Source organism: Panthera tigris, chromosome C2, assembly GCF_018350195.1.
Source record: "Panthera tigris isolate Pti1 chromosome C2, P.tigris_Pti1_mat1.1, whole genome shotgun sequence".
NCBI classification, from domain to species: domain Eukaryota; kingdom Metazoa; phylum Chordata; class Mammalia; order Carnivora; family Felidae; genus Panthera; species Panthera tigris.
The window spans coordinates 79756721-80006562 of record NC_056668.1 but is presented as its reverse complement, the minus strand read 5'-3'; the positions used below and the strand labels follow the sequence as shown (position 1 = coordinate 80006562).

At 45.0% G+C, this 249842-nt stretch overlaps 2 protein-coding genes, 2 long non-coding RNA genes and 1 pseudogene across 15 annotated transcripts; 2 read left to right on the top strand and 3 right to left on the bottom strand.

The window, feature by feature from the left end:
• The first annotated feature begins 6589 nt into the window (after window positions 1–6589).
• On the top strand, window positions 6590–17208 carry ADIPOQ (adiponectin, C1Q and collagen domain containing). The gene is made up of 3 exons (XM_007083590.3): window positions 6590–6602; window positions 15299–15520; window positions 16393–17208. Exons 2-3 carry the CDS (start codon window positions 15307–15309, stop codon window positions 16911–16913), a joined length of 735 nt encoding a protein of 244 aa, XP_007083652.2. The 5' UTR covers window positions 6590–6602; window positions 15299–15306; the 3' UTR covers window positions 16914–17208.
• Window positions 17209–66807: 49599 nt separating this feature from the next.
• Window positions 66808–71888, bottom strand: LOC122242018. Its single transcript, XR_006222155.1, has 3 exons — window positions 71806–71888; window positions 71075–71169; window positions 66808–68528 (listed from the first exon to the last, which is right to left on the bottom strand). It is a non-coding gene; the product is annotated as an uncharacterized LOC122242018 (long non-coding RNA).
• A 113-nt stretch (window positions 71889–72001) lies between these two features.
• ST6GAL1 (ST6 beta-galactoside alpha-2,6-sialyltransferase 1) lies at window positions 72002–190467 on the top strand. 9 transcript variants are annotated; one of them, XM_042998947.1, is made up of 11 exons: window positions 72002–72512; window positions 100257–100387; window positions 102805–103009; window positions 103554–103794; window positions 140776–140933; window positions 157386–157521; window positions 162929–163564; window positions 171296–171393; window positions 185150–185248; window positions 186527–186701; window positions 188965–190467. In XM_042998947.1, exons 7-11 carry the CDS (start codon window positions 162979–162981, stop codon window positions 189204–189206), a joined length of 1200 nt encoding a protein of 399 aa, XP_042854881.1. In that variant the 5' UTR covers window positions 72002–72512; window positions 100257–100387; window positions 102805–103009; window positions 103554–103794; window positions 140776–140933; window positions 157386–157521; window positions 162929–162978; the 3' UTR covers window positions 189207–190467. The 9 variants fall into 9 exon arrangements, with proteins under 9 accessions (XP_042854881.1, XP_042854882.1, XP_042854880.1 ...); XM_042998948.1 differs by lacking the exons at window positions 102805–103009; window positions 103554–103794 and adding an exon at window positions 134216–134400; XM_042998946.1 differs by lacking the exons at window positions 102805–103009; window positions 103554–103794.
• LOC107179753 lies at window positions 127913–128910 on the bottom strand (annotated as a pseudogene).
• A 1148-nt stretch (window positions 190468–191615) lies between the features above and the next one.
• LOC102956477 lies at window positions 191616–243446 on the bottom strand. Of its 4 annotated transcripts, XR_006222154.1 has the most exons (5): window positions 242684–243446; window positions 242165–242248; window positions 235678–235733; window positions 192874–193403; window positions 191616–192356 (listed from the first exon to the last, which is right to left on the bottom strand). It is a non-coding gene; the product is annotated as an uncharacterized LOC102956477 (long non-coding RNA). The 4 variants fall into 4 exon arrangements; XR_006222153.1 differs by lacking the exons at window positions 191616–192356; window positions 192874–193403 and adding an exon at window positions 225766–227019 and having other exon boundaries at window positions 242684–243435; XR_006222152.1 differs by lacking the exons at window positions 191616–192356; window positions 192874–193403 and having other exon boundaries at window positions 235491–235733; window positions 242684–243077; window positions 243249–243435.
• Window positions 243447–249842: the final 6396 nt, after the last annotated feature.

Below are 249842 nucleotides of genomic sequence, written 5' to 3'. Positions count from 1 at the left end.
AGTCCAGGACAGGTAGGAAGCCTGTTCTGCTCCACAGTCCCTTAGGGTTCCCAGGCTTCTTCCGTGTGAGTTTCCCATCATCCCCTACAACATCATTTTTGTCTGTATGGTCAAAACTGGGTCACAGGCCTACAGTTAACAATAGGTGTTGTATACTTGGAAGTTGCTGAGACTAGATCTTAAGCATTCTCATCAACCCCCATGCCCCCAAGAAGGAAGGAAAGAAAGAAAGAAGGAAAGAAAGACAGAAAGAAAGAAAGAAAGAAAGAAAGAAAGAAAGAAAGAAAAAGAAAGAAGTTACCTGTGTCAGGTAATGGAGGTATTAATTAATTTGATTTATTTATGTATTTATTATTTATTTATTTATTTACTTACTTTATTTATTTATTTATTTAATGTTTATTTATTTTTTAGAGAGAGATTGGGAGGAGCAGAGAAAGAGGGAGGCAGAGAATCCCAGTCAGGCTCCGCACTGTCAACGCAGAGCCCGATGAGGGGCTTGAATTCACCAACCGTGAGATCATGACCTGAGCCGAAATTAAACGTCGGACGCTCAACTGGCTGAGCCACCCGGGTGCCCAACACGCTTTGAATATATACAATTACATTTGTCAGTCACTTCTCAGTAAGCTCGGGATAGAAAGGAAACGTGTAGTTCTGTGACAAAAAACCAATCCTCAAACCCTCCCCTCAAAAAACCGGGTCACAGGCATTGCAGTGCATAAGTAGAGAAGAAATTGAAGCATCACATATGCAACATTTTAAGACTCAGCCTGGAAGTAGGCACACATCACTTTCTCTCCTATTCTCTAGGTGAATATGAGAATATGGTAACTTATGTCATGTGGTAACTCCTAGCTTCAAGGAGGGGTAGGAATTAGAGTTCCTGATGATGAAGACCCTTTCTATGGCTACCAGTCCTTTAATATCTATCATGGTCCCCCAACCAGCCTGCAGGAAAACATGCTCTATGATGTAGGTTTTCTATTCTTGGTCCACACTTCTCATTGCCAGATCAGCATTTCTGTATGCCAGGCTTCATGTTAGAGTACAGCGGTGGGGAGTTTTATAAAATGGTCTCCTAGGGGCACCTGCGTGGTTCAGTCGGTTAGGCATCCGACTCTTGATATCAGCTCAGGTCATGATCTTGCAGCTGTGAGATTGAGCCTCACCTTGGGCTCTGCACTGGGTGTGGAGCCTGCTTGGGATTCTCTCTCCCCCTTTCTCTCTACCCCTCTCCTTCTTGTGCTGTCTTTCTCTCTCTCTCTCTCTCTCTCAAAAAAAAGAAACAAAACAAAACCTAAAGAATGAAGCTAAACAGGAAGCAAAAAATTTTTGTGTAACCTATTTTGTAAAGGCAAAAGATAAATATATTTAAAAATATATATAACAAAGGACTCATTTCCTTGGTATACAAACAACGTTTAAAAATTAATAAAAATAACTCAATAGGAAAAATGGACAAAGGAAATAAACACACGAATAGAACACAACACACAGGAAAAGAAATACAAATAACCCATAAATATATAAAAATATATCCTCACACAGAATCAAAGAGATACAAATTAAAACGAGATACTTTAAAAAAACCTATTAGAATGTCAAATATTTACGTGTTTGACAGTATCTGATATCGGTGAGGGTATAAGGAAACAGGTACTCTTATACCATGTTGGGAGTAGAAATCGCTATGGAATTCTTGTAAGTCAATTTACAACAACTTTTAGAAGTTAAGATGTGCATACATCTTGATCCTGAAATTCCACTTATCCTAAGTATTTAGTCACACAAATGAGCAAAGATATACAGGCACAGGGATACTCAAGATTTTATGGACAGGTATTTTGGGGGGATGAATGCATAGGAATGTGACGGCTATTTAATATTTTAAGAAACTGCTAAGCTATTTTCCAGAGTGGCTATCCCATTTTCCATTTCTACTGGCAGATTATGAGTGATCTATTTTCATCATTTCCTTTTCCAAATTTAGTATTCTCACCATTTTACGATCTTTAAAAAAATGTGATCTTTATTTTTCACACCTTAAAATTTTGTTTTTAATTTTTTTAATGTTTATTTATTTTTGACAGACAGAGACAGAGCATGAGTGGGGAGGGGAAGAGAGAGAGGGAGACACAGAATCCGAATCCAGGCTCTGAGCTGTCTGCACAGAGCACCATGTAGGGCTTGAACTCACAAACTGCAAAATCATGACCTGAGCCGAAGTTGAACACTTGACCCAGGTGCTCCTATTTTCCCCACCTTTAAACAAATTATCCACAGTCCATAGTTTATATTAGAGTTCACTCTTTGTGCCATACATTCTATGGGTTTTGACAAATGCATAATATCTACCCTCCATTATAGTATTTCTTACCATTTTAAATTTTAGCCATCCTAGTTGGTGCATAGTGATATCTCATTGGTGGTTTTAATTTGCTTTTCCCTAGTGGCTAATAATGTTGAACATCTTTACATGTGCTTATTTGCCATCCATATATCTTACTTTATGAAATGCTTTTCATGTCTGTTGACCATTTTCTAATTGGATTTTTTTTCTCTTTAATTTTAAGAGTTCTTTATGCAATCTAGATACAAATCTAGATCTTTGTCAGATCTATGGTTTGCAAATATTTTCTCCCAGTCTGTGGCTTGCTTTTTTATCCTCTGAACAGGGTCTTTCACAGAGCAAAATTTTTATTTTACTTATTTTTATTTTTTACTTTCACGTTTTTACATTTTTTACTTTTTAAAGTTTATTTATTTATTTTGAGAGACAGAAGAGAGAGAGAAAGCAAGTGGGGGAGGGGCTGAGAGAAGGAGAGAGAAAGAGAATCCCAAGCAGACCCTGCACTGTCTGCACAGAGTCAGATGTAGGGCTTATACCCACAAAACACAAGATCATGATCTGAGCGAAAATCAAGAATCGGATGCTTAACCAACTGAGTCACCCAGGCTCCCTGCAAAAGTTTTAATTTTGCTGGAATCTCAGTTATCATTGTTTCCTTGATGGATCATGCCTTTGGTATTATACATAAAAACTTTCCCTAGCTCTACTTCCCTGTATTAGTTTCCTAGGGTCGCCAAAACAAATCACCACAAACTTGGTGATTTAAAGAAGAGTAAACTATTTTCACCTCCTACTATGGCCGAATATTCACTAATTATTTTTTCTGTATGCCATTTCCTGTCACCTCTCTAAATATAACAATTATTCTTAAGTCCCCTCCCCCACCCTTTTTTGGCTATTAGCTTTGTTTCCTTGGGTGTAAATTCTTCTATTTGTTGAAGTTGTGGCCTATGTCAGATTATGTCTGTTGGTACTCAGCCCTATATCTATTTTTCTATATTCCCTTTCACTCCTGAAGCTGGTCTGAAAGGACATATCCTAGACTCCCTTGCCAGATGAGCTCCTGTTAGGTTCTGCGAAGGAGAGACAGCTGTGTAAGATTGAAAGGAGCAAAACAGAGAAGATTTGTGTTTCTGGTGGTGCCCCGGTGGTGTCAGTGGCCCTAGCTGCTCTTCACTGCAGTGGGGGAGCCTCTAGGAGTACAGTGAGTGTAGGCTTACAGGCTATGGCCCAGGGGCAGGGGCCGCTTCCTGATCTCTGGGCAACACCCTCTCCTTTCCTTTGCTTCTCCAGCAGTTCCAAAATGATTGTGGAAAATTCTTGGACTCAAACAGTACTTTGGTATCAGGAGGGGCCCCAGGACACAGGTTCTCAAAGCTATGAATCTAGGGTTGCTTATCTGGCCTTCTTGCCAATGGAAGTGCATTACTGTTAGTCCAAAGCATGAGTGGGAAAATAGGTGCTTAAATTAGTATCTGAAGTTGCACTTGGATGAAGTGCAGTTAGAGCCAGACTTTTTCCTTTTATAGCCAAGAATTTTTTCCTTTCTTGCCATTTATAGGTATTTGGGGAAGGAGCAGAAGGCTGCAGGGTATGCTGTCTGCTGCCTTGCTCCAGTGTTCTGGATTATTTTTCAAAACATAGTAATTATGCTTAATTATTTCGATTAAGATTATTTTTTGAAATCACAATTAAGCGAAAAATATATGGCGATATTTAGCCATACTTACAGGAAACTTAGTCATGCAGCCTGCTGTTTTAATATTGCAATTCACAAGCTGACAGGGGATTGAACTGTAGCCATCATCACTACCTAGAGTGAAATGATCACACTAATGTGATCATTTCCTCTAGGGTGTGACAGTTCCGTCCTGGGAAAGAAGACTAGCCTCAGGGCACTCCTGGCTGAATGCTCTTCAGTTACAGTCTCTGAGCCCCTATGCCACAGAATTGCCTCTTTCCACATGGTGACCTTTGTAGTGGATGGCAGATTTCTCTGAGGTCTCAAAATGACAGGCTTTCACAATGTCACTGGCTGACAGCCAGACCCAGTGCAGTCCTGTTGTGCTTTTGGGGCTAAAGTCATTCCACCTTGTGCAACAGTTAAAGCCTGCTGTAAACAGCTGCATTCCCAGAAAGCCAGGAGAAAATGTTTTTTTTTTGGGGGGGGGGGCGGGGGCAACCCGAAAGCTACACTAAAGTACAAGAGTAAATCTTAGGGTTTCATAGTCCATCAGGAAAAATGAGGGACATGAGGTATTAGAAAGCATACGAGTCTTGTAGTCAGACTGATCTGGCTCAAATCTTAGATCTGTGCCTTGGCCAAGTCACTTTATCTCAAAGAACTCCAGATGCTTTATTTGTAAAATATGAGACAGCCGGGAAGATTAAATATGATCACTTCCCTATTCATTTATTCAACATTTTTTATTGCCTACCTTGTACCAGATCATATTCTAGGGGCCAGGGGAGACAACACTGAAAAGGCAAAGCTCCTGTTCTCATGAGGTTCCTACTGTAGTGAGGAGAGACAGATAGTAACACAAACCAAAAGTGACGTAATTGAGAGTAGCTACCATTTCTGTTTTCTCTTTGGTCCAACCTACCTGGCAAACTATATTAAACCTTGTTTTCCCTGGCCCCTTATCTAAGCCAGTGGGCCCTTGGAAAGGGACTCATGACTCCAATCTCAATGGCCTAATGTGACTTTTTTTTAAAATGTTTATTTATCTTGAGAGAGACAGATAGAGAGCACATGTGCTTGCATGCATGAGCTGGGGAGGGGGAGAGAGAGAGAGAGAGAGAGAGAGAGAGAGAATCTCAAGCAGGCTCTGTGCTGACAACAAGGAGCCCGACGTGGGGCTTGACCCCATGACTGTGAGATCATGACCTGAGTCAGAATGGAGTCAGATGCTTAACCACCCAGGTGCCTCATCATGAGACTTCTCTAGAAAATTTGCATATTAGCAGGAGGCCTTAGGTCAGACTTTTACTTCACTTTGCTGTGAACTTTTAGGCTCTGTGTGGCCAGCAGAGGTGGTGTTTGGGGACAGGCAGACACTTGCCTACCTCTGCCTGAGAACATTCTGTTTCTGAATGTCTTGTAGAAGTTGCTGCTGGGATCCTGAGTCCTAGCTGGGGTCGTGATTTAATGCCTGAGAATTCATGGCTTGCAGGGGCCAGCTCTGATCCTGCATTTAAAAACAAAACATGGGTTTGCCAAGAAAGAGTCTAACGTGATGAATGTTGCCATTTCAAACCTAAGCCTTCTAGCAACACCTATGTAGGTGGCAACCTCTGGTCTTCCAGGCCAATCCCATCCCAGAGCGGGGTTCACCAATAGGTAGATTAAGCAATATGCCTAAGGCACTGGCAAAATGAGGACTCACATACCCATAAAAAGTTAGTTTTCAAAACGTTATCTGGAATTTTGGAACCAGAAAATCTTGAAAGATATTCTAATATTATATCTTATGTAAGTTCTCTGTTGTGTTGAATTTGAATAGGTTTGGGGGCTCCATAATCTTTTGGAATGCAGGGTCTCTAAAGATCTTAATCTGGCCCTGCCACCCACCGCTTCAGAAACTTCCCTCTACCTCAGTTCTCAGAATGAACACACAAAGTCTTCCCCACATCTGAGGTCCAGGCCAGAGAGTGGAGGATATGTTCTATGTCTTACTTTATTGCAGCATTCTCCCTTCTGAAGTGGTGTGTCTGAACCACAAAATGTCACACTTCATCATGCATAGTGATGCAGGAGTGTGGTGGTGGTAATCGGGGTCCCTGACTTATTAGGGCAAAGCTATGGGGAGAGGGAGGTCCCCTGGACCACTGGGCAATTCATTTTACAGGAGGAAGTTTCTCCCACAGATGGAGAGATAGCTTGTAGCTTGCTTTCCTTTCTCCGGTCTTGACCCTTGTCCCATCTTCTACTGCTATTGTAGGAAGCCAAAAAAAAAAAAAAAAAAAGGAGCCAAGACCTGAGAATGTGAATGTTGTGACTGTGGATCCACTTGGCTTCCCAAGCCCAAGGGGGGTTGCAACAGGTTCCCCAGAGTGGAGACCTGAGGCAGCTGCCAGGGGCAAGGTGCCCTCCCACTGGCCTCTGGCCCTTACAGGGTTAGCCAATGGGAAGAGACAACTGTGGGGTGGGGACCGCCTGCCCCCATGAGTACCAGGCTGCTGAGGCTGGACCATCTCCTCACTTCCATCCTGACTGCAGTCTGTGGGTCTGATTCTACACCTGAGGGTAAGATCAAGTTGATCACAGTTCCAGGCCGGGGGTGGGGATGGCTGCCTTGCAATGGAGCCTCTGGCTGGGGTATGCCCAGGCTCTCTTGTACAGGCAAAACTCTGGTGAGGGCAGCACTGGTGGAGGCAGACAGGCCTTGGGCTTCTTTCTTGATTCTCCCACAGCTCCAAGAGTAAAGGAGCTGTTCCTCTGGTGAAAATCTTGAATTTTGCCCAATTCACTCTGTGGCAAGATGCCTACCCAGAGAAAAGGTTGGGATCCATGAGGAAAGAGGGATGGTCCAGTGATAGAGTTCAATTAAATAAGAAGAGAAGGAAATAAAGCACTCCTCAGCTTGACCGGGTAGGCAAGGAAAGTAGGCAGCTCGGGGATAGCCTGAGCTCTGACCTCAGGTTGAGTCTGGAACCCAGCTCTGCTACTTGACTCTTCTCAGCAAATATCGATTGAGAAAGTTCTATAGGCCAGACATTGGGTAGACTTGCAAAGATGAGTGAGACATAATCATGGTCTGGATTTGAGGGAATCTGTAAATATGGGGATGTGGGGATATCTCACAGGACGATTGAGACATTCAAATGAAGTCATGCAAGCTTGGCATATACTGAAAACTTAGGAAAATCTTATTTTTAGAAGACATTTTCTGGCCGAAACCAATGGGTCTGCTTGGCCTTTGCCACACCCGATCCTGCTGGCCCCAGCAAGTGCTGTGCCTGAGGCATCTGGTTGTTTTCAGTGTAGGAGGCAGACGTCAGAGCAGGAAGGATTTTAGAGATCAGGCCATCCCTCTTGTGTCAGTGGATGTGGATCCCTGGTCTGGAGAGGTTCTGGTTTTCAGACCAGTCCTCACAGGGAATGCAGCCACCTCACTCCTGGTGACTCCCTCCACTAGGGGTAAGGCCAGCTCCTCCAGACAAGGTAGTGGAGCAGGGGAGCCCTTTATGCTGGTAGAACATGCCCAAAGGAGCATGAAGGTGTCAGCTTTGCTCTTGAAGCAGAGAGATAGAAATGGAGCCCTGCAGCTCGATTGGCAGTCCTCGTTGCCTTCCTTCCTTAACTCTTGAGGAGTTTTAGAGAGAGACACAGGACTTGCTTCTTGTCCTTTCTAAGGTGGCTGCAGGGACAGACTTTCCACCCACTCCTTGTCAACCCAAGAGGTTAGTGGCCCGACTTGGCTGAAGTCAGAAGGTAGAAGCTTTGGAGAGCAGAAATTTTCAGTCAGGATTTTTTTCATGTGGAGAGCGACTGATTCTAAAAATGCATTGGAGGGATTTTCGGCTTTACTAGTTCTTGAGAATGTGTGTGTGTGTGTGTGTGTGTGTGTGTGTGTGTGTGTGTGTGTTGGGCATAGGAATGCTGACAGCTCTCCTAGGGTTGAGTGAAAGCTTTCAGGTAAGGGGTGCCTTGGTGGCTCAGTCAGCTAAGCATCTGACTTTGGCTCAGGTCATGGTCTCATCGTTTGTGAATTCAGGCTCCTCATTGAGCTGTCTCCTGTCAGCACAGAACTCGCTTCAGATTCTCTGTCCCCCTCTCTGACCCTCCCCTTCTATCTCTTAGAAATAAATAAAAATTTTTAAAAGGATAAGATTCTCTCTCTCTCCTGCTCATACTCTCTCTCAAATAAAAGAAAAAAAAAAAAAGAAAGAAAGCTTTCAGGTAATCCTCCTGGGAGCTAGACCAAACTGAGTTGATTCCTGATTCTGTCATTCATCATTAGGTTGTACCATGTGAAATGGTACTCCCAATATTCTACCACTTTAACCTTTAAAAATGGCGAATGCATATAACCCACAAGAGTTGTATGATTTTTTTTCCTCCCCAGCCGCCCCGCCCTGGATACTAAGAATTGTGTGATCTTAAGCCAACATCTTGGTCTCTTCAAGTCTCAGATTCTTCTCTATAGTAGAATCAAGAGCAGGGCCGTGGGGAAGGTTGCAAGAAATCAAGTTTGTAAGTGCCTTATGTAATTTCTACTCCAAAGTATCCTTGACCAATTTCAAAGTGTTCTCACGTCCCTCCACTTACCTGATCGCATTCAGTAGATTCTGAAGCTGAGTCTGAGAGGCTTTTTAGAGGCAGTGTAATGTGATGGGAAGCTTACCGGTTTGGAAGTCAGAACAGGAATCTCTCAGGGGTCATGTCCTTAATGTCTCAGTTTCCCCATCTCTAAAGTTGGGATTATTTTCCTTACTTCATGGAGTTTTTGTAAAAATTAAAATAAGTAATAAATAAAATAATGTGTGAAAGCTGCTAGTGTGGGAGCTGGCCTCTACAAGGATCTAATAAGTGCTTTCTCCTTAACCTCCTGTTTGTAGAAGCAGGGCAGGGGTGAGATGATTTCTGGGGTTCATTTGGCTCTCAGGGACTGAGTGATCTGTGCTTTAATGCCCTTTCCTGCTGCAAGGGTTGGCACAGATTTGCTGACCTTTCCCCCCCGCCATACTGCTCTGTTTCCTGCCAGCCCTAAAGGAGACTCTGTCCTGCATTTCGTAGGATTCTGCTGTTGTTACTGAAATTCCAGCAGGTGAAAGTGGAACTTCCTATGTATTAAACAATTTTTTTTAACATGTATTCACCTTTAAGAGTGAGAGAGACAGAGTGTGAGCGGGGGAGAGGCAGAGAGAGAGAGGGAGACACAGAATCCGAAGCAGGCTCCAGGCTCTGAGCTGTCAGCACAGAGCCTGATGCAAGGCTTGAACTCACAGATCGTGAGATCATGACCTGAGTTGAAATCAGACGCTTAACTGACTGAGTCACCCAGGTGTCCTGGAATTTCTTATAAATTTTAGCATTGAAAATGAGAGATCATAATATGGCCCTTTAGGATCCAGAGAACACCATGGCCATCCCTCATATAATTCTTTTTTTTTAATTTAATTTTATTATTATTATTTTTTTGATATTAAATTTATTGTCAAATTGGTTTCCATACAACACCCAGTGCTCATCCCAACAGGTCCCCTCCTCAATGTCCATCACCCACCTTCCCCTCCCTCCCACCCCCCATCAACCCTCAGTTTATTCTCAGTTTTTTTTTATTAAATTTTTTTTAACGTTTATTTATTTTTGAGACAGAGAGAGACAGAGCATGAACGGGGGAGGGGCAGAGAGAGAGGGAGACACAGAATCGGAAGCAGGCTCCAGGCTCTGAGCCATCAGCCCAGAGCCGGATGCGGGGCTCGAACCCACGGACCGCGAGATCGTGACCTGAGCTGAAGTCGGACGCTTAACCGACTGAGCCACCCAGGAGCCCCTATTCTCAGTTTTTAAGAGTCTCTTATGGTTTCATATAATTCTAAGAATGAATGGATCCATGCCTATACACGGTGTACCATGAGAGCCAGTGCAGTAGAAAGAACTCGGCCTTTGGATTTTAAAGTGCATCTCCACACTCTTCCTTGTTATGCATGGGCAGAAGTTATTAATCCTCTCTGGTCCTAGGATTTGTCGTGTGGAAACTGAGTCCTACTTCCTGGAGTAGTAGGGCTGAAATAAGATTAAAGGGCAGGTGGATGTACAGTGGTCCATAGCAGGTGGTCCATAAATATTTGTTAGTTTCCCTTCTCTTGACTTATATGTGTGGAAGTTTATAAAATGCTTCAGACTTTTAATCAACTGGTTCTCACAATAAGATTGTGAAATAGGTTGCGTAAGGATTAATATCATTAATAAGCATTAATAATATCATTAATAATTTGGAGGCAAAGAACATGAGATTTGGGGGTGGGGTGGAGATAAGTAAGTCACCCAGTGAGTTAACGGTGGAGCCTAGACGAGAAGCCAGAGCACTTGCATCATAACCTGGAGGGCTTTTCATTCTATTTTTTCTTATGTCCCCCATCCCATGGAGTGGAATATGAAAAGGCAGATGTGTAATCCTGATGCATTTTTTTTCCTCTTCTGAACTATGCCTAAGACTCTATTTTTGGGCTTTGGAAGACCAGAATTTGATTCCCAGCTCCTCCTCGTTTAAGAGCTCTAGGCTCTTGGGTGAGTCACTTAACTTTCCTGAATCCGCTTCCCTCATCTCTAAAATGGGTACAGTCATAGCTAACATTTATTAAGCACTGACATGTGCCATGCCCTGTTCTAAGTATGTTATATGGATTACGCCTCTTAATCCTCCAACAAATACATGACTGAAGCACATTATAGGTAAGAACAAATTATTCTCACCCAAGCACCAGATCATAGAGCATGTGATGTCCTTCTCTTTCACACCATCTCTCAAAATGGTTGTGAAGATTACATGAGACATTTTAGGCAAGAAGTTTACAAATGGAGTTCTACAGAAACAGAATTACAAGTGTAGCTTGGGAATTAGCTTCATGATCCATATAAGAGTTTTCTCTGCAGACACCATTGAGTCTTAGATTACAGTTTCGTTTAATAGTGTTCTCCGCTGTAGAAATAGAAATCTCTCAAAATCAAAGCGTAACAATTGCCATATCTAAGCAAAGAACACAGATAATTTTGGAATACATTTTTTTAAGAGACACTTCTGCACTGGCCTTCAATTGTTATCAATTGCCGCTTTTTCCACTCAGAACTAGGTTAGAAGACAACTTTCTTCTGCAACCAGAATCTGTTCTTAGAACAAGAAAATTCCTAGAATCGTGCACCCATCTTCACCCCAACCCCCCTTTTTAATTTTTTTTAATGTTTATTTATTATTGAGAGACAGAGCATGAGCATGGGAGGGGCAGAGAGAGGAGGAGATGCAGTATCCAAAGCAGGCTCCAGGCTCTGAGCTGTCAGCACAGAGCCCGACGCGGGGCTTGAACTCACAAGCCGCGAGATCGTGACCTGAGTTGAAGTCGGAGGCCCAACCAACTGAGCCACCCAGGTGCCCCACCCCACCCCTTTTTTCAGTACCTCCTCCACCCCATGCCACTGTCATGGAACCCAGACTGGTTGTCACTGTTAGTGGAAAAATCTGTCCATAACGCCAAAGTGTTGAGGGCTGAAAGCCTTCCGTAAGGCTGGGAGAATAGAATCTTGATTTTTCAAAGAGGAGGAGGAACCAGAGAACCCAGAGCCTTCTTACATCACACTCCCCCCAACAGTTTGGAGACAGCCCCCAATCTCCTTTTATCTTTGGGTCTTTCCATAGCTGCCCCCACCAATTTTCGCATTCTGGATTCTCTCTTCCCATCTCCCTGTGGAAAAGGACACAGCCTCATAGATTCTGCCCTCCTCATTTCTGGAGAAAGCAAGCACAGAACCTCTCAGAGGTCTTCTTGGGACTTGTAATGCTAAGCCCAGAAGGAGAAAGAATGAAGGTGACAAATAGTGAGAAATTTCCAATGCATATGAAGTCTTCAAAGCCTCAGAACAAGCATTCTTCCTAAACACAAAAGGGGCTTGGCTGGCCTCTCCTCCTTGGCTTCTAATCTCACTCACCTCTTTCTTCTTATTGTGGGGCAAGCCAAGCCCATGCTGTGTCTCATTTTATTTTCAGGAGCTATGGACTACGCCCTCCTGAGCCCTTGAAATCAGTAGAGGGCGACAACGGTACATGTAGATGGAAAGAGTGAGCCTTGGCTAGAGATTCACCACCACTGCGGAGGGGACAGAGTCTGTCCAGTCCTTTCTGCCTCAGCTGCCATGTTTCCTCAGTTTCTACCCCTCCTTCTATCAGTCTACCTCATTCTCAATTCTCACGTTATTTATAAGATCATATTTGTTCTTTGCTAAATGATCTATCAGCTCAATAGAGAGGGAGAAGATGAACTGAAAGTGTCTTTAAACAGCCAGTCTTCAAATAGGGAGAAATCATTTGAGTATTTTAGATCACAGCTTACACCAAAACAAAATATTGAAGATGAATTAAAGAGTGAAATTTAAAATATATCAAACATCAGAGGGTAAAAAAATAGAATATTTACCAAAACATAGAATAGCTGAGAACTGTTTAAAACTTAGAGGCAAAGAAAAATATCAGCAGAGTTGACTCTAAAAACTAAGACTTCTGCCACTTCAAAATCAGGATAAACAGAAGAATAATCTACAGAATAATCACTTAAGAAAATAGTCATGGCATATACGATAAAGTGTTGGCGTAAAGAGCTCACACAAATTGATTCAAAAGCACATGGGGCGCCTGGGTGGCTCATTCGGTTGTGTGTCTGACTTTGACTCAGGTCATGATCTCGCAGTTTGTGAGTTCGAGCCCCGCGTCGGGCTCTGTGCTGACAACTCGGAGCCCGGAGCCTGCTTTGGATTCTGTGTCTCCCTCTCTGTCTGCCCCTCCCCTGCTCACTCTCTGTCTCTCTGTCTCTCTCTCTCTCAAAAATAAATAAACATTAAAAATTTTTTTTTAAAAAGCACATTGTGTCCCTAATAAATTAAGTGACAAAAACCACTAACAGATTGTATAATGAATAAAGAAATTAAATTAGGGTAGGAAATTAAGTTAGAAAACAGGACTTTGATAAAATGTGCAACTCACTAATGATCGAAGTAGCCAGGTACCATTTCTTTTGTTCCCTAAACTAACAACAACAAAAATAGGCTTTTAAAAATTTTGCTGGTGAGAGTAGTTAATAGGCTCTCTTATACACACACTAACACACGACCTAGTAACAGTATAACAAACTGCAATTTGGAAATATGCATCAAGAGCCTTAAAAATGTTCATACCTTTTGGTCCGCTAATATTACTTCTGAGAATATGTCATGACAGAATATGAGTTGTGGATAAGCTCCATGACCAAGGATATTAGTTATGGATTTTAAAATAATACTTTAAAATGGAAGTAAGCTAAAAGTTGAACACAATGGAAATGGTTCCGTATAGTTGGCTATATCCACTTGAGGAAGGAGCACATACACCGTTAAAATGATGATTATGTGAACTAGAAAATAACAAGGCAAAAATTGGGAATGAATTTCTGCGCAAAGTACATTTTTCATTATGTTTAAAAATAAACAGAGAAAGTCTTGGGACTGGGGATCCTTTTGTTTTCTGTGGTTTCCAAGATGTTTATGTTATTAGTTTTAGTGAATACATGTGTGTGTCCATATCTACACCTACATCCATATCTCTCTCTCTATCTATGAAAAATGAATATATATGAATGAATGATGGGTTGGTTGTATCACATTGAGAGGGCACTATAGACCCCAGGTGATGGGACATAGAAATGGGATTCTAGACGCCATGCACCTCTTTGGGGGTAAAATTGCCAATCAGGGTCTTTCCTGCATCCCTCATGGAGGAACTCTTTCCTGAAACCAAACCCAATTCTGGAGACGTTGCATAACCCTTGAGAGATAAGCATATTGATGAAAAATAGTGAGTGCTCGGAGTAGAAAAATACACACAGGCTGTGTTTAACTTAGAAGCATGTTCTTGGGATTAGGCACCTTTCACACTCCACAGAGGGTTTTAGTAATGACTGTGATCCAGGATCCTTTTTCCTTTCTGTGGTGCTTTCTCTTGACTCCTTGGTGAGAGAAGGTTGAGAAGACCAAGAAGCTGGCTATCAGAGGCAGGGGACTAAGATCACTCTGATATCAGAGGCAGAAACTGGGAAGGGACGAGTATCATCTTCTAGGAGGGGGATATGAAGGAACGGTTCTGGGAAGGTGTCCCCGGCCACCTGTACCACTTGAACTTTTTGCTAGGGCTCCCAGAATACACATTTAAAATCCACTCCGCTCTCCATCCTTCTTTCCCTCTTCCTACCTCCTTCCCTCCTCTCTCTGGCTCTCTTGCCCTTTCTTTTCTTCCTCAGAAAGTATTTATTTAGTCCCTACTCTGTGCTGGTAGTATGTCAGTCTTCATCCCTGGTACCTGTGGTTTAATGGGAGAAATGAATGAGCAAATCAGCAATTACAGTGTAGTGCAGGAAATGCAATGTTAGAGGTAAGTGAGGGCACTGGGGGTGTGCAAAGGAGGAGCAAACAACCCAGATTGGGGAGGGAGGATTTCCTGAAAAAGAAGACATCCCCACTGTGTCTGCATAGGGATCAGGGAGGTAAGGAAGTGCTGCTAAGTGTGACCCAGGCAGAGTCAGTGCATATCCTCATGGGACAGTGTGTCTCTGGTTGTCTGACTCAGGGAAAGGCTGTGTGTGTGTGCCTTGTGTGAGTGTGTGTATACGTGTGTGCACTCATGTGTATGTATGTGTGTGTGTGTGTGTGTGTGTGTGTGTGCAATACCCAAATGGTCTATCATGTGATCTAGGAAATGGGGAGAGGAAGAAAGAATGAAAGAGAAAGAAGGAAGAACAGACATAGAAATGAAGGAGAGGGAAGTAGAGAAGATAAAAGGAGGCAGAGAGAGAGAGATATTGGTTAGAGTTGAAGGAGAGGATCTGAGCAATCATCCTTGGAAAATTCAAGGGATAGATTCTTGACAAATGGACTCTTGGAATTCGATCTAAGGAGGCTGGTCCTGTGCTCAGACATGAGGTAATTGGAAAAGTGTTGTCCTGCCCTCACTGAACTCACGATCTGTTGAGGAAAGGAGATCATACACAAAGAATAATGCTAAGTATTACAAATTTCAGGGCAGAAAGAGATCAAGGTGGGTGGAAATTGTTAGAACAGTCTTCCGGAAGAGGTGAGTGTTCAGAGAGCAGGTCTCAGAAGTGGGTGCTGCTGAGATGGCCCTGGTCTTGCATAGGTCCTGACGGGGTGTGCTGTGTGGGGTCTGCTCGCAGGGCTGACGGTGCGGATCTGGGTTCCAGGGCTCAGGATGCTGTTGCTACGAGCTGTTCTATTGCTACTGGTCCTGCCCATTCGCGGCCAGGAGTCCGAGACAGAAGGGCCTGGCGTCGTGGTTCCCCTGCCAAAAGGGGCCTGCACAGGTTGGATGGCAGGCATCCCGGGGCATCCCGGCCACAATGGGACCCCAGGCCGGGATGGTAGAGATGGCACCTCGGGTGAAAAGGGTGAGAAAGGAGATCCAGGTAAGAACAAGGTTTTCGGCTTCCATTGTCATAGACTTCTGTGGAGTGGAAGAGGCATTAGCTATTGACTAAGGCCTAGACACAGGGAGGAAGCGAATTTGTTTTCTGTGACCCACAAGCAACCCGAAATGGATTTGGGTTCGCCTCTGAGAATAGGTGGTACCTGTAAAACTAGTACGCTCAACTCTGCTCTAGCCACATCACGTTCTCTGTACCTTTTCCCATCCCCACCTCATCCATCACTATGCCCAATCTGTTCACATTCATGTTACCCTTCATTTCCGCTAACTTCCCATTCCACCCAGGGGCATTCACACATAATGCACACTCTTACAGCTCACGGTCCTGCTCTTGGGGAACTCTTGGTCTGATTAAGGACGTAAGTCTAATGCACAAAGCTGTTAAGGATTACTAAGAGAAAGCCTATTCCAAATATGCCAAGTTGAATGTGGACTAATGCCTGAAGTACGGAACCGAGACAAAATGCTCTCAATGCAGATCCGGATTATTAACAATGAAGGCTTTAAGAAGGAGGTGGGACTGGAGCCAGGCCTTAAAGGATGGGTAGACAGACTAGAGAGAGGGCATTCCAGACAGAGGGGATAGAAGTATGGTTGGTTGAGCCAACATGTGAAGGGCTGGCAGGGTGGAGGGTCTATGATGGAGACTTATAGGGAATGAGGTTGGAGATGAATTAACGGGAGCCTGCTGTGGGATGTAGAAGGAGAAGGTATAACTCACCTCTTTGGGAGCCCCCATCTCTGCTCGTCGGGCAAGTTGTGGGTAAGGGAGATAAGGACGGTGTTTTAGGTTAGAACTAACCTAGGCAGGAGTTCTGTTTCTGTGGTCACTGAAGTCTTCTCGTTCTCTAGGTCTTGTTGGTCCTAAGGGTGACACTGGTGAAACTGGAGTAACTGGGATTGAAGGTCCCCGAGGTTTTCCAGGAATCCCAGGCAGGAAAGGAGAACCTGGAGAAAGTGCCTACGTATACCGCTCAGCGTTCAGTGTGGGATTGGAGAGCCGGGTCACAGTCCCCAATGTTCCCATTCGCTTTACCAAAATCTTCTACAATCAGCAAAACCACTATGATGTTACCACTGGAAAATTCCACTGCAACATTCCCGGGCTATACTACTTCTCCTACCACATCACAGTCTACTTGAAGGACGTCAAGGTCAGTCTCTACAAGAGAGACAAGGCGATGCTCTTCACCTACGACCAGTACCAGGAGAAGAATGTGGACCAGGCCTCTGGCTCTGTGCTCCTCCATCTGGAGATGGGCGATGAAGTCTGGCTCCAGGTGTATGGGGATGGGGACTCTAATGGGCTCTATGCAGATAACGTCAATGACTCCACCTTTACAGGCTTCCTTCTCTACTATGACACCGTTTGATCACAACTAACTTAGAACCTCCACTGGGCCAGACAACCAAAAGTGAAAGAACAGTCTACAGGTTCTCAGTGTAGTTAGGAGATTAATTTTACTACCTAGTTGGAGGGCTCTGAACATTATTCATTCATTTACTCATTCATTCATCAAGTCCTTTAAAAAAAATTATATACTATGTTCCTGAAGAAGACATGGTCCCTGGCCTCAAGGATCTGCTATGTAGTAGCAATGAAAGGTTAAAAACATTTCCTGGGGTGCTTTGCACACATGGCAAGATACCTGACTACCATAAAGTATTTCACAGTGTTATTCTGTGTCTATTGTTTTTCCTCACATTCATGCCAATCCTGCGAGGTACACAGGAAACATATTATTCTCCTCTTTTCGCACTTGGGTTCTGAGCCTGAGAGTGACTGCCTAAGGTGACACAGGTATTAGGTGGCAGAGTTCGAAATCAAACCCAGGTCTAGAGACCTTCTCCCCTAGACCCTGCCCTTGCTTAGGAGTACACGGCCTCTTGGGAGTGTTGGTAAGGAGTCAATCACCCAGCTCATCTGAGGGCCTCCGAGTTGGCTTTCATGGTGAGTTATGCCTTTCCCCGGTAGAGCTGCGTCAGAGAAGTTGATTCTATGGCTATGTCCCATCCCAACTGGACTACTAATGGCCCCTGACTGACTGTACTTTGGCTTCTCTGTGTCTTTCCTCATGCTCTTCTCTCTAGCTCAGAAAGTGACTTCGATCTCCACAGGCTGAAATCCTCCCTGTTCCTCAGAGCCACCTAGCCAGGAAGCTTCTCTGATGGGCTCGCTCTTTCCTGCAAACCTTCCGCACACACTGTGCCCCTATGCCCCGCTATATGTTATGCTAGATGAGAGTCCTGAATGTGAAAGACATCCTTCCTCCAGGCCAGGGATGACTGATGGGAAAGAACTGAGCTTCCCTCACCACCGAGTCCCTTTGCAGGTCCTTGATAAATGCCTCATGAAGACCAACCTTTGGAATCTCATCCCTATGCAGAATTATCTCCAGTTCAGTCTCTCCATATAACTAAACCTGATCTATGAAAACATTTTCATTTTAGGAACTCCCTGAATTTAAGCACCTAATCCTTGTTCCACTGGATAGTTAGACTCTTTTCTACTGAGGTTTGGGATGACTGTTTTCCAGAATACTTAAAGAATTTTCCCTCAAGGAAGTAGCTTCCGTCCACAATGCAAAACACACAAAGGAATTTGGAAACCATTCTTTCCTTCAGCACCAACAGGGTCTGGCAAGACCTGGACCTTCTGAATCTATTCTTGTTCTTTAAGTGTTAAACAAAGAAGAAAAGAAGGGAAAAAAAAGAAAAAAAAAAGAACTATCTGAGGTGATGGGCATGGTAATTAACTTGATTGTGGTGATCATTTCACCATTTTTATCTATAGCAAATCATCACATTATACATCTAAATATACACAATTTTAATTGTCAAAATATTCCAAAAAAAGAAAACAAGTGATTGATCGTGGTACATATCTTCCCAGGAGACAATAGCTTGAATAAAGCTTTTCAGAGTTTTTAGCAAAAGTAGAGTCAATAACAGCGTTCTTTATAAACAGAAAGGGGAAATGGTTTTGTTGCTTACAGTTTTAAATTCTGAATGATTCCCTTTTGCATGTGTATTGCTAATCATGAAGCCATTATTATTTCTACATGCAAAGCCCTGTCTTTTAAAATGTTTGCATACTATCATTGTCTACAAGTAAAGGTACTCTTCAGCATTAAAAGTAGAAGCACTTGAGTCCCACGAAAGACATGGGGTTTAGAGAGGAAGGAGTAAACTGTGTGTGAGGACTCCATGTTATGAACGACAGAAAACCCAACTGTAACTTGAGAGGAAAAAAAAAAAAAAAAGATTCCCTTGCACGATGGAAAATACCAGAGCAGCTGCTCTGTCATGAGGCAAGGCTTAAACCAGAGGCTCAAGTGATATCAAAGACCTTTTTCTATCTGTTCTTCTACTCTGCCTTCAGCAGTGTAGGCTTAACACCCAGGCTCTACACCATATACTTCTAGACTTTTCCTCAGGATATCAAAAGACTGACTGGTAGGGTTGCCTGGGTGGCTCAGTAGGATGAGCGTCTGACTCTTGATTTTGGCTCAGGTCATGATCCCAGGGTCATGGGGTTGAGCCCCGCTTTGGTCTCTGTGCTGAGTGTAGAGCCTGCTTGGGATTCTCTCTCTCCCTCTCCCTCTGCCCTTTCTCTGCGTGCACACGCTCTGTCTCTCACTCTCAAAAGAGAGAGAGAGAGACTTAAAAAAAAACAAAAGACTGACTGGTAGCGTGCCAGCTCTGGCACCCTCCCATCCCACCATCTGGCTAAAGGGATATCCTCTTTTCTGGTGGTTCCCAAGGAGGAGAGTGGAAGTTCTCTTTTCCAGAAGCCCCAGCAACTATGTCTTTGCACGCCATTGGCTCTGGCTACATTGTATGCCCATCTATGACCAATTATTTCGCTCAGGAGGATGGACTATATTTATTGACATAAGTTGATTATGGCTCAAGCTGAAGAAAGGGTATTTTCTCTAAAGCAAAACAGGAGACAGTTACCAGAAGTGGGAGAGTGGATGATGAATTGCAAAAACACCTGCCCACAATAAACTCTCAGTGGCATGTTTGAATTTTCTTAGGTTTCTCAGGGAGATATTGCTGGAAAATTACTATCGGTTTTCCCTAAAATTTCAACAAGTAGCTAATGTCTGGCCATGCTCACAGTCCCACATCTGGGTAAGGTGGCTTCTTCACAGCACTGGACATAGTGCCACACTCACCGTAAGCTCCCTGGAGCAGGGTTAGTTCTTTGTGGAAACAGAGCCAATCTGCCCAATACCTCCTGAGAGAAGTTGTGGCCAATATTTTAGGATTAGTAGTCCTGTGTTATCTTCATGGCCCCATCATATCTTCAAATAATACTTATGGGTTTGTTTATTTCTCTTCAGTTCTGCCGGCTTTTGCTTTATGTATTTTGGAGTTCTCCTATTAAGTACATACTCATTTAATATTATGTCTTCTCGGCGAGTTTACTTTTTATCATTATATAACGCCTTTATTTATCTCCGGTGATTTTCCCTATTCTGAGGTCTATTTTGTCTGGAATTTATATAGGCACTCTAGCTTTCTTTTGATTGCTGTTTGCGTGGCATATCTTCTTCCATCATGTTGCTTTAAATCTATGCGGTTGACTCTTGAACAGTGCGGGGTTTAGGGGTACCAACCCTCCACATAGTAAAAAAAATCTGTGTGTAAACCTGACTCTCCAAAAACTTGTCTACTATTGACCAGAAGCCTTAATGACAACACAAATAGTCGACTAACATGTGTCCTGTATATTATAGGTATGATATGCTGTATTCTTACAATAAAGTGAGCTAGAAAAAAGAACATGTTATTAAGAAAATTATAAGGAAGAGAAAATACATTTACATTATTGTATGTGTATTTATTGAAAAGGAATCTGTGTGTTAGTGGACCCATGCAACTAAAACCCATGTTGTTCTGGGGTGCCTGGGTGGCTCAGTTGGTTAAGCGTCCAACTCTTGTTTTTGGCTCACGTCATGATCTCATGGTTCACAGGTTCAGGTCCTGCGTTGGGCTCTGCCCTGGCAGTGCAGAGCCTGCTTGGGATTCTCTCTCTCTCCTTCTCTCTCTGCCCTTCCCTCCCCCACAACCCCCCCCCCCCCACACACTCTCTCTCAAAATAAATACATGAACTTTAAAAAAGTAAAAATAAAACCCATGTTGTTCAAGGGTCAATTGTATTATTGTACTTAAGATGTATTTTCTTATAGACTGCTTGTGATTGGGTCTTGTTTTTTTATCCCATCTGAAAACCTTCTCTTTTAATTGGTGTTTTAGACAATTCATATTGAATACAAGAGTTGTTATGGTTGGATTTAAGGCTACCATTTTGTTTTCTGTTTGCCTCCCATTTTATTCTCTTTCCTGACTTCTTGTGGATTGGTTGAATATTTCATAGTATTTCATCTTAATTTATTTATTGGATTTTTGTCTATGTGTTGGTGGTATTTTTTAGTAGTTGTTCTAGGAATACAATGTATATGCCTAACTTTTCACAGTATAGTTAGAATTAATATTTTAGCACTTCAAATAAAATATAGATGCTTATGGGGCACCTGGGTGGCGCAGTCGGTTAAGCGTCCGACTTCAGCCAGGTCACGATCTCGCGGTCTGTGAGTTCGAGCCCCGCGTCAGGCTCTGGGCTGATGGCTCGGAGCCTGGAGCCTGTTTCCGATTCTGTGTCTCCCTCTCTCTCTGCCCCTCCCCCGTTCATGCTCTGTCTCTCTCTGTCCCAAAAATAAATAAAAAACGTTGAAAAAAAATTTAAATAAAATATAGATGCTTATAATCAAATAGCGTTCTTTGTCCGGATCTCTTTACATTGTGGTCTCTATGTATATTACATCTATATACATTGAAACATTACAATGTTAAAACTTTTGCTATTAAAAGTCCTCCTCCACTAAGGGAGGCTGGAGCCAAGTAAGGTCTTGACTTATCCCAGCCTCTGAATTTTACTGTGCCCGGACTGGTTGTTGAGAATATATTACACCCTGTGCAGAGACTAAAAAAGTCAGCGTGACCCCACCCACAGGGACCAAACTGGAAATAGTAACCTCCAAATTCAGAAATTTTGTTCATCTAGTGTTTTACTCAGGAATTTCTAGAAATATCCAGGTTTTGAAGAATGTTTTGAAAGAATTAGATTTTTTTTCCTTTAACCTTTTAGTTCTCACTCGGGTATTTTATAGTAAGTAAACATGAGTTTGAACAAAATTCACATGTCTGGGGCACCTGGGTGGCTCCGTCAGTTAAGTGTCTGACTCTGGATTTCAGCTCAGGTCAGGATCTCATGGCTCATGAGTTCAAGCCCCATGTCAGGCTCTGTGCTGACAGCACAGAGCCTGCTTAGGATTCTCCCTTTCCCTCTCTCTCTGCCCCTCCCCTGCTCTCTTTCTCTTTCTGTCTCTCTCTAATAAAGAAAAAAAAGAGAGAAAAAAATTCACATGCCCTTTGAACAAAAACCACATTTTCCCAAAAGGAAGTGAAGTGAGATCTCTTCAGTTTATCAGTTATGTGTGTTTTACAAGGTCAGTGTAAGTGGAGTCCCTGGGCCAAGATGAAGTCTTAGTGGGCAGTTCAGTCCGTGGTTAGAGTCAGGGCTGTGAACAGGCTCAGGGTCAGTGTGTGGTAAGGGCTACGTGTGGTGGACATCTACTGGATGTCCTGCCATTTCTCCCTGGTGCCCCCTCCCCACCACACCCCTCCCCCCCCCACCCCCCCACCCCCCCACCCTCCCTACCCCTGGTACTTCAGTTCAAGCAGTGAAGGTGGTCCATTCTGTGTTCCATTCTGATCTCTTTGTCCTAGAGGCTGTTGAATGAACCAGGGCAGGTGCTTGATCTAAGCCAGGCCAACCCAATTTCCCTCAGGAATATGAATGAGGATATATGCCAAACACGAAGATTCAAGGCTCATGGGTGGCTACCTTCTGCCAGACGGTCTAGAGAGAGAAGAGGTTCATCTTGGTGAAAGAACCAGTCTTAGGAACAGAACTGAAGGGATGCCTGGGTGACACAGTCAGTTAAGCGTCTGACCCTTGCTTTCAGATCAGGTCATGACCTCACGGTTTGTGAGTTTGAGCTCCGCATCAGGCTGTGCGCGGATGACGCGGAGCCTGCTTGAGATTCTCTCTCTCCTTCTCTTTACTCCTCCCCCCCTTATACTCACTTTCTCTCAAAGTAAATAAACCAACTTAAAAAAAAAAAAAGAAAGAAAGAAATAGAACTGAAAGTTGGAGGGAGAGTGAGAGCATTCTAGTTCCCAGAAGCTTTCCCCTTTTTGTTTCCATTCCTTCTTGACACAGCTGTATCGCTGCCCGTGGGTCCCCCGAGAACCAGTTCCTAGATTTTTGTACAATTTCTCCTTTTAACTTAAGCCAGCTTGAGTTGATTTCTGTTACAGTAAAACCTTGGATTGCGAGTAACTTGTTCTATGAGTGTTCTGCAAGACGAGCAAACACTGCTAATAAATTTTAACTTGATAAATGAGCGATGTCTTGCAAGAAGAATAGTACATGACGCCGAATGTCGCATGATCACAACTGAGCCAATGGTTCCTCTCTCTCTGTCTCTGTCTCTCTCTCTCTGTGGGATTGTGGGTGATTGTCTCCCATGCTCAGATGCTTAGTCTCAGGCCATGGTGTTTGGCAGAAATCAGTGATTTTTCAGAAGGTTGGAAGGTGCCTACAACTGGCCCTAGTGTATTTTTTGTCATTTCAAAGCGCCTATGGACAGACCTTTGCTTTTCCATACAAAAGTAAGCTTAGGAATGCTTTGCTTCATTCTAGGTCATTAGGTAGGTTTCTTGTTAAAGTTGAACAAAAGAAAAAGATTCCACTGAGCCAATAGATAGCAGTGATTCCGTTAGCGACAGTGAAAGTCGTCCTACACAATAACCCTCCTTTCTCTCATCTTCCTCACACAGGCCACGAAGATTTTCAAAGGTAAGGGCTGGTTAATTTATTTTTCTTTATGTTTTGTATTTTCTTTGTGATTTTGTTTTACAGTATTGTAATCATTTTTATATGAATTTTTTTGGGGTTGTGGAACAAATCATCTGAATTTCCATTTTTTCTTATGGGGAAATTCGCTTTGATATACAGTGCTTTGGATTGCAAGCATGTTTCTGGAAATAATTATGCTTGCAAACTAAGGTTCTACTGTATTTGCATCCAAAGAATACAAGGGGTCAGAAATTAGTTTGTGACTCAGGAACCAGGCTGAGATCTAGTTAGGAAGAATATTTAGTAAAAAGGTAACATGGGGCGCCTGGGTGGCTCAGTCGGTTAGGCGGCTGACTTCGGCTCAGGTCATGATCTCGCAGTCCGTGAGTTCGAGCCCCGCGTCGGGCTCTGTGCTGACAGCTCAGAGCCTGGAGCCTGTTTCAGATTCTGTGTCTCCCTTTCTCTCTGACCTTCCCCCATTCATGCTCTGTCTCTCTCTGTCTCAAAAATGAATAAAGATTAAAAAAAAAAAAAGGTAACAGAATTCCGTCATTAGACTGGAATTTAAAATAATTTTTTTTTCAGAAAAAAAAAGAATTAAGTTGCTAAGCCCCATGAAATCAAACCTAGAACTCCAGTTTCATCTAGATTTATTTTATTTGCAATTAATTTCCTAGCTGGTAAATCTCTTGTGGGCTTAGACTTTCTGTTTCATCTCTGAATTTTTTATAGAGATCATTTATTCATTCAGTAAATATTTATTGAGTTTCTGTGATGTGCCAGGCACATAATAATTTTTTTTTTAAATAATAGCATTGAAAATGATATAAAGGGGCACCTGGGTGGCTCAGTCGGTTAAGTGTCCGACTTCGGCTCAGGTCATGATCTCGCAGTTCGTGAGTTCAAGCCCCGCGTCGGGCTCTGTGCTGACAGCTCAGAGCCTGGAGCCTGCTTCCGATTCTGTGTCTCCCTCTCTCTCTCTGACCCTCCCCCGTTCATGCTCTGTCTCTCTCATCTCAAAAATAAATAAACGTTAAAAAAAAATTGAAAATGATATAAAGAACCGTTTTGAGGTACCTGTTTAAAATGCATTATTGTATTTAATTCTTACAACCCCTTGTAAATTATATATCCATAGACCCACCTGTGACGTGAGAACATGGGTGCTCGAAGAAACTAAGTTGTGGTTCAAAATCACGATGGGTAAATTGTAGAGCAAGGATTTGTACTCAGAGCTACCTGGCTCCAAAGCTCATGTGTGTAGAAAAAATAAATCCCAGTCCCTCTAGCCTGTCCTTCTTTCTAGTTTCAAGACATTTGGGGGGACAGGGCATTAATACAACCTGTAGCTCCAATGTCAGCAATCTTGTAAATACTGGTCGTGGAAAAACTTGCCTTTGTAAAATGAGTCATTAAGTTTGCTGTCTGACAGAAAGTCTGGTTGCTAAATGGAAATACGATGAAATGTCTCGCTCCTCATTCAGGTGGACAAGTTCTGAGGACTGGACTGAAGGTCTTTGTGAGTGTGGTGCGAGGGGAAACAGGACCTTGCAAAATAACTTGTCTGTGCCAGCTGAAATAGGTTGAGTCAGTGTTCAACCATTTGTTGCTAACACATTATGGATTGGAGATAGAATGCTGAATCCTTCCCATGATAAAGCGTACCAAATTCTAATTTTTCTTAATGTTTATTTATTATTCAGAGTCAGAGAGAGACACAGCGTGAGCAGGGGAGAGGCAGAGAGAGGAGGAGACACAGAATCCGAAGCAGGCTCCAGGCTCTGAGCTGTCGGCACAGAGCCCGATGTGGGGTTCGAGCTCACCTACTGTGAGATCATGACCTGAGCTGAAGTCGGACGCTTAACTGACCGAGCCACCCAGGCGCCCCAAAGCATAACAAATTCTAAATAGTGACTAGCATTATAATAAATAATGGACACCAAATATGTCCTTATCAAAACTGGGGACAAGACAAGACAACTACTGTTTCCATTCCTACTTAACAATATTCTGGAAGTTCTGTTGCTTTACCCTCTTGTTGTTGGGCTCCCTCTGAACACATTATTTTACTCATGCTTTCATCACAGTCTTCCACAGAACACACACTCTTAGGCGTTTTGGGTTTTTTTTTTTTAATTTTTTTGCTTGGCTTATATATTTTTTCTGCCCACCTGGTTCTTGGTTCCTCTCTGGCACACTGTGCTTGTTTCTCTCCTTGTTCTTCTGTAGTAGATCTGATTAATTCTGGCTTGCTGGTGGTGCCTGTGGGCAGCTGTTTCCAGACCCTCACCTCTCCCCGAGACAGTGAGGGTGAGTTCTCTGGGACTTGCATCCCTGACGCTTGCAAGTCTCGCCTCCAGGCTACAGGGTGGAGCTAAAATCTTGCGTTCTGTCCCCTCGTCTGAGACTGAGGGCAGAAAGATTAGGAACAGACCTCTGCTGGGGGCTGTATGCAGCCTTTGTTGAGTACCCTGGGTTTTAGTCTGTCTTCTGAACTGATGTTAAATATCTGGTCCCAAGAATTAAGCTGTCGTGTTGGCCATGCTTCCTGTCCTCATGGTAGAATACCTCTGAGTTCCTGATGGTTTCCTGGGGCTTTTCCTGTGTCCACCAAGATCTGAAGTTGGGGCCTATACTCTGATGAGTGTTTCCTGGGCTGCTTACTTCCTCTGTCTGTGTTCCCCTCGGTGGTATCAGTGAGAACTCAGGAATTTGTCCAGTGTTCTTCCCTCCTCAGTGCCAACATGGTGGGGCTGTAGCGGGATTAGAAGCCAGGTCTTGTTCTGACAGAATCTTTTCTTTCTTTCCTCAATAGCCACATTTTGAAGACGATAACTTGTAGCCACGCTCCTTTTCTTATTTTGCTCCTGCTGGTGAATTTTCAGAGGTGTTCGTTTTCTCCTTTTGTGGTCATCACCTGAGAGCAAACAAGTGAGACAATATAACAACAAAATTAAAAAAATAATAATGTACAAGTGGGCATGGCAGCTAGCCTTACCTAGATTTTGAAGCACATTACAAAATCATGGCAATTAAAGCAGAATATTCCTGGTGTAAGAAGAGACAGAATAATGGGAGATCAGATTGCCCAGAATTAGACCTTAAAATATGCAAAAGTTGAATATGTGATCAAAGAAATTTTATGCATTCCATTTGTTTAGAACAAAGGAAAACAAGCTCATATGAGCTTGAAATGGATTGCAGGTTCAGGGCGCCTGGGTGGCTCAATCGATTAAGCATCTGACTTTGGCTCAGGTCATGGTCTCACAGTTTGTGGCTTCGAGCCCTGCGTCGGGCTCTGTGTTGACAGCTCGGAGTCTGGATCTTGCTTCGGGTTCTGTGTCTCCTCCTCTCTCTGCCCCTCCCATGCTCATGCTCTATCTCTCAAAAACAAATACACATTAAAAAAAGTTAAGAAAAAAAGTCAAATTGATAAAAACACAATGTCCCCAGTAAACACATGGGTAGGGACATGAAGAGACAAGCCACAAAAAGGAAGAAAGGAAATGACTTATAAGTTTATGCAAATACGTTTCTAATAAATACAAATTAAAACAAAGTTATGCCATGTTATTTTCAAGTATATAACTAATGAAATATCGTTTTAAGTAGTAATATTTAATGTAGTCATGAATTTGGTATCTTTAGGCACTTTTGTTGAGGTTATTAACAATACAACAACTCTTTGGGTATAAATTACTAACATTTTACCATGGACATTTAAAATGTTCATATGTTTTGCCCAATAATTAAATTCCTGAGATTATATATGAAGGAAATAACCCTAAAGGCAGGAAAAAAATCTCTGGGTACAAAGATATTTATTGTAGTAGAATTCATAATGAAGAAAAATTGGAAACAAGTTAAATACCCGATAATGGAGGGGTGGTTATAATCATGGCATGGTTGCATGATGAGATACCCATGAGCAATGATATTTGCAAATAATTCTGAATTACCCAAGAAATGCTTATATAATTATGCTAAGTTCAAAAATTTTTTTTATGTTTATTTATTTTTGACAGAGAGAGAGAGAGAGAGAGAGACAGAGCATGAGCGGGGAAGGGGCAGAGAGAGAAAGGGAGACACAGAATCTGAAGCAGGCGCCAGGCTCCGAGCTGTCAGCACAGAGCCCCACTCGGGGCTCGAACTCACAGACTGCGAGATCATGACCTGAACCGAAGTCGGATGCTCAACCGACTGAGCCACCCAGGCGCCCCTATACTTATGTTAAGTTTACAAAAAAAAAAAAAAAGGATACAGAATTGTGGGTATAGTTAGTAGCACGCATAGAAAATAATTGGAATAAAAACTCACAAAAATACTACAAAAATCCAGGTATCTTTGATGGTGGAATTAATAGTACTTGTTTTTCCCTTTCATACTTTTCTGTTTTATCGTCGACTCTGGGCTACAAGTAGCAGAAACACAACTCCGACCAGTATAAGCAAAAATCAAAACGTATCAGTCAAGTAACCAAAAATCACAGGGATAGAGCATACTTCAGTCTAGATCCAGGGGCTCTAGTGACATGGTGATGAGTCTAACTGTCCTCTCACTTCATCTGGTCTCTGCCTCTGTTAGTGGATCAATAACATTTTTCCTTGATACAGATGGCTTCTTTTGTGAGACCAGAGAAGACGGCGGGAAAAGATGTCTATTTCTGTCATTCTTCTAGCTCCGCATCCCCGAACTGAAGAACTTTTCGCTCTTCTGATGTCTGTACGTCAAACCCTCCTGAGGACAAACTGGAGGTTGCCAGAGAGAAGGGGGCTGGGGGGGGGGCTGGGCAAAATGAGAAGAAGGGAGTGGGAGGCACAGGCTTCTAGTTATGGAATGAATAAGTCATGGGGATGAAAGGCACAGCGGAGGGAATATAGTCATGATACTGTTGTAGGGTGACAGATGGTGAGCTCAGCATAGCATACAGAGCTGGGGAATCACTAGGCACACACCTGAAACTAACGTCACATTGTGTACAAGCTATATTTCACTTAAAACCCAAAAACCCTGCAGTCTGTGATTAACCGTGTTAGGTCACATGGCTGCCTTGATCTAACGGGCACACACCCACTTCTATTACTAGTAATGGAGGAGAGCAGTGGCGGTGGGGGCGGGGAATATGTACAGGGAGTTAGTCCCACCTGAATCACTTTTGATGCGAGATCTGCAGGAAGGAGTGCTTCCAGAATGTGGGGAAAGAGGGGAATACGGCAATCTTCCATACCAAACAAGCATCACATATAAACTGAAAAAAGAAACCTCACCTTTAGAGCAAACTATGACCACTCACCCACCTCTCCCCAACCCTTCACCAAGAAAGGAAAAAACCCAGCATTATTCAGATTTGACTGGTAAGAGCATGTCATTTCTCGCACCTAAGCTCAAGAAACTAAACCAATGAATTAAATAACCAAAAAGAAATAATTCTTACAATTGAAGGTGATACACAGTTATAAAATAGTGGGAGCATCGAGCTTAGCAGTAAAGCGAAAAGCTATTTTGAGGTAAAGCTCATACTACTGGCAAAATATATTAAGTCCTGAGTTATGATATACAAAAGCAAACTTTTTTTTTTTAATTTTTTTTCAACGTTTTTTATTTATTTTTGGGACAGAGAGAGACAGAGCATGAACGGGGGAGGGGCAGAGAGAGAGGGAGACACAGAATCGGAAACAGGCTCCAGGCTCCGAGCCATCAGCCCAGAGCCTGACGCGGGGCTCGAACTAACGGACCGCGAGATCGTGACCTGGCTGAAGTCGGACGCTTAACTGACTGCACCACCCAGGCGCCCCTACAAAAGCAAACATTGAGTTAAAAGCCTGATCCATCCCGGGGCGCCTGGGGGCTCAGTGAGTTAGGCGTCAGACTTTGGCTCAGGTCATGATCTCCCGGTTTGTGGGTTCGCGCCCCACATCTGTGCTGACAGCTAGGAGCCTGGAGCCTGCTTCAGATTCTGTGTCTCCCTGTCTCTCTGCCTCTCCCCAACTCACGTTCTCTCTCTGTCTCTCAAAACTAAATAAACGTTAAAAAAAAAAAAAAAAAAAAGGCTGATCCACCGATCAAAAGACCCAAAAAAACAAAACCGAAAAACAAACTCAAGTAAGGACATGAGAAGGGGCTTTCTCTATATCGGCAAAGTGTTAGGGGTTCCAATGAGAATTTGGTGACCATCCCACTCGTAAGGCTTTCCCCAGAACATTTTCTTGCAAAGGGAACTGTTCTGATGGGGATAAGAGCTGAAGGCTTTTAGGTAAATAAGCAGTGCTGAGATTAAGACTCAGGACAGTCTTACCCAATCCAATCATTCACGTTTCCCGATTCAATGGCAGTTTGTTCGTTTTCATTGCTCGGTAATATTCCATCGTATGAATGGAACACAATCAGTTTAGCCATTGATGGGCATTTGGGGCCTTTCTAGTATTTGGCCATTACAAATAAATCTGCTGTGAGCATTTTGGGCAGCTCTTTTTGTGGGCATATGTTGCTACTTTTCTTCAGTAAATACCTAGAAGTAGAATTTATGGGCCAAATGGTAGGGGAAAAATTAACTTTAAAAAAAAGCTGTCAAACTCTTTTCCAAAGTAACTGTACCATTTTATATTTCCACTGGCAGCATATGAGACTTCCAGATGCTTCACATCCTTGCCAACACTTATTATTTTCAGTCTTTCTTCCTTTTAGCTATTTTAGTGCCTGTGAAGTGAGATTTCATCTTAGTTTTGGTTTATATTTCCCTCATGACAAATGAGGTTAAATTTTTTTAAATGTGCATAATGAGTATTTCTATATATTCCTTTGTGAAGTTCCTGCTCAAATCTTCTGCTCATGAAAAAAAAAATTGAGAGGCCATGGCACTTAAACCGCCTCCCTCATTATCAACATCCCCCACCAGAATGGTACATTTGTTACAAATGATGTTCCTACATTGGCATCATTATTATGTAGAGTTTACGGTTTACATTAGGGCTCACCTTTGGTGTTTCACATTCAGTGGGTTTGGACAAAAGTATAATAATACTCGTATTATTTGGACACTTGGATGGCTCTGTCAGTTAAGCGTCCAACTTCGGCTTGGGTCATGATCTCACTGTTCGTGAGTTCAAGCCCAGCATCAGGCTCTGTGCTGACAGCTCAGAGCCCGGAGCCTGCTTCGGATTCTGTGTCTCCCTCTCTCTCTGTCCCTCCCCCCCACTCTCTCTCTCTCAAAAATAAATAAACATTAAAAAAACTAAAAAATAATACTTGTATTATTGTATAATAATATTATCCTTTTAAAAAACATAATATTTGTCATATATTCTTTATTATATGATCCTACGGAGTATTTTCGCTGCCCCCAAATTCTCTGTGTTCCACCTGTTTAAGCTCTGACTCCAAATCCTGACAATCATGGATTTTTCTACCGCCTCCAGTTTTACCTTTTCCATTAGTTGGAATTATTCCATATAGTTGGAATCATACAGTAGGTAGCCTTCTCACATTGGCTCCTCTCACTGGACAATACACAAACCAGTTTTTTTTTTATCTTTTACTATAAAATTGTCTTATGACCAATTAGTTATGTGGTGAAAAATGCTTGCAGCAAAAATGCCTATGGCAAAGATAGTTATGGCAAAAGTACCTACAACCAAATTTTCATTTCAGATATAGTACTTTCCAGTATCTAAATGTTCATTTGTTTTTTTTAATTTTTTAAAATATTTATTTATTTTTGAGAGACAGAGTAAGACAAAGTGAGAGGTGGGGAGGGGCAGAGAGAGAGGGAGACACAGGATCGGAAGCAGGCTCCAGGCTCCTAGCTGTCAGCACAGAGCCCGACACGGGGCTCAAACCCACAGACTGTGAGATCATGACCTGAGCCGAAGTCGGACGCTCGACTGACTGAGCCACCCAGGCACCCCTTCATTTGTTTTTTGTATTTGCATTTCTTATCTCATTATGTTGTTTTCCTTTATATCATTGAGAATATGAAGCATATTTATAATAGCTGTCTTCATGTCCTTTCATTTTGTTCCATCATCCCTGGCCTTTCTGCATCTGCTTATATTGACTAGTTTTCCTTATGGTTATGAGTCACATTTTCCTTCTTCATAGATCTAGTAAGGCTTGGTTGAGCTCTGGACATTGTAAATTTTAGATCACTGAACTTTGGCTTTTGTTGTATGTCTTTAAAGAATGTTAGTTTTTTGTTTGTTTGTTTTGCTATGCAGTTAAATTATTTGTGGATTCATCTTCTAGGAAGAATCTAGAATAGCGTGTATTGTAAAGCTAATTTATCCCCACTGTTTTAGCCTGCATCTCCTGGAGTCTCTACTAAAGGCCTGGTGTATTCCATATGGCCTCTCTGCTCTAATTAGTGGGGATTTGAACAATTCCGGGTGCTCTATAAGCTCTGTGAACTTTTTGGCTGTCTTTCTCTGGAAGTAATTCTTTAAACAAATCGTTCTTTGATGTCATGGGATTTCACTCTATCATGTACGGACTGGTTTTTAGTCAAATATGAAAAGACAATTTTTGTTTAAATTATACTTTAGTTTGTACACTTTATACAAATCCCTATTTCTGGAATTTTTTCTTTGTATTGTTCTCCTTTTTAGGAATTATGCCCTATAAATTTAGTCTCTGCAGCCTTCCTGAGCTCCAATCTTTATTTCCTCAGCTCAGTTTGAGTCCCCCTCTAGTTGTGCCACAATTTGGATATTGCCTCCAGGCGGAAAGGTTGGGCGAGTGTAGGGCGTACCTCATTTGTTTCCCTTCTCCCAGGGATCATAAGCCTGCACTACCTGTTGTCCAATATCTGAACTCTGTGTTTCCTCTGTTTCCTCCAGTTTTCTAGTTGCTTGTGGTGGGAGGGATATTTCCAGACTCCATTGCTCTACCGTGGCTGGAAATGCAACCCCAGAGTTTCTTGATACTGGAGAATTATCAGTTGCTTAGCCTATACATTTCTGGCTCTTTTGGCTTTCAGTTCAATGAATAAGCAGACTTTAAAGGGTATTTGGTATTTCTTTGTTATTGAAGTATAAAGGCACTTGGTTTTATGTAAGCTGCTGGTCATTTATCAGTGGCCAAAATATTTAATAATATATATTTTTCTTTTTTTTAAAGTTTATTTATTTATTTTGAGAGAGAGAGAGAGAGAGAGAGAGAGCGCACATGCATGAGCAGGGAGAAGGGCAGGGAGAGAGGGAGAGAGAGAATCCCTCAGTCTCACAAACAGTGAGATCATGACCTGAGCCAAAAGCAAGAGTCAGATGCTAAACTGACTGAGCCACCCAGGTGCCCCTAATATATATATTTTTCTGATTACAAAGATAATGAATTTTCATCGCAAAACAATTGGAAAGTGCGAAACAGTTTACAGAAAAACATTCCTAATTCTAGTTCCCAGAGACTGTTAGAATAAACATTTGACTCTATCAGTTCTTTGGTGTATATGTATAAGTTGATAGTGATCTCTTAAGTTCCGGTATTGGAGGACGTGGTAGGGTGTCACAGATAACCCCCAAAGTAGAATTTAAACAAAAATTGTCAGAATATTTTAGAATATAGTTTGGAGGTAAAATAAGTTGGTTTAGAGTATATTTAACATTTAAACAACCCATGCCATCTATCTATCTATCCATGTATCTCTCTATATCAAATCATGTTGTACACCTGAAACTAATATAATGTCACACGTCAGTTACATTTCAACTAAAATAAAACACCACACTAGACGCATGGATGTTCGTTTTACTCTGGCACAAGGGTTGCTAATCTTTCCTAAGGACCAGTTGAGTTTTCCTAGGGGTCACTCACTCAAAAACTGAAGGAACTGTGGGCTTTCTTTGTTCTTAAGAAATTTAACCAAGTGTGTTGAAAGGTAGCTGATTCCTTTTATCATAATCTTCATCCCTATGAATAGAAGGGCAGCATCTCTAATAATAAAAGGAATTCACCTTAAAATGGAAAAAAAAATCCACCCTAGGTTTGGGTTCTCAACATTTTTGAATTTATTGCATGCATTGAATTCTAGGAATTTTGGCAACACCCATGAAGGGCTTGCTAAACAAGTCAGTAATCACCACTATGGTAATAGTGCCTCACGGTGTGATGCAAGTGCCCTTACCTATTGCACTAGTTACTTGGTTACCTTCCACACTGTTTCACAATTTGAGAACTCTGAGTCCCATGACTGTGCTATCATATATAGTTTCCAGTAAATGGATCTGAAGGTGGAATGAATCTCCGCTTAACGTATTTTCTAAACTGCATAATTTTTACAGCAGAGAAAGAGGTGCTTGAAGGAAGGAAGAGCTTTAGGACCGGGGAGTCAGGTCAAGAATGGAGTTATTTTGCAAGGGCTCCCTGTGCTGGGATTAACTTTGGGGACTTTCTTTTGGACTTTGGCAAAAGCCATATTCTGAACATTTCCTTGGGATTGCTTTTCCTACAGTGTTGTAGTCTCCTCAAGTTTCCTGAGCCTTTTATTAAAGTCTTTTGTGGTGGGGTTGGGGACAAGAAAGGAGCAGGACAATCAAATGAGGTGAGGCTTGGCCCACATTAACCTCTAGTGTTCGTGGAGAGGAAACAACGAATTGTGGGGCTAGCTTTCAGGAGAGTGTGGCAGGAAACAGGTGGTCTGTGGCAAAGCTGGGAGAAAGTGCAGAGCGACTCCACCTGGAGTGACCTAAGACAGAACGTTTGCTTTTCCAGTATTTTTCCTGGAAGAAATAGACCTGTTCAAAGAGATAGGAGGAATAGGAAAGTTGGAGTATGCAGCACGTTTGTTAAAAAATTGGGATTGTAGTGAATAGCCAGTGTTCGCCCTTTCTCAGGTAAGTCGAATGTCATAAAATATAGTTTGTAAATGTGATTTTTATATGGATGTATAGTGTTCCATTATATAGATGTTCCTCAGTCAGTCTGGGCTGCTATAAATAGAATACCTTAGGCTGCATGACTAAAACAATAGAAATTTATTTCCTAGTTCTGGAGGTGGGCAAGTTTGAGATCAGGATGCTCTCATGGTTGGCTTCTGGGAGGACCCTTATCCTGGTTTGCAGATGGCCGTCTTCTGGCTGGGTCTTCACTCAGTGGACAGAGAGCGATCATCTCTCTCATGTCTCTTCTTACAAGGGCACTGATCCCATTCACGAGGGCTCTACCTAATCACCTTCCAATGGCCTCCAGATACCAACACATTAGCGTTTAGGCTTCAATAGTAAATACATTTGGGGAGGGGACACAAATATTTAGTCTACAGCAGGGTGTCACAGTGATTGATTAGGATAATGTTTATACCTAGAAATGAAACATGTTGGCAGATGTGTAGGCAGACGGGGCAAAATGCCTGACTATTGACTATTTTGGGGAATGGTGTCAGAGCCCAGAAAAACTTGGAAATCTTCACTCTGGGCTGGTTGGCGGAGTATTAATTACAACTGGAAAGTGGAGATGAGGGGGAATACCTCATAGACTCACAGATGAATTTGAACGATGGTGTTAATGGAGTAAACTATAAAACCCGGGCTTATGAAAGTGTAACTGTTTTCTATAATTTGAGTTTGTAGAAAACTTCCTTAATATTCCAGTCCTGTGCATGTATAGGTGTTGACTAGCTGAAGTCTAGCAAAGGGTGAGTCAGGGCTCAGATAGGAGGTGAAGTGGCAAACAAAACAAAACAAAACAAAACAAAACAAAAAAAAACGGTTGAAGTAGCAAGTCTTTCTCCAACTCACACATTCCTTTTGACTTATTGGCAGCAAGATATTATCTAGTTTACAGTCTTGTTTACTTGGCAGGCACATTTATTTTAGTAAATATGAGTGCATTACACTGAATCCCAAAGACAAAGATCTTACTGTCTTCCTTACTCATAACAAAATCACAGCCACAAAAAAGGAAGTACGAATTCTGGTATTCAAATGAAAAGTTCTATTGAGTTGCTTTCCCACCCTGGAAAACTTTCTCTCACAGAATAATTTCAGGACGGATAATTCTATGAAGAATGATACAATGTTGTAAATGTCTGCATGCCAAACTGCTTTCAACGAGTGAGTGTTTTCTCTGGAAACTGGAAATTGTTTCCAGCCCAGCCCAGGCAATAGCATACTCCCTGTCTTCAATAATAAAGAGAAGGAGCCCTGAGTGTAACTCAGGTGTAACAGAGATGTAGGATATTTATAAGTAGTAATCTGATCAAAGAGAAGATAAAGATATGCCATGACTTCCCATATTTAACAAAAGAAGCTATTGTGACACCCCATCTTTCCCTACTATAGAGCAGTCTCATACAAAAATCTTCATTTATTGAGAGAGAGAGATATTCAAAATGTGTAGGGAATTAGTCTTTGCAGTGAACGTGAGAACTGAGATGTGAGCGTGTGTTTCCTTTGCTGTTCTTGACTTATCTTTCTTGCACATGAGCTAATACCGAGGTTGAGTGTTATCCATTCTATAAAGATAGATATTTTTCATTCAATATAACTTACTGATGGCAACTACTTTGTGTATTCCCAAAATTCTTAAAAAGGATTGTTAAGGGCAATTCTAATAGATTTGACTATTGCCTTAAGCATCGTGACAGATCCTTCTGGAACTCCCTGTTATCTGCATGCTCCTCTGTATTTCCCAGGCTCCCTTGTTGGTCCCATAACTAGGTCCGGCCAATGGAGCGGAGATGGGTATCACTTCCAGGTTGAAGTAATGAAGAGTCTGATGTGCCTCCCCACACACTGTCATCTCCTTCCACAGTGAGAGTGGAGGTCATATGTTAATGATGGATAATGGGCATCATGGAGTGAAAGGACCCTGTATCCCTGAGGCACCTTTGGAGGAGAGCCTCCTTAGAGAGCTCCTCAACGTACATCAGACAATGGCACATACAAGAAATAAACCTTTATTCTGTTAAGATGGATTGTGTTATGAAATGTCTGGGGTCATTTATTATTGCTTCTAGCATTTCTTATCCTTTAGAAACCAACTTCCCACCTTCACTGTCAGCTGTCAAATAAACTCAGTTCTCCATCCATGTTTTCTCAGGACAGAGCACAGCAAGCTTCTGGATGTAGTTCTGGAAATAAACATTTAATTGTTAAAGAATACATCTGAGGGGCTCCTGGTGGCTCAGTTGGTTAAGCATCTGAGTTTGGTTCAGGTCATCATCTCACGGTTCGTGAGTTCAAGCCCCACATCTCACGGTTCGTGAGGCTCTGTGCTGACAGTGCGGACCCTGCTTGGAATTCTCTCTCTCACTCTCTCTGTGCCCCTCCCCTGCTCACTCTCTCTCTTAAAATAACTAAACATTAACAAACAAAGAAACTTTGTTTAAAGTTTTTCATAAATTGGATGAGAGGATTTATCCTGCTGAAAAGTGATCTTTAAAATACCTCATGTATGATTTTGGGGATATAATATGATAACATTTTCTGACTCTTGAGTTTTATAATTGAATTAAATATATCAATTTCATTGTGTTCTGAAATGAGTACTATGACCTCCAGGCCTCCTAGATACATTTGGGAAACCTTATATTCTTCTCAGGGCTAGAAAGCATGTATAATAACGGGAGGATCTTGAAATGTAAAATATTGATATTGTTTCCATCCATCCATTTAGCCATTCAACAAAAAGGTATTGATCATCTAATATTAGGCAGGATCTGTGCTGGGCACAGAGTAGAACTGTGTTGTCCAATTTTGCAACCACTAAAACATGTGGCTTTTTAAATTTAAATTCAAATTAATGTAAATAAAATAAAATAATTCAGTTCTTCAGTCACACTAACCACACGTCGAGTACCCGATAGTTATATACAGTTAGTAACTACTTTATTGGACAAGCACAGAAGACCATTGCCATCATCCAGAAAGTTCCACTGGACAGCACTTATCTAGAGGGAAGAGAGACATATAAACTCATAATTTCCCTTTGTCTTAATAATTGTTTCCATATGAATTAATAAAATGTGGTTAGAAGTTAAGATAGGATCAGAAAGTGCACTGGGAAAACAATTTGAGCTAGGTCTTAAAAAAAGGAGAAGAAATTTACTAAACTGAGGAGCAAAGGAAGACATTCCAAAAAGAGTGAAGAGTCAAAGTCAAAAAAGCGTAAATGGGCTGATAAGGAAGGTGAGAAATTCAATGTGACTGGAAAGAAACATAGTAAGAGAAAAGACCAGAGATGACCTTCCATGTGGCAAGCTCAGGGAAAGAGACTGGTGGGGTAAAGTGTTTGGACTTCATCTTTGGTGATGGGAAGCCAACAAAAATCTAAGCAGGAGCATAATATGATCAGACTGGTATCGTATGAAGGTCACTTGCTGACATTATTACTGTTGAAAGACCAGATTAGAAGCTATTTGTTAGGAATCCCAGCAAGAGAAGACAAACGCAGTAGTGATTGAGTTGGGAGGAAAGACTCAATTCTAGAGATATTTCTACATTAGAATGATAAATTTAGGATATAACCATAGCCTACTTTTTGCTGTTCTATTCAGTTGGAGTGTTTGTATGAGTCAGGTAAAAGAAGTATGAGTGTGAGTTACCCGGATGTCTCAGCCTCTACTCACAGAATAAATATAAACAGATATAGGGTTTACACACGACTCTATCCTACCACACGAAGGTTGTGTTCTTGAGAAAGTGGTGGGTGTATCAGTCCAAAAGGGAAAATCGTTTGTGACCTTCTTACCATTTGGACACCCGAAGCTATCAGAAGCCCACTTTCTCCTATGATATCTGTTTCATGCAAGGCACTCTTGGGATGTTATTTCTGTATTGAGAATTATTGCCTTTTAATGAATTTGTTTTGTCATCTTACATTTCCATAATGTACTCTGAGGTATTTTAACACCGGGCTACTTATATATTGAGGGATGATGTTATGGATAGCAGGGGTGAGGTATTCGGAGTTTATGGACGTATGAGCCTTATGAAAATGTATTCTAAGGCGGGTGGGTGTCTGTTTGTGATAGAGCTTCTAGGAGCTGATCACAGTTGATAGGAGCCTGCTTCTTCAATTATGGTGACTTTCCGATTACCTTTTTGACCCATCCAAGTACATTTTCAGGCCACTTACAGTTTTGCAGAAAGTAGCAGGAAGTGTTTATGGTAGTCAGTTGTCCAGATTAAACCAGAGGCACCACTTCCTTTCGTCAGTTTGTCACTGAGCCTGGTTTCCTTCTCTTTTGGGTAAACATCCTTTTTAGATCCCTGTTTTCCCTCGAAGTCAGCACTTGCTTAATGATTTCCTGTTTCTGAGCAAGATCTTCCTGAGATCAAACATGAAATCAAGAGGGAGCAATGGGTAAGGCTGCCATGGCCAGAGAATCTGAAGTCCTAGAACTTGTCTGGGTTATGGCAAGTTCAGGAATTAGAAGGTGGAGAGTCCGGGGTCCTCAGCCTGCTATCCATTCCCTTCCCGCAGGACTTCATAGAAGGCACTGAGGTACCCAAAGCTTCCTGGAAGTTTCTTTATACAGCTCTGTGGAAAAACAGCATTTAAGCCCCTCTTCTTAAATGGAAAAAAGGATTAAGTGAGAAATAAATGTTTTTCATCGAAGAATGGCGGGCAGCTTCTAATTAGTGTAATGCTTATCTCTAAGATTGAAGGCTACAAATGCTTGGAAGGGAACACATTTTTTGCCTCCTTTATGCTGTGGTAATTTTCCTGTGCCACTAACAATTTTATAAGGTAAGAACCTTCTCCGAAGTGATCATACACTTGATAGCTTATTTTTCTGATATGCAAAATAAATCTTTTTTGTTTTGAATGCTTCTGTTACATTGCTTATATTATTGTCACCAATCAGTGTCTAGTAGGAAAACTGATGATGAAATCACACTATATTCATGGGAGTAAAATGCTACCTAATAAGATTACTAATTCTTTTTTTTTAATGTGTATTTATTTTTGGGAAACAGAGAGAGACAGAGAGCAAGTGGGGGATGGGCAGAGAGAGAGAGAGAGAGAGAGGGAGACACAGAATCCGAAGCAGGCTCCAGGCTCTGAGCTGTCAGCACAGAGCCCGACGCAGGACTTGAACCCACGAGCTGTGAGATCATGATCTGAGCCGAAGTCGGACGCTCAACCAACTGAGCCATCTAGGCGCCCCACTTTACTAACTCTTTCTTAAACTTGCCTTGTATTAAAACTTATAAAAATTCAACTTGCCATGGGGTTCAAGCCAAGTAACTATACTTAGTTACCTTCGTCTAACAGTAGAAATAAAAGTGATTCCAGTAGTTCTCCGGAATATTAAACACAAGGAAAACCTTTGCTTTGTTTACATTGGTTTTGACAGCCCCCAAATCATCCTTTCCTCAATTCATCCTGAACACACCGTGACTGAACTGGTTATGCTTGCCAAGCCAGGTTGTGCTACACAGGTAATGCACAGAGGCTGGCTGGGGGTAGGCAAGATAAGTGCTGTGTTGCAAGAAACTTCTGTGGGCATCATCTGGAAGCCCTTACCCTTTCTCCATGCTCTCTATCTGTTCTCCAAGCTAGTATACACTTTTTCAGGACTCCTGGACGTATTTCACTGCAAATAAGACTACCCGCTAACAATGTAGTGGTGAAGACGTCCCAGAGATTTTAGGTAGATTTACCCCCACTCTTCAATAATCAATCCATTCAGGGGTGCCTGGGTGACTCAGTTGGTTAAGCGTCCAACTTCAGCTCAGGTCATGATCTCACAGGTGGTAAGTTTGAGCCCCTCTGTGCTGAGAGCACTGAGCCTGCTTTGTATCCTCTGTCTCCCTCACTCTGCCTCTGCCTCTGCCTCTGCCTCTCCCTCTCCCTCTCCCTGTCTTTCTCTCTCAAAAATAAATAAACATTAAAAAAAATAATCAATACATTCAACAAAATATGTTGAGTTTCTCCTCTGGGCCTGACATTGGGTAGCTTGATGGAAATCAAAAGATGAGATTGAAAATAAGACATGGTTCATGCATGGAAAGACAGTATTATAAAAAAGATAATAATTTAAGAATTTATAAGAAAATCTCAAATTGATCTATAGAGTCAATGCTATTCCAGTCAAATTCCAATAAGGTTTTCATGGAACTTGACAGGCTGATTCTAACATTTCTATTGAAGAGCAAAGAGCTGAGAAGAGACAAGATTCCCTGAAAAAGGAACATGGTTGGAGATTTTTGTCCTACCGCATAATGGGACTTATTATGAAGCTATAGCAATGAAGACAGTGTGGCTTAATTCAGGAACAGACAAAGAAATAGAATCAGATATGAACCCATGCATATATGAAAATTGTATTCATAATGAAGGCTGTTTCTCAGATCAGTGGGAAAATAATGGATAATTCAATAAATGATGCTGGGATAAGTGGTTATATAGATTTTAAAAACCATGAAATTGAATCTCTTCCTTGGATCATGCACATAAGTTTATTGTAACTAAGTTAAAGACTTAAATATGAAAGAGAAAACTTTAAATTTTTAGAAAAAATATAAAGATAAGAAAGAATTTTATAAATAAGACTCAAAGGGCATAAATAATAAAGCAAAAGATTTTTAAATCTTATTATGGTACTATTAAAGTCTACTATTAATTGGAAAATACCCCCAAAGAAAGTGAAAGGGACAAACCACAAAATGGAAGAAAATATTTGCACCACATATCCCTGGTGGCAAACAATTAGCATTCAGAAGATATAAAGAACGAAAAAATAGTCCTATAAAAATTGAACAAAAGTATGGAAGAATATAAAATTTGTTACTATATGGAAAAAAATTATTCTTATTAGTAATCTAGGAAATTAAAACTAAAACCACAGTGAGATGCCATTTTAAAAATACAATTTGTAATAACATCAAACTATTTAAAGCCTCTATGTTTAAAATTACAGAACATGTTGACAAAGTTAAAAAATAAGTAAGTAAATGGAGAGATATAATATGCTCATGGATTGGGAGTTGCAATATACTTAAGGTAGCAATCCTCCCCAAACTGATCTATAGATTCAATTCAACCCCCACCAAAATATCACTGGGCCTTTTTGTAGAATTTGACAAGCATTGGAGATTTATACTACCTGATTTCAAGATGTATTATTTGGCTATAGAAATCAAGACAGGGTGGTATTGGTGGAAGGATAGTCATATAGATCAATAGATCAGAATAGACTATCCAGAATCAGACGTAGATATTAGAACCCTAACAATTCAATAATAAGACAAACACTCCAATTTGTTTAATAGGGTAAAAATATAAACAGATACTTCACAAAGACATATGAATGTTCACTAAGCTCATGAAAATATACTCATTAACATCAGGGGAATATAAACTAAAATCATGAAGAATGGCATTTCATAAGGACCAGAATGGCTAAAATTAAACAGTCTGACAATGCCAACTGTTCTGAGAATATACAGCAGTGGGAACACTCCTACTTTGTTGCTGGGAATGTAAAATGATATGACCACTGCAGAAAAGCAGTTCAGGAGTCTCTTATAAAGTAAACATACACTTACCATACCACCCAGAGAAGAGAAAACATCTGCTACCAAAAGAGCTGTATATGAATATTGTCATGTAAGTCTCTGACATTAAGCTTTTTAATTTTAGTTTATGTGCCTGACATTAAGCTTTTGATTGCTATGGCATCCATTTCAAAATCATCCATCTTGAATAAACATCACCAGCTGTATGTCACAAGTGCTAGCAAAACAACCAGATAAGAAATTGGGCTGCCCTCACCCACGAAGTTCTTTCTTTCAGAAAGCCCTGGGTAACCTAAATAATGGCCCATTTGTGTGAACCCTCTTCTCCCTTTCTATACCCCAGTCCCCATCCTTGGCTTCAAATTAGCCACTAAAGAGTGAGTCTTTGGAATTCTAGATATCCCAACTCTGGGACCCTAATAAAGGCAGAGCCCCAGGTCTCTCTCTCTCTCTCTCTCTCTCTCTCTCTCTCAATCTCTCCCCACCCACCAACTCATGCCCTTGCTGTGTGGGTGGACCTTGGGTGTTCCGTGTACTCTCCAAGACCTGTGGGGAATAAGTTTTGTTGCTCAAAGTCCCCTGGTGGTTTCTGCTAAAGTGCGTCCTGCATTTATAATAAGAACCACAGGGGCTGATCCAGCCACAACATTGACTCTAGCTGGGGAAGTATCTGTGGGGGCCTGCTACAGGTAATATGGGCCCAGGAGAGGACTTCAGGTATCCTAGCTAAGAGCATCACTAGCCATAGGCTGAGGCCAACACAACAAATGTTCGTCTCTGGTTTATCCGTAATTCATAATAGCCAAGCTGAAAATAACCCAAATCTTCAGCTACAGATAAATGGATAAACACATTGTTGTATAGGCTGAGCGGACTACCACTCGGCAATTAAAAGGAACAAACTTCTGATACTTCCAACAGCATAGCTTGATCTAAGAAATGTTATGCTGAGTGAGCATTATGTTGACCCAGAATTGTCAATACTGTATGATTCCAGTTACATGGAGGTGTAGATCAGAGAGAACCACTACATAATGATAGACATCACATCAGCGATTGCTGCAGGGAAATCAAGCCATGGCAGAAGCTACCTTTGGTTCCTTGTAGTTGAGAACCGGCTCTTAGGAGATTTGCTGAAACGATTGACACTTTGAGAAGGGTGGCCATATATGAAAGCTGGAGGATCAGAATTTTTGAGAATCTGATGGTGTGAGAATCAAAATTCCATACCCTTTGGCAATTTATCATTTCTTCCTAAGCTCTCTTTCCTGAAATCTTTGTAGGGCTGTCAATGGCTATAGTATGAGGTATGGTAACATCAATATAAACATCCACTGTCACGCTGACTCCCCACAGGACGGTGGCCACTTCCAGTCAGGCATTGACATTGCTGGATTCCTTTCTGGAACTGCTAAGACTTCTCTTTGCTCATTCACTGTATACGGATGTGAATTGTAGCCCAATCCAGGTGGGGAGGTCCACTGAGTTGGGGGAAGGGTGAAAAGAGACAGACATTTCAGATATGCACAGGGTGATCTGAGGACAGGCTACTGAAGAGAAGAGTCTGGGGAACCTGAAACCTTGCAGATGTAACTGGAGACAGGATTCAGGGTAAAATTTCTTCCTTGTAAATAGGCTGAGGCTTCCCTTCCCTTGCCACCTCTGACCTCTTCAATATTTATCTCCTTAAAGCTCCTTTCTACTGTGCCTATTGTCATAACTACTCAAGATGTCCTCGGAACACTCCTGTCACTGTGGTCCTGCGCTGTTGTTGAGGTAATAAAATCATAAGAAGATTGCCGTCGAGTAATATGTTCATTCATTCCTTTGGCTTAGTCCGTTCATCACTCTAGCCTTAAGAGCAGTAAGAACTCCAGAGGTCCTCTTGCACAGCCTTCTTAGTTTACAAATGAGGAAGTTGAGGCTCAAATTGGTGGAGTGATTTATAGTGACTTACAGTAGGATCTACAGGGGCAGTTCTTGGTACTGAGCAAAACGTAATTACTAATGACATTGAGTAGACTCAGTATCCTTCACGACTAGATGAAACATTCAGTGCGATTTTTTCCAAAGACCAGAATCTACAGAGCAGCAGAATAATGTCATATACACAGCACAGTCTGTTATGTGGAGTAGCAGGTGAAAGGGGCTATTTAATAATGTACACCAAACCTAGAGAGAAGCCTTAAGGCTTTGGGGGGCTCAAGACGAAATGTCTACATTTCAAAGAAAGAGCACAGGGGGGACCTTTCAGATACTAACTTCACAAAAACTCAGAGAGGGAAGAAAATGTTACCAATGATCATCTCAGCAATACCTCTATTTTTACCTACTGAGAGGGAGGTGCTGTCCAGCCCGCACAAGACAGACCTGGGAGGTTTGGGGAGGAGAATGATAGGAGGAATACATTTCTTAAATTGAAAATTGTGCCAGGAAGGAGGGAGGCAAACGAGTTTAAGGCAATGACTAGAAATTGTCCTTTTTCGGGAAGACCTGGTTAGCTTGAGGTCAGTTCAACAGCCAACTGATCAAAAAAACATCATTACACCAAAAATACAATAATCTTGATGTGCATAAATATACAAGCCTGTTCAATATAGCAATGTTTGTATAAGAGCCTAAATGTCCACAAAAGAGAATTAGTCAATGAATTCTGGTAGCTCTAATAGAATAAAATATTATGTAGGGAGTAATTAGGATAATGCAGTGCTCTATTCACTGGCATGGAAAATTTCTATAATCATTTAGTGAAAAATATTATATAATTTACACGAAATATATATTTAACATCGTGTGTGTGTGTGTGTGTGTGTGTGTGTGTGTGTGTTTAGGGAGACCTCTACAAAGATTTCCAGCAAAACTTCTGGGATTTAGTATTTTTGTTCTTTAAATTTTTTTCATAGTGTTCTATATACCTTCAGTTGCCTGCATGAGGTTTTCTACTCTAATCGGAAAAAAATGATACAGGTATTTAAAAAATTTTTTTTTGGTTTCTAACTCTTTTTGAGAGCTGGTTGGTTGGAGCGAGGAAACCCAGGAGAGGAATTGGAATAGGATGGAGTAGAATTAGAGGCACCTGTGGATGCCAGAAAGCCACCTCAGCTATAAACCACAGCGAGTGTGAGTGTCCCCATTTACAAACCTGTACAAGGAAGGGGAGGCCGTCCAACCACAGTCTTTCCTGCATTGTGTTAGATGTCCTACCAGACTACTTGATGTTCCAAGCATGCAGTGTTTTAAATTTTAGGCCTTTTTATCTGTCTAGAATGGCTTCTGACTTGGCCGAATCCTGTAAGTACCTCGAGTATCACCTCCACTTTGAAATCGTACTGGATTCCTCCAGGTAGGTTCGGAATTGTAAATATTTGTTTATACGTCATCTGACTGAGCTAAACTGTGGGTGTCTAGAGACAATTATGGTGATGGTGCTCATCCTTTGTGATGCCCCCTGTGGCATAAACAATGGCATATACTATAGGAAAACAGGATTTGAAATACCACAGGGTGACAAACTCCTGGGGCCAGATTAGTGGTTATGGTGCCCAGACTTCCATGCAGGATGGGAGGAGAAAAGGGCTGAAAATTTCAATTCTTAAGTTAAATAAAATACTGAAAATTGTAAAAAGTCACTTAACTTTATCTATGATAAGTACAACATACTATTTTTCACCAGTATATTGGCAACAATCAAACAGTTTTATGATACCACATATTGGTGATGTTATGGGGAAACAGAAAGTTTTGCTGATTGGAGGGTACGTTGGTAATTTTGGAAGGTAATTTGGCAATATCTGCCAAAAATTTAAATCCATTTATTTTCAGGGGTACCTGGGTGTCTCAGTCGGTTCAGCATCCAACTTCAGCTCAGGTCACGATCTCACCATCCGTGGGTTCGAGCCCCACATCAGGCTCTGTGCCGACAGCTCAGAGCCTGGAGCCTGCTTCAGATTCTGTGTCTCCCTCTCTCTCTGCCCCTCTCCTGCTCTTGCTCTGTCTCTCTCTTTCTCAAAAATAAAATAAAAACATAAAAAAATTTGAAAAAATTTATTTTCAGAGAAGTGGTTCTACTTCTAAGAATCTCGCCTACTTACATCAAACACATGTATGAAATGACCGTGTATACAAAGTTATTCCTTGTGACATGTTTTGGGTAATAGCAAAAGTTTTGGAACAATTGAAAACTCATTAATAAAGGGTTAAATAATTTAATTACTAAATATCCATGCTGGGGCACCTGGCTGGTTCAGTTGGTAGAGCATGCAACTCTTGCTCTCAGGGTTGTGAGTTCGAACCCCACGTTGGGCATAGAGCCTACTGAAATTCATGTTGTGGAAAACTCTGCAGTCTTTAAAAAGAATAAAGCAACTCCATGTATACTGGCCTGGAGTGATCTCTAAGGTGCAGTTTTAAATGAAAAAAGCAAAGTGCATAATAGTATATATAATCTGTTGAAATTGTGGAAAAAAACGCACAGTTTAATCAATTCGGGCTGCTATAACAAAGCACCATAGATGGGGTGGCTTGTAAGAAACAGAAATGTATTCCTCACAGTTCTGGAGGCTGGCAGTCAGATCAGGGAGTCAGCATGGTCAGAATCTGCCAAGAACCCTGTTCCAGGCTGCAGACTGCTGACCTCTCATTGTGTCTGAAGAGTGAGCTAGCTCTCTCGTCTCTTATAAGGACACTAATCCCATTCATGAGGGCTCCAACCTCATTTTTGACCTAATCACCTCCCAAAGGCCCTACCTCCTAATACCATCATCTTGGGGGTTAGATTTCCACATATGGATTTTGGGGAGAAACAAGATTCAGTTCACTATATATATATATATATATACACACACACACACATATACAGTGTGTGTATATATATTTATACACATATACAGTGTGTATATATATATACACACATATACAGTGTATATATATATATATATATACAGTGTGTGTATATATATATATATATATATATATATATATATACAACAGAGAGTTATTTTCTTCATTTTTCACAGTTCTGGGGGCTGGAGGTTTGAGATCAGGATGCCACAGGGTCGGTTTCTCCTGAGGCCTCTCTCCTTGGTTTGCTGATGGCCATCTTCCCCCTGTGTCTTTTCCTGGTCTCTCCTCATGTCTGTGTCCTGATCTTGTGTTCTTATAAGGACACCAGTTATATTGGATTAGGGCCCATGCCAATGACCTCATTTAACCTTAATTACCTCTTAAAGATCCTATCTCCAAATACAATCATGTTCTGAATACTGGGGGTTGGGACTTTGACATATGAACTTGGGGGACGGGATGACACAATTCAGTCCCTAACAATAAGGTACACATTTACTTTTGTATGTGGCCCTCGGAGGCTACACAGCCAATGGTGACCAGGTTTGCTTCCATGGAAGGGAAGCGTTGCATAGGCAACAGATAAAGGAAAAGACACCCTTCCACCCTTTGTAACTTTGAAGTATCCTATGCAGGTAATACCTATTTAAAATCCTAATTGGGTAAAAATAAAGGACAAAGTTTGTCTCTCAATCTTTCTTTTTTTGGTCTGCGTGTTAAACATGTCTTCTTTTCTTTGCTGAAGATGGGTGGTTTATGCATTAAAATAAGCCTGAAAAGTCTGGATCTGCATCCTTTTGCATTTCTCTCACCTAAGAAAGCATTTGCTTTGTGCAATCCCAGCCACTACCTGCTGGGACTTGTCCCATATAAGCTAAGTGATCTATCTGGGAACCGATTCCTTTGAATCAACCATTATAGAACAGTGGTAGAAGTTCCTCTTATGGGTCTCCCGTCACAGCCAGTATAACCCCTTTAAAGTCAGATACTGTCACTCCTCTGTTCTGAATCCTGCAAAGGTTCCTGTTTCACTCAGAGCAAAAGCAAAGTCAGAGCGGCTACAAAGCCCGTGCCATCTGTCTGTCATCCTTCAAAGTGGCTCCTCTGTGCTCTCTGCCCCTTGCTCAGTGGCCCTGCCACCCTGGCTCCCTTGCTGTCCCCAGAGAGCCTGTTCTGGAAGGCTCCCGCCTCCATGCTCTGCTGTAGCTTTGGGGCTGCTCTCCCCACAATTCCCACTGGTCCTCACCTGTACAATTTTGCTCTGGCTCACTTCCTCAAGCACCCCACCTACCTTGCTAATGTATTTACCTTCACAGCCTCCTTCCCTCTGTTCCACTTCACTCCGTCAGTCCTGATTTCCCTTCATGCTCTCCTTTTGGGTTTCTTTTTTCCTCTGCAGCCAGCAGCCCTCCTCTCCTCATCACTGTATGCTTTTATTGTCTGCTTTCTCCTCTAGAACGGAAGTTCCCTGAGGGCAAGACTCTTCGCCTGTCTTGTTCACAAATGAATCCCAAGCACCTGGAGTCAGTCTGGCACACAGCAGCCACTCAGTGAATATCTTGAATGAATGACTGCACAAATAAATGACTGGTAACCACGTACCTTTGTTTTCTGCCTGAGGAAAGGACCTCTCTGTTCCGGATTTCGTTGCCTCTTCTCTCCTGCCATTCTTCCCCTGTGGTGAAACACGGCCCTCTGTTCCTATGAACAACTCTAGTCACCCCACCTCAAGTGTCATGCTGGCTAAGCACTTTACCTACTATCTCGATCCTTATAGAGCGCCTCGTAATTTATGTGATAAGAATATGCTCAGTTTGCACACTTACAAATGATAAGTAGCTAACTCAGGGTTATCGACAATGAAACAAGAGCCCGAGAGCTTTTACGCAAGCCTTTCTGTCATATATGGGGATGAGAAGCTATCTTTCTGGAAATGCCTCCGCTCGTCTCTCGCCCTCTCCTAGTCACTGCCTGCCTATCCATCTTCCTAAAAATAAAATCCACTTTCCCTTTAACAGGAACTTAATGAGTGAGGGCAGAGGGGTTAACTGAGAGTTGTGCTCATCCCAGATACATTTCGTGATAGGACCAGATTCGCGAAGAAGTTTCCTTCCACAAACATTTTTGGGGTCCTTGGCAATGTGCCAGTCTCTGGATTCTTAAAATGACCCTCAAAGAGACTTGCAGATAGTCATACAAATTATTCCTCAAACCCTACCTCTCGTCCAATTCACGTTTTCCTGGGCAAGGGCCCAGCCAGTCAGTGTTAGCCCCAAATCCAGATGGGCAAGGGCGTGTCCAAGGCTTAAGAAGCCCCCGTGTTCTTGATGGTCAGCACTCCTGATTTTAGATGATTTCAAGTGGGGGTGGGAGTCAGTTAAGACTTAGCACAGCAGAAAAATCCCCAAAATGTCTCTTACCAGGGAATTGCTGTGCAATTTCTTTAGAAGTAAATTTGCCTTTCTAATTATGGGTGCTCGGGGCTACAATTACAGATAAAGAGCATTTCCAAAATTTACACTTCTTCCTGCTTCCTTCTCCAAAGACTCGCTGGCAAACTTCCTGGGCTCTCAGATTCTGTAGAGGTGGGAGAGGCAGGCAAGCCTCAAAGCCGGAGGGGAGTGTGGGGTGGCTGTCACAGAGATGGGCTGTCTAGACTCCTTCCAAGGGAACCCTTGCTGACCAGCTGTAGGGACTGGTCAGCAGGCAGGCGTCAGTGGACAGCCCTGTCAGACTCGGCCACAGTTACACAGTGGCCTCCTGGGTGGTCACACCCTTCCTGGGGAGCCTGTGACTAGTGACCGAGTGAAGTGCGGGTACAAAGCCCTGGACCTCTGTGCCCCATCGGAGGCACGACAGACGTCCTCACTGCAGAGCCACCCACCAGGTTCTTGGAGCTTTTGCGTCAGGGTTCACCTTGTTCCGGGCCGGATCCGACCTCCTCAGTCTTCCTTTCATAGGTATCGATCCCTAATAAGGTTGGGGCAGGTTGCTGGGTGTGAGCACTGGGGGGTAGAGGAGTGGGGCAAGCTCCCACCTGGGGTCCCTCACCAGAGGGTGACTCAGCTCTTGGACACCTGCCACACAGAGGACAAGCGGGCCCGGCCAGCGTTAGCCAGAGAGGCAGCTGCCTCCACGGAGAGGGGTAGGACAAGGCGGGGTTAGGGAGCTCGACTTTTGTTCTTCCCCCTCTCCCTCCTGCCCGCCCCTCAACTGGAAGTGTTGTCCATCATCGGAATCCCAGCTCCAGCCGGGGGGGGGGGGGGGGGGGGGGTGAGTTTGAAATTTTAACCTGCCTTTTTATAAACCAGAAAGGAGGATTTGAGAGTGTGGTTGAAGACAGTAGTCGAAAAAGAGAACAATTTTGTTTACGTCCCACTGAGTCGTATTTTAGAATCATGCCACCTTCCTTAAACTCCGACTAGACCACCTGCTTCCTCCTAAGTACTCCAGAAAAGAGTAGGGATATCAGGCAGGAGCCATCTCTGCTCGTCTCTCCCACCTACCGACTTTGACGACAGACGGTAGACACCACCATTTTCCCTTCCTTTCCATCTTAGCAGTGACAGCAATTGGTCACGTATGTTCCAACTGGCAGGCAGAATTTTAAATTCTTGATGCGTGTTAATTCATGCGGCCTTTATGAAACCCCTTGAAGGTGTATACAATCGCTCTCTCTGTTCCTAGCAGGGGAAATTAAGGCGCAGAGAGCTTAGGTAGCTTGTCAATCTCTTATTTAGTGTCTCAGCTCCCGCTGCTAGAACAAAATGCCATACGCTGGGTGGCCGAAACAACAATATTTATTCCTCCTAGTTCCAAGGCTAGGAGGTCCAGGATGAAGGTGTTGGAAGATTTGGTATCTGGTGAGAACCTGCTTCTTGGTGTGCAGAGAACTGTCTTCTCGTTGTATCTTCACATGGTGGAAGGGGGGACAGGGATAAGGAGAGACAGAAGCAAACTCCCCGGTCTCTTTTTTCAAAGGCAGGGGCGCCTGGCTGGCTCAGTTAGTTAAGCTTCCAACTCTTGATTTCAGCTCAGGTCATGATCTCACAATTCGTTAATTTGAGCCCAGCATTGGGCTCCAGGCTGGCAGCGCAGAGCCTGCTGGGTATCCTCTCTGTCTCCCTCTCTCTCTGCCCTCCCCTGCTCATGCTCTCTCTCTCTCTCAAAATAAATAAACTTAAAAAAAAAAAAAAGGCACTAATCCCATTCAAGAGGGCTCACTCTTTTTTAAATTTTTTTTTCAACGTTTTTTATTTATTTTTGGGACAGAGAGAGACAGAGCATGAACGGGGGAGGGGCAGAGAGAGAGGGAGACACAGAATCGGAAACAGGCTCCAGGCTCCGAGCCATCAGCCCAGAGCCTGACGCGGGGCTCGAACTCACGGACCATGAGATCGCGACCTGAGCTGAAGTCGGACGCTTAACCGACTGCACCACCCAGGTGCCCCAAGAGGGCTCACTCTTGATCTGACCTAATTATCTCCCAAAGTCTCATCCCTAAATACCATCACTCTGGGGATTTGGAGGAGGTTGGAGTTTCCAGGTACGACTTTTGGGAGGACATAAATATTCAGTCCCTAGCACTTAAAGCAAATGGCACCAGCAAGACTTGAATCACATGGTTGGGTTCAAAAGCCCTTCAGGGCTTGCCTTCTATGCCCCACGGTCTTCTGAGCTCTAGAAAATCCTATCCTCTGGGCTTCTTGGGGAACCTGGTGCTGTTGTTTATGCTTCCCTTTTCTGAATTTTGAATTTCTGCTTCTCCTCTGGCCTTGTTCTCACCCACCATTAAACACCACTCTTCTCACTTCTGCCTGACCTCCAGCTAGTTTCTTAAGAGCAGAGCAGACCAGCTGCCTCTTTGACTTCTCCTCCTCTAGAACTGCTGCCAGCTGGTCAGTAATGACCCCGTTGAATATCTTTAGAGTTTTTGCTTCTATTGAACACTTCCCTTCATGAGAATTCTACCTTGCTTGGTTTCTGTGACATTCTTTCCTGCAAAGGTTCTCCCCCCAACCCCCATAATCTTTTTCTGATTCATAGACTGGTTTCTAACCTGCTCTCCCAGTGAAACATCATCTCTCCTTGAAAGCCTGTTCTTGACGTAATCCCCATCAGGAGAGTAGAATAAGACTGCTCTCTCTCTCTCTCCATCTCCACCAAACATTTGCCAAATCTTATTGTTTTTACCTTGTAACCTAGTAAAATTTTGGGTCTCTGGATTCTTTTAGGCTTAAAAATCATCCAGGATCCCCCCAAAGCTCCTATATACATGAGCCTTATTTATTTATTTATTTATTTATTTATTTATTTATTTAATATATGAAGTTTATTGTCAAATTGGTTTCCATACAATACCTAATGCTCATCCCAAAAGGTGCCCTCCTCAATACCCATCACCCACCCTCCTCTCCCTCCCACCCCCCATCAACCCTCAGTTTGTTCTCAGTTTTTAAGAGTCTCTTATGCTTTGGCAATGAGCTATATTTAAAGATGTTTACCGTACTAGAGGGGCGCCTGAGTGGCTCAGTTGCTTGAGCATCTGACTTCGGCTCAGGTCATGATCTCACGGTTTGTGGGTTCGAGCCCTGCATCGGGCTCTGTGCTGACAGCTCAGAGCCTGGAGCCTGCTCTGGATCCTGTGTCTCCCTCTCTCTCTGCTCCTCCCTTGCTCACACTCTGTCTCTCTCCCTCTCTCAAAAATAAACACTAAAAAAAATTTAAAAAAAGATGTTGATTGTATTAGAAATTAAATGAGAAATTTTGAGATAGTGATTTAAAATAATAATAGACCCATCACACATTAACATGAGTAACTCCATTCATGAAAGTAACTCCATTTTCAAAGCAAAAAAAAAAAAAATTCTTGGGAAGAGTTGCATCGTTTTACATCTTTTTGCAAATCTCTTTAATGGCTAGGTTAATAGAAGACAGATGGGTTATCATATCTGCTTCTGCATTCAGTCTGTTGCAATACATTATTTGGGTTGAAATATACGGAGAAAACCCAGCCTTAGACTGATAAATAGTTGGACAAGGGAAGGGGGTTTTAGCAGCCTTTTCAGCTAATTGTGGATAGTTTCCTTTGATCAAAGGATGAGTGATAGTTTCTTAAAGGTTACAGCTGCAATGTGAATTCTGAAACCTTACAGAGAACTTTTTGTACCCTGTTATACTGCAATGTATCAGGCCATTTTACACTTTGAATGGCTCCTTTACGTGCATGATTTTGTGACTTTATACACTGGGTTTTTGGAAATACCAGTTCAATGAGTCATGCACATCTTTCCCATGCCACACTTCACACTATCAAATAGTCACATTTGGTGTTATCATCCTTGTATTCGTTTCCTAGGGCTGGTGTAACAAAGTACCACACACTGGGTGGCTTAAAATGACAGAAACTTTTTCTCTCACATCTCTGGAGGGTAGGAGTCTGAAGTTAAGGTGTTGGCAGCGTTGGATTTTTCTCAAGGCACCGAGGGAGAATCTGTTTCACGTCCATCTTCCAGCTTTGATCATTGCTGGAAATCCTTAACATTTCTTGGCTTGATTTGACCTTGACCTCAGTCTCTACCTCATCTTTACACAGCCTCATTGCCTGTGTGTGCTTGTGTTTATGTTTACAAATCTCTTTTTACTTATAGGGCCACCCTGATCCCGTACGGTCTCTTTTAAAATTGATTACATTTGCAAAGAGCCTATTTTCAAATAAGGTCACATTTATAGATACGGGGGGTCAGGACATAAATATGTCTTTTGGGGAGCTACAATTCAACCCACAGCTACCACCTCATCTGGAAAATCTTTAAGAACTGGTAAACACAGGGGCACCTGGCTTGCTCAGTCAGTAGGGCATATGACTCTTGATCTCAGGGCTGTAAGTTCAAGTCCCATATTGGGTACAGAGCTTAAAAAAAAAAAAGAATTGGTAAGTACATTGGTGAGCAAAATTTTTCCAAAAGTCTAATTTTTTTGAAAGCTTTTATTTTTTTATTATTATATATTTTTTAGTGTTTATTTATTTTTGAGAGAGAGGGAAAGAGCGTGAGTAGGGGAAGAGCAGAGAGACAGGGAGACAGAATCGAAAGCAGGCTCCAGGCTCTGAGCTGTCAGCACAGAGCCGGATGTGGGACTTGAACTCACGGACTGTGAGATCATGACCTGAGCCGAAGTCGGACGCTTAACCGACTGAGCCACCCAGGCATCCCTAAACCTCTCTTAGAGCAGGACCCTCACCTGGGCCCAGCAGGCTGTGTACTGACCCACGTGGATGCCGTGCTTGGATACACACAGTTTATTTAGACAAACAGAAGCTGAATGTCTCACTCTGGCCACTTCACATGCTCACTGAGCAATAAGTACATGGACTGGAGAGTCAGATTATCGGGTTTCAATTCTGATTCCATGACTTGTTAGCTGTGGGTTGGTTAGTTAACTTCTCTGTGTTTTATTTCCTCTTTTGTAAAATGAGGCTAGTAATAGACTATACTTTATGGGGTTATGGATGGGATTAAATAAATTAATCTGTAAAGAGTCTAGAGCAGTAAGCATATGGTAAACATCTATAAATGTTTGCAACTATTCCTTGGTATCTGCCTCCTGTGCTAAGATTAAGGGGGGAAAAAGGCTGATAAAAACCATGAAAAGTTGGACCATCACATCTTAAGTTTAAATACCAGCAACTGATGGCCTGCTAGAAGATATGAGACTAATGCCATGCACTTCTCTCTGCCTCTTTCTCCCCTCTTACCAGTCTTTGCTGGTCAGTGTCATTTCTTAGTAAAGGTTATGACCATTCTGTTCCGTTCCATTCCGTGCCGTCACTTTTCTATTATTTAACTTTGCTTTTAGATTTAAATGGGTTGGATGCTCACCACCAGGGTTTTGGCCAGCGTTTTTGTTTCTGACTTGCTTTATTCTGATTTAACTCTTGAGCAAGTAGAGTTTGTGTTTTCAAGACGGGCTAGTGCATGCATGCTATGGTGCTTGAGTTCTTGCATATTTGAGAATGTCTGCCTTTGAATGACATTTTGATGGGATGTAATATTTTGAGGTCACTTCTTTCTCTCCCTTGGAACTTTGCAGATATTACTCTACTGTCCTCTTCCATTGATCATTGCAGTGGAAAATCTGATTTCTCATCCTTATAGATGATTGGATTTTTTTCCTGGATAGCCAAAGAACTCTATTTTTTTTAATTCTTCCACGTAAGTTAGCAAAGCATAAATCGAAATATCTTTTTCTATCAATGTTATTGGAAAACAGTACATCTTTTTGATTAAAAGGTTGAATTCTCACACTTTGGAGAAGTTTTTCTCTATCATATTTTCCTGTATTACAGTTTCTTTCCTTAATTATTGCAACTTTTCACTCCTAGGACATCAATAATTTTCGTGTTAGATTGTCTTCATCATCTATTCTTTAATTGCTTTAAATTTAATGTTCTTTCCTTCAATATTCATTATGACTATATAAAGTTTTGCATCCATTAAAGTAATTTGATGTTTAGCCACATCTGTTATGTTACATGTTTATTTTTGAAAGTGATTTGCTAGATCTGAGTGAAGATTTTGCCTGACACTTTGTCTTTAACATTTTAATCTCCCTTTTAATCTCATGCTGTAATTTAGTACTTTTGTCTTTGTGTTTTTATTTTATTAAAGTCACATTCTTTTTTAAACATATTTATTTGAGAGAGAGAGAGATCATGACCTGAGCTGAGAGCAAGAGTTGGATGCTCAACCAACTGAGCCACCCAGGCGCCCCATAAAGTCATATTCTTTATTAGAATATATATGTCTGAAAAGTGATGAATTCACATAGTGTACCTCTGTTGCTTGGTTTGGGCTAGGTGTTCTTCCAGACTGGATTGATTTTTTTTTTTTCTCTATGTGGAATGTTTTCAGAGTTTCTGTCCTATTTCTTTTTTATTTAGCCTGCGACTAACATGGATTATTTGGCTTGATATAAAATATGGGTGACTTCTTTTTGAAAACCTTTGTATGTTATTTAAAACTCAGTTACCTTCCCATCAGAACCATAGCTGGAGGGCTGCGGTGGGGTGCCTGCTGTCTACTTCTCCATAGTTTTAGGACATGGGAGAGGGGTGGGTGGGACTGTGTGCAACTGAGCTTTTTCTGAGAACCATGAAAACATCCAGTTTCAGTACCCATGCCACCCAGCTGGGTGTGTATACCACTCCCGTGGGCGTGCCCCCAACCTAGCACAGTGATGTGGAAACTGTCAAGTGCTGGTGCCCTTCTTCACTCCGTCATGGTCATGTTCATGGTCAAGGTCAAGGTCATGGTCAAGGTCATGGTCATGGTCATGGTCATGGTTCTGCGGTGGTGTATAGGGGCTTCTGCTCCCAAGTGTTTTTTTTGTGACTTTTCTCCAAGATGCCTTTTCATTTACTCGGTCATATTCTCTCCAAATGGGAATGGGGTGGGCCAGCTCCTGAATGTTATCAGGATTTTGCCATTTCACCCGGTTTCCTCCATACCACTTCTAGGGAAGGAATGATGAGATTACTTATGATGCTCTGGCACTGCCTCAGAATTCTTTGCTCCTGTCTTCCTTTGTTTTTTTTTTTTTTCAACGTTCCTGGCATAAAGTTGAACTTCTTTCCTTGTTACTGCTGGTGGATTTTTAAAGATGTTTTTACTTTGTCCTCCTTTTGAAAGGATAATTTCAAGGAATATAGAATTCTTGGTTGCTAAGGGCCTCTTCTACCCTTCCCCTAGATGTTCCACTGTCTTCTGGTGCCCATTATTTCTAATAAGAATTCAGCAGTGACTCATAAGACTCTCCCACTATGTGATGTATCTTCCCCAACACCCCCCCCCACCCCCGCACCCGGATGCTTTCAAAAGCTTCTCCTTACTTTTGTTTCCAGCAGTTTGACCGGGTTTGCCCATGTGTGTCTTTGTTTACACTTAATGCTGCTTGGGATTCACTGAACTTCTTGAATCTATAAATGTATGTCTTTCAATAAATTGGGAAATGTTGAAGCCATTATTTCTTCAAATATGTTTTTCTGGACCCATTCTCTCTTTCTTCCACTTTTAGAAATCAAATTACACATATGCAGACATTTTTTACATTATTCTACAGGTCCCTGGCACTCTGTTCATATTTTCCCATGTTTTTTCTTTCCGTTCTTCAGATTAGAAAGTTTCTATTGATCTAGCTTCAGCTTCTTCAACTCTTTTCGTTAAGTTCTTCCAGAAATTTATGATTTCACATATTGTGTTTTTCAGTTCTAGAATTTTCATGGGTTCTTTTAAGGTATAGTTTCTTTTTCTCATCGGTGATTTCCTGCCTTTCATCCATTGAAAGTATATTTTCCTTGACTTCACGGAGCAGAATTATAATAGCTGCTTGACAATCCTTTTCTAATCCTAACATCTGGATTATATTGGGGTTGGTGTCAGTTGATTGTCTTTTCTTTTAAGCCTGAAATTATATTCTCAGGTTCTTTGTATATTGACTCATTTTGCATTATATCATAGGCATATGAATTTCACATTATGGAGATTCTAGATCCTGTTGGAGTGCTCTGAGAATGTTGAGATTTTTGGTTTAGGAAGGAAATTAACTTAGGCAGATCCAAACTGCAAAACTGCCCTTTGGGGAGCGACCGAACTCAGCTAATTTCCCCTGTCTTTGGCTTGGTTACTTGGAGTCTGCTTTATCCTCAAGTGGTTTGGGATCTGGTCAGAGTTTACACACAGAATTTGGGGCTTTCTCTCTTTGGACCATTCCTTCCCAATATTTCCCCTTTCTCCTTGTTCTCCAGCATATTCTGTCCTCTGGTTCTTTAGGCCAGAAAGACTCTGGATTTTTTTTGAAATTAAAGCTTGAGGCACCCCTCATGGCGACGACTTCAGCCTGTTCACAGGCTGAAAACTACAAGCATAGGTAACTCCTTCCATGTCTTTCTAGCAAGATTTGACTCCCCTCCAGGTTCTGTTTGCTTCTGTTTAGTCTCTTGTGCCTTCAGATTGTTGCTAATTGTATTTGATCCTGAGTGTATAGCCATTATCTGTGGGAAAAGCATGGTCTGGTAGGTGCTTGTTAGAATTTACTGATAATTTCTTTCACTGTTCTGTGGTTTTCACTTTTGCTGTTCATTGTGTTAAATGTGGGAAGAGAGATGTTCTAAGCTCGAGTTATTTTACCATCTTTACCCAGAAGTTCTTCTGCACAAATGTCTTATCTTTCCTGAGCCTCAGGTCTTTATCTGTAAAATGGGGGAACAGTCCCTTCTTTGTGAAGTTGTTGTAAGGGTGAAATGGGGTAGGGCAGATAAAGCTTTGCAGCCCAGTGCTTGGCAGTGTATAAGATTATTGCCATTATCAGGGCGCCTGAGTGGTTCAGTCGGTTACGCATCCGACTTTGGCTCAGGTCATGATCTCACAGTTTGTGGGTTTGAGCCCCGCGTTGGGCTCTGTGATGATGGCTCAGAGCCCGGAGCCTGCTTCAGATTCTGTGTCTCCCTCTCCCTCTGCCCCTCGTCTGCTTGCACTCTGTCTCTCTCAAAAATAAATAAACACTAAAAAGAATTAAAAGAAAAAGATTATTGCCATTATCTTAGATGTCAGTATCTCATCCCTAACTTAGTCCCTGGCATATGAAAGGGGTAAATAATGATTGCTGAGTAAATGAATGAGACTCATGAAAATGGAAGAGAATGGATATAAGACATGGTGGAATTAGAGGGAAACTGAGGATAAGCCCCAAGACGGGCATTTTCTCCTTGAATGTGGGCATGTAGCAGACACACAGGCCTGTGGCCAGGTAGCTCTTCCCTCTGGCCAGGCTTCTATTTCACAAGGTGTTCTCTCTAACTCTGTGGTGATTCACTGTACAAGCCGCAGCACGAGGCCAAGCCTTCAGAAGTAGGTGAAGAGTCTCCGTATCCCCACTTTTTGTACTTTCCAGGAGGCACAAGGGACTTTTTTGGGATTCTGGAGCCTGAGGGAATCCCCTGCCCTCCCCCGGTTTGTGAGCATTGGAAGAAATAGCTGAATGTTGCATTTGTGTGGAGCAATATCAGAGACAAAATGAAGAGGCCTGGGGATGGGGGAGGCCGCTCGTTGTCCAGACATGACAAGCGTGTTAACACCCTGACTTTAGGGAGGAGTGATTCTCCACACTGGAGGGCCGAAGTGCCAGCCCTCAGCAGGCAGGAACATGCTCCAAAATCATAATGGTGCTTCCCAGGGCAAAGGGGTTGGTCGGGGTGTTCGGGCACGGGCAGCGGCCATGCTTCCCCTCAGCTTCTGTGGGACCATCGTAACAGGACAGCAGTGTGAACAAGGCCCCGGGCCTGGGCACCTTGTTCACCTGGGAAATATACAAGACTTAAAAAATAATACTATTAGTTGTACTGGGCACGTAAACACGGTTCATAAAAGGGTTCTATTCAAAGCCCCTTCCCCAGCCAAGCTTACAGACAAAACTCACAGGTGTCTGTACTTGGCCCTAACTCTTTGTTTTTCTAGGTCATGGTGCCACTCATTCTCAGAAAATAAGCTACCACTCCAGAACATATTCTTCTCTGGCCCGACCACAACTCACATCCTGGATGAGCCCCAGACAGACTCACCGCCAGCCCCCTCCTGCCCCAATAACTTGTCACCTCCTTCTCCATCTGACCAAGTGTCAACCCCCTTCCCACACAGCCTCCCCCAAGACCACAGCTACAACCCTCCCACATCCTACAAACCACTTAAGAGGCCCAGCCTAACAGAGACTGGGAGCCAACATCTCTCTTGATGTCTGGTCCCTCTCCTTCCTTCGAGAGTGAATAAACTCTGTCACACTTGTTACTCTACTCTGTGCAGTTCTTTGCTGTCCGCATCACCGGCCACCCTAACAGTTAAAATGGCAAATTTTATATTTTACCATAACTAAAAACAAACACAATTATTAAAATAATGCATACCCACTGTAGACAATTTGAAAAGCTAAGAAAGATTTAAAGGAGCATAAGTATCCACATTCCTTCCTTCCAACATTTTGGTAATTTCCTTTCTTTTTATACGCAAATGGAATTTTTACTCAGCTGAGATTGTACTGTGTATAAGAGATTGGACTCTTATACATTTTTTTTAACATTGCTTTATTTTTGATAGAGAGAGACAGAGCACAAGTGGGGGAGGGGCAGAGAGAGGGGGAGACACAGACTCTGAAGCAGGCTCCAGGCTCTGAGCTGTCAGCCCAGAGCCTGACACGGGGCTCAAACTCACAAACCTGAGCCGAAGTCAGACGCTTAACCGTCTGAGCCACCCAGGTGTTCCTGGACTCTTATAATCTGAGCATATTTGTTATTCACTCTTGTTTGAAAATACTTTAATGGATTACAAGTAATTTATTTTATAGATTTATCAAATTGTGTTTGACTGTCTCACTGGCCGTTTGGGCTTTTTTCAATATTTTAAAGAAAAAAGAACCGCTTCAATAAACATCTTTAGATATTAAGTCTTTGTCGAAGAGAGCTTCTGAAAGTGTAAATATTTTTCTTCTCTTCCGGTTTCATCCTGCGTAGATCTCACACTTCCTCCCCCCCCCCCGCCTTTTTTTTTTTTTAATGTTTATTTATTTATTTTGAGAGAGAGACAGTGCAAGCAGCGGAGGAGCAGAGAGAGAGAGGGGAAAGAGAGAATCTCAAGCAGCCTCCGTGCTACTAGCTGTGGACCCTGACTCGGGGCTCTAACCCATGAACTGTGAGATCATGACCTGGGCTGAAACCAAGAATCAGACGTTTAACTGACTGACCCACCCCGGTGGCCCCTATCTCACACTTCCTTACATGCCTGGCTCAGGTCTGGCCCCTGCTAGGACACCTTCCCTGAGCACTTCAGCCTGCCAAAATCCCTTCCTGCATTCATTCAATTTCGTTCCATCATTCATTCATTTATTCATTTAATATCATTTGATGGCATATTAAGGATATATATATATATATATACACACACACATATACACACACATATACACACACACACTCATCAAATACTAATTTCTTCTCTAATAATGTGGTTGCTAAGAATAATAGCTATGGTCATGTCCTTTGAGTATTTACCCGTGCTGGCACTTCTTAAAGTACGTTACATGGATTAGCTCATTTCCTCTCTATAGTACTATCCATCTTTTACTATGGGAAAGTTGAGGCACAGAGAAATTAGGTCACTTGCCCAAGATTGCTCAGCTATTCCTTGAGTGACCTGGGATTCAATCCCAGCCCCTTTGGCTCCAGAGTCCATGAACTGCATTCACAGTTATAGGCGTTGCCTTAGTTGAACTCTTCTAGGGACCGGAGATGGAACAATGAATGAAGCAAGTATACTTCCTGTATGGTGGGGGCTGCCTAGGCCTGGGTGCCCCACTTAGCTCTGGATCATGAAAGTCTTGAGCTGTTCCCACATGGCTGTGCCTCCTGTAAGGCATGGCTTCTCCATCCTGTGAAGTCCTGCAGGGCTGGGGCCCTCGCCCCCTTGCCTTACACCCCTGAGAGCCAGTGTGCTGGGAGTACTCGGTAATGCTTCTAAACTGATGGTTGGAAGGGTGAAAGAAATCTGAGCACCGAGAGACCAGATTCTGCTTTGGGCGCTGTCATTGTGCACCACAGGGGAGGTTTCTCTACCACTGTGTTTCCTCATGAGGGAAATGAGATAACCTTTGACATTCCGTGAATATGGTAAAATCTCCCAGTAATACCTTACGTTTCTCTCACATGGTGATGAGCAACCCCTTGTACAAGACCTTCCCGTTGCCTCTAGCCTTCTGATTCAGTCCAAGGCTGAAGAAAGTTTTCTCTCTGTTGCTTCTTCTTCGGTATGTCAGGTATGAGCAGGAATCTTTCGAAAACTAAGGAGCAGTGCTACTTTTCTCATGGACATGAGTTTATTTCATAAAGTAGGTGTCTTAATCTGTTCAGGCCACTATAACTAAAATACCATAGGCTGGGTGGCTTGTAAGGAACAGAAATTTATTTGTCACAGTTCTGGAGGCTGAGACGTCCACACTCAAAGCACCAGCAGATTCAGTATCTAGCAAGGGCCAGCTTCCTGGTTGATAGATGGTCCTCTTTTTTGCTGTGTCCTCGTGAGGCAGAAAGGGCATGGAGCTTTCTCAGGGAGCTTTTATAAGGACACAAATCCCATTCATGACAGCTTCAGTCTCACAACCTAATCACCTCCCAAAGGCCCACCTCCACTGGAATACCATCACCTCGGTCATTAGGTTTTCAACATGTGAATTTTGGAGGGACACTAACAGTAGGTAATTGCAGTTACAATGTTGAATTTTTACAAGGGATTAGAAGAAGAGAGAAGAAGGAGGCATTTTAAGTAACACCAAAAGCGTTTCATGTTCTTTTCTGAATTTTTAAGTAAGACCAAAAGCGTTTCATGTTCTTTTCTGAATTGACCCTAGGGAAGTTAGTTGTTTACCTCCTTTTGATTGGGGTCAGGTCTAATAAACGTAATAGCTACCGTATTTTGAGTAGCTATTTGGTGCACATAACAGCATTATTGCTGATCCTTCCTGCAATCTTTCACACGCTATACTTCGTAGGCTCGGAGGGGTTAAGGGTCTTTCTTGAAGCCACCTGGCTAGTAAGAAGCACTGTAGAGATCATTCTCCATTTTGCTTGGTCCCAAAGCCTGCTGAAGAGCCACTGCCACATGGTCTGTTTCCTGTTTCCTGTTTCCTGTTTCCATAGATAAAGCCAGGAGGGACCCCCACTTCCATACCCCTGTGATTCTGGGTCCACATTTGGGGAATGGCGGAGAAAGAAGATCCTGAACTGAATCAATTCACACCTCTGAATCTGTTAAAGGATGATGTGTCCTGATTTGTGGATTTGTTGATATAAAACAGTGTTTCTATGAGATATCAAATGTTTATTTATTTGAAAGCATATTAATAAAAAACAAATCTTGGGGCACCTGGGTGGCTCAGTCGGTCAAGTCTGACTCTCAGTTTTAGCTCAGGGCATGATCTCAAAGTTTCATGAGTTCCAGCCCTGCAGTGGGCTCTGTGCTGACAGTGTAGGGCCTGCTTGGGATTCTCTCTCTCCCTCTCTCTCTGCCCCTCCACTACTCACACTGTCTCTGTCTCTCTCAAAATAAATAAATAAACTTAAAAAAAGAAAAACAAATCTCGGAGTGCCTGGGTGGCTCAGTCGATTAAATGTCCAACACTCAGTTTCAGCTCAGGTCATGATCTCATGGTTCGGGTCCTGTGTCAAGCTTTGCGCTAACAGTGTGGGGCCTGCTTGGAATTCTCTCTCCCTCTCTGTCTGCCCCTCTCCCAGTCTCTTTCTCAAAATAAATAAATAGACTTAAAAACGACCTCATATAGTTGTATATTTAATGAACAACAACAACAACAAAAAACCACAGTCCTGGGAAATTCTACAAGTGTTTCTAAGACTTTAGAGAAGAAAGAGATGGTTTGGGACTCAAGCCTTCCTGCAGAAGCTCAGGCTGGAGTTAGACCTTAGGGGAGGGGTCGTGTTCACTCAGGCAGAGCGAGATGAAGAGGACATTTCAGAGAAACGAAAAAGTATAAACAAGTCAGAGATAATGGAGAGATGAGTCAGACCAACCTCACATCACGCCACTTCCAAGGAAAAACTGATGTGCACAGTGGTTAAAGAGTGGCTTTGAAGTCATGTACGTGTTGGTTCAGTCCCCAGCTCTGCCACTTACAAGATATGTGGCCTTTGGCCAATTATTCAAACTCCTTAAGCCTCAGTTATCTCGTTGCCAAATGCTGCTAATGACGTGCACGCACAGGGTCTTTGTGCGGATTAGCTGTGGCAGAGCTCGGTTCCCCGTTCTGTGGTTTGAGGAGGTCGTTATTATCTCTCAGATCATCTGGGAATATCCAGATCCTAATCTTAACATGTTCTATTTCACCTCAGTAATCAATAACTGAGAACTATCATTTCTTTTAGCTCATGAGATCTCAGAAGCAGTAATGCCTCCTTACCCTCTGTGCCAAAAACGCTGAAGTGAAGGAAATGTATCGTCAGGGGTCTATGGTCACACAAAGCTACTTCAGATGAGTGACTTCCTTCTTCCCAGCAGAAACAAGAACATTCCACGAGGCTTCTGGCCATTCTTTACCACCTCCATTTATCACCTGATATGTTTTTCTTAGCCCTTTGAAGAGACAGGCTGAAAACCCAGCCTAATGATCCCTGACCACTATGAAAAGTCGGAAAATAATGAGCAAGGCCTGATTTCTCTCAGGCGCCTCGTTATGGGAGGCTGGACCATAGAAGTTTCTGCTTTTTAAGTCTTTGGTTCTCTCTCTATTTTCTGGGCTGCCTGTGGCCTCTTATTAGCATCTATAACAGAGGCAGAAGATGTCAGCGCTAGTCCAAACTTTGCCACTTATTAGCTGGCTCATTTTTGGCAGGCCATTTGAGTCTCTAAGCCTCAGTTGATTTATCTGTAAATTAGACCTCAATTGAAAGGTGTATAGGAAAGTGCCTTGGGAGTCCTCTATGTGAGGAACACATTTTAAAGGGAGTAGATTAAAATCAAGCAGGTGCACTGTGCCCCTTTCTTCTTAACCCAACCATGAGTCCCAGATTCTACAAATAAAAATCTCTCCTGTGTAGTTCACTCTGAATGTGAACTTAGGAACTTTGTGTCTATTTTGGGCAAGGAAATGAGTTTCCTAACTATCCATCCTTCCTGTGAGTTCGAGAAAGGCCTCACAGAGGAATTGGCCAAAGAGGTGTGATAGAAGGTATCTCGTGCTCCCTGCAATTACAGCTCGTTTGATAGGACCCCAAGCCAATGTGATACAACACTTTAAACACAATGGTATATATTTAGTACAAGTGTCTGTACCTCACCTCCTCCAAACTCTAGAAACACACACACATTTTCCACGTAAGCGGGCCTACCCTGGTGTCCCTGCCTCCTGGATGGAGTCATTCTAAGGCCTTCAAGTCATGACTTTGTGGTGCTCTGAGCCATTTAGGTTGAGAGGTACAGACTGTAATTATCATTATAGACCACCTACTTGCTAATTGAACTTGACAGTTGAGTGCTTTATGATGTCATTGAAGAAGGACTGTAATGGATAATGTGACATTGTTCAGAGGCTACTTCCTGCACCGAACCTCATCGGTGCTTCCTCAAATGCCTATCTGATTGTCCACACATTTAGCCCTTAGCAGGGCTGGTTATGGATTAATTCAAATCACCAATCCCCACACCCTCTCCTGGCAGGGTAAGGTTGCAACTGTATACCCAGGTTTCTCATGGTATAAAAGGTTTTCCGTTGTACCCTATACAAAGAGGGGCTGGAAAGTTGATGCAGCTTTGCAGGAGACATTTGAACTTTAGGAACTATCTCAGTGATGGGAAATGTGGCCTTTCCCAAAAGGTTATTGTCCAGCTGCTTGTAGCCCATTAACTATAGGTGATGAGAGTCAGCAAGAATGTGGCTGAGGCTGCAGCCCAGTCTGAGCCATCTGAACCTCACAATTGCTTGGCAAAGAGTCCCTCACGCAGGACAATATCGGGAGAGAGGGCTCCCCTGGCCATGCAGCACTGCTATACTTAGGCATGGTTGGTGGCTTTTTAAAAATTTTTTTTAAGTTTATTTATTTTTGACAGAGACAGAGTGCGAGCAGGAGCTGGGGAGGGGCAGAGAGAGAGAGGGAGACACAGAATCTGAAGCAGGCTTCAGGCTCTGAGCTGTCAGCACAGAGCCCGACACTGGGCTCGAACTCACAAACTGTGAGATCATGACCTGAGCTGAAGTTGGACACTCAACTGACTGAGCCACCCAGGCGCCTCTCTTCTGTGAAATAGGCTTTCTTGATCAAGTCCTCTCCATAAGGGCATGAAGGAAGACTGGCTGTCTCTGTATTTCCTACTGCATTGGTCCTTTGAAATCAGGTGTTTTGTAATCCCTGTCCACATAAGTGAACCATAGAGATATGTCATGGTGAAAATTCACTCCTGGACATAACAAATGTGATATTTTTGTAACTGAATAAAGCTCCTTGAGATTCAGTCTTGTCTCTTGTTTGTCTTGGTGTCCCCTTTTCGTCTCTGTGTTCCCTGATCTAGCCAAGACCCTTTCCTGGTGCACAGAGCTCAACAAATGTTTGCCATAGAATTAAATGTCATCTCTTCAAGGTGACTGGATACCTCCTTCTAAGGAGAGTTTTTCTCCTGGGTCATTTATCCTGAATTTCTCAATACCTTATCTTGGCATTTGAATTTTTCCACAGCAGAGTTTCAATCTGCCTTTCCTCCACTAATGCATGCAGTAAATGGTTTATAGGACTATCTATAATAGTGGAAAAATTGAAAACAATCTTACTGTCCAGCTGCAAGAGAATAGCTGAATAATTTATGATGTGACCACATATACCATAGATTGCTAATAGCTACTACTTAGCGCTTACCATGCCATTTATTATTCTAAGCACTTTTCATGTAATTAACTCATTTAATCTTTAGAACTACTCTGTGAGGCAGATACTACGATCCTCATTTTATATGTAGGGAAATGGAGCCAGGGGGTAAATTAACTTGCCCAAGGTCATGTAACCAGGAGGTGGCAGAGTCAGGATTCAAACATAGGCAGCCCGACTCCAGAGTCAGTGAGTCAGTTTAGCCCCTAAACTGTCTCTCATACAGCCAACAAATAGTGCAATAAACCACTAACAACTTGCCTAAGAATGTCTGCCTTGCATCTAATAAGAGCTAAAGGGAATGAATACATGTATTATTATATACATACAGGAAATGTTTGTTATGCTTTAAATGGGGGACAAAAGCTGGATATCATTTTTATATATCATGATCTCAACTATGAAAAGTTGTAGAAAAATGCATGGCAAATAACTGGAAGAAAATAGGCCAAAAGGTTAATTCTGCCTGTGGCTGATGGGCTGACAATATCTTCCTCCCCCTTGCTTCTTTATACTTGTCTGAATTTTCTAAATTTCCTAAAGCAAATTTGATCTATACAATTAGGAAAAAAAAAAAAAACACAGAGACAGGTTTGGGAGAAATCACCAACAGGCATGGGATAGTTTCTTTTTCCCCTCAAAACATTTGTTAATTTCAAAAACATTTCCTTGACCCACACACTCTCTTGCAAGAAGCCTGACCATTATTTGTGGGTTATTCAGAAGGTCATCCTCAGGTAATAAATACACAGGACTTTGCACCTTGGTTTTGATAGAAGTCACTTGAGAGAAGCCAATTTCCTGGATCTTTTTGAAGGCATTTATTACAAGTATCTTTGATTTCTGAGTCCTTTTGTCCCTGTACTTCCTTCCATTGCTGGTGACTTGGTCTCCTGGGCATGGCTTGAGTCTTGCCCTGGGGCACCAGGGCGACAGTTCTGGCAGCTGTAGCTGGGGAAGTGTTATTGACAGTTTGATGGGCTTGTCCAGGCATTTGCAGCCCTGGGCCAGATGTAGTCTGAAGGAAAGAGGCCTAGGTTTCAAGGTGCAGCTCAACACTCACTAGTGGACTTTAAGCAACTCACTTTATCTCTGAGTCTCAGTTTTCTCAGGTTATTCTGAGTCTGAAAAGGGCTCAGGTGGGATAATGTATATGCAAGCCATTTGTAAACGTAAAGATCTATATTCATGGGCATTGTCTTTTTTTTTTTTTTTTTTTGCAGCTTCCTACTCTTTTCCTCACATCTTTTGGGGTCACTGAGAGATGGCTAGTTAAAATTAAGGGAGACCCCTAGAGGGAAGGACTTGGGAAGTGGGGGTGGGGGAGCTGGAGGAGTATCATAGGAGGGAGAGAGATGCTGAGGAGGCCTCTGTAGAAATGTGTGAAGGTGATGTCTGGAGTGGAATTCAGAAAAAGGGATGTTGTAAGTGGACACCTAGGAAGCCTTGCATCTTGATGTTTGTTGTGACACCACTTTGTCTCCTTAAGAAACCTGCAGGAAAGACCTCTCTTGCTTTTTAATGTTCCTAGCATGAGATTTATAACCATACCCTTGCCTCCTATACATTAATTTCATGCTAGGATTGGCCTTCAGGCGACAACAGGAAGAGTAGCCTAAGAAGACTTAGGTACACCAGGGTTCTAGAATGATACCCCTTCCCCAGGTGAGGATTAAGTGAGAACATGCACATAGGCTGCCTTGCACCCAGTAGATGTTCAATCCATAGCAATTTGTGTTAATTATTTGGACCAAAAGATATTTTGCTAAAACACAAGTAATTTGAGAATTGGGACTTGGTTTCTCCTCATATCTCCTGGGACAAGGCTGGACACTAAAGCTGACTGGGTGAAGTGCAGTCCAATGAAAGCTTGTCCACCATGACATGCCCATTTCCAAGGCCACACCTGCTTACCCAATGCCCATATCTAATGCTGAGGTCTTGAGGCTGCAAGGCCACTGCCTGCTGTACGAGGCACGGTCGGCCCAGCCATTTCCCTGTCTTGTGGCTGTAGTCCTTCCAAGGGGCCCATCTCTAGTGTCCAGACTCTGTCCCTAGTGTTGTTCTCCCAGAGATGCTGTTCCTCTATTTCTGTTTTGTGACTTGGGTTCCTTAGACTTCGCTGAGCATAGGTATCTTTATCCTTGAAGCTGAGAGCACTGAAGTCTAAGGTAGGGGGCGCAGGTAGACCACACGGCAGTTCCTTTAGCCCTCAGTCCACCCTTTTACTGGACTGTGGGTGTTGAAAGCGTGCAGAGAACTGTGGACGCCATCGAAGGTTCGACATGAGCATCTGGAGAGAGATGAGGCAGAAGGGTTTGGGAAGATATTTTCAGCCTCCGGTGCTTTCCTTATTCCTTATAAGACTGTGCAATACCACCATCTCCAATTTAAGAGTGCTAGAAACAGCATGTCTGTGAGCGGCTCACTGTAAGTGAACATTATAAAGTAGGGCATTATTTGTATTAGCCAGTAAACCGCCTAAAGTGATGACTAAGAAAGGCATTACTTAAAATATTATTCATGGGCAAAGACTGAGGTCATGGGGGTGGGGAGCTGAGGTAGTGTCCAGAGGGAAATTAGGTATTTATATTTCTAAGAAAAATAACCTGTCAAGTCAGGGGCCCTAGAGACAATACATGAGGAAGGCTCATAGGCTGGAGAGGACAGGTCCATCCCTCTCCTGCCTCTCATCTATAGGTCAGAAGACCCCAACTGCAACCTTGGGGGAGGGGCCCCCAAAGGGAATAACTCCACAGCTGCTCCTTCCCTGGACATCTTCCAGGGAGATCTTCCCTACCCGTCCACACATCTGCCTCACAGCCCCGGAAACTTCTTGGGGGCACCTGGGTGGCTCAGTTGGTTAAGGGTCTGACTCTTGGTTTTAGTTCAGGTCATGGTCTCATGGTTCCTGAGATGGAACCCCGTGTTGGGCTCTGTGATGACAGCTCAGAGCCTGCTTGAGATTCACTCTCTCCCTCTCTCTCTGACCCTCCCCTGCTTGTGCTCTCTCTGTCTCCCAAAATAAATAAAGTAAAAAAAAAAAAAAAAAAAAAGAAACTTCTTGGGCTTTTCATGTCATCTGTGGTCACTTTGGCCCTGTAAGCCAAGAATACGGAGTGAGCCTCTTGCTTTGTTTTCTCTGTAATCTGGCTGTAGTTCTTCTTATAAAGAGTCATATGGAGTGGGAAGGGAGCTAAAAAAGTCTCTCCTCTGTTTCTTGTTCTTCATTCTTCTCTCTCTCTTTTTTTTTAATGTTTTATTTATTTTTGAGACAGGGAGAGACAGAGCATGAACGGGGGAGGGTCAGAGAGAGAGGGAGACACAGAATCTGAAACAGGCTCCAGGCTCTGAGCTGTCAGCACAGAGCCCGACGTGGGGCTCGAACTCACCCGTGAGAGTGAACTCACGGGACCGTGAGATCATGACCTGAGCCGAAGTCGGCCACTTAACCGACTGAGCCACCCAGGCGCCCCATTCTTCTCTTTTCTTAAAGTTTGTTTGTTTTTTATTTATTTACTTACTTATTTACTTATTTATTTATTCATAGTAATCTCTCTACTCTATACTTGTGGGGCTCGAACTTACCACCTCCAGATCAAGAGTGGCATGCTCTTCTGATGGAGCCAGCCCCGCGTCTCCTTGTTCTTGAGTCTTAAGCAGTGTTGACATAAAAGTGATACTGAGGAAGGAAATGATTAAGGCTCTCCACGCATGTGGAAAAGGGTTCAAATTCCAGCTCTTTCATTTCCTCGGTGACTTCAATTTTCTTATTCATACGATAGGGTAAGGCCCCCACATATGGTATGAAAAGGAGAGGCAATATAATAAGCAAATTGCTTTTGCTCCCCAAATGGTAGGTATTATTTGCGTGTCCTCTTTTTTCATTCCTGCTGTCATTGCCCCAGCTCCTATTATTTAAAAAAAAATTTTTTTTTAATGTTTATTTATTTTTGAGACAGAGAGAGACAGAGCATGGATGGGGGAGGGTCAGAGAGAGAGAGAGGAACAGAATCCGAAACAGGCTCCAGGCTCTGAGCTGTCAGCACAGAGCCCGACACGGGGCTCGAACCCACGGACCGTGAGATCATGACCTGAGATCATGACCTGAGCCGAAGTCGGAAGCTTAACGGACTGAGCCAGCCAGGCGCCCCATCCCCCCCCCCCCCCCCAGCTCCTATTATATCTCCACTGATGGCAGTTTGCAAACTGGTCTCTGTGCCCCATGCTCACAGTCTCTGCTCCTGCCATCCACTTTCCAGGAAGCTGGCAGAAAAATCAGTGTAAAACACAAGGATGCATGCCATGCCCCTGGATGAAATCTTTTAAGAGCTTCCAATTTTCTCGGAATAAAGTCTGAAATCTCCAATATGGCATCCTCCCAGAAGTAGTCTCATGAGTTTGTCTACTTTCACTCACTCACGTTACGGTTACCGTTAGGAGCACCTTTCAAATGCCAGATACTAAGCCAAAGGCTTCATACAGGTCATTTCACATAATCTTGAAGACAACACCATCATTAATATCTCCATGATACAGAAGAGGAAAGAGGCTCAAAAGAGGCTCGGAGAGGAGCGCCTGGGTGGCTCAGTTGGTTAAGCGTCAGACTTTGGCTCAGGTTATCATCTCACTGTTCCTGGGTTCCAACCGAGCATGGCATGGCACTCTGCAATGACGGTGGGGAGCCTGCTTTGGACCCTCTGTCCCCTTCTCTCTCTGCCCCTCCCCTACTCTCTCAAAAATAAATAAACATTAAAAAAAAGAGGCTCAGAGAGGCTGAGGGACCCAAACCAATACTCAGCTAGTTGGTGGTAGACATCTGAATTCACTCTGCAGCACCTCCTGGAACTGGAGCTCCGTACACCCAGCAGCGACACTTCCTCAGCAGCCGGCCAGCCAGCAGCCTAGCAGGAGGGGAAGGGAGGTAGCAATACCTGGAAGAAGGGTGTTGAGGGATGAGAGGAGGATGTGACCTCCCCTTCCCCAAGTTGAGTTGGTGGTGGGGAGTGGTCACCTCAATTTGGAGACAGAGTTCTGTGTCAGGGCTTCAGGCGCTGGGAGTGTTCCCCACACTGTGTGTTCCCAGAGGGCCCAAATGACTTCCACTCCCCCTTTCCCTCCAAGTACGTAGATAGCCTCGTGCCAAGTGGGTGCTCAAAACTCAGTTGGGTGATGATTGTTGCCACCGGTAGTTCCATTCTCTCTATGGGAACTGGAGTGGTGGCCCAAGGCTGCTTCTGGCCCTCCTGTGGGGCGGTTTTCTGTCTCAGCCCCCCCCCCCCCCCCCCCCCCCGGGCACCGGGGATGGTCAGTATACAGCGGTGACACCTGCTCCACAGGCGGTGCACGCCTTCCCCTAGCAGCCCCAGTTCAGCCCCAGTGAAAGGAAGGAACTTCGCTCCCTTCAACACCGCACCTGAGGCCTCCCGTCCCCCCAGCCTGCAGGCAGCTTGGGGCCCACACTCCTCTTGTATCTGCAGTGTTTGTGAGCACCTAGCACATGCTACGCCCGGTGTTGGGCAGGATCGGGTCAAACCCCGTGAAAGAGATTTTGCCGTTTTATATCCTACCTAAGAGGAGTTCGGAGACGTAAGTGACTTGCTCAGTCACACAGGCAGTCGGTAGCGGAGCCAGGATTAACAGTTCCCGCTTGTGAGGACGGAAAGCCTGTGAGTGTAGCATTCAACCCTCCGGGACCTGGGGCGTGGTGGGGAGAGCCGGCATTTGGGGATCCCGGCCCTCCGCGTCGCCCCTCCCCTTGTTCCTCCTTCCGCCTTCCTCGGCGGCGGTGGCGGTGGGGGGTGGTGGAAGCGGGGTCCCCGCATCACGAGGTGCCCTAACCCGGCACCCCTAACCCGGAGGCCCGCCCGCGGGCGACCCCCGGAGGGCCAGGCCAGGGTGTCTGGGGCGCCGTGCGACTGGGGACCCACCCCGTCGGCCCGACTATTTGCATAACGGAGACCTTCGCTTCCCCCGCCCCTCCGCCGCGCTCTTCTTCCCTCCTTCGCCGTCCCCTCCACCCCTCAGCCCCAGTCCCCCGCTCCTCCCCAGCAGACCCTCCTGCCGGGACCTGGCGCCGGGCTCCCAGCTGCCGGGCTCCCCTGCGGCCGCGGCGCGCGGAGACGGGCGGCACCTGGGGGAGGGGAGTGCGGGGCCGGGCCGGGCCGGGGAAGACATCTGGGGCACTGCCGGGCGCTAACAAAGGGAGCGGCTGCGGGCCGGCGAGGGCGCGGAGCGGGCGGAGGGGCCGCAGCCCCGGCGGCCGAGCGCGCAGCGAGTGAGTAGGGGTGCGCAGGGCGGCGGCGCGGCCCGGGGCCCGGGCGGAGGCATGTGCGAAGGGGCACGGGAGGGGAGCGGGGCGGCGGGGCGCGCGGAGCCGGTGCCCAGCGCCGCCTCGGCAGTCTCGCCGGCCGGCTGGCCACCGTGGGGCCGGGGTGTCTCTGGCTTTCTCCCGGCCCGGGGACCGCCTTGGCTTTCCCCCGGGGCTCCGCGAGTCTGCGGACCCACAACAAACCCACGTGCGCTCGGCCCCCGGGAGCCCCGCTTCCCGCACCGCGCCACGGGTCAGGTGCGGGACGCCCCGCGCGTTCCGGGTTCCTGCGCATTCCCGCTGCTAGATTTAAGGACCGGGAAACTGAGGCCTGCGGCGGGGGTGGGGGCTCAGGCACCATAACAAACGCACGTGCGCTCTGCGCGGGGATCCCGGAGCCCGGCTGGCCCTGGAACTGCCGCCTTGCGGAACCGGGCCATTGTCTCAAGCCGCGGGGGAGGGAGAGGCGCTAGGGGCGCCGCTGGCCAGAGGAGGACGACAGACACATTGAAAAGGTACCACTTGGCCCTCAGGCCAAACTGCCAGTCTGCCAAAAGGGGAAAACAAAACACGAAAGCAGCTACAAAAAGCTTTGCCCCAGGCCGAGAGCCTGTCCCGGCCGTGGTGCATTACTGGATGGGACCAGGGCAGCCCCTCACTTCCAGCGCACTGGGGTTGAATTAAGGGCCCATGGGTCCCTCTCCAAAAAAAGACCGTGCCTAGTGCACCATTGTCCCTGCACTCAGGCGACTGCCCCTGCTGGGAGATGGCGAGCGCCTCCCCAGCCTGCAGAAACAATAGTCCAATTTAAACAGCGCCCAGCGCGGTCTTGGTCTTCTCGACCCTTTGCTTGAGCTTTGCCTTGTAGGTCCTTGCGTCTGGCACTGGCCTCTTTTGGCTTGAGACTCGCTTTGCGTTTTTAGTTTTTACAGGCGAGGCCAGCCGCGGCCTCTGGTTCTGGGTAGGGACGCTCTTATCTTCAGTGAGATCAGTTTGAGAGAAATTCCGAGGTCCAGATAAGAGGGCTCTTGTTTGTTTTGTTTTTGCTTTGCTTACATGTGCTCTGCTCACCTTGGCAGGTTTTGGTTCATCAGACCTGCTCGGGCAGCCGGGAAGTGGGTGGGTGGGTGCATTGGCTTGTTAGGGAATGGTGCTGGTGCAGAAGTAAGACCCTAAGGTTGTGGGAGTGGGGGGGTGGGGGGGTGGGGTGTGCAGGCACGGAGGCACCGCTGCTAGAGTGCAATTGCTGAGCTCACTGGCCGCCAGTCCCTCTGGAGCTTAAACCTGTCCCTGGGGAGAACTGGAGGGCCTTCAGCTCCAAACCACTGTTACTGAGGATCTAAAGGGGATCTAGGGAACCCTCTTATTTTACAAGCGGGTAATGTTGGCCTGGAAAATGCCTTGCGGGAGTTTAAACCAGTGAAATGGGAAAGAGAATTTGAGTATGGGTCTCCCAATTCCCACACTGCCCCTGGCCTTGACAGCCCCCAAAGGCACAACCAGGTTAGTCTAAAAATCAGTGGCCTTAGAACAGAGTTAAACAAAGAAAGTAATTCAGATTGAAAGCTGCACCCTTCCATTATCTCTTTTAAGAGTTCTTATTCATTTGGGAAAAGATAGCTTTAGTAATTCTTTACTCTTCTGCTAGCCTTTCATAAACTTTGGTATTTTTCTCTTCTCACTGTCCCTTTCCCCTCAATTTGGAATAGGGCCAGATATGGGGACTTAGATATTTGCCTCTCATCTCTATGCCAGGAAGCCTTTGTTTGGGCCTAAGCATTAGGCTGTTGACATCAGACCCACAGGGAAGAAAGTGTCTCTTAGCAAGCTACTCCTGAGCCACTTGTGGGAGAACAAGGCATTGTTTTCATTGATTTTATTTAATTAAATTCTTTTTGAGAGTTCCCCGGAAGTAGCTGCCTATTTTTGTATTTGGCAGAGGAAAAGTTGGAAAAAAAAAAAAAAAACCAACAACAAAAAAAACAAACCAAAAAACCAAAACAAACAAAAAACCAAAAAAATAAAAATTTAAAAACCCAACAACAGATACTTGGAGTCTGGGTTTCCCCAAAGCTAATGTGCTGTTTTGTCCTGTCCCTGTTATCTCCTAGCTACACTTGTTTCTTTTCTTAGGGTTTCTAGAGTGTTTCATTTTTGTGGTAATTCCACTGGGCACTTGAGTATAGCTTTCTTATCGGGATGCTTGCCTTATAAGGAACCTTGGGAATCATCCCGCCAGACCCTTTTATTTTCCAAATGGGAAAACTGAGGCCCAGAGAGGAGAAATCACTTGCCTAAGGACATGCAGCAAGGTGTCTGCTTTTAATTTCTCTTTGTGCGTAAAAGGAAAACCGTTGCATCAAATGAGTTGTTGTTGGTACCCCAGAGTAAAGTCAAAGTTATGATGGTTGTTATAACAACACTCTTTAAGTCTGAGAATGAATTCCTGAAGGAATTAAATAGGTGTTGGTTATGGTACAGAGCCATGGATCCCTATGGTAGATATGGTGAGGAGTATTGCAGTTATCATTGGGGATCACTTTTCTGTAGTGTTTACTAAGTGGTTCACTCCACCCTTGCCCTGGCCTCCTACATGTTCTCCTGCTATTGCTTGCTTCCCCAGTGGGGACCTGCTTTGAACATAATCGTAAAGCAAAAGGCAGCAAGAAGCCAGAAGCCAGAGACCCCACTTAGCTTTCTGTGCTATTAACCTTCCTGGGCTCCAGTTCCTCACTTCCTTGGACAGTGAAAGTCCTTCCTGCCCAGTCTCTGCACAGGCTGTTCCAGGGGAGTGGAAGATGCTTAGGCCTTAGGATCAGAGGAGTTTGGGTCAGCTCTTCTGTGTCCTGTGTTCCTTGAGAATATGATTGTTTAATGTGAAGGGAAGGATGGGTATGTATATCCTGGCGTTGTTGTGGGTATCCAGCGATGTGACACGTGCTTATGCCTGCTCAGACCTCTTGGCAGGCTCCGGTGCTCACCAGCTTTTTAAGTGGCAGAGGATGTTGGTGGGAGAATAACCCCATAGAGTAAGCCCTCTACTCAAATTAGGAGACCCTACCTAGTTAACAAAGAGGGGTGAATGCCTGCCACATTGTAAAGGGGGCCTTTGGAGAGTTGTAAAGTTTGTGTGATTCTAAGGTAATTAAACCTAGTAAGAAACAAATAAAAACCAAAGCTGTGCAGTCTAAAGTGATGGCATTCATTCATTCTGTGTTACTGACAAACAGGCAGGCTAAGGCTGGGGTTTGGTGTTGACCTGGAGTTACAGAGAAGCCCTCCCACCCTTTTTTTTTAAATGGATGCAGAACACATTTGGATCTCCCCTCAGAAACTGTCTTCAGAGGGGCACCTGGGTGGCTCAGTCGGTTAAGCGTCCGACTCTTGATTTCGGCTCAGGTCATGATCTCAGGGTTCCTGGGATCAAGCCCTGTGTTGTGCTCTGTGTGCTGACAGTGCTGAGCCTGCTTGGGATTCTCTCTCTCCTTCTCTCTCTCCCCCTTCCCTGGTCATGCTCCCAGGTACACGCTCTCGTTCTCTCTTTCTCTCAAAAATAAATAAATACACTTAAAAAAAATCACTGCAATAAGAAATTGTCCTCAGGAACCCACAGAAAGTAGATCTAATTTATCTCAATATTGACTGGGGAGGGGGCATGGAGAGGGGTGTTCCCTTTTTCTCCGGGAATCAAACCAATGATGGTAAACGAGTGAGTGGAAGAGGAAGGCTTCAAAGAGAATGTAGCTCTCTAAAGTTGTGAGGATGTGGTTGCATTAAAAAAATGGCAGGCGGGGCGCCTGGGTGGCTCAGTCAGTTAAGCATCCAACTTTGGCTCAGGTCATGATCTTGCAGTTTGTGGTTCGAGCCCCGTGTTGGGCTCTGTGCTGACAGCTCAGAGCCTGGAGCCTGCTTCAGATTCTGTCTCTCTCTCTCTCTCTGCCCCTCCCTGCTCCTGCTCTGTGTCTCTAGCTCTCAAAAATAAATAAACATTAAAAAATGACAGGAATAGTTCATTAATGAAATTCACAGTACCTTATGGAACATTAGAATACTGAGAATTTGCTCAGACCTGGTATCAGTGATTTATTCACTAAAAACTGAATTGGGGAAAAATACATTTTCTTGCTTGTGTGCGTGTGTACTCAAACTACCTGATGGCATTCTGATTCCAGTAGATGTACTTTTTATAGTCTTATCTGTAACAGTAACATAGTAAGCAATGCAGTTTCACCGCATTAAAACACTGGAGAGGTTTTCGAAATCATTACTAGCCTTCAGAATCAGTTTCGTGATTTAAATTTTATTTATTGTTCTGATTATAAAAATCAAGTATGCCCATTGGGAACAATTTGGAAAGTATAAAAAAGTATAGAGACACAGACAAAGATTACGTTATTCAAAGGTAACCACTATTAACATTTGGCAGTTTTCCCTCTGGTCTTTTTTTTTTTTTTTTTTTTCCCAAATGGATGTATTTTCTTTAAATGGTTGAGAACATCCTGTATGTGCAGTCATCTCTTGCCTTTCTTGCTTAACCTTCTCAGATGTACTTGACATAGTTTAAGTCCACATTAAAGCTGCGTCTTTCATTCATCACCCATATCAGCTGCTCAGCACCTCCAAGGTCACATGGCCCATGGGATCTGGTCACTTCAGTGGAATTTCAATGAGGGCCTATAGAGGAAGGCACCTCCAGCTTCCTCCCCCTCTCCCACCCTGCCTCAAGCATTCAAACTCCAGTCATTTTTGTTACTTTTTATTGTAGAAAAAGTTTAAAGTCTAAGGTGGAGGGGGAAGGGCACTGCATGTGACCTTGGGTTCTGGTACTATCCTTTGTCCTCCAGCAGCTTAAGCAGTTTCTGTAGATGTTAAATCCTCAACTCCATGGTCATTTACTAATTCAGTCCTCACGTATTTGAGTGCCCACTCTAAACCAAAGATGTGTGAGAAGAGCTTAGCTTTAAAGAAGCTTATGATCCGGTGGAGGGGACCAGGAAACAAGAGACTGGTACAGGGTGCTGTGGGACCACAGAGGAGGGGCAAGCACCCGAGACTGGAGCATCCATGAGTAAGGCTTCTGGGATGAAGGCCACTGTGGGATAGCCCAGGTACTTCTCATTTGCCCTGTGGTGATTGACACTGTGAATAATGTGTTTGTGAATTAATCCCTGTCTACATTCCAAGATAGTTTGCATCGTGTAGAATCCTAAGGTTAAAATGACTGGGTTACACTGTGAAGGATATGATCATTTGAAAAATTTCATAGATTTAGTCCCAATTACATAGAAAGTCCTAACGTACCAAAGTATTACATATTGTGGGAGCAGTAGAAGTTAAAAGCACATGTAATTCAGTATTTGATTTTTTTTTTTTTTTTTTACTGAGGTATAATTGACATGCAACATTGCATTAGTTTTAGGTGTAGAACTTAGTGATTTGATATTTGTATATACTGTGAAATGATCACCACGATAGATCTAGTTAAAATCCATCACCACGTGTAGTTACAGACTTTTTTTTCTTATGATGAAGGATTTGAATTCTTGCTCATCATTCATCACAGGTGGAGACCTGGACAAGCTAGTTAAGCTCTCTGAACTTCAATTTCCTTCTCTATAAAATGGGCTTAACAGCTCCACCTTTACCAGGCCATTGTGAGGATTAAATGAAATCATAGCTAAACGGTCCACTGCAGTGACAGGTAAACAGGAAGCACTCAGTAAGCGATGGCTATTATTGCTATAATTGGGATTTTCACACCCTGCAGAAACTTTGGCCCTGATATTTTTTCTTAACATGACAGCAGGCCATTGTGTGGCCTTGTGTGCCGAGGGAAGCAGCAAGTTGATCACAATGGAACCACCTACCAGGTGACAAATTGATCACTTGCATGATGCAGTATAAAAAAGTCTGATCTTGGGCAATTTCAAATGTACAAAAGTAGAAAGAATGGTGTAATGAACCCCTGTAAACAATCACTTATCTTCAACAATTATCACAACTCATAGCTGACGTATATCCCCACAGGCCACCCCAGATGACTTTGAAGCACATCCCAGACATCTTATCAGCATGATGCATATCTGAGTCGTGCTGCTCCTGGAGCCTGTCTCTGCTGTCACTGTTAGGGGACTGTGTGTGTGTGTGTGTGTGTGTGTGTGTGTGTGTGTGAGAGAGAGAGAGAGAGAGAGAGAGAGAGAGAGAGAGAGAGAGAGAGACAGGGGTTGGTGGGGAGCCAACCCAAGAACTTAAGTTTTATCGCTCAAGTGAGGAGGCCCCACTGCATGCCAAACCGGCAGGATAGAAGGAGCACTGAATGTAGAGTCAGGAGACCTAATTTTGCAGAAGGTCCCCACCCTTTCCCAGTTGTATGGTTTTGGCAAGTGACTTCTGAATTTCTTTGAGCGCATTTGAAAGTTTGGCGAATATCGAATGAGGTAATCCATGCAGCAGCCCAAGCAGCTTGGTGCTGGGGTGGGGGTGGGGAGCTGAGTCAGACTTGAACCCAGCCTTCCCCTCCTGAGAGGCAGGGCTTCCATATGGAATTAAGGTCACGGACTGCCGGCGCCTCGGCCCAGGATGCACTCAGGGAGTGCTCCTGCCAGTCTCATTCTGAGGATGCGGAGGTCGCTCAGACGAACACCTGGCACCCACGGCACTCCGTACCCGCCAATCTGTCTTGTCCCTTGTCTCCTGTCACTTAGCCCGTCCCTCTGATTTATGGATGAGGGCCAGGAAGCCCAGAGAAGGTAGGGCCTGCCAGCCATGCCTGAGTGATAGGTCCTGCCTGAGACCCGTTTCCCTCCAGGTTTGATGACCTTGGTCTCTTCCATCTGGCTGTTCACCAAAGTAGGTATTTCTGACTCAACTGAAAGAATAAAGTTGGTTTGATTTAGTAATTAAGTCAAAGCCTTCTTTTTAATCCTCTGGGGGTTCCACGATGTCAGGGCCTGTACTATGACTTGTGGTCTCTGGCTTTTGCTAGCTGGCTGTGTGACCTTAGGCAAAAGGCATGCCACCATGGGTACCCTACCTCAAGGACCTGTGTCTTAGTCCCCAGGGCCCCTTCCAGCTCTGAGATGATCGATGACAATGGGGGAAAGGTACACCTAAGGCCAGGTGGCTTCTTCATACAAGTAGTAAGTGAAATCTGTTTCCTTTTATGATATTCAGAGTAAAAAATTACCCCCCTCACCTTTTGCCATTTTCCCCAATCCCACTTCTCTCCAAAGTGACTACTGTTTGCACTTTTGTGGGTCTTTCTGCCCCTTTTGTATACATTGACTTGTGTATTCATGGTTCTACACAGATATGTTAAAAAAATTTTTTTTTAAAGTTCATTTATTTTTGAGACACAGCATGAGCAGGGGAGGAGCAGAGAGAGAGGGAGACACAGAATCCGAAGCAGACTCCAGGCTCCGAGCTGTCAGCTCAGAGCCTGATGTGGGGCTTGAACCACAGACTGTGAGGTCATGACCTAAGCTGAAGTCGGACACTTAACCGACTGAGCCACCCAGGTGCCCCTTCACAGATACATTTTTAAAGCTCAGTAAATGGATCCCATAATAACTGCCACTTTACAAGACTGCCTTTTCCACCTGACTATATGTGTTAGAGATCTTTCCCTCTCCGTGCATGCAGATGCTTTTTTTGTAGTTGCATTACAGTCTATATTATGATGTTTGCTTAACTGTAAAAATTTTCCATAAAAATATATTTCTAAGTATATTTAGACCTTGGACATAAGGAACAATGGCTGTAAATGTCAGTGGTTAAATGGAGCCAGTCCATTAGGCTCTGGAAAGGGTGGCGAGGGACCAGGCACAGGGACGCTGAGGACCGCACCCTGGAAAGCTGGAACGAAGGGCTCCTGGGGAATTACTAAGAGGCTGACTGTTTGGACAGGGTTATTTTTGGAGATAGCCTGCCGGCTTGGGTGCCCTTGGCTGCAAGTGCAAGGCACTGAGCTGCGTCATCACCTTCTCCTCCTCCTCGCACGTTCCCTGGCACTGTCAGGTTTGTTTCTGTTCCCAGGACCTGAGGGGACCCAGTGGGAGGCCTGGAACAGGGACGGAAGGGAGAGAGGGAAGAAGAGGAGTATTTGATCTCAGGCTTGGAGGAGGGAGTGCACCCGTGCCACTCTGCTCTGTCTGGTTGATCAGACCCATCTGGAGTGTTTTGTTTCCCTGGCTCTGATACAGATCATGGGAAAAGGAAGCGAATCCAGAGATGGGCTCCTTGGAAGACAGAAGTTTAGGACACCGTGTTGGAGGTGGGATAAGTGTGGGCATTGGACTTTCCAGCCTGCAGGGGATCGTAAGTGGCACCTGCTTCATGTGGAAGAAGGATGGGAGGAGCACTGAGTGGCTGCGGAGGGGAGAACCAGCATAGGTTGGAAGAAAAGCACAGGAGGATGGGAGATAAGGAAGAACTTATTCGGCAGAACTTCCCGACTGTGGAACAAACTGTGTCACAGGGCCGCAAACTCCCTGGGGGGAGTATTCAAGCCGACGTTGCGTGTGAACTTTGCAGTTTGGTTGTGGAGTGGTTGACCGAAGTGCCTGCTAAGGCCCCTTCCGGCCTTGGGAGCCTATGGGACAAGAGCCTGTGGGACCAGAAGCAGAAAGAGGCAAACTAGGACTGCAGGGTCAGGACAGGTTAGGGAGGGCGTAACTGGAGCTTTGTAAAGGTGGAATAAAATGGAAGCCTTCAAAGGAGGCTGAAACATTGTTTCCCCTGGATCTTGGCAACCTTCCTCCTGTTCTGTCCTTGGCTTCAGCTCTACTTGACTTTTTATTCATAAATTATTTCCATAGTAATAAATATATCACATACACTTTAGATGACCAGGAAATCTGGCAACCAGAAAAGAACTACGTGTCCCAGGAGGATGATTCTAAATTTTTTTTTGATTACGGTCTTTCTAAATTTGCATCCATCTCCTGGTTTCCCTAGCCCAGTGCTGAGATGTCAGTCAACTTTAATTTTAGCAACACTGTACCCTTTGCAACCTCTTGAATGTCCTCCGATAGCACCCGCCATACTTAATGCTTGTGCCTTTCTTTTCTGTGGTTTAAGAGGAGCCTCTTGGACCTAAGGGTTAGTTGCGTCTTGGTGCGGGCAGCACGGCAAGCTTACCAGGTTCTGGGCTTTTGCTGTGCCCCTGGCCCTGATGAAGCACTATGTATGTTCTCTCATTCAGTCCTCATAGTGACACTGTGTCTTGGGGTCATTAGCTCCGTTTTGCAGATGAGAAAACTGAGCTTCAGAGAGGGGTAGAGACTCCCCCGAAGATTCACTGCTGCTGACTACTGAAGCTGGCCTGGGGCAAAGCTATTTCTCTATGTTATGTTACAGGTTTATCCACTGCTAATAATTCCAAGTCCTTTGAGTCTGAGAAGGGCTTCGTCCTTAGTTTTACAGGGGGCTTGGCTCAATTTCTCCGTACAGGGGCTGATGGAAATTTTCTGTCATTCCCCTGAGAACATATGAAAGGAAGAATTCATGGGACATTCATGTGTGGATAGCATTATCTGTCATTCGTTTTGGTTACGAGTTGTTTGCGTCAAGCCTGGTTTGCGTTTTTTTGTTTTTGTTTTTTGCTTGCCCTTTAACGCTAGGATATCCACCTGACTCATTATCTGGTTATGACTAGGAACACACATACCGGTGGTGAGTATGGCCACAGATTAGTGGGTACCGCTGCTTGGCTACCTTAAATGCCTTTGGCTTGTAAATAGAACTCAGTATAGGCATTGTTATGGGCTTATCTTGCACCTGTGGTTTTAGGCTCTTAAACAGTTTCTTCTCTTGTAAAGTTTATTCAACGTTAATTGATTCATCAAGTATTTATTGAGGACCTATTACGTGCTAGTCATTGCGCTAGGCATTGGGAATATTTACACATGTTGTAGGTAATATATACACATATTCAGTGTAACTAGCAAGGCCTTGGGAGTTAGTGGCAGACAGACTTCTTGTGTCACCCTCTTCTCAGAGTCCTTGCTTTGTTCATTCATTCAACAAACATCGAATGCCCGTTATAGCCGATGCACAGCGTGCATTTTAGAATAGACACCCAGATACTCCCACAGTTTTGTTCTTAGTTGGAGGTAGACACTTAGATGTTAATTACGATCTTGTGTGATAAACCTTATGAAGCCGGGAAGAAGGTGTAGCGAGTTTGGGAAAGCTTTCTGGAGCAGGTGATGCCTAAGCTGGGTTTTGGAGGGCAGTAGCTGTTAGCCTCCAGGGAAAGGGCATTTGCAGGAGAAGGGGCTGCAGGAGGAAAGGTGTGGGGTGAAGAATGGCCCGTTTGCATGTGCCGGAGAGCCCCTAGGAGATTGGTGTTCCTGCAGAGGAGCACGACAAGGCAGGAGTGGGGATGAGGCTGGAGCCGTCGCATGCATTATCTATAATTTTCACAACTTCCCTCTGTGGCATATTCTGTTATCTCTGTTTAGTAGGTGAGGAAACAGAGGCTGAAGAAGGTTGGGTGACATGCTCACAGTCAGTCAGAGAGTGACTTAAGGTGCTTTTGTACTTGAATGTAGGCCTAATCAGGTGCCTGCAGGGGCAGGTTGGGAAGGCCAGGCTTGCTGGCTAAGAGGCTTGTTCCTTCTCCATCAATCTTTCAAGGGTAATACCCTGTTGAATCTTCTTCCTTCTACATGCATCATGTAGGTCTGTGTTGAAGGCCTCTTCTAAGGGTTGTTCTGGTTTTTGCCCTCCCTTTCATTCAGAGACTCAGTAGTCCAGAAATCTTCAAAGGAAACCTTTGTGTGCCGAACTTTGTGGCAAGGGAGGTGAAGAACCTTCATGCCCCTTATCACAAGTTCCAGGTTCACTTAGCAGCCTAAGCATTACCTGTGAATGTTTAGTCTGGAGAAACCCTTGGGTATTGGAGAGGGAGCAAAATCAATCTGGGCTGGAAGAATCTGGAACAGGTGGGTCTTGAGCTGTTCCTTTAAGAATGAGTATGATCAGGAAGGTGGATGACTCATAGATGACCTCTAAGACTATTGTGTCTCTCCCCATGAAGAAAGGGACACCTTTGTCCTATTCTTCCCATCTCCCAAGCTAATTAGTTTCTGGTTTGGGCTTGGCTCTTGGGTCGAAGGCAGTATCCATTCAAGCATTCAAATAAAGTTTATTGAAAAGTAATCAACGGAGAGCTCAGAGACAAGAATGAATTAGAAGGGGGCAGTTCCAGAGCTAAGGAAACACGAGGATGCAGACATCATCGTGGAAAAGTTAATAAAGGAACAAAGTAGTATACACGGAAAACTGAATTGTTAGAGAGGGAAGGCTGAAGGAGGATCACAGTGCATGCTGAGAAAAACGATAAGGAAATTAATCAGACAAAAGTCAGAGCTCTAAAGGTCACACAGAGGCGATCCCTCAGAATGGTGACTGAGGCATCTGAAAGACACACGTCACTTCTGTTCACGTTCCATTGACCAAAACGTGGCAACCATGCCTGGCTGCGAAGGAGGCTGGAAGAACGTCTCCAGCGGGGGAGCGGGGCACCCTCTTAAAACTCAGGTCGGGGGCGGGGTGCTTGGCTGGCTCAGTCGGTAGAGCATGTGACTCTTGATCTCAGGGCTGTGTTCAAGCCCCATGTTGGACGTAGAGCCTACTTAAAAAAAAAAAAAAAAAAAAGAAAAAACCCAAAAACTCAGGAAGAGGAGGAAAATGGATATTGGGAGCAATTCGCCTATGCCACAGAGCAAAAGACCTGTTGGCCTCAGGCTCGATCAGCAGGAGAAGAGAACATGGAGAAGAAGAAATATTTACAGGGTTCTGAGGGAAAGGCAGCATGACTGAAGACTTTTGCACTGACGTACATCACTCTACAAGGATAAGGCAGGTAGCCATTTTCATGCATGCAAGAACAAAGGGAATAGGGCCTACGTGAGCTCTTCTCGGGAAAACCTACCTGATCATGAGAAGGATGAATCAAAAATGGGCTTAGGAAGGCATGGTTAAGGGTCATTTGGTGAGCTCTTAACCTACTCAAATAGAAGCTAAGCAAGAATGTGAGAAGTAACAGGAATGTAAGTGAAGAGGAAAGTGTATGTGCTAGCTTTCCCGCTCTCATACTGTCTAAAGAGAAAAAGTTATGGGTGGGACGCCTGGATGGCTTAGCCGGTTGAGCGGCTGACTCTTGATTTTGGCTCAGGTCATGATCCCAGGGTTGTGGGATTGAGCCCCTTGTCAGGCTCCAGGCTGAGAAGGTTGCAATTCTCCCGCCCCTACCTCTCTCCCTCTCTGCCCCTCCCCACTCTCTCTCTCTCTCTCTCTCTCTCTCTCAAATAATAATAATAAAAAAGTCATGACTCTAACCAGTCAACTCATTGTTTTCTTAAACTTGGAGGGATCTTCTTTTTGTTTATTTATTTATTCTGAGAGAGAGAGAGAGAGAGAAGGGAGAGAAAGCGAGTGAGGGAGGCCACTTTGCGAGGGTAATGGAGAGAGAATCCCAAGCAGGCTTCTTGCTGTCAGCACAGAGCCGGACACAGCACTCCAACCCCTGACCCTGAGATCGTGACCTGAGCTGAAATCAAGGGTCAGACACGCAACCGAAGGAGCCACCCAGGCGCCCCAAACTTGGAGGAATCTTTGGGGAAATAATATCTATTTGGGGGGGAGAAACATTTATTAAAAGTCTGGCATTTAGGAAATTTTACTTTTCCGTGGAATGGGAAGAAAAGAAAAGAAAAATAAAAAACAGCTGCTTTATTAAGTAGTTCCACCCATCCTTGTTTCATCCATGCCTTCTTTCATCCTCCACACGTCCATCTACATGTAAAGGTAGAGACAGGTGAAGAATGATATTAATCTTTTTTTTTTTTTTTTCTGGATGGAGGGATCTTGGGTGGCTTTTAGCTCTTCATAATTTTGTGTTAGGCTATTAAAAGGTATTTTTTTTAAGTTTCTTAAATTTTTTTTTAATGTTTATTTTTAAGAGAGAGAGAGAGACAGAGTGAGAGCAGGGTAGGGACAGAGAGAGAGGGAGACACAGAATCCGAAGCAGGCTTCAGGCTCTGCTGTCAGCTGTCAGATCATGACCTGAGCCAAAGTCGGACACTTAACCAGTTGAGCCACCCAGGCGCCCCTTAAGTTTATTTATTTATTTTTGTCAGTGCAGAGCCAGGTGCAGGGCTCTATGTCATGAACCATGAGATCATGACCTGAGCCGAAATCGAGAGTCAGATGTCTAACCAACTAAGCCACCCAGGTACCCCCTAAAAAAGGTATTGTTAGATGCTGATGCTCAGGGTGTGGAGAGCAGGTGGGAGACACAATAGGTGAATCAGACATTGTCTTTTCATGGGGAAGCTGGTGAGTCAGTTGCATGAATGCTGAACTCTGAGCAGAATGAGACACTGTAAACCGGATGACCCACGGGGCGGTGGGGCCCAGAGGACGAAGGGGAAGGTTTCACGAAGGAGACGGAGTTTGAACTGGACGGTGGAAGAATGACAAGAGTTCTGATAGGTCAAGGATGGGCGAAGGGCATGCCTAGCAGGGGCGGGGGCACAGGCTTGGAGGAGTGAAGGCAGGCCATGTCTGGGTAGCTGTGAGGCATTTGTGGTGGTTGGGGAACAAAGGATGGACGGAAGAGTAGCCACTGTTCATGAAGCGTGCACGGCGTGCCATGTGTGACACACAGCATCTCCCAGTTTCCCAGCAACCCTATAGGATGGTTATAATTACCCCTACCTTACGGATGAGGAAACTGAGGTTAAGAGATTTATTGGCCGAAAGTTGCACAGTGCGAGACGGTGGCTTGGACCCCCGTGCTGCCTGGGCTCCAGAGCCCACGATTTTTCCACGGTGCTGGGATTTGTAGTGCACAGAAGACCCGAGCGGCCACCGTTGTGAGACATAAATTATAAAAAGACAAGCAGATGGAAACAATATTTTGATAGGTCAAGACTCTCCAGGTAACTATACTTCATGTATTTGCATACATCTAGACTTATGAAATACAAATCTATCTCACAGGTAAAACAGGTGAAGATAAAAGCCTAAACTGTGGTCCAGACTCTGCCATCTGGCAGCTGTGTAGCCCTCAGGCTACCTAATCCATAAAAGGGGATAATCATTGTGGGGCTGCCTATCCCCAGATTGGTCTTTATGTTCAGATTAGATCATAGATGTGAAAAGATGACAAAGTGTGAAAGAGCCACACAGAAGGGTTTGTTATTGCTGGCACACCCCTTGCCGCCGTGAGAACGTACAGGCGTCTGTTAGGGCACCCACAGGTGTTCATAAAAACTCCCCCAGTCGTGGCCGTGCTCCCTGCAGACTTGCAACAACTTGGTCAACAGGCGAGAAGCTGTGCTCTCCTGACTCAGACTACCGGCTGGGGACTCTGATGGGAGGTAGTGGAGAGGGGGGCAGGCCGGTCCTCTGGGTCTCTCTCACTGCCGGGTGAGGGGAGGCTCCTGCCTGCCTTCCTGGTTGCTGGCAAAGTCTGGGCCAGAGTTGAGTCGGGACAGCTGTGAACAGCTTGGTGAGTTACACAGGGCCCAGGAGGGTGTTCCAGACGCGCCAGGCTACCGGAAGGAATGTTGGAGTGGCCAGGCAAGCAGGCCCCTGCCATGTCCGTCTGGTAGAGGCTTGTGGTCTGGAAAATGGACCGGAGGGACAGAGACATCAGGGGCCTCTGGGGGGAGCAGTCTTTACTTTTCGGGAGTGCTGATGAGGACAAGGCCTTGGGGAAATTGGTCTCTCACACTACCCACGAGGAAGTGCCTGAGCACCGACCTAAGGTGGCCTGAGGTGACTTACATCTGCCCCAGGAAGTGTTACGGTTGTTCCGGGGTCTGGGGTGGGGCCTGGCTTGCCACTCACCAGGCATCCGAAAGCCCCGTCTTGTGTGTTGTGTGTGGGGGTGATGGGTGGTTTTAGAGGGAGCTAAGCTGCTCCTTACTGCTAAAGAAACCAGTTCCTTCCTTTTCCTACTGGTCTCTCTGCTGAGCCGAGACAGGCCGTTGAGTCCAGCATTAGCTCAGGACGGGCCCCTCAGACTGCTGGCACCCACAGGAAAGAGAAGACCTTTCATCTCGTATGCTGTCCTGTGTTCTGTGGAGTTAGCTGGGTTAGACAGTGGACCCCTGGATGGCAACAGGCTGACTGGCTTTGTGGCACAGCCCCGGGCCCAGCCCAGCACCCAGCCCCTCCCCACGCTCACCGTCTGCCCTCCGAGACCAGGATACAGATGCGCTCAGCCACCAGTGAGCGTAAGCAGGTGCCCCCTAGGTCAGGTCACAGTGTGGAGCACAGTGGGAGATTCAGGAGCCCGGGGTGGGGAGCACTCCGGGCTCTGGTGGACCCTTCTGCTCCCCTGGATGGTCCTTTCCCCCTCACTTCTGGCCTTAGACGTGATACACAAGCCGCAAGATGAAACAGGGAATGTTCTCTGGGCTGACCTGTGGGAGCTGAGCCCTGGTGGTGGGGAGGGGTCAGGTTTAGGACCTCGCTCTTCTCTTATCCCACGGAGAACCAGGGTCCTGGGAGTTTGTCCCAGGTGAGAGGGAGAGCAGGCAGTGAGGGAGCTCTGACAAAAGCAGCTGGGCTGGACCTCCATTTATCCAGACTGTCCGCACAGCCTTTGTCAACGGGAGGATGCTGGCCCCGGGCCTGAGCTGGGGGTGGTTAATGACAGCGTTGGGAATAAATCCCCAGAAGATGCTTCCTGCCAGAGGGCTTGTGGCGGTTCCTTTTTTGCTCTAGACAATGAACATTTTATTCTGGCTTATAAATCAAGAGGAGAGGAAAGATCAGGTAGGCAGGAGACAGATGAAAGGCACCTCCCAGGGACATGCTTCTGCACTTGGGAGAGTCCTACCCTTGTCTCCCAGACAGTCCAGGTAACGCCCCGGGGTGGGGGAATGGGGGCGTGCTGGAAGGCAACTCACTGGCTTCCCCATTACTATCTGCAGTGTCACCTTTCTCAGAAAGCCCTTATCATACTGTGGGGAGAAAAAAAAATCCCGCATGTTTTGCAGGCAGATGGACGCGGGTTTAATTCCAGATGTGCCACATCTTCGTTGCGCAAACTTGAGAACTCAACTTCTCTGACCCTCAGTTTTGTTTTGTTTTGTTTTTAAATTAAAAAAAATTTTTTTTGTTTTGAGAGAGAGAGTGAGAGAGAGAGAGTGCAAGCAGGAGAGGGGCAGAGAGAGAGGGAGACACAGAATCCGAAGCAGGCTCCAGGCTCCGAGCTGTCAGCACAGAATCCGATGTGGGGCTCGAACTCAGACCGCGAGATCATGACCTGAGTTTAACCGACTGAGCCACCCAGGTGCCCCTCTGACCCTCAGTTTCTCATCTGCAGTGGGTATTTAAAAAAATTTTTTTTTAATGTTTATTTATTTTTGAGAGAGAGAGAGAGAGAGAGACAGAGAGAGAGAGAGAGAGAGAGAGCACGCACGAGCGGGGGAGGAGCAGAGAGACACAATTCAAAACAGGTTCCAGGCTCTGAGCTGTCAGCACAGAGCCTGATGCGGGGCTCGAACTCACAAACCACAAGATCATGACCTGAGCCAAAGCCAGGCGCTCAACCGGCTGAGCCACCCAGGCACCCCTTATCTGCAGTGGGTATTAATCAGTGCTATCTCGTAGCATGGGTGCGAGTCCTGTGTAGTGCTTAACCTAGTGCTGGCACACGATTAGTGATAAAAAATTGGTAGCTATTTAATGTGATAGTTATTTTCAGTTATTGGCCACCCGATGGGCCTGACACTCTGCTGTGGATATGAGGCTACGTGTGTTCCAGCCTCTCCCTGGAGGAGCTTCTGTCTAGGAGAAGAGGCGGGCATGTGGATTCAGGGCACAGATGAACAGGAGCAAGAGACAGGGAGGGGCGGGGTCAGAGAAGAAGAGGTGAGACCCCCGGGGAGCGGTTTGCCTGCGCACTTAGGGTGGAGTAGAAGGAAGTTCACAACTAAGAATTGGCATGGTATCCATTGATAAGGGAGGTCAGGAGCTGATAGTAAGGGACACTGGGGGATGAGCAGGGGAGCTCACAGGGCTTCTGCCTTCCACTGGCATTCAAGTGCAACACAGTTGAGGCTCAGGATGAAGTCTGCAGTCTTTTTCCAGCAGTTGGTGGACACGGACAGGGACCTAGCCAGGCTTGGCTCAGGGAGGGAGTGTTGAGATGGCACTTATCGCTACAGAGATCTCTCCAGACTCAGGGCCAGGATCAAGGGGGGAACTTCCCAGAGGGAGAAGGACGGATCACCAGACGGGAATTGCAAATATGGAACCCCTAACATGTAGGCTCTGAGGGGGTGTGGACTGGAGGGGGCTTCACAAAACTTTGGCAGTGAACTGTTGTTATCAAATCGGAACCCAGGGAGGTTGGGTGGGAGAGGTGACCTGTGAATTCCAGTGATCCCATGTGTAGTGCTAAATGTGACAAAAAAAGAACCACAGGACACCCCCTTAATATTTAAGGATACACGTTTGTGATTTTAGTTTTTTTGCAAATGACTTGAAAACGCTGTGACACATACAAATTGGGTGAATCATAGGATGACATAAAAGGAAAATTATATTTGCTACAAGGATAGTATATGCCACCTAGCTGGTGATAAAAATAAACACAGCAGCTTTCATTCACTGGACTCTTCCCACGTGTACTTTTACAGGTATGTGATACTTAACAGGTATCACATGGAACCCTTGTTAACTCCAGCTCATTCTCCCCAGCATGCCTGCGCCCCCCACCTCCCCCCCCAGCTGAATGTGACACTGGAGAAGCAGATCACTTCCTGACTGGTCCCTCTCTCATTCGTGACCATGATCCTTCAGTGGACTTGGGCGTTGTCAGGTCATCTTTCTCCGTTCCCTTCGTCCAGTGATTCTCAACTCTGGCTTCCGTTAGCATTACCTGGGGGAGATCATAAAAGGTATTGCTTTTATTTTCTTGGGTAATTCCACCCAGAAAGAATGAAATCCAAGTCTTTATGGAGATGACCTGGGCATCAGTATCCTTTTTAAAAGCTCTGTGGTTGGGGTCCCTGGGTGGCTCAGTCAGTTCAGCGACCGACTTCGGCTCAGGTCATGATCTCACAGTGTGTGAGTTCGAGCCCTGTGTCGGGCTCTGTGCTGACAGCTCAGAGCCTGGAATCTGTTTCGGATTCTGTGTCTCCCTCTCTTTCTCTGCCCCTTCCCCACTCGTGCTCTGTCTCAGAAATAAATAAACATTAAAAAATTTTTTAAAAGCTCTGTTGTTGATTCCAATGGGCAGCCTTGGCTGAGAACCACTGCGATTCTCTAGGTGACTGTTCACAGCTTTTTCTCTGTCTTCAAACCTTTAACACCTCTTCTCCCATCCTTACTCTTAGTCAGAACCTTGGTTTCCACTTACCTGAGAAACTAATGGCAACCAGAGAACTTTCACACCTTCCCACCACCAAATTCCTCTTTCTGCCCGTTACCTTGGAGAATGACTTGTTTCTGCTCCTACATAAGACCAACCCCTCCACTTGTGTGCTGCATCCTGTTCCCTTTACTTAATTAAGGACATGACTCCAGCAATATTCCCTTCTCTTCCCAATGTTTCTCTCTTTCTGCTGGACCATTCCCATCTGCCCGCCCCATCTGTCTATCCCTGGCTGTTGTTCCTCCCACTGAAACCCACTCACGTGCATATTGCACACGTGCTTCTTCCCTTAACCTCATCTACTCCTCCCGCTGCTGTCTCCTTTTTTGTTCCTTGAAGGAATCATCTGCGCTTGCTCCCTGTAGTTCCTCTGCTCTCGTGATGTAAGCCCAGTCAAATCCATGTTTTGCCTCCATCACTCCACAAAAACCACACCTGTCAGGTTCACCAGTGACCTCCACATTGTCCATCCCAGTGGTCAAGTCTCAGCCCTTACCTTGATTTATCAGCAGCATTTGGTATGGTTGGTTATTCCATTTCCCTTAAAAAAGTACTTTCTCTGGGCTTCTGGAACACCACACCCTTTGGTTCCCCTCTTCTGTCACTGGCTTCTGCTCAGTCTCTTTTGTTGGCTCATCTTCACTTGTTCGCTTTGGAACGTGTCAGGGAGCAGCCCTTGGACTTGACTTCTTCTCTGTCTCCTTACTCCCTGGTGCTCTCCTACCATCCATATGTCAACGACCCTCTTTGTAGCTCCATCTCAGACCTTGACCCCCAAACACTGTACTCCTGTCTTCAGTCACCTATTCACCACATTTCCTGGGATGTCTAATAGACATCTCAATGATGACAAGTTCAAGACTGAACTTTTCCCTCCAAAGCAGCCATCCCCACCTCAGGGGGTGACAGCTTCATCTTCCAGTTGCTAGGGTTTCAAACTGTGGAGTCACTCTTGATTCTGATTTTCTCATGCTGGATCCAGGCTATCAGCAAACCACGTCAGCTGCCCTTGCAAAGTAAATCAAGAAACCAACTCCTTGCTTGATCTACTAAATTCACCCTGGTCCGAGACCGATCAATCTCTAATTTAAAAAAAAAAAATTTTTTTTTTTTACATTTTATTTATTTTTGAGAAACAGTGAGACAAAACGTGAGCGGGGGAGGGGCAGAGAGAGAAGGAGACACAGAATCTGAAGCAGGCTCCAGGCTCTGAGCAAGCAGACAGCACAGAGCCCGACGCGGGGCTTGAACCCACAAACTGTGAGATCATGACCTGAGCCGAAGTTGGACGCTCCACCGACTGAGCCACCCAGGCGCCCCATCAATCTCTAATTATTAAAAGAGCTTCCCAACTGGGCCTCCTTCTTACATTTTTGCTCCTGTTGTCTCCTTCAAATGTCAACTAGAGTGATGATGTTAAAAGGCATCATGTCATTTTCTGCTCAGAAACCAACAAGGGCTTCTCGTTTCACTCAGAGCCAGAGTTCTTAGAAGGGTCAACAGGGTTCTGCATGATCTGGTCCTCAGGTCCTCACAGACTTCAGCTCCTATAATTTTCTGCCCCTCCATTCTGTCTTACTTCATGTCCCTTAAACAGAAAGCCCCTTTTTTCCTCAGAGCCTTTGCACTGCTCTTCTGCTCCGTTGGAACACCCTTCCTTCATACACTGTCATTGAGTTCCCCTTCTTTTCCTTCAGGTTTCTAATTAGATGTCACCTTATTTGAAAGGCCACTCTGACCACCGTATATAAATTAATCTGATACCAGCCTCCACTCTCCTCCCCCCTGGTTCCCTCCCCTTTATCCTGCCTTGCTGTTCTTTAGTGGCATATATGGCCATCTGATTTATTTACCGTGTCTCTTCTCACTAGGAAGTTGTTTCTACGAGGGCAGGGACTTTGTCTCTTTTGTCCATAATTATTTTTCTAGGACCCAGAGCAATGCCTCAGGAATAATGGGTACAATACGTAGGTGTTAGGTGAATTTAACTTCATCTTCACAACACCACTTCAAAATTAGTTGGAATAACCCACAATTTATAGATGAGGAAATTGAGGCTCAGAGCGGTTAAGTAACATTTTCAAAGTAACAGAGCTTGCTAGCACAGAACTGGGACTCACGCTTTCTAAGTGACTGTGCCCTCAGATGCTCTCCCTGTTGAACCTGGCCTCCCCCCACCCCACATTCCACCTTGCCTCATTTTTTTCATATCTCATTGCAAGAGGGCAGCCCCACAGCCTGACAAAATCCCTGTGAAAATGCCCCATGTGTGACTGGAGGTGTGGGAGGCGCATAGGAAATGCACGTACAGTCTCTTATCTGCAATTTCCAAATCCAAACGTCTGGGAAAACCAAGTTTAACCCATTTGGTGGCGAAACCTATCTGGACTAATGTGAGGCTATTCATAAATCTTTATTTAACCTACTTAGAATAAGCATTCATTTGTTTTGCTGCAGAAACATGAATCCGCATTATTATGAGGAGCTGCCCTGCCCTTGCTGTGGGTGTTACGCAGTATATAGTTTAGGGAACGCAGCACTTTTCCAAAATATGAAGCATTCCGAATTCCAACACTTATCTGGCCTCCAAAGATTCCTGATAAGTGATTGTGAACCATAGTTAATGCTTTCCTAAATGTCTGGCCTTGGAAACTCTGTGGAAAACAAGTTTGTTGTTGTTTTTTTCTTTCCTTCCCTGGTAACTAAGATTTCTTTTAAGGATCTTTCCAAGAACAAGCTCAGTTTTAAGACCTAATTAAGATCAGGCACAGCAGGCCAAGCCGAGTCGGGCATGCGTGAGATGCCTTCCTGAAACAGAGGGAATGAATAAAAGTCTACCTACTGAAGAGTGAGACCACCCCTCCCCAACATTTTTGTTGTTGCTGGTTCTCACAGTGCTGGCAAGCTAGGAGTAGACCTCCTTTTCCTTGGTCACAAGACCTCTCTGCATAAACTTAACAGCCCAAGAGAAAAGACCTATAGATATTGATATTTAGCGTTCTTACTCTCAGCCCTCCGGTGGTAAGAGTTCTGTCTATGTAAGTGGAGCTTCCGGTCCCTTTAGTGTCTCACTTGTAAATTTAAAAAGACCACTGAGGATCACCAGACATTGAGAAAAGCTCAAAACCTAAATCACAGAAACCAAAAGAGATGAACAACGACCACATAAAAAGAAACTCGCAAGACATAGAGACAGAGCAGGAAGAGAAGCAGATTTTACCAAAACCATTAAGTACTGGTGTCCGTGAAGATAGCACAGTGATAACATAAAGACAGGTGTGCAACAAAAGGAATATTCAGAGACTGACAAAGAACTCTTGGAAATTAAAAGTATGACAGAAATCAATGAGTCAGTAGACTATTTGGAATACAAAGTTGAAGAGATCTTGGAGAAAGGCTAGAAACCAAAAAAAAAAAAAAAAAAAAAAAAAAATTAAAAAGGGCTATGGAATGAAAAGTAAGAAAGGATCATTCGGAGAAGTTCAACATCTGAATAGGAGGACATAAAAAGGAGAATAGAGACAACAGAGAGAAAGAGTTATGGAAGAAATAATACAAGGAAAACTCTGAGACCTGAGGAACATAGGCTTCTAGATGAAAAAACTCGCTTGAGAGCCTAGTGCTGTGAATGAAAAAAGACATGCATCAAAGCACGTCATTGTGGAAAAAAAAACCCCACATAAACCAGAAGCAAAGCTTGAAGACACAAGCAAAAAAAAAATCCCAAAGTAATTACATATAAGAATAGAAATCTTACAAATAAGAATAAGAAATAGAATAAAAATAAGAATAAGAAATAGAATAAAAATAAGAATAAGAATACATATAAGAAATAGATTCTACGGCAACACTAGAAGCTGGAAGGCAATGAATGGAGCTGTACCTTTAAGGTTCTGAGAGGGATTTATATCCTACTGAGCATTTATAGTCAGGCAAATTATTAATCAAATGTGAGGGAGGAATAATGGCATTTCAGATGTGAGAAAACTCAATTCTTTTACCTCCCATACATCCTTTCTGAGGAAGCTACTCTAGATGTGTTCCTTCAAGATTAGGAGGTATTTAAGACAGGAGAAATGGAGTCTTCCTTTAAGCTCAGAGAGCAACCAGTTCAAGTTGGAGTAGGAGGACAGAAGATTCCAGAAGGGAGAGCATCAAGAAAAAAAAAAACAAAGAAGTTGGAAAGTTGAGGACTGAATTAGTGATAGGTACACAGAAGATTAAACAAATAAACAGACAATAATGGCCTCCAGAAATGACAGCTGAGGAATGTACACGAAAGAAATGAATCATAACACACCACAGAGCCTGGCTGTGAACAGTCATTTATCTGGCCATGATAATATATCTCCTAGTGTCGACTTAATAAAAAATGGTATAACTGTATTAGAAGAGGTAGACGAGGTACATGGGATGGTGGTAAAAGCAAGCTAAATTCTCATTTTTTGTAGTCGGAAGTAATGAATAATATCTAGCATTGACAGAAAATGCCATATAAGCATGCTATTTAGATATATACTGAGCTCACTCTAGAATTAGGTAAAAGAGCTGAAAGTCATAGTGTTTGGGTGGCAAAGATTACGGGGCTGGGGGGCTGGGGGAGGGCCTGAAATCATGTATGGGTATCGCTCTGACACTAAAATAGGCTCAAGCGTCTCCATGTATATCCACACCGGCAGCTCAAATAGGCACAGTCAGAACTGAGGGATTGTTTGCTGTCGGCGTGTTAACAACAAGAATGAATGGGTGTTTTGCACATGGCAGTGGCAGAGGACCTTCCTTTTTCTGATTCTTTGAAAAGGAATTCTTTACGCATTTTCTTTTCTTGTCAGAACCCGTGTATTCAGTGCTCAACTCATGTTTAATTTCAGCTTTTGATGAGAGAGCTTGGGGAGGCAGGCCGGCGTGTGGAATTCTGTCTTGGTCACTTACCAGCTTTGGGCCCGGCCTAGTTCCTTCAGCCCTTTTCCTCCTCTGAAAATGGAGAAAACGGGCATCTGGGGCACTCCGTCAGTTGAGCATCCGACTTCAGTTCAGGTCATGATTTTGTGGCTCACGGGTTCAAGCCCCCGCGTCGGGCTCTGTGCTGACAGCTCGGAGCCTGGAGGCTGCTTCGGTTTCTCTGTCTCCCTCTCTCTCTGCCCCTCCCCCACTTACCCTCTGTCTCTCTCTCCTTCTCTCTCTCCAAAATAAATAAGACCATTAAAAAAAAAAATAAAATGGAGAAAACACTCCTTGCCTCAGGGTTGTGTGAGGAATAAATGAATAAATTAGTATATTAAGTGCTTGGCACGTAGCAGTTGCTAAAAACATTTAAGTAAAAAAAAAAAAAAAAATAGAGGACTATTGTGGTTAACCCTTGGTCTAGTACAGGAGCCCTATAATGTTGGGTCCGGGCCCCACAGATGAACCATCCAGAAGAAACAAGAGCTCGGGAGGGAAGGAGAAGGCAGAAATACACCAGGAAGTCTTCTGATTTTAGCAGAAAGTCTTCTTGCGTTTTGGGTACCGTGTCTTCTGATCTGACCGCAGAACTCAGCAAATGGGTCGAGACCCAGATCCTGGAAAGTTTTATGTGTGTGGATCAATCAAAGCTCTTAGCTAATTTAGCTTCCATATCCAAACAATTGGAACGGTCCCTCGGTCGCTCGCTTTCCAGATAATGTGGAATAATGGATGGAGGGTTCACAGGGTTATCTTTTACTCCAGGGCTCCTGTGTGCCTTATGATGATCATGCATTTAAGCCAGGGACTTGGGCCCGGCCTACCCCTGGGACAGGCTGACCCATTCTCTGACTCAGAACCAAGCCCATTAGTAATGATCCTTGCCTGGAGGATGCTGGGCCATGAAATTCTTAAGATGTATGTTCTTGGCCCATTTTATGAACTTCTTTGGTTCTCGGTGGGCTCTCTAAATCCTGGTTTATGGTCTGTGGTCAGCGGCCACAAGTACGTCTGAAAGGAAACACCTGCATGCGGCATAAGGGAGTCAGCGAGGCCAAGGCAGCGTCTCATTTCTCTGCTTTCTTCCTTAGAATCATCTTCTGAGGCTTCCGGGCTGACCGAGGGCACTGGCTGAGGAGCTGCCAGGGGCTGTAAGGTCGGGGAACAGCGCAGGCGGGAGTGAGGGCAGGGAGCAATAGAGCAGAGAAGAGGCCTCTAGCACGAGGAAGTTTTGGAGGCAAACTTTGGCTGGTTAGGCCGAGGGACAAAAGCAGTGAAACCAAATCTAGATATTAAGCCAGTGATTCATGTGGGATTTGAGCAGGGAGCAGGGAGCGGAAGACACACAGATTACAGTGGGGCATGAATTCAATGTATTAACACTGTGAGGAAGCACAGGCGTATACAGGTGGCTCGAGGGACATGGGGACTCTGGCCAGCTGAATGGATCACACTGGTAGGGTGATAGGAGTTAGTATGAGCCACTTAATAGAAAAGGCTTCAAATAGAAAAAGCTCTTGTTATTACTGTTGTAATTGTTTATTTCTCATGTTTCTGCTAAGAACAAGTTGTACTTGCAGTCTAAGACTGGCCCATCTAGTTGCCTCATCTATCAGAAACCTAGTCGTAAACTTGGGAAGGAAGTTGGGGAAAAAAAAAGGCTTTGAGTAGCCACAATGGATGGCCAAAGCCCGACTACAAAGCCATGCACTGGGTGATGCGGGGAGAGCCCCTCTGCTCTCAGTCATGGCCCTGAAAGACTTCAGTGAGCCGGAGTCAGCTGGGACCCCAGAGCCTATCTAAACCTAGCTCTTCAGGGGTTTATGGAGGGGATTCGGGGGATGCTTATAGGAAGAAAAAGTAGGAAGTATAGATGAGCTTTGCAGTCTCTTGAACGTCACCAAGCATCTGCTCTCTCTGGACCTGTACAGTTTCTTGTCTGCCGCTCTCTGGGCCTCTGCCCTGCTCTCTTTGTGGGCCAGCTTCCTCTCCTTCTGCAGGGCCCCACAGCCCCATCACTTGGTCTTGTGCATGGCATTCACTTCTTCTAGCTCTACGATCCACCATGAGCTGACTGTAGTCTTTGGTCATCGTTGCAACTTTGAAAGTACTGATTGGTCCAGCACCCTTATGGGTGAGTTGCTTTTGAGTCAAAGTTCTACCCTGTGTCCATCCGGAGACTGCCCAGGTGTGAGTGTGGGTTGGGTAGCGGGAAGACCTGGCAGAATGACTTGAGCATTTGAATAGTACTGGAGGTCTGCAAGCCATCTGACAAAAGATTTCAGTAGCATTAGTGGAGCCCCACATTCCCTCATCAGTCGGCAGATTGCCGTGACTGGGGTGCAGGTGCATGGGGTGGAGAGGCAGGGGGTGCTGATCAGCTGGGAAGGGGCACGAGACTAGGCTTCTCAGGGTCTTTGCCTAGGTCACAGGGCCACAGAAATCCAGGAAGTCTGTTTGGACAGATGATGGGGTGAACTATCCCTGTCTCGGTGAAGGTTTGGCCTGGAGCAAAAGGCGGGGTAAGGGAGTCTAGCTAGAGATGGGGAGGGGGGCCTCCCTCCTGAAAAGAGGGCAGGTGAGTCAGCAGCCCCAGAGTCCACCAGCCCTGGGAGCACCTTGCTTTTGTTCCCTGGGGAAGGCTCATTACCAGCAGGCTCCCAGGTGGCCACCAGCTCAGCTGCGGTTTGCAGGTAGAGATCTCGTCCCAGCCTGACCCAGTCTCCCCACGGAGACTTTGGCTCCTGCTGTTTTGTCAGCATTAATTACAGACAGCAGCAAAGTGCCCAACTGCTGCAAGTGACTTTTTCTTTTTCCATGTCAGCTGATGCCTTTGTCCTTTGCTCTGCTCTGCCCTGAACCTTTGTGGGACCTTGACATTTCCACCCCCTCAATGGCTCATTTCATCTTCACTTTCATCTGATGATGAAACTTCCTATCAGTGTCTGAAGTCTCATGGGGATGACTGTTGTTTCTCATGGCATCTCAGGGTCTCTTCCCCCTGGACACCATGCTTGTGTGTTACCACTCGTCTCTGTCCCTCAGGGGGTTTCCCACCTTTTGCTCCTTACCGTTCTCACTCAGGTACCCCCTCCCCAGGCTTGATTAGGGGAGTGCATTTAATCAGTAGGTCTTATCTTCTATTTGGGCTAAGCTGAATGTGAACATGAAAAGTGAGAATCCACACGGCTGGCACTCCACTCTCATTTCCACTGCCAGTGTTACCCGTGGTGAGCCAGGATGTGGGTGAGGGAGGGGCCGGGCGGCCCTGGGGAAGGAGCAGCGGAGGAATGGGCACCCTTCTCCATGGCTGAGAGCGGCTTATATGGCACAGAAGTCCTGGAGGCAGCATTCCAAGATGAGACATTTGGAAACTCTTTGACCGGGCCTTTAAGGAAATAACCTTGGATTTCCCCAAAGATTTACTTTTAAGCACTCTTTGTAATTACCATAAAAACATTGGAGATGGCCAGCCTTTGGGGGTGGGGTAACATTTATAGCCACATATGTGCAAGTTATATCACTGTTACAATGGGGCTGCAGGAGAACGCTGATGACACAGAACCAAGTCATGCCTAGCTTTATTGCAGCTTTGTGAAAGATCTGCATAACCAAATAAAACCAGGAAGAGTGTGTTATCTGTAGTTATCTTGGGTGGAGAGGAATAGGTAATTTTTTTCCTTCTGTTGACTTAATTATATTTTCTGAAGTTTCTAGATTAAACATAACTTTCTTTGATCCTGGGAAAAAAAACAATTACTTTAAAAACATGCTGTTCACCCAGACAGCTACAATAATATATGGACTGAAAATTTAGTTTCCGTTAAAAATGCTCTCAAAATAAATCGGGAATTGAATTCACATTCGTAACATTCCAAACAACATACTGTGGGTCAAAGGGAGACTGTGAGCAAGTTGGATGTGTTCGTTGATTGAAATCAGGTATCCATAAGCCTTATCTAAACATGAGACTTGGGGCCAGAACTGTACTTTTCTTTTTCTTGCTTTTCTTACTAATAATAGCAAGTAGCACAGGATTAAGTGACTGTGGTAGAATTTGCTTTGCTTCATCTAGAGCTCAGTGAAATTGCACAGCCCCCGAAGGGGTAGGTCTGGGTGAATAGATGGGGAGTTTGGGTCCTGGAAAGGTGCCTGGCTGTTTCAGGTGGGGCTGTAGTTCTGGAAGGGGCTCTGAGGTGTCACGAGTGACCAGGGCCAGGAGTGGGAGGAGGAAGGGGGCTAGCCCTCCTGCATGTGTTAACATATGCGCTTCTGGTGCTTTGTCGGCAACTTTTCTGTGTGTGCGTGTGTGCGTGTGTGCGTGTGTGTGTGTGCGTGTGCGTGTGTGTGTGTTTCCTCTGTAGGTGAGGGAGAGCCAATTGTGCAGAGCTCTGCGGCCAGCAGCCCACAGAGAAGCAGTGAGCCCCAGCTGAAATGAATTGGCCTCCTTGAGCGTGCCCACGCCCTGGTGCCCAGCCTCTGTCGCAGCAGTGAGGTAAGACCCCTTGAATCCCAGCTTGGGGACAGAGAGGGCAGAACGAGGTCTCCTCTTTGGAGGTGCTGGAAACCTCTCCCTCTAAAGCTCAAGGGAGAAGGAGCAGTTGTTTCTAGTATAAACCACCTGCTTCTATCTTAGCCCGTTGCGGGGCAAGGTCACTTGGTGGCTATAGAGGCTTTGATTTTTCCGAGGAGGGCTTTTGGAATCTTAACGGGGAGTTGTGTTTTTCTCAGTTGCTGGTGAAATTTGAACTCCAGAGGGGATGAATTTATCCTCCAGGTAAGACTGCATGGGATTCACGTGAATGACTTAACTTAGGGGGCACCTGCTCTGTTCTGCGAGGGAGCTTGAGCTCTTAGGATACTTTCTTTCTGTCTCACACCCAAGGGAGACAGAATGACCAAAATGATGTGAGGAGGTTATTACAAAGCATTCCACTAAGCTCACTAAAAAATGACTAATTACCTAGATATGTTCTGATTGTAAAGGTAATATGTGCTCATAGGACATCTGGAGAAATACTGACATGGAAGAGAATAAAACAGGCCTGAAATCCTACCCCTGCTGACAGTCCTTCAGATAATTTTCATTAAGGTTACTCCTTCAGTCCTTCAGTCCCCACGGCATGTTGCCGCCCCCTGCACGGAAGTAGAGAGGTGAGGCCGAAAGAACCCTTAATTAGGAGCCCGGAGAATTTGCTGCTAGTTTGGGCACTCTCAGAGAGCCGATTTTTAAATATTCAGGAGTTTTGCAAACTGCTTGTTAAAAACTGTTGACAGCTAGAGATTGGCCACGGTGGGGAAGTTTACACTGCCGAAGTTAGCCAGTTTTATAAACCAGGGCTTTTTGGTTTTGGAGATTCAGGTTACTTGCTCGTTCTACCCCCGCAGGCTGGGAGGCATGAAGCAAGTCACTGTCCTGTGCATCTTCCTTGTCCTTCCTCTCCTGCGGAGAGTACTGCTCAATGAGCATTAGCAGAATGGATGAACGGATGAGATTTCTGTTCTAATCATCCCATGAGGCGGTCGTGAGGCTCCCTGCCCGTGGGAGGGGGCTTAGGTGATTGGTAAACCTTTGGTTTCTCAGTGGAGAGAAGTCTGCTGGCCTTTCCCCACGCCTTGGCTCTCGCTTCTTGGGAAATCTGTGAATTACTGACACCCTTTTGTAAGGGCAGATAAAAACTCTCCATTTACTCATGGACATCTGGGGCATATTTCCTTCCTGGAAAAATCAAGGAGTCGGTCAAAGAAGTGTGAAAAGGAAGGCCCAGCACGGCTACATGTGAGAGCCAGGACTGAAATTAGAGCTTTTGACTCTTAAATTCTACAGGAGGGTATGAGGGGGGAGGAGGAGGAGGAGGAGCACTTCCTGCCAAATGTAAAATTGAAACAAAAGCCTCTTTCTTCAAGGCCCTGCTGTGGGCAGATTAGAGCTAATTAAATTAGCATAATGGAGCCCCAGCCTCTGCCCTTCTCCCTCTACTTTCCTGGAACCTTTGGGCTCCCTGACTCCCTGCCCGCACCCTGTGTATTCTGGGGAAGGGGATAGGGAGAAGGTGGGGCATCAATTAGGCACCAGTTCACTTTGTAGAATCGTAGTTCAGAGAATTAGAAAGGTGGGAAGGACTGGAGAGGCCATTTGGTCCGAAGCCCTCAGTTTAAGAAGCCAGGTCGCACAGCTGGTGACTGGCGGTGGGTGGCCAATGGGAAGGTACATGCTCCTCCTGGGGAGGCGGGGAACCAGGCTGGTGGGATGGGGCACGGCTCTGGAGGCCTCCTGATCACTGAGCCCTTGTGTGCCATGGCTAAGGGGACGTGGTGGATGGTCTCAGGGGCCGTCCCTGCCTCCACCTTTCTCAGACCCCTTCCCGTGCGTCTGCTGCCATAGCCTTCGTGCATGTGGGGCTTCTCTGGTGTGCTTGGAGTTAAGTCCCCTTCCTCATCAGGGTTTGGTTTTCCACTGAAACCACCTGGGCAGATGCTAGTCTGGGGGCTTACCCGTGTGTACGAGGGAGGGCAGGAAAGGGTCCGTGACGGCTCTAGGCACTGTGCTTGTACTCTTGTCTGCAGAATCTCATTTAGTTCTGCAGTGGCCTAACAGGATAATAGGTTTTTCCATTCCCACGAGGCAGACGTGGAAATGGAGTCTCTCGTGGAGATAAAGAGACTTGCCCAAGATTTCACAGCCCACAGGCAACAGAGATGTAAACTCAGCCTGCTTTGATTCCACAGCTCTAGCGGATGCTTTTCACAGCAAGTGCTCGCCTCCAGGAGAGGGCGTTTCCGGATGATGCTGATGAGGTTCCAACAGGCAGGGTCCCTTCCCTCGGGGTACATCATTCCATCTCTGAGGCTATGTGAGCAGCTGCAGCTGCGTGCTTGGGGCTTGACAAAAGGCCACACTGTTCCTTTCAGATACCAAGGACTCTTCATTCTACAGCAAGATAGCATCAGAGCTGGGAGCATCCATAGAATTCTTTAGCCTCGTCCCCTCACTCATGTGGTGGCCCCAGGTCTCTGAGTCATTTGGAAGCAGAGGCCCTCTCAGCCTCTGGGCTCCATGCGCTTTTGCCAGGCGAACATACTGAGGTGGATGTGCTCGGTTTTCCTCCATGTTTGGGTAAGTGATTATTCCTCTGGCAAGAGGGATTTACTTCAGTGTCATAGGTAGTTACCTAAAGCCGGTTGGGTGCCTAGCCACATCTTATGGCCCTAGCCACATCTTATGGCCCGTTCGGTCGGGAGATCCTGGCTGGGCCTTGAGCGCACTGGTATGGCAAGGCACCAGGGGAGGAGCCCTCCTACATCGACACGGTACCCGACGTCTGTTAGCCCACAGCCATACACCATTTCCAAGAATTCTAAAGGGAGAAATTGTCTCAAGGGTCTGCGTGTCCCAGGGCTCCCAGACCCCCCCAAAATTGAGTCTTCGGTGCTCCCCCTGCTAACTGCGGAGAAAAGCAGCAAATGGTGGGCCAGAGTCTTGGGAAGATTCCTGCAGAAGGGTAGCGCTGAGGGGAGGAGGCAGAGTGGCCAGAGGGGGAGATCTGGGAAGGCACTGCTGAGTGGGACAGGCGTCTTTGTGGGGCTGGGGTTGAGGGAGGCGTGGCATGTATAGTTCTGTAGATAATCAAGAATCTTTTTCCTTTGTGGCACCTGATCAGTTCCAGAGGCAGGAAAAACTCACTTCAGCAGGGCGCTCAGAACACGAGTCAGGGCTGAAAGAGGTCCTTGGAAAGCTGGTCAGTGGGCCTTCACATCTTCCATTTGAGGAAACGGAGGCCCAGAAAGGGGAAGAGCCTTGTCGGTGACACAGGTGGAGCTGGAGTCTGTGCTGAATGTCTGGCCAGGGTCTTTCACACCAAACCACTCTGGCTGCACGGAGAAGAATGTTCCCAGAGGCAGGTACAGCCCATTTCCTGCCTTGGCTTGTCTGGCCCCAAACCTGTGATGGGCGGGGTTTGGCTAGTGGAGGAATTTGTGGCAGTGGCCACCCAGAAGGCAGAGGGTGTCCTCTCAATGATGTCAAAGATCCCCTGGCATCTCTGTGATGCCAGCTCTTCATCCTCGTCTGTTGTCAACCTTCCTAGAGGTCTTGTTGAGGCCGAGGTGTATCATTTCTGGCTTCTTGCTGGAAGCTCCCCCACTGTCGGAACACCTCACCATACAGAGAAAAGTGCCCCAGCTTTGAGGCCATTTGAACTGGGTGTAAACCTCGCTTGACCATAGCTGCACGACTACCTGGCCTTTCTGACTCAGTTTCCTCATCTGTAAAACGAATGAAGATTAATAATTATTTATGTCCTGCTCTTCCCACAAAGCAGATGCCTGTTAAATGGTACCTGTGATTTTCTCCCTGCAGCTCTATTGAATCCTAACAACAACGTGCACTTATTTAAACTGCACAACTTGGGGGTGCCTGGGTGGCTCAGTCGGTTGGGCGACCGACTTCGGCTCAGGTCATGATCTCGCAGTCCGTGAGTTCGAGCCCTGCATCGGGCTCTGTGCTGACAGCTCAGAGCCTGGAGCCTGTTTCAGATTCTGTGTCTCCCTCTCTCTGTGACCCTCCCCCGTTCATGCTCTGTCTCTCTCTCAAAAATAAATAAAACATAAAAAAAAAATTAAAAAAAAAATAAACTGCACAACTTGATGAGTTTTGACACATGTTTACACTCATGAAATTCTCTGCACAGTCAAGTTAATGAGCATAATCATTAGCACTCAAAGTTTCCTCCTTCACCTTATCCTTCCCTTTTCCCCCTCTCTCTGTCCTGCCTCCCAGCCCCACGCAGCCCCTAATCTGCATTCTATCACTGCAGATTCGCCTGCGTTTTCTAGAACTTTAAGTAAATAGCATCATACAGCATGTGTTCTTCTTACACTCAGCATGATCGCTTTTAAGTTTTAATTTGTTTTAAGTTTTTATCTCAACTCCAGTTAGTAAACATACAGTGTAATGTTAGTTTCAGGTGTAGAATATAGTGATTCCTGACCTCCATACGCCACCCGGTGCTCATCACAGTCAGTGCCCTCCTTAATCATTTTGACATTCGTCCGCGTCGTGTGCGGAAGTGGTTCATGCCTTTATTGCCGAATAGTGTCCTGCTGTACGGAAAGACCACTGTCTGTTTATCCTTTTATCCATTAACAGACATTTGGGTTGTTGCCAATTTGGGGCCATTAAAATAAAGCCCCTGTAAGCATTTGTGAAAAAATGTCGTGGGGACCTCTGGATTCTTTTTCTTGCATCAGTACCTAAGAGTGTGATGGCTGGGCCACATGGCGGGTGTATGTTGAACCTTTTAAGAAGCTGCCAAATTGTTTCCTAGAGTGGCAGTGCCATTTTACATTGCCCCCCCCCCCCAGCACTACCTGAGAATACCTGGAATAAACTAAATGAAGGAGGCACTGGACCCTCGCTGTACTATCTTCGGCAAGGTGCTCCATTTCCTTGCCAACACTTGGTATGGGCAGCCTTTTTAATTTTAGCTATCCTGCTAGGTTTGCGGTGATATCTTGTCATTTTATTCGCATTTCCTTAAAGATCAATGGTGCTGATCATCTTTTCGTGTGCTTATTTGCCATCTGCCTGTTTCCTTTGGTGCAATGTCTGTGCAGAATCTTTTGTTCACTTAAAAAAAAATAGAATTTGTTTCTTTGTCTTCTTACGATTGAATCGAGCCCTTTGTCCGCTCTACAAACAAATCCTTTATTGGAGATGTTTGGAAATGTCTTTTCCAATTCCCAAGCTTGCATGTCGTGAGAGACTATGACATGTAAACTAATAATTACAATTCAGTTGAGTCCGTACAGGGAAGTGCAAAGGAAGATGAGCAATCTTAGGACAGGAAGTCAGGGAAGCTTCTAGAAGGTGAATGTATGTGAATTGGTTTGTAAAGGAAATTAAAAGTTAGCTAGGTGGAGGGAGGGCAGTCTGGGTGGAAGTTTGTACATGCAAAGGCATGGCTGTATTGAATGTCATGCTGCATGCAAAATTGTAAGTAATTTGATTGGACGACTGGGATTTTGGAGAAGGATGTGGGCTAGACTCCCAGTTGCCGGGGCTTATGGCCTGCACGCTTCTATTTTTTTTTTTTTTTTTAATGTTTTGTTTTGAAACAATTGTAGATTCACTAGGAGTTGCAAAGATAGTACAGAGAGGTCCAGTGCATCCTTCATTTAGTTTATTCCAGTGGCTTCATTTTACATGATTATAGCACGATATCAAAACCAGGAATGTGAGATTGGGACAATGTGTGTCATTTTCTCGCATGGGTGGATTAGCAGAGCCGCTCTTTCGATCAAGAGATGGGCTGTTCTCTCACCAGAAAGATCTCCCTCATGCCACCCTTTCACTGTCCCACTGCCTTGGCCCCCTCCCCTCTGTGCTTCCTGTCTATAATTTTGTCATTCTGAGAATGTTCTGTAAACAGAGATGGACAGTATGCAAACTTCTGAGACTGGCTTGTTTTCAGTCATCATAATACATTTCAGGCCCATCCAGGTAGTTGAATGTATCAGTAATTTGCTCTTTTTTTTTTTTTTTTCTGACTGGTATTCCATGGTATGGATGTACCAGTTTCACTATCGACCTTTGGAAGGACATTTTGGTTGTTTCCAGTTTTTGACTATTACAAATAAAGCTGCTGTGAACAATTTTGTGTAGGTTTTCGTGTAGGCATAAATTTTTGTTTTTCTGGGATAAGTGCCCAGCAGTGCAATTGCTGAGTTGTATGGTAAGTGTATTTTATTTATTTATTTATTTATTTATTTATTTAAGAAACTGCCAAACTGTGACTGTACCATTTAACATTCCCACCAGCAGTGTGGGAGAGATCCACTTTCTCCACCTCCTTGTTGGTGTTTGGTAGGGTCATATTTTTATTTTAGCTCTTCTGATAGATAGGGGACGGTGTCTCATTATGGTCTTAATTTGCATTTCTCTGATGGCTAGTTGTATGTCTCTTACCCTTTCTGCTCCTTAGGTCTGGCTGTGTGAATTTAGACCCCAGGCTATACTTTTTAAATGTAGGAAGGAGGGGCGCCTGGGTGGCTCAGTCGGTTAAGCTTGGGACTCTTGATTTCCACCTAGGTCATGATCTCATGGTTCATGAGATTGAGCCCTTACTGGGCTTTGTGCTGACAGCATGGTGCCTGCTTGGGATTCTCTCTCTCTCTCTCTCTCTCTCTCTCTCTCTCTCTGCCACTCCCTTCAAAATAAATAAATAAACTTTAATTGTGAGAAGCAAGAGGACCTAGTGCTGACAAGCCCCCTCCCACATTTCTGGAGTTGCCCCGAAGCCTGACTTCTTTGTCCTTTGACCTAGTTAGCCAGTTATCGGAGATCCTTCTTCATTATTCTGGGTGGCTCCAGGAAAGTGGTATTTTCTAGAGCTGCATATTTTTCCAGGGAGGTTCCCCCCGCCCCCTTCCGCAGATGAGCAAACAGCCTGTAAGTGTTGATTTTTTTACTGTGCTGTGGGGTAAGCTCTCTCTCTCCACCCTGTCCCTCCCTGGTGCCGGTATGCCAACATCTGTACTTACTGGCAGCTGAGATAAAGAAGCATCTGGAGTTAGGCCAGGATGGCTATTTTCTCAGTGTTTGGAGGTCTGAAATGCCAAGGGAATCTTGCATGGCCTCAGGCCTTCCCTGTGCTCAGCATCTCCTGATGTTGTTCTTTCACTTCTAGATGGACAGGCAGCGTTACTATGCTGGGAAAAATAATAATGGTAGCTAACAATCCTATAGCATTTATTATGTACCAGGTACTAAGTGCTTTCTATGCATTACCTCATTCATCCCAACAACCCTAAGAGTTTGGTGCTGTTAATACCGCATTTGACACATGAGGAAACGAAGGCATGGGAGGTCTCATAGCTAGTAAGTGGTGACTCAGTTGGGACTTGAACCCAGATGGCCTGACACCCAAGTCTTCTTGTTTTCAAAGTTTATTTCAGTTATAGTTCGTGAACGTACAGTGCACAAGTCCGTCCTTCTAGTCTTCGCGCTCTGCTATCTGGGAGTAAGGGTGGGCGGCACCTTGTGTGATGCACACCTTACTGTGTGAAACTGTGGGCCTCAGGCCGTGCCTTTGGGAGCATTTGGGAGGCGGGGGGCATGCTGTGGGTGTTTCTGGGGCGTCAGCACTTTGTGATGCTGCGGTGGGAAATAGAATAGCGGGGGAAGTGCTTTCCTAGGCAGAAAGGAGAGTTTCTTGGAGGCCTGCACTGGCCATAGGCTGCTGTCCAGGTGTGAGTGAGGCTCAGGCTCGGAGCCACAGTCTTGTGGAGACATGATTCTGTTCTACGAGCCTGCTGTGCACTCAGGACTGGCTCACACACACTGTGGGCAGACGCTGGCGGGGGAGGATGTGGGAGGCCCTGACCCTGGGGAAAGCACCCGTCCTCACTGGTCCTCAGACTCTCAACCACCTGCCTGTGCAGTCATAACCTTGAGCTTGCCTGCCCCCACTCCCTCCTCAGAGATGACTGGGAAAGAGCTGGGGCTTTCTGGCCTGACAGATCTGGGTTTTGATTGCAAAACCCCAGTTTCTGCTATCAATAGGGCATTGACGATATCTAGTATCTAGATCGTTGTGAGGCTCAGTGGGGGCAGGTGTAGTGAATTGCCCTAGAGCACGTTGGTTCTCTCTCCTCTTTGTGGGGCCCTTTCCAACCATCCAGCTGAATGGCAGGGCTGTGCTGAAAGAAAATGGGTGTGTGTGTGTGTGGGCGTGTGTGTACCTTGTCCTGATTCCATCAGTGAAGAGTGTCCATTCACTTACTTAGCACTCAAGCAACTTTTTAATGACCCTCTACCATGTGCCTGCTTCTGTAATAGGCCCTGTGAGCACAAGAGCCACATCCTTGACCTCACGTAGCGTAGGGTCTACAGAGAGAGACAGATATTAATTAGATAATAACACAACTGAGCGTGACATCGTAGATTGTGGAATTGCTCTGGAGGAAGTTCAGTGGTGCCGTGTAAGTGAGCCACGGTCTGAGGCCAGAGGACACTACCTCAGGGCGCTGCTTCTGACCTGGGTCTGATTCTTTAGCCTTGATCCACCGAAGAGGCCCATGTGGAATGTTCTGTAGGATCAGTTCACTTGTCCTGACTGTAGGCTGACCTGATGCCTGGCCGCCCTGGTGTTCTCCCCACCCCAACCAGCCACACTGTCCTGGGAGGTTCCCCGGACCCAACCACTGACAGCTGCTGCTGGCCCATGGGGGCCAAGGCTGAGCTCAGAGCCACACCTTACAGGGAGGGCCTGGTTATGTTTTTGTTGTTGTTTGTTTTTAAGTGTGCTCATTACTCAGCTTATTACTTATCTGAACGCAGTGGTTTTGATCATCACACAGATATTTTAAAAACACTTTTACTGAGGTGTAATTTATGTTCCATGAAATTAACTTCCTTTAAGTGTAAATTCGATGACTTCTAGTAAATGTACCGAGTTGTGCAACCATCCAGTTTTAGAACATGTTCATCATTGGAGGGGTCATTCATCTTTACATGGAAAAGGCAAGAAAATTATTATTATTTTTAATGTGTATTTATTTTCGAGAGACAGAGCACAAGTGGGGCAGGGGCAGAGAGAGAGCGAGGGAGACCCAGAATGCGAAGCAGGCTCCAGGCTCTGAGCTGTCAGCACAGAGCCCGATGCAGGGCTCGAACCCGTGTTCCATGAGAATATGACCTGAGCCGAAGTCGGATGCCCAACTGACTGAGCCACCCAGGCGCCCCAAGAAAATTATTTTTTTAAATGTTTTTTTAATCTTTATTTATTTTTGAGAGAGAGACAGAGTGTGAACAGGGGAGGAGCAGAGAGAGAGGGAGACACAGATTCCGAAGCAGGCTCCAGGCTCTGAGCTGTCAGCACAGAGCCCGATGTGAGGCTTGAACTCACAAAGTGTGAGATCATGACCTGAGCCGAAGTCAGACATTCAACCGACTGAGCCACGCAGGCGCCCCAAGAAAATTATTTTTTATGGAAATGTTCCATAATCATTCTGGGGCTAGTTCCGTTCTCCCAGCAGGAGGATCTAATTAATGAATTCAATTAGCATTTATGGAGTGCCCGCTGGAGCCACAGCTGGGCTAGGTGCAAAGGGGAATAAAGAGAGAAACTGTGGAGAGGGCAGTTTCTCTGTGGCTCACAATGTTCCCACTGAAGCTTCACTGTTCAGTGTCTCCTGTCTGCAGGTGTGGGTCTCATGGCGGTTACAGGGCAAGGTGCTCCTTTCACCCTGTAGCTCTTTGCTGAGGACAAGGCAAGGGCCTTGCTTGTGCAATAGTGACGTACTGAAAATACTGGCCGAGCAGAGAGAGGGAAGCGTACTCTCCAACATCTGCAAACGGCTCTAGACTTTGACAGGCCTGGATGCAGGATCTGGGAAGAGAGGAGAGTGGGTGTGGTGTTCACAGTGCAAAGATTCCATAGGTGGGATCAGGGTGCGCGGTGAGGATGCGCTGGGGGAAGAACGCAGGAGCAGTCAGAGCAGGGGGCTTGGAGGAATTCAGGGAGTAGTGGTGCCTTAGGTCACCTACAGCTTAGGGGCACATTTGCATGTGGTGGGGTGTGGCTCGGAGGCTTGCGGGTGAGGTGGGGGTGAGGAATTTGGACCTAGTGGAGCAAACTTGGAAGACGCCATTTTGTCTCTAAGGAGGGGCGTAATTGTCCAGAGCCGGATGTGGAGCACAGTCTTGTACGTGGAGAGAGGTGGGAGGCAGGCATGGTTTGGGAGGCTACTGCGAGGGCCCTGATATTAGGTGATGTGGACCTGACTTTAGCTGCGCCAGTAGGGTGAGGCAGGAAGAAGTGGATGCGAGAGAAGATTTTCTCAAGTGCGGGGAGAAAATCTCCCTGTTCCAGCTTCTTCTCCTGGGGTCCAGACCTGCCTCATGCACTTCGGCCAATCCCTCACGCTCCGCGTGTTCAATACCAGCTTCACCGGCCCCTCCCCACAGCGTGCCCTCCCCTCGCCTGCCATGCTCTCCTCCCCTCCAGTTCTCTATTCCACTCTTCTTGCCCAGGAGGAAGGAGGGGAGCCAGAAAGCAAAACGCTACCACGGAAGGCAGTGCCGTGGAAGGTAGTGGTGAGAGATTTCCAGAGTGGGAAATGCCCAATGCCGAACAGGGGAGCTGAAGAAGGGCTGGGGACTTAGGTCTGGTAGTAGCCAGGCAAGCCAGATGCTTCAGGTGCAAGATTTAAAGAGGCACTCATGCTCAGATGCCAACCCCGGACTCACATGCCCCTGAGATTTTGCACTCCAGGTGCCTTCCTCACCTTCCTCTAGTGCTGGACTAGGTTCCTGGAGAGAACTGGTCTTTGGGAGGACCCTGGTGATTTAGGACAAAGCACTGACTTTTAATTTTTTTTTTTTTAAGTTCACTTAGAGAGAGAGAGAGTCGGGGGAGGGTGGGCAGGGGCAGAGAGAGAGAGACTCTCAAGCAGGCTCCACACTGCCAGCACAGAGCCGGAAGAGGGGCCCCGATCCCACGAATTGTGAGATCATGACCTGAGCCAACGCCAAGAGCTGGACACTTAACCAACTGAGCCACCCAGGAACCCCCAAAGCACTGATTTTTAAAGGACTCAGGGCAGAGTGTGGAAGTTTCTTCAGAAGGAAGCCTTCAGTGGGGAGCTTCCTGAAGCTGTGTTAGGGCCCACTGTCTCCCACCTCCTTACCCCAAGACAACCCCTCAGGGTCTCCACGGACTCTGGTTCCTGGAGCATGGTTTGAAGAATACCGATCAACCCCAATCCCCATCTAACCATAGGGAGTCCTGAGACCCACGGAAAATTTGACTTACCAAGGCCACCCAGGCAGCGTGACCTTAGAGGTCTCCCTGTACTTCCCTTTGATTCATCATCTTCTGTTGTTTTATATTCTTTTTATTATCTCTTCTAATCTCCCCCCGCCCTCTCCCCCCCCACAAGGATTGGAAACAGCTGATACTGCAGGTCTCTAAGTATTTGAAGACTGCGGTCTAATTCTGAGAAGTCCGTTTATTGAGTGCCTGCTACCTACCAGGCATCATTTTAGGGGCTTTTACATTCATTATTTTAATTCTTATAGGCATCTTTCCAGGCGCATTATCCCATTTACTGGATGAGGAGACCGAGGCTCAGAGAGAACAAGTGGCTTGCTTAAATTTTCGGTTACTGACGGTGCTCCTGTGCCCAAAGCCCATGTTCTTTGTCCACACCACGCCTTTCTTCAGTCATTCATACAGAGTGCGCTGATGCCAGGCCCTGTTTTTGGTGCTGATACAGCATAAAGGAGACAAAATCCTGCTGAACCCTACCCCACTAGTCCCTCTGCTCACGAAGGGCGGTTGGCCCGCTCTTCGCAAGGCCTCCTGTTGCAGTCGTCTCTGGGCTGCCTGTGGTGGTCGCAGTGATTTTTGGCTGTTGCTGAGATGAAATCCATGGCCCAGTTCACTCCCCAGCCAACAAGTCACACGGGTTCCTTTCTGGGTGCCCCTGGGTTTCTGCAACATTCCATGGACAGGCACTCACGCAATACAGGCATTTTGTTCTCTGCAAGGACCTTGCCTGCTGCTCCCTCCTCCACCGTTCCCCCTACGTTTCTTGGCACTTATCACCAGCAGCTTCCTCCGGCTGCCACCCCAGCCCAGCAGAGCTCTGATTCACTTGGTGATTTAGCCCTGATAAAGGCGAGTTATTTTGGCCTCTGCTGCCCTCAGCCCCAGTGAGAATTTGGACACAATGTTTTCACTTGTCACGTTAGACTGTTTGCCAGAGTTTGCGGAAAAAGGCCTGTATTATTGATGCCCTTGCCAGGAACAGCTGCGCCCTGCCAGCCTGTCATGTGAGCCCTCTGAGACTCCCGGCTGCAAGGCCCACAGCTCTCCTGGGCCCCCTGGCTCAGGTGGGAAATGTGATCCGATCTGACAGAAACTGCAAACAGCCCAGCAGGGCAGAAAGCAACTTGGAAGGGACTGATCAGATTCCTCTCCTAGGAATCGACCACAGCCCAGCGTGTGTCTCGGGGGGGCTGATTCCATCCTGTGCTTTAGTGGAGCCCATCGTATTTGACAATTTTATTTTCTTTGTTTTAGAGACAGAGAGTGCACACGAGTGGGGAAGGGGAGCGGAGGTGGAAAGGGAGAGAAAGAATCTTAAGCAGGCTCCACGCTCTGTGTGGAACCCGACTCAGGGCTTCATCCCACAACCCTGGGATCATGGCCTGAGCCGAAATCAAGAGTCGGACGCTCAACCAACGGAGCCACCCATGTGCCCCAGGGGCCCCATTATATTTGAGGTCTTTTAGTCTGACGTCTCCCTCCTCCACAAGATTAAACAAATGGACCCTTAGCCACTAGAAACAAACAGACCCTTAGAATGAGTTTTTGATGTGGGGTTTATCTCCATTTAATGGATGAGAAAGTAGCCTTGGAGAGAACAGCGAAGTACCCGAGGTCTGTCCTCCTCCTTTCGGGATGCCGTGAGCCACCAGACACAAAAGGACATTTTCCCGACTCGCCTGTAGGTTACCTCGGCAGCCGGTGCCAGCTGTGGCTCTCACCTTCCTCTCTTGCCATCACTCTGTGAACACGGATATCCTATTTCTGGAGCTTCTTATTCCGGTGGGGACTTGACTCAAGTTCAGGATCTGCCAGGTCGGTGGTTGGTGGGGCTGCAGGTCAGACCAGGGGTGAGGAAAGGTAGTCTCTGGCACCTTCTCCTCTATCAACTGAAATGGCTTCTCTTCACCTCTCCTGCCCCATCAGAGCCCCTTTTTGGTGTCAGGAACTCAACACTGAGCTTAGAGAAAATAATAATGTCATTTGCTTGCTTAGAAAACCTCTGCCAGTCCCAGTTTCTTGGGTAAATTGGGACGAGAAACACTTCTGTCTGGAGCAGATAATTCTGAACCCCATTTCCATCACTGCAGCTCTCATACCCTCACCCCTCATAGCTTCTCACCATTCTGTGACTACTATGGGCCTTCTTTCATAGCTAAGCCTTTGGACCACCATTCTCTCTGGATATGCCTTTTTCTGCCTGGTAAACTCCTATTCATCCTTCAGAGCCCAGGAGGAACATTACCATTCCTGACTTCCTCTAGTGGAGTTGGTGGCACCCCAGCCTTTAGTTCTGAATGCCTTACATGCGCTTACACCCATCATCTTATGGGTCTTTCTCTTCCTCCGAGGCCTCAGGGGTAGGGGCTGGACCCTGTTTATTTCTGTATCACCTGTACTTGAACAAAATGAATGGGGGCTCATGAATGAATTATTTGCTAATGTGTGAGTCATAGGTGGACTCCACTTTAATTAAGTACAAGGTCCAAGGACCTTGAGAGGTGATAGGCCGAGTCTGTGGTGCTATTGATTAATTGAGCCAGGTACTGTGCCAAGGACATTACTGCAGGCGAGCCCTGCAGCCAAGAGGGGGTGGCACAGGGGTGAAGTAACGTTGCACAAGCTTCGAAATTGTAGAGTGAGGCACAGCGTGCCCTGGTCCCCAGGCCAGCCTCTCAAACACTCCACCCAGCCTGCCTCCCAAGAGGGGAGCTCCTTAAGGCTGGGTGCAGACCTGGAGAAAGAGTGCAGATTCTGGATGGTCCCAAAAGGAAGGGGGCGGGGTGGTACTCAGAAGAGGAGTAGAAGCCGGGGCAGCAGGAAGTACGAGGCAAACTTTTCTTCCCTTACTGTGATACTGGGGGCATCTTGCTGGCCAGAGCTCCTGCCGGCCGGCCGCTGCTGAGGCTGAAATATGAGCTGGGGCCAGGCAAGAATTTGGAGCCAGACCTGGATATGCAGGTCCTTTTGTGCCCCTGCCTGTTTAATTCCGCCTCCCCCTACTGCTGGGTGTAGGCACGTAGGCTTTAAAGACAGTAAGATCTGAGTTCAGATCCTGGTCCCTCAGACACTTGAACTGCGACTTGTGTAGCACTGAGTAAAACTACTAGGGTGGCTATTTTTATGTATTTATTTAATTTTTTATTTTTCCCTTTTTAAAAATTTTACTTTTGGTATCGTTAACAGTGTTATATTAGTTTCGTGTGTACAATATAGTGAATTAACAATTCCATACGTTACCTGGTGCTCATCATGACAAGTGTACTCTTAATCCCCTTCAGTGTTTATTATTTTTGAGAGGGAGGGAGAGAGAGAGAGAGAGAGCAATCAGGGGAGGGGCAGAGAGAGAGGGAGACACAGAATCGCAAGCAGGCTCCAGGTTCTGTCAGCACAGAGCCTGATGCGGGGCTCGAACCCACAGACCGTGAGATCATGACCTGAGCTGAAGTCGGCTGCTTAACTGACTGAGACACCCAGGTGCCCCCTCTTAATCCCCTTCACCTATTTCTTTTTTTTTTTTTAATTTTTTTTTAATGTTTATTTATTTTTGAGACAGAGAGAGACAAAGCATGAACAGGGAAGGGTCAGAGAGAGAGGGAGACACAGAATCTGAAACAGGCTCCGGGCTCCGAGCTGTCAGCACAGAGCCCGATGCGGGCCTCGAACCCACGGACCGCGAGATCATGACCTAGGCCGAATTCGGACGCTCAACCGACTGAGCCACCCAGGCGCCCCCCCCTTCACCTATTTCACCCAGTCCCCCCACCCACCTCCCTCTGGTAACCATCAGTTCTCTACAGTAAAGAGCCCGTTTCTTGGTTTGTCTCTTTTTCCCTCGTTCATTTGTTTTGTTTCATGTGCATATGGGTGAAGTCGTATGGTATTTGTCTTTCTCTGACCGACTTCTTTCACTTAGCGTAATACACTCAAGCTCCATTAGGGTTGCAATTTCATAGGGTCATTAGGACCAGGAATGGCATCACTGCTGAGAGGCTGTGGGCTGAGACATCTAGTTTATTCCTCGGAATATGCTACAGGCACGTGCTGTTATCATTCTGAAATCACAGATCCTTAACTGGGGTTCAGAGAGGTTCTACAAGCTGCCCAAGCTCCCGTAGTGAGTCAACGATAGTGGTGGCACAGCTGGGTCCACTAGGTCACCCGTCTCCAATCTGCGTGATCCTAAGAACCACCTGGGGCTCTTGGTGAAGGAGCAGTTCCAGGCTCTGTGTCAGCTGTTGATTCGGCTTGCTTAGCATGGGGCTCCGGGAGCAGAGGATGAAACAGGTACCCAGGATGATATTAGGATCTGGCAAGTTTAGGAAACGGTGTTGTGCTCTCCTGCCTGTTAGGTGTGGCTCACGGTTGGCCCCCTATAAATGGTGGCTGTGAGTATTGTGACATGAACTGACTCAGAGGATAGCTTGCCGTGAAAAGGTTTTCATCTTTTAAAAGCTCATTAGTCCTACAGCTAGCTCTTGAAGACAGAAGTTAAGGGAAGTAGATTCTGGATCAGGGAGTCTACATTCTAAAACTCTAGACTCGGAGAACGATCTGCACACGGAATGAGCTGCCTTCAGAGGTCCTGTTGTTTGTGATCGAGCGGTCGGTGGTGACACCATGTGTCGGGTGGGCTGGTCAGTTCCTCGAGGACCCGGTGGCCGCTCAGCGTCTGCCCCGGGCATGCACGCACCAGGAGTCCTTCATGTTAATATACCAGCGGAGGTGGAGTGGAGCAGCTGTGCAAAAGTCAGGAAGGATCCCAACTCTGGGAGGGAACGCAGGAAGGAAGGGATGGCAGAGGCCGAAGTGAGAAGCTGTCTCTGGGCCATCACTCCCTGCTTTGGGCCCTGGGAAACTTCTGCAGTTTCCTCTGTAGCTGAGTCTCCAGACTCTCGGTCCTACCATGAGGACACAGAATACTTCATTTTCCTTGGGGACTGATGGTGGGCAGATGTCTGTCTCTTCTCTATATGTCTGGGTCGTGCCTTTGTTTTGAAGTTCTTAAGGCCCATCTTGGGGGCATATAAATCATAGACCATAGGGAACGTTGTCTCATCAGAGCCTGGAGGAAAGCTTGACCCCTGTCCTGTTTTTAACCGCAGCATTGATGACAAAACTCAGCACCGGCTTTCCTAGAGACCAAGAGCATCTCTAAGACCCTGCTAAAACTGATGGAAGCCTACCAAATAATTGCCTTGGATACTTTGATTTCTAAGATCCATGATAATAGCTGCCACTCTGAACACCGATTGTATGTTGGTGCTTTATGTGTCTTTTCTCATTTAATCCTTTCAGCAGCCTTGTGATATAGGGAACACTATCCTTGTTTTACAGATGAATAAACTGAGGCTCAGGGAATTCAGCTAAGTTGCCCTTGGTGACAGAGCTAGTAAGCAACGGACTTGGACTTCAGACCTGTGTCTGTGTGAATCACACATTAGAACTTATTATGCCTACGCTACTGTGTCTCATTGGGATAATATGAAGTTTTGCTTCTCTCGATGAGGAGGAAAGTTAGGGATTGGTTACCCTGACTGGTGACAGAGCGTAAAGCTTTGTTCAGAGTGCTTCAAAGGGATGGCTGATCCCTGTATTCATGTTTGAAGTCATCCCTAACGTTTATGAATGTGGATAACCATGACCTTCCTCAAGTCATGTCTTGGTGATTGCAGCAGAGAGAGATTTCCTGTCACTCATGACTCTCGGGGAGGCTCTATTCCGGCTAAGAATGTTGAAAGATGTGTGCACACTGCTGGGCTCTGGGGCAAGGATGTTGAGGTCCAGGAATCTGACTGCCCTTGAGTGATGACAGCTGGGAAGATGAAATGAGAAGAAGGGAGCGTGAGCTGTGTGTCATTTCATCAACCTGGGGCTTGGGACCACGGGATACCTGTGTGTATTCACTTGGATAAGGAGACCGTCTGAGCCCCCACCTCTGTGTGCCGAACACAAGGAGATCGCATCTTCTAGTAGATAGAGCTGCCGTGTTAGAGAAATAAAAATCCCCCAGGAGAGGTGAAGGAATCTGAGGGCTTTCTCCAGCTCAAGCCCTGTTTTCCTTGAACAGATTTTACTTTTTGGCTCTACGTTATGCGCACACTCATGGCAAGATGGAGGGTCCTCTGTCACACTCCCCTTTTTGACTACCTATCAGCCATCTTTCCCTGCAGCAGCTTTTTTGGCCTCCGTCTAGAAGTGGGCGCTCTCCACTTTATTGTCCTGTCTCTCCCTGACCACTGACAAAGGCCCCAGTGGCCTGTCTCACTTCCCCACCTTCTATTTGAAAGCCCTGCTCCCATCTTTCTGTCCTGAAGGCTTCTGGTTATAGCCAGCCGTTCCAATAATAGTCTCAGTCTTCATTTCTTTTTTCTTTGTTTCCTTTTTGAGAGACAGAGACAGGGTGTGAGTGAGGGAGGGGTGGAGAGAGGAAGACACAGAATCTGAAGCAGGCTCTCAGGCTCCGAGCTATCAGCACAGAGCCGGATGGGGGGCTCGAACCCACAAACTGTGAGATCGTGACCTGAGCCGAAGTTGGACGCTCACCCGACTGAGCCACCCAGGCGGCCCATCTGTCTTTATTTCTAATCTAGCCCAGATGGTATCTTTTTCTTGGCGTTCCTTATGTAAATCAAGTCAATATTATACAGCTTGCCCTTTCATTATAATGGTCTCATTACATTTATTCAGCTGGTTTATTTTCTGCCTCGGGTGTACTTAGTTTGTTTCTCAAAACTCCTGAAAGGCAGGGACTGTAGTTTATGTGGAGGTAGTGGTGATTGTGTCTTAATTTCAGTGTCTAGCGGGTAACAGTAGCCAATAAAATTGTTTTTTCTTTTGGTCAACATGTTGATTGGATACCTATCATGGTCTGGGCACTGAACACAAGGCTCCAGGGCCTTGGAGCTAATTATTACTTGGTGGTTGAAATTCCTGCGGTTTTAAGGGAAGAGGGACATGCAAGCAAATTAAAATTGTATTTTAATTTGCTTTGAGCAGTCATTGAGGTTGAGGGTTCGTAACATTTATTGGGAGCTCAGAGGAGAAATAATGAGAAAAGAGAGATGGCGACAGATTTAAGACATGTTTTGAGAGTAGAAATGGAACTTTGTTTCCTATTTAGTTTGATTGGCTTGTCGTGGGGATAGTGAGGTACCAGGACGAACAAGTGATCCAGGAGCACTTGGGGAGTGGAATGCGTTGAATTTGGGGTAAGAAAGAAGGGAAAGTCAAAGATACCAGGCTTAGCAAGATAGTAAGAAAGGCAGAGAGGGAGGGAGAGGGTTACAGTTGCTAACATACACTGAAGGCTGATTTCTGCGTGCAGGGTAGTTAACGTGAATTGCCTCTTCTCCAACCCCCCTCCCCGCCCCATGAACCCCAAAGCGGTAGGTACTTTGGTTTTCTCCACTGTACAGGTGAGGAGGCACGCTCAGAGCAGTTGGGTAGCTTGTTTGAGATCACGCAGCTGAACAGTGCCAGAGGCCGGCTTAAACCCAGGAACTCTTGCTGGCGAGCAAACACCCATGCAGCTGCACTAGAACAACTCGACCACAGGATCCAGAACCTCCCATTTATACCTCCGGCCTGGACCTTTCTCCTGACCTCTGGTCTCCTGTCTTCCAGCTGCTTGGGCCCCAAGCCTTGGAATCCCCCTTGACCTTTCTCTCACACCCAAATCAAATCCATCAAACTTGAGTTTCAAAGCACCCTGAAATACATTCCTTCTCACCACCTCCACTGCAGCCTCCTGCTCTCACACTCGGATCTCTCCAGTGGTCTGCTTGCTTTTACCCTTGACCCCTCTCCCCACACACTGCAGCCTGAGCTATCCTGGCAACACTGAGTCAGGTCAAAGTTGCTCTTTTTTGCCAAACCTTTGGAGTGGCTCTCACTTTTAGTTAGAACGACAGCCAGAGTCCTCACCATGACCTGTAAGGTGCTACCTGATCTCTTCCACCTCCCACCTGGCTGTCTCTGTTCCTCTGGGATCCCCTCCCTCTGTCCCCTTCCCTTTGTGCCTTGCATCCGGGCCAGTGCTCACCTGTGTACTCCTGCCCGTGCTCTTCCTGAGATATCGCTGGGGCTCACTCTTCACTACCTGTACTTCTTTGCTCGAATGTTCCCTTCCCAATAAGCCCTTCTGTGACCTTTTTAAAATGGAAACTTGGCTCACCCCGGCACTTCTGATCCTTCCCTTTCCACATTCCGCTCCGCTCTGTTTCCCGTAGCACTTAGTATCCTCTAAGATCCTACATAATTTATTACATTTGTGGGGCTTTTGTGTTTCACTCTGCCCTTTTTAAGGGCAGTGATCTTCATCTGGTTTATTCCCTGTTGCATCCTAAGCACGAAGATTCTTGTCGAGCACGTGGTGGCTCATGCACTTAAGAAAACGAGTAAATGTGGAGTGCAAAGTTTCTGTACAGATGTTGAGTTTAAAAATGTTTCTTAAAAGATGTGGTGTAGAGTCTGAGGGAGATGCCAGAGGTGGCTGGCCACACGGAGGCAGGCGTTGTCTGTGTGTTAACAGAGGTCCTGCTGAGGCTGGACCCCTGGGGACGTGGGCATTTCTGGGCTGCTCTGGAAGCTGGTCCCCAGAGGAGGCTAAAATGGGGAGGGAGGAGGGAAACCCCAAAGTATGCCTGTCAGACTTTAGAAGGAGGGAGTTTGAAGACGGAGACCTGGGGAGGACTCACAAAGAAGTACTGGAGAGGGCTCTTGAGATTTTGCAATTAGAAATGCAATTTCAGTGGAATGGTGGGGGCTGACTTCAATTATTTGAGGAACAAGTGGAAAGTGGGGAAGTGACTCGAGAAGCTCTGCTATGAGGAAGGAGAGATCAGGCGGTGGCTTGAGGAAGTGATTTGTTTGAAGGATTTGTTTTTAGCTATTAAAAAACCGTCTTTTGGGTGTGGGTGGGTGAGTGAGTGGGGAAGTGACTGACAGTAAGGTAATAACATCCAGATTGACAGACGGAACCTAGTGCAAATTACATCTTGTCCTTGCCCGGTCCAGCCCCCTAGCACCATGCCTGGCACATAGTGGGTCCACAGTTAGTATTTACTGAATCCAATAAAATCCTGTGGACCTTAGTGATCAGTCATTGTATCAGCAGCAACAACAAGACGACAAGAATGTCTAATGTAGAGAGATTGCTCTTTGACCCACTGACTGTTGGTTAGTGGCATTTCTCTCCTCTAAGCTATATATTCTTTAGCACTTTGAGCAGCTGTATGTGGTTATACTTTGGTTTTCTTTACTGCACAGTGGTTATGTGTTTAAGAGGTATATCTTCAGATGACTCATTTCAGTGACAAGTTAGTAAACAGTTCCACATGGATGTAAAGGATGTGATTGGTGTCTTCGTCCATTCAGGCTGCTATAACAAAAGACCAGATCGGGTGGCTTAAACAGGAGAAATTCTTTTTCACGGTTCTGGGGGCTGGAAGTCTGAAATCAGATCTCGTTTCCTGGTTCATAGCTGGTGCCTTCTCACTGTACCCTCATAGAGCTGAACGGGCAGTGGGGCCTCTTTTCTAAGAGCACTAATCCCATTCATGAAGGTTCCACCCTCATGACCTAATCATGTCCCAATACTTTCACCTCCGGGGGTTAGGATTTCAACATATGAATTTGAGTGCCGGGGGGAGGCGGACACAAACTTCCAGACCCAAGCTGATGATAAGTCCCAGGAAACCAGAGGAAGAAAAGAGTTGGCCAAGGGTGGCAGACAGATCTCTGAACTGTTGGTCAGAGCCTGGCATTGAACCAGCTTCATCTCACCCCGACTCTCTGGGAGTTGGATTTCAATGATCTCAGTTTGCTTTCTTTGGATTTTATAAAAAGAATAGTGTTGGGAAAGGAAAAATATAAAAAGAACCATGATTTGAAATATATCCAGAACTGAAGTCTTCCCCCCCCCCCCTTTTTTAAAAATGTGATATGCAGGGGCGCCTGGGTGTCTCGGTAGGTTGAGTGTCTGACTTCGGCTCAGGTCATGAACTCACGGTTCATGGGTTTGAGCCCCGCATCGGGCTCTGTGCTGACAGCTCAGAGCCTGGACCCTGATTTGGATTCTGTCTCCCTCTCTCTCTGCCCCTCCCCCACTTGCATTCTCTCTCTCTCTCTCTCTCTCTCTCTCTCTCTCTCAAGTAAATACACATTAAAAACATTTTTTTTAAAATGTGGTATGCAGAGCAGGCAGGCTTAATTCCCTGGTGGTGGCAAATGACATAAAGTTCAGAGATGTCCTGGGAGAGAACAGAATCATTGGACTCCTTTTTTACTCCCATCTTCTCTGAAAAGACACAGATTGGCTGGCTGCATAGGAAAGAATGAAAGAAAGAAAAATCCCTAATATTTATTAAGTATCCTATGTGCCTGGAGATAAGCTAGCTCCCGCGTGCATGTTACATCCATCCTCTTTAGGTGAAGGGCATTGTATCAGTATTTTCCATAACCTACCTGAGGGCTCACAGCCGACAAAGGGGAGAGAGCCTAGAACAAGCCCCGGGGAAAGAAAATTGAAGACTGTGGCTAAAGAGAGATCAATGTAAGAAATGTAGCTGCCTGGGAGCACCTGGACGGCTCAGTTGGTTAAGCGTCCAACTTCGGCTTAGGTCATGATTTCATGGCTTGTGAGTTCGAGCCCCGTGTCGAGCTCTGTGCTGACAGCTCGGAGCCTGCTTCCGATTCTGTGTCTCCCTCTCTCTCTGCTTCTCTCCTGCTCACGCTCTGTCTCTGTCTCTCTCTCTCTCTCTAAAATAAATAAACATAAAAAAAAGAAATATCCGTAGTGCCCAGCCCAGTGTCTTATTCTCAGGAAAATCTTGAGAAATACTTACGAAAGAGGTGGTTAGTTGGCCAAATGAATTGCCAGGGTCTGGAGAAAACTTGTAAATATTTTTGTTGAAATGCTGTTGGGAGGTCTTCATTGTCTTCTAGAGAATGGGAAAACCCAAGGGAGGGAGAAATATAATTTAAATTTTCAAGAGGCATAATTACAAACCATGAGTATGAGGCAATAACTGAAATGTCCTGTGTAAAATGCATAGCATGTGGCAATACTTAGTAAGTGATAACTATGATACTAAGGGAACTATTTATTATATATATTATATAAGTCCATCCTATTGCTTCTCCTCACCCTGGGACGTGAGGCATAGAATTCCATGACTTGAGACTTTTCAATTTGGGTCTCATATGGGAAAGCACCATAGCCTCTCTCTATCCATAATATTTTTTTATGAAAGATAATCTCTTTCCGAGTTGGCGGTCCAGCCCAGCCCCTTGTACCCTAGTTGAGTTGCTCTTTATGGTGTCTGCACCGTGAGACTTGTGTATGGTCCCATAACCTATATTTTAAAGACCATCCCAGGTGTTCCCTCGAGGGCAGACATGTGATGTCGCATCAAAATACGTGTCGGTTATGATGATAGAGTAACTTAAAACTCTTGTGTCAGACACTGAGCATCTTTGTCTCAATAACTGGGGGTTTCTATTCTCGGGAACACTGTGGAAAATGTGGCCTGGATGGTGTTTCCATTGGCTCACACGTACTGTTTCTGTGGCTGTCACCGAAGAATGCTTTTGTGTTGGGAGGCTAGTGCCCGTCCGTGATTTAGAGGAATACATCGGGAGGACTTGCTGATTTATGGATGATGCACAGCTATCATTTGTCCTAGCAAATGTGGTATGTGCCAGCGTCAAGGTTCGGTATAAGCTCCACAGGCTAGGAGAGGGGCTAAGTGTAGAAAGAAAGAATGCACCGGGCTAAGTGGAGGATGAAATGTGAGGTCTGAATACCAGTGGCATAAGTAAGGCAGGCCACCTGGGGATGGGACTAGATAGAGGAGGACTTGGAAAAAAGGCTAATGAACTCTACTTCAGTGGTCACTCAACTGAGAGAGTCACTCACACGAGACTGCTAAAAACTACCCAGAAACTCTTTATATTTGCATTGTAGAGGTGTAGTCAGTTTCCTGTTGCATACTAGTTGGGCCACATCTGGAAACTGTTTAGTTCTATTCAGGGTGATGTGGACAAATGAGAGCGGGCCCAGAGTTGAGTGAGGAGAACTGTTAGGGGTTCAGAGGCCATGCCGTTGAAGGAATGGTTCAAAGAAGGAGAATCTTTAGCCTGAAGAAGAGAAGGTTCAGGGGAGTGTAATAGTCCTGAAGGATTGCCCTCTGGGCAAAAGAAGAGACATGTGTTTTCCTCTAGAGAGTAGAATTAGAACCAGCAGGTGGACGGTAAGAAGTGTGGGGAGGAGATGAATAAAAAATTAGAATCCTAAAGTGCCCATCAGGTAGCATTTACTCTTTGAAAAATGGTATAACTGCAAGGCACTTGAATTTGAGTGTCTTCTGTCACAGGATCCCAGGGACCATCAGGACCTCCTGGATATCTTTCTAGCACTGTTCCAGCTGTCCACATCCTACACATCCTTCCAGCTCTGACCTTATTTCTTCACAGGAAGCCTTCCCTTCCCTGCCCTTACTTGTAGGGGTAGTCTTTCCTCTGTGTGCTGTAAACATGGGCTTTGGAGTTGGCTTTGAATTCTAGCCTTGTTCTACCTGCACGCGTGACCTTGGGCAAGGGGCTTAGCTCTTCCCGTAAAGATGCTCATCTATAAAATGCAGGTGACGTGCATTTACCTTGCAGGGTCATTATGATAATTGGAGAGAGAGAAACTGCCTAGCACAGCACCTGATACATACATAGTTCATGTTCAGTCAGGGGTATTGACATTTAAGATGATGTATTGATAGGCATCAGGATTGACCACTGTATTTAACTACCCTGTGAGCAGCTACCTGGAATGAAGAACCAAGTCCCTCTCTCTTAAACCATTGCTGTCCTTTCCCACGGCTTGGTCTTTCTTGATTTCCTGTAAAAATTCCAATTAAGAATACAAACCAGGTCCTGGCTTTATCTGGAACCAGCTGGCTCATGTACTTGACGCAGTGAGTTCTCCATCACTACCTGTCATGGTTGCCTGACTTCCCACCTTTTCCGCCCCTGCTTTTAGGTCATCTACAAAGAGCTGGTCAGGGTTGCACAGTGTTGGCATGAACCTCCACCCCAGGCTTCTACCCTGTGCACCTGTTGGTAACTGACTAATTCTCTTTTTTTCTCAGGCGACTTTAGACCTTTCCATTGAAACTTACAGTTTATAATATGGGAGACGCAGGTAGGATCTAGTCAGTTGCCCTCTCCTGGACTTGCTTTGATTTGGCTTTTCAATTGGGCCAGGCCTTTATTTTCTCTTGGGTAGAGTGTGGAATGTGGAATAGTACCTCATTCACGGTGCGTGCATTCGGGGTATGCAGGAGTCATTGCCTAGGATCTGGTCTGGACCTAGTGGTGTGGTAGGTGCCTGGGCCTCAGAAAGGTCTCGAATGGTTCCTGTGTTCTGGAAGGTCACACCCTAGCAGAGGAGGTGGACACGGAAACTCTAAGAGGGGTGCTGTGGGACAGAAGGGGAGGACTCCTAACTCAGACTTGGGGTCAGAGAGACTTTGGTTCCTGTACTAAATCGCCTCATACTCAATATGTTCTTTACATCAGACGCACTGGTTTTTCCCACACATTAAGTCAAAGAACACTTGTGACTCCTCCCTGGGTGGCCTGCTAGAGACCGAGGATTACCTCCTCTGGCCTCCCCAGGTCTCACCTCTGAAGACGTGTGTTCTTGTGACCTGGGTCCTTTGGAACCATGGGTTACTTGCCTGAATGCCTCATCCCTACTGGGAAGGTGTATGAGCTGCCCTGGTGCCTTCTGAGATGACCCATATTCATCTTTCTGCCTTTGCTTCCATGATTCCACTGCTTCCATGGTTGGGGGGCATTGAGCTTATGGGCAGAAATGAATTCTCCCGAGTCACCGAGTTTGGCCACTGCTCACAACAGAAGCCAGAGGGGGCTTCCATTCCCGGCCACCTCCCCTCCTTTCTGAGGACAGAGGGTAGTCTGCCCATGATCTTTTAGGATATCAGTGGTTCCCAGCCTTTGAGAGGCCTTGTGGGTATCATTCTATCATCTCCCTCATCTCCAGTCAATCCCTGATATGGCCAAATCGATTCTGAGGGCAGACACCTAGTTCCTCAAGCTGAGCCCTTCAGATTTCTGTTGTGGCACCTGAGAACAGTTTCAGTATTCAAAGGCAAATTAGACATGGTCCTTGTCCACAACATGCAGTCCACTATTTTTCTCTGTCAGATGGTTCCACTGCTGGTCAGCACTTGTGAGACAAATCCTTTACTAATCCCTCCAAAACTGTCCATCTCCTCTAATCTCCTGGAGATGGCAAAGGATAGTTTCCTGTGACAGCAGATGGCTGTTTTACCCCACACCCACTCCCCATGATGCCTGGAGCTACCTATGGGCTGAGACTCTGACTTCACTTTTACCCCACAATCCTTAGCCTGGGATGGGCACCTCCCTTTGCAGGCACTCGATAATCCCCTGCATGAGGAATTGCAGTAGCAAGTTCATAAAGGGATCTATTTCAGGGTCAAACTTCCTGTGGGGTGCCCAAGTCACTGCTTGGCTGGCCTTTGGACAGAGCGTGTTCTTTGTCAGTTCACTTTCATAAATGGCCACTCTGACTCAATTATTAAGTTGCCATGACAACCCAATGGATTTGAAGTTTAAAGAAAAAAATGTTGTAAGGGACCTCTTTTTTGGGGTCGGGGTATCCTGGGATCATCTGAGTTTCTATCATTCCAAACCAAAGAATCATTTCTTGTTCTCTTAAGTGTGTCAGATGGATGTTAAGGGCAGACATAATGGCGGCCAAAGAAACTGGAAGTGAGACTAAACAGGGCCATAAACATGTAGAAGTCCTCCCATGGATCACAGAGTGGGGTTTTCTCTGCTTTTCAGTTGACAACTCAATAGGGTTTTGTTTTTGTTTTTGTTCTTTTAGAAATGTTTTAGAATGTTTTAGAAAATAAAGGGGTCTGGTTAAGTAACTGTGCTCAGGCCTCATGTGTGTGCAGGGTAGCACTGTGCTAGAAAGGGCTAGGCTTGGGAGCAGGACTTGAATCTTGGTTATGTCCCCCTCTAACTGTATGGCCTTTGGGAAATCACTCACTTACTCTGATCTTCAGTTTCCTCACCTGTAAAATAATCAACCCACAGAGTTATTCGGAAGATTTAAGATAAAATAGGAAGCATCTAGCACAGAATAAGGCTTCAGTGATACTTACAATGATGATATTGACACGAGAATGATAATAATTGAATGCTAGGTCCTGTGCTTGCCGTGTTGCTGCAATATGGGAAAACACGGCGATGCTTCCTTACCAAGGATTATCTTTGTCACCTGAACACTGCATGCTCCTTATTGTCCATAAATTTCTACGGGTTCAGATGTGGTTATCTTTTTTCTTAAATAGCAACTCTAACACTAGAAGCAACATGAGCATACAGACTGGCATGTCAATGTAACCGTATCCACTCAGCACATTTTTAAAAGGGGAGAGATTCAAAAAGGAAGAATAATTGAGATAGTGTCCACTGTTCTGATAGCCACTCAGCCAAATTAATCAAAGGCCTGCACAAGAGCAGGTTGGGAGCAATGAATCTGAGTTTCCCTCACTCTCTTTCTGTTTTTTTTGTAGGATGTAGGATGAACATTTTTGTGCAGGGTGTGATCCCAATGTTTGTCTTTTTCGTGCTACGTGGAACTAAGCTCAATATAATTAATTACTTCTTCTGTTACCCAGAGAAAAAAGTTGTAATTTGCTCCAGGGTAGGATGATAACCCAGCTGTGTTAGGTTCACTGGATGAACTTCTGTGCGAGCATTCAGGGTTGTATAAACAGACTATGTGTTCTATTTTATGGGTGATTTAAGGTAGGAGGACTTTTCATTTAGCTTTCGTTTACTGCACGTGAATATCCATACAAAATAAGATCTTATTTTAACTGACTTCTAATTCAGCTCTTTATTTTTTCATTTTGTCTGTATAAATAAATATTTTGGTATATGTTTAAAAGACAGGGACTGTTTAGGGGTACCTGGCTAGCTTAGTCAGTAGAGCATGTGACTCTTAATCTTGGGTGGTGAGTTCAAGCCGCACATTGCATGCAGAGATTACTTAAAAAACTAAAATCTTTATTTCTTTATTTCTTTATTTTTATAGTTTAATGTGTTTTAATAGCAAATTTACAGGAACAGCACAGAAGACAGACATTAAAAATGTACTTGCATGTAGGACAACTCAGTTAGAAAAGTATAGTGAATGGATGGAATCTACTGTATAATTAAAATGCTACAAACACCATTGTTGCGGTCAATAAGAAGTTTACTTGTTTTAAAAAAATCCAAATGCTGGCATTGTCCAGAAAAATTTAACAAATTTATTTATAATTGTTATAAAGGTGAACTGCTGAAACGTGTTCACTGAAACATTTTGACTTGCATTAATGCTTTATGTCCCCGCATTTATATTAAACATTCACACACAAATGAAAATGGAAAAACTGCCAATACCTGATTTCTGTCCCCGATTTTTCCATTTGCAATCATATACTTCGGTACCTTTTGACCCCCCTGGGAAAAAAATATGTGACGTTCAGAACTACCAATAACAGAAAGAAGAGAAAAAAAATTTTTTTTTTTTTTTAATAGAATGAAATGTTTTCCATCAGAGCGGATTCTGAAGCACATTCTCCACGTATGCGGCACTCTAGCTGGACGTCTTTTGGCATAATTGTTACACGTTTGGCATGGATAGCACATAGGTTGGTGTTTCCAATGAGGCCCACCAGGTAGGCCTCGCTTGCTTCCTGCCAAGCACCGATAGCCACGCTCTGGAAGCGCAGGTCTGTTTTGAAGTCCTGAGCAATTTCTCACACCAGACGCTGGAAAGGAAGTTTGCGGATCGAAAGTTTGTCTAATTTCGCGCAGTGCCGCGGTACCAGGCCTGTAACGATGAGGTTTCTTCACCCCTCCAGTAGAGGGCGCACTCTCGCGAGCGGCTTTTGGTAGCCAGTTGCTTCCTCGGTGCTTTACCCCGCCCCGCGCCGTGGATTCGCGGGCAGCCTGCTTTGTACGAGCCATGGTACTGAGGCCTCCTCACTTAGCCCCCTTCTCCTTCCGCCGAGCTTAGCGAGCTAGAGGCCGTGCGGCAGTGGCCACCAACACAATTATAAAATCCTTAAAAAAATAAAAGACCGGGACCCTTTATTTTAATTAATTAATTTATTTTTTTTAACATTTATTTATTTTTGAGACAGAGAGAGACAGAGCATGAACAGGGGAGGGGCAGAGAGAGAGGGAGACACAGAATCTGAAACAGGCTCCAGGCTCTGAGCTGTCAGCACAGAGCCCGACGCGGGGCTCGAACTCACGGACCTCGAGATCGTGACCTGAGCCGAAGTCAGCCGCTTAACCGACTGAGCCACCCAGGCGCCCCAAGACGGGGACCCTTTAAAAATAAAACCACAATATACCACTATGTTTAAATAATGAACAGTTCCTTCATACCATCAGATAGGGAGTTAATAGTCAAATATCACCAATTGTTATATGTGCATGTGGCTATGTGTGTATGTAATTTTAAAAGCAGTTTGTTTGGGGCTCCTGGCTGGCCCGGTTAGTGGAACATGCGACTCTTGATCTCAGGATCACGAGTTTGAGCCCCATGTCGGGAGTAAAGCTTACTTAGTAAATGCTTAAAGCATTTTTAACATTCAAATCAGGATCTAAATACAGTCCTTACATTGCAATAGGTTGATAGGACTTAACATTCTTAAAATGCTTGTAATCAGTAGTTTCCCCAAAGAGGGGGATTTGGGGTCCAGGCACTGATTTTGTATCTGGCCATCGGTAAGGTGTGGCTCATGGTCCCACTGTCCACAGGGATGGACACTGATGCCACCGAGGCCACCTCTGCATGATGCTTATCTACTTTTATTGCTCAACTGTCCCTCTTAGAATCGCCCACTTCCTGATCTTTTGTCTTTTTGTTCTTAAATGAAAATACGATCTTTTGAGATTCTTTACTCCTTTAAGTATTTGAACACCAGTCTGAAGGACAAGTTCAGCTTCAGAAATTTCAGCCCCGGATCTTCAACCCGGAAACTTTAGGTATTTGCTTTAACATTGTGGTTTTGGTAGAGGTTGCAGCTCAGCTGTACTAGAAATAATCTGGGTCTTATTCAGGAACTAGGAAGAAACATTATGACGTGGCGAAGCCCACCCTGCCACCCACGTAGTGGTGTAGGTTTGTGCTTTGCACGCCTGTTGGCCTTGGGAGGCGGTAGAGTGTAGATGGTAAGGAGATATATGCTGGCTAAAAATAGGAACAGGATGTTTTGAGACAGGGGCTTTTGCTTTCATAAGGCTCTGTGCACAAAGCTGAAGTTGATGCTGTCGCCACAGGTGTTACTTCAGCTCCTAACAGCGTATTGCACACATCCCTGAGTGGACCTCGAAGAAGCCAAGGCAGAAAGGCAGTATTGCTCCGTCCGCAGGAAGGACCTCTTAATCAGGGGCCTCTCATGATAAGATACATATTTATTGTTAGGCGGCCCATTGGGCATCATAATGCCGATGTTTACTTTCGATGGACTGGTATAGCATTTCTTGCTCATTCATGCTTTTATACCCTTCTGTTCTGCACATATCAAAACGAGTCCTTCCCGTTGGCCATTTCCTACATTTCCCCACCACCACGCTTCTCTGTTTCTCCCAGGTGAGGAGCACCTTACTCTTGGTCCCTGGCGCACTTACACTCACTTGATTCCTCCCTTACAACCGTGTTCTATGTTGTGTTGCCAGGTTTCCTGCAAAGCCATCCCCATCACCGAGCCTAATGCCTGGGGCACAGGACACACTGCGTTTGTGTGGTGGTTTGAGGGGGTCTGCCTGTAGCATTCTGCTTTCGTTGGGGGCTTGTGAGAGGGAGGAGGCGTGTTCTCGGGGAGACTTGGTTTTAGAGACACGAGATGTGGAAAATAGTTGTAACGGTACAAAATGGAAGGCAGAGTGTCTCAGAGGAGGCAGGCAAGAGTGCCCCACCTCCTCGCCGTGCAAATTATACTACTTAATCCTGACCTCTGCAGTCCTTGACAGTTTACCAAGCACCTTCACCTGCCTTCTCTCACGCCATGGACATGATATCATTAACCCTGTTTTGTAAGTGACAAAACCGTGGCTCAGGGGAGTGAAATGGCATGCTAAGGGGCTACTTGATTAGTAATGGTAGAGCCAGGACGGCAGCTCGGTTTCCTGATTCTAAGAAGCTAGTTTCCTTTCTACTTTTTGTCACCTGGCTCAGGTTGGTAACCTGGGGCCTGGGACGGAGAAAGGGCGCCCCTGGAAGGAACCACAGATGCGATTAAAGACTTCAGACAATACTGAGCATGAGCTTCTATGCGGCCAGCGAATGGGGAGGGCAAAACAGAGAAAGGACGAATGTCGAACGGTGACCATGTTCAGTGGAAATAGAAAGCAAGCCGCAAATGTGGGCCACGTATGGAATTTTAAATTTTATAATAGTCACATTAAACAAGTAAAAATAAAAGATGAAATTAACTTTAATATATTTAATTTAGCCCAACACATGTAAATAGTATGTACTTTATCACGTCATCAGCATAAAAGTTATGAATCCAACATTCTTACATTCTTTTCTTCCGTATGAAATTTTCCAACTCCAGTGTATATTTTCCATTTGCAACACATCTCCATATGGATTAGCCACACTGCTAAGGCTCCATAGCCACATGTGGCTAGTGACTCCTGTACTGGGCGAAAGTGTGTTTTACATATTTCATGTATTGCCACAGTCACATGAAGCATTTATTACAGTACCACCTAATAGCTGAGCAAACGGAGCCCAGGGGGGTCATATAACTTGCCGGGGGTCATGAAGCTGGAAAGTTAGAGCTGGGTTGTGACCCAGGTCTGTCCTTCCTCTTCCCGGGGCTTGATCTGGGCCTGGAAGGATGGTGGAATTGAATAGGTGGAAAGGAGCAGTGGCCCTGATGTGGTGGTATTACCTCTGAGGGTTTGATTTGCTGCTGGTGTTGACAGTGTTGTGTGCAGTGGGCAAGGGGGGCCGGGGGCAGAGTAGGTGTAGGTAATTTCCAAACCATTGTTAGACCTGCTTCTAATAAGGAGGTGGCTGAGGGGTCACAGGCGAGTAAAGGGGAACCGTTGTCTTCAAATGCAAGAGTGGAAGTTAAGGGAGCCCTTTCACTATGGGGTGAGCCTGTCTCACACGGACAATACTTTCCTTTTAGAAGTTGTGTGAAGATTCAGGTTCTAACACGCAGAGAGCGCTTGGCCAAGGCCGGCTTGTGAAGCGCCAAGTTAGATGTGTTTGACCTCCCTGTGCTAAGGCTGGAGGTCCTGTGTTTCATCTGAGTTTTATCCCTTTCCTGGAAGACGAAGATATCCTGATGGAGGGGAAACAGGATTAGGAGGGCCATGTGCCTGCCTGTGGGCAACCGAGCGAGTTCTAAGTCTGTTTCATTCACAAACATTGCAGTAGTAGGAAAGATACGCTTTTTAACTCCTGGCGTTCCGACACATTAGTGTTCATCGTACAGTGTTCTCGTACAATCATCATCCATTTGCGGGGAAAAAAAAAAATGGTTTTTACTATAATTATAATTTTAGTGTGGATGGAGTTTGTTTCTTCCTGTACCATAAACATTTTTCTATCTTTATAGTGCATGTGGTATATTAATGGCCTCAGAGGATAACACTGAATCCTCTATATAACTTGCTTGTTTCTATGGCTGGGTATTTAGATTGTTTCAAAATTGACATATTTAATGCTCCAGCCTGTAGCCTCATGCGTACGTCTCTTTTCTATCTTTTATAATTAGATGATAAAATTAGACCACTGAGATTTATACATATATAAGTTAATTATGTTTAAGCATAATTTAATTACATTTAAATGTAATATAATTAAATATAATTGTATTTATAAATAATATATAATTATAAATTTAAAGCTATTTCTTTATAATAAACACCCCAGCCTTTGAATTCTAGGCCAGAAGGCGACAAACATTTTAAAATGTGTTGGTGGTTTGAGATTATTGCTTCTGTTTTCTCGAGGTGTTGCTTCTGGGTTTTCTTTCTCTGCCAGTTTTACCGAGATAGAATTGACATAACAGCCTGGTGTAAGTTTAAGATGGACAGCATACGATTCTAGTCTCCCAGTAACAAGTGATTATGTAAGTTCACCATTCTTGCCCCTAAATCACCAGATTTAGGTGTGATACTGGGTGTGATAGTCAGAGTTTTGCTAAATTAACAAAGGTAAAAATATGCCAAGTGTTTGTTTGTACTTCGCTTTTAGAACACCACTGATGTCACTGAGGGACAGGCGAGGCCACCATCAGTGTTGGGACGCCTTCCTCGAGGCGGGTTGGTTAAACAGTTTCCTTTGCAGACTGATGGTGAGGGCCAAGCCCAAATACCCACAGCCTCCAAGTCTGGACACGGCACTCCCCGACATTCAGCCTCCGTTCCCCACAGCAGCACAAAAGCACAATGGAGCTTCCTCCAGAACTGGCTGTGGCCTGAGGAAGAGGAATGACCTTCCTGTTTCCTTCCACACCTACTATTGCACATGGATCTGTCACAGGCTTTGGAGTCTGAGAGATGTGTGGTGTTGGGCATGTTATTTAATCTCTTGTTGACTCGTTTTTCATCTAAAATGGGGACAGTGGCATTATCCCTATAAGGTTGCCAGGAGGGTGTAGTGTATTAACTCTTGCAAAGTACTAAGCGGGGCCTGGCACGTAATTAGGACTCAACGAAGCTTGTAAATGTGGGTTTGAGTCTAGATGCCTTCTTTGGACAATTCACTTAACCCTTCTGTTCTTGAGTCTCCTCATCTGTAAAGTGGGAATATGGCACCTGCCTCACAGAAGTGTTAGGGGGTGTTAGTGAGGTGATATATAGCACAGAGCCTCACACATCAAAGCCCCTGCATAAATGGAGCCAAAAGAAAAGCACTGTGTTTTAATTTTTATTCTGTACCCTGCAGAAGGGAGAGCTTAGCCCTCTTGCATTGGTCTAACTTCTGTTGTAATGACTCCCAGATTTTGACCGTATTTGTTGTTACGGTGCATTTTTATGTCTACGTTGTAGGTTTGGGGCCATCCTGAAACAAAGGGGGAGCAAAGCGACATTCTCGTGTCCCTGAAGCTTTGAACGGGTTTTAACGAAATCTTGGTTTTAAGGTTAGCAAGTGTATAATTTCGCAGAGAGAGGGTGATACTTCATATGCTCATTAATTTAGCGGCTTTCCCCCTACAGTTGGTGTCACAAGGAATGGAAGGTATCGAGTGTTTGATGGTGCTCAGTGACACAGATGAAATTTGTCTGAATGGAAAGGTATAAGGCACATTCCTTAGGAAACGCAAAGAAATGATTGGAGACACAGTTGAACACAGCCCGCCCATCCCCTACTTCTATCTGTCCAACTCCTTCTCATCTTCCTATTTGAGATGTCTCCTCCAGCTCGCCTCCCTGAACCATCGAGACTGGTTGACTGGACCCTCCTCATGGTGGCATACTGGGCGGCTGTGATTCTCTCTTACCTGTCTTCCTCCCGAGGCAGAGACCTGCCTTAGGCACCCCTGTATCCTTATTACCTACCACTGGGCCTGGACAGCACAGCCAAGGATTTCAGGTGAGGAGAGTTCTGTGGTGTGTTCACGTCCAACTTGCGAGCCTTCCTGTTTCTTGGGCAAAATCTGAACTCTGGGCACATTACGGAAAGGATGGGTGTTTCCTTCTTCAATCCTCATGCCTTGTGAGTTAGGGAAGAGCCACAGTGAACTTCTGTGGCTTTCCTTGAATGGTAGTAGCGGGTAGAATGGGGCGCCGGACAGGTGTAGGAATAATCCTGGTGTGGCATGAGCTTTGCCATAGAAATGCTGGCGTTGGGGCCTTCGGCTTTGTCGCTGCTCATCTGGGAAGTCCAATCTAGCATAACAGTCATATTCTCTGCCAAACGCTTGTTGTATGCTGGACAGTATACTGGGAACCTCACAAGTATTGTCTCAAATACGTTTAAGGACCAACGCGAATCCCCTACGTCTTCTGTAAAGTCAGCAGCATGACAGGGTTGGAAGGAAAATTTGACAGGGAGCCAAGAAATCAGGGTTCCAGTCTGGCTCTGTCGCAAACCAGTGACGTGGCCTTCTCTATGCCAGTGGGCCTGTTTTCTCATCTATACAAATGGGATGGGGGAGGGGGGATACACTTCGATGCTTTCTCACTTCCCTTCTGTTTCATATCCTCAATGTGTTCACTCCAACCCAACCTGCTCTCTTTGCCTGAGTTATTTTGGACCGCAGGTCAGAATTACATAGTTTAGTAGCACTGTAAGTTCTGAGTGAGTCTTATCTCCCAGCAATTCTCTGATCTTCCAGTGACAAAGACCTTATCTTGTTCTCTTAAACGCTTCTTAACTCCGGGCCTACACGTTGGTGAAATATGAGGCAGTTACCCTGGTGTGGGGCCCTGAAACATCTTGGGTACAAGTTGTCCTTAGATGGTTGTTTCTGGGCCTTGATCTTCAGTCTTGCCCACATTAAGAACTGAGATTATCAGGGCCACTTTCACATAAATTGGACTTGAAATGGGATGAACTTCTCCTTAAACCGTTTTTTTTTCCCTTTTGTGATTAGTACCTTTTGTGTCCTAAGACATCTTTATCTGCTCCAAGTTCACGAAGAAACTCTTCTGTATTTACTTCCAGAAGTGTTATTGTTTCAATTTTCACATACAGCTCTAAGATCCGTCTGAAATTAATTGTATGGATAAAGTGAAGTAGAGGTCAAAAGTCGTATTTCTTCCCGGCATGGATCTCTAGCTATTTCAAAATAATTCACTAAGAAGACTTTCCTTTCTCCGTTGAATTTCATTGGTACCACTGTAAAGAATTGTTACTGTGTATGTCTGGGCCTCTTTAGGGATTTTGGTTCCCCCCCCCCGCCCCGATCTAGTTGTCTGTCCTGACACCAACAACAAATTGTCTTCATTACTGAGGTTTTATAGCACGTTTGTGAATGCAAGTCCTTTAACTTTGTTCTTTTAAGGTTGCTTTTGCTATTCTAGGTCCTTTGTATTTCCTTATAAATTTTAGAGTTAGCTTGTCAATGTCTACAGCATAACACTGGGGATTTTGGCTAAGAATGCATCCATGTGTTAGAGTTCTCCAGAGAAACATAACTTATTTTCTCTTTCCCTCTCTCCCTTCCTTTCCTCTCCCTCACACAGAGTTTATTCTGTTATTTTTTTTTATTTTTCTTTTTATTAAAAAAAATTTTTTTTTAACGTTTATTTATTTTTGAGACAGAGAGAGACAGAGCATGAACAGGGGAGGGGCAGAGAGAGAGGGAGACACAGAATCTGAAGCAGGCTCCAGGCTCCGAGCTGTCAGCACAGAGCCCAACGCGGGGCTCGAACTCACGGACCATGAGATCATGACCTGAGCCGAAGTCGGATGCTTAATCGACCAAGCCACCCAGGCGCCCCAAGTTTATTCTGTTTTTAAAAAGCTGGTAGTGTTGCTCTGCATTGATTTGGAGACCAGCTAACATAAGATACATATTTTGAAAAACACCGGTGCGGTGAAGGAGAGAGGAACCTGTAAAATAAGTGATTACCAGAAAGTGCTACCAGGGTGTCTACTGCAGAGAGCTCTGGGAACAAGGGAGGGAGTGAGGGCCAAACCAAATGGGTCCCGGGGAGTCTGGGAAAGCCTCTCGGAAGTCCTTGAAGAGTTGGCGTAGGAGAGGAGGCATTTACACATTTGACAGGAGGGCAGGGAGGGGTATTTGAGCTCAAGGACGAGGGCAGTGGTGCTCTTGGGAAATGATGAGGTGGGATGGGTGAACTTTAGTTAGCTCCGTCCAGCTGGAATGTGAGGGCTGTGAGGGAGTGGCAGAAGATGAGGTTACAGATAGCAATGACAGCAGGAAAAAAAATCACAAGAACTCTGATGTAATAGCCTAAAAAAATTTGGATTTTATTATGTGTGTATCAGGGAGGCATTGGAGGGTAAACTGAGAAAGGGCCCAATTCCGTTTGCTTTCCACAGAGGTTCACTCTGTGAGCAATGTGCAGGTAGACCAGTCTACCCCGTAGAGTCATGATTTAGAACAGGAAAGCCAGACGCAGAGGAGACCCAGTTGTGGAAGGCAGATCTAACCCACCTTATACCATTAGCCTTCCATCTGCCACGTGGCTTCTCAGAGGGTCCCCACAGACACCCAAATTGTACTCTTTTAAGTATTTGTCAAAATAAAAATTATAGTCCCTTTTAGGGCTTAGTAAAAGGCGGAGATAGAGTTCATTCTGTCTGTTGTTTCTTCTTCCCTCTGTAGGGTTTCCTCATCTGCAGAGCAAAGTTGAGGTAACCTGTGAGAAATGGCGAATCTCTTAACACCAACAACATGGCATTATTCTAGGCGCTTTATAACTATTAACTCGTTTCATCTTCACAATTGTCTGTAGTATTATTATTTCCATTTTATAGATGAGGAAACTGAGGTACATGGATGTAAGCGGCTCACCTAAAGTCACACATCCAGCAATTAGCAAAGCTGGGGTTTAGGCAAAATCTGTTCTCCTAACCACCGTCATGCTTCTTGGTTGCATTTGATTTCATTCCAGCCATGTCCTTGAACCTAGATCTTTGAACAAAGGTAATCATGAAAAGATTTGACTTTGACTCTCGATATTGCCAAATCTGAATCTTCCCTAATACAGAGGAAGAAAAAAGTTTTTCTAGCTGGGAGAAGAAGGATGGCTTCTTGGAAGGAAGTGCCTTTTTTTTTTTTTTTTTAAGAGAGATAGAGTGCGTGAGAGAGAGAGAGAGAGAGAGACAGGGAGAGAATGTGTGTGCACGCAGGAGGGACAGAAGGAGAGAGAGAATCGTAAACAGACTCCCTGCTCAGTGTGGAGCCTGACACAGGGCTTGATGTTATGACCACGAGATCATGAACTGACCTGAAATCAGGTAGTCAGACACTTAACCAACTGAGCAACCTAGGTGTCCCAGGAAGTGGTATTTTAATGGAGCTTTGAGATATGAGTGGAATTTTAAGAAGTAAAAATTGCTGAGAAGAAAAGGCAGCCAAGATGAAGGAATCCAACTATAACCTCCCTGTGTTTACAACTAAAAAACTGGACAGAATGCAAAAACAACATGGGAGCCCTGAGAGGCAGGTGTAGGATACTGGACCCGAAACTTGGATGATGACCATCATGGCCTTTGTCACATGGAATTGCATGATGGTGTGGGAAGCTACCACTCTGGGATAGCCCCATCTTTCCAGCCAGAGGATCCCAGCAATGGAGCCACCAGAGGGTGTGAGGAAATCCCTGAGAGGAGAGAACTGGAAAAAGGGCCCCCACTCACTCTGCGCATGGACTGATCTAAGTCATGGGCATGCTGCAAGGTATGTGGGCATGGAATAGACCCAAAGAGGCACAGCAAAGGTTTTGAGAGCTTAACTATAACAGTAACACCAACCAGGTCCCAGATAAACCCAGAGTTGCCTACGTGACAGGCAGACCCAATTAGCCCAGTGAAGGCTTTGAAAACCAAACTGGCATTGAAGCGATCAGTCGCAAGAGATGAGACAGAACTTTCAATCTGAACCTAAGTGGGTTAGTTGTCTGTTAAATAAATAAAGAAAAATATCAACGTTTTTTTCCCCAGAGAATTTTAGCAGGATTCAGCGTCTCATAATATATTATTCAAAAGTCCAGGATACACTCCAAATTTACTCAATATAAAAAGGGACAGGGAGTGCCCGGGTGGCTCAGTTGGTTGAGCGTCCAACTCTTGATTTTGGCTCAGGTCACGGTCTCACGGTTCATGGGATTGAACCCTGCGTTGGGCTCCGCACTGAGTGTGGAACCTGCTTGGGATTTTCTCTCCCTCTCTCTCTGCCCCTCCCCTGCTTGTGCCCATGCATGTGCATGCTCTCTCTCTCTCTCTCTCAAAATAAATATTTTTTTTAAAAGAGGGCTGTGGCTCTAAATAACCTGTTTGTTCACAGACCAAGAGAGAACCCAAAGTATTTTTTCTCTTTTTACTGCTTTTGATTGGTGGGAGGTGGGGGTGGTGAGTACCCTTGAGGTTATTTCAACACCAAGCAAGAAGGCCAGAAAACCCTACAACATGCAGCTCAGAGCACAGGTGCAGTTGACTGAGCAAAGAAATCAACACTGGGTTCCCGGATCTCAGAGCTCTCTGCCTACCCTGTTTTTTTGTCCTGGGACCACTTCACTGACTTCCTGTTTTCTTCTCAGGTCACGTAGTAGCGGCAAGAGACCTAAGGGTGAGGCTGGGAAGGGGAGTGAGTTTGGACTATTCTCTAAATTGAGGGAAAATCCAGAGAAAAGGCAGTAGTAGGCTTTCTTGTGAGAATTTGGGTGTACCGGCCTTTCCTGTGCAGGCTGTGAGCCCTCCCTCCGCTCCTTGGAGGTGAGAAGAGAGCCCTCCCCTGCCCCTGCGTCTGCAGGGGCTCTGGGGGTACCAGCTCTTGAGGGAATTGAACAGGTTTATGCTTTCATGCTGATAATCACAGAGACATGATTCTTCTAACACAAGTCACCTCAATTCATAAGAATGACCCTTGAATAGAAGAAATCTTCAGTGTCTTAAGTAGGTGTTCCTTCAACAGTGTTTCTTTTTTTCTCTCTGAAATGGGAAGGTCCTCTACCCACAAGCTGTACTTCCATGGCGTTGCAGAGGTGATGAAGTTACACCACTGTCTTGGAGAAATTGAAAATGACAATAGTGTCACTTTTCTTGTGAGGAAACAGAGGCTCCAGGGGATAAGTGACTTTCAAGGACACACGGTGATTTGGGTGGACAGCTAGGGACCTCTCGACTGGGACCTGGTTTCAGACTTTTCCAGGAGTCCAGCCTTCCCTCTACCATCCCCTGGGCTCTCACTTCATCAAGGGTCCCAAATTCTGATTCTCTTGACTGGGGAGCAGTGTCTGAAAGGGTTAACACCGAAAGCAGCAGACATCAGTTTTGTTGAGATGAACATCAAGGTCCTGTACGTAGCCAAAGAGAAATATTGACTCATGACACTCCCAGAAAATTCATCTCCTCTCAGAAATGAGGACTTCCCTCACCCATAGCAGCTAAGCCAGGTCCAAGTTTACCAGTCACTGTGTCGTAAGCACCTGCCCCATGCCGGGCACTGCAGGCTCCTTACTTCTAACCCTCACAGCAGTCCCGTCACGTAGGTGGTTCTGCACACATTTTGCAAAGGAGGAAACTGAGACCCTGAGTACTCGTATCTCATTTGCCTGGGATCACAGGGATGAGTAATGAAGCGGGGATCCAAGTCTGGATTCGTCTGGCTGCAAAGCTGGGTTCCCGTGAAGTTTCGCACCACCCTTGCAGACTGGGCCTAGTCTGAACGTCTTCCTCGCCTCAGGCTCGCTCCTCGTTCTGCCCCACGCAGGAAGCTGCACCCAGGGTTTTCCTGGCCTCTGGGCCTTGAGTCAAATCTGCGTTGAGATCCTGGCTGTGCCTCTTAACAGTAGGTTGATTGCAGGCAAGTCCTGTAACCTCTCTGAGTCTCAGTTCATGGGTTCAGCAATTACTTGCCTGATGGTGGGGTTATGGTGAAGATTCGGCAGCTGCTTGGCCCCACACGTGGCACGAAGTAGATGGTGGAGGAGCAGCTGCTGGTACTCGTTTGTTGGCTGCTTACCTTCAGGGAGTGGAGGGGGTGTTGTGAGCCATGGCACCCACCCCGCCACCCCCCCATTCCTGCTGACCTTGCGCAGTTCCCGCTGGCTCTTTGCTTTCCTCTGAAGCTTTTTATCTGCTCTCCACTACGTGTCCGATCATCGCCAGACCCAGGCTACTCATGGTGCCACGGGGTGAGGCCCGAGACTCCCTTTCAGTGTCACCTCCCGCTGCTCAGCTTTGGGCCCCTGCTTGGGCTGACCTGAACCTCTCTCTGTGCCCTGGTGCCCTGCCCTTTGCCCACCTCCGTGCTGTTTCTCTCCTGTCCTCCAGGTCTTCCCCGTCCGTGAAGGCTTTGATCCCGGGCTGGATGTGGGCTCCTACTCCTGGGCTAAGATTCTTGAACACCTTGTTTGCAAGAAGAAAACGCTCACTTATTTGGCACATGAAGCCGAGCCACAGGCCCTGACCTTGTCTCTGGGAGCATCGAGGTAACTCACTGGTTCAGGCGCTCACGTTCTGGGCTGGGGAGGGGTGTGGAAACAGACAGAGTAAATAGTGCATTAGGTATTTGGGCGCTTGTCTGATTTCTCACGGTACTTGAGACTGTGGGCATCTTGAGAGCAGCGGCATGGCCGTTACCTCTGGGCCTACTGTTATCGGGCCTGAGCCCAGAGTTACCTCCATCTTGGTTGAACTGATTGATCCGAATGGATGTGGTCACAAGGTAAGTTCACAGCCATTCCTAGGCCAGCACTGGTTGGGGGCGGGAGGGACTGTGGCAGCCCGGGGGGGCAGCTGTCTTCCTTCCATGGTGCTGCTTTTTTTTCCATCCTCTTAAGTCACATTCCTTGGTTGGGTCAGCATGCAGGATTTGACAACCTTTTGCTGACTTGCTATTGGGCTTTAGGGGGGAAAGCTCACTGGCTTCAGGGCCAGACTTTCCCAGGCAGGTTACAGGACTCCCCCAAGCCTCATGTTCCTCGTCTATAAAAAGTTGGATCAGGAGGCTCAACATTCATGAGAGTGTTCTCTTGAGACCTTTGAGAATTCTTTTTTTTTTTTTTTAATATTTATTTATTTTTAAGGGAGAGAGAGAGACAGTGTATGAGCAGGGGAGGAGCAGAGAGAGAGGGAGACACTGAATCTGAAGTAGGCTCCAGGCTCTGAGCTGTCAGCACAGAGCCCGACGCGGGGCTTGAACTCACGAACTGCGAAATCATGACCTGAGTTGAAGTTGGACGCTTAACTGACTGAGCCACCCAGGTACCCTTGATCTTTGAGAATTTTAAGATAAGGACTCGTGCACGTGCTACCAGGGCACAGAGGCTCCCCCGTACATGCGGCCGTGCATAACTGAACCATTTAAGTGATTTTTGTCTCTGATTGATTTCGTGAATATAGAGCTGTGGGCATTTATAAATCTGTTAGCAGAAATTCATCATCGAGTATAAACTTTGCTTAACACGGACTAGCAATCTTATTTCTGTGGGATCTGTAGTTCACAGGCAGTTATCTGCATCACTTCCTAGTGCATGGAGGGCAGAGAGCCCCCTGTGCACTGGGTCATGGCCCGGGGATGAGCCCTTTCACATACTAAGGGACTGGCCCCTGCCAACTTTCTGTTGCACATACTTCATATTCATTCATGAGCAAAATCAGCCTATTTTATGTCTAGGACCATGGGGTTGTTCTCTAATAGTCAAAATTTCAAATGTTGACCCTGTAAATGCCAAAGGTCAACTGTGAGAACAGCAGCCATCCAGGGCTGCTGAAAGATCCAGTTCGACATATAAAGTGTGTAGCATCCTAAGCGTGCCCTGGGCTTAGAACTCAATACTGCTGGTTTCCTTATTAACTGAAACCATTTGCTTCTGGGGTTAGGCGGGCACGGCTGTGGCTGAGAGAATCACAGGTCCAAGGAGATGGTCACTGGCGAAGAGGTACTGAGAGCATGGCCTTTGCATTCAGACAGTCCTGGATTGTCGTTTTGGCAGTGTCATTTATCAGTCAAAGCCTTCCCGCTTCTTGAAAAATCAGCTTCCCTCTCTGCGAAATGGAAAAGATAACCGTGCCAACCTCGGAGGGTGGCCGTTGGGGCTGAATGAACGGTTCTGCGTGCAGGTTTAGCACAGTGCCTGGCACATAGGGAGCCACCAACAGCAGTCATGGTGACTTCTCTGTCTTCCTCTCTCTCTGTATAGGGATGCACGCCCAATAGTTGCTTCGTGTTCACTGGTGATTTTGGTTCAAGTCTGAAATCATTTTCTTATGTAAAAATTAACCACCTTCCACCCTCGACACAACACATTTAGAAGCCCGGGCGGTGAGCCCTGGTCCGGATACTGAGTACTGTTTGTACGCCTTGTGCTTAGCGGTACCGAAGCAGCAGAATCCCCATAGAGCCCTATCTCTGATTGGAAGGAGAATAAGATTAGCAGCTCCCCCCCACCCACCCCTTACTCCCAGCACCTGGAATGCCTGTAAGAGAGCATTCACCTAGGTCGGGAGTGTGGTAGGAGTCTACACGGCGAGGACTCCAGCCTGGAGAGTCTGGGAAGCTTCCTCTATGGAGATGGGCTGGTTATGGGCATGCCCTTGGATCCCGGAAACGAAGGGAGAGAATGACCAAGTAGGGAGGTTTGGGGGTGAGATTAATTAGGGCTGAGATTTGTGGATCTGGCCCCGAAAGAAAAATATCCAAACTGTCCACCGTCTGCTTGCTCCATTAAGCACCAAATAGGTGCAGCTATAAACTGGTCTCTGTGTATGTGTGGTGGGGAGGGAAGTGAATGTAGAAAACTCCAGAATACCAGCCCTTCCCCTCTAGGAGAAAATGACCATTCGCGAGGAGTAGAAGTTGAGTGTGAGCCCTTGTCTGTGATTGCCCAGAATGGAGCACACTCCTTTGCCCGTTAGATTATACTTTAGCTACATTGCTACCTGTGTGATCTGGTGACCTAAGTCAGGTTCACAGCTGGGAGGAGAGAAGGTGAAAGAAACACACACCTTGATGCCAGGGCAATTAGCACTCTCTCTGGTAGTCGTGACTCCCCGCCTCTGACCTCAGGACAGACCTGAATTGTTCATATTTCCCGTTGGGGCGGGGAGCCCAGAATTGACAACAGATTGGCCTGAGATTCCTAAAACCCTGGACTGAAGCCCCGCCCCCTTCTCGGTAACTCCGGGCCACAAAGGGACAGCAGACTCCTCGGGTTGTGGAGGAGCCTCTGCTAAGCAGGGACTGCACACGCTTGAGGCCATGGTTTTGGCTCATCCCCCGACTTCACGCTTAGCCTAAACTAGCATGGCTTCCTCCCACTCTGCCTGAGACCACCCTCCTGTGAACGTTCATATTTTCCAGGCCTCTTTTGGTCTAGACCAATTAGATCAGAATCTACTGAGGACAGTATTGGACATCTGTATTTTTATTAATTTTTTTGTTTATTTATTTTTGAGAGGGAGCGAGCATGCGCCCGCGCATGCGCAAGGGCGTGAGCGGGGAAGGGGCAGGGAGGGAGGGAGACACTGAATCCAAAGCAGGCTCCAGGCTCTGTGTGTGTGTCAGCACAGACCCTGATGTGGGGCTCAAACTCAGAGCCATGAGATCATGACCTGAGCTGAAGTTGGATGCTCAACCGACTGAGCCACCCAGGCACCCCTGCCATCCATATTTTTAGATGCATCCTAGGTGATGTTAATTCCCAGGTGATTTGGAAAAGTAGTACCTGAGTGGTTCCTTTCACCTACACTGACTCTTATGGCTGTGGGACTAGGGGTAGGGTATACCCTGAGGACAGACTTGATCAAATCCTCGTTCCTCTACATTCTCTTCCCTTTTCTCTTTGTATGGTGGCCCAGTTGGCCTTGGGCTGGTCCTAGGAAAGAGATCAATTTGCCAAGGTGAGAGAGGTAAACATTTCATCACCTTGGTGGCCGCCTCTAAGAACAGCAGCTCCCTTCAGTGACTCTGGGCTCCGGGGAATGTCAGCAACTCTGGCCCTGCCATTCTCCTGTCTGGTTGGGTAAAGCCAAAATGGAAGGGAAGAATAAACAGCCCCTGGCACGATCTCCAGCCGAGGAGTTCCTGGTGACCATCATGTTTAAGACAACATTAGCAGACATCGTTGTTCTCACTAAAGACAGTTAAACTGGGGCTCGAAGAGACAGATGTGGGTCATCAGACCCTCGGTATCAGGATTTAAGAGAAAATTCTTCATCTTTGGTCTTTCAGTAGAACTCTTTCCCTCGTGTGTTGTTGCCATCTGGTCCCCCTTTGCTCTTCAGTGAGAATTCTGGGCCACCTAGTTACTGTGCTCAGCTGTGACAGTTCTGTTCTGTCCCAGAGCAGGGTGTCTTTCTGATGTAATGGCTGCCTGCCTTCAGCTGCTGAGCACTGAGATGATGGGTGAGAGACCTGTATCTGTTTGATCTGGCAGTCAATAAAAATCTGGTTTTATATTGCTGGGCTCCTGACTTTTAAGCACTTGGGGGCCAGATTCTTCCAGATAAGCATAGAATGACTTAATTCTGCCTAGTTGAGGGCAGTTGTGGGTAGTTTTTTTTAAGTACCCTACATATCTAGCCAACCAATAAAACCTGTTTTTCAGGAGGCCAGCTGGGATCAGAAAGTCATGAGTTTATTGGGGTAAGTTTCAGGCCACACAAACCAGCATTCCTCGCCCACGAGACTCTTGGAGGATTTCAAAAAGCCAGATGGCAGAAGCACATTTATTCAAAACAAAACAAAACAAACCTGTCCAGGGCAAAGAAATCGTCCATTTCTTTGTATCATGCTGGAATTTTACCAACCGATTGTGATAACAATGGCAATCTCATGCTGAACAGAACCTCTTACCGGCAGCAATATCTTTGTTCATTTGACAAGTAAGAGCCCACATTCTTAATTAAATGTGGCTGATAGCATCTTTTAAAACCTGGGGATTGATGTGATTTGATGACCGGGAGCGGACGGTCAAGAAAGAAATCTTGAGACGTTTTTTTTTGGTGCAAGAAAGGTGGTTTAATTAAAGCATGGGGATAGGACCCTTGGGCAGAAAGAGCTGCAGTGGGATTTTGAGGAGCAAGTGATTATATACTTTTAAGTTGGGGGCCAGTAGAAACCAAGGAAGTTTCCAGAAGGATTTTCCTATGTTACAGAAGACTTACAGGATCCTGGGGGCCTAGCTACTGTCAAGCTAAGGTTGTTTTTTGCCTCTACGAGAGCATTAACATTAAAACAGTCGGGAGTTCCTGGAGGAAAGCATCCTCTGCCTGCCTCAAGTACTTGTCAGTGGGCTGCAGGTTATAAGGAAATTTAATTGTGTCTGCATTTCTTTTGCCTTTGTCCTTCACATCAGGGAATCACAGCAGGGGGAAACAAATCGGAAAGGTACTTGGTATGGAGGACTCAGGAACCTCTGGCTTTTAATACATTAAGGAGAGCTTCTGTTAATCCACTGTGCTCGGGGAAGTCCTGGGATGATGGAAGAATCTACTGCAGAGAACTCTGCTGATGCTCCCAGAGGAGTAGGAATAAGGATGCGGGAGGTCTCTACCAAGAAGCTCGGTTAGGGTGATGCTAGCTACACTTCCTAGTCATCTTGGCCTAGCAGAGGCACCTGTTATTTTGGATCCCATTTCGTAGGCCACCTGTCCCACCTCGGGACAGAGTGTGTATGAGTGTGCGTGTGCGCTTGCTGGAAAATGGAACCCCTGGGTGGGCCGCCACTTTCAACAACTCTGAATGGCAGCAGGATCCGGATGTTGGTGGGGCAGCCAGCCATCCCTGACATGAGAAGCAGGGAGAGGAGTCATTACAGGATTAAGTGGCAGCACAGTTGGCACAAAGCAAGAAAGGGGAGCCCTCGGGGCGCCTGGGTGGCTCAGTTGGTTGAACGTCCGACTCCGGCTCAGGTCATGAACTCATGGTTGTGAGTTTGAGCCCCGCATCGGGCTCTCTGCCCTCAGCACGGAGCCTGCTTCTCTGCTGTCAGCACGGAGCTTGCTTTGGATCCCCTTTCTCCCACTCTCTCTGCCCCTCCCCAACTCGTTCTCTCTCTCTCTCTCTCTCACACACACACACACACACACAAAAAAGTGGTGTGGGGGCGCCCATTGTGGTGAAAGTTTCTGGAAGCCGGGACACATGGACTGCTTCTTGGAGGTATTGTGGCTGGCTGAAGTACCCTCTGGGGGTTCAAGGTCTCTAGGGACAGGAAGTTCAGGTTCTAAGGTACAGATGAGGGTGAGGTTTGCACACTGAGGGGTTAAGGAGTGGAGATCAGGGCAGAGTAAAGAGGTGTCACCAGAGGGCCCAGGATGGTGACCAGCACCAGTAGTTGACCTGGTAAAGCAGCCAGGCTCTTAGGAGCTCTTTAAAGGGTCCTGAGAGACATCTGTTGGACAGCAGAGCAGTTTGGGCAGTTAGAATAATCTAGTTTGACCACTGACAATGGCATCTTGAGCAAATGGCTTAAACTCTCTCAGAACTTCCTTCTTGTTTCTAAAAGAGGATCACATTTGGTTATATCTCTAAATTGCTAGCACCCAGTAAAGAGTAAGTGGTTCATGGGCTGTTTGCACCTGGGTTGTTACAATGGACTCTTGAAAAGTCTTCTTCTTCTTCTTCTTCTTTTTTTTTTTTTTTTTAACCTCCTTCAGGCTGCTGCCTACCACATTTGCTTCTCAGTTCAGCAGCCCAAATGATCCCTTGCAAACATAGGTCGGCCAGGTCTTACTCAGAATGTAAGCTGGAATCCTACACCTGTCTAAGGCCCTAGGTGATCTGGCTCCTACGCTCCCGACCTCATCTTCTGCTCCCCTTCTCGCTCTGCTCTGTTTCTGGCCTCCGTGTTGTTCTTGAAACAGGTCAGGCCTGCCCCTGCCCAGGGATTTTTGCTGTTCCGTCCACCTGAAATCCCCTTCCTTCAGAAATCTGCATGACCCACTCCTTTCACCTCCCTCCAGTCTGTCTGCACCAGCGCCGTGTTCTCAGTGAGGCTTTCTCACCATCCAGTTGAAGACTGGACCATCCAGTTGAACACTGAACTCCATCCTTCTCCCATACACCCTGGGGTCCCTATCCGTCTCCCCTGCGTTAACTTTCTGCACAGTGGTTATCCACTTCCAAAACATGACATACGTATTTGTTTTGTTTTACTCTTCACTTATCCCCTCACTGGAAGGCACATTCTGGGGAGTGTGGGGTTTCTGGCTGGTGTCTGCATTGCCGTGTCGCTGGCTGGATCACAGTATAGACTGTAAACACTTATGTATGATGTTCTCACTAACTCTGGAACTTCTGCAAAGTGGGGGAGCTCAGGCCTCTCCCCGTGTCCCTCACCCTGCACTCTCCCAGGCAGCCAGGACTTAGGCCCTCCTACATATAAACAACTTGGGAGAACCATTCAACTTGAAACCACTGAATCCCAACAGGCCTTGAAATCCAACACTCCGTTTACAGGAAGGAAACACAGAACAAAGAGGAGTAAGTTAAACAATACCGCAAGGAGGTCCTCCGCAGGATTCCGTTCTAGGCACATTCCTGGGACAAATGACTTAGTTTCTTCCACAAATATATGTCCTGAAAAGGAAAAATCCGGGAGTGGGGAGCGATTTCACATTAAAAGGAGTTGAGAGTGGTAGATCATCCAAACAAAATGTGCCCACCTCGTTTGGATCCTCGTTTAAGGAATTTAGTGTCAAAGACACTTTTGAGAGAACTGGGAAACATTTGAAAGTGGATTGGATATTAAGTGATAATGGTATTGGGGTTTTATATATATATCCTCACATATCCTCTCACAGACCCAGTGCGTGTGTGTGCATGGATGTGTGTGTGTGTGTGTGTGTGTGTGTGTGTGTGAGTGTGAGTTATATTATAGAGAATTAAGCTCCATGGAAAATTATTCGAGGGCCTATGGTCCCACTTCTCCCAAGGATGGCACATAGCTGATACCATTCTGGATGCCAGGGAGGTAAGTTAACTCATTACGTAAACGGATGTCATACGTAGGACATCAGGGCTTAATTTTCTTATGGAACCCCAATGGAGAAGATAGGGGAGCTGGCATTCGCTTTAAATTTCTCCAGAGAAAAAAAAGGGGGAAAGAGATAACACGAAGTTGGCAAAATGTTGGTAATCCTTGGAGCTGGGTTCTGAAAACAGGTTCATTGTGTTACTCCCTATACCTTTTTGTAGGTGTAGAGACTTCTGTGATATAAACTTACTTTTTTTTTTAACTATTAAGGGGAGATGAAACAGTTCCATTTCCTGAGGAGGAGGTAGGCCCATTTTCTTTTCTCTCTGCTTCTCTGTTGGGTGTGGGTTGAAGTGTGGAGGAAAAAGGGGTGGACCTGTCGCTTGGGAGGCGTGCAGTATTTATTTAACCCTCCTTATAGGCCCTTTTGCTCCTTCCTTGGCTCAGCTCGGATGGAGTGGAGTGCACGGTGGTTCTCAGTGTGGTAAGATGGGGCAAGATGCCTGCTGGGGCTGGGGCTTTGATTGCTTGTCCTGGGCAGTGGGCATCATAGGGAGAGGGAGCTGAAGGGGTGTGATGTGCCCCCTTTCAGCCTGGCACCTGTCAAATAGAAAGGCAAACATTTCTACAAATATACATCCACCGTTGAAAGGCGCAAGTTTGAAGACAGTAGCAAAAGGCCGGTGATTTCCCTTTGCCGTGGCTCCATGAATCCTGAGTTCAGAGCTCTCCTTACCCGTTCAGGGTGACTGGCTCTGGTCAGAAACCACAGGGCAACCTGTCTGTGGTGGGGACTCGATACCCACCCACAAAGCTCTGTTCTCATGCTTTTGGAAAAACCTCAGGGAAATGTACTCAGGTGTTCCTTCTCCGTTAGTGCCTGCCTGGCTGGGAAAAGATCTTATCTCCATGAAGAGACACTTTTTGCAGCCTGGGTCTGGAACATTTGGGGCAAGCAGGAGTGAAAGCCCCTTTATCTCTGGGGCTTTGATCCGGGCAGGATTTCCCCCTCCCCACCACGAGCTCCTCCGCAGCTGCTCTGGCCCTCAGGTAAACACTTGCAAAAGCACAGCTACTCAGACCCCCCTGTGAATCTTTCTGGAGGCTTCCTTTCACTCGCTTCGCAGATTTACTAACTGCAAGTTGGTTTCCTGTGGCTTAACATGTTTCTAGCTTGAGCAGATTTGTGACTTGTCAGAAATATTTTGACACAACTATTAAGTTTTTGACCTCTGCTGGCTCCCATGAATAGAGCTTGGTGGCCAGGGGCTGGGAATGAGTCAGCAGCCTGGACCACCTCTCTGGGGACTGTGGAAGCTGCTGAGAGCGGTACCTGCCTCAGGGACTGTTCTTCAGGAATTAAATGAGCTTGCTGGATTACAGGAGTTTGGCCCTTGTGTAGAGTACTCAGCACGTGGTGAAAAAGCTCAACAATTATTAGCTGGAACAAAGCGATGAAGTCTATCATTAAGTTGTCGCTATAACCCTGCAGGGGTGAATTTTTAAAGTATTATTATCCATCCTCTACAGATGAAGACACAGGCTTATTAGAAGCTGATGGACTGGTCTAACCTCATATAACTGACAGGTAGAAAGGTCAGGATTTGAATCTGGGCTTTTGAGATGACAGAGCGTGAACCCTTTCTCCCAAGCCAGGGCTTCTCGCACCATCTGTGAAGAATCCTTTTCTTTCCCGCCAACCTCTCCCACATCAATAGCTTCTAAAATGCAATGAAGAGGAATTATTGGAATACTCTTAAAGTTATTGTTAGAATCAATAGGCATAAAATTACTTCTTCGAATTAGTATAAAAGTTGATTACATTAGATTCCTATCCTAGAATCCATCCCGGATCTTGCGAAAGCGTTTTCAGACTAGCCTTAACTGCGGATCTCACTTTGAGTCATGGTGCCCTCAGCTGCCCTTTTCTCAGAGCATGATGTGTGGGTGGGACCACTTGTGTCAGAATCACACGGGTGCTTGCTAAATGCCCATCTCTGAGCCCCATCCCAGACCACTTGGATCAGAATGACTGAGGGAGAATTCAGGAATCTGCATTTCAATAAGTAATTTGATAGTTCTTTTTTTTTTTTTTTTTTAATGTTTATTCATTTTTGAGTGACAGAGAAACAGAGAGACAGAGATAGAGTGTGAGCAGGGAAGGGGCAGAGAAAGAGGGAGACACAGAATCCGAAGCAGGCTCCAGGCTCTGCGCTGTCAGCACAGAGCCCGATGCGGGGCTCGAACTCACGGGGCGTGAGATCATGACCTGAGCTGAAGTGGGGCGCTTAACCGACTGAGCCACCCAGGCACCCCAGTTATTGATAATTGTGATATGCTCGAAGTCTGACCATCAGTGCTCTGGGCAGTGCTGCCTCCCCTCACTGGTAATAGGTGATAGGGAAATGGTCAAGTGAGTATAATATTTTATTCTACACCCCCATCCTGACCCTGCTGTTTTGTTGGTGTTTTTTCAATTCTTAAGGACTTCCTTTTCACAGAAACTCACTGACATAACCTGTTTTCTGATCTCATTCTGGTGCATGTCAGCAAGCATGGATTGAGTGCAAAATGGGTAGAGGAGGGATAGACCCGACCACAAGGTGCTCACAACAAGCAGACAACGAGTGTTGCCAACGCCAAGTGCAGAACCCAGGGGCACTTCCGTGTGCGGAGATGGGGGAGATTTACGGAGGAATGACCAGTAAGGTGGAGAAAAACCAGGAGAGCGTGTAGGTTTTGGAAGCCAGAAGCAGGAAATGACCAACTTTGCAAAATACTCCTGAGGAGCCAAACAGTGCAAACTGAGCACTGACCATTTACTTAGCAGCATGGAGGTCATGGAGGTCTTTGGTGACGTAGACAAGAGCTGTTTCCTGGAGATGGCGGAGGCCTGCTGGGGTGGGTTCAAGTGAGGATGGGAAGAGGAAAATTAGAAACCGTGACTGTACAACGTTCTTTCAAGGAGTTTTACTGCGAAGGAAAGAGGGCAGCAGCTGGAAGGTGAAATGAGGTCAAGAAGTTACGCAGGAGGGACAGGGAAATGGCGATTATAATGTAGAACGTACGCCATGGCGAAATGTGTGACCGTTGGAAAGTCATGTGTCTTTTTCAGCGAATTCCTGCAGCAAAACAGAAAAAATTGTCTCCCGTGCTTTTTTTTGTTCGAGCTTAAACTCTGCCCACTCCCACCCAACGATATTGTCCAAGAAGAGTCTGCAAGTCTCTCTTATTTCTGACCTAGCCTAGTTTGAACACACTTGAAAAAATGACATTACGTGTTTTTCATATTTGCTTCATCTGTTTTGTGGCTGAAGTGTTGTAGATTTCATCTCTACTTCACATGCATAGGACTGACTGTTTTAAAAAAAACACATATATAATCATACCTAACAGAATTAACAATGATTTCTTTTTTTAAAAAAAAATTTTAATTTATTTTTGAGAGAGACAGTGTAAGAGTATGAGGGGGGAAGGGACAGAGAGAGAGGGAGACAGAAGATCTGAGGTGGACTCTGCATGGACAGCAGGGAGCCCGATGCAGGGCGCAGACTCATGAACCGAACCATGAGATCACGACCTGAGCTGAAGTCAGACGCTTAACTGGCTCAGCCACCCAGGCACCCCAACAATGATTTCTTAATATCATTTAATACCAGATCTATATTCAGATATCCCCATTTGATAATGGGACCCCATTTGTCCCTGGTGGCATTTTGTTCAAATCAAAATTCAAGCAAAGTCTGCATATTGCATATGACATTTTTGCCTTTTAAGGCATTTGTTTTTCATGCCCATTGACCTGTTGATGAAACTAGTTCAGTTCTGTAGAATGCCCTGCTTTCTGGCTTCTGTCTGTGGTGTCATTTAACTTGTTTTCTCAAAACTGGAATGACATGTAAAGGCTTGATTATATACAGGTGAAACATTTTGGATGAGAGCTTTTCATAGGTGGTGCTGTGTGTTTCATGTTGCCTCACATCAACCAAGAGGGGTTTGTATGTTTGTTTAAGATAGTAGAAACAATAGCATGTCTATGTGCTGATAAGCATCGTCTTTGAGAGAGGGATATATATGACGCAGAAGAAAAAGGGGAGATTTTATAGAAGAATATCCTTAAGCAGAGAAGAGTATGTAAGTTCTAGTGGCACATTGGGGCGCCTGGGTGGCTCAGTTGGTTAAGTGTCTGACTTTGGCTCAGGTCATGATCTCGCGGTTCGTGCCCCGCATCGGGCTCTATGCTGATGGCTCAGAGCCCAAAGCCTGCTTTGGATTCTATGTCACCCTCTCTCTCTGCTCTCGCCACTCCCCCACCCCTCCCGCCCACCCCTTGTGCTCTGTCTCTGTCTCTCAAAAATGAATCAACGTTAAGAAATATTTTAAAAAATAAATATGAGTTCTAGTGGAGCAAATGTTGGGTACGGCAAGTGTTGGGTGCAGCCAGTTCATCCATAGTAACGAGACATCATTTGGACATAAACGCAGGTAAGGTGAATAGCTGTGGTACAGAGGTGCACATGTGGTGATTCAATTCTGGTAGCTTCTTTTCTCTCTATGAGTAAGTAGCACGTTCACCAAGGAAAGGGGAAGATGAGGGGACTTTTCATGGAGATGAAGTCACATAGTCCTCTAGGCGAGTGGCAGGTGAATTGACTAGAAAAGTAGCGTGTGATTACTAGGAAGCATAAAGCAGCTACCGGCAGTTTATGATCACGAACTTGAGGCAAACTCCACTAAGTATCGTTTTTTGATTTTCTTTACATATGCAGCTGTATGCTCGCAGGTGTGGAGGGGCACAGAGAGTTGGCTTTAACCAGGATTGGGGTTTATCCAATATTGTGTGATGGGGGAGCTCAATTTAATGAGTGACTGTGGAGTTTAATCTGGGAAGGAAGGGAAGTGAGGCTGTGAAGGAAGTGCGAGACCATGAGAAGGTCGTAGGAGGAACCACAGAAGACAGTTGGAGGTCAGAACTAGTTGGACAAAGCTATGAAGATAGGAATGGTGTGTGGGGGTGGTGGTCCTGAAAATCAAGACTGTGGAGTCTTTTATGAAAATGATAAGATCGGAGATATGACCTTGGGGGTGAGTGGCTAAAGGCACGATCACTGGAGTAGAAGAGATTCACTGAGAGACCAGGGACTAGAACCATTCTATAGGTGGATGTTGATATCACCACGAGTCAGGACAGAAACAGCATGGGGAGAATTACAGTGAGCCAGCTGCAAAAATATTCAAGGGGTGAAGAAGAGTGTCCCGGTGGAGGCGAAATGACTTCACCGATGCTGGTAGCAGGTGGTGAGGTCTGCATGGGGTTGTGTGAGGATGAAATGAGCTGGTGCACGTGAAGTTCTCAGCACTGAGCACAGGCGCCACATGTCATCGTGGTTCTCATTCTGAATCTATGTGGTTCCAAAAAGCAGAGCTTAACCCCCTAGTTTATTTTTATGGGGGAGCTGATTTCTCTTCATTTTAAGACCTTCTAAGGGGCAGAGCTGTTCACAAAGCTATATGCGCCCCCCAGGAGGTGGTAAATTCCCTCTCACTCTGTGTATCCAACAGACAAAATAAGCTTCTGCAGTGACAGTGCTGCAAAGGGGATTCTAGCAACTGAAGGTGACGGACGGGTGCGAGGATGAGTGTGGATCTGATCGTTGAAGGGCATGGGGAATGGGGAAGGGTGGTGTCAGAGCTAGCTTCGCTCTTTCATTCAGACACAACTGAGCACGTCCCACTTATGGTTCCGAACCTGGCTAGATGTGGGGTGGCCCGAAATGCACCTTAAAGGAATTCTCCGTCTGGGTGGGACAGACCTGCAAACAGCTAAATGTCACGTAGTCTGATGAGAGCCAGAACAGGCACAGTGGAGTTGTATGGATCTCTGGTGGGGGGGGGAGTCAAGAAAGTCTTCAGAGTCCAGGGACACATAAACTCGTGCAGGGGATGGTGGGGGACTGAGTGGGTGTGGCCCCGTGTGAACAGGGGAGGAAAAGACATTTCATCAGAAGGAAATTTACTTGCAGGGCAACAAAGGGTGCAAGAGCACAGGGCATTTGGAATGCCACAATTGAGTTACTCTGAGAAAATTACTCCTCTTCCCCATTTCAGCTTACCCATGTGTAATCTGGGACAGTCATGGGGTGCACCGGAGGGGATGGTGAGGAGTAAATGAAGTGATGCCTATGGTCTTTGTCACAAGCCTATCGTAATCCCTATGGGCGTATCACCTTACTTGATTATTTAAACAATCCTATGAGATAGGGTCTTTTATTATTACTCCCATTTTACCGATAAAGAAGCTGAGTCTTAGAGGGTTGAGTAGCTTGCCAGAGGTCACGTAACTGGTGAGAGAGTTTGGACTCTTGCCCCCAATCTGTGTAATCCCAGAGCTCTTAACCTCAACCCCTGCGTGCTGAGCACATGGCTAGTACCAAATAAATGGTAGCTGATGGCCAAAGTTTCTCACCCAGAGAATTGAGGATTCTAATTCCTGCAGCTGGTTGAGGTTCACCACCACTGCAGCCTTACGAGCAGCAGTGACTACTTCTGGAAGACTCTCCTCACCTATGGTAGATGGACATCAACAATTGGGCCACTTTTGTTTCAGCTACTTGGTTTTTGGAAATCGGGCAGGGAGTGGTTGTTACATCCTAGGAGGGCGAGTTGTTCTGAACAGGTGCAATTGATAGGGACAGGAAGATTTGCATTAACTATTTGCGCCCTGAATTCAAACAAGTCACATGGTCTAGCAGCTTGCGGTGGCGGCGGGGGGGGGGGGGTGTTGGCAGCGAATCAGCACTCATAGGCAAGAGGCGTCACCTAGAGGGCAGGGGGCTACGCTCAGTGTTCCTCATGAGGGTGCCAAGAAAGAAGAGAAAGAACCGTTTCCATCAGTGTGGCCTGAGGGAAGCATAGACCTCTGAAGGCCTGGTAATCTTTCACTCATTCAACAAATAATTATCGAGTGCTTCCCAGGTGCCAGACACTCATCCAGGCACTGAAGATGGTAGTGAAGAAGTCTGAGAAGGCTCCTACTTAAGGAGTTTACATTGTTAGCAGAGGAGGCAGCTGGTAATCAGATAATCATACGAACGCATGCGTAATTACAAAGTCTTATGCCACAAAGGAAACATACATGACATGAAAAGAGGAAGAGGTGTCAGAGCTATTTTAGGACTTGACCAGGAGTGCCTGGGCGCCAGTTCTTTGATCTGATAAGGAGCCCCCTGAGTTTTTGACAAGGAACACCACAAGGCACCTCTCGCTTTTGCCCTGTGTGACATACCCAGGGCCCGCCCACAGCTGTCCTCCTGCCGGTATGAACCCCAGGCCTGCAAGGCGGGCGGGTGTCTCCTCCTGGGTCAAGGGAGGGAGGGAGTTGTGGCCACTCTGGCTTCCTCTGAGTTCTGTTAACGCTGCATCTTCCAGGACAGGCTTCAAGGCCAGCCCAATAGTGTGCGTGGGGTTGATACACAAGGTTGAAATGTACTTTCAGTGTTGTCCCTAACAGTTTTGCCAGTAGCATAAGAAGCGTAATAAAGGAAGTCAGACTGAAAGATGAGAACTTCTCTCTGCTCACCAGTTGCTCATCAGGTCTCAGTCAGGTACATTTTTTTCCTAGATATTTGGACGTGAGTAACTTTTAGTCACAACGATGGATGCACAGATAACATTCTCTGTTTCACTTTTTTTTTGTTACAGTGTTTGAAGAATTTTCCCCCTGTTGCTACATAAATTCATACACAATTATCTATACATTTTGTATATTATTACTTATTACCTTGTATATTTTAAGTTAATTAATATTGTGTTATATATGTATATTTCCTTTCTTTTTTTTTTTAAAGTTTATATATTTATTTTGAGAGAGAGAGAGAGAGAGTGAGCGAGGAAGGGGCAGAGGGGAGAGGGAGAGAGAATCCCAAGCAGGCTCTGCACGGTCAGCACAGAACCTGACGTGGGGCTGCAGGGCTCAAAAACTCATGAGCCGTGAGATCATGACCTGAGCTGAAGTCAAGAGTCAGACGCTCGAATATCGAATTCTGTTTGTAGCTTTTTAAAATTTTATTTATTTTTGTAATAGTGTTCCAACTCTAAGAGTAATGCATATACATTTTAGAAATTTTGGAGTATACAAAAAATTGTAAAAGCTGAAAACATTATTCTACCATCCAGTGTTGTTTTGTTTTTTTCTAGTCCTTTCACATGTCATTAAAATTTTTATTTTTTGGATTTGACTAGAATATTATATATAGTTTTACAACCTATTTTTTCCAGTTAGCATTATACTGATAGAAATTTCACATATCACTAAGTGTTCTTTGATAAGAAATAACTTAAAAATATATTTTTTAATGTTTTTATTTATTTTGAGACAGAGAGAGACAGGGCATGAGCAGGGGAGGGGCAGAGAGAGAGGGAGACACAGAATCTGAAGCAGGCTCCAGGGTCCGAATTGTTAGCACAGAACCTGATGTGGGGTTCGAACTCATAGACTGTAAGATCATGACCGGAGCTGAAGTCTGACACTTAACCGACTGAGCCACCCAGGTGCCCCGATAAGAAATAACTTTGAAAAATCTGTCTAGAGTGTATTTAGGGATGAGCTGAATCTTCTCTCCCCAAATTGCTACTTACCCCTACACCAGTGACTAAACAATCCTTTTCTTTCCCAGGTTGCTCTGTGGTGCCTGCTTTATCCTTCTAGCATGTTCTTATCTAATATAGGTCTGTTTCCAGGACTTCTCTGCTATTCCCAACCCTGAGCTCAGCACCTGTAATGGGCTCTTGTCTCTTTGTGTTTCTTTTTTTGAGCCCTCCGGGCTTCCTGGATTGAGTCAAAAGACTCTCAGAGGTGCTTGACCACCTTGTTAATCTTTAACCCTGCCCCTCCTGGAAACCAGCTCTTAACCTCCTCTTTTTTTTTTTTTTTTGCTTCTTTTTCTTTTTTGGCCTTTGCAGATGTGTTTTGATCATCCTGAGAAAAATGAGCCTTGGCCTCCAGACCCCATAAAGCCAACCTTCCTCCTATGGAGAATAGTGCTGGTTCCTGAGGACCTGCCGGGCCTGCAGCCCCAGGGGGATTAGCCGGGAGCAGGTAAGGAGACCTGGAAGCTTGGACTATGGAGTAGCAAAGGGGTACATTCCTAATTAAGAAATGGGGTGGTAGAATATGGGGCCGGGAGTCACAGGGTCTCGATGTCTCACTGCGGCTTCGCTGTTTTCCTCATGTATTATGTGTTCCGATTCGGTGAGTGGTGGGAATAGGTGGTTTGCCTGTTTTTATAAATGGGAAGTGTGAGACTTGAAGTTATTCTGTGATTCAGCCCACCTTTTTTGAGCACCTACTTTGTGCCAAGTCCTTCCTTTGGTACCGGGCATGTAGTGATGAGCAAACCAGGGCAGGAACCTTACTTTGACCGGGGTTTTCTTACTGTTGGTTTAGTGTTGGCTTGTTCTTTTTATTTATTATTGAAAAATAATTTTTAATGTTTTATTTATTTATGTGTGTGTGTGTGTGTGTAAAGAGGGAGAGAGAGAGAGAGAGAAAGAAAGAAAACGAGTAGAGGAGAGGCAGAGAGAGGTAGACACAGAATCCGAAACAGGCTCCAGGTTCTGAGCTGTCAGCACAGAGCCCGATGCGGGGCTCGAACTCATGAACCACGAGATCATGACCTGAGCAGAAGTCTGCTGCTTAACTAACTGAGCCACCCAGAGGCCCCTGGCTTGTTCTTTGTAGGTGATAATGTGGGTTGTTCCTGTTCTTCTAGAAGCCTGGTGGGGGTAGCAAAGATTTATTGACTTAGTCCCATCAGTTCAGTAAGCCTTTATTGAGTACCCAGTCAGTTTCAGGTCCTGTGTGGGACACTGGGGTTTCAGGAATGAGCCAGGAGGGGTTCCCCTCTAGCAGGGGGTCAGCAGGAAAAGTGAGCATTGCTTAGCACCTGATATAAACCCGAGGGGGTTCCATGGGAGGGCAGAAGCAGAAAGGTAACTCTGTCTGGTTGACAGGCAAGTGGACAAGCGAGAGACTATGGCAGTGCAAAGGCCCAGGGGCTAAGACATCTGGAAAATCCAAAGCTTGGTGTGTTTCCCCAGAGAAACAGGGGAGAAAATTTTACTACTCCTTTCCTTCAGTTTGGGCTGCTTAGATGGAACTGCTTTAGTCCCTGTCTCTTCAGAACAGCAGGAGAGAGGAAAAAGGGTCTTGAAAAATTTGTGTTCATGACCAGAAACTCCAGCCAGTTTTTGGACTTGGAGCCTGAACAGAGGGTGGTGTTAGGAGACCTGGGGAGCCCTGAGGTAAGCTTTCCGATGAGTGCACTGGGGCCATGACCCTAAAAGCTGAGGCTGTCTTAAAGTGGCAGGACTGTTGTGCCGGGCTTTTTGGAGGAGGTCTTCTTTTTTGAGACCCTCAACCTTGGGACAGTAGGTGATGGCCAGAAGGTGACCACCAGCTCCTTCCAAGCCTCAGCTCCTAGATAGTGAATCAGGTCCTACCTCCCTACCTCCTGTTTCATTTCACTCATACATAGAAGAGTTAAGTCCCAACTTACTGCACTGCTTTCTAGTCACACATGCAACTTTGGAAATTCTTCCTTCCCTCCCCTCCCCTCCCCTCCCCTTCCCCTCCCTTCTTCCTTCCTTCCTTCCTTCCTTCCTTCCTTCCTTCCTTCCTTCCTTCCTTCCTTCCCCTTTCCCTTCCCATTCCCTCCCTCCCTCCCTGCTTCCTTCCTTCCTTCCTTCCTTCCTTCCTTCCTTCCTTCCTTCCTCCTTCCCTTCCCTTCCCTTCCCTTCCCTTCCCTTCCCTTCCCTTCCCTTCCCTTCCCTTCCCTTCCCTTCCCTTCCCTTCCCTTCCCTTCCCTTCCCTTCCCTTCCCTTCCCTTCCCTTCCCCTTTCCCTTCCCCTTCCCCTTCTCCTTTCCCCTTCCCCTTCCCTTTCCCTTCTTCCTTCCTTCCTTCCTTCCTTCCTTCCTTCCTTCCTTCCTTCCTTCTTCCTTCCGTCCTCCTTCCCTTCCCTTCTCTTCTCTCCCCTTCCCCTTCCCCTTCCCCTTCCCTTTCCCTCCCTCCCCTTTCCCTCCCTCCCTCCCTTCTTCCTTCCTTCCTTCCTTCCTTCCTTCCTTCCTTCCTTCCTTCCTTCTTCCTTCCGTCCTCCTTCCCTTCCCTTCTCTTCTCTCCCCTTCCCCTTCCCCTTTCCCTTCCCCTTCCCTTTCCCTCCCTCCCCTTTCCCTCCCTCCCTCCCTTCTTCCTTCCTTCCTTCCTTCCTTCCTTCCTTCCTTCCTTCCTTCCTTCTTCCTTCCGTCCTCCTTCCCTTCCCTTCTCTTCTCTCCCCTTCCCCTTCCCCTTTCCCTTCCCCTTCCCTTTCCCTCCCTCCCCTTTCCCTCCCTCCCTCCCTTCTTCCTTCCTTCCTTCCTTCCTTCCTTCCTTCCTTCCTTCCTTCCTTCCTTCCTCCTTCCCTTCCCCTTCCCTTTCCCTTTCCCTTTCGCTTTCCTTCCCTTTCCCTCCCTCCCTCCCTCCCTTCCTATAACATCAGTTCTTTCAATTATAAATGGAGCTAATATGATTTCCTGTGCTTACCTGACAGGGTTATTGTGGATCTTATAAGCCTAATTTTTGTGAAGGGGCTGCCTGAGGGCAAAACAGTGCACACTGGTCAGGGCTGGGACATTGCAGATGGCAAAGGTGGTTTTTTCCTATGATTTTCTGTGGGTTAAGTTGTCCCTCTAGGGACCCTGATTTCTGAGTTCTGATTTCTGAGACCCTGATTTCTGAGTTTGGTCAACACTGATATTTCATTGTTTTTCAACACAGATGTCTGTCTTTTAGTGCAAAGACCATAAACTTTTAGAGTCAGATAGACCTAGGTTGGAATCCTGGTTCAGGCACTGACTACTGGTTGACTTTGGAGAAGCCCCGTAACTTTGCTAAGCATCAGTGTTTTCATTTTCTCAAATGGGGCTGTGAATATCTATCTCATGGTGTTATAGTAAAGATAAAATTAGACATTGCAGGGGTGCCTGGGTGGCTCCATCAGTTAAGTGTCTGACTTTGGCTCAGGTAATGATCTTAAGGTTCTTGAGTTTGAGCCCCGCATTGGGCTCACTGCTGTCAGTGCAGGACCCATGTCGGATCCTCTGTCCCCCTCTCTCTCTGCCCCTTCCCCGCTTTCTCTCTCTCTCTCTCTCTCTCTTTCTCTCTCTCTCTCAAAAATAAATAAACATTAAAAGAAATAAATTAGTCATTGCAGCTAAAGAGCCTACCATACCATACTGGAGGCACTTTTTAAATGCTCCTTTCCCTTCTTCTGAGTTCTTTAGCTATTGTAGTCACGCGATTAGCTGGGCTGAGTGTCTGAGGAAATTGAATTCCTTAATTTTCTGATATGTAACAAGGCCCCTCCCCGATTTCATGCATTTTTCTCCCTTTGTACATTTCATCACTTCCAAAACTTCTGCAGCCCAAGGCGAGAGCCCATTCTCCCCAGAGCCACTGGTTCCTACAGTACTTCCCATGGGTTCCAGGAACGGTCTGGAAGCCACTTACATTGAAGAGTCTCAGATGAGGACCTGAAAGTCAGGTGTTCCACTCTGCCATTTCTCCCTGTCGCACATGGCGTCCACATGGCCCTGAGCCAAGGGGCTGCTCTCTGGTCTGTTCAGAACACTTCCTATGCCTTTACAATGACTTGGTTCAAACACCATTTTTTTCTGGTCCTCCTAGTAGTCTGTGCATGAGAGAGGGATTACTCTACGTAAACCTAGGTGCCGACAGGTTTAGTGACTTGCCCAAAGTCATCAAGAACGGAGAGAGAAGCCAGGTTTTGTGAATACCTAGTCCAGTACTCCTATGTCTTGGGCCAGATATCCTTAGCTGTGGGTTCCATGGGAAGGAACTATGGGTCTCTAGTGGGTTAGCAGAACCCCAGAGGTGATTGCTTAGACTCATTTTGGTAAATAAACCCAGTTATTTAGGAGAGAATTTAATGTTTTCCAAAAGATACAGATCATTGTTTGAGTTCAGAGTACTTCCATTTGCCATCTAGTTACACAATTAATTCCGGGAAAGCCAAGTAGGTCTTTACCCAGATGTAAGGGGGCATATTAGGCTCTATGCGTGTCATAAAATCCACATTCCAGAACTTGCAACAGTTTAGTGCAGGTTTATAGTGAAAGAGACATGGATTATGGACCCCGGTGCACTTGGATTTGAACTTCGATGCTACCATTTCCTCAGCTTTGTGACCCTAAGCACTTCTCTTAACCTCTCAGAGCTTCAGGTTGCCAACCTATGAATATGGAGACTCTAACACCTTCATGGCTAATGATGGTCAGGGCGTCTCTGACCATCATTACATCTCAGGGGACATCTCATGACATCTCAGGGGACGCCCTTCCCATTAGACATTTGTGCACGTGGTACTGGCTAAGGTTGTGCATCACAGGGGCCCTGGTTTATGGTGAAATTAGATGAAATACCATCGTAGGTGCTTCCTGCGTCTTTGTTTTTATCTCCTGAGTTGGTCACGTGTGTGCTGTCTTACCAAGATTTCCTCTGCTTTACCATGAGGGGGGTCAGCATCCTGCCACCGGATAGTACTCTTGTGGGGCACGCCACGAAACTGGATGTCATGTTGTGAGCTAACCGTCGGTGGTCTTCTCATGTAGGAGTCCAACACCCAAGCCCTTAGAGAGATGCGCCACACCCAGGTCTGTCTGTCACAGCCCCTGTCTGTGGATCGAGGTCTCTTTCTGGCAATTGGTTTTTAAAGTTTATTTATTTATTTTGAGAGAGAGAGAGAGGCAGAGGGAGAAAGAGAAAGAGAGGGAGAATCCCAAGCAGGCTCCGCACCATCAGTGCAGAGCCCGACCTGGGGCTCGAACTCGCAAACCATGAGATCATGACCTAAGCCCGAATGAGGAGTCAGACACTTCACTGACTGAGCCACCCAGGCTCCCCTCTTTCTGGCAATCTTAAAAAGGATGCTGGGCCCCTTAGGATTTCAGGGAGTTCGGACTCTTGTGATGTAGACCAGTTATCCTGCTCTTCCTTCTTTCTGCTAGTTTTTCAAGCATGCGTGCCTCCACCTGACAGACCACGCAAGGCCCTAGGAACCCAACGATGTGTAAGATATGGTTCCTGACCTCACCTAGCTCGAGAGTATAGTCAGGGAGCTAGGCCAAGACAATGCAAGACCAAGACTTAGGGCGTACGAAGGAGTCGTCAGAGAATACAGGACGTGTTTATGGTTCAGAGAAGAACAAGGGATGTCTGAGGACTGCTTGTCTACATTCAGAGCCCAAACCGAGGCCGAATGCAGACTTCAAGCTGCTGTGGGCCGCGGGCCTGGTGGGAAGTGGACCAAGGTTGGAAGTCAGTCTCCTCACCCTGAATCTGCTGCCTGGCTCATCGTCCCACCTCTTGCCTGTCACTACTTTTAGGTTTCGTTTACCTAAACAAAGGTTTGTGTACCTAAACAAAATTTTTGCCTCATCTTACCTCTTTTAGGCCTGTTTCCTGCTCAGAACAGAGTGGCTACCTTGAGCACATCTTTCATTATGATTCACGCCAACTTGAAGAAAAAGTTCAGCTGCTGTGTGCTGGCCTTTCTGCTGTTTGCAATCATCTGTGTGTGGAAGGAGAAGAAGAAAGGGACTTACTATGATTCCCTTAAGTTGCAAAGCAAGGATTTCCAGGTGTTGAGAGGTCTGGAGAAACAGGCTGAGACTTCAAGCAGCACCCAGGACCCCCACAGGGGCAGCCAGGCCCTCAGCAGCCCCCGGGGCCCAGCCAAGGCCAAGCCGGAGGCCTCCTTCCAAGTGTGGAACAAGGACAGCTCTTCCAAAAACCTCATCCCCAGGCTGCAGAAGATCTGGAGGAATTACCTGAATATGAACAAGTATAAAGTGTCCTATAAGGGGCCAGGGCCGGGGGTCAAGTTGAGTGCCAAGGCCCTGCACTGCCACCTCCGGGAACGTGTGAACGTCTCCATGGTAGAGGTCACAGATTTTCCCTTCAACACCTCCGAGTGGGAAGGCTTCCTGCCCAAGGAGAACATTAGGACCAAGGCTGGGCCGTGGGGCACGTGTGCTGTGGTCTCATCGGCAGGATCTCTGAAGTCCTCCCAGCTCGGCCGAGAAATAGGTGGGTTCTGGGGTGTTAAGGTGAGCTGAGCAGCCAGTGCCCCCGTGGAGCTGGGCATGTGGGTGGGACTGGAGAGGAAGGGCCCACGTGCGGCTCCGTGGACTGGCAGAGTGGGCCCACGACAGTGTTTTTAGGCCTTCGTGTAGGAGTCAGAGGTACCATAGGGCAGCTGAAAGGGTGGGGATCCAGGCTGCCAGCATCTTTATCAACGAGAGCAGCTTTGCTTGTCTCTTTTTTACTAATTAATGGATTAATTTCACTTTAGAGAGAGAGCATGAACAGGGGGAGGGAGGGGCTGAGGGAAAGAGAGAAAATCTTAAGCAGTCTCCGCGCTCAGTGCTGAGCCCAACGCAGGGCTCGATCCCACAACCCTGGGATCATGACCTGAGCCGAACACTCAACCTACTGAGGCACCCAGGTGCCCCTGCCAAATTTTATTGTAAAGCTATGACCACTATAGGTGCAAGAGCAGAGAGGATGAGTGTCCAGGCCTTTGAGTCAAAGGACCCGGTTTGTAGTGACAGTGCATTGTTTATCAGTTGTGTAATCTCTGAGCCCCAATACTTAGCTCATCAGTTGAATGGGAACAGTAATTGTCCCGACGTCACGGGATTACTGGGAGGATTAAAAAGCAAGGCACGCTGGACACACAGCAGGTGCACAGTAAGTGTTATCCCTGTTGGTTATAATGTTTTAGAAGTATGCTATTGTTTCAAATGAAAATGCAAACAAATCTAAGAGACCTTACATATACGTGTATCAAAAATATTTGAAAATTACTGTGCCCACCATTGGCTGGTTTGAGGCTGGAGACACGGCACATTATCACAATCCCTCGGGCAAACAGTTTTACAAGGGACACAAAAGGAGCCATGAAACTAACCTTACTTTGTTTGGTCTTCTGGACCCACTGCGGTGGATATTTCCCCTCTAGTCACTTAAGTTATCCACCCCAAACCCCTGTTAGTGGTGCAGTGTGTAAGAGCAAACCATTTGAAACCATCCAATATGTTCAATAGTGGAGACATAGCTGGACAGGTTCCAGGTAGAGTGGGAAGGCTATGGGAGAGGCATGCTGCCTGATGCTCCCAGGCCTTCAGCAAAAGGCCTACCCCCTCTCTTTCCCCTCTGTATTCTAAGCTCCTGCTCTGTGTTGTTGATAGATCCGTGAAGGAATAAAAGAATGAATGAGGGATGCCCGGGTGGCTCAGTCAAGCGTCTGACTCTTGATTTCGGCTCAGGTCATGATCTCACAGTTCTTGAGATTGAGCCCCACATCGGGGTCGGTGCTGACAGTGCTGAGCCTGCCTGGGATTCTCTCTCTCTCCCTCTCAGCCTTCCTGCTCTCTCTCTCAAGATAAAAAAATAAACTTAAAAAAAAAGTTTATAAAGAATGAATGAATTCCTTGAAACATTTGTTAGGCTAAATGCCCAGAGGAGATGCCCTATTAAAAAGCAGAACATTTGAAGTCCAACGTGCAATTTTTGTTACGTCTCAAGATCAAAGTTTTTCCAGGGAAATACACAGTTGAAACTATAACTCTAGCCTATAGAAAAAGGTTATTCTAACGTTTATGCAAATCACTCCAAACTTGTATGCGGTGCATAAAAATACAGATGGCGGTTCCAGTTCATAGAAGTATCGGGCTGTCCCTGAAACCGCAACGCAATTCTGCCCCGGCAGACAGTGATGATTTCACGTGAAAAAGAGCATCAGCTAGCACCTGGGATATTCTAAGCATGACCACTACAGAGCAAAAATCAGGAAGAAAGAAAGGATGGAGGAAAGGATCCATTATGGATGAACAAAAAACCTCCACACTGAGTTTTTAGAAAACACAGCCCCAAAGAAACCAGAAAGGCAAAAGCAGAAGTGGGGGTGGGGCCAGTCACCTTGGCAGCTTTTATTAGGAAGTACTGACTATTTGGGGAAGCACAAAATGTGATCTCACCACTTCTTTCTGCTGCAGAGAATCCCATTTGGGTCTACTTTTCTTCCTTTGAGAGCCTTTCAGACCATTTTTCCTGGCAGTTATGTGCAGGGAATAAAAAAGGAGACATATGACCTCACCTGCTCCAGGACCTTCCAGAGCCTGACAGAAGAGGAAGGCTTCCTGTGCTTTGCTTTCTTTAGCCTGATTCATTTCACAAGGATGGAAAACACATTCTCTCACAATAAGGGAACTAAGGAGCCTAAAGCAACTGCATTTCTTTGTGTTGCACACATGTTTATAAATATGGACAGGCTTTCCATCTTTATTAACTGTGAAGGATTTCTTAAAAAAGCAAATTGATAGATTCTGACTTTTAACCTTGTGGGGTCACAGAGACCTCTAAGAATAATTGGCTGGAAGCTGTGGACTTTCTCTCTGGAAAAACGCGTAGACTGATTTAATACACACACACACACACACACACACACACACACACACACACTTTATACACACCTAACCCACAGGTATTTTGCACATGATTTTAGGGATTCATGAATCCCATGAAGTTGGTCCACAGTCCCCAGGTTAAGAATGCCTACTCCCGTAATCGTTTTCAAACAGAAAGGCTGAAAATTATTCAGGTAGGTGAGGCCAAAAGAGACAATTAGTCCTCATGTAATCAGTAAAATTACAGAATCTCAGGACCTGAAGATACAGTAGGAATCAGTGCTTCTATTATTTTTAAATATCCATTATAGTGTTGTGCTTATTGGTAGTGACAGAGCTCACTTTTCTAACAAGATCTTCTGCAGAACAGCAATATTTTAAACAGAGACAGCGGGGTGCCTGGATAGCTTAGTCGGTTGAGTGTCCAACTCTCAGGTTCCAGGGTCGTGGGATTGAGCCCCACATCGGGCTCCATGCTCAACATGGAACCTGCTTGAGATTCTCTCTCTCTGCCCCTCTCCTGCTCACTCACTCTCTCTCTCTCTCTCTCTCAAATAAAACATAAAATAAAAATTTTGATGTGATGAATCCCTTATCAGCTTAAAAAAAATCCCTTCATATTCTCACTTACTTGCTCTCCCATAGGAGAAGGGCATTCTAGTTGAGAACTTCCGGGGGAGAAGTGCCAGGATTGTCTGAGCAGTGATCGTGGTGGTGGGTCTGATTTGAGAAGAGGCAGAAACTGGTGTCTAACTAGAAATGACCTTGAGTGATCAGCAGGTGCCAGAGTTTCTAGCGTGGGAGCGGGCTGTCTCCTATCACAGGGGAGCCTGCTTCTAGAGGAAGACAGGTGCTGTCTTGGAAATGCTGAGTCTGATGTGTTTGTCAATTTCCTGGGTAGATATCTATGCGATTGGGTATTTGATTCCGGGGCAGGGTCAGGGTGGGAGATCAGATTGAGGAGTCCTTTGTGCTGAGGTGATAGTTTAGTCCAGGAGAGGGCTGAGGAGAAAACCTAGAGAAAGTATACATTCAAGAGATGGAGAGGGGCGCCTGGGTGGCTCAGTCGGTTGAGCGTCCGACTTCGGCTCAGGTCATGATCTCACGGGTCATGAGTTCGAGCCCCGCGTTGGGCTCTGTGCTGACGGCTCAGAGCCTGGAGCCTGTTTCAGATTCTGTGTCTCCCTCTCTCTCTGCCCGTCCCCTGCTCACATTCTGTCTCTCTCGCTTGCTCACACTCTGTCTCTCTCGTTCTCAAAAATAAATAAACATTAAGAGGTGGAGAAAGAACAGGGAAGGCGGAGACATTCAGAAGGCCAGTGAGAAGGAACAGGGAGAACTGGGTGTGTGTCATATGCAAGGCAAGGGGAGTGGAGTTTGGGCAGATTCTGGGCAGATGGAGTTCTTGTGCAGAATGAGGACTGAGAAGACATCCCTGGATTGTGTAGCTCAGAAGGTATGATTGTTTGTATCAGGGATCGGCAGACATTTCCCATGAAGGGCTGGGCAGCAAATATTTTTGGTTTTGAGGCCATAGAGTGTCTCTCACAGCTACTCAACTCTGCGGTTGTAGTGGAAAAGCAAACTAGACAGTAGTAAATGAATGAACCTCATTATGTTCCAATAAAACTTTATTTGCAAAACAGAGAATGGGCCAGTTTTGGCCTTCAGGCCATAATTTCCTCGCCCTGATGTGTATTATATCTAGTTTTCCTGACCAGAACCAGAATTCAGCCTTCCAAATATGCTTACATGATTTATTAAGCTCATTTGAAAATACACAAAGAGGTTGGTCTAAACTATGATAAAATTTCTTTCATTATTATTTCCAGCTATTTAGAGTTACTATACCTGGAGGTGGTAGATTTTGGTGTATTGATGAATTTACTAATGAGCTGATTCTGTTGAATATTCTTGGCATGCAGTTATATCCTGAGCATATGGTGGTGCATTTATTTCTTCATTTTCTAATTTGTGTCCCTCTCTCTCATTCTAAGTTAAACAGAAGTGGTGGCCCCTGTTTTCTGCAGCCTTCCCCTTGCAGGGCTCATTTGCTGGGCTCCCAGTAGCTGTGGATTTTTCCTGGCGACTTCCCGGAGGCCTATTTGATTTCAGAACTTCTTTGCCTTCACTAGCAAAGCACTGTTTTGGCAAACGAGGATGCTGTCCTCTTTCTTTGTGAGCCCAATTTAGTGGCCTGTTTTAAAGTTTTCTTCTTTGATTGATTTTTTTTTTCTTCCTTAGAATAAAATCCAGACTTCATACCTGTGGCCTCCACAGCCTGTGTGGCCGGGTTGCTGCCAGCTTCTTTAACGCATCTTTTCTTTCTCTCACCTCACTCGTCTCCTTACTCTCCTTAGGGTCCCCACAGTACTGCACCCTCTGGCTGAAATATACTTCCCTAAACCCTTCTTGTGCCTGGCCTCCCTTTGGATGGCAGCAGCACGTCCCAAATCATCACTCCATACAAAGGAGATCCCTTCAGGGCCCCTGTTACACAGCTCACTTTATCTGTGCCATAGTATTAATCACAGTCTGTAATTATCTTGAGTAGAGGTTGCTGGGCTCATTTATTGGTTTCCTCCTTGCAGTAGATTACAAGATCTAAGGTCTAAGGGCAAGGACCTTATTATCTTTCTTGCACATGGCCATTGTCTCTACCACCTAGAACTGTGCCCGACAGAAATAGGTGCTTAATCAGTATTTGTTGAATGAACAAAAACATGTTTCCTGATGGTCAATACCAAGGATGTATCCTAAGCCTCTGGTGCTGGGTGTTCTCCATTTAGCCCTCCAGACCCACTCTCTTCCTTTTCCTGTCTGACTCTGTGCCCTGGGAATTTACATTTGGGACCGTGTCAGCTGGGCTTCCTTCTCCTCTGGCTTTTATTTGGGACTGGACAATACAAGTGCTGCTGTAAAACTGAGAAGGGAGAGAGTGAAGTCAGAGTGCCTGTCCCCCCCGCCTCCTGCCCCCAGCTCTTTCCATGCAGAATAACCACAGGGTGCTTCTCTCCCCGACTAAAAGTTCAGCTCCTTTCAAGCAGCCCTCTCTGTCTCTGAGCCCTGCTCTCTCTCTTTACCCTCAGGCCGAGAAATCAGAGGCAAGGAGGAGAGAGAGGTTGAGGAATCGATTCCCTTCTCACTGCCTAGACATTAGCAGTAGCTGTATTCCCCTAACAGCCACCAGTCCCGACAGGTGGCCTTCTTCAGTTCAGGGCCTCTGCTCTGTTTGCCACGTTAGGTGCAAGGGTAGGAATGGCTCCCACTGTGGCCATCCCTGGGGTTTCACCCATTCCTTGTTGATTTCTTTAACTTCTACCTGCCGTGTGCCTGGGTGGCTCAGTCAGTTAAGCATCTAACTCTTGGTTTGGGCTCTGGTCATGATCTCATGGGTTGGTGAGTTCGAGCCCCCTGTCGGACTCTGTGCGGACAGCACGGAGCCTGCTCAGAATTCTCAGTCTCCCTCTCTTTCTCTGCTCCTCTCCCACTCGTGCTGTCTCTGTCTCTCTTAAAAATAAATAACGAAACTTAAAAAAAAAAAAAAGTAAATTCTACCTACAACTTTGGAAATAGTCCTTTTATTCAATTCTCAGTTACTCCATCTGAGTTTGTCATTTTTTTGGTACTGGGGTGCTCAGATTAGTTGTTTGCTCGCCTGTGAAATGGGGGAGCTGACTAAGTCAAGTTCCTGATGCATCTACGTTTCTGGTGTGATTACCGCCGGTCACTTTTGAAGCCAGTGACCAGTTCTGCCAAATGTGTTGCAATCTGAGTTGTGTAAAGATACGCCTTCTGCCCTATTTGCAGTTCAGTATGCCTGCCCTGTAAGCTGATAAAGTGCGGACTATGGACACGTCATGTAACTTCCGAGCCCATTTTGATAAAATTTGTCCTAGGATTAAGATCAGGTTGTTTTTGTGGCTGAGATGTCTAGACTCCTGAGGCTTAAGACCTAGATTAGAATTGAAATAAAGAGGGAGGATTTCATCCCTTAACTCTATGGGTATTCTTTTTTCGGATCGTCTTGTATTGTCCGGCCCCCCTCCACCTTTTGATGCCACCTCTGTGGATGACGAACCACCCCAAATAAATTTCCCACAAGGAGGGAAATACAACAGCAGAGAATTGGGCTGACCTCCAAACCCTGTGCAGATTTTACGGGTGAACCCCAAACTTGCTTGATCAAGTAAAATGGGATGAGCTCATAGGAGGTTGGCTCAGGGTTGGGATAGATCTTAAACGTCGTTAGTTCTCTCCTCCATGAGATTGGTCAGTGCCACGTAGAGAAACTTCTCCAGGTCTTTCAAGCTCTGCTGAAACAGCTACAAGGACGGGGAACTAGAGACAGGGAGTGAATGGATTTTTAAAAACATGGCCTGTTTGATCTTGCCTGGATTTAAGACATTGCTTCTGACAAAGAGGCTTTTTTTTTTTCATTTATTTTAGTATTTTTAAAGTTTATTTGTTTATTTTGAGAGAGAGACAGCAAGTGCATGTGCGAGCATGGGGGAGGGGCAGAGAGAGGGAGAGAGAGAATCCCAAACAGGTTCTGTGCTGTGAGCACAGAGCCCGATGACACAGAGCTCGATCTCAGACACGAGGCTCGCTCTCATGAACCGTGAGATCATGACCTGAGTCGAAACTAAGGGTTGGATGCTCAACCGACTGAGCCACCCAGGTACCCCAAGAGGTTTTCTTTTTAAGTAGAAAATGTGGGGTTCAGTTTAGATCTACGACCTGCTGTTCCGTCTCTGCCACCACCCGGGTTTGTGACCCTTCTTTGGGCCTCAGGTTCCTAATGGAACACTTAGGGAGGTGTCTTGGGTGCCATAATAAATGCTTCCAATTCCCTGAGCACTGCAAGCTTTTCAGAGTGCTACGGGGACTTTGCACTCGTGGGTTACCCTGAGCCTACGGTAGAGTCTTTGTTTTTCTGACAGGGATTGAGAAGTATGACCTACTGGTAATACCAAAAGATTATTTGGTTTGCTCCTTTGGTAGCTGGAACAGTGATTGCACTTTCGGTAGCACACTGGCCCCGTTCACTTTTCTGTTGCGCCTGGGCACACTGGAACCATTGAGTGGATTTCAGGGATGCCACAGTATGAGCCTCCTTAGCTTTCTCCGTGGCCGGGTGGACAGGTGGTCCTCTCTGTCTGCAAACGGTACCTGATTGCCCCGTACGCATGTGACCCTTTCCCCCTGTGTGTCCTGATGGGATAAAGATTGGGAAGTGTTATTCTCTCACCCCTCCCCTTCCTCCTGCCCTCTCTCCCTCCAGACCATTCTCTGTTTCTTCATGTTGCTGGTGCTCATCACCTCTTTTCTGTTTCCTTGTGGTTTATAGATGATCATGACGCAGTCCTGAGATTTAATGGGGCGCCCACAGCCAATTTCCAACAAGATGTGGGCACGAAAACCACTATTCGCCTGATGAATTCTCAGGTAAAATTTCTTCTATGCAGCTCTGGAGTGAGGGAAGGACCACAGGATGGGCTCTAACGTAGAACCCATCTGCTAGGAGCACATCCAAGATGCCAAATGAATTAAGTCCCATCACCTTCCTGAGTCCTGGATTCCTCACTGGAGAAGGAGAAGACAGTGATCCCAAGATCCAACCTGGTGATGTGTTCATGAAAAAGCTCCCGGGGCATTAGCTTGTATTAACGGAGTTGTCCAGTGCCCGGAGAAAACAGAGTTATGCAGTCCCCGTAGCTGCCAGGTTATATCCGGAGTATTGCATGAGGGACAACGTAGCAGAGAATATCAGACAGTGAGGGCTGCTGTGAAAAGTAAGTGAAGCAAGAATGTGGACATGCTTCATAAGCTGTAAAAATAGTCTGCAAATATTGAAAGACACCATCACCACATGATTATGTGTTATATGGCGTTAGAATTCATGTATTACCTCATGAATTCCCCTAGATAATTGGCTTCCTGAAGTATTTCCAGGTAGCATATGCTGATTTCTCAAAACGAATAGAAACTGGAGCATACTCTTGCCACAGAGTTCTGTTAATAGATTTTAATTAGTGGTTTCAAAAAAACCCCAAAAACTGGAAGACGTGAGTATCAAAACTAGCATGAGACGTCTGGACACCCATTCACCTCACTCATGACCGTCAGTGTTGTCTGTTCTCTGAGTAAACACACAGACTTTGGCTGTTTTACGTCAGTGTTTAGACTCTGTCCATTGCCTGGGACTCCGTGGGCATGGAATGCATTCTGGGGTGATCATCATGCCCTTTCTGCAGTGTTGCAGGAGGCCTGCATTTCTCCACTCCTCTGCCAGGGCTCCACTTCTGTTTTTCTCAGACAGTGATCTCTTCACTGCCTGCCCTTGAGGAACTCCCCAGTGGGCAGAAGCTGCCTCCTACATGGCCCACTTTCCATTTGAGGCCCACACTCCTAGGAACCTTTTCATGAGGGAACTAGGATTGATGAACTGAACTTCTTTGCAAGTGGGTGCCATCTTGTTTTCCATTCTTACTCAAATCCCTTGATGATGATGTCACTTTCTGTCACTGTTCTATCCTCAGTAGACTCTAAGTGCTTTCAGTTCCTATTTATTATTTAACCGTATACTTTGGGTTCGAGTCTACTTTTGTTATAAACTATAAGAGGGCAGATTAAAAAAAAAGATAGAATGGTCAGCAAGGGGCTTCCTGAAGCACGTGGCATCAGAGCTAGACTTTGAAAGATGGGCAGGATTTGGAGAAATAGTGATAGGGAGGCATTCTAAAAAGTGGTATTGGCAGGACAGAGATGCCGATAGGAAATGAAGGAGACATTCAGACAGATCTGGCTATCGTGGGGGTGGGGTATGGATTTGTGTTGCCCTGTAGAGGCAGATGAGGCTAGAACTTCCTGGCTGCTTGGACCCTGCCAAATCTAGGAAATCAGGCAGAGGAGTTGGGATGAGATTTTCCTTCTTTCTCCTTTTCCTTCTTGTAACCCAGTCCAAGAAATCCTGGAGCTGGAGGGCACCTCAGGAAGTGCTAAGGCTTAACCTGTACTTCTATGTAAGATGGTTCCTGAATATCCAGGAGAGATGTTTATTCTGCTTCCTTCTCTCCCTCCCATCATCCCCTTTCACAACTATGGGCAGTACTGAGTGGAAGGTAGGAGGCGGTATGTAGAGCTGCCTAGGGTTGAAACCCGCTCTGCTTCGTAGTGGCTAAATGATCTTGTGGAAGTTACTTAAGCCTCCTCCGTCTGTTCCTCTGTGGAGAGGGGAGGATAATAGTACCTTCCTCACAGCACAAGGTCGTTATGGGGAATAAGCCAGAAGACCATGCCGAGCACCTCGTACCCGGCACATACATCGATGGATGATGGCCACTCTTACGTTTACGTGGGCAGACACTGAGATGGGCTTGGGGGATACAGTGGGCCCTTTCATGTGCTGCCTACAGATACAATCGTCATGCAGGGACATAGAAAGTTGCAACAGAGAACTGCAGAGGACAGGATCAAAGTGCTACCAGGGCCCACAGAGGGAAATTTTCCCTGATCAGGGATATCAGGAGTTGCGAGGGGGTGACACAGCTGTGTAGGCATAGAGGATGAGAAGGGCTGGGGTCTCTCACGAAGAGGCAACAGCCTGGGTAAGGCCATGTGTGGAAGGGGACAGGGGAAGGCGAGGGCCCGGGGAGGGAGTAATGCGCATGGGGGTGTGGTGAGCGCTGAGGCTGAACAAACGTAAGGGTGCTCCGAGCCAAGGCGCTGTGGTCAGGAGTATCCTCGGCGGCATGACCAGACTTGCGCTTGGCAAACATCGCCGGCATCCGTCTGAGCAGAGGCCCTGCAGCACGTGGAGAGAGGCACAGTTAGGAGGCACAGTTCGCCACAGTTAATGAAATGCTGGTAGTTGCCGCAGAGTAGAAATGAGGGGGAGGGTGGGAAGAGAACAGGTTCAAGAGCTATTTGGCATCTGTGGTCCACAGGTGTTAGTGAGGGGTGAAGGGAGAGGGGCAGCAGGTGGTACCGGGCTTGTGTGGCTGGCCGGCCGGAAGTCACAGGGATTGTAAGTAACTTGAAGACGTTTTGGGTTGTGAGGGCTAGGGTCAGAGAGGAGGGTAGGATAGAAACCATGGCTCTGGATAGGGTTGATCGGAGCTGCCTGGTAGATACCTGTGAAGAGATGTCAAGCAGGCAGCTGTACAGAGGGGGCTGGAGTTCAGTGGAGGGCTCTGGGCCGGACGTGGGAATTTGCGAGTCATCTTTATCTGTGAGGCGATGAAACAGTGGGGCCGGATGAGAGCATGAGGGACAGGGTGTAGGCAGAAGTTCTACGCAGGGCTTTGGGTAACAAAAATAGAAAGAGGAGGTAATCAGCACTGTCTCTGCTGAGGCTAACAGAGGTAAAGATTGAAAAGCACTCTTCTCTCGTTGGCAAAAGCGAGGCCACCCAGCACCTTCAACAGCAGCTGTCGGGGAGAGTGGTGAAGCCAGAAACCACATTGGAGCATAGGGTCAAGGGTGAGTGGGAAAGGCAAATGTGGACAGTTCTTTCATGAAGGCTGGCTCTGAAGGGCAGAAGCGAAGTAGGACGATAGCTGTAGAGGGTCGAAGGCTCCAGGACCAGTTTCTGTTCTTCTCATTCTTTAGATTGGAGAGAATGGAGTACGTTTAAAAGACAGTGGGAAGAGAGTCACAAGAGGGCACATGCTACGTGGTTACGCTTACATGAGGTTCCTAGAGGAGTCAAATTCATAGAGACAGGAAGTAGAACGGTGGTTTCTGGATCCTGGGGTGGGGAGGAGGAATTATTGTTTAATGGGTGTAGAGTTTCAGTTTGGGAAGATGAGGAAGTTGTGTAGATGGAGGGTGGCAACGGTTGTGTAACAGCATGAATTGACTTCATGTCACTGTGCTGTACGCTTAAAAATGGTTAAAATGGATCATTTTATGTTGTATTTTACCACAATAAAAAAAAAGTTTTTAAGTCAGTGAGGAGAAACCAGTTAATAGAGGGAGGAAGTGAATATAGTAAAAAGAGGCAATAATAAGTAAATCATGGGGAGGAGGGAGTTGATCCAAAGCCCAGTTGAGGATCAAGCCCCATGGGACGGAGTCAGAAGGGAAGAAGCCTAGGAAAAGTGTCGCTGGAGGTGGTTTATAGTGGAAGGACGAAAGGGCTTCTTTTTTTCTCTGCAAAGGAGGATGTAAAGAAAAGGAGGCTTTTTGTGGGAGGCTGAGGGGAAGAGGGATTTCTGTAGAGGAGGTTTAAGCAAAGAAAGCAAAGAGGAGAGCAGAGGAAGGGGCCAGCTAGAGGAACAGAGCAGGATTTCCAGGCCATGCTGGGCACTTTGGGGCTGGAGAGTATGACCTCGGAGAGAATAGGTATGATCTCCAGACTGGTAGGCGGCAGCGATCGAGAAGAGAGAGCACGGAGGAGCCCTGCAAAGTCTCTTGGATCTGGGAGGCTGCCCTCTTCTCAGACACCTCTTCCAGATGATTAGTGAAGACGTAAACCCCCATCCTGTAAATATTTTAGTTTAAGGCTATGGTAGGTTTGCCTACGAAGTTCTTCCAGGCTGGGGAGAGAAAGCCTACATCGCGTGCATGGCCAGAATGTGTGCTGATTGGATTTCAACTGGGACGTTCTCTGATCACATACAGGGGCTTATCCTGAGACCATAGCCTGTGCCAGTTGTTCAATACTTGTTTCAGGCCCAGGTTGGTATGAGCACCATTTCAGTGAGGCCATTTCAGTGGGGACACCAAGGCTCGAAGAGTCTCAGTGAGTTGCTCAGGGGAGAGCAGAAAGGAAATGTTAGAGGTGGGATTTGGATCGAGGCTCATTTGCCAATTTTCTGGAAGAGTTTGTGTAGAACTAGTATTCTTCTTTTTCTTTTTTTTTTTTTTTTCTTTTTGAATTTTGGTAGGTTTTGCCAATAAAGCCATCTGGACCTATAATTTACCATGTGGGAAGTTTTTTTTAGCTACAAATTCAATTTCTTTAATAGACTTAGGGCTAATCGTGTTACTTGTTCCTTCTTGACTGAGCTTTGGTAGTTTGTGTCTTTCAAGGCATTTGTTCATTTCTTCTGAGTTATTGAATTTATTGGCCTAAAGTTGTTCATAATATTCCCTCATTATCCTTTTAATGTCTACAGAATCCGGTGTGATGTCTGATGTGATAGGACATCCTTTGTATTGGAATTCACAGGGCGTAAAAGGACTTTGGAGATCAACTAGCCACGAATTCATGCCACAAATTCTCATTGATTACCTGCTCCGTGCCAGCCTCTGTGAAGGGAGCTGGAATTCAGCAGCCCGCAACAGCAGTAAAACAGAGACAGACGTGTTCCCTGTGCTTGTGGAGCCCACGATCTTGTGGGGTCATTTCATTTTCCGAACAGGATGACCGAGGCCCAGGAAGAAAAGGTGGTCCGCACAACCCACATAGGGTAATGGCAGACCTGTGCAGGATGAATGAAGGCCTCGTCACAGCTGGGTCAGGCTCTTCCCTGGCTCCCTGCTGGTGCCTTCCCAGTCCACGCCTATCTCTACCATCATCCTGGTTATCCATCTCATTTATTGCCTGGCTCTCCCACCATGGCGTATGGGCTCCAAGAGGAGGCGCGTTTGTCTGTTTGGTTCACTCTTAAACCCAAATGCCTGGACCAGTGCCCATTATGTAGTCGGTGTGCAATAAATATTTGTTGAGTATAGTCCAGAGAACCTTCTGCTCCTTCAGTGGACTGCCTCCAAACTTCTCCAAATTCTTTAAAAAAATTTTTTTGAGCTTTGTATTTGCAAATACTTGAAACTTTCAGCAAAGTTGCAATAATATGACCAAAACCAAGATTGCCTGTATAGCCTTTATCCGGACCCTATTACTTTTTCATTTTACCCCATTGCTATATCATCTGCTCTTTTCATTCTTCAGAATAGGTTTTCATTTGAGAGTAAGTTGTATATATTGTAGACATTAATTCCTGAGGACAGAAAGTTTATACCCCTCCCCCCCACTATATCAACTCATTTGTTGAAGCTCTAACCTTCAATGTGATTGTGTTTGGGATGGGGTCTTTCAGAGATAAATATATTTCCATGAGGTCTTGAGTGTGGGTCCCCGTGATATATCTGCCATGTGAGGAAGGTGGCTGTCTACAAGCCAGGATGGGCAGCTCTACCAGGAACCAAATCTGCTGGCACCTTGACCTTGGACTTCCCCAGCCTCTAGAACCGTGAGAAGTAAATGCCTGTCACTTAAGCCATCCAGTCTATGGTATTGTGTCATAGCTGCCTGAGCTAAGATTTGTTGGTACTGAGAAGTGGGGTGCAGCTATAAGAAAACCTAACAATGTGTAGTGGCTTTAGAACTGGGCAATTGACAGAAGCTGGAGGAGATTTGGAGGGCATGCTTGAACTAAAGATGCTAAGGGACATTCTGGTGAGGACTCGAAAAGAGGAGAGCCAGGGTGTCTGGGTGGCTCAGTTGGTTGAGCATCTGATTGTGGCTCAGGTTCTGATCTCATGGTTCCTGAGTTTGAGACTCACATGAGGCTCACTGCCGTCAGTGAAGAGCCTGCTTCGGATCCTCTGTCTCCTTCGCTCTCTGCCCCTCCCCTGCTTGTGCACATGTGCGCTCTCTCTCTCTCTCTCTCTCAAAAATAAACATTAAAAGTTAAAAAAAGATGGGAGCTGGAGAGATAGCTTCTATCTTTCTAGAGAATATGGAAATAATCGTGAACAGAATGCTGGCAGGTTATATGGATGATAAAGGCCATTCTGGTGAGATCTCAGGTGGAAATGAGGAACATGTTATTGAACAGTGGAGAAAAAGTGATCCTTATTATAAAGTGGCAGAGATTTTGACTGAGTACTAATGTTTTGTGGAAGGTAGAACTTTTGAGCAAAGAAGTTGGATATTTATCTAAGGTAATTTCTAAGCAAAATGTTGAAGGAGTAGCTTGGTTTCTCCTGGCTGCTTTCAGTGAGATAGAAGTAGACAAAAATGAATTTAAAAAGGAATTGTTTAGCAAAAAGGAAACAGAGCTTAAAGATTTGAAAATTCTTGGCTTATCTATAATGCAAAAAAATGAGAAAGCTTGTTCTGAGGAGGAAACTAAGGGGTGGCCCAAGACCACTTGATAAAGAGATCAGCAAGGGTGTGAACCACAGAGCTAATCAGCCACCTCAGCAGAAACACTGCCAGCTTGAGCTGAAGGAAACGGATACAGGACGAAGTGGAGGAAGGCTCCTGGGCTTCTTAGATACTACAGGACCAGACCACAGAGCTCTTTGGCTGCAAACTGTCATTGTGCCTTACAGCAGGAAAAGCATGATCCCAAATGTGATTCAGAAATCATCAGGGCTGCGTCCTTGGTTTCAAAGGTGGGAGGGGGGCATTGCTGTGGTTTTATTAGGCCAGATGACAGCTACTCAGAGCCTTGGGGGTATGACTCCTGACTGGCCCCCGTGGGTCCATGAGGCATGACATTGAACCAAAGAGGATTTTTTTAAATGTTTATTTAATTATTTTTGAGAGAGAGAGCAGGGAGGGGCAGAGAGAGAGGGGGAGACAGAATCCCAAGCAGGCTCTGCACTGTGAGCACAGAGCCCAATGCGGGACTCAAACCCATGAACTGTGAGATCATGACCTGAGCTGAAACCAAGATTCGGACACTTAACCCACTGAACCACCCAGGCCCAGCCCCAAAGATGATTCTTCTCAAACCTCTGCATCTAGTGGTATTTACTTTGCTAGGTTTTGGCCTTCCTTGGGACCTGTTACCTCTTTCTTCCTTCCTTCGGATTTCCCCCTTTGGGAATGGGAATGTCCATCCTATGCCGTCCCACCATTGTATTTTGGAAGGACATAACTTTTCTGGTTTCATGGGTTCACAGCTGGAAAAGAGTTTTGCTTCAGGATGAACTACCTCACCCTTACGTGATTTAGATATTTACATGAGACGTAGGACTTTAGACTTTAGAGTTGATGTTGGAGTGAGTTGAGGCATCCGGTGATGTTGGGTGGAATTAATGTATTTTGCATGTTGGAAGGATGTGATTTTGGAGGATCCAGGGACAGAATGTTATGAACTGAATGTGTCTCTCCTGAATTCATCTGTCGAAGCCCTGACTTCCAGTGCAATGGTGTTTGGCAGTGGGGCTTTTGGGAGATGACTGGATGTAGATGAAGTCTTGAGGGTAGGGTCTCTATGATGGGATTAGTGGCCTTATAAGAACAAAGAGAGGGAGGGAGGGAGGGAGGGAGAGAGAGAGAGAGAGAGAGAGAGAGAGAGAGAGAGAGACACCAGAGCTCACTTTCATTCCACCAGGTGAGGACACGGAGAAAAGCAGCCATTTGCAAGCCACAAGGTGGGTTCTCACTGCGAAACCAAATGTGCTGGTACCTCAGTCTTGGGCTACCCATCCTCCAGAACTGTGAGAAATAAATGTCTGCTGTTCAAGGCATCCAGTTTCTGGTATTTTGTTATAGTAACCTGAGCAGACTAAGTTAATACACACTTCAGTCTGTATTTCCTAAGAATGAGAATATTGTCTTACTCAACCAAAGTACAGTTATGAACTTCATACATTTACACTGGTAACATACTTCAATCTGTCTGCATTCCAGACAGATCTGTTTCCTAATTGACCTAATAATAATGTCTTTTATGGCATTTTTTTTTCTTTTAGTACAAGAGCCAGTCCAGGATCGGGATACACATACACATAACATTTATTCTTTTTCCTTAATGGTCTGTGGACGAACACTTGAATATTGTGCCACTGTCCCGCTCCTCATCAAAATTTCCTCCTATATTTTGCATTCATGACTCACTTTTGCCTGAACCAGTTTTTACTGTGATGGTTGCAAAATGGTACTTTCTAACTATAGCTCTCCCTGCCCCGCATCACTGGGTTGGCACTCAGAATTCTACTGTAAGTGTAACCCTCACTTCTCCTCCTCCCATTTATTTCCTCCCTCCCGCCTCTCCTTTCTTTCTCTATGTTTTATTGGTAAGAACTCATGGATTCCGTATTTTTTTTTTCAATGGTTTGTAATTCATCAGTGTTCCGAATTACTTTGGCATTCACATGGTTTCAGATTTGGCCAGTGGGAGTTCCTTCAAGCTAGCTCTTGTTTCCCCATGACATACATGCTCTTATCATTTTTCTTATCACTCTATGTTCTGGCATAACAAGATATTCCAGTTCATTCTAGACTTATCTGTTGCATTTTAAATGTTTGATCATTATTCATTTTATCCTGAATATATGCATACACGGTGTTCTGGATTAGAGACAGATTTCTTATTTAAATACTTCATAGTACATAATGAATGCATTGATCCATCTTTGCCCAAGCTCCTACTTCTGGGGCAGTGTAGCGAGAGCCAGATCAATTTTGCGTGACTGGCCAGATACCCCATAGGCAAAGGATAAAAAATAAATGATCCCCTCATACCCCACTTATAAAAGGCAGGAAGTGGTTGTCATCTACCCTTCCAGAAAGGGGCTTTTTTTTTTTCCTTAGAGACAGAGCGAGCAGGGAAGAGGGACAGAGGGAGAGAGAGAGACTCTTACGCAGGCTCCACGCCCAATGCGGAGCCCGACTTGAAGCTCAGTCTCATGACCCTGAGATCATGACCTGAGCTGAAATCAAGATTTGGCCACTTAACTGACTGAGCCACCCAGGCGCCCCATACTTATGGTTCTTTTGATGACTTCCTGGGATGCCTGGTAGAATTCAGGCCCCTCTGACTTGGTGGCTTTCCATTTGAGGTGCCCTGGGCACCTCCTGTCCAGGTCCAGTTTACCATGGTCAAGACTTCATTTCTCATATCTACTCAAGACACTGACCACCCTTTGTTTGTCTCCCTATAGCACTAACCCCCTTTGTGACTCTGGCAAATTCGCAAATCAGCTAGAACACACTCTTTCTTTTGTTATCCCTTATTATTTTGAATGAAGGTTGTCTAGTGCAGTGGGAAAAGATCAGACAGGCCTTGATTTGCATCCAAGCTCCATCCGTTCCTGGCTGTGTGATCTTGGGCTAGTTATGGAACCTAAGAGCTTCCTTTTCATACTCTGTTTGGGGCTGGGCAATACTGTGAGGGATAAGTAAGAAGACATTGACTTTAATTGCTGTGTGAGTTTAACAAAACGACTAAGTCTAGACTCTATAGTTAAGATATCAGTATACACACACACACACACACACACACACACACACACACACACACAGTATATTAGTTTCCTAGGCCTGCCATAACAAAGTACCAGGTAACAAGCCACCAGGTAGGGTGGCTTAAACTACGGAGATTTGTTTTTTCACAATTCTGGAGGCCAGAGCAACAAGATCAAGGTGCCATCAAGGTTGGTTTCTGATAAAGGCTCTCTTCCTGGTCTGTGGATGGCCACCGTCTCTCTATGTCTTCATGTGGTCTTTCCCCTATGTGCATGTGGAGAGAAAGAGATCTTTGGCATCTTTTCCTTTTCTTGTAAGAATATCAATCTTCTCAGATTAGGGATCTATCCTTGTGACCTCATTTAACCTTAATTACTGCCCTGAAGGCCCTATCTCCAATATAGTCCAGTTGGGGGTCAGGGTTTCAACATACAAAGTTCAGTCCATAACTGAGGGAAGAAAGATTTGGGAAGAATAAAAACCATTCAGGTAAGATCTGCAGAATGCAATGATTGGGGTTATTATTTTATTCTTCCATATATTGATATATGTGTATATTCTTGTCTTTTCTAACTTTCCGCAGTGACCATTTCTTACTCTGTGACTGGAGAGAGTATTTTAAACAGGTTTCCATCTCCCTGGTGTAACCTTTTCCTGGCAGGTGTTCCTTGGGGCTCCGTTGCTATGGCAGTGACTTATTTTCCTCATCATGAGGCTCCTGGGATCCCTTGAACTCAGGTCAGACTCTGCACGAGATTAAGTACAGGAGCATTTGGAAACACTTTGATTCTCTCCCGTGTGCCTTCTGCTGCAGCTGAAAACATGACAGATTGAGATGCTGTCCAGGCATGGCTGGTCATGCAGGGCCTTACAGGGTGATAATGTCCTATAAATAAGCTACCTTAGCCTGGAGAGGGGCAGCTGCCCTCCTAAGACCACAGAGTGGGTTAGACATGAAGCATTGCCCCACTTGCCCAAGCAGTTTTGAGGCTCTCTTGTCTTTGAGGACATCTTTAAATCTCACAGCAGAATTAATGTGGTAAGTACAGAGCCCAGTCCATGTAAGGTTGAGGAGTGCTTTGCTAGTTTCTTCCCTCTCCCCGCACAGGTCCTGGCTGTGTTCACTTTCTGTTCCTCCTCTGGATAAACTAGCACTTACTGTCCTGCTTTGTCATTTGCCTCATCAAGTGGCTTGGGTGAATGGCCATTTCCCCACCATGTGTGGTGAGAACTGAGGGTGGCCCGGACCCTGTTGGTGTGCTCACTTATTTAAGGGCCTCGTGGTTTATGAATATAGCCTTGTGGGGGGAAAAACAGACACTCGGGGAGGAGCCAGCCTCTAGACTCTGGTTCTGGCTCTGTCCCAAGCTCACTTGGTAGCCTTGGACAAGTCTCTTTTCTCTACGGAACTCAGTTTACCCCTCTGAAAATGACAGATTTGGATCTCATCCCTCGAGGATCTTCCCGCTGTGACTTGCTACAACTCACACAAGAAGCAACGTTCCCATTGACATGTCTATGTCCCTCATCAAATGCTTTCTTTGACATCTCCTCCCAAGACCCATGGGTGACCCACCCCTGCCCTCTTTGTGGGAGGCAGTGCGGTATGTAGGTCAGAAGTATGGGCTCTGGAGCCAGACAAAAGGGCTCTAGTTCAGACCCCTTGCTTACTAGCAAGATGGCTTGGGTGAGTTTCTTAGCATCTCTGTGTCTATTTCCTTATTTATAAAATGAGCATATTAATAATTACCTCCTGGGGTTCTTGCGAAGATGAACTGAGATACTGTATGGAAAGTACCTGGCTTGTAGTAAACATCATTAAAGGGCATCCGCTGCTATCGTTGTTGTTCTCCTTTATCGTAAAGGAGAAGACTTTTGAGCAGCTCGCTTGGGATTTCTGAGGACAGTGAAGCCACAGATGGTGGCAAAGTCTTAGGGTGCCAGAACTTGGCTCCACCTGCATCCTGCTTTGTGTACTAAGAAGATTACTGGAGAGGGGCTGGAGACATCTTAAAAATTCCAGTTCTCTCTAATCCTCCTGAGTACCCATACATCACCTGGTGTCAGTACTCTGCATAGAAAGAAGCATGGCTCAGAAAAGACTTATGCTCTCAATATACCCACTGCTTTGAGGTGGAGAAGGATGGGAATAGGGAGTGAAGCAGTAGAATTCTGAAGACAAGTATAAAACAGTGGGAGGTTGGCCGCTGCTCCCTGGGCCTTCCTGCCACCAGCTTGTTGGGACACCTGCTCTGCCTTTGGACCACAGCACTGAATATCTGTGCCGGGACTTAACAATGTTCCTCACAGACCGAGGACCGCCCTTAAAGTCAGAAGATGTGGGTTCGGTTCCTAGTTCCTGTGGTCCTCAGCTGTGGAACTCAAGGCCAGTTGTCTCATCCTTGAACTTCACATCCCTGCCTCGCCCCCAGTGGCACATGCCCATTGCTTTTCTTTCCATGTTACCATTTTAGGAAATGACCCGAGGTCTGGAAGTCACCCTTAGCCCCCTTTCCTTCACTTTCAACACCCAACGAGTCTGCAGGTCTACAGCTGACAGTTGTAACTCTTTGTCGTCATTCCTTCTCCATCATTTCTTAGGCCTCAGCAGCAGCTTCTGCCTGGTCTCCTTTCTCTGAAACTCTAGAGACTCCAGGACACTAGTCTGTTGAGATCCTTCTCACTTAAAAGACTTCACGGGTCCCATAATCTACTGAAGAAACCCTAAGTTCCCTGGCATGGTCCCTGCTTACGTTTTTCTAGTACCTTCCAGCTCTCCCTTTGTATCCTAGCTGCACTGGACAACCTGCAATTCCCAGACAAGCTCCTCACTGTACCAAGTAGAACTAAGTTTGTCTATAAGTGCCAGGAACACTCTTCCCACCCCTCAACACTAGGTTAACAAGATAAAAATGTATTTCTGTCTCATGTAAAATAAGTCCAAGGGTAGACATTTCAGGGCTGCTATGATGTTCCAGTGTGTCAGGAACCCAGGCTCCTGCTACCTTGTGTATTTGCCCTTCAGTCCTGTGGCTTCAACTCCACAGTCCAAGATGACTGCTGAAGCTCCAGCCATCACATCTACTTTGGGCCAGCAGGAAAGAGGAATGAACAAGGAAAGGCATGACTTTGCCTCTAAGGACACTTCCTGCAAGTCACACTTGCTCCCACACCCTCGGCCAGAATTTTATCACGTGGCCATGCTTAGCTATAAGAGAAGCTGGGACATTTTTATTTCAGGTAGTCTTTATTTTAGATAGCCCTGTGTTGAGGCAAGCAGAAATGTTTGTTTCCAAGGAAGAAAGAAGGGATGAATATTGGGTGATGCCCAGCAGTCTCTTTCACATAATCTCACATTTGGGGATTTGCACACATTGCTTTTTCTGTCTGGGACACCTTCCCTCTCCCTACACCCCCCTTCCCTGGCTTGGCCTGCTATTATTTGTCCCTTAACCACTCACTCACCTCATGGCCATACTCTCCCTGGCCCCCTGTGACTTGACACCCAGTGCAACTACATAATCCCCACCACTAATATTTCTTGTCTCAAAGATATGCTGAGGAAGTGGGGTTATATTCTTCAGGCTTCCAGGGCCTTCCTACCTTTGGGGGAGGTTTGGGGGCGACGAGATGGCTGAATGACCTCCGAGGCCAATGACAAGTTGGTGTTCCCTGGGTTGTACACAGACCACCCACCTTCCCATAGTCGCTCTTGAGACATTGCAGTAACACTGATTAGGTCTCCCCCTCGTGATGGTGAGTGGTCGAGGTGGGGAGGGATTATTGTGATTCTGGCTTTTATTGTCAAACAATTCTTGATTTGATTTCCGCCATTTGTTCGTCTCAGTTTCCACCTGGGCAACATGTGCCTTTTAGGGTGAGTGTTGACAGCTGATCTCATATGGCATTGAAATTTAAGTGCTGCACCGAAACTTAGAAGACTCATGGGCCCTGGGGCCTCAGGTGGTACTTGTGACCTGTCAGTTACTACCACAAGCAGAATGTTTACATGTCGACATCCAGGTGACAGTTTGCTGCTTCTTCTTGCAGTTAGTCACCACTGAAGGGCGCTTCCTCAAAGACAGTTTGTACAACGAGGGAATCCTAATTGTGTGGGACCCATCTGTTTACCATTCAGATATCCCAAAGGTAAGTGGGTATCCATGGGAGGTAGGGATGAGTCTTCTGTTTGCCTGTAGATGTCCCTGAGTTCCTGGGTTTGAGAGTCATCTGGGCCATCCCTGAGGACTGGCTCTTTCAGTTTGAGGACAACACACTTCATCCGGAATAGCAGCGCGGAAGTATTCCCGTCCTATACCAGTGCCCTCTGCGCCCTGCCCCATGGTGCTGTGTTTTCATCTCTTAATTATGGTATGGATCAGGAGTAACAGGGCCCGAATTTCTCACTGGAGTGGGGTTGTGTTCATCTAATTCAAAAAATTTTTAATTTTTTTAATGTTTTTTATTTATTTTTGAGACAGAGAGAGACAGAGCATGAGCAGGGGAGGGGCAGAGAGAGAGGGAGACACAGAATCCGAAGCAGGCAGGCTCTGAGCTGAGCCGAAGTCGGATGCCCAACTGACTGAGCCACCCAGGCGCCCCTAATTCAGTTATTTCTGACGCAGATCAGCAGGAATAGACAATGGTTACTCTTACTCCTATGACAGAATCACCATGCTTGACCTACTTCCGGTCTCCAGAATTCTTCCATTTCACTCTCGTAACAACACAGGGAAGTAGGTAGAAGCATGGTTATTTCCCTTTTGCAGGTGAGGAGACTGGACTGTGGAGAGGGGAAGTCGCCTGTCCCAGGGCTTGGTTTACTAAGCAGGGGGCACTCTTTCAGAAAGGCAACAGAAGTCTCGGGCCTGCCGGCTCCTCAGCCTCTCCAGATTGGCGCTCTCGCTGTTTGTCCTGCACGTCGGTTGGCCTCTCCCTGATGTGGCTTCAGTGCCACAGGAGAATGGCTTTAGGGCGGAAGGACGGGGTGCTTGGGGACCCTCTGGGGACACTTGATTCTGGAGTCAGACCCGGCAGTAGCCGACAGGCTCTGGTGACCCCTGGTACCCTCACCACCTCAGCCCCCGCACTTTGGCACTGATCTCCCTGAAAGCAGAAGTTGGCCAGGGTCAGGACAGGGACTTTGAACCCCCAGATGTGGCAAGCTGTGCCCCAGTTTTCGCCCCCTTAGAGGTGGGGTTAGACGGTGCCAAGGGCCCCTTTGAGCTCTGGCAGCTTTCCCAGAGATTATGATCCTGAAGTCTGAGGCTGTTCCAGGGTCACCAGGCTCAGAATCCCCTGTGAGCATAGGCTATGTGCTGGGTCCCCTGTGCTATCAAGTGAGTGCTGTGATGTGGAGGAGTCTGGAATCTGCTCCGAGCCGAGGCACATCCCTCTCCTTGAGAAGACCATTTCCTTCTCTTTCAGTGGTACCAGAGCCCTGACTACAGCTTCTTTGAGAACTACAAGAGTTATCGCAAGCTTCATCCCGATCAGCCCTTTTACATCCTCAGGCCCCAGATGCCTTGGGAGCTGTGGGACATCATTCAAGAAGTCTCTCCGGAGGAGATTCAGCCCAACCCCCCATCCTCTGGGATGCTTGGTGAGTCCGCATCTGGGGAAGGACCTCTCGTGTTTGTTTCTAGAAGCGGTTAGCGCTCTTCTGGGACCTCATTCGTTCATTCGTTTCTTTGCTCACCAAACAACTGCTAGGTTTTTGTTGTATTTGTATACTGTGCCAAGTTCTAGCTAAGATCCAGAGATCGGAAGATAGAATCCTTCTCCATTAGGGTCTTTGGTGGTGGAGTTCAGTCAGGCGTCCAAGGCCAGGAGGGAGCAGCTGCCCGGTTGTGCCAGGAGGGAGCTTTGTGGAGGGGTGGCGTCAGCCCAGGCCTGGGCAAGGGGCAGATTTGGTGGTGGGGGCTGGGCAAGAAAGCAGAAGAGCAGGGCTGGGATTTGGAAGATGAGGTGAGGAAGACACTTGCCTCAGGTGTACAGTTTAAGGGAGCACCAAAAAATTTCAGTAACAAATAACATCAATACAGACTCTCTTCAAAACCACAACGAATGCAAGATTTGGTGCTGAGTGAAATATCAAACATTTTAAATAAAAACAGGATCACTAATAATGTTCTGCTGAGCCATATTGGCATCCGAGGAAAAATCAAGACTCAGTAATACTTTATTCTGGATTTCAAAAGTTTGTTTAATCCAGTGAGTGCCCCAATTATGTTCCTGATAGAGGAATGAGCTGTGCAGCTTTATTGGTTTAGGCGTCATGAATGGAGCTGAGCGAGCTGGTGAGGGTGGGCTGAGGTCTGAGTCCAGACGGTCCTGAATGCTGGCTTCATACTTTCTTCTCGGATGCATGGAAGGGAAACTCTCCTCTGAGCCCCCGCAGGGGACCCCTTTCCCTGGGGATGGATGGACAGAAAGATGGATGGATGGTTGGATGGCTGGCCCCTGCCACCCCCCATTGCATGATTTGCCTGCTCTCCTTCTGGAATGCAAACCACCTCAGGGTGGGGACTGAGTTTGATGCATTCTTCTGGGTCTGGCATAGGATAGCCCTGTGGAAACTGTACCCTAAGTTAATGAACAAGTCAGTGTTGAATGTCAGAGGCACTCCTTATAGAAAGGGATGGGGGCCATTTCAGTATCACACCTTCTTCATACTTTTTCCTTCAACATTTAGATGTGTGCATTTGGGGCTCTTCCAGGAGCCCTTTGGAACAGGAATGGTTGGAAAAGCACTTTCCCGTCGCCACTGCCCTGCCTTTGCCCACGCGGTCCCCTGTACCACCAATCCCCCTTTGTGCCCATCCCTAGTGGCCCCTGCCGGGCCCCACACCTGTGCTTCCAGGAAGTTTGTGGAAGACCTCTCCCATAGGAAGTGCTTCCTCCCGTAATTTCTAGAAGCACTTCCGTTGTGCCTTCATCAGTTCGTTGCAGAGCTGTCTTTTTTCCCCGCATTAGACCAGAGGCAGCCAGAGAGGGCTTTCCCCATAGCTGATTCCTCTGGAACAAAGTTGCTGCTAAGCAGTTTACAGTTTTGCTATCAGTGAGAACTGCTTCATCGCAAACGCTCCCCATACTTATGGCTGACAGAGGGGTCTGAGAGCCACCAACTTATTGTATCCTAGCAACAGCCTGTGTGGTAGGAGGAGTGGGCGGATCACCCCTTGGGGCAGATGGTGAGGGACGTGTCCTGCAGGCGATGCCTGAGCCAGGTGGGGACAGGAGGGTGGTAGCAGGAGTCTCCAGCCTCTTGATGGCACAGTGTTCTGGGAGCACCGGCCTGGCCACACCGCTTTGGCTGCATCTCCTGCCCAAAGGAGCAGAGCCCAGCGATACAGACCGTGTGTGCTCCTGTTCCCACTGCCCTCCTCCCGGCCCGGGGGAAGGTCCGTCTCCCTAAGCACTGTAAGAAGCAACTTCTCCCAATCAGCACCATCCACCAGGCTCCTGTGGGATGTAAAAGTGCTAGAAAGTACTATCTACGTGTGATGGTCCCGTCACCTCAGTCCTCTTGTCCTCTCTCTGCATATAGCTCATTCGCCCCGATAAGTTTGGTGACCGGTGGAGCGCTTCAGTCCTCTAGTGCTTGGGGGGGGGGGGACCTGTCACATACCAGCCTCTGACCTAGGTGCCAGGGATACAAAGGCACACAGGACACAACATCCCGAGGAACAGCTTGCGGGATTGGCCTACTGGCAGAGCTCAGGTTGGGAATCACAGCAATAAACAGAAACCCCGGATAGACATCTCCCCAGATTTGGGTCCCTGAGCTGCCCGGCTCATGGCACACGAGCTCAGGATGCTGGGGTGGGTCGCTGGGCAGGACTTACCTCCGCTCCCCTTTGCAGGCATCATCATCATGATGACGCTGTGTGACCAGGTGGATATTTATGAGTTCCTCCCGTCCAAGCGCAAGACTGACGTGTGTTACTACTACCAGAAGTTCTTTGACAGCGCCTGCACGATGGGCGCCTACCACCCCCTACTCTTTGAGAAGAATCTGGTGAAACACCTCAACCAGGGCACAGATGAGGACATTTACCTGCTTGGGAAAGCTACGCTGCCTGGCTTCCGGAGAATTCGCTGCTGAGCGTGGGCTTCCTGGTCAGGTCCCCTCACCCTTCTCCACCGAGCGTGGGTGGATCACATTCCCGAACAATCACAGCCTGCACCGTGGGCCTTCTGTCAGCAAGAGCCTCGGGCTGCAGGAGTCCCAAGAGCAAGCATCCAGGTCCAGCCTGCCCCGTAGCTGCAGAGGTGTGTGTGTGACCCCCAAAGACTCCTGCCACACACATGTGCACACGCACCTAGTATTCTTCCCACACACAGGCAAATGCGGGGTCCACCTTTCTCCCCAGGGCTGCCAAAGCTGGGCTGTTTTCCCCACGGGAGTGGCGTTATTCTCACAAACCAGCACTCTCTGTTGCTTGAAATCTGCTCCTAGATACTGATTTCGTGTTTTAAAGAAATTCTCCTAAATGATGATTTGCCCCGGTATAAATAAGGTGGCTCTGGGGACCAGTAGGTGGTAGGGAGCGTAGGACACATCCTCGATTCCTCTAGAACAAAGCTGCTGCCAAGCTCCATGCCCTCGGGAGAGGTGGCATTCCTGTCGCTCTAGCTGGTTTGGCGGGTCCTTAACCTGGGTGCTTGTGGGCAAAGGGTCTTGCCGAACGCACATCCTCTCCACAGGGCGATGAGAGGCACAGAAGGGCACAGGCTCCATCCTCCAGCTGCTTGCGAGCTCGGGAGGGGTCACACACTTGCTCTGTCTGCTGGTCGGAGAGGGCTTCTCTGAGCTGGGCTGTGGAGATTTTAGAGGAAGAGGAGAAACAGGCCAAGCAGACGCTTGACTCATTTGAGTTGCGTTTTCCTTTCTGCCTTTATTGCCCACATTTATTCTCTAAGGTCTGCCTGAACTTAGGGGCTCAGATGATTTTTTTGAGGAACCCCCCCACCTCAACCCGTCTGAGGCAGGGAGTGCAGCCCCCTGGCAGACACCAGGCAAGCCAGATGCCAAAAACCTGATTTGTCCATGCTCAGCCTGGCCTGACCCTACCCTGCAGTGGGATTTGCACACCGCGCGCCCACTGCTGACTGCCCTCTTGTTTTCCCCTTTAAAGCAGTGGGGGTTTTTTTTTCCTCTCTCTCTCTCAAATTATTTTTCAACATTTTCTGCTTTACAACAGTATCCCGAGCTGATGATTTCTTTGACCTTCCCGGGCCTTTTGCGGGACGTCTCTCAGGGAGTGGGGATGTGGTTCCCTAGCATTTAAAGTTGCTCTCGGGGGGCGCCTGGGTGGCTCAGTTGGTTGGGCAGCCGACTTCGGCTCAGGTCATGATCTCGCGGTCCGTGAGCTCAAGCCCCGCGTCGGGCTCTGTGCTGACAGCTCGGAGCCTGGAGCCTGTTTCAGATTCTGTGTCTCCCTCTCTCTGACCCTCCCCTGTTCATGCTCTGTCTCTCTCTGTCTCAAAAATAAATAAAAAAACGTTAAAGTTGCTCTCGGAAGTCAGAACCTTAGAGATCACAACCGATTCTCACAAGGTATATCAGACGGCCATGCCCTCTGGCCCTCCAGCAACGGTGCAGCATCAGAGTCTCCAGACAGAGGCCCTCGCACCCTGGTCTGCCAACAGGCTTCCTGGGTAGTTGTGCTACCCCGTTCCCTGGTGGAGAAGCATACTGGGCTAGGCCAGCCCTGCCCTGTGGAGAAGGCAGAGTGCTCGCTCAGGGTTACAAAGTAATGCTGTAGAGCCAGGGTTCCTAGACCCAGGCGTTTGGACTCCTGGCCTTATGTGCTCAACGGCCCCTCAAGCTCGAGCTCTAGAACAGCTGTCTGGGAGCTGGAGCTGGCTCACTTGCTGCCAAACCCTTGGTTTATAGAAGAGTAGAAGGAACCCAGAGGAAGAAGCCCCGGGTTTTCAAATTGATGCTCCCCCGTCCCGTTTACCAGCCATGCCACCATTGGTGAATTCTCTCCGAGACTCTGTTTCCACATCTTTAAAATGGGGGGGTGATGAGCCTACCTCACAGGGCTGTTATAAGGGTTACATGAAACACCTATCCTGGTTCTGTCCTAGCAGGTTCCCTGCGCATGGTGGCTTCCATCCTCCCTCTCTCCCTTCCTTCCTTCCTTCCTTTTCTAAGGACCTGCTGTGTGCTCACACCTGGGCAAGACCTTGCTTTGAGGGAGGCCGGAGAGGGGGTCCTATCATCAGGGAATTAACTCTCCTATTGGGACACCTGCCTGGAGTGCCCAGGAAACCATCTGAGGCAGTGGAACGTGCAGAGGGTGTCCCCCCCATCCCCCTCCCCCGCCTCCTTCTCCTCCTCCCCCTCCTCCTCCTCTTCCTTCCTGCTTGCAGTTCTGACCTCTCTGCTTGGGGATAGGCAGCGCACTTGGGCCGCTTCTTGCTGTGTGGGGAGTCTTTCCCCTCTCCGGGCCCCCGGGCCCGGGCCCATAAAACATTGCTTTATGTTCTGATTTGACGTGCTTGCTGCAATCTCTGAATCACAAACAGTGAGAGGCAGGTGGCATTCCATCAGCAGGAGGTAGGTGTTGGTGTGGACAATGAGACTACACTGGGTAGATGCTAGCTTTAATTGTTATTATTCATCTAAGGGATCAAATTAATTTAATTCTGTGTTGTCTATGGAAACTAGTAAACTGCAGATAAGATAGGGGTATTATTGTTGGTCTGGTGAGATGTTTAATGTTTGCGACAGATAATTTAGAAATGGTGACTGCACGCTGCGTTTGGAAAGTCCCCGTCTTGAGGGGGTCGTGTCTTCGTCAGTAGCCATCGCTCCATCCTATATCATGAGGTCCCCTGGCTCTTCAGTCGCAGAAACTGTTCACGTTGGTCTGGAGACCTCGATCTCAGAAGTGTCTGCACCATGCCTGATCCGATCATGAATTATCCAAAGATGATGTAAAATTTTAAAATAAACGTGTTTTTCAAAAAGTTTATCCCTCTCTCCTTACTTGCTAAGGGAAAGAACTGCTGGTGGTCAACTTTTATCTCCAAGGAGGACACAGCTGGAGTCCCGGAGCCCTGAATCCTTTCCCACTAGCTCCTCTCCACTCCCCCAGGAAGAAGGATGCTCACCTACGTAGCAAACAGCATCTTTGAGATATTGACCGGTTGTTGTTGTTGTTGTTGTTGTTGTCGTTTTCCTTTTGCTCTTGCTTGGGTTCACGTGACTAAGTTGTTTGTCCAGCACCTCAGGGAAAGGATGCTGTAGGACAAGGAAGCAGGATGGAAGGAAGGTCTTTACCTTGATTTCCAAAATCCTAAAACCCTTAAGGGACTGAGGTCCCAAGAGGATAGCCAAAATATTTGGACAGAAAATCTCAGAAGCAGGAATAAGGAGAGAGGAGAATTCCTTTTCTCTGTGAACTGTGCCCCTCCCGTTAGGGATTGGATATGTCCCCCTAAACCACACGACACTATACTGTAGTCTATTAAGGGTGCAGCAGCACTGTGTCTGCAAAAACTGTTTGATCAAAAAATATTTTATTGTGGGACACCTGGGTGGCTCAGTCAGTTGAGCGTACCACTTTGGCTCAGCTCATGATCTCTAGGTTCCTGAGTTCGAGCCCCATATTAGGCTCCCTGCTGTCAGCGCAGAGCCCCCATTGGACCCTCTGTCTCCCTTCCTCTGCCACCGCCCCCCCCCCCACTGCTTGCACTCTATCAAAAATAAATATTAAAAAATATATGTTATTGTTAAAAAATGCGAGGCATCCTCTGACCTTTCAGGGAGTCCTAAGTGGAGGGTCTTGCCTAGGTGTTGCTGGCTTCTGCCTGCTCGGGGTGCTGGTGGCTAAAGGCTGGGGTGGCTGTGCCCGTTTCTGAAAATACGACAGCTGCGAAGTTTGCCACACCGATCGACTCTTCCTTTCACAGACGATTCCTCTGTAGCATGCGATCCTGTTTGACACCTTTTACCCACAGTAGAACTTCTTTCAAATTTGGGGTCTGCTGCTTTATCACCGAAGCGTATGAGGTTGTCAATCCTTTGTTGTCATTTCGACAGTCTTCACAGCGTCTTCACCGGGAGTAGAGTCCATCTCAAGAAACCACTTTCTTTGCTCATGCATGAGAAGCAACTCTTCATCCATTCAAGTGTTATCATGAGATTGCAGCAGTTCAAATGTAATAATAGTGAACAAGTTTGAAATATTGCGAGAATTGCCAAAATGTGACGCAGAAACAGGAAGTGAGCAAATGCTGTTGGAAAAATAGCACCAACAGACTTGCTTGACGCAGGGTTGCCACAGACCTTCAAAAAAAAAAAATTGTTTTTTAATGCAGTATCCACGCAGTGCAGTAAAGCAAAGAACAACAAAACAAGCGATGCCCGTATGTACTTCGGACCCCAGCACCCAATGCCTTCGTGTTGTACGTTCCCTGGAACTCCGATGTAATGCCCTATCAACAAAGATTGGGTTTTTGTCTGGATCCCAGTAGAAAGGGAGCTCAAAATAGAAGTGACAAAAATAGATTTCAGTCAGTTTGGGAATGGAGATTTGTGCTTGCCGCATTTTACAGTGGCCCTCATTCTCTGTAAGGTCCTCTTAGCTGGTGAGCTGGGAGGGTGGGGACCCGCTATCTGGGCCTGGAAGGGAACTTCTGCAATACCTCAGGCTGCCTCCCCCATCCCCCACACCTATTCCTAGCTCCCAGGCCTCCTGTGTGGCCTTGGTTTCCTCTTCTCTTGTGACCCTCGGGGCAGCCTTCCTGGCTGTGATGTGATGTGACAGGGAGTGCACTAATGCTCCAGGGTCACTTTCCACTTTTTCAACCCATAAAATTCATCCCTGTGAGCTGGGATCATGGCATCAGCTGCAAGAGAGGGGAAAAGACCTTCCTGGCGCCTACAAAATCCCACCACCTCATGCATTTATGCCACCATCCAGTCCCTCCTCAGGATTGACTAGGAAACAAGCTGATAATGGGAAGAGGAATTCTGTTCAGCCCAGTGAGTCCCCAGGAAACACCTACTCTGAGTGGCACTGGGAGACAGTGATGAATAGTCACAGCGCCTGTCCTCCAAGAATTTGGGGCCTGGGAGAATGGGCCGGCCCCGCCTGTGAGCAGTGTCATGGTCACGTGAGAGACGAGTGGTGCCATTTCCTGGAGAACTAAAGCTAGGTAGTACACTTATGTTGTTCTGCACGCATTTGTAACGGCATAGAAGGAAAACACCATGCAAACGCCAAGTATGGGGAAGTAGGATCATACAAGGAAAAGTACAATAATGGAGTTATGAAAAATAAGATTGATTTTGACAGGAATTGGGGTAGTCTTTATTTCTAAAAAAATGTTAAAGTTTATTTATTTTGAGAGAGGTGGGGGGATGGACAGAGAGAGAGAGAGAGAGAGAGAATCCCAAACAGGCTCCGTGCTATCAGCACAGAACCTGATGCAAGGCTTGAACTCACGAACTGTGAGATCATGACCCAAGCCAAAACCAAGAGTTGGACGTTTAGCCAGCTAAGCCACCCAGGCATCCCGGATTTAGGTAGTCTTAATGGGTGACAGTCTTAAGGGATGGACAAGATTCTCTTTTTACTTTAAATGCTTTTTCTGAGTATAAAAGTAGTACAGGGGTGCCTGGGTGGCTTAGTCAGTTAAGTGTCTGAATCTTGATTTTGGCTCAGGTCATGATCTCGCAGTTCGTGGGTTCGAGCCCCACGTCGGGCTCTGTGCTGACAGTTCAGAGTCTGGAGCCTGCTTCGGATTCTGTGTCTCCCTCTCTCTGTGCCCCTCCCCGCTCATACTCTGTATCTCTCTCTCTCTCTCTCTCTCTCTCTCAAAAATAAATAATAAAGATTAAAAATTAAAAAAAAATAAATAAAAGTACATATTTCCTGTCAAAAGCACAAAACCATAAAGGGAAAAAGTCATCTGCATTCTTTCATCTAAAGATAATCCCTGCTAGTAGTTCCCAGTTGTGTTTTAAAATACTATATATAGGGGCGCCTGGGTGGCTCAGTCGGTTAAGCGTCCGGCTTCAGTTCAGGTCACGATCTTGTGGTCTGCGAGTTCAGAGCCTGGAGCTTGCCTCCGATTCTGTGTCTCCCTCTCTCTCTGCCCCTCCTCTGTTCATCCTGTCTCTCTCTGTCTCAAAAATAAATAAACGTTAAAAAAAATTTAAAAAAAATACTATATATATACGCACATACAAAATACCACACACACACACACACACACACACCCCTCACTTTTTTTTTTAATTTAAAAAGACATCATAAAAGTGTCTCTAAATCAGTAAGGATCCCTTTGTAATTATGCCTTGTAATGGTTGCATGATGTGCTATTATAAAAATGTGTTATAATTTATACAATTTTCTTTAGAATTGGACATGTAGTTTCTTTGCACTTGTTTCCCCCCCGAATACCTGCACATATAAGCATATGTCATCATCTCTGACTGCATTTGGAGGTGGCAGGTGGGTAGGATAGGTAGTCTTTTCCTCTCAGGAATTGTGGCTGGAAGAATCTTAGAGGAAAGTGCTGGAATAGTCTTAGAAAATCAGAAAAGGGAACAAACCAAAGGAAGCACTCTAAGATTGCTAGAAACTTTGTGACATTTTCTGGTTTATTATTTTGTTATTCCTTTTTGTCTTCTCCATAGAAATTAGTGAAAGCCTGGAAACGGAAGAGTGCATATTAGTTACATTAGTTTACCTAACAAATGGCCAGCCGCTCAAACCACAGTAAACGTATTCACACAGTGTCTGTGAGTCAGTTGGGGAGTGGGTTAGCTAGGTGCTTCTGGCTTGGGATCTCTCACAGATTGTGGTTAAGATGGCAGCTGGGGCTGCAGCCATCTAAGGGCTTAACTGGGAGCTGGTTGGTCTCCTCCCAAGACGGTTCTCTTACATGGCTCTGAGGTCCGGGGTGGTGCCACTGGCTGGGCTCTGTGGTCAGAGGGAGCCTCTAGCTGGGCTCTGCAATCACTTCTGGTTGGGTAAGGTCTCAGGCTGTGTTCCCCGGCGGGCTGGTGTCACTGGACTCTGTGATTGGGCAGGGCTATAGGCTGGACTCCACAATCTCTCCTGGTTGGTTGCCATATCAGGCTGTGCTCTCAGACGGTTCCGGAAGCTGGCCTTACTCTGTGTTCAGGAAGACTCTGGAGAGGACCTCAGGTTGTGCTTTGTGATCAGTCAGGGCTGTAGGCTGATTTTTGTGCTCTGGCAGGCTGCTGGCTGTGCTCCACTGGTACTGTGAAGGGATGAAATATGGCTGATGGGGAGCAAGAAGGATTTGGAAGCTTTGAGTGTATTTTGCATGTGGTAGGGTTAAGGTCAGTAAGGCAGACTGTAGTAGCCAGGCTTCAAAATGACCCCCAATGACCCTCACTTCCTGGTATTCATGTCCTTAGGTAAGGACATTCCTTCCCCCACTGAATAGTGCCAATCTGTGTTACCAATAGGATACTGAGGAAATGACAGTGTATTGCCTCTGGGGTTAGGGCACAAAGACATTGCAGCTTCCACCTTGCTCTCATTTGGATCACTTGCTCTAGGTGAAGCCAACCACCAAATCATGAGGACACCCCGGCAGTCCTGTGGAAAAGTCCTGAGAACTGAGGCTTCTTGTCAACAGCCAACAGAAACTTGCCAGCGGTGTAGAAGCAAGGTTTCTGGCCAGGTTCTGTGGTCGGAAGAGGCCTCCAGCTGTATTCTGCAGTTGGGTGGAGCTAGACGCTGTTCTGCGGTCAGGCAGAGCTCCTGTCTGGGTTCCTTCATCAGATTGGGCTGCAGGCTATGCTCTGCGACTGAGTCCAGTCACCCTCTGGGCTTCCTGCCTGCGCCAGGCCACAGGTTGTGCTCAGCAGTCAGGCAGGGCCACAGGCTGGGGTCTTCTGCTGGGCGTGGTTATAGGCTGGGCTCCACGGTTTGGCAGGACCACAAGCTGAGCTCTGAGCCTGACTAGGGTCACTGTTCAGGCTCCCTGGTTATGCAGAGTCAGAAGCTATGCTTAACCGTTGGACAGGGTGGCTGGCTCTGCTCCCGGCCCAATCAGGGTTGAAGGATGAGCTCCACAGTTGCCCTAGTTTGTTGGCAAGGTCTCCTGGACAGGTGGGACTGGAGCCTGTGCTCAGCAGGTGGGTGGGGCTGCACATTTGTTTCCCTGCCCCAGCAAAGCAGAACAGGCTCCCCAGTCTACATGGCCCCTTGACTGGGACTCAAATTGGGCAGAAGCGCCAACGGAGCTCCCTGCCCAAACAGGGCCACCAGCTCGGTTCTGCAGATAGATGGGCAGAGCCACCGGCTGGAATCTCTGTTTGAGTGCTGCTGCATGCAGAAATGAGATCCACCAAGATCTGAGCACTGGTTGTGGTAGGCTCTGTCCCCTTCTTCAGCCCAGCAGATTCCCCCAGTGATCCCCTTGAAGTGAAACTCAAATGCCCCTCCTCCCCCCACCCAGGAAGGATCCCACAGTGCTGGGGGAGCTGGATATCCACCTTGGGCTCTCTTTTCCCACTGGAGAAACCAGAGTCTCAGGGGCACCCACTCTGTAGCACTGTCTAAGTGGGGGAAAGGGCAATGCATTTACAGTGAAGGGTAAGGCTCTTCTTGTGGTCCTTTTTGGTCTCTGTGGCCCCAGGGAGTGCTTCAGCCTCCCCTCTCGTTTGTGGGATTTTCACAATAGTGTTTTGTCTACGGATAGTTGCTAGTTCGTCTTCCTGTGAGGGGAGCTGAAGTAAGGAATGACCTGTGCCCCCATTTTGGTGACATCACCCCATGGATCTTTTCAAGTATTTACCAGATATTTGTATATCTTTTTGGAGAAATACCTATTCAGATCTTTTGCTCATTAAAAAAAAATGGGTTAATTTGTCTTTTAATTTTTTTAGAGTTTTTCAACGTTTATTTATTTATTTTGAGAAAGAGAGAGAGCACATGTGCCTGCACAAGTGAGCAGGGGAGAGGCAGAGAGAGGGAGAGAGAGAGAGAATCCCAAGCAGGCTCCGAACTGTCAGCACAGAGCCCAGCGCAGGGCTCCATCTCATGAACCATGAGATTATGACCTGAACTGAAATCCAGGATCAGACTCCTAACTCTTAACCTGGGTGACTGGGCCACCCAGGCACCCCATAATTTGTCTTTTTATATTTGGATTTTTTTAGAGTTCTTTATAAGTCAGTTGTCAGATATATGATTTGCCAGTATTTCTCCCATTCTGTGGGCTACCTTTCACTTTCTTAATGGTATCATTTAAAGCATTTAAAGCATTAAAGCATGTTTCTATGAAGTTTATTTTTCTTTTGTTGCTTGTGTTTTTGGCATTGTATCTAATAAAACTTTGCCTAACCTAAGGTCATTAAGATTTATTTCTGTTTTCTTCTAAGAGTTTTATGCCTTTAGCTCTCATATTTAGGTCTATTATCTATTTTGAATTAGTTTTGGGCTAGGTATAAGGCAAGGAGTCCAACTTCATCTTTTTTTTTTTTTTTTTTTTTTTTTTTTTTTTTGGTATGTAGATATTCAGTTACCCCAGTGCTGTTTGTTAAAAAGATCTGATATACTCACGACCATCCTTTTGCTTATAAGCTTTTTTGGGGTCTCATTTGATTTTAGGTGTGTTTCTTAAAAACAACATATTACTAGATTTTGTTTTCCAACTCAGAATGTTAGCCTTTTAACAGGAATATTTTAACTTAATTTAAATTCATTTTAATGAACCATCATAATTGTTATCTTTTTATTTTTATTTTATTTTTATTTTTATTGAGAGAGAGTGTAAGCAGGGGAGAAGGGTAGAGGGAGAAAGACAGAGAGTCTTTGCAGCTCAGTCCCACGACCCTGGGATCATGACCTGAGCCAAAACCAAGAGTCGACTGAGCCACCCAGGCACCCCCATAATTGTTATCTTTAACTGTCACGTTCTTTCATTCTGTTTTTATACTTCCTTACTTACTGTTTCTTTTATTTTCTCCTTTTATTATATGGGCTTCTCATTTTATCATTTTCAGAGCTTTGTATAATATACACTCTATATAGTGTACTATATATCTTATATTTCATTCTAACTTAAAGTTCTACCAAAGCACTTTAATTCATATTTCACTCCTTGTCAGAGTCAGAAATGAAATGATATCTTATATTTCTGTATGAACAAGATAAGATTATTCTCTATTCCTTATCCTTAATCTTTGTTAATATTAAGATTTTAGATTCAGAATATGACTGTGGTTTGGAGAATTATTTTTGATGATATCATTCAGTTTTATAACCAGAGTTACAGTGTATTTCAAGGAAGATTTCTATTTTAAATTGCTTACTCAGCAACAATCATTTTATATGCTGTAACATCCCCAATTTTTTTTTTAATGTTTATTTTTGAGACAGAGAGAGACAGAGCATGAGCAGGGGAGGGGCAGAGAGAGAGGGACACACAGACTCTGGAGCAGGCTCCAGGCTCCAAGCTGTCAGCACACAGCCTGACACGGGGCTCAAACTCACAAGCCATGAGATCATGACCTGAGCTGAAGTCGGACGCTCAACTGACTGAGCCACCTAGGCTCCCCTGTAACATCCCCAATCTTAATGCTCTTAATTTGTTCCATTTATCATTCTGGTGTACATCTTCAAAAAATTGGATACACATGTACTCACATATCTGAAAATTTCTTTCTGTTTTCATGAGAAACAATTTGCCTGGGTATAAAATCCTAGGAATAAAAATGTTTTCTTTCAAAAACTGCACAATGGAATCATATTCCTATCTGGTTGTAAGGTTCCAAAGTTAGTATAAAAGGCAAAAAAGTAAAAAAGTTAGTATAAAAGTTCAAAAGTTAGTTCAAAAGGCTAGTCTTCCTCTGACTAGCATGCATAATAGCATTTATAGTAAAAATACCCCTATATGGACTCCACCTCTGATTACCAAAAGCACACGTCGAAGCTCCCATTGCTGGCTCAATAGTACTTGCTGCCGTACTATTAAAACTAGGGGGATATGGAATGATACGTATCACAATTCTACTCAACCCCGCGACAAACCAAATAGCATACCCCTTCATAATGTTATCCCTATGAGGAATAGTTATAACAAGTTCTATTTGTTTACGCCAGACAGACCTAAAATCCTTAATCGCGTACTCGTCTGTAAGTCACATAGCCCTAGTAATTGTAGCAGTACTAATCCAAACACCCTGAAGCTATATAGGAGCTACAGCTCTTATAATTGCCCACGGATTAACCTCATCAATACTATTCTGCCTCGCAAACTCAAACTATGAGCGAGTACATAGCCGAACGATAATCCTAGCCTGAGGCCTACAAACCATCCTCCCCCTGATGGCTGCCTGATGACTACTAGCCAGCCTCGCAAACCTAGCCCTACCCCCTACAATTAATCTAATCGGAGAACTATTCGTAGTAATAGCTTCCTTCTCATGATCTAACATAACTATTATCCTTATAGGTACAGACATTATCATCACAGCCCTATACACCCTCTACATGCTTATCACAACCCAGCGAGGCAAGTACACACACCACATATTCAAAGACACATAGTCAAAATTTCTCCCGAAAAATTCCTTAAAAGTGCCCTAACCCCAGATCTGGACCCTCGGAAACTCAAAAGCCCAAGATGATCTTCTAGATGTTTCTCCTCTCCCTAAAGCAGTGAAAGCCCAACATCTGCTAGCCCAACATAATTTTGAAGGTGGACTCTTGCTAGGCAGATCATGAATTATTTTATATAGTTAAACAGATTGCTCCCAAAAGCCCAGTCCTGGGGTGGGGGGTGGGTGGGGGTGGGTGGGGGAGGAGTCTCTCTTTCTAGGCTCATCAAGCTTGGCTCAGGTTCAAGGGGTCACAACAGGAGGGGAAGGGGACACTGATTGTCCCATAGCTCTGTTGTGGAATTAGGAAGAGAGGACTGTGGTGAAAGCAGGCAAAAACTCTAGAAGTTCAGATTCCCTGAAATATCTGGGAAACTGAAAACTCAGTGTGGTGCGAGCAGTCTGTAGCTCCAACAACACGGAGTATAGTAGTGAGGAGAGGTGGCAAGAATGGCTGGTGCCTGGCACCCGTGTTCATAGAAGAAAAAAGAAGGGAGGAAAGTGATGGCTGTCGTGAAGACAGGTCCACTATTTGGGTTGAGATTTGAAGGGGCTGGAGCTTCAATGAAAGGGCCAAGGTCAAAGCATGAAGCAAGATTTGGGGAAGCAAGAATGACCTCTGACAGAGAAGTCCCTTATGGAGGGAGTGCATGTACGCACCTCGGTCAGCCAGGAAGTGGGGGCAGGGGCAGCGAGAGAGTGGAAGCTACAGACTAGTGTGGTTGCTTTGAGCAACTGAATTTTTTGCCTTTAGCTATGAAAGTGACCCACTCTTCCCAGTGGGAAGACCAGTGAGATCTGGTCTGTCCTTCTGTGGTAATGAGGTCTGTGTCTGTCTCTAATGACATCTCTGCTCTGGGGCAACCTACAGGTGGGCCTGTCTAGCTGGGCCAGCCCAGCCAGGACTGCCGCCTCAGATCCTGGCATCACCCAGAGCTCTCCCTGGGCTTCCTCAGATATTTATTTTTACCTCTTTCCAAAGAAAGATTGAGCAGGACACTCTAAAACCCACCCGCCAAAAGTCTATTGGAGGCGTGATTAGATGAAGGGAAAGAACCAGTCTTAGGCCCAGACGTGAAAATGGCTGAAAGTCTTAAACTCTGCAGCTCAGGTTGAGACAAAGGCTGTGAGCCTTTGTGAGTCTCTATGGAAAGAGATCAAAAGAGAAATATCTGATAGGTCTTTACACGAATACCTCTTTTCCAAACAGCAAACCTCCCGTTCTCGGAACATATTGCACAGGGGAAGTGTGTGGCCCTGGGTACTGAGTAATAAAGTAGTATTCAACGGAGAGTTCTAGATGAAAGTGAAAACACAGAGAAACCCTGAGTAGCCACTTTTATAATAAAATAATGCAACCGCAGTTGATTCTAATGCTCCAGGCTGTGCTTACTTACCAAAAGAAGGGAGTTAGTGGTTTGGCCGGTGGAGACCATGCTGATCTCACTGTCTGCTATATACTTGGCCAGCAGTTAGTAATCTCAGCTTTTTCCCCTTCAGTTTCACTCATGGGAGTTATTTCCTATCAGGCCCTGGTAAATTCCATCAGAAGCCACGTTGCAGTATTCCCCGTTTACCAGCTGGGAGGACCCCAACACTGCCAGCCCACTACTCGAGCATGGGAACACTTTCTAAGTTTAATTTTACACCGGAGTTTCTACTGTTTCCCAACTCAGCAATGTTCACTTAAGACAGACTCTCTAGTTCAGACCCAAAGTTCACTTAAAACTCTTTTGAGTCTAGTGCCCACTAATCCTGCTGGCTATCTCTTTGCACCCTCTTATTTTAGAACTTCTAAAACCTATAAAATTTGTTTGTCCATCCACCCACCCATCCACCTATTTATCCAACTGATCAATGCTGATGTATATAAATTATGCCCTGCAATGGTGCCATGAGATGAAGTTACAAAGACTGTAATGACAATGATAATGACCACCAAAACGGTGGCGTAGAAGACCCCAGCTCCCGTCCCCACATACAGATCAATCATTAGACAGCTAGCTGTGAACAAAAACCGCTCTGGGATCCACCTAAGAAGTTTTAGCAACACAGTGGAACAACAGAACCCGAGCATAACCACACGAGAAGGACGGCTGCATTTTGCCTGAATCACCCCACCTCGCAAACTGGCGTTGCCCAGTGTCAAGCAGGGATTTCCCAGCTAGAAAGAGCTCCCCTTGTCAGGAAAGGAGAAACAGGCTGAGCAACCAGCTTCTCCAGCTTTTCACGGCATCACAGAAAAGGCCTGCTTCAGTCTCACCCAACCCAGACAGGCAAACCCGATATGTAATACAGATGGCGAGGAACGAAAAGGAAAGCAGGGCCTACCAATAGCAGCCATGCAGCAGGAACAGTTGTGGTTCAGTGGCCTGCTTCACAGATAAACCCAGCAGCTTTCACTCCTGAAGAAAGAACAGTGGCCAGCACAGCTCCCAGATCCCTGCATATTTTACCAGCTTCCACCCTACAGGTATTTATGTTCACTGATGCCAGCCACTTGAGTCCCTCCTGCTCCATCACCACCCCCTCCCTATCCCCGCCAGAGCCTGGGAATCACACTGGCAGCCAACTCAGGCCTCTGTGGCTGCATCAGAGCAAACCACCGGCCTAGATCTTCACGGCTGACCCCGCTGCCATGTGTGCACTCAGGGCGAGACCTGCCAGCTGCTCCCTTGCATGCTGTTGACCTGACGTCCATCACCAGCCTTTACTGCAGTGCACGCACCCAGCGATACTACCGTGCAGCTGTGGGAAGGCATGATGCCAGCCAGGGTGCCCCACAGCTGTTTGTGGGCCCAGATCAGGCCCTGTCTTCTGTCACTGGCCTGCACCACTGTACTAACCTGTAGCCAGCCCCTCCATCTGTGTAGTCGCATCCCCTGGCCCGACCCCTGTCACCAGCCTCCACTGAAGTACACACATGTAGTGGGAGATCGTACAACAAGGGGAGATCATGCTGATATCCAGGGCATTCATAGCTGCCATGGAGTCTGTAGTTGTCCCTGGCCCTTTCTGTCTGTCCTGGATGTGTGTGTCTGCAACTGGCTCCTGCCACCACATAGGCACTTGCAGCTGGCTCCCACTGCTGAGTGGCATACCACCAGCTCTGGCCACTACCACTGCCTGTACCCTGGCCATGGAGGTGCCGCTGAAGATCACAATAGTTCTTGCAGCTATTACTCATTTCCCCATCCAACAAGTCCTCCCCAAGGACACATAGTTGTTGATACTGGGGACTCGGGTGGCTTGAGATGAAGAAATATGCCTCCCCCTGGACCTGGTATTGCCACATGCTCACACATGGAGCCCTGCACCACTAGACCTGGGATCACAGCACACTCCAGCATGCCCCCACCCGCAAGTGAAAGTCTTCCCTTACCAAAATCAGCCCCTAAAACTAGAAGAAGTGACTGCTTCTTCCAATGCACAGCCACCTACACAGGGCTACAGGAATCATTGAGAATAAGGTGCCTGGGTGGCTCAGTTGGTTAAGTGTCCAACTCTTGACCTTGGCTTAGGTCATGATCTCGCAATTCATGGGTTTGAGCCCCGTATCGGGCTCTGTGCCAATGGTGTGGAGCCTCCTTGGGATCTTTCTCTCCTTCTCTCTGCCCTTTACCTGTTTGTGCTGTCTCTCTCTATCTCAAAATAAATAAGTAAACTTTTAAAAGATTAAGGGAAACATGACTCCACTAAAGGAATACAGTAAGCCAACTAGTAATTGGCCCCAAAGAATGGAGACCTAAGAATTGTCTGACAAAGAATTCAAAATAATTGCTCTAAAAACACTCAGAGAGAAGCTGAAAGAGAACAGAGATAAACAAATTAATGATATCAGGAAAACAATACAAAAACAAAATAAGTTTGACAAAGAGAAAACATGAAAAAGAACCAAACATGGATTTGAAGAATACAATAAATAAAGAATTCTATTGAAGACTTCAATAGAGAGCTTCAACAACAAACTTGACCAAGCAGAAGAAAGAATCAGTGTGCTAGAAGACAGACCAATTAAAAGTATCAATCAGAGGAGCAAAAGGAAAAAAGAATGAAAAGAGCCCACAGGACTTATGGGACACCAAGAGAAATAAGGTACATATCATTGGAGTCCCAGAAGAGAGGGAAAAGGGATAAAAAGCTTATTTAAAGAAGTAATGAAGGGGTGTCTGGGTGGCTCAGTCAGTGAAGTGTCCGACTTCAGCTCAGGTCATGATCTCACAGTCCGTGAGTTGGAGCCCCACGTCGGGTTCTGTGCTGACAGCTCAGAGCCTGGAGCTTGCTTCAGATTCTGTGTCTCCATCTCTCTGACCCTCCCCTGCTCTCTTTCTTCCTCTCTCTGTCAAAAATAAATAAATGTTAGAAAAATTTTTAAAAAGAGGTAGTGGCTGAGAATTTCCCAAATCTGAGGAGTGATTTAAATTTAAATATGCAAATTCATGAAGCTAATAGGTCACCACAAAGTATTAAACCAAGGAGGTCTTATCCAAGACACAGTATAATGAAATAGTCTAAAGGACAAGGAATTTTAAAAGAACTAAGAGAAAAAACATTCTTGAAACAAGGAAACCCCATAACACTATTGGTGGATTTTTCAGTAGAGGTCTTGTAGGCCAGGAGAGAATAAGATGACATATTCAAAGTACTGAAAGAAAGAAACTGCCAACCAAGAATATTCTACCCAGTAGAACTGTCCTTTGGCAATGAAGGCGAAATAAATACCTTCCCTAATAAAAAAAAAAAGGTGAAGGAATTCATCACTGTTGAATCTTCTTTGCAAGAAATGCTGAAAGAAGTTTTTTGAACTGAAACAAAAGGATGCTACTTAATAACGTGAAAATATACAACACTGGCAAATATAAACATAGATTCCAAATACTCAAAGACTAATGTGGCGCTACTCAACTCGAGCATGAGGGTTAAAAGACGAAAGTATTAAAAATAACTATAGCTATAACAATTTGTTACTGGATACACGATACAAAAAGATGTAAGCTATGACATCAAAAACATAAAAGCGGGGAGCAAGTGGGTAGAGTTTTTGTATGCAATTGAAGTTAAACCCTTATCAGCATAAAATAGAGTATTATTCATATAAAATTTTTTTATAAATGCCTCGCAGAAACCACAAAACAATACCTAGAATAGAGTCACAAAAGATAAAGAGAAGAAAATCAGAGCATACCACTAAGGAAAATCATTAATTCACAAAGGAAGGCAGCAAGAGATGAGGAAAGGGTCAAAGGAAGTATAAAACAGCCAAAAAAGACTATGATGACATTAGTAAGTCCTTACCTATCAATAATTACCCTAAAGGTAAATGGATTGAATTCTTCAAAGACATCAAGTGGTGGATGGATAAAGAACAAGAACCAAATATATGCTGCCTAGAAGATATTCAATGGGGAAAGGATGGTCCCTTCAATAAATGGAGCAGGGAAAACTGGATAACCACATGTGGAAGAATGAAATTGGACCCCTACCTTACACCACTCACAAAAATTAACTCAAAAGAGACCACAGATTTAAATTAAACATAAGAACTGAGACCACAAAACTCATAGAAAAAAATCACATGAAAAAACTGTTTTAACATTGGACTTGGCAATAAGTTTTAGATAGACACCAAAAACAAAGGTAACAAAAACAAAAATAAACAAGCAGGACTACATTGAACTAAAAAGCTTCTGCACAGCAAAGAAACAATCAACAAAATGAAAAGACAACTTACAGAATGGAGAAATCATTTGCAAATCCTGTATCTGATAAAGAGTTAAAAATTCAAAATTTATAGGGGTGGCTGGGTGGCTCAGTTGCTTAGGTGTCCGACTTTGGCTCAGGTCATGATCTCATAGTTTGTGGGTTTGAGCCCCACATCGGGCTCTGTGCTGTCAGCTCAAAGCCTGGAGCCTGCTTCAGATTCTGTGTTTCCCTTCCTCTCTGCCCCTCCACTGCCTGTGCTCTGTCTCTCTGTCTCTCTCAAAAGTAAGTAAACATTTAAAAATTAAGAAAAATACAAAATTTATAAAGAACTCATACAACTCATACAACAAATTTCAGTAGCAAAAACAATCCAATCAAAAAATTGTCAGAGAGAAGGAACTAAATAGGCATTTTCCCAAAGAAAACATACAAATGACCCAACAAGTACATAAAGAAGTGCTCAACATCACTAATCATCAGGGGAATGCAAATCAAAGTCACAAAAGTTATCACCTCACACTTGTTAGAAAGACTATCATCAAAAAGACAAGAGCTAACAAGTGTTGGCAAGGATGTGGAGGAAAAGGAACACTTGGTCAAAGTTTCTGGGGAAAAGCTTACAAGAGGTATGTCAATGGGATAAGCCACGTCTCTTACTGCTGCACTTAGTCCTGAGACTGTAAGTATTATTTGTCATTTTTCTTTGCTACTACCTATTCTAGGTCCCCCACCTTGCCCTTGGCTACCATTTCTGGTAGTCTAGGTGGCTAGCCTGGCGAGATGACCCAGACCTTCAGCCTCAGGGTTCTGACCTGGTTACCATGCCTTTATTAGGCCATGGCTCTGTAACTACCCATTCACACTGAATACTGGCCATGAGAGTACCAAGGAATATCCCAGGGAGACACCTGAGCACCAAATGTATTCCTTCCACCTGCATCATAAAGCATAGTTCTGTCTCCCCAGAGACAATTCCCCCAATGGTCTGGCGATTCATTTCTGTACCTTTTGGTCTCCTGGCAGGAACCAGTTGGGAGCCATTGCTTTAAATTTAATGGGATTATTTTTTAAAAAATATTTTTTCATGTTTATTTATTTTGAGAGAGAGAGGCAGAGCACAAACAAGGGAGGGGCAGACAGAGTGGGAGAGAGAGAATCCCAAGCGGGCTCCATGGGGCTCGAACACATGAACCATGAGATCATGACCTGAGCCAAAATCAAGAGTCAGACACTTCACTGACTGAGCCACCCAGGCACCCCTTTAATGGGATTCTTAATATATCCTTTGGTGGAAGCATACCTCCCCAGGAAACCAGGACTTTTAGACCCACAGGGTCTAAGTTTGTAGGAACAAGAAGTACAAATTCTTCAAGTGGGAGTAATGGTAATTGAGGTCATTTCCTGATTCTACCAGCTGATTGCCAGACTCATATGTTCTACCTAATTTGATTACACAAGAACCCAACCCTCACAGGGTATCACCTCCAAGCTGGCATTTCAGCTGTGCCTTTAAGAGGCTGATTCAACACTCTATTAGGCCAGCAGCCTCTGGATGATGCAGTATGTGGTAGGACTAGTGGCTCCTACAGTTTTGTGCCCATGGACACACATCCAAAGCATCATTATGCAGTATTTCATGCTGTTAAATCAGATACTCTGGGGGCCCTTGGTTAGTGAACTGAGGCCTGTGAGCAAGAAAGGGAAACCCATTCCTGGAATATACATCAAACCCAATCAGGAAAAATGCTTCCCTTTTCAGAGTGGACAGGATCCAATGTAATCAACTTTTCACTGAGTGACTCATTGTTCTTGAGGGCTAACACTGTATTTGGATTCAGTGTGGGTTTCTGTTTCTGATAGGTCAGACATTCAGCAAGGCCAGCAGTGAGGTCCACCTGGGCAAAATGGAGCCATCCATGGGCCCATAAACAGTGTGTCTTCATCTCTGCCTTCATGGCTGCTCTGTTCATGGGCCTATTTATACAAGCATTGATATGGCCAGGAACACAGGCAGACTGACATCCATTGGAAGAGTCACTCTGTCCAGCTTGTGGTATGCCTCTTCTGCAGGCATAGAATCTCATTGGTGGGCGTGAAACATGTGGTACACAGATGCTCGCCTTTTGAGCCCACACTCATAGGTTTGCCTGTAGACTGCTTTAGTCCTGATTTCCCGATCTTTCTCCCTCTAGGCCCGTAACCAATCAGCCAAGCCATTCACGACTGTCCCTGAAGGTAGTCATGGACTACCTCTCTGTCTCTACAAGGTGGATGACCAGATGCAATGTCCAAACTCTACCCAGTTGGGGAATTTCTTCTCACCAATGTCTTTCAGGGCCACCCCCGAGTGTAGGTATATATAGTTCATGGTTGATTTTTGGCTTATACCAACATACTCCACCCATGAATCAGACCTAGTTATTTTCCCCCTTTCTCAGGTGATCAAAGGAACTCCCCCATGAGACCACGGTTGTTAGCAGAGAAGTTACTGGTGCATTGGTGGTGAGTAATGAGTGAAAACTGAGCTGTCTGTGCACGTACCGGCTCCAGCCACATCCAGAATATACCACTTCTTTTCACAGAATGGCTTGTTGCTGGGCCTGCCCAAGCTTATGACTTGGTAATTCTGACAGCTGTCAGCTCAAGGTGGGCAGCCCTGCTCCCAGAGTTCCTTGATTTCCTAAGATCGGATGGTTTGTCTCTATCAGGGCTCAGTACCATGCTACTTTTTGTTTTGTCTTTGTTTCAAAGGTCTATAATTACATGCTGCAGATGGCAGGCCTTCCTCTCTTTGATATGTCAAGGACATCCAGTGGTACTACCAAGTTCTACGGTCGTCATAATTTTGATTGCCCTTGTATTTCCCAAATGCCGAAGATACTGAATAAGTGAATGCATTGCCTTCTACCTGGGTAGTGCCCCAGTTAACCACAGGTGAGACTTTTAGTAGTTGCAATGCTACAGAATGTCAGGGCCTATCAACACTAGCACGGAGTCATTTCCATCTGGCCAGTGTATGATCCAGCTCCAGAATCTCACCCTTAGAGTGCGCTTCCTGGGACCGATTCTGGTACTAACGGTCTTAAACTGGTTTCTCCCAGAATCACAGCCTGAGTCAGGGACTCAGGTGCTAGTGATTTATTAAGAAAGACGAGAGTGAGGAAGCGGCAGAAGCAGGATAGGGGAGGAGACGAGGCTAAGCAAGGCTGCAATTTCTGGTGAAGTGCAGGTTCAGCCTGAATTGTAGAGATCTCCAGGGAGTAACTGGCTCCTCAAAGTTTGTTTTGCCCGTTCTTTTCACGACCGAGGAGCTATGTGTGGGCGTGGGAGGTAGATGTAAAACACCCAGGTACCTCCTGCGCTTGGTAAGAATGCACAGGCCCATTGCCTAGGAGAGAAAGCCCGTGAAGGTCATAGGTGTTGGCCGTTACCTACAAAACCTGCAGAAGCGGGGGAGGTGAAGACACACTGTGGTAGAAGGGCTCTGACTGACGGGATCTGGGCAGGGCACCCTCTCCCTACTCCTAAGGGATCCAGAGAGAAATGTTCCGAGTTCAGAAGATCAGGACATCATGAGTGAGATGCAGTGGCTGGAGAAGGCTCCCTGGACAAGGTCGGCCTTCGAGTAGGTTTATGGAGAGGAAGCACACTTGTGACTCCGTTATCGTATTTACCAGGGCATCACAGCTGCATTTGGGGGGGCTGTCCGCAGTGCCCTGGCACACAGAAGGGTCTGAGATAACGAGTTAGATTAACACAGCAGCTGCTGTGGAGATTCTTTAGTAATTTCTCTAGAACCCTTGTTAGGCTGGAGAGAACAAGACAGCACACACACAGATGTCTCAAAATCTCCTCTTGCTCACTCCTCTCTTTGTGTATGCTTCAAGGCCTCTTCTAGGAAAGAATCCTTTTGAGGGGGTAATGCCAAACACCTCGGCCTGCTCCCTAGCCCTCACGAGCCCCTTTTCTTTCCCATCCCTCCCTGCATGTGTACTGGTCACCAAGCAAGACTCTGTGTCCTTTCTTGGCCTCTGTATCTACTGAACGTTTATTATTCCCCTGCCTCCTTGGAGGGATCAGCATTTTCTGCAAGTTCCAAATCCTTGCAATCTAATAAAATGTGAGATGTCAGAAAAGTGTAATGTATTAGGAATATGAGAGCCCAGGGATCAATTTTGTTCAAGCGAACAGGGGGGACTTTCGGAAGAGTACGGGACCTGATCTGAGTCTTAGCGTATGGTAAAATGTAGAGAGGGTGGAGGGGAATTGCCTTCAAGGGAGCTGAGGTATGTGAGTGAAGATACCTAGTATGGAGGCCAGAGGAAGGAGAATGCGACATCAGCGCCTCCTGAGCTCGATCCTAAGATTGCTTTTTTATTTTTCAGTTTTAGAAATTGTTACAATCGAAGATAAAAACTTAGCTGTCTTCCAACTCACCCCTCACCCGTACACTCTTCTCCTATACCCCACTCCTAGTATAATCCTACTAGTGTCATGTTTGGTTAAATCAATATTCAATAATCGCATTTTTTATTATATAAGTGTTATTAGGTGAGCCATAGTCCATGGTTACATTTTATTTCTTTTAAATTCTTCCCACCGCAGAGTTAATGATTACTTTCGTGTGTGTTCTTGCTTAGTGTTCTTGTGTAATATCCCTGTTTGATCCCCAAATTCTGACAGAGCTATAAAACTTTTCTCATATATTTACTCGTAAATATTAGATATTGCCTTCCTGTTTTGAGGGGGGCGGTGGGGGAACGATCCCTCCAGAATTGGCTTTCTCTAAGCCTACACGAAACAACATTGTCCTGGATCTTCATTTTGCCATTCTCTGAGGAACTCCCTTTGCCCCTCTCTCCTCTTTGAATTCTGTTCCTTCCCCTCCCCACACAACTGGTTCCTTCTTGGTTGACGTTTCCTTGTTTCCCTGGCAAATACCAACAGTGGCTTCCAGAAAGAGAGGGCCCAAAGAAAGAGAGAGGGAAGCAGGGAGCACAGGTGGGGATGACTCCAAGACAGCATCCCAAATGAGGGAATGTGAAGGAGCACTTGGGGGTAATGCGAGAATGCTGTGTGCTTTTGGGGGTTCTTCCTGAGAAGGCAGTATGTTTCACCCATACAGAACTGGAAAGGCGAGGGCCTTCAGGTAAAACTATATTCTTCAGCGCACATTATAGGCTTGGATTTCACACAAAGGACATACAGTCCCTCCCCAACTGCCAAAAATACACTTAAAAATCTGTACTTGGCCACACTGACAGAAGAGGGCACCAGTAAACTAAGAATCTTGTAAACCATCCCAAATCCACAAAAAGAATGGAAGAAAATGAAATAATTCTGTGCAAAATTTACTTAAAGGTAAAAAAGAATCAATACATCTCAAGTGATAAAATCCTCCAACATTCCAAGGGAGATAACAAACAAACAAAACAGGACAAACAAATCCGAACAACATAAAGCAACCATGAAGCAGAAGAAAACTGCACGGTGACATTCTAGACTGAACTAAATAGTCTCGAACAAGCATTTGGAAATATGAAAAATTGCCTAGAATCAGAAATCAACAACATAAATGAGTTTGGAAAAAGAACAGGAAGAAATTAAGAGAGTTGCTCAAACGCAAGAAATAAAGAGACCAAAAGAAATTCAGACTTGAAGAGAAAATTTTAAGAGGTTAAGTGTGTTAGTTTCATAGGGCTGCCTTAACAAATCACCACAAACCGGGTGGCTGGAAACAACTGAAATGGATTCTCTGGCAGTTCTAAAGGCTGGAAGCCCGCCAGCAAGGAGTCACCAGGGCTGGTTCCTCCTGAGGCTCTCCCCTTGCTTCTGGTGGCTTCCAGCAATCCTTGGCTCTTTGGTTCTGTACATGCATCACTGTAATCTTTGCCTCTGTCTTCACCTTCCCTTCTTTCCTATGTCTGCTCCCCTTCTCTTCTAAGGACACTTGCCATTGGAATTCGGGCCCACCCAGGCAATCTGGGACGATCTCATGTCAATATCCGCACCATAATTACATCTGCCCAAACTCCTTTTCCAAAAATAGCCACATTCAAAATTTTTGAGTGGACCTAACTTTTGGCGGGTGGCCATTCGACCCACTATAGCACCCAAGGGAGAACAGGCTCAAATGTAAACTCAGTAAGTGACACTAAAGGCAAAGAAATTAAATGAGATCGCAAAGAAAAACAATGGTCAGGATGAAATGGTTGACACAGAGGAGAAACAAAGCAACATGGGAAAACTTGGAGTCCTTAAAGAAGAAATATGAAACATGGAACAATTATTTAAAACTATGATTAGTAACTATAAGAAATAAAACACCAGTCTACAAACTGAAAGGATCTACTACATAGCTGAAAAGATTAATCTGAAACAGTCAACTCAGCTAATAAAGCTAAAAAATCAGCTAATAAAGCTGTCTCCTTCCTGTCCTCTACATGTCTGTTCTTTCATTGAGCCCACACTAGCTCAATTACTGCAGTTTCATAGTAAGTATCAAAACCAGGTAGTATGAGTCCTTCGCCATCATTGTTCTTTTTCAAGGTTGTGCATTTCCATATGAATTTTATAACCCACTTGGCTACTTCTACTATAAAGCGTATGATGTTTCTGATCAGAATTGTGTTGAACCTATAGATCAGTTTGGAGAGAAACGACATTTTAGCAACATTGAGTTTTCCGATCTATAAACACAGTGTATGTCTCCATTTGCTTAGGGCTTTGCCTTCTTTCATCTGTGTTTTGTAGTTTCCAGCATACAATCCTAGACATATTTTGTTAGATTTATGCTGAAGTGTTTCATGGTTTTTAGTGTTTTGTAGATGGTACTATTTAAAAAAATTAAATTTCCAATCGCTCACCTTTACAATATAGAAACTCAACGGATTTTTTACATTGACCATGCATACTGTGGCATGATAGCTTGAGTTCCAGTTTCTGTTTTGTAGAAGTTGGAGGATTTTCTATGGAGAAAACATTTCATCTATGAATAGAAACAGTTTCATTGCTTCCTTTCCAATATGTATAAAATCTCCTTTTCGGGGCGCCTGGGTGGCGCAGTCGGTTAAGCGTCCGACTTCAGCCAGGTCACGATCTCGCGGTCCGTGAGTTCGAGCCCCGCGTCAGGCTCTGGGCTGATGGCTCGGAGCCTGGAGCCTGTTTCCGATTCTGTGTCTCCCTCTCTCTCTGCCCCTCCCCCGTTCATGCTCTGTCTCTCTCTGTCCCAAAAATAAATAAAAAACGTTGAAAAAAAAAATTAAAAAAAAAAAAAAAAAATCTCCTTTTCTTGTCTTAGTGAACTCAGTTTGATGTCGAATAGTGTTTCGGGAGTAAACACACCCTTACTTTGTTTCTGACTTCTCAGCAAAGCAGTCAAGGTAGATTTTTTGTAGATATCTTTATCACAGAAGAAATAGTTTTCTTCTATTCCTAGTTTGCTAAATATTTTTTTTACCATAAATGCATGTAGCACTTTGTTATCATATTATTTCTATTATTTCTATTTGACACTTTTTTTAGAGTTTCCATCTCTCTGCAAAAATTCCCCCCTGTTCACACATGTTGTCCACCTTCTCCACTAGAGCCTTTAGCATATTATAGTTATTTAAGTGATAGTTCTCTAAAAAGAGACAAGAAACACTGATTCACTTGAAAATCATAGGAAGAATATGGGGTCCGATCATAAATAGGGAAGATAGTTCCAACATGAAAATCATGGATGAGTCTGGTTCTGCTGCTTACTTTGGCTATCAATGGATTACATTTTTATTTCTTCCTTTGTGTGTGTGTGTGTGTGTGTGTGTGCGCATGTGTGCATGTGTATTTTGTATTTTGGTTGAAAGGCAGACATTGTATAGGACAGTAACAACTGAGGCATGTAGTATTTAATCTGGAATTGGGCAGTCCTCTGCTGGGCCATAAGTATGTGTGAGGTTGAGTGATTGTAGTCAGAACTGAGCTGGGTCTGAGTTTTGTTCTATATTTGCTGTCAGTTCACCACTGGCTTCCAATTCTAGTGTTACCTTGTACTTATGGTGGGACCAGTTTACCTTTTTCTCAATGATCCTGCTCCACTCTTATCTTTAGGCCTTTACTGTATGCCTTTGCTTGCATTTCAGAAAGGTTTCTTCTTCACTCTCTCACTCCTCCCATAGAGGTAGATTTCAGGTGCTTGTTACTAGCAGTGCTTGGTTACCTGGTTGGGGCAGGATGCCATGGTCCCATCTCAATTTTAGGCAAGCCCTACATCCCTGAATTTTGGGGGTGAGACCTTCTCAGGGATTCTGTCCTTCCCCAGCAGTAGGAGACCTCTGTTGGTCTGAGCCCATGATGACTTTTTTCCTTTCTGCTCCTCCCAGCCATACACCCTGGGAAGAATAGGGATTGCTGTCCTTGGCCCACCAGCTATGCTTCTGCTCTGAAAGATATACATTTCCAGACAAGGCTTCTTGCCTTTCCTGCAGTGGGGACTGCTCCCCTCATCCAGGCCTCTACCTCAGGGATGCCTTCTCTTCTAGTCTCCTGCTCTGTTAACCAGACTTCTTTGGGAATGAATACCTTGTGGGGGTCCATAGAGAAAAGCCTGCCAGTGGGTATGAAATAAATCCCTTATTTCTGTGGCTCCCAGAGATCCTGTTCTCTCAGATTATCCCACATTCACACTCAGACTTTAGCAACTGGATCAAAATGTTAGCTGAATTCTTCTTCCCTACGTATGATCGGACCCCATATTCTTCCTGTGATTTTCAAGTGAGTCAGTGTTTCTTGTCTTGTCTCTTTTAGAGACTCCTGTATTTCACCAGAGTTAGGATAACCAGCTATCCATAACCTTAACTAGCTAATGAGTTCATGAAAAGTTGCAATTTTGTAGATTGTCCTCTGGTTTCTTTCAGGATTTTTTATCTTTGATTTTCTACCATTTGAATGGAACATTGAGTCCATTGGCGTTTAGACTGAGTACTGAAAGATAGGAATTTATTGCCATTATGATGCTTGTAGAGTTGGAGTTTCTGGTGGTGTTCTCTGGTCCTTTCTAATCTTTGTTGCTTTTGGTATTTATGTATGTATGTATGTATGTATTTATATTTTCATCTCTTCTCCTCTCAGAGTTCCCCTTAAAATTTCTTTCAGGGCTGGTTTAGTGGTCACAAACTCCTTTAATTTTTGTTTGTCTGGGAAACTTTTTATCTCTCCTTCTATTTTGAATGACAGCCTTGCTGGATAAAGAATTCTTGGCTGCATATTTTTCTGATTCAGCACATTGAATATATCCTGCTACTCCTTTTTGGCCTGCCAAGTTTCTGTGGATAGGTCTGCTGAAAACCTGATCTGTCTTCCCTTGTAGGTTAGGGACTTTTTTTCCCCCTTGCTGCTTTCATGATTCTCTCCTTGCCTGAGTATTTTGTGAATTTGATTATGATATGCCTTGTTGATCGTCAGTTTTTGTTGAATCTAATGGGGGTCCTCTGTGCTTCCTGGATTTTGATGTCTGTGTCTTTCCCCAAGTTAGGAAACTTTTCCCCTATGATTTGTTCACATAACCCTTCTACCCTTATTTCTCTCTTTTCCTCTTCTGGGACCCCTAAGATTCTGATGTTGTTCCTTTTTAATGAGTCACTGATTTCTCTAATTCTTAAATCGTGCTCTTTTGCCTTCATCTCCCTCTTTTTTTTCTGCTTCATTATTCTCTATAAGTTTGTCCTCTATACCGCTGATTCTCTGTTCTGCCTCATCCAACCTTGCCGGTGAGGCATCCATCCATGATTGCAGCTCAGTTATAGCATTTTTAATTTCATTCTAGTTTTTACTTCTTTTATCTCTGCAGAAAGGGATTCTAATCTACTTTTGACTCCAGCTAGTATTCTTATTATTGTGATTCTAAATTCTGGTTCAGACATCTTGCTTGTATCTGTGTTGGTTAAATCCCTGGCTGTTGTTTCTTTGTGCTCTTTCTTTTGGGGTGAATTCCTTCGTTTTGTCATTTTGAAGGGAGAAAAGGAATTAATGAGGTAGAAAAATTAAAATTTAAAAAAATTAAAATAAAAAAACATTAAAATTAAAAAATTAAACACACACACACACACACACACACACACACAAAATCCAATAAATGATACCAGATCCTAGGTGTGTTTCGGTCTGGGTGTTGAAAGTAGTTTGACAGATTAGAGAAAAAAGGGGGGGGGGAGGAAATCGTTTGAGAATTTGAAAAAATGAATACACTGAAGCAGACTAAAATGAGATGATGGGAGTAAAATAGAATTTGAAAAAGTTTACACAAAAGTAAAGAATATAGTAAAAAGAATTAAAGAAAAATATTTTTAATAAAAATTGGAAATAAAAATGAATTTTTCTCTTTCTGCATTCAAGAAAAAGAAAAGAAACGAAAAAGAGAAAAAAAATTAAAAAAGAAAAAAAGAAACCGTTTGAAAATTTGAAAAAGTGAATACACTGAAGTAGACTAAAATAAAATGATGGAGGTAAAATAGAATTTGAAAAAAATTACACAAAAGTAAAAAATATAGTAAAATAATTACATATTTTTAATAAAAATTGAAAATAAAAATGAATTTTTTCTTTCTGTATTCAAGAAGTGAAAAAGAAAAAAAAAGAAAGAAAATTGAATAGATGGACCTACTAAAAGATTGAATAGGACTGAAATTACTTCGTTTTCCCCTAGAAGTCACACTATGAAGCACTTTATAGTCCATAAACTGAGCAGACCGTGAGACTTGTGTTCTTGAAGAGCGAGGTTGGCCCAGTTGGGCGGGGCTCAGTGTAACGTCTCTGCTCTCCACTAGATGGCGCTGCTAGCCTACTGGGGTGGATTGTTGGCAGAGCTCATAGGTGCGTGTGCGTATGCGCAGGAGCGGTGAAAATGGCGTCAGTCTCTAGTATGGGAACTCTGTTCTCTCTGATCAGCAATCGCGCACCCGTCCTCTGTCTTCAGCTTTCATCCACTCCCGCTTCTTCACTGTCCGTGACAAAGCCCCAGGCAGTACCTCTCTCCCAAGTTTTGTCTCAGATGCAGCTGTTTTCCCCGGCCCCATACTTCTGAAGGACTGCGGCTTTGACCCGTTCCGCCCCTCTTCAGGAGGGTCTCACCGAGCAATGGCTGAATGCCTGCTGCACCCAGGAACGCCTGCTGGACCCTGCTGCTGCCGGTGCCCTGAGACTGCAGCCAGGTGCCAGCCCGCCCCAGAAAAAGTTTGTGAGATAGTGTAGCAGCAGCTTTTCAGGGACTGTGGAAAATCACAACACACATCTGGCACCAGGCTTCACCCTTAAGGACCTTGTTCCAGCACCAGTGAATGTGGCCGCCTTCTGGGGTCTGCTGGGACCAGGTGGCTTCAACAGTCTCTACCAAATGTCCTTCCAGCAGTGGAACTGCTTTTCCCTACGTGGCCCGAGAACCTCCTGGACCCCACTCTGTTCCTGGGGATTCGCCCTTCCCACCAGAGCACCTCCAGGTATGGAGCTGCAGAGTTGCAGACTTTGCGCTCCCCTTGCTTAGTCTTAGTGGAATTTAAGCTCTCTCCTTTCTCCTTTCTCCCTTTTTAGTTTAGTCCCTGCGGCTGTTTCCGATTTTCCACTTTCTCTCCAGCTGCTTTTGGGGAGGGGTACTTTTCTTGTATTCTCCCCCCGCGCCGTCTCCACCCTCTCTCCACCCACAAAAGCACCTCCCTGTCCTCTGCAGCTTCTTGCTCCCCAAGTTCACCTCTCTGTACCTCGTACCTGCTGAATTCTGTGGTTCAGGTTGTGCAGATTGTTGTGTTAATCCTCCAATCAGTTTTCTAGGTGTGCAGGATGGTTTAGTGTTGGTCTGGCTGTATTTCTTTTCTTTTTTTTTTTTTAATATTTATTTTTGAGACAGAGAGAGACAGAGCATGAACGGGGGAGGGTCAGAGAGATAGACACACAGAATCCAAAGCAGGTTCCAGGCTCCAAGCTGTCAGCACAGAGCCTGACGTGGGGCTAGAACTCATGGACTGTGAGATCATGACCTGAGCCAAAGTCGATGCTTAACTGACTGAGCCACCCAGGCGCCCCAAGGTCTGGCTGCATTTCACAGACGTGGGACATACAAAACCTTCCATGCTGTTCTGCCATCTTGGCTCCTCCCCTGATTTTCTATCATTTGAAAATGATATGCCTGGGTATAGCATTGTTAAAAATTTATCCTGCTTAATATTCTGTAGGCTTTGTGGCTCTGTGTTTAATCCCTAACATTAATTTGGGGGCAATTCTCCATCGCTGTTGTTTCATATATTCCTTCTGTTTCTATTTTCTCCTTCTGGCATGTCCATTACATGAATGTTATGGCTTTTGTACTATCCCACAATCCTTGGATATTCTATTCTGCTTTTTTCAGTTTTTGTTCTCTTTGCTTTGCAGTTCTGGAGATTTCTGTTGGTATATATTCAAGCTCAGAGATTCTTCTTCGTCTGTCTGTGCAGTCTACCAATAAACCCATCAATGGCATTTTTTTTTTCATTTCTATTATAGTGTTTTTGATTGCAAGTGTTTCTTTTTGGTTCTTTCTTAGGATTTCCATCTCTCTGCTTCCCTTGCCCATCTCTTCTTGCGATTTTATCCCGTAGAGCCCTTAGCATATTACTGATAGTTGTTTTAAATTTCCTGGGCTGATGGGATTCCAACATTCCTGCCATGACTGGTTCTGATATGTGTCCTGTCTCTGCAGATTATGTTCCTTCAGTGTGCCTTGTAAATCTTGGATGGCTGGACATGCTATACCAGTTAAAAGGAACTGGTGTAAATGGGCCTTTAGAAATGTGGTGAGGTGGGGGAGAGGAACTATTCTATAGTCCTATGATTGGGTCTCAGTCTTTTCGTGGGCCTATCTGCACTGTGAACTTCACAAGGGTTTCTCAGTTCTTCTCCCCTGTTAGGTGAGGCAGAAAGGTTAGAATGGGCTGAAATAGTGTAATTCCCTTCTCCCATGACAGTTAGGCTATGGCTAACCAGGTTTTCCTGAGGGCAGGCCTTGTTAAGAAGAATGGGGTGCTCTATTTTTAAACGGTTTGTTTTCCCGTTGCCCTGAAGAAAGTGTGAGGAGCTTCTTTTCCAAATTTCTGTGAGAATTTGGACAAGTTTGTGAGGCGAATCTCACAAAATTATTCCCTTTCCCCGTGACTGGGTCCCTCTGGAATTTTAAATTCTGAGTTGTCCACACTAAAGCCTCTAGTAATTTGTCAATTACAGTTTAGGTTTACCGACCCTGCCACTGGTTCCCATGGTGTTTTCTGCTTTCGTGTCTCTAATCAGGTAAGCTGTGACTCTCTCCAGTCTTGGGGGCAACAGTTTGCCCTGTGTCCTCCCTTCTCCTATGGATCTTTGAGTCTGTTCAGCTTTTTACTTTTTGTTAAGACAAAAATGCTAACTTCCAAGCTCCTTATATGCAGAACAGAAAACTGGAAGCCTCTAACTTAATATGTTTTATTCTAGACAATGTTTGCATTGAGAATAACATACAACTGGGGGCACCTGGGTGGCTCAGTTGGCTCAGTGTCCAGCTTCAGCTCAGGTCATGATCTCGCGGTCCGTGAGTTCAAGCCCCGCATCGGGCTCTGTGCTGATAGCTCAGAGCCTGGAGCCTGCTTCAGATTCTGTGTCTCCCTCTCTCTGCCCTTCCCTTGCTTGCTCTCTCTCTCTCTCTCAAAAATAAATAAACATTAAAACATTTTTTAAAAGAGAATAACACACAACTGTTATATGTTCTGATAATTTGGAAATAATGCAATTAGAAATGGGAGGCCTGAGGGAGAGGGAGAGATGGAAGCAGAATCTGCATATTGTTGTGCAGGCAATAAGAATGCAGGTGTACCACTGAAAAGAAAAACTGGATTGTTAAAGGTTAAATAAGAAAACTGGGGCTCAGGGCGTTAAGAAACATAGGTACAAAGGTAACTACTACAAAAAATACAAACCTTCCTAAATGAAAAAAAAAAAAAAAAATAGTGCCTTGCACAGAGAAACATAGCAAACATAATATACATTATAATGACCAAATAATATGAAGAGTTGAGACCAAATATATCAGACAAATAAGTATAAATGGCTTAGCTTGCCTGTTAAGAGGAAAATATTTTCCAAGTCAACTCGTATAATCTAACTTAGGCTTTTGAATGGTCACACAGTATGCCGTGGTTTGGCAATGCAACCAAACCCTTATAGTCACTTTGTTTCTAGCTTGTTTTATTTTATTTCACTACAAACACTGATACATTCTTGTGCATAAGTCCTTCTATCCTAAATTTTTTATTTCTGTGGAAAATATTTCCATAAATGGACATTGAGGCTGTTTTCAGCATGGCAATTGCAAACAATGCCACAGTGAATATTCTCATGACACATACTGTCATATTACTGGAGGTACAGGTTCTTCCAAGCGGGTAAATTCCCAGAAATGGAGTTGCTGTATCAAAAGGTAAACAATTATTTCATTGTGTTAAATACTATTAAGTTTCCTCTGAAATGCTTTTATTGGTTTGCATTTTTACGCACAACCTATGATTAGCTGTTTCCTTATAAGTTTGCATTGGAATATTATACGATGCAATGTTTCCCAATCTGGAAAGAGAGAAATGGTATTTCATTGCGATTTTAATGTGCATTTTTCTGAGTAAGGCTGGATATCTTTTCCTATGTTTAGGGGCTATCTTTAGAACTTTTGTGTGTGTGATCTGTTCATCTTTTGCATATTTTTCTGCCATATGTGTGCTCTGGGCATCACAGCAGTCTCTGAAAATAAGGAACTGGATCATGTTAGAAGATCAAGGTTTCCATGAAATAGAGAAAGCTGCCATTCATGGGAATGAAAATCATTTTTGGTGTGGAGACAAGACAACCTTCTAGGGGTCTTCATAAAGCCATTGAGATATATATTCCTTCCAGTTGGCTTTGCTTTAAAGAATCTTTTAGTGGGGTGCCTGGGTGGCTCAGTCGGTTAAGCGTCCGACTTCAGCTCAGGTCATGATCTCACGGTCTGTGAGTTTGAGCCCCACGTCGGGCTCTGGGCTGATGGCTCAGAGCCTGGAGCCTGCTTCCGATTCTGTGTCTCCCTCTCTCTCTGTCCCTCCCTCACTCATGCTCTATCTCTCAAAAAAATAAACATTAAAAAAAATTAAAAAGACATCTTTTAGTAGTTTTGGTCCAGTTTTGGCTTGGTGATAACCACCTTGCTACATGAATGCTGACATGCACAGTGGTGTCATTAGCCTTCCGCTGTGCTTGTTCATTGTGGATGACCGGTTTCCTCTCACCTGGACTGCCTTGCCTATTGGCTGACCTTTGTGGTGTCCTCACACAAAGTGAACTCGACATCCTTTTGGATGGGCATGGATTGAATGTTGTACTTCTATCTTAGCAACTTGGAAAGAGGAGAAGGCAATCTTCCTGTGCACGTGGGAAGGTGCACTGAAACACCTTGTAGGGTTCTTGCTCTAGTCAGAAGCTACAGAGGGATTAAACTTCACTTTGGCTGCTATTGTTTCAGTAATGATCACAAGAGATTAAAACAGGCTGATGGGGCACCTGGGTGGCTCAGTCGGTTGAGCGTCCGACTTCGGCTCAGGTCATGATCTCGCGGTTCGTGAGTTCGAGCCCCGCGTCGGCTCTGTGCTGACAGCTCAGAGCCTGGAGCCTGCTTCATATTCTGGGTCTCTCACCTTCTCTGCCCCTCTCCCGTTCATGCTGTCTCTCTCTCTGTCTCTCAAAATAAAAATAAACATTAAAAATACAGGCTGATATAGATGCTTTTACTTATCTTTGCTACTGTGTTCTATGAGCCTCACTAGCTCAAAATATCTGTCAGAGAAAGAGGGCAAGTGAGGGACTGAGCCTGAGGAGGCTGCGTGGGCTCTGATGCTCAACAAACTAGCAGCCAAGGGGAGGGAAACTGTCTAATGCATCTGTTAAGGGGGGTGCTGGTACCTGAAGGTTACCTCCATTTCCGGCCCCCATTAAAGGACAAAGGATCTTAACTGACCACAGATTCCATTAGAAGACAGATGTCCTGTGGTCAGAACATAACCTGTCTTGCGTCTGTATGACAAATTAAAAGTTTTTGAACCATCAATGCCAGAGGGTAGTTAAAACCCTTGGCACAGCCAGAAGACAGATGAGAAACAGGAGATGTAGGAGAAACATCCTCAGAACCAGGCCACTCCAAGCAAAGCTTCAGGCAACCCAGGCAGGCAGCTTAACCCAGCTCAGAATCAGGCCTCTGAAACTCGGCATTTCATGAAAAAACTGTATGCTTTTTATGGCCTTGCAGTTTACAAAGTTTTGTCTTGACATCCTTTGAGACTTGTAACCCAGTGAGGAAGGCAGCTTCCTATTTTCAGATGAAACAATGAAGACTCAGAGAGGTCTACTCCAAGATCATACGGCTACTGGGGAGAGCCAGGATGTCACAATATCTGGCTCCTGGTCCTTTGCTTTTTGTCTCTGGCTTTATTCTGGCAGGATTCTCCCCAGAAACAGAACCACTCCCATAAGCCAAGAGTCTATGATTTCAAAACTGAGACAGAAGTGTTAATATTATGGGAGCAAAGCTTTGTTCAATCAGCCAGGCTCAGGATACAGAAACCGATACATGATTTTATAGATGGATCTCTGTGGGGAAATACATTCTACTTACATAAATGGGTTAGAAAAAAGCTTAGGGCGAAGAGCAGCCACCATGGGGTGAAAACACCCGAGGCTAGGTAGCAAGATAGTGTAATGGAATCACGAGTGTCTTGTTATATCACCTGTAGGAAATTACTTTCCATTTGGCACCAGTGTACCTTGATCACAAACTCCACCTGCCCCCTAGACCCTTTGCTTCTTACACAACTACTGTCTGATTGTTTTCCCCACCTTCACGCATGTAAGATCTTATTTTCTTCACATTCACCACGTGAGTAATATCTTGTGAGCTCAATAAATGCGGAGATGAAACCCCTGTCTGGGGCTCTTGTCTCCTCCCAGACCTTAGCCTCTCTCATATTCATTTTTTTTTTTAACGTTTTATTTATTTTTGAGACAGAGAGAGACAGAGCATGAACGGGGGAGGGGCAGAGAGAGAGGGAGACACAGAATCGGAAGCAGGCTCCAGGCTCTGAGCCATCAGCCCAGAGCCCGACGCGGGGCTCGAACTCACGGACCGCGAGATCGTGACCTGAGCCGAAGTTGGACGCCCAACCGACTGAGCCACCCAGGCGCCCCTCTCTCATATTCAATTCTGCGTCCGCTCTCTTGCTGGACGAGGGAGAACTCCAGACTCCTAGTCTGTGACAGATCTCCTTTCCTCCACCACAGCTTTCCCCACAAGTTCTACCACCCCAAACAACCACCCTTCTAATGTACAGCCAGGTATTTCCTCCACTGTGCTGCCACTAAGTTTTCTTTCTCCACTTCATCTTAGCTCTGTATAGCATTGCTCTAATTCCTGCAGATGCAGGATGTTTCGAAAAATTATGTCCTAAAAGATACCTGTGTCCTAGGCCTTCTTTATACTCCCAATTCTTTCTCAGCCTACAAGAACACCCACTCATGCTTATGACATTCACCTCAGATTTCTGTGCTTAGGGCAGCTACACATTTACAAGTTAGAGCCTGCCATTCCATCCTGAGAATAAGGAATTCCCTACTAATATGAGATGAAGAGATGGGCTGACCTATAGATGGACGCTTTGGTACAAAAGAAAAATGTACCTTTCCTCTGGGCAGTTGTAGCTTTGCACAAGGGGATGGGTTGACAAGGGGAATTCTGGCAGAGTTTTAGTCTCCATTTTCTCCCTTGGCCATGCATCTTTGTGCAACACTCAAATTGCACAATTATACCAGATAGCCCTGGGTCTGGGAGCCATGAAGAACATTACCTTAAGATTCTTGTTAGTGGCTGAGGGTGCCTGGGTGGCTCTGTCAGTGTCCAACTCTTGATTTCAGCTAAGGTCATGATCTCACGGTTCATGGGTTTGAGCCTCATGTTGGACTCTGTGCTGACAGTGTGGAGGCCTGCTTGGGATTCTCTCTCTTTCCCTCTCTCTCTCTGCCCCTCCTCCACTCATGCTTTCTCTCTCTCTCTCAGATAAACTCTTTAAAAAGTTTTAAAAAGATTATTAGCGGCTGACAAGAAGATGTGATCATTTCATCGTGTGCAATCACATTTGGAGGATTTAATATTTGCTTCCAATCCAGTAAGTTCCAATGAGAGTAGGGACTCTATTTTTAAAACTCACTCCATATGTTAGTGCCTATTACAGTGCCTGGCATGTAGTAAGCACTCAATATTTGTTCCATTCTTTTTTCTTTTAAAGTTTTATTTGAGACAGACAGATGGAGGGAGGGAAGGAGAGAATCCCAAGCAGGCTCCACACTGTCAGCGCAGAGCCCAATATGGGGCTTGATCTCACAAACTGAGATCATAACCTGAGCCAAGATCAAAAGTTGGATGCTTAACTGACTGAGTCACCCAGGCGCCCCTGTGCAGTCCTCTTCGTAACTGTGGCTTCAATACTTTGGGAAGAGCAAAGAGTTTACCTCATAACTCAGACCTGACCATGGTCCAAAAGTTTCTCTGTGGCAAACATGGGACCCCTTATAGAGAAGAGGGAAGAAGATGGGCAGTCGTGTCAAAATCAGAATGCTGAGTATAATAGCCATGGTTACAAATTCTGGGCCAGAGTCCACAACTGCTTCTGGAAACCATCTCCTTTAAATAGAGTAGCTATGGAAATGACTGGACCTTTCCTTATCATTGTTCTTTCCAATCCCACTCTTCTCTCTTCCTCCACTCTTTTTCCTGTACCAAGAGTCAGTGTGAAAACCAACCTGATTCAGGTATTTTTTTTAGCTCAAAACTCTTCACTGGTTTAACTGTGTAGGGAAAAAGACAAAATCCTGCCATAACTTACAAAGCCCTGTGTGATTTGGCCTCTCCTTACCTCTGCAAGCTCACCTCTCTGTTCTCTCTCCCTTCTCTTCTCTCGCCAATGCCCTCTCACTCCCTTCATGCCGGAGCAGCTCAGGGCCTTCATGCATGCTGTCTCCTCTGCGCAAAATACGTGTTCCCCTTACCGTAACTGTCACATACTTGCTCCTTCCCTTCCTTCAGTTCTTGGCTTAAATGGATTTCTGAATGCATGATGTAACGAGGGTCTCCCCACCTGCCCAGTAACTCAGCCTCCTAGCAGCCCTTCTGTCATAGTCCCTATCTCATTCTGTCCCATTCTATACGTCTGTATGAGGTGATTAGCATCTATCCTAACATGATGGACTGGTTCCATGAAGGTCTGTTTGGCTCACTGGTATATTCTCAGCATTAGTCAGGGGTTTGGCACATAACTCAAATTCTAGCGTTTATTGAATACACGAAAGCACACTTTTTAAGCATCAGAGAGACACGTGAGCACGGGATGGGGCAAGGTAACATGTGGAAGTAAAGGCAGACATGAGAGGGCATCTCTGGCATTGCAGCCAGGGCTTGTGGCCACACAGGTCCTACAAGCAGCTCAGGAGCAGTTCATGAGCCTGGAGCAGTCTGGGTCATCGGTGATGGTATCTCAGCAGCAAAAGTGAGCGTCCACTGGTTCCTGCTGTTCCTGAATGCTCTTCATTTCTCAGCAACACTTTTTGTTTCTCTTGTTAAATGTCCATCAAGAGGAAGTCTTTTCATTTTTAAAAATTGTTCTTATGAAAAGTTAATAACAGTTCATTACAGAAAAATTAAATAGGACACTAAAAGATTCTATTAGGCCATTTATCTAGGAAAATAACAGTAACGGCTTGATAATATATATGTGCATACAGAAGTGATCTTTCTGTAAACTGAGGGAGTTGTAGATTTTATTTTGTGGCCACAATTAAGTAATACATAACTTTTGTGTAACTCCGTAAGCTGTTGCAATAACCCTTTATATTTTTAGGTCTGAACCTGTTTCAGTGTTTCACTATTACAAATAATACAAAGCTGGAATGACTGGCTGAAAATAAATTGGGATCTAAAAAGAGAGTAATTCATCTCCACAAACCTTAAAATATGGATCTACACATTTAAAATTGGTAACGTGTTACAAAACCATTTCATGGTACATTTATAGTACTACTATTCTAAAATATCTGTGGTACTAATTTTTAAAGTCTAATTGTCAAAATTAACGAACTTATTGTCAACCGAATTGTTTTCGAATTGTATACCTGCACTCCACTGGAGGATCTTAGACCTTCCATTGATAAGAAATGTCAAGTTTTGAACTTACAGCAAAGAGGTACACATGGCTATTTTTTAAAGAATTTAGGTGTAAAAAAATGTCTAAGTCGCAGATGCTAAGAGTAAATTATGGCAGCACAGTCCTCCTGCAAACAGTGTTAGAGATATAAGAGCAGTGCAGATCTGTTGTCCACAAAGGGATTTTTTTTCTTCACAACCTAAGGCAGCAGGGATGGTGGCAGTGGGCAAAAATTATGCAGTTTTGAGTTCACACACAGTGCCTATGTGTCCTGTTAACCCAGCCTTTTCAGATGTGACCCAAGCTTTTCACTTGGCTTTTCTCACATGGCTGTATTGTTGCGAGATGCCTGTTCCATGCTAGCATCTCCCCTAAGATACAGACAGGAAGAAGGGGCAGAAATTAGAGCAAAAGCGTGTGTGCTCTGAAGTTACCCCTTTTTAAGGAGCTTTACTAGAAACTTCTCTTAACACATTTAGTTACCCCTCATTGACAAGACTGTGTCACACTGTGTCATCCTTACTGGTAGTGGAGGACAGACAATGTAGTTTTTTTTTTTTTTTTTTCTGTTCATAAGAAGAATGAATAGAGTGGTAGGTAACTAGCAGTCTCTATGCATAATTTTGGAAAAGATGGCTTAGGAAGACTTCTGAGAATTTCAGCTCCCCAAATAACCAAAAGAAAATGGGTGGGGGGGATATAAAAAAGAGAAAAAAAAGAGGTTCTCAGTGGAAAGACCAGTTGGTCTGGCTATTAAAAGACAGGCCAAAAGAGGCCCAAATTGATGGGCAACCTTTACTGTCATGGTAAGGAAATACCAAGAGAAATAATAAGATTGCTCACCATACCGTCTGCCCTTCAACCCTGTGTTCAAACTTCAGACAGTTCCAAGACAACTGCCCCTAGAGGGAAGCCAGTGACCCCAAATTAGGCCGCTTCCTCCACTGGGAACATCTGGGAACAGAGGCTTTATGTGCAAGTAACAGACGCGTGGCTATGGAAGGTGGGGTCTAGTGTGGGGTGTGGTTGAGACACAAATGTTTCAGGAACAGCAAGTCACAAGTACCCTTGCAGGAGTCTGCAGGCTAAGAGAGAGAACAGGCCTGAAAACACTGAATAGATCATACAAATAGGGAAGATACAATACTATCTGTGCCCCATCCTCTCCTTTTCTCCCCACACAGAAAAGAACCTTTAGCTGCCTATCACAGTTCATCCTAGTTTGACTAAATGATCAGTTTAGCTACCTATAGAAAGCATCTAGCTGACCCCATTCTGCTCTTTGTATATGACTTCACCATTCCTTCTATAACAAAGTCTACGAGTGGTTATTTGGCTCCAACCACTACAGAAACAAGCTTGGAAAGTTGCAGGGGAAAAGCTGGCCTGGGCTGCTGCCAAACCAATGAGTCTGCCATCTCCTTCCTTGAGAACACTGGTTGTCCTGGCCATGTTCTTAAAGTCATCCTCACTGAAGAGTCTTCTTAAAGAAAACTTTATTTTAGTAAGACAAAGTTCAGTACGACAAAGATGTGTATGGTACTATTCCAGGTATTAGTTCCCAGTGAGGAAGGTGAGTAGAGTGCTCTCTTCGGGAGACTCTTTGGCTTGGAGCTCTGACCAGTCATTGCCCCAAAGTTCAATGCCTATGACATATTGCTGTAGCTGGAGCTAACTGCATGGAAACTTTCTGAAAGAAACACAAAGAGGATTCTGCTACCTGCACTGAAGACAGTGAAGATTAATTATGGAAGGGCTAGCTATAATACCAATTTAAATAAGGTTACAGCCAGCAAGCAAATAGTCCTCATTCTAGTGTGTGTGTGTGTGTGTGTGTGTGTATGTGTGTGTGTACATTAAAAAAAAAAAACACTGATTATATGAGTTTTACCTTGAATGATCACAGTCATTGCCCTAGACATCTCAGGTGATTCAGAGCACCTGTAGTAATTGAATTTCCTCAAGAAGATACTAAATCGCTCGTTTGGCTATATACCAAGTTATCTAATTAGCCTAGAGGCTGCAGATACAGAATAATACATAGCCCAACTGCTGGAGATACATACTTTATTCTAGAACAATTGAGGGATGGTAAATTATGGTACTGAATAAAAAACCAGGCAAAGTCCAGAAGCTGGATAGCCTACACAAAGGCTACGTATAAAAGGGATGATAAATGGAAGGCTCTCCTGCAGTTAAGAGAGAAAATATATGTGGGGATAGGGCATATGAGACTCACCAAATCTCTATCAGCTGGAACAGGGTTGATTGTACCTAGTCATTTAACTGGACCCATGAGAGGGAAGATCCATTCCCCAACCCCTGACATTCCCGGCTCCTGCCATCCTAAGGCATAGTCCCAACCCTATATAAATATGCTTTCTCTGAGTCTGAGATAAAGGGACTAGGCACCAGCATTTGTAACATCAAGGATGCTCATAAAAGTCCTATATTATAACATCCATATTAAGTACCAAAAATTGGGACTCTGGGTTTTGTCAATAACTGTAGGTCTACTCCTAATTCTCCCACTTACTGGATATGAGGACCCCATGTATACCCATGACTGCCTGAGGAATACAGGGGGAGATGCTATTTGGAACTAAGTAGACCAGCACTGGGAGCCACTAAATGGTTCCCCCAAATCCCTGCTGGGCTCAGGAACAGAACTTACTATATAATTTCCAAAGTTCAGATTGATAGGGCTACTTCAGAGATCAGTGATAGAGCTATAGATGGCCAGCTATGCAACAGTAATGCTGAAGAAATGGTAACCATAAGATATATGGTGGTCTATATCCACATGTCCTTAAGATTATATTTTAGCTGGGGAGGGAGAAGGGGCATGTATTATTAAACAGGGAAAATGCCTACATCCCAGACCACTGCCCAAACACTTGGGATTCAATAAAATATGTCCATAAGTAAATGATTAAACTGAGTGGACTTCCATGTGGTCCTAGTTCTCCATACCATTTAGTAAAGTAGGAATTTATAATAAGGAAGTTTATTATTTGTGAAAGCAATATTTCTATTTTAAGGGACGAGTTATGTGAAAATAATGATGGCATCATGTTGGTCTGGAGATCAATGTGCTGGTCCACACAAAAGTCATGAGCTAAGGGGTGGATTGTGGCGGGTCATGACTTTTTTTAAGTATTGTAACTTAAGAAATCCCCTGGTTGGAAAGCCCCGTGTTATATACAAAGCACCCTTTCCCCAACCATTATTTGTACTCTGAACTATAAAGTTCCTGCATCCTATGGTATAGTTTGAAGGTCTGTACTCAAAACATGAACTTGAGGTTCAGCAACAAGGTAGCTAGAACATCATCTTCTATAAACTGATAAAGAAAAACACAGACTGAGGAGACTCAGTGTCCCTCTGACCTGGTGGGACGCCCATCCTGCACTCGTGCCATAAGCCCATAGATTTTGGGCACATCTTAGGGAAGGAGAAGAAAGGCACTGGGGAGCAGCGTGTGCTCTACTGCCTTAAGGCATTCTCTGCTCTAACTAGTTGGGTTATGGCCTTTATCTGAGATGAGCTAATGCTTGCTACCATGAAGATCAAAATCTGGCATTTATCCTGACCCACAACTTACAGGGGTCATGGGCTCCACTGCAAGCAAGACTTACCACCTTCAGGGGATCCTGATGCTCATCAAATGACCATCAAGTATCTTTAAAGGACTCTACAAATAGCTCTCAGAGTTTGTTGATTCCTACCTCAAGCCTAGCTTACACGGATTGCTACACATCCTAATTGTCAACCCCAGTGAGAGTGTTCAAAATAAAGTATCTTACCAAATTCCCAACAATCTCTTGACACCTGGAAAGCCTGCCAGTTTCCTTCCCAAATTCACGTGTGTAGCATTAATGTATTTCCATCTCCAATCCCCTTCAAAATATATCTAAAGATGACTATAAAAGATTCAGCTCTACCCAGAAAGAATGTATTCTGATTCATCAGCAATGGGTTGAGATGGGGTACTTTCTCCATGAGAATCTTGCCTATCTTAAGGGATCAACATGACATTGGAGTCAATCAGGGGGGAAAAAGATGATATAACCTACTTTTTGTGGGGGAGAGAGAGGTGGTTAAAATTCATCAAGTGCTTAGAACTTGCCGATAAAAATTTGGGGCATTCCACATGCTATCCCAGACAGAAACTGTCCTAGGGATAAATGTGTAAGCCATCTATGTTTCCTAAATTTGGTGTGTCCAGACTGGTTAAAGCTAAGGGTAAAATTAAACCTCATAGAAAGTGCCATAAACTGCAAAATGGAGCCTGCACTAGGCACATCTCTGCATTTTGGAAGGCTCTGCATTTGTGGGAAGCATTCCTCGGAACCCACCAGAAATATCAGAGCCTTTAGGAGTGGTTAAAGGTTGTAAATATGCAAGTTTTTTCATATGGAAAGTTTTGTACCCAAATCATCTTGTGTGTCCCATGTCTGGGTGAAGTTGTCAGCTAAAGATAAAAGTTTTTTTTAAGTTTTTTTTTTAAGGATATAAATATCCATAGATCCTTAATGTTTTGAAAAAATAATGTATTTTCCAGATTTCCCTTCTGGTAAAGGTTTGGTTCAGGTTGTTCACATCAGTCCTACAACTGAATACAACTAAAAAGGCTGGATAAAATATATTTAAATAATCTTTTCAAAGGCATCAAAGAGATTATAAAATAGCAAGGAATCATCAGGCCGAAAGTAAAGAGAAGTCAAGGATCTAGAGAAGGGAACAAGCCTGAAGCCACTTTTGTCCTGATAGCACTAGCTAATCCCAGAAAACTAGAACCTCCCGTTTTATGGCCTATCAGGTTAAGAAGAGGACTAACTCTAGATCCATACAAGTTGGGGGACCTGACAGGAGGCCTTCCCCTACAACAACCTGGGTTCCAGGATCTCAGAATGAAGGGAGCAAGAATTGGAATAATCTAAAGAGAATTAAAACATGGTAAAAATCCCTTGCATTGTCCAGGGTATATCAAACTCTGAACAGGCGATCCCAGACTGATGGTGCCCCCAGGTGCCTGGCAGAAGCAAATGCAAGTACTCTTTGGGGTAAAGTACCTTCTTTATAGGCCTCACAGTTAGTTATTCCTGCAAAATAACATGTCAAGTGCAATGACTAGCACAGAGTCAAAGATACCCAGCACATAAGAAAATTAGAATCAGGGAATGAAACCACCATAAAGAGATCATCAAAAACTGTCAGTGTAGGCCCCAGCATCTCTGTTTTAATGGGCCATCCAAGTCATTCTGATACATGCTAAAGCTTGAGAATTACTGCTTTATACTTTAATTCACATAAATATGCATCCTACACACAAAAATGTGTACATGTGTTAGGTCTAGGGGAGGGCCCAAGAATTTGCATTTCTAACAAGTTCCCAGATGATGCTCATGCCAGACTATGCTTTGAGGAACATGGGTATAAAAAAAGGAATTACTCTGCAGGTCACAATAGTGGTTACCTGTGGGGATAAGGGCCGTAACTTGGAACCAACATGTGGAAGGCTGGCAGTCTTTTCTTTCTTGACCTCAGTGGTGGTTACACAGTGTCATCATTAAATTATATGCTTATATTTTAATGCATAATGAGATCAGTGGTTGTCCCTTTTCCATTCGGTCATATAAGTCAAATACCACTGCACTGGTCCTGCCCACCATCATCCACCACCCTCATTTGTAACCAACTACCAAAGTAGAAAGTGTAAAAGGTTGCAAAGTTCCAAGACATAATTTCCTTTGCGTTAGTTCCTAATGTAATTAGCTCGCAAAATAGCTTTAAAACTCAAGACAAGAAAAGTTTAGTCTCAGTTTCTAAAAACCCTGTTAAAAAGTTGCTTAAAACCCAGAGATAGGATACTGTTTATAGTCTTAACTCTTTGTCCCCAGCATAAAAATACCTGCAAAAATAAGCAACAGCTATCTTAAAATTTTACCAAGAAAACATTCCCAATGTAAAAAGGTACTTTAATTTTTTCTCCCAAGTTAAAAGAAAGGAGGGGAAATCCTAACTTTTACCAGTCTGAACTTTCTACTCCAAAGAGACAAAGTTGCTTGCTTCTCTCCCAACTGCAAAATGAAAATAAAATACCTAGTACTGGCTGCAGTAACAGTAAAATCCTACACTCTTCATTAATCCTTACCTATGGGGAAAAGCAATATTCATCAACTGGTCATAAATCTGTGAACACTTTAAGAGAAAATTTAGAAAGTCTCTTTGTGGGAAGGGGAACAACAAAAAAAGGCTAAAAAGCACCATATTAAATTGATCAGTGCAGATTGTACTTTTAAGTTCCCACTCATAAACCCTCAAACAGCGTTAGTGAAATCTGGGATGGGGACACAAGTTTCTTGTATTTATACAACACTTTTTCTGGAGGCCACATTCTTCCGTAAACATCAACAAAGAGTTAATATTTGCCATGTCTGCTTCTAAATCAACATATCATATGACACAAACGCTGGCTATTACTCTGTGAGGAAACCATTGTAACAGTTACCACTGGTTCTGACTCTGGCAGCTAGTCAGTAGCTGCCTATGCCTTGTGATGTCCCAGACAGATATCTGAACAACCAAATGGTTTCCACAGCCAGGTCTGGGCGTAATAATTTATCTTTGGCAAAAACATATGCGGTTGGGTTTTGTTATGCCCATAAGCACCATGAGTGTGGTCACAAACACCTTCAACACCCAGACATACCTTCCCATAGATGTGGTAGGAACTGACTAGAGTGCTTTGCTTAGCTCCCACTATACCTTTGACCATTGCAGACCTGAATTCTTATGCCCCTCACAGCTTCTTCTTTCTTTACAACATCACAATATGACTGTGTAAGATGCCTAATCATTATTGTATCAACTACAGGCAATGTAGCAAGACAGTGTTGGTCGCTTAGCAAGGATCATTCCTGGATCCTGAAGGTTAGATCCAGACAACCTGGCTTGTGAAAGGCAGTTTTTGTAACCATATAATATACTGGAATTTCAGACTAATGTAGTTGGGGATATAAGAGCCTTATAAAGCTCCTCCATCCTGGGCAGGCAGAACCTGAGTAGCACCAGCCTAAACACCTGTCTTAGGAGGAGTTGAAGAGACCTGAGAAGCCACATTCATCAAACACTCCGATCCAATGCCCTCTGTGTCCATTATGTACAAGGTTATTCTTCACCAAGCTTCAAGCCAAGTCTTTTGTGAGATCATTTCAATTTAGAAAGTAATACTTACTTAAAAAAAAAAAAAAAGGCATAGCCATAGTTTCGGAGTAGAGCTGATCCTAGCAGAGGAATGCTCCCTTTCCTACTCATTGTTGACAATGCCTTAAATACTGAACTGGCCCTTCAAAAGTACATCCTCATTCAATTCTTTTGAGTAGAAAACTCCAGATTATCATAATGTAGCTGAGCTGGTTATATTAAATTCTTTCACTTATCTTGAGTATAAGTATTATAGTAATGCAAATATAGCATCCATTTATTATGGGCTACAAGCTATACTAGATTACCAACACTCCGGACATTTTAGACCACGGTCAAAATTAACGTTAAGAAAACATCTATAGAGCTTCTGCATTATTATACCTTTCAGCACAATCTGAGTACTCTCTCTCCTTGCTCACAGTTTGTTGTAGCCTTTGTGAGAATATCAGATTCATATGCAGATGAGCGCCACTTATGAGCTGTATGAAGTCATGCAGCTCATCCAGTAGGTGCAGAGAGGACTTCAGTGATTACTCTCAGGTTAGGTTAAAGATTTCACCCCATCTACAGTTATATACAATACTCTCTCATAACCACTTGACTTGAAAAACCAATCACAAGCCCACAAAGCGTCCCACTCTTTCAAGAAAGCCAGAATCCCTGCCAACAACACACTCAACCCAAGTTGTGGGTACACCTATTGATTGTCCTGCTCCCCTATGAGTCCTCTGGATTACAAGGATTGGTCTGGAGGATTGTGGGATCTTCCAGTCATTTGTAAATCTCACTGAGCTTCATGTGAGTTAATAATGTCCATGTTGTCACCTTTAAACCAAAGTTCTTTTACATACCATTTGTTGGTTTTATTCTCAATTGGTTAATAATAAATGGAACTGAGAAAACTTTTCAGCCTCTATTTCTTCTATGTGGCAAGTAGTATCTAAGTAATTTTCCATTTTGAAACTGAAAGTATTCAAGTATTTCATGTAGAGAAGTGGAGGTCTTCCTACAAGTTGGTTTTGCAGCATTTCTGCCATTACTGGGTTACCTGTATTACATGAAGTTTACATGAAATATCTGACCATACTCATCAGTGTAATTCACACTTTCTGTTTACTTGCAGTGAGTACAAAACATAACTTGATCATTTTTTGAATCTTCTTCCTTAGCATGTCTTTGTCTAGCTTTCTGTACATCTCTATTTTGTATACAACCTAAAATCAGTGTTATTTGAAAGTCTTTTTCTTTTCCCCACAGATACACAGCTCCCACTACTATATACCCTCCTGAAAGTTGAAATCTTTACCTCTTCTTTGTCTTTGATCATTTTCAGTGGTTAAAAGAACTCTGGAAACAGACTACATGGGCTTAAGTCATCATTTGTTCATTGTGATCTTGAACACATTACCAAACTTCTTTGTTCCTCTTTTCCTAATCTGTAATATGTGGATAATAATACCTAAAGTCATAGGATTGTTAGGAAGTTTCTACATGTGATGACGCAATATGTTTATAGATGTAAACCTCTATGACAACGCTTGACACATGATAAACACTGTACATCTCAGCTATTATCATATCTACAGCCATATAAACCCCACAGCTGTTGAGGTTACACATGCTCCTAGTCTTACGATTTCTGTGCTGTTTTTATTATACTAATCAAACTATTGACATATTAAGATATCCTATATACAGCCTACAAGTTTATCTAGCGGCCATAAGTATTTCTCTTGGATACTCAAAGGAGTAACTGAGCAAATGACAGAGCCTTCACCATGACACAAAATATACAGCATGGCTTTGAGGTTCCCTACCATACTCATTAGTGCTGGCTGTAGGGGTCACACACACTCCTGGGCTCCCATGATACCTGAAATAAAAACCACAAGACGAGATGTACCACCAATGGCAACGTAAATCAGGTATGTTCCCAGACAGTTGATAGCAAGATTATACACACATGTATACATATACATACACATTTACCCAGAGGTGGTCAACATTCTTGATAAAAGCCTATTCAGCCTTCTTCCTGCTCCTCCACAAAAGGGCATAAAGATTTTTTTTTTTATAGTGTCACTAAAAAATCTATGGTAGATACTCACCTGCTGGAAGTAAAGTTCAAATCTGGTGCTAGCTGAATGTTGAGTAGAGTTATAAAGAAAAATAGTATGTGTGAATCTACCTCTTCAGCTAGAGTTTATTTAGGTTATCAGATAAATTTGTTGTCAACAGACAAAATAATGACAGAGACTAAACTAATTTTGTTTATTCTCTATTTTAGGGAAGATTTCACAAAAACCCTTCTGCCTTAGTAAGAAACAGATGTTTACCCATATGGCTTTTTACTATCTCAAGAACCATTTTTGTTCAGATTCAACATGCATAAGCATTTCACTAATTCGTCTTCTACCTAGGATGTAGAAATCTAGAAAGAAGGGGGCGCTTGGGTGGCTTAGTCAGTTAAGCATCCAACTCTTGAATGTGGCTCAGGTCATGATCTTAGGGTCATGGGATTGATGGGATCCATGCTGAGTGTGGAGCCTGCTTAAGATTCTCTCGCTCTCTCTCTCTGCCCTTCCCACTGCTCTCATGCATAGGCACGCACATTCTCTCTAAAATAAATCCAGAAAGAACACCATTCTTACCTAAACACCTAGAAAAACTATAGAAAAGCTTTTCTTGAACCTGTTGGGAAGCTGAAGTTAGGGTGACCAACTGGACTTTTCCTGGTTTTAGTACTGTAAGTCCTATTCTTGGAAAACTCTCAGTACCACGCAAATTGGGATGATTTGACACCCTAGCAAGTGTTGCAGACCGAGCAAGTAGCCTGAGAGCCAAGAAAAGACTGGCCTCACCAAAGAGAGATAGGATGTGAGCACTGAAGAAGAGATATCAACTACTATACAGGGTGGTAAGAATTCAGCTAAAATTGTTAACACATTGCTAAAGGCCAAGTGAGGACAAGCAATAATGTTTAGAAACCCCTCAGACAAAAAGGAGCTTGTTTCCATTTCCACTTACAGCCTCTTCTCACTGGATGCTGATGAGAAAAACTGGGGACAAAGCAGGAGACCATATACAGCCTCCCTTGGAGGTGAAGGCCTTGCTGGAGCGGAGTAAGCTCCCATTATGGGAAGGACAAAAGTCCTGCCATACCCTTCCTATGAATGATAGCTGCAAGCCACTGGGAAAGGGGAAGCAAACTGTTGTCTCCAGGGCTCAGGTAGAGGACCCTCGATATTGGGTAAGGGCAAGAGTAAGAGAAGACAAACAAAGAGCTTCTATACCTGGATAAGGAGGGATAGGAAATGGTCTTGGGCTCAAGATCTCATGCCAATACAATTACAGGAATCAGGAGAGCCTGGAGCCTGCTTCAGATTCTGTGTCTCCCTCTCTCTCTGCCCCTCCCCTGCTTGTGCTCTGTCTCTGTCTCTCAAAAATGAATAAATGTACACAAAAAAAATGACTCATCAAAGATGCAAAGTAGAATTCTGTCTGCCATGGGGAGAGTGAGGAGTTGAGGAAGCCCCACCTGCAAGGCCTAAACATATAAGACTTGCCTAAGAGAGGCTGGACCAGGATGATTGGTCCTCTGGCTCCCACTACCAAGCTATCGAGCAGCAGGTTACAAGAAGGCAGAAAGGCAAAAGCATGGAGGCAGGCCTTTTTTTTTTTTTTTTTGCAGGTTAAAAGGAAGGTTAGAAGCTGAGAGTGGAAAAGGAATGTTGAGAAAATCCCTTTAGCCTTCCATCCCATCCCACATCTTAAGTATAAGGTAACACTAGAGGAAATTGAAACCAATGGTGCACTGAAGGTACAACAAGAAAACCCAAACCCAGGTCAACCACTGACTGATTCAACACCCCACATGACTGATGGAGCAGAAGAAGAAACATACTTACTTGAGTCATCACTATCTTAATTTCTACTGTTCTATACAAGATGCCTACCATTGGGTAGAAAATTATGAGACACACGAGGAAAACAACCCATTGTCAAGAGAGAAGAGTCAACAGAATGAGGCTCAGAGATAACCTAAGTGTTGGAACTATGAGAGGGATTTGACATAACTTTAATATATTAATCATATATATTGAAGAGTCTAGTGGAAAAAGTAGATAACAGGAATGATCATACAGAAAATTTCAGTAGAGATAAAAACTATGTATGTCAAATGGAAATGCTAATAGAAAACACAGTAACAGAGATGAAAAATACCTTCAAAAGCCCATCAGTACACTTGATACAACATGAACTTGGAAAGCATGAACTTGAAGCTGTGTAACAGAAATTACCCAAACTAAAATACAAAGAGAAAAAAGTGTGAAGAAAACACAAAAGAGTGTTCAAGTGTTGTAGGGTAATACCAAACAGTCTAATAAAAGTGTATTTGGAATTCCAGGAGAGAGAGATAGCAGAAGAAACATTTGAAGAAAGAATGGCTGAATCTTCCAAAAATAATAAAATATACCAAACCACAGATACAAAAAGCTCACTGAGTCCCAAGTAGGATAAATACCAAAAGATACACACCCCGATACATTTTTTTCAAACTGCTGAAAAGTCAAGAGAAAATCTTGAAGGTAGCCAGAGAAAAAGACACATTACAGAGAAACAAAGAATTACAGCTGGCTTAGAAACTATGCAACTCAGAATATAGTGGAGTTAATACCTATAAAACATTAATGAAAAATACTGTTAGTCCAGAATACTGTGCCCAGGGAAAACATCTTTCAGATATGATGGAAAAATAGACTTTAAAAGACAGACAGAACAACAAAACAAACAAACAAACAAAAAAAAACAAGAAAATTTATTATCAATAGACCTGCACTAAAATAAAGGTCAAAACAACCTTCTCCAGGGGCACCTGGATGGCTCAGTCTGTTAAGCCTCCAACTCTTGATTTTGGCTCAGGTCATGATCTCATAGTTCATGGGTTTAAGCCTCTCATCACAGTGGAGAGCCTGCTTGGGATTCTCTCTCCTCTCTCTCTGTCCCTTCCCCACACCCCTCCCCTGCTTCTAAGCTCTCTCAAAATAAACTTAAAAAAAAAAAAGAAAACAAAAAAAAAACCTCCAACAGAAAGGATATGATACCAAACAGAACTTGCATCTACACAGATGAAGATCTCCAGAAATAGTTAAAATTAAAGTAAAATATAAAAGATACAGTTTATCATATTTTTAATTGTTCCAAAAGATAATTGGTAGCCTAAAGCAGTGGTTCTCAACCTCAGGCAATTTTGCCTCTCAGGAGACATTTGGCAATGCTGAGACATTTTTTTTTAATATAAATTTTTTTTAATGTTTATTTATTTTTGAGACAGAGAGAGACAGAGCATGAACGGGGGAGGGCCAGAGAGAGAGGGAGACACAGAATCCGAAACAGGCTCCAGGCTCTGAGCTGTGGGCACAGAGCCCGACGCGGGGCTCAAACTCACGGACCGTGAGATCATGACCTGAGCCGAAGTCGGACGCTTAACCGACTGAGCCACCCAGGCGCCCCAAGACATCTTTGATTGTTACAATGGGGGTGGGGGTAGGGACGGGGGTGTAGTGCTACTACTGGCATCTAGGGGGTATAGAGGCCAGGAATGTTGCTAGACATCCTACATCCTTAAAAGGTGTCCTCAAAATGTCAACAGTACCAGACTGAGAGATTGTTGTAGCCTGACTGATAAAAAGACATAAAGTACCAGTGCGTGAAATGAAAAAGGGGCCATCACTACTGGTCTTGAACATTAAAAGAATACTACAATATCACAAACAACCATATGCCCCCAAACTTGGCTGAAATAGACAAATTCTTTATAAGACACAAATGACTAAGACTCACTTAAGTACATCGTCTGAATAGTCCTATGTCTATGAAAGATATTGAATTTGTAGTTGAAACCCTTCCACCAGGGAAGCCTACAGGCCAAGATGCCCTCCCTGCCAAAAGTGAAGATCAGGACAAGACCAAGCTAGCTCTCGGTGTACATCTATTGGACATATGTCTTGTTAGGTGTCAGGAGAAACACTTGCGCTTCGACCTACTGGAAACTGCAGCAAGTCCAGAATTCCAAGTTATTCCCTCCAAGAAACCAGTCCTCCCCTCTCCCACCAACTCCCACACTAGGACCACTTTTCAGAAAACTAGAGGCTCTAGGAGCACTGGGTCGGGACTAGTATCCAACACACACTGATTTAGAACTAACCTCTTCACTTACCACATTGCTTTTAAGAGACATTCAAAACACTGGATTAAGATATTGGAGTCCACCCATTGTACTTTCCGTAACTAAAGGAGGATGCCCAAGTGAGAGCCTGCATATGCAGATAATTTTCTGCTCCTTTTTATATTTCAGATCAATGCATCAGGCAATTTCATCACTAAAGCTAATTACTTTTTAAGGTAGCATGGCTGACAAAAAGGAGTCATAATTTGTAGCAATATAATAATTTAGAGCAAAGATTGGTGAGGTGAGCTTCCCTTGCTTATTTCTTCCTTCCCCTCTTTGCATACTCTATCATTTATTTTGCAAAACTAGACAAACAGCCAAATCAGTAGAAACAGCGGCCAGCATCTGAATTGGTTCCAGGGGCAAGAGCTGACACAAGTTTGAGACTCTCCTGTACAAGTGATGGTAATTCTGCAGTTCTAGACCACACAGGGGTACTTTCTGGAAGAGGAAGGGCCATGTGAGTTTTTTGGGGAGAGGCAGTTTTTCTGAACATTTTAAGTTCATAAGTTTCATAAAGTTTGCAGTACTCTGAAATCTTTAGAACAGTGCTCTCCAAAAGAAATATGTGAACATGTAGTTCAAAATTGTCTAGTAGTTATATTAAGGAGTAAAAATAGGTGAATTTTAATATATTTTATTTAACCCAATATATCCAAAATATCATTTCAATATGCCATCATAATAAAAATAGAACATTTTATATTAAAAAGTGAGACATTGAAATCTGGTGTGCATTTTACACTTATAGCACATCTTATTTTATTTTTATTTATTTTTTTAAGTTTATTTATTTTGAAAGGGAGAGTGTGAGCAGGGGAGGAGGAGGGAGAGAGAGAGAGAAAGGGAGAGAGAGAGAGAGAGAGAGAGAGAGAATCCCAAGCAAGCTCCATGCTGTCAGTGCAGAGCCCTATGTGGGACACGAACCCACAAACTGTGAGATCATGACCTGAGCCAAAATCAAGAGTCGGATGCTTAACAAACTGAGCCACCCTGGTGCCCCATTTTCTTTTCTTTTTAAGATGCCTACTAACACCTATTTTTAAAGTTTTTATTTAAATTCCAGTTAGTTAATATACAGTGTAGTATTAGTTTTGGGTGTACAATCTCGTGATTCCACACTCCATACATCACCTAGTACTCATCATAAGTGCACTCCTTACTCTCCTTCATCTATGTCACCCATCTGCCCACCCACATCCCCTCTGGTGACCATCACCTTGTTCTCTAAGTCTAGAGTTAAGAGTCTGTTTCTTGTTTTGCCTCTCTTTTTCCCCCCTTTGCTCATTTGTTTTGTTTTTTAAATTTCACATGTAAGTGAAATCATGATTTTGTCTTTCTCTGACTTTGGTTTAACATAATACTGTCTAGCTCCATCCATGTTGCTGCAAATGGCAAAACTTCATTCTTTTTTATGGCTAATATTCCATTATATATATATGCCATATCTTCTTTATCCATTCATCAGTCGATGGACACCTGGGCTGTTTCCATAATTTAGCTACTGTAGATAATGCTGCTGTAAACATTGGGATGCAGGTATCCCTTTGAATTAATATTTTTGTATTCTCTGGGTAAATACCTACTAGTGCAATTGCTGGATCATAGGGAAATTCTATTTTTAACTTTGTGAGGAACCTCCATACCGTTTTCCAGAGTGGCTGCACCAGTTTGCCTCCCCAGCAGCAGTGAGAGAAGCTTCCCCCTCCCCACATCCTCGCCAACACCTGTTGTTTCTTGTGTGTTGTTGATTGTAGCCATTCTGACAGGTGTGAGGTGATACCTCATTGTAGTTTTGATGTGCATTTCCCTGATGATGAATAAAGCGCATCTTGCTGTAGACGCCTCGTTTTGAGTGCACGATAACCACTTGCAGGTTGTGGCTACAGTATTGGACAGCACAGCTGTCCAGCCTCTCAGCTTCCTTCTGGAAGCCTCTTAGTTCTTCCACATGGTGTCAAACAAGGCAGCCTCCTCTCTCTGCCCTCCCTGCCCCCTACACCTGCACCAGCACTTCTGGGGCATCTCTGAAAGTAGTCCCAGAACACCCATTAATAGAGCTGATTTCTCACCTGCCTCTATCCTTAGGCAAGGAGCCAAACATTGTTGCCTTCAAAAGTGTGGCACTTACACATTCTGCATATTCTCCGAAGGCCCTGAAATATAATGAGGGGTGGGGGTGGGCACTGGATCAGAAAGATCTCATGATTCCAACAACTGTGAGTTCAGGCAATAGAATCATCCCCCCCCCCCCTGTCTCTTGATGCTCTTAGTAGCTACTGAGAGGTCTAGAGAAGACTCCCTTGTAACTATTTTTATATAATTGAATTTTATCAAAGAAGGCCTTCAGGAAAAGATGAGAGTTGGGACCAGTAACAGGTTCATAATTTGCTGGGTCCAGTGGAAAAGGGAAAATATGGAGCCCTTTGTTCAAAAATTAAGAATTTTTCATCGTTGAGGGCAGAACATTAAAACAAGCAGGAGGCCCTCTGAGCGTGGAGCCCTGCGCCACTGCACAGGTTGGACCTCCGTGAAGCTGGGGCTAGGTGGGGCGTAGGTCTCTGGAAGAAGCAAGGAAGTGGTGAGATTACCTGGACGATCCTTGAGGAATGGAACCTTAAAGGACGCTCCAAAATCAAGTCTACTAGAATTCACCGAGGAAGAGGTTTTGAAGCCAGTGAGAACCATTTGGGAGGAAAGCAGTGAGGGGAAGAAGCAGGTGGGTAAGGCATTTGCCTTTGCTGATGAGACCACGGATTATCCCGGGTATTCATAGGGTCAAGCTTCTGTGGCCCCAAGTTGGGTAACGACAGACTGACACCCGCAACGGTGACTTGCAGGCCTGGGCAGGAGTGACTCCGAGGCTACTTCATAGTCGACTTTCCTCCTCTCCAAGCCACACACAGGCGCTGCCGGCGAGGGACCTCCGGGAGCTCCGGCGGGGGGAGCGGGTGCGAGCTGCGGCCAGGCTTCCGGCCGCTGAACCTGCATGGGGCGACCGGGTCACGGCCCGGGGAGCGGACTTGGCTCACCCTCGCCCGGCAGCGGCCCCTCCCGCGCCCGCACTCCCGCCTCCCCCACTGGGGGACGCACGCCTCCAGCTGCAGGAGACTGGGGAGGGCAACGGCCGGCCGGACACCCGCACCCGAGACCCACCAGGGCGGATCGCGAACCCGAACCCTGTCTGCTGTCGCAAAGGGCGGCCACTGCCCCCCGTCTGGCCTAGCCGCGGCCGCCGAGTCGCAGGGGCCTCGGTACCCCAGTCTCAGAGGCCCCTCTACCCGCAACTGGCGGCCGGGGGTGGCAACGGTTCAGGTCGTCTAACAGCCGCCGCTCAACCGAAACCCGGGGCTGGCGTCGCGCATTGGCCCGAGGGTGGTTTCCCGGGAGACAGGCCCCGCCCCCGGCCGCGCGCAGGGCCAGGCAGTTGTGGGTGTGCCAGGCCAGCTGGCGGATTCCAGGGTGGCTTGTGCTTGGGCCCGCTTTGGGGTCCCCTTCCATCGTTAGTTCTCCGTCTTGTTGCAGTGCGTGATCTGGCGCTGGGCACACGGCGTGGTGTCATCCTCATTTTGGATAAACAAGAAAAAGATTTGCTAGCTCTGGCGGCTTGCGGGCCAACACCCATAGCTTGGGCTCCAGTGGGCCAAAGAGCGAGGAACGGCCAAGGCCTCCAGGGGGCGCCCTCTCCACGAACAGCCGCCGGGCTCTCCGGGAGCTAGGCAACTCTCGAGCTGTTTTTTCAGGGCTCCCAATTTACTTAACCTCCTAGCTGAGTGAAGATCTCATATCTCATATCGCAGATTTCTTACGCAACTAAACGTTAAATAACTTACTTTACTTAAAAATAATATTAACAAACTATAAGATTCCTGTTAATGCAACATCTGTGCTAATTTAGTTCTAAATTGAAAGGAAAGTCAAATCTCCCATGCAGTTTACCTCTTGTTCACCTTTGCAGTAACTGCGATTGAAACCTGTTTCAAAACAAGCATGTAGTTGGAGATACTATTATAAAAGTATCTTCTTTCCAAATAAGTGGCTATAAAAGTTTGAATTAGATCTAAAACGTTTCCTATTTACACTGATTAAATCATGCAACAGTGAAACGTGTATCTTACCTACCTACATTATCCTGTGAATATCTTACCTACCTGTTTTCCTGATGCTATTTTACACAATCATACAGATCTTTAAATCTAATCATCATAATCAATGTCAGTATATTCAAATCTATCTTTAAGCCTATGTTATTTAACTTATGCAAAGATGGACATTTTGAAAGGTGTTGGTAAATGGGGTTAACAATATAAATTTGCTGATAAATAGCATCGTAATTTCCTTCATTTTAGGGAGATTGATTTTATTTTCTTGCAGTTTAAGAAGGACTTAAACTTTCAAAGGTATTTGAAATATATGTCAATTTCACAGTAGTTACACTTTTTACTTCCTTGATGGAAACAAAGCATTCCCTAGTCATTTCAAATAGTGAGCATATTCAAATAGTAAATATTTTAAAAACATTTTTCTTTATAGACCTATATGATTTCTGTGTGCAGGCTAAAACATCCAAACTTTACTTGTTAATGTAAGATTTACAAATATCATTTAAGGAAATTCATATTACTGGATTCTATGAGGCTCATTAGTTGTGATTTTTCAAGTCTTGGTTACTTAGTGTTGTTGAAGAATAATGCAACTGATTGATGGTACACATTACTACCCCAAAGCAGCTCACACTCCAATAATGGTATCGGAATAGGGTTTTTAAAATTGTTTTCTTGAAATAATGTGTGCATCAAACATGAACAACCCCACTATATCCACTGTCAGTAGTTATCAAGGGGAAAAACACTCTATCAGATTTTTAAAAATTAAGTTTTGGATTTTGAGATAATTGTACATTCACGAGCATTTATAAGAAATAATACAGAGAGATCTGTGCCCTTTACCCAGTTTTTCCCAAAGGTGACATTTTACAAAACTATACTACAATATTAAGACATGGATAGTGAGATTGATACAGTCAAGATTACAGAACATTCTATTGCCAGAAGAACCTCACGTTGCTCCTTAATATATACCCACTTTCTACCTTTCCCCACTCCATCCTTAATTCATGATAACTATTCATCTGTTCTCTATTTCTATCATCTTGAAATTCTCATTTCAGGTTTGTAACATAAGTGGAAGCACTCAGTAAGTAACCTTTAAAACTGGCATTTTTCTACTCTGCGTAATTCTCTGAAGATTCATTCCAGTTGTTTCCTACATCAGTAGCTTGTGTCTTTTTGTTGCTCAGTAGTATTTCATGATGGATATGCCACCTTTTAACTATTCATCCATTGAAGGAATCTGGGCAGATTCCAGTTTTTGGCTTTTATGAATGAAACTGCTGTAGACTTTTGTGAATAGGTTCATGTGTGATCACAAATCTTCATTTCGCTGGGATAAATGCCCAGAAATGTAATTTGCTGGATTGCATGGCAGTTGCATGTTAAGCTTTTCAGAAACTGCTCAACTGGTTTCTAGTGGCCGTACCACTTTATATGCCCATCAGCAAGTAAGGAGTGAACTGATCTCTCCAAATCCTCATCAGCATTTGGTGTTGTCACTATTTTTTATTTTAGTTATTCTGATAGGTATGTACTGATATCTCATTGTGGTTCTAATTTGCGTTTCCCAGTTGACTGATGATGTTGAACATCTTTTCATGTGCTGATTTTCAATCTACATATCCACTTCAGTGAAATATCTCTTCATTGAGCTCCGTTTTTTCCAGGCTCCCAATTTACTTACCTCCCAGCTGGTAACTATTGGATTGGGTGGGGTTTTTTACTGTTTTTGTACCGCCACACCCTGCTTTACTGTGTCATAACTGACAAATAAAATTGTAAGATAAACTGTACAGTGTGATGATTTAATATATGTTTACACTGTGAAAGAATCCTCCCCCCCCTCCAGTTAGCACATTCATCACATACTTACCTTTTGTGTGTGTGAGAACATCTAAGTTCTGCTCTCATAGCAAATGTCAATGATACAACATACAACACAGTGTTATCAACTAGAGATATATGTTATACATGAGATTCTCAGACCTTATATGTACTTGTAGTTTGTATCCTTTCACTGAACTCTCCCTGTTTTACTGTGTTGGTGTTTGTTTATACATTCTAAATACTAGCTCTTTGCCAGGTATGTGTTTTGTAAATATTTTCTCCCATTCTGTAGCTTGTCTTTTCCTCTTCTTAACAGTCTTCCAGAGAGCAAAGGTTTTTAACTTTGTTAATGTCCAATTTATCAATTTTTCCTTTTATGGTGATGTTTTGTGTTAAGTCTAAGAACTTTTTGCCCAGCCTAGATCTTGAAGATTTTCTCCTATTTTTTTCTAAAAGTCTTATGGTTTCATTTAAGTTTTTGACCCGTTTGAGTTTTATTTTTTGTTTAAGGTGTGAGACTTAGGCCAGGATTCATTTTTGTTTGTTTGTTTATGGATGTGTGATTACTCCAGCAGCAATTAAACGTCTATCATCTTTTTTTAAAAACTTGTTTAAAACGAAAAACTGTAAGTTTGGAAAAACTACAAAATTAGTCAAAAATTTGGAAATTAAATTTTATTAAGAATACAGTATGTTAGCTATGGAAGAAGCAATACTCCTTTTGCATTAAGTATGACCATAGAAAAAGAGGTATTTTCTTCAATAAAAATCAAGATATCTTCTGAGCCACTTACAAAGTATCCTATGTAAATAATCCAAAAGGAGGAGAATGTTCTTTATAGCATTATTTATACTAATGAATCTATATATTCTTATTCTTATCCCCAAAGTGTAACGTTTTAGGTATCTTCTCTGAATGCTATTTTATGCAGTAATCAAAAAGGGATGTATATGGAATTATTATAGCAACATGAGTCAGATAATCTATTATCTTTTAACCCCTTAAATGCTTAAATAGGTGAACAACAAAGCTTCATTATCGTGCATTGTCATTCAGGATGCATTCATGCATAGTAATGAAAATTAGTTTGACTACAGTTTATTTTCGGACATCTCTCACCCTGTCACTGGTTCTTTTCAAAAAATAGAATTACTCAAGACAATACAATAAAATACCTGTATTTCTTTCCATTGTTATTCTAATATACTGTTGTACAGTTTGTAAGATGAAGTTTCATCCGGTACTATGGGATTTACATTTATATCTTATTATTGATTTTAATGGTGATGATCTTGATCTATCTTCTTTTAGCATAAATATTGGTTTGGAGACAGATAAATACGTTTTATCATGTTAAGGATGTATCTTCTGCTTACAGTTTAAACATTTTTGTCCAGAACAGGTATTGAATTTAATCTAACACTTCTTAGTGTCTAAGGGAATGATCATGTATTTATATATTGAAATCTGACATGGCAATTTATTTAAACGAATTTTCTGATATGGCAATTTATTTAAATGAACCAGTCTTTTATTCCTAGAATAAACCACGTTTGGTCATGTTGTATTAGCCTCTTAATATGCTACTTTGTTTTCTACCATTTTATTTAGAATTTATGTCTGTATTCATGCGTGAGATTATTCTATAGTTTTTTTTTTCTCTATGGTGTCTTTTTTTGGGGGGGGGAATAGTTCCAAAATGGAAACCCCCTCTTTTTTTTTTTTAATACTCTAGAACAGTACAAATGACATTGGGATCACCTGCTTTTTCAAGTTATAGAGTCCTATGTGAAACTGTCTGGACATAGTGTTTTTGGGAATATAGGTCTTTGACAAATTTTAAGCATATAGTAACTGATCTATTTAAGACCAATTTTGGTGAGTTATGTTTTAATAAAATTAATTTTATTAGAACATTATCGATTTCATCCAGGTTTTCAAATTTAGTTGCCCACAATTTATCAAAGTAGTCTCTTATGTGTCAGGTTCACAATGTCTGCAATGATTTCCTCTTTTATATCTCATATAATTGCATTTTTCCTTTTTTAAAAGTTTTCATTTTAATTCCAGTTAATTAACATACAGTGTTATATTAGTTTCAGGTGTACAATATAGTAATTGAACACTTCCATACATCACCTGGTGCTCATCACAACAGGTGCCTTCCTAAATCCCCATCACCCACCTCCCCCCCTTACTCTGATAACCATGAGTATGTTCTCTATAGTTAAGCATCTGAGGGCACCCAGTCAGGTAAGCGTCCGACTTTGGCTCAGGCCATGATCTCATGGTTCATGAGCTGGGTTCCAGCCCCTCATTGGGCTCTGCATTGACAGTGCAGAGCCTGCTTGGGATTCTCTACGTGTCTCTGCCCCTCCATAGCTCATGCATTCTCCTCTCTCTCAAAATACACAAATTAACTTAAAAAAAAAAAGGTCTGTTTCTTGCTTCCTCTCTCTTTTATTGTTTTCCCTTTGCTTGTTCATTTTTTTTTTTTTAATTCCGCATATGAATGAAATGTGGTATTTTATTGCTTCCCATTTACCCTGCAGAAACCAGCTCTGGTAACTTTAAAAAATACTATGACTTAAAAAAATTTTTTTTTTAATGTTAGTTTATTTATTTATTTATTTATTTATTTAAATGTTTGTTTATTTTTGAGAAAGAGAGAGAGAGAGACAGAGTGCGAGTGGGGGTGGGGCAGAGAGAGAGAGGAAGACACAGAATCGGAAACAGGCTCTAGGCTCTGAGCTGTCAGCATGGAGTCCGACGTGGGGCTTGAACTCTGCAGTAGCAGTGAGATCATGACCTGAGCCGAAGTCAAATGCTTAACCAACAGGGTCACCCAGGTGACTTTTTTTTTTCTGATCTTGAATTTATAATTCATAATTCAAAATATGTACCTTTTCTTTTATTATTTATTATGTCTTTTATTATTTCCTTCCTCTACCTTCCTTCTATTTACTTTTATTGTTCTTTTTCTAGCTTCTAAAGTTGGATGGTTACTTCAACTATTTTAATTCTTTTTTGTTTGTTAATGTAATTATATAGTGTGTACAATTTCTTCTGAACACTGCCATAGTTATATACAGTGTATTCTGAATATGAAATGTGATAATTATTATTTGTTTTAATACATTCTGCAAGTTCAGTTTTGAGTTCCTGCTTGACTCAAGAATTGTTTAAAAATTATAAAAATAATATTCCCAGATATAAGAGAATTTTGTTTTTAAATTTGATTGTAAATATATGGTTTTTAAACTTTGTCATCAAAGAACTTATCTGCAGCATTAAAAGTTTTTCTTGATGTTTTCTTGTGGCCTAATATGTAATCAATTTTAATGACTCCTTTTGTGGTTTCTTGGAAAGAAGGTGAGGTGTATTTTTTTCCAAGAACTTGAATTTGATAAAAAATATACCAATACATTATTATGCTAATAAGTCTTGTGCATCCTTCTTTTTATTCACTTGGAATTCCTAGGCTGGGAGTAATAATGTGTCTTTTTACTAATGCATTTTTAAATCTGTTTCTTCACATAATTCCTGTAGTTTTTATTTATTGATATTGATGTAATGTTAGCTAGTGCCAATGTTTATAGTTATTATCTTTTCATTGTTATCTGTATGCCTTGTCATTATAAATCACTCTTTGAGACATCATTTGATACTATTTTCTTTATTTAAAAAATGTTTGTTTATTTATTTTGAGTGGGGTAGGGGCAGAGAGAGAGACAGAGGGAGAGAGAGAATCCCAAGCAGGCTCCGTGCTGTCAGTGCAGAGCTCGATGCAGGGCTGGATCTCACAAACTG

Excerpts from the sequence above, each read along its gene's own strand:
- ST6GAL1 (XM_042998950.1), top strand. The coding sequence starts at position 162,979 with ATGATTCACGCCAACTTGAAGAAAAAGTTCAGCTGCTGTGTGCTGGCC. Across the intron at positions 163,565-171,295 it reads CCAGCTCGGCCGAGAAATAG|ATGATCATGACGCAGTCCTG; the intron begins GTGGGTTCTGGG and ends TGTGGTTTATAG. Across the intron at positions 186,702-188,964 it reads CCCATCCTCTGGGATGCTTG|GCATCATCATCATGATGACG; the intron begins GTGAGTCCGCAT and ends TCCCCTTTGCAG.
- ADIPOQ (XM_007083590.3), top strand. The coding sequence starts at position 15,307 with ATGCTGTTGCTACGAGCTGTTCTATTGCTACTGGTCCTGCCCATTCGC. Across the intron at positions 15,521-16,392 it reads GGGTGAGAAAGGAGATCCAG|GTCTTGTTGGTCCTAAGGGT; the intron begins GTAAGAACAAGG and ends CTCGTTCTCTAG.